Source organism: Acanthochromis polyacanthus, chromosome 10 (assembly GCF_021347895.1).
Source record: "Acanthochromis polyacanthus isolate Apoly-LR-REF ecotype Palm Island chromosome 10, KAUST_Apoly_ChrSc, whole genome shotgun sequence".
Classification (NCBI taxonomy): domain Eukaryota; kingdom Metazoa; phylum Chordata; class Actinopteri; family Pomacentridae; genus Acanthochromis; species Acanthochromis polyacanthus.
This window is the reverse complement of record NC_067122.1, coordinates 7,125,741-7,414,098: the sequence shown is the minus strand read 5'-3', so window position 1 is coordinate 7,414,098 and position 288,358 is coordinate 7,125,741. Positions and strand designations below refer to the sequence as shown.

The window sequence follows — 288,358 nt, the reverse complement described above, 5'->3', positions numbered from 1 at the left end:
TTGCTGTGTATCAAACTAACTGCCACATAATGGGGAACTCCCACAGTCTTTATGAGAGAGCGGCCTTAAAAACTGCCTCACAAACACACACACATATACAGATGCTCACACCATGACACAAAGCCACTTCCCTCGGTACACCATCCATTAGCGTTGACCTCTGACCCGACCAGTTGTGATCGTATGATTGTGCAACACAGAGGTCACGCTGCCTTGTCAAAACACCAGTGCTGATGCGTGACAGTGTGGTAACCTACGTGGCAATCGGTTTGAGGAGAGGTTTTTGACTCGGTGACTTCTTCTGTGGCTCTTAGTGTTTCTGGATTCTGCACTATGACATCAGAGGTGGCGTTCTCCTCTGTGATCATGGGAAACGTGGTAATGCATAAATTTAACTGCAACACCTTCTGTAAGATTCTGAAGCATTCATAATGCATCGTTTTGCTATGTGATATACTGGACTGTCAGTTTATATTTATGTGTGTTTATTGTTTCTTTTTGTGTTGTATAATAGTATAGGAAATGGTATGATTGATTAATTCACTTTTTTTTTCAAAAGAAATGTAATTTGGGAGGAATATGTTACAGCAAATGTGTATTTATTGGAAAAAAATATGAGTATTTGGGCACACTGAGAGTTTTAGATACAGTAATTGTTCATCTGTATTCTCTTTTTTTGGTCAAAAGTACCCTTATTATAATTAAAAATTAGTATCTTTGCAACATATTGAATTGACCTTTTCTAGAATTAAAAGAAAACTAATAATAAACATGACATGGATGCAGTCTGGGAAGGAGGTAGTTGCTTTTTGCACCTATCTTTAAAGCTTTTAAGAGGGAGTATATCGTGTTTGAGTATCACATCAGAATTCAAGCAAGTTCAGTGTGACCTTTGTTGACTCCTGCTGGTGACCTGTGGTACTGAACCAAGGCTGAGTGTTTCTTTTCTCTACCAGTGCAGAAATGAAAGCAAATATCCATAAGAAATACTTATCAAAGATGTAATGTGTCATATCACACAGATTAATTGTAATATTGAACAAAATTTCGTCTTTTTTCTATGAGCCCAGTGAGCTAATCATAGCATCATAAAGTCCAGTGAACATGAGGCCTTCGCTTTACAACAGATTAAAAATCAACAGGATGAAATGGGTGATCAAGTGATCATTAAAAGCTCGGTCACCACCCCTGTCAATGCACTGTGGATACATTTTGATCATATCCGATGTGGTAGTTTGATATTCCATCAAAGGCTATAACTGATCTGTCCTTTACCCCGCACATGTGGTGTTTACCTTGTCAGCCGCGAAGAACAACAGGATTTGTTTGTGTACCAGCCGCGGTGATTCAGGTAGCGTATTAGTTCGAGGAGATTGGAAGCAGGGAATATTCCCTGACACTAATGAATATCAGTTTTATTAGGATATGATTGCGGCCATCAAAAAGGTTATTGCTTTCATAACATTGTATATTAAAAACAATTTAATCTCATCCTTGTAAACAGTAATTCAATCTCTTTCAAGCTGCATCTCTTGTGATTGATGGCAAAAGCAGAAGTATATCATCCATACGATGTCACTGGGAGACAACTGTCTTATTTCAAGACAGCATCTCCCAGTTCGAGGAGATTCTTCTGACAGTCGAAACAGTGCTGGACAGGGGAGAATATTCCTCCTCACCTCTGCGTAGCTCCGTTGTTGCCCTGAGACAACGTTAACTTTATTTTACGATAAAAATATGGCATGTTAGAATTATATTTTGTCTGAAGACAGCAGTTATTCCTGCTGAAGGCAACAAATGCATGTCAACTGAGGTCACACACCATCAACAATGGCGTTGATGGAGTAGAGTAATTCCTCCAAAAATGGATGCTGACCTCAGTTGTCCTCATTTTGGCCACCACCGTTGGTAGCTGCTTCTCCTGCCTCTGCTGGCATTAAAACTCTCATGATAAGAGTTTTATTGTAGCAACTGTGTCCCAATTTGACCAGAAACAAGAGAGAAGAAAGAGAGCGAGAGGCAGATAAAAAGAAAGAGCTTGAGAGGAGCGGAGAAAGAGTGAAAGAGAGAGAGAGAGAGAGAAGCTTTTAAAAGGATTTTGTCGGTTATTGACTGGTTGCACTCTTCAGCTAATAGCCATTTAAAGATTATGGGCCTGCTGGTGGAAATCAAGGCCTCCATTGTTTGCCTTATTGCATTCTGGCAGATGGGGGCTGACACAACAACACGCAGCATCCCTCCGGGCACGCTCGCCGAGCGCCGACCCTCCATCAGCAGATCTCCTATTGAACTGGCCCTAATAACTGGCCATGAATTATTAATCCATGAACCATATTGAAGACAGAGAGCGAAGAGGAAAAACAAGGGAAGACTGTGGGCCGGTTGCAGTGAGTGTGATTGGCGTACAGGTGCCAGTCGAAGGAAAAAAGGCCCGTTCAAAAGAGTCCCAGGACGGCCATTTCTCGGAACGGGGAGGACATTCCGATAACTGGCACGGGAAGATAAAATATATATTCATTAAATGTCAGATTGCTGATGAAATGGGTCCGATCCATTAGTGGGTAGCGGAGCGGCCAGTTAATGTTTCCCGGTTGTTCTGGGGTTGGGTGCCTTTTAGTGTTGCTCTGGGTAACTGCTGGAAACAGGATCACTTGATCTGGAAAAAAAAAAAAAGAAAAAGTTTGCAAGAGCGAGAGCAGGTGTTGTTCAAAATAAAAAGGAAACACTTTAGAAATCTCAGTCCAATGCACCTGTTGGTGAAACCCAGTAACTTTGCCGTGTTTCAGATCAAGTGAACCTGATCGCTGATTTGTAATTTTATCTGTTTTCTCTCCTCCAGTCAGGTGATTTATTTGCAGGGATTGATTACTGACTTTGGCTAGACTGGCTGTTTTTTTTTTCTTACTTAAGCTGCTTCATAAAAGGCTGAAAGGCTGATTGTGCCAAACAACATTTGCAAATATTATCAGGACAGTTCAGTTTTCTCATACTAAGCATGACTGTTTTTAATAAATTAACCCAATTTAATTACAGGCCATTTTAGGTCCCTACAGCAGTTAAACATTGCTAACAGGCTTCTGTACTTTGCCACACATTATGTGTATAAATGTCTTATTGATCAAGGACCAGATTCCGGCAGCTGTTTAAATATTGAACAAAATCCATAGATTTGGTACTTTGAGTTTAAATCTGTTCAGTGTGTGGGTGCAATTATTTGGAAGAATTTATAAGATGATTTGAAATAAGCAGCCACATTTTGTTTTTTATTTAAAGTGACGGCATACAGCTTTCATACAGTATCTAACTACTGTTGTATAGACCGGACCATTTTCCTCAGACTCTTGCAACTATCAACAAACAATCAACACCACTAAGAAAGTAAAAGAGAAGGAAAAGCATGTTCACTGAAGACGTAAAATGAACCCGGTCTCAGTGCTATAATCAGGTCTCGGTACTCTGAGTTGTATTAATAAATCGTCAGCTTTCGTTGCTTGTAAAGTAGAGAGAGGAATAATGGCAGTGGAGTGAGGGTTTGGAATCTTCTCGAGTCTTTTTTTTTCTCACAGTTACTCTGGTTGTTCCACTTTCAGCTACCTGAGGAAAGATACAGGGGAAAACAACAGGCCTGTCCGCTTCCTGCTTTGGTTGTGCGATTTCAGACACACTTCCTCTGTGTTGTGAATTGAACCTTCATTTTCCCAGGAGATTTCAGACCCTGTGGCAGACAGAAAAGTATACATGTGTACATTGTGCAAAAGTAAAGAGGTGAAAAAGATAATTATTACCACTTGAATGTGTGAAAATATTTAATTTTTAAGTGCAACATCAAAGATTAGCATATATTTGTCTGTCACAGCCTTTAGTCAATCAGTAGTCTGACTGGGACAAATCATTCTTTTTTTTTTTTTTTGCTTCATTACGCACAACATTGCTGTGCATGGATGCTATGCTGCCATTTGTTTCTTATGTATTTTTGTAGATTATGGTCACGATTTGGTCTCATTTGTTTCTTTTCTTCCAGAATATCTGTAAAATTTTGTAGCTGGAGATAATTCCTAGAAAGTTTACACAGTGTCAGATCAACCAAAAGTCTTTTGTAAATTATGCATTTTTTTTTTAAAATTTAGCTATATTCACTGGCAATCTCTGCAAATTATACCAACAAACATGAATTACAGTTTGACTGTTTGGCCTGAAGTATGTTGGCAATGCTTAGCAGAGAAGGGATGCCAAGGGAAGACATGTCAAAACATGTCAAATGAACTGTGTTGTGTAATATATGTGGGTTGTACTACAAACTGTGCTGACAGATGCTTCTGTACAGTATTTGATCTTTATTTTGACTTGCAAAAGACTTAAGAGTAGTGAGAAACTGACAAATAGTGTAATGTCTTTCATTTTATCTGAAAATCAAACACAGAATTGCTGAATTTGTGCAATTTTGTGCATCTTTTGCATCAATTTATGGTGGAAATGTCTTTATTTATGTAAAGAAAAATACAAATTTCAGGCACCATGAGTAAGTAATGAAGCAGTTTTAAAAATAATAAAAATTCCTTTGCCTCTTCTGTGTTTTTTGAAGAGAGGGGACAAATGCATGTGTTTTAAATATTAACCCTGCATGTCTGAAATCTACACCTTTGTTCTGTTGCTTTTAGTGCTTTTAGTGAAATATCAAGAAATATTAACAGGAATCCCATAATCTGCAACGCTTTTCTGTGTCTCAGCAGTGAGACTCAACTTCAGCCCACTGCTTAGCATTTGGAAATTTACCGCCTCTGTTTTTTCTTTTAACTGTGTCAGCCGCGAGCTCCCAGTGAATTAAAAAGCCTTTGGCAGGGCTGTTCTCACTTCCCCTTGATTCAAAATGAAGTCTACCCAGCGCCTGATGAATTGAATTTCCTGTGTCAAAAGCCTGCGATTTCAGAGAAAATAATGAACAACGCCCGAAGAATCCCCTTTCAGATTTCATTATGAGGGAGAGGTTCTAATTGCAGGGAAATTAAATTTCCATTGCTTTCTCTCTCTACGAGTTACTCAGCGGCTGCTGATGATGTGGTGAGGTTTGTTTCAGTTTGACGCTTTGTATCCTTTTAAAAGCCAATCATCTCGTGTTAACCAAAACCACAACAGGAATAATGCGATCAGCTTGTATCAAACAGAAGATTAATCTGCCGTTCTTTAGCTGGTGAGCAGTCAGCCGGTGGACAGCGAACATCAAAGAGACACTGACATCAGTCTTCCCTCATCTGTCTGCCTAAAAGCTGCTCTTTGGATTGAGTTCCTCCTTTTCATCAGCTGCACAGACATCAAGAGCATGAAGGAAAACTGCAATGTGCACCTGAACGGAAGCCAAGAGTGAAAACAAACAGACTTGGAGCTTTTCCGGTGCAACCGTCCCGCCACTTGCAATTGTACCTGCTCACATCCAGTTAAGTCAGTTCAGCAAGATATAAACTTTTACTGGCTTGTGGGATTTTTAAATTTTTATTTTTTTGCAAATGTTGTTGATGCATATATGTGTCTCTGTCTAGACCACAACAGAACACCGCAGAAGTCATAGCTATGAAAAAAATATACTGAATGTGTAATTTCCTTTATGGGTTTCCCCCAGAAAAGACCTACCTGAAAAAACACAAAGGTACAACCTTGACTCATATCAGTAGCCTGTTAGCACAGTTCCTGCAAAAGAGTGTCAGCGAAAGGGACTTTTAAGTCTTGAAAAAAGGAAATAATAGATCTAATTTTTTTTGCTTTTGTGAGTAAATTAAAAGAGCGGAGGAGGAGTTGACTCAGCTGGATTTCACCTTGTGGCCTCACGTCAAAAGAGGAACATACTTTGTAGTCTTCATGTTAACCTGCAGCTCAATTGTGACTCAATGAACATTCAGAAATACATAAAAACACACATGTAAGCTCTAATTATTTGTCTCTGAATGCTGCAAAGTCCACAACAAGCCTGCTTGGTTCAATAAAGTTTAAACAAAAGGATATATTTGGTTTGTGTTTAGCCCTAACTGGAGCCCCGAGCAACTGTTGATTACCTCATTGAATAGTCACCACAAAACCACATGAAGTGTGCTTAAGATATTTAAAAACATATATAGTAATAGCTGCGCAAACACATCATCTGGCACGAAATAGGGAAAGGCCTGAAACGAGCTGCGGCACAATTACACGGGCGAACGTTCAGTGTGTGCATCTGCGTGCGTGAGAGACACCGAGGAGAGTGGGAAAACGCCTGCAGGCATGGAATGAATGGGACGTGGAAATGGGGAGGGTGCAAACACAGAGCAGGTCAAAATGAACACCATCTGGGTACATGAAAGGGAGGCGGCGGAGGGAGGGGGGAGGCGGCGGGGTGAGACAAAACAAAAGCACCGGCGCTGCCAGCTTGTAACCAGCAAACACCACAGCTACGCCACCTTTCCATGTTGTAACCCCTCACCACCCTCACCACCCTCCAGTCAGGTGGAAGAGCAGTAGAAGGACTCCCCATCACTCATGCAGACCCTCCCCCCCTCTGCTCTTATCCCCCTGTGTGTTCAGATCATTGCCAAAGGAGCCACAGGCCACTTGCAGGCTGACAGTCATCTCCTCTAATGGGCCTGGCTGTTTATTTTGTACCGCTTGGAAGTGGATTAGCTGGAGGTAATTATGGTTAATGATCTGCCCGCCTCACCCCGCTGATCTGTAGTCACCCGTTTGCTTGGCTAGTAGCAGCATATAGCTGGCGGCACCATTAATATGGGATAATGTTACCTATTAGAGCAACAAAAGGGAAAGGGGAGATGGAGAATATGTCAGATGGATCAGCGTGTGAAGGGTTTCAGAGTGAGGTGGATCCATTTTGGAGTGAAAGTGATGTTCGCCGAGGTTCAAGGAGCTTTTCAAATTACAATTTGATTACGTCCTCTGACATGTTGTTGTTTTGTAAGGAAAGGCCTCGGAGCAAACACTATTAACTTCACGATTAACTTTGTCGGGATGTTTCGGAGTGGGGTTTCGTTTCAAAGCGGCATTAGAGCAGTTCAGACCGAAATTAAGTATTGAAAAGCCAAAATATTTGATGACGTCATCTCAGTTTGACTTTTGAGGACATTTTTATGGAAGTAATGATGCTCCAAGAAATAAAACATTAAAAAAAACATTCATATTTTTGCATATTTGAAAGTGAGCAGGTGTTAAACAAAAAAAATCTCATCAAAAGAGCTAACACTTTTCATGCGCTTTTTAGTTAACTGTTTATTTTTCTGTCTAAATCTTGCATCTCTGAGGAAACCTTGTCTATTCTCAGCTTTATGATCCTGCATTGCTATAATTATGGCATTTCATTTGTTACTTTGGCTTAAAATACACCATAATTCTCTAATCCCCCCAAAAACCACCCCCAAAAAACGTCATTTTTCTATGAAAAAGCAAAACTAGGTTTACAAAAGACGTCCAATTCATGATTTATTTGCATATTAAACATTTTCATGATATTGTATTTATTAGCACACGTGTGTAAATTATGCAAGCAACAGAAAATCTAAAAATGCGACATTTATTTCTGTGCTCTTCAGATGTTCCAGTGGCACTGAAAATTATAATTAAAATATGAAAATGGGGAAAGGCACAAAAATGTATTTTTGTATTCGCTTATTTATAGAGTTTGTTAAGAATTGCACCTATTCCTCTGGTCGGTGTGTTCTCAGGCTTTTTTCTAATAGATTATGTTGAGATTACAAAAAATAAGGCAGAAAAAAGAAATAGTTGCTTTGTGATCTTCAATCTTGCTGTCTTAGGAAATCCCTTTAACACACAAGAAAACAAGTAAAAGTCCCCGAATTCATTCTGTCAGTAGGAATGTTCTCAACCTCTGTTCGTGCAGTTTCAGATTCAGTCAGATTCCACACGAAAATGCTTGTTGTTTAACCTGACAGGGTAGTTTGCCATGTCTGACATATAACACTGATGCAAATTTAGAAAGACAAAAGATGATCTAATGCAGAAACATAAATATTCCATCTGACACATGTTGGAAAATTCAGAAAGGCAGAGCTCAAGAATTTCCATTAATTGTAGCATATTTTGATTCACATGAGCATAATATAATAAATTGCAATAAAATCTAATCGTAACAGATAAATACATGTTTGGCATAATAGTGAGAAATGGTGAGAAGGGCACAGGAAGTGTTTTTAACCCTAATTTCTGAAATGGATGAAAGTGAAATGAAATCAGGAAATGTTCCTCAGTTATGGTCAATGTAACTCACGGTCATCCTAAACACTTTTATCTCATATTGCAGCATTATGTATTATGGGAATCTGAGACTTTCTCCTTTAAAACGAAGCATGCGCGCACACACACACACACACACACACACACACACACACACACACACACACACACACACACACACACACACACACACACACACACACACACACACACGTATAAACCGTCAGTCAAGTACCCTAGCTGAGAGCGACATCAAAAAATGACGTCTTGTGCAGCCCTTTTTCTCTTTTTTTTTGCATTCATCCATCTTGAAAATGCACCAGTAATAGCAACAAAGTGGTTTTTCTCCCCAAAATGAAGTTTTACTTAATCAAATCAGGGGTCAGAGAAACATATCTTCGCGTGAAAAGGACAGGACACACCAGGGTTAAAGCGATTACGCCCTGTTAAACAGGCATTTCAGAGTCTCCATCTCAGACACATTTTCCTGCCTTTTCCAGTAATTTTTGAAAGCCTTCAAGCTGTAATAAAATATCACTTTTTGTGCATTTGTGCATTAAACACTCTTGGTCTCATTGCATTTTTCTGATGATAATCACATTCCCCCCCCCCCCCCCCCCCCCCCGGTCTATTCCCATCTCCCCTTTTAAAGCACTTTGCTCCTGTTTCAGTGAAGATGACACTAACTCGGGGTGAGGGAGGGGAGGGTGAGGGTGAGGGTGAGGGTGAGGGGAGACTGCAGCAGGCTTTGGCTAACGGTTCCAAATGGAATGCTTTAGCAGTGTCCTCATTCTGCAGGTTACGTGGCGTCACGTCTCGATTTGACTGAGCCGGAGAGCAGCCCTCCCCCCTCCACCACCACCAAAGCCGCCGCCGCCCTCTCAGGGACTCTCGTAAAGTGCTCTGATGCTTCATAATGCAGATCATTACCCAGAATGCTGTGGAAGACCCCAAGTCCCCACTTAGATCTGGAGCCTCCCCGAGCCCCCGCCGTGTTATGTATCCCTGCAGAGCTCCTGCAGACGCTCTGATTGTCCATTCCTGCCCGCCGTCGCCTTGCCAGCAGCAGGGTTTATTGACACTAAGTTGCCCCCACAAGGCGGTGTTAATACGCACGACAAAGACGCTTCTTTTCCTCTGTGTCAACCTGAAGGTGCTTACAAGCCGGAGGTTATTGAAACACGGAGCCATAAAGCTAACAGAGATATGACTTAGGATGTGATTGCGTCAGGTGACCGATGCATGAGTGCAATCAAGTCATAGGTAATGATTTCAAAACGAGAACAAGGGTTTGTGAGGGAGGCAGCGACGGTAAGGCCTTCTGAGGCTCCACACTGATGCACACAGTGAGGCTGTCAGAGATCACATCAGTCCATGGTTTTTGTCCTTAAAACACTCTTCTGAGGTGTTGGACTTTTCTCCTTCCTGAACTACAGCTTGTCCTGCAGTATTTGACTGTTTCCTGCCTTGGGGAACATTTTGAACGACGCCTTTAGCTCCAGCTGGTATAATAACAGTGACAGTTTATCATGTGTAAAAAGAAGAGTCATTTTGAACATCTCTCTGATGTGGAATTCATAACTTTCAAAGTGTAAGAGTTCTGACATATGGTGTTATTTTAAAAAATAATGTCTTAGCCCAAGTTACTCTTTAAATTATTTCTGAAATGCTTCCAATGCTCACGTCCATGTCATATTCAAATAAATTGCTATTTTGCATCTATCAAAGAAACATGTTGATTTAAGGTTGATTCGTTCAATAAGTTGCTTCCTCAACAACTTGTGCAGCTACTTCAATGTCATTTTTGTTTGCTGATATTTTGCCATGTCTCTTTTTTTCAACAATGTAGCAACGGTAGCATGCTAGCATTTTATAATTCTGTCTGCTCAACCCTGATTGATCTAAGTAGGGCAAACCGCCATTATTGGACACAATATCAGACAGATTTGAATTGATGAACAAATTGGGGGTGTGAGCAATAGTTCTGAGCTCTTTTAAAAGGCTAGCTTTTTTTTTTTTTTTACCTCCCGCAATGCCCTTAGGCACCACGGTCCAATTATCACACTTGAACTTGTTTTATGGCACTTATCCAGGTTGGTTTCTCCTGACAAATGCTTGCTTGCGTTGCATCTACTCTCAGATGTATGTCGCTTTGGATTAAAGCGTCTGCTAAATGAAATTGTAGAAACTGTAATTGTAACTGGTAGTTAAATTTGATGCGTTTTCATAATTTGAAAATTCTACGTTGCTGATAAAGAGCCTCTCCACAGACAGCAGATTTGTATCTTTAGTCATCCTCTCATTCTTTAACCAACTTCACGTCATATTATCACATAAAAATATTGCTTAAGCAGCTTTACAGCAAAAAAAAACACCATCTAATTTGAACATTTGTCTCAGCATTTGATGTGTAGTTTTTTTTTTTTTTTTAGACTTTATTGCTAACAGCTTCAATTGAAAAATAAACAACCCAACATGATGAGCTGGTTTCTTAAAATAGTGATTTCACTGCAAGTTGCTCATAATTATTCAAGTGTAACCACAGCTGAACATTTTCCAGCTGTGGCAGTTTGCTGAGATTCACACTGGTTTCCAAACGATCACCAAATGTCATGCTGTTACTAGTGTACAAAACTATACATCCAAAGTCAGCTGACCTACAGTTTGATCACTCCAAGCTGTGCACAAAAACTGGCAAGTTTATCTCTGGGATAGTCTGAAATAGACTCTGTTTCCCTGAGAATCACAAGATTTTGGCGCGACACGAGGAATCTAACACTGTGTGTGAAGTGAAGGCTGTTATAACATCTAAAAAAGTAAAGTAACACACACTGAAGTGTTCTGAAGTCTCAGAAGCCTGGATGCTTCTGGAAGGTATTAGGTATCTGTAAGATATCAGATATTTGAGGATACAATTATCTGGGCCTCTATCACGAGTATTCACGCTGTCCTCAAGCAATCATTTATTCATCCACATAATTAGAAACAACACAGCCGCTGCCTTATTAACTCTTTCTCTACCTGGCCACTGTCTGGTGAGCACAAAGAGGGCTTCAGGTGTTGAGCAACGGAGAGAACGAGAGGAAAAAAGAGAGAGCGAGAGGAGGAGAGGATTTAATGAAAGCTCTGGCATCTGTATCCGATTCATCTTGTCAACGTTGCACCACCATCCCTGCCCCAAACCAAACCCCCAGCATGCCTTGCCAGCCACTTTAATTACTTTTCCTTTTTGCATGGAATGGCGACCCGCGGAATTGACAGACAGGTGCAGTGATCCTGATTAATTAAAATAATAAAGACCGGGAGAGGACGAGGAGGGGGAATATCAATGCGTGGACAACTTCTCTTGATGGGCAAGCGGTGAGGAGACGTCAGACTGCGGGGCGGGAACATTGATTTACTCTCTGACAACGTGGTGGCCTTTGGGCTTGACGGGGCTGTAAGGCAGAAAGGCGGTGAGCAGGAGGGTGGGGGTGTCGGTCCCATTCACATCCTCGGGGCCTCAGTTTAGCTCCCAGTGTGAGGACATGAAAACCCCCGGTGTCTCAGCAGCTGCAGTGTCCCGCTCTGGAAACACTGGTGCCATCACACCTATCAACATGAGATGGAGTTAATAAACGCCACCTCCTGGGATTCATCAGCTCTAATAGCCATATATTATTTCACCAGACAAAGGAAGCATCTTTTTGAATGATAAGCCCTAAGAGAGTGCGTGCTCATTGTCCTATCACTTTCTCTTTGCACGCCAATTTCACATAATGTTTGTGGAAGGTGTGGTGGGACGTAGACGGGACTGAAATGCCGTTTCTCGGTGCAAACGTGCAAGGCACAGTAGAAAAAACAAAAAAAGACAAAGACACTAAGAAATGAGACACTAAGAAACAAGCAATGCAGTGCAATTATAACCACAGAATATACATTACTGGGCTGCAAATTACATTCAAGTCCAAGAAACAACAACTAAGTACTCAATTCTGAGCCACATTACACATAGAACCACATTTTTTTCCTCGTGGTATCACATTTTTCTTAAGGAAACGAGTCGATCTCTTACAGTATGTCAGCATTTCTTCCACGGCAGGCAAGGGGACGCTTGCAGTAACATCCACCCATATTGTGGGCTGAAACGTGAGAAGCGTAAGTTTGTGTGTGTGAAAGCTGACCTGCAGTGCCCACATCCTCAAGCTGACACTTTAGAGCTGCTCTGTCTCAGCTGAGCGTGTCAGAACAACAGAGATGTGGAAAAGACCGGCATGTTTACCACCTCTCTGTGAAATCAAATACAAGCTGCGCTCGCAGGCTGTGAGAAAGCAACAGATTGAGTCACTCACAGCTTCAAAGTTGCTCCGATACATGGCGGAAATGTGCATTTGAAAGCCTCCTAAATGCTGGCGTGATTTGCCTTCGCGTGTTTTATGCCACTAATGCATTCGAAATTGCTCAGAAATTTGTAACAGGTGCAGACTTGTTGTGTGAGTGGAATCAAGTTTGGAGTCCATAGCAGCAAAATATACCTATTTATTGAAATAATATAATAAAAAGCCTGTTACTTATGTTCCACCATCAGATTTCACAGATTGGCCCTGTGGTGAACTGGTACAGCATGGTACTGACTTGTTCTAGCTCAGGGATTTCCCTCCCAAGTTAACAGAAGATGTGTGGAATTCATGATTCTATGAAGTCCTTCTGCAGGAGTGGAAAATAACTATGCAGTCTTACTGAAGTCATACACCTAAAAACACATTAGATGTACTTTACATTTGATCTATGCTGTAGTCTAACAAAAACAAACAGTATTTTTACTACATTGTTCATAGCTATGAATGTGGTCTTCACAATGAAAGAAGATTTTATTTGATTATTATTGTTTGTCATGTATTTATACTTAATTATATGGGGGTGAATTAAAGACATTTAATTTTACTGAGTCTTCAGTAAAATTAATGCTTAACGACACAAAAATGACACGGAATGACACATAAATTATACAAAAAGATACTACAATAACACAAAATGGCACAGAAAGACACAAAAATGACACAAAAATGACACAAAATGACTGAAATGACATAAAAATGATACAAAAGGATGATTAAATCACTCAAAAATTGCATAATTAATGCTTCAGTAAAATTAAATGTCTTTCATTTATGATCATTACAAAAAGATCTCTGGTGGTGTTTTTGGAGTGGAAACTTTTTTGTGAATGATTTCATTTGAGTTTAAGTCCTTTTCTACATTGTACTGAGCAATGTTTTCAGAAAGATGTTTCACCACTTCAACTGGATTGTCTATAGCCACAATTTACTTTATTAAGAATTTAGATACAAAACATCTATCTACAATCTGATACTTTACCAGAGCTGTCCAACTTTCTGTAACTGTGCCATGACGATAAACATTTAAATGCTGCTTCTGCTTTGACTTCAGCATACTTTGCTGATAATATTTGAATACCCTTTCAATCATAATTTAAATGTTGAGCTATAGTGATGTATTTTACCACATCTCCGATATTGACTGCTACTTGTCCTGAAGTAAAAGATACAAGATACTTCCTGCGGCAGTGACTCTTTGAATTACTCCATCTACCAAACAATATAAAGCACATGTCTTTCATGCTGACTGGTGTCTTCACAGTCTCTTTTAGAAATGGGAACGTCAGTGTAGCTCGGCAACTGACAGCGTGACACGCCACCTCATGGACAAATGAAGCTGAGCACATTCACTGATGCCCCTCACAGTCGCTCACTTTTACTGAGCCGAGCACAGCTGTACAGGATCATGATGACTGATGGGAACCAGTGATTACTCTACAGTCATCTTTGTTCTCACACTTTCAGTCTTTTTCCTGCTCAAGTCACTGTTTTTCTCATTTATTAGTCAGTGACTTAATTTAATAGGGTTTGTTACACAATATCCTGCGCATTGATGAAAAATCGTGTGACACTTGAGGACATGATATGTGTCAAACTATACCCTATAAGTGAAAATCTGACTATTAGATATTGTGATTAAGTGCGCTCTTATTTTTCAGAAGCTGCAAACAGATTTTCCTTTCAGAGAGAAAATCAAAATGAAATACAAGACCAGAGGTATCACTAAATTAGGTTTTAATAATTCAGTTCCATATTTTTCATTCCTTAACAAAGGGATAATACTACACTGTAAGAGAAGAAATTGATTTCAGTGCGCTTATTGATGCACTAAGTCAAAAGCTCTCAAAGCAGCTGGCTATTTGATATATTCATAATCAACTGCACTGATGTACTGCCTAACAGTCTTAAACTGCGATGGATCTGGCAGGAAATGAAACAAATTCGATTGGCTTTCTGCTTCGTGTCTGAAGATTGGCTGCTTTGTTTCCTTTTGATTGGTCAATTAAAAGTGCGCTTCCACTTTCGAAGACTGGACCCATTACAGAAAGTAATTTCAAGAGCCAAGCTGTTTGCCCTGCGCTCTCTGCCACGAGGAATTCCCTCTTCACTTTGCTGAAGTCAGGCTGCGGGAAAGAGAGTTGGTAATATTAGCTCCGGTTTTTATTGAGAGATCCATTAATTGTAGCCTCATGCTGCTGACCCTTTGACCCTCGCTGACCCCTGGACATCATATTACCAGCCGGCCAAACTAGAGTTAAAGCCAGCAGGCCAGACACATCTCCACTCAAAACAAATAGCAACTTTCAGCTATTTCGGTTGGCTTTCTGCAGTGGGCTGTTTGATTGACTGTCGCTTTCTAAAATATCAGCAAAATGTCTGCATGTGCATGAAAAAACAGCCAAACTGTGATTTTGTTCACTACAGCTCAGCAGAAACTTGGTGTTGTGTTCATGTGTGTTTTAATTTAGCATTCAGAAGGTGTCGGCCAACTAAAAGATGACAAATCTTTTTTCCAGAGAGCCGCTTGAGAGCAAAAAACATTAAGGCAGCACGAGAGCATATGCATTAGGCAATGGAAAAACATCCCGCCAGTGGGGTGGGGTTATGTACAGTAATATACCACCATTAAGTATCCTACTTATCTAATGCTACCATTAAGTATGCCAAGTCTTTACAAGGAGTATAGGATTTCATTGACGTTATCCTGACATGATTGCAAGCATTGTGTTCAAATTATGCTAATAATATGCGTTGACAATATGGAGCTTGTAAAGAAGAATATGAGCGCTATTTCATTTTCTGTTCTCTGAACAAGCTATTTTCGAAGATGATCGCTGAATACGTATATTGCAGCTTTATGATGGGTCATTTAGGAAGTATCATTCCTCCAGTACTTTACAGGATGTCTTTATCAGCTGTTGAGCACCCCACAATAGAAGACCTGTGTAACTTTATATACGCCTTCGTCTGATGGCTACATAAACTGCACTCTACCTGTTTTTCGACAGCCGAGGCCTGGGCCCAGGACGGGCGTTGAAAGCAAATACCTGATTGTATTAGTGTCTCCCCTTTAAGCTGTTGTCACCTAGCTGACCGATTATGGGCAATTACCTGCTCTGTCGGAATCCTAGCCGAATAGATTGAATTCAGATTGATTTTTGCCCAGGAAAGAGGAGGGAATTTAAAGCCTTTTTTAATTGGGTATTTGGTGTGTGCTGATCTGAACACCGTGGCCTTCCCGAGGGATCCTTTATGGGCCAATAATGGCATTGGAGTGGGGGGGTGCTGCAGTCTCGTCTGCCGACTCCCTCCCAAGGCCATAACCCTGCATTTGCTCTGAGTGCTTTTCTATTATGCATTGATAGTTGAGCATCAATCAATAAGAGGGGAAACAGAAAACCCAGCGAAACCAACTTCTTAAGTGTAAAATGCCTCTTAATACCCGGGGCCTTTCAAACAACTTAACCTGGACGCTTTTTACCCTCGCCCTTCCTCCCTCTGCTCTTTGAGGGACACTTACCGGCGCCTGGCGACACGATGTTTTATTTAGGAGGGCTGGAAATGTGCAGCTCTCAGGTGAAAATGTACCACAACCCTCTGGTTATACCTCAGCCATAAATCAGCGTCTGTAAGCAGGCACAGAAACAGACTCACAGAAGCAAATACATCACTGCATTTCCATTAGATTTGCACATTTTGCTGTTGTGGTTGAAATATCCCGCTGACAAAAGATTCTCAGAATATATCAACAAAGCAGAAAAAGCAATGGCTTTTCATGGACTGCTGGAAAATAATAACCAACCTCAAGGTTGATAAGGTCGGAAGAGGCTCGGTTTATTACGTTATGAATGCAGCATGTCTTGAAATCAAATCCCGCAAATGATTTAAAGATGATACGAAAAAGATGGCGTATTTACATGAACTTTGCAGTTGGCTCAGATTAAAATAAAAGGCTACAGAGTCACCTTTCATATTAGCAATGCCACAGTTCCATAACCTGGGGCAATTCCGGGAAGGAACGGGGGGAAAAGCAAAGCCTGACCCGCTGATAAGAGGAGCGGTGGGGATCGGACCCCCTCAGTGGAAGAGATAAGAGAGAGACAGTCACAGCAATGGCCAGCCACATAATACACAAGCCCACCTCCAGCCGTCTAAATCTCCCATCAGCACTAGTCCCCACCGGCCCTCCTGTCACCACTAATGCACCTTTTCCTATAGGACGAAGCCCCAGATGGAGTAAGGTTATCTGGGGCTTTGCGGGACTTCTCGGAATTGGCAAGTTCACCTTTCCTTTAGTCCAGATGACAGGGGATGATACAGTTGAGGATCGATTGTTGGTTGCACTGCGTGTCTTCATTCAACATTTTCGATCCTCTTCAGACGCTGATTACTGTCTTTACAAATCAACAAGTTCGGGTACAGATATGGGATCAAAGCTTTGAATTTAGAACAAATCTAAAACTATTTTCATGTTTGTGTTCTAGCAACAAAGGGTTACACAACACTGGCACGAGGGAAAGTGATTTCCCAGAAACCATTAGTCTTGCTCTTCTCCAGTCTGCCCCGAGTCCACCATTAAAACATTTCTGTGTGAATGATTAATTATCCCAATAAAAAAAAAATATCACATTCTAATGGCCAAATCATTTTGTAATCAGCGTTAAGCATATTAAAAGCTGTCACCGCCTCCATGTCACCATCGCCGCCACAGAAAGACAAAAATATTAAACTGGCTTGCGTGAAAGTGGTGGGGGCATATGCAGAGAGGAGAGGATGCCCCCAAACTACTTTGGTTACACAAACTTTGTTTTCGGCCTCAATGCATCAGAGCCCTCTCCCTCCGTCTGCCATCTGCTGCTGAAGAATCTGTTTCACTCGATGAGCCAAGCCCAGCCTTTATTGGTCCTAATGGCACTATCAGCTGAGCCGCCAAACCCAATTACCTTTTAAAAAGGGAGGCCACCCCAGCTAATCATGGCTGCCTAACCTGATTTGCCTGTGATGAAGAGACGGGATAAAGAGCAGTTAATGGAGGGAGAATGATCTCACAAATACAAAAAACTCAATTCATTTCTCCGGGAGAGCAATCTGTCCGATTCAGCGGTAATGGAGTGGAGATTCATTAGTCCTCAGGCCTTAGTAGTAGCACCGTCCCCTTATCAACTGAATGACAAAAGAACATTCAGTGTTCTCTGTCTATAGACTTCAGTTTGTTGGGAAGGCACACAGAAAAGGTGACAGATTGGTTACTGAGGCTAGATATCAAGATCGGGTGGCGTTTCCGCACCTTTTTAATCCAGCATCAAATCACAAAGCATCGACAGTTACAAGGACAGCAGCAGCTACAACTGCCACTTCTTAAATGATAAAAGACTTGAATTCATCGCAATAAGTGTCACATATAAACTGTAAAACTACATTTTACACAATAAAAGGACTGGAACATCGGAGGAAATTTGTTCATATACCGAAGCCTATTCTTCTAACTTGTAAGAATGCTTTAAGTGGCTTGGAACATACATATTTAATAGACTGCGTTTCCGGAACCTTTAGTAACGTTTTATTGCTGGTAATGTGATGTAAGCCAGCTTTTTATTATGCTGAACCAGGGTTGAGCCAAAGTAGTCACCATCATTGATTTCAGCTGCACAACCAGCCCTGGGAGATCACTGCATCACAAACAAAACACGGACTTCTGGGATTAAAGTCTGTGTTTTCCAAGTTTGATTCACATTCAGAAAGTCTCTCAGAAGTTAGAGCCCTTCCTAGACTTCACCATTCAGCATCCAGGCCTGTACTGGAGCCACATATCAGCCAAGAATCCCGACATCTGCCCTGTGCTCCAGCAGACTCCAGCCTCATTCACAAGCATGTTCCCTTGATGATGTAAGTCACACGCATGAATGACCAATTGATGCCAAGAATGCTATGCAGGCGATGAATCACCGAGAGCATGGGCCGAAGGACGCGATGACCCGACCCCCAACCCCGCAGAATCCACACACCACTGCAGCTTCAGCTTGGCCTGGCCCAGATATGATCCAGAGGACGTCGGCTAGATGGGGCATAGGGCCATAGCCAGGGTTTGCAGACGGACATTAGGCCAAAGCCAGAGTTAAAATCCTATTAGTTTGAGTTGGGAATCGGATTATCGTCGTCGAGAATCACTCGTCTGGCAACTAGGGTCTAATTTACGCCAATCAACGGCAATTATTGAGGGGAAGGGAGCCCCTATTAGAGAGGCTCATCCACTTAGTCTAATGAATGGGGAAGATTCAATCTTGGCTGTGGAGACGCATTGGAGAGCTGCAGCTGAATGTGACTGCACCAGCAGGCTGAAGTAGAGCTGCTGTTATTTATCAATGGTGCGGTGCTGTCAGAGCAAACATGCGTCAGCCATGGGGCATTGGGCTCTGGTTTCTGATGGTCTGAGGGCACTCTGTCCAGTAAAGCGGTTAGTGTAGCTCTCTGCAGCCCAGTATGTCTATATCATACTTGTAGCGACATGTGACTGTGTGTACGCCATTATTCATTTTATTTCTCATCATAAATCATAAACTTGGGATCTAACATGTTCATCGGAGACAGTTTGTTGCCCTGGGTGCAGGCACAGAGACAGGTATTGAGAAAATTCAGTGAATGCTATGAAACACAGGTGTTGTTTTTGTGTTCTGCGACGATTGAGGATAAATTTGGTAAAGTAAAATTTCGAAAAATGTTTAAATAGTAACATCATTCCAATGTTTTGGCACAGAATATTTGTTTGCAATCATATAGTGAAACTTTCGGATGAATTTTTTTCCCTTTTTTTTCCTGATTTGCCCTCTTGTGAAGTGAGCAGAAACCAAAGATTGTTGCTTAAGCATATGACACATGGCAACAAATTTTAAAGCTCAGCTACTGACTGATTTGCATACTCACATTAAAAGTTTCTCTTGTTTTAGATGACATTACATCATGAGAAATGTGCTACCTTCAAGTGATTCCATTCGCCTTAATCTTATGTCCATTCTTATGCTGCCCTCTACTGTTGCAAAGCAAAATATCACATGTGAATATCAATGGCAAATAAACTGTCACTTATGCAAATAGATTTAAACTGTCTGTTTTCAGAATCCAATCACATAAAGATAACACACTGTAGTTATAATTTGGATAGAATTAAATCTTCAACTGCGTTAAAGGTCAGTTTAGAAAGGCTGTTCCTATTGATCATTGATTATGAGTGTATTTGTGGGTGGATGCAGAAATAAGACTTCAACCATGGAAGATTGATTTACATATTCATCCAGCATGTGCAAGTGTTTGTGGTGAAACTTAAATTACATCAGATCCTGTGTGTGTGTCATGCGAGTCTCATGATCTCGTCTGTTTTTTTTGTGTGTGTGTTTTTTTGCAAATGTTAAATAAAAAGAAAAAAAAAACGGTTTCTGTCTGAGTTTGATACAGATGATGGTGTCCTGAAAATTTCAGTGGGGGAAATTCCGCTGCCTTTAATGGCTTTCTGTTGGGGTTTAGCTTTTCCAAAATTAGTGAGAGGGTGCAGACGTACACAAAGGTTATTAATAACACCAAATATTTCCAGTCGTGAGGGTTCCATTTCCGATCGATGCTGTTGTGATTTTTCCGTACTGAGAAAACAGCCTTTCAAAACACTTTTTAACCTTTTTTGCTTCGTTGTTGACGTGTTTGTCGAAAGAACAAGGATTTTGCTGTGAAACACAAATATCTGCTGGCAATTTCTTGAACCTTTAAACTTCTTTATCTCATTATTTTCATTTTATACACAGTAATTTAATAAACTCCACATGTCCTTTTACTTCTTTTACTGAATTAGAAGTGTAGTAGACACAAGCTAAGTGCCTCAAATGGGTTTTAAAAGTAAATGATGACAGTTTTGTAGTTATCATTCACAAACTACAAATAGCTTCCTCCCACATGTAAACCAGCTGAAAAAAAATCTCACCCAAAAAAGAAGAAAAACAAAGTACAAGCTACTTCTCTTCCAGATACATTACTGGGAAAATTGGTTTGTGGTAAAGGCCATACATTCGCTCAGTGACTCATCTTTTTCCTTTGACTTCGCTGCTTATGGGAACAGGGGGATGCAGACTCATTTCAGACTGCGTCCTTTCCCTTTTCAAGTGTGACTGATCAGGCAAACTTTGTCCCTACAGGCTGCGGGGGTGTCAAACCATATTTGTTCCTGTGGTGACCTTCACTGCTGCCTGTGGGCTGCTTGTTCCATTTTGCTTTTATGTTCTCATAATTGCTAATCATTGTCCCCACCGAGGGTATTTGAGATGTGAATACACCGAACCCAGTAGCCTTTTGGAATGACCCTCTGACATGCGAGAAGTTTCGATTCTGACATCAGACAATGTCAGACCCCTAACCACAGGCAGCCACTTCCTCACTCCCATTGTGCTGAGTGTGACAGATCGCCAGAATAGAGGAAATAGGCTGAAAATACATATAATTACAGGTCCAGAACCACTGATGCCTGCTGAGTCGGTGCCAATTCTGACAGAATTTTCAAAATATGTTGCTGTATTTTGTTCAATCTTTTTAGAAATGTGCTAATTAGGGACCAAAATGAAGATTTGTGATATATTTTTGGCTGAATTTTGAGAGTATCATTTGATGTTTTCCAATTGAACAATTTTTATATTTTCTCCCTGAAAACACTATTTTTTTTTATCTTGAAATCCATTTTTAAAAGTTCAACAACTAACACAGCAATGAAATTTGGTGAGGACTCAGACAAAGTTATTTCCAACGGATCCAAATTATTGAATGACTCCAACAGAGGAGAATATAAAAAGTTCAAGCAAAAGTGGTATTGGTGCCTCTGAAAGTTCCTGTAAGTGTATAAATATGGATGTGTGCATGTACTTCCTTCTAAAAATACAATGTTTTTTTTGACTTTTCACCAAATTTTGAGGCATCAAACATCAATAGAATTTGATGTGTAGCAAGTACGGTAAGCCAAAATTTTCGTTACATGGGGCGGCATGGCTCAGTGGGTTCAGTTATGCAGTCTTGCAACCGAAGGGTTGCCGGTTCGATCCTCGGTCTGTCGTGCTCATGTCGAGGTGTCCCTGAGCAAGACATGTAACTCCTAAATGCTCCTGATGGGTCGTGGTTAGCGCCTTGCATGTCAGCTTCCGCCATCAGTGTGTGAATGTGTGAATGTGATGTATCTTGTAAAGCGCTTTGGGTACCTTGCAGGTATAGTAAAGCGCTGTCTAAATACAGACCATTTACCATTGATTTGCCAATAAGGTGATGTGGACTGCTGTGTAGAATCACAAAAACTGGTGTGGATAGAGATTTATATGTGGTCCTTATATGTGCAAAACTACAAGTTGCTTCCATGTTTCATGTGGTCTTCAATGTTATTAACAACATATCAGGGTCATTTCACCAAATGTTTTTGATATATTTTACCAAACTTAGTTTTTGTATAAAATCTGAAGTGGCTAGACTCAGATGCCGATAATAGCTCAACAGTTTTTGAAATTTGCTTATTCACTTTTCGGCAGAGAGTTGCAGGATAGTGCCAATCTAGCTGAGTAACCCCGCTCAAGTGTTAATGCTAAACTGAGCTAACTAAATGCTCGTAGTGAACTCAATACCAGACTTGAGATTGGTGTTGGTGTTATCATCTAATTCTCAGTCAATAAGCCAATTATTGTATTTCCAACTGTATTATTTTAAGATAACCAGCTCATTTGTCTTTCAGCAGCAAATTTATAAAACAAACAAACTATATGCAAAAGCTAAAATTGTGTTAGTGACCATATTCCACTGCCCATGCTCACTTTATCAGTCTTTGGTGCCATCAGATGTGTACAGTCACCAGCCACTTTATTAGGTACACCTGTTCAATTACTTGTAAATAGAAATAGCTAATCAGTCAATCACACTGGCGACAACTCAATGGATTTAGACATCATAGTGGTCAAGACAACATGCTGAAGTTCAAACCAAGCATCAGAATGGGGAAGAAAGGGGATTTAAGTGACTTTAAATGTGGCAAGGTTGTTGGTGCCAGACAGGGTGGTCTGAGTATTTCAGAAACTGCAGATTTTTTTGGATTGTCACAACATCTCTAGGTTTTACAGAGAATGGTCTGAAAAACAGAAAATATCCAGTGGGCAGCAGTTGTGTGGACCAAAATGCCTTGTTGATGTGAGAGGTCAGTGGAGAATGGGCAGACTGGTTGGAGATGATAGAAAGGCAACAGTAACTCAGATAACCACTGGTTACAACCAAGGAATGCAGAATACCATCTCTGAATGCACAACAGGTCCAACCTTCAAGAAGATGGGCTACAGCAGCAGAAGACCATAACGGGTGCCATTTCTGTCAGCTAAGAACAGGAAATTGAGGTTACAATTCACACAGGCTCACCAAAATTGGACAATATAAGACTGGAAAAACATCAACATTCAGATGGTCAGAATTTGGTGTAAACAGCATGAAAACATGGATCCATCCTGCCCTGTAGCAGCGGTTCAGGCTGCTGGTGGTGTAATGTGTGGGGGATGTTTTCTTGGCACACTTTGGGGCTCTTATTACCAATGGGGCTTGGTTTAAACACCACAGCCTACCTGAGTATTGTTGCTAACCATGTCCATGACCACAGTGTACCATTTTCTAATGGCTACTTCCAGCAGGATAATACACCATGTCACAAAGTTCAGATCATCTCAAACTGGTTTCTTGAACATGACAATGAGTTCTCTGTACTTCAATGGTCTCCACAGTCACCAGATCTCAATCCAGTAGAACCTTTGTGATGTGATGGAACAGGAGATCGGCATCTTGGATGTGCAGTCGACAAATCTGCAGCAACTCTGTGATGCTATCAGGTCAATGTGGACCAAAATCTCTGAGAAATGTTTCCCACACCTTGTTGAAAGTTTGCCAAAAAGAATTTACTCAGTTCTACAGGCAACCGGGGGTCCAACCTTTTACTAGCAAGGTGGCCAGTGAGTGTATATAAAATTACAAAGCCTCCAGGTCTGAAAAGTAAAACCAAAGTGACTGAAACCTGCATTTATTGTAACAGCCAGCAGGGGGTGACTCCTCTGACTGCAAAAGGAGGTCTGATTATATAACAGTACATAAGAACATTAACCCTACTTCTCAGCTGATATGCTACCTCTGTAAACATTTTTGCTATTTTGTTTATGGCGTCAATCGCTGGTTTCAGAACTTATTGACTACAGCATGATGTACTTTTTGAAAATTATCATTTTGTTTTGTAAAACACACAACACACAATTAAGAGGTTGCTCCACCAAACACTTCAAGACAGTAGTCCACAAACCAATGGCTGGTATTGTCTGTCTTTTATATGCAGTACTGTCTTTGTTCAGTGCCAAAAAGAAATGACAAGATTACTAAATATGCAGAGGAATAATTCAGATCAAACATACATATCATTGAAAAGTCTTCACTGATGAAATATATTCTTAAAAGTGCAAATCCAGAGTTCATCATAATGTGTCCTCAGTGACTCAACAGGTCACTATGTCAGTATAATCAGAATCAGAATCAACTTTACTGTAAAAGTTTATATGCAAACAAAGAATTTGACTCTGGTGAATCTTATCTCTTATGGTGCAGTAATCAGATAAAAAACAAAACTAAGTACTGAAAATGAGGTTAAAGCTGAGGTGAGAACAATGAAAATAAAAGCACATAAACACTCATACATATCCATAAATAGCAGCATTTATGGGATGATGCTATCACTGTTTCACTCCCTTGCATGCAGGCTGCAAATACTGCTGCTCATTTACAAGGTTTCAACTTCATCTAACTTATGAACAAAAGCTAAATGAAAATAGTGACTGTGGTGGAAAAACAGAAGGCCTCCTGTGCTCTACTTTTAGCATCATCTGAGACTATACCTTTTCTCTAGATAAAGATGTGGGCGTGTGCAAGACACCTTCAAATTACCAGTGTGAGGTGACAAAACATGCCAGCGCAGGCAACTATTTAAAGAAATGTGGATGCAGGGAAATTCCTGTGCTTCAAATTTAGCCATTTGCAATACTGTTACTGGGTCATTTTGTCTTTACATAATGATTATACTTGAAACTCTGCAGTCAGCTAGAGTAGGAGTGTGAGCTCTGCCATCAGCGACTGACAGGAGGAGCATGAAGCTTCCCCCTTGTGTTCCAAAATACCACAGCTGTCATCATGTCAGCGAAGGGTGGGAGGTGACAGAGGAAGCCCCTTGTGATTACTTCCCATCCCTTCACCACTTGCACTGAGTCAGTTGAAACAAACACAATGCAAACACATGCACGGGCCTTAAAAGTGAATTGATTTGTGTCAAAAGTGCTAATAGGTCAGGAGCTGATGTTGTCACTCTGCAATAACCTACTTAAGGAGAATTTGTTGACACAACACACACAACCAGCATAGGAGGCAGTCTGCACTGTCAATGAGTGAGCATTTAATAATGGTAAGAATAATTCAGCTTAGAATTTGATTCTAAATTGATGCATGATAGCTGATGTCATTATCTGGACTCCTGTTGCTACTGCAATCCATAGAAGTCTCATTAGGTTGTGCAGATGTAACAGTAAATATTGTTTTGCTGCAACAGGGGGAACATTCATTTCTTCTGTATTTACGGGAGTTTTACCAGAAGTTTTCACCGGGAGTTAAAAATGGTTAAAGATATCAAACCCTAACCCTTTAACCATTTCACTAAAATTGATTTTCCGGACAGAGTGACATCTCCTGTTACACAAACGATCTTTGCACTACCTCAATCAAACCACAACGATCAACGCACCTGCGCGTTCACGACGTTCTTGGAAGGTCACACCAACGGTAAGTCTTCGAAAAAAGGAGAAAAAAAGAAAATCACGGTTGAAACGTAAATTTCGGTGCTTGCAGTTGAATTAAGGTTTTGTTCTTAACTTACACCACGAATTCAGTCGGTAAATGTGGCGGAAGTATTAGTACTGATGAGTTTTGTGTTTACAGGGGCGTGTAACGTTAGCCTTCTGCTACCAAGCTAACTCTACATTACAGTTTAAATAATCACATGTCAGCATGACAAGTTTAAGCCAAAGGTATAAAGTTAAGTTAACTCCAAGTACTACATTCTTATACAATTTGGTTGGCTAAAGTGGTAGAAAGTTTGATATTATCGAGACTTAAATTAGCAGTAAGTACCAGTAGTATTTAGCAATGTTGGCTAGCCAGCTTTCGCTTGGAAATGGTAAGGAGAAACATCATTACAGTAAATGAGAAGGATTTGCAGCGTTACACCAACTCGTACATGTCAATAAATATTTAGTCCCATTGCGGTTATGTCAGAGAAATTTTCTGAAAAACACACAGTCACCTAAGTCTAAGCAGAGTTTCTTAAATTCACTAAACGTTGTGCTCTTGAGTGCTCTGGATTCCTGCTCAGCACGTGATGACCCTTGAACTGCATGATAACAGGCAGTCTGACTGAGCAGTTTTTTGAGTACCTTCAGGTTTTTATCAGTAGAACAAACAGCATTTTTCTAACAGGTTACAACATAACTACGCAACTAGGTACGTTTTAGCAGCTAAAGCATTTGCTGGCTGTAGCTATCCTTTAGAAAGAAGGCTGTAGTCGAAATATTTCTAAGAAAAAAAATCAGCTAAGGTAAACGTAAACCTGGCCTAGGACTCAGGAAGCATTCAGACTAGCTTTTTTAGGTCCCTTAAACAATTGATACTAAACTTTCTTTGCCTAGGGACCAGGTGCCACTTAACTAACATTTGTCAGATATATTTATTAATCAAACAAAAATTCCTCACAACGCAACCCAACACTCACCCATGAGCTGCAAATGTGTTGTTTGTCCTCTTCTTCTCAGAAATCGTGAAAGCTGGCAGTATGTTTTCGGATGGTAGATCGTTTCGAGGTTCCAGGGGAGCCTGTTTTGCAGTGGTTATGAAGAATTTGCCTGCGGAATCAGGACTGATGCAATCATACGAGACACCATCTACCTTGAATAATCCTGGAAAATATGTGTGTGACAAGCAAGTGGACAGCACATTCAGATCTGGTTAGTAAGGGAGTTTTATTTGCTTGAATTGCACATCATTTAAATAAATGACATCTATCACAACTAGTAGTCCATTACATTTTTCAGTCAGATCATGAATTCAGGCTGCATTCATCTGTTTTTGTATTTTTTAATTTTTTTCTTGCAACAGCCAATGAGACTGATCTTTGTGGGTGTAAAATCTTTAACCTGTCCTTTCTTTGCTTGTCCTTATTTCACGAACAAAGGCCCCGCTTGCAGATCAAAAATCCCACCTGATATCCTGATTGCAAAATACAGAAATGGTGAGACAAACGCTGTTTCTCTGCTCCATCAGCTTGCACATGTTTTGCAATTCCAGTTGGAATTTAAGGAGACTGTAACCACAGGTAAAGCTCCCCAACATGCTGAGGTGATACAGTTTCTTAACTGGTCTGCACAATCCTATCATTTTAGTCTGATTAATAGTAGATGTTAATTTTGTCCAACATATTTATATATAACGTATGAAAATAATTTTTAGTATTTCAGACTTGTGCATTTGAGGCCTTCTGCAGTTATTTTCATTATCAGTTAACCCTTTGATGCACAGCATGGATCAAAAGTGACCCATATTCAATGGAAAATGTGTATCTCTTCACCCATGTTATGTATCAAAGGGTTAATCAAGTTATTTTTCTTGACTTATCATGTTGTGTGTAAAATGTCATAAAATAGCTAAAACCTCAATCAAACCATTAACTGCTGTTTTTCTTAGGCAATGTGCCATGCTTGTATTTTGCCTTCTGTGTGGTGATTGACGGGGTCGAGTACAAGACTGGCATGGGAATACGCAAGAAGGAGGCTCGGCTCAGAGCAGCAGAGCTTGCTCTGGACGAGCTGCTGCCCACCTTGGAAAGCCTGAAGTCTGCCCTCCCTGAAGCATCAGGTTAGGTCTGATCAAAGATTAAAAAAAAAAAAAACAAGTCTCCACATGAGACAAAATACAGCCATGGCCATAAGTTTGGACACAAGTACCATGACACTTGTGAATCTTAGAAAATACCACAAAATTGTCACTTACAATATACTTATGTTCTGTAATAGACATCAAAACAGAAATAAGTCATGCTGTGTCCAAACATATGGCCATGGCTGTATATTGTAAGTGACAATTTTGTGTTATTTTCTAAGATTCACAAGCGTCATGGTACTTGTGTCCAAACTTATGGCCATGGCTATAATACAGCAGCACGCTTGTCTTATCTTTTTCCATAGCTCTTCCTCCACCTCTGCCAGTGAAAGACAAGCCTTCCATCTCTGAAGTTCGTCCTTGTAGAGCCATTCACGGTAACTCTGAGTTTCTGCATTATTCTGAGGTGGTAGTAGAAGTATTGGTATCAGAAATATACAGGCGTTTTGTATTTACGTTGGCTTGATAGTTTAAGAGTATATTCACAGCGTACAGAATTATTTGGTAAATTTTATTCCTCAGGATTAATTTTATGGTAGTAAAATACATTGTGAAGGAGCACTGTCCGCAAATCTCATGACCTTGATTTTCAGTCCGTCTTCGGCCTTCAAAGGTCCAACTAGTTCATTCTATTACTGTATCCTTTCTCCACCTTGCTGGCACCTGGTGCACAATGCCATCTCCAGTGGTGATCCAACTGTGTCCATCCATCTGCTCCATCAAGTATCACTCTCATTTTGTCTGTTCATACACTTCACACATACATATCACCATACAATGATCAAATTTAAACAGGATTGAAGCTATAAGGTTTGGAGTTGGAAAAGATGCGTAGAAATATCAAAGTGAGACCACTCAACTGTCTCATAATTGTGGACACATTTTAGAGTTCAAACATTGCAACCATAAATTTCACTGTTCAATGCATGGCTTCACTTAGAACTTTCACAATGGTAGCTCAGGTGCCATTGAATCTCTCAGATGATGGCATCAGTGTCATATTTCACCACTACTATATCCGCTGCCTTCTCCGCATCATCTTGTGGGTAGTCAGCTGTTGGCACATTGCTTTTCGTTGTGCCAACAGCTGAAGTAATGCGTTTCATCACTGCCCATATTATCAAGTGTGGCCTTCGATTACTAACAGGTGCATTCAAATGACCTGTTAAAGCATTGCTAGGGCAGCATGACTGTGAGAGTTTTCGCATATTTCAAATCAGAATCAGTTCACTTTTATTGTCATTGTACAACAAAATTCAGTTTGATGCTTTCACATAAAAACTAAAAACCAACAAACCACAAAACCAACAAATCTAAAACATGTAGTTTTCTATATTTGCTGCTTGCCTGTAGCTTCGTCTGTCATTTAAAAAATTACCACAGCCATCAAAAAAAAAAGAAAAAGAAATCCTCTCTTTATTTTTTCGTCAAACCTTTAAAGATAATCACTTGTGCTGGAAATCCAAACGGTTTTGTCAAATATCCAAAACGCCTATAATAAATCTATGAAAGAACCAAAATACATGATTGTTTTTTTTCCCCATGAGATTCCATGAGAGATTATGCTGAGTTATAGGAGTCACTGGTGTGTGTAAAGTTTTGTTCTCAACTGTAAGTATCGTACTTTGTTTTTTGTCAGACTGACTGCAGTTAAAATAGTATCTTTTTCTTTGTCTCATTTTTTTCAGAAAGGAAGAATTCTGCAAACCTCCAGATTCCATGTGCTGTCAGGGATCAGCTCACTAAACTCATGAACAGCCACCCGGAGTTCTCCAGCTGTGCAGGCACCACTGTAGCTTTCGTTGTTCAGACTTGTAAGTGAGCTTCTACAAGGAAAAAGAGCTGGATGGAATCATGATTCACTCACCAATCACGCTTTCATCGACAGAGCCCAAACACAGTAGGAAGTCCTCAGTTATGCTATGTTCATATTCCATGCCCTAGGAATAATCACTGATATAGTGTATGTTCAGTATGAGGGAAAATGCAACTTACTGCATAACACACTGGGGCTGTATTGAAGTATAATCGGAGCTGAGTCCACAGTCTAGCTATTGGCCTCGGAAACCAGGAATTGGCCTTCAGGCATAAATATTGCTAAGATGTTGACCAAATCATCTAAGTCAGAGTTACAAATTCCAATGATTTCAGGCTGTACTTCATAGGCTTATATTGGCTGGCCTCGTCTCAGTCTTGTTTATACTCACATTTGAAGTTGTTTCACTGAATTAGAAGTAAGAAATAAACACTTGTGTTTTCAGTAGGCTCATTTTAGATTGTTGGCAAGTGAATGACGAAAACAACTGCTGAAATTAAGACTGAAACTAAAATCGATACCTTTTGACATTGTCCCCATAGTAAATGGATGCTGAACATTTTCAAAGTAGTAGTTGTTACTTTGTTCATTTTACTTTATTCCTTGGCAGGTAACAGATAGTGTATTATTTAATGTATACAGTTGTATACCAAAATTTGTGCACTCTTATGCAAAAACATGTTTTTTTGGAAAATACGTCCTGCAGCGTCACATAATGAAAATGTAATAATTAAAAAGTAATTGTGGTATGTGGCAAACTGCTGACACCTACATATGCACCCAACACCAGAACTTTTTTAAGTTGCTACATAGAAATTTACTGTTTTGGATTGTGGGTCATTAAAAACTGTGGCCTGCTGACTGTTCCTCACTCAGATAAATTTTATCCTGAAGCTAAGTGATTGCTGTAAGCAGAGAAAGTTATCAGATGACTCCTGAAATGTCATTAAAAAATGTAAAACTTCAGAATTAGGCTAAACATCTACTAGGCAGAAAGTCAAAGAGAAATTTACACAACTGTGAATTAATGCTGGTTGAGCTGACATAGAAGTGTTAACCCACACAAGTGAGTCATCAGAAGGAAACCTGCAACATCATTGCAAAAATCCAGGTGTGAAGTTTGCAAAGCAATATCTGGATAGGCCAGAATCACAAATACCAAATGCATGTTTGAAGAAAAACAGTATTTGTTTAGTAATGCTACTCATTTTTTTTCCTCCACACAATAGTTTCCAACTGATTGGCATGGGTGTGAAAAAAAAAAAAATGCTTTGAGGTTATGTGGCAGCCAGTGGCACAGGAAGTCATTTGAAAAAGTGAAAATGAAAACAAAGCAGGTTAAACAAAAAAAACAAATACATGCTTCAGAATTCTGAAATGCAAGCTCAAACTTTGGAAACGGGGTTGACTGTCCCCCCAGCTTAAAAGCTGCTGCCAATCTGTGGGGAGATCTTCAGTGTGTTCAAGCACATTAAAGGGTAGGTGACATTCCTGAATCAAAAAGAGAACGAGTCTTTGTTGGCTACTAAAATCTTTGTGAAAGCTATGATATTTGCCAGAAGAAAAAGAGTGTATTAATATTTGAGTAAATGCATTTTTCTTTGTTTTTACTGCGAGAGTTGTATTTACTGCATCACACTCCCAAAAAAAATAACAAAAATGGTCATTTGCACAGGAGAGCAGAATATTTGCATACAGCTATTGAACTCTATGCTGCTCGAGGGTTGTTCTTTATGCCCAGAAAAGAAATACCATGCTTGACTCTATGATTGGAACAGAAACAGAAAGGTATCCATATACACCTCAGCTGTTAAAGTCTGTTGTCAGGTTAGGTGGCCAGTGGCTAAGTATGCTGTATTTACCTCTATACACACTCTCGCTTTTCTCCCTCCAGCCAACGGATTTGAGGTAGTTGCTCTTGGTACTGGGAACTTCAATACCAAAGAGAGTGTCTCATCAAATGGACGGATTGTGCACGATTCACATGCAGTTGTCACCGCAAGGAGATCTCTAATGAGGTTAGTTGCAAACATTCCTTTGCGTGCAGAGTGCATTTTTTTTGTGTCATGCTGCAAATTTCTTTCTCTTCATTTATGTGAGATGCAAAGAAATACACTGAGTGATGAAAGCAGAATTTTGTTTCAATGACCCTTTATTATAAACTGAAGAAAAAACTTTCAAATAAAGATCAGTAGTAAAATGTGCTGGAATTGGGTTTGACGATATCACCTAAAATCAATAGCAAATTGGACATTTTGCATCACTGACAATAAGTTCTGGTCACGAAAGAAAGTCACATTAACCCTGATCAGTACACGTGGCAAACCTACTTCCTCTGTACACGTGGGTACACATTACCATGATCAAGTGAAGATATGCTGGTTTATTCTGACAGCCGACAAAACAACCAATTTTTTCTTTTAGTACATGAAAATAGTGCCAGTCTGTGTTAGTTTTACCACATATCGTCTGTGCCATTTTCCACCTTGCTGGTTTCCAATATGCAGCATAGAGGGGGAAAGGCAGCTGTGGCTAAGGGCAAGTGGCTGCACAATTCTTGGATGCAACAGTTAACCAGCGTTTTAATTAATAAAATAATCATTTGTTGAACAGACAAGTGTTTCTGCTGCTGATTGATGAGGTAGCAGTGTTTAATTGTCTAACTAATTGTGCACAGCCATAGACAATGTTGTATTTCATGAACTCCCAAAGTTCAGGATTGCATCACAATCAAACACTAATTTAACCACCCTCAAAAACAAGGACACCTGTAGATGTGGTCACACAAGAGGCTACATCAATCATTCCCTCTCTGTACCCGTACTTGAGTTGTGCTTGAATTTAGTCCTCGTTGATCTCTGATGTGAATCATTTTTTCTCTCAAGTAACTTGTGATTTAGACATACTGAAGTTAACCCTTTAAGCTTCAGTCAATTCCAGCCGTTTTCAGTACAAAAAATCGCTAATATTCTATTTTTAAATAAAAAAATTACGAAAAATACGGGGAATATTGGACACGCATCGGGAGGTGCATTTCCTTGAAAACGACCGATTCGGGGATTTTATACCGACTTCAGGACATGTTTTGGACAAAATAGTTTACTGGCTTGTGTCATCTGATGTAAAAGGTTGGATTATGGCCGTTTTTTGTGGAATCTTTTTTTTTGTGTGTAATAATAAACCCGGAAATGTGAGTCGCGCTGTGTGCTTTGAAGCCGTGTATAGAGAACGGATGGATGAATATTTGTTTTTGTCGGACAAATGTGTTTTTCTCACCCGCTGTGGTAATCGCATCTGAAAGTGGTTTATACCGGCGGATTCATGAGAATCTAAGCTTTCCATCGGTGTATAGTGTTTGTATAATCGCGTTTGCACCCGTCGGACATTCCTGAAATTCCTATGCAAATTAGTAGGTGTACCGCCGGCGGTACACTGAAGCTTAAAGGGTTACGAGCTCTACTAAAGGTTTTTTTTCTTCTGTGGATCATATAACAGTTTGTCTAACATTTAACCTAGAAACCTCTTGGAAGTTTGCTGATACTTCAACTTTTTAAATACTTTTTGGAGCTGCTTTATAGAGGCTACCATAGCCTACAAATATCAGTGCTCAGAGATTATATCAGTATTACAATGTGCCAGTGGCTTTATAGGAGAAGTTGTAGTTTTCATTTTGACAATTTGTCTTAATTGCTCAATCTTTTATGAAATACATTTCCCAGGCTCATAATGGTAAGTTATTGACATCCTAACTAGATTGTGAGGAAAAGAAAGTACTAGGGATGCTCCTAATGGCAAATTTCACCGATTAACTAATTGATCAACTTGGTCTAATATTTTCTGAAGAAATAATTAATAATTTAACTGTCCAATACTTTATGGGACAGCTGTATATAAACTACTGCAGCCCACAAATGCAAATGTTGTTTAAGCAGTCCATCAATGCTCAGAGATCTCATCAATATTACGATGTACCTGCGGCTTTGTAGGGAAAGCTATAGTTGTCATTTTGACAGTTTTTTATTGCAGAAATTTGGGTAGTGCAGTTGCTTTAAGTTCAAGATGAATTAATATTATAGAAACATTTCAGTCAACACTTTACTGGATTATTCATAAGCAAAGGCACGATGACCTTTGTTCTTCCAATAGTGCTCGTCTTCACGTCTAGACAGTGATTACACATATGTCTTACTACAGATGTTGTTCTGTGTTACTAGGTTTCTGTACCGGCACCTGCTGATGTTTTTCAGCAAAAATGCCAGCATGACAGAAAAGTCGATCTTCCAGCAGAACAGCAGCAGCAGCAGCCTCCTCAGCCTAAAGAACGACATCTCCCTTCACCTTTATGTGAACCAACTACCAAAGGGTGCTGCTCAGATCCCTCCCCAGCTGTGAGTGTGTGTCAACTTTATACTCTGGAAGTTGTCACCGTTGGTGTTCTGTCTTAAGCAACTGGAGATGACAACCAAATATTGGAAAAATAAATTCACCCTTAAAGTAGTCTGAACAATTTTTCCAATCAGATTTCTCATCAGCTCTGTGCATAATTCTCAGGCGCTTTAACCCACTCTCCATTTCGGCATTGCAAGTCAACAATGAGATCGGTCTGCACCTTTCAGTGGAGGGCAAGGTGTGTACTTGGACAGTCTCTCATCTGTGGGATTCTTAATTTTGCCTTTTTTGCAAAGCATCATAATGCCAAAATGTAAGACGCACTGCAGCTGTTCCCTGCACTACTGATGCAGAACTACATATCGGTCTGTTTCTTTTAAAGGTGTTCTCTGTTTTCTCGTCGGCCCTTGATCACTGTGGCTCCAAAGTGGTCAGCATGTCCACCACTGATAAGATCACTCAGTGGCAGGTGTTGGGATACCAGGGAGCCTTGCTCAGCCACTTTATTGAGCCTGTCTACGTCCAAAGCATTCTCATAGGTAAGTCAGCAAAACAAATAGTGGTCCTTAGACGAGCAGGCGGGCTCCCTTTTTGATTTATGTGAATTTATGTCCTACCTTTTTCATAACCTTTGTTTACAAAAATACTATCCTGTTTTAAAAAGAATTACATTAAATGCCTGACAGATATCAATACAACAGCAGAAACGCTTCATGGTGGTATAACCTGAATTTTAGCAAGAGTTGAAGTTCATATGTTTATTCCAGTTCACTGAAAGAATTTACAGTATAAGTAAGTGGTAAACCAGCCTGCAGCAACTTAATGAATTCCACCTACAAAACAAGTTGCAACCCCCTCTGGGTTCAGAGATACGTGTGCACCTCTTTGAGATGATCCCAGTAAAATTTCATAGAATGCTTTTCATAAAGGCAGCATTATTTCAGGAATAGGGGAAGTCTTGATAAGAAAAATGATGAATGAATTACATTGTTCTGTGCTTACTTTGGGCAAAGTAGAGACCTCAGTAGGTAGTGTAGTCGTGAGACAGAAAAAGTATTTTTGGTACTATTTGTTGGATTTGCCTTTTCAGTCATGTCTAAGCCGTGATCTGTGCTTGGTATCGGTAAAGGAAGTAGATGGAACCTCTGTAGTGCATGTTGGAAGCATTTCCGATTTCAAAAGAAAGAGAGACAGATATCTTGACTGTAAAACAAGTTTGATGCCACTGTTGTTATACAAGCATACTGAATTATCTGACACAGACAGTACTGCATTTTCTTAAAAACGGCAAAAAGCAATCACTCTAAAAATAGCCTCTTATGTATCACTGGAGGAGATGACCAACTTTGATTAATTACAATGAACCAGCTATGCAACAAATTTCCACGAAATAAGTCATTTGTTTTTCACAACATATCAACTATGTCCTACTCAAATTTCCAAGTTAGATTTTATGACAGTATTATCTGTGATTTTTCCATGTGACAATGCTCTCCTCTTTTTGTAATCATGACGACTCTAAAACCCATATTTGGGAGGGAAACTCCAAAATTAGTTGCACTGGATATGTTTGAAAAAATTACAAAGTAGAACACATTCATGAAATGAAATAAGATCACTCGATAAAAAACACCAGTTGCAGGGTTCACTGGTGTCTTTTTTTTTTTTTTACATTTTGTACAAGTACATGAGTTTCCAAATGTAGTTGTTAATAAATACTGTATAATAAATACAGGTGACTCGGACTGCAGGGAGATCCGTGGTATGGAGATTTCTGTGAGCCAGCGTGTGGAAGGGATCACGTCTCAGCTGCCTATGTTCTACTGCATGATGAGGCCTCACATCAGCCTGGTACCTTCCGTGGCCACTAACAGCCCAGGCAGTAGTCAGTTGACCTACAGTGTCAACTGGAGCGAAGGAGACAGCTCCCTGGAGGTTGTGGATGGTCTGGAGGGCAAGACCATAGATGAGTAAGGAAGCCTGTATTGGAAACTGGCAGCAGGGTGTCGGTTGCCGATAAAAAGCCTATGGTAGATGATCATTTCCTATTTTGAGATTTCTGCAGTAGCAATGGGTTAGCATTTATTGAAATATCAAAAATCTTTCTCTAATAGGCTTCTTCAGGTCTAACTGACTGACGGGAAGTTGCAGACATCTCCCCATCAGTCAGTTAAAAGTGAAGAAGCCATTTGGGTGAGAAGTGTTCAGGAACTAGAAAGAGTAGTCCAGTCGCTTTTTACTGAAACCTGTTGGGCTAACTATCTCCTGAATGACCTAAAATCCTAACAGACGCACTGCAGTGATGGGCGTTAAGTGGTGAAATTGTCACTGATACTTCTTAACTTGACATAATTTCTGCGCAGGGATTTTAGTCAGGTATTTATCATTTTCTGCTGTCCTCTTGTGATTACATCATAGGTAAAGTGTTACACTGGTCATTTTGTTGTAGATCCCCGTTTAAGAGCGGCACTGCTCTGGCCAGCCGCCTGTGCAAAGCAGCGATGCTGCACCGCTTCAACTTGGTGGCCAAAGAGGCTCAACGGCAGGACCTGTTGGCCACAAGCTCCTACAGAGAGGCCAAGGTAAGCTCAGTTCATCCTCCTTTGTAACCTATACAGTAAAGTGACACTGGTATCCTGAAATTAGAGTAGGCTGAATAGACAGCATTTGCTATAGAAAAATACTCACTGTCACTGTTTATACTATTTCTATTGGGATTTTGTCACTGAAGAGGATGGCAAAACCGTACCAGGAGGCCAAGAATGTGCTGCGGGCATACTTGTTGCAGCAGGGCTTTGGTTCCTGGCTGGACAAGGTCTGGGTTCGTGATAACTTCAGCATGTGAACAACACCTCGTAACTGAGGAAAAAAAACAAGAGTTAACAGGAAATTTCGTTTATAATTTAAAACCTCCATTATGTATACTGGAAGCATTTACCGCTACGGGACTTGACAGTGCTGGTAATAAGTCTATTTTGTGAGTTCTAAAGGGATTAAAATCAATCCCTGCTAAGAGTAGTGTTGTCAAGATTCAGTTTTCAAGAGAGGAATAAATATTATATAACTATATAAATTCTAGTTAAAGCCCACAACTGCTTTCTTCAGTCAATATGTTCATGTGGAGACACTGCATGGTGATTTGAACATGCTTCATTTACGTTGTTCTGCAGTTTAAAATAGTATTGTACGCAATTATTTGTGATTGAAATTACAATTCAGAGTTCATGGTCATAACTTTTGTATTTCTACTTTTGAACAATCCTTAATGGTCCTGAAGGTTCTATGTAGTTTAAATCTAGGTGAGTTCTTTTCTTTTTTGTATTACATAGATCTGTTTGTGTAATCCATTTACTGTGTTTTTCACTTCTTTGGAAAAATGTCAGTTTGGTTCATATTCAGCAGTTTATCAACGGACACTGTACAGTGCAAAGTTTAAGCCTTTCCACAAGGACAGAACAATAATAAAAACAAACCAAAAATAAATCTAAGCTCAAAAAATGTCTTTTTTAAAATTTGTTTTCTGTTTTTGCCACCATACCGGAATTACCAAAAAACACTATAGAAATGAGAGCTGTCAACATGTATTTTTTAAAACCTGCACCTCTAACAGTTACAAAAAGTTAGATTTTTACACAGCTATAACACACAGCTACAAGGAAAGTTTTATGGTGAGGGAAAGAGTAAATAGCATTTTCTTTAAATGGTGTAAAAACACAACAGAACAGCATTTCGCCTGTAGCCCAGTATCTGTTGAGTCTGGCTGGTGATCTTTTATCACAATGAAACATTTGTTACATATTTTTCGATATTACACTTGTGATTAAAACTGAAAACAATGCAGATAGAAAACAGCACTGGTGTGCACATAACTGTAGACAAATTAACACCAATGGACAAAACAGCATCCGCATCGATGCTATGTTAGCAATTAGTGACTAATACCTGTTTGCGAGAAGAGTAAATTTGAACATCCATACATATGCAACATGTGTTCTCACTAACCTGTATGGTGGAAGTCATTTTTCCAGTTGAAGCTAACATGTGGCTGGTGCAACGGGCTGCAGCCACTTCCTAAATTGCAAAGTGAGTAATAAATAATTTTGGATTACACTTGTAAACATCTTGGCCGCCCGCCCAATGTTGAAGACTGTTGATTTGCCTTTTCTATATAATTGCTTGTACACATACAGGAAATGCTTTGGTTTCCTGTGTATGCGATGCAGCAGATCATTTACTCTTAAGTTTTGAGCAGCCTTGTGAATGGAGTGTTTTCACTTACTACTGATTTGGCCAACGGAAGGAATCACCATTGCATGCAGGAAATTTCTGTCCAAGGATCACGCCTTGCAGTTGTATGTATAGCACCAGGTTTTGTACTTGTCTCCTTTAACATGCTGTTGCTTTGACCTCATCTGCAGTGCAGGCTGTAATGCAGTGCACCAAATGCTGGCAACACCTTACAGGGTTTGTAATTATACATCAGTTTGACAGTCTGCTAAAATACTTAAATGAAGTTGGCTTTTATGTTGGCATTGATCATTCTGACTGGTTAGGGTTTGTCTCACGTTGATTATGATCTGATTGTTCTTGATTCTGCTGTGGAGGCAGTCATGCTCATCCCTCAACTTGCATTAAAATGTGATGCAGAGGGGAAACTTTTATGGCAGCTCGTGGGCAAAGGAATGTTTGATTGATACCCTTTACATTTAAAGGGCACATTGTGTAAGGCACTGCGTGTAAACTGCCCCTTTTGCTGCTCCAGCCAGTGCATTTTGTTAATATGCCTATGGAAGCAAAACAAGTCTTTAGCACCTCCTTTGTCGTTCACAAAAAAGAAGACTCCCAAACCTGAAGAAATCGTCCATTCTAATCATTTATTCTTGAAGCTTCGTCAACGCTCTGTGTGTCTCTGATGTCAGGCAACAAAGTCAAAGTTGGCATTTATGTAAAAAATATTTTAAATGGTATCTGTGGATTCAGTACACTGTGTTTTTTTGGTAGACTGGATTCTGTTTACATAATATTAGCATTATTCATTTCATTCATTTATTATGTCGTTCCTATGTAGTGGGTTTTAAATTGGGCATCAGCACCTTATGTAGTGCCATCAGGCTTTATAGAACATGCCTGAAAGAAATTTAAATTGCTGTTCTCCTAACCAAAGGGGTAGATTCACACTATGCGTTTTATGAGCCTACCATTTTTTTTTGTCATCACTCAGTCACTGAGGTGATACTAGTAGGTTTAGAGATAAACAGGATATGCAACTCTCTTGATGTGGTTACACCGTGAAAGCATTTGAGACCTGAGCTCTTAGAAGCTGTAGCACCTATACTGAGGTGCTGTGCGAAAGAGTGTGTAATATGTTCTGTGCTCTTGTATATAGCAGCTAGATTAAAAACTGCAAAGGCACCAAAGGGGCTTTTCATATCTTCGATTTTCTCCTTGAAATCTGCAGTTTTTCAAATATCAGCAGTAGTAAATTACATTGCAGTACTCATGAGACGATGGCGTAGCAGTGCAAGAAATAGGTGCTTTCATGAGTAGATTCTATTTGAAAGAAACAGAAAGAGCTTTTCCCTTGCGCTTCTCATGATCTTTGAGTTTTACCTCATTTTGCATTTCCTGTATCCACACTGTCTGTGCTGTCCAGTGGGAAAGCAAGGATTTTGGACGATTGTTGGTACTGGCAACATGCAAGAATGTCACTTTTGGATTGAACTTCGAATTGTATTAGTTGAAGCCCATGTCACAAAGTATGCCAACAGTTTTTCACATACTAGTGTGATCTATCAATTAATGCTAATATTAGTTTATGTGCAGAGGAAATAAGATAATGTCAGTGTGAAATTTCTGCCTCACCACCAGTAGAGTGGAGGCTAATACAGTTTTTTCATAGTGAGACTATAGTTGAGCTGTGGATTGTCCTACATAATCTTAGACTAGTCTTTGTTGTCTGAACATTTTCTTACAAATATGTATAATGTCCTAAAACCCTGGGTGGAAAATACGTGTTTCTTTGTCAAAGAAGCAGCATTATGTTACAAATGTAGGAGGAAAAGTTGGCTAGGATGCCTTACTGGTCACATGGTCGTTTCAGCTCTTATTTTCGTAGTAATATGTTTGTTCCAAGAATGATTATTTTCAGCGTATACAAAATAGACTGAGATGATAATCACTGAATTTGACATTTGAAATATAATGTATATAGGTGGGTAAATGTATTTGACAAAAGCAAACTTGTAGTCATGTTCACCATTATGAAGACCTAAAAGCACTGGTCTATAAAATGAAATTTAAGAGTGGAGGAAATTATGAAATTAAGCTAATAATGTCTTGGCTAACTTCTAACTTGCCAATATAGGATAGGCAGACAGTGGACCTACCTTTCAGAACTAGTAACTAAACACTGCGGGACTTTACAGAACCTGTTCCAAAAATTACTTGACAGTGACTTCACTATGACTTGATTTTCCATACTCGCACTTCTTGTGGACAGTTTGACTGCTTTGTTTGCCCTTACCGTTGCGGAAATACAGCCTCCCACACAGGCAACACACCTATTCCTGTCCCACGTTAATTTCTCATGGTAAGAGAGAGAAAGAACACGTGGCTCAGAGACAATTTGTCTTGCAAATGTTGTAATTTATAACACGATCTACGTTTGTGTTCAGCTTTGAAAGACAACCAACAAGTGCTAAATGAGCTGTTTTTCCAGAGGTCGTTCTTGTAGAACTTTCCACTGTTAGCACTGTAACCAAAGATTCTGATCATACATTGTGAGTTGGTGCTATATAAGTGAAGCTTAACTGAACTGAGTGTACTTTTAACATACTTTTTAAATAACAGCAATGCACAAGTAGTTTGACATTCCATTTATTACATTACACATTCAGGTATAGAGCACCAACAACATGCAGCATAAATAAAAACATAAATAGGGAATAAATATATAAATAAAAATTCAGCACATTACAGTTTACATCAAAGTATATTGTCGGAATTTGACCGAGAACTTCACAACAGTTTTTTGTAGATATAATTACACAGACATAAGTATACACTTAGTGAAATGAGATCATATTACTAGATAATAAAACTTTCAAAATAAACAGTTGCCTCAACTCCATATTGCAATGGCATGGTTATACATGTAAATATTTTAGAGCAGTGTTCAGAACCATAGCATCAGTAAAAACAGATATACCTCTCATCGCACCATTCAACATGTGTAGATGTTGCTTAATTACATGCTGTAAACATCCCATAAACACTCGAATACATTCTTGAAAACACAGTCAGCCATGTCAGCTTCTATTCGATGAAGTCGACCATTCTTTACTGTTCCACAGCTCATCATTTGCTGTTAATTTTATCTATTAAGTCACTGGTTTTGTTCAAAAACTCACTGAAATTAGTTTGACGCCATTTCTCACAGACACAATCAGTGGAGTTGGTGAGTCCCTAGAGAGAACAGAAGTCAGTTGAGTTGTCTTTCAGAAATTTCACGTTATTATCAACTTTTTGTATCATTGGCACTGGATTTGGCAACATAATTTAGGGCAATACTTACATAGCCTTTGTCCTGTCTCTCCTTTCTGAGGAGACTAAAGGCACTCAAAGCCAGGTTAATGTAGTCTTTGGGGCCATCACATTCCACTTTTGCTGTTCCGTTAAGTTCTTTCATAACGCAGTCCACCGCTGTAGTAATGCATTTATCCTGTGTATGAGAGAGAGAGATGTTCTAGCATCCTTTTACTGATCTGACTGAGACACACTTGTGGCTGCGCAAAAGCCAGCAAATAGTCTGCCTCAGCTGTGTGAAATGTCAACACCTGGCAAGCTCATTTCCTGTACTAGAGAACCTCACATGTGGTTTATAAAAGCTCAACTAAACCCAGAAGCTTGAGCTTCTTTGATGCTGGGGAGAACCCAACCTGGCTGATTTTGTTCTAACTTATTATTCACTAATTGCTTTGTCATCGTGTTTGCCACAGTACATGTGTAGACCAAATTTCATACTTATTTGTGACTTACTGGAGTTAATGGCAATGCATCATTCATTGTAAATAATTGTAAAACTTTATAATATAAAATATAGGCTTACCAACACATTTTCTGGAGTATAGAATTTTGAATCTGGCAGCTGTGTGGACAGAAGAAAACATACAACTGTATTAGCAACTAGCAGAAAATCACATTGAGCATGAAAAATATTGAACTTGAAATGACTTACACATTTAACAGATTCCCGCATTAAATTGATGCGAAAGTCTGACTTGGCTGGCCGAGGTGCTGCTTGTAGAAAACCAGAAAGAGTAAAAATCCAAAAGACAGTCCTAATAAAATGCTCCATTTTCAGCTTGAAGGCCTGTCACTGTGAAAAGCAAGTAGCTTAGTGAAGGTGAGGCATTGGTTTACTTACCCCATGTGTTGCATTTAATTTATATAGCTGTGAGGTGGAAAGGGTGGGCTGAATTAGGTGTGTATCAGCTAATGCATACAGCACTGTTTTTCCTTTAGATGACTCTTGGAATTTTTTTTTCACCATACTACTACAACATGGTAAAATCCCTCCAGTGGGCTACTGTAGCATAGCACTGAACCATAAGCTCTTGTGAAACTAGGTTAGCTGGGCCGAGTTTGTGGTGTAAAGGTTTTTTTTTTTTTCTAGCTTTCTCTTTTAACTCTGAACTCTTTGCTGGCTGTAAACTAACACTCAGTAGTTTTTGCAATAAAAAAATATGTGAACACAGCCATAACATCTGACACAGCTTAGGCTTTACAAGTGACACCAATTATATGTATGTGTATGCATATATACTGTCGTTGCTAATCAGCTCTTTATGTGAGCTTCTTCTGTATTCAGTGTTTTCAGACTAGCTACTAGACTAGATCATAGTTTATGTATTATCAGTAGATAAAATCCCCTGACCATGCCATAGTCACTGGATGATATTGATGAGATTTGCTTAATATGGAGATTTGAAAACCTCCACTTTTAAATGAGACAAGTAGAAAATATATGAATATACAGATATTTGTAGGCAAACACCACATATGAAGCTCAGATTGACATAAAAACATGAAGTGTCAAAGGCAAGTAGTGCCAAAGTTGATTCTGAAAGTTTCTTGAGCAGCTGACTGCTGAATATTCAAGTAATTCGGATTTTGTATACACAGTTATTTAATAGATATTTTTTTCTTTTTTGATGCAACAATATGTACACACGTGGACAAAATTGTTGGTACCCCTCAGTTAAAGAAGGAAAAACCCACAATTCTCACTGAAATCACTTGAAACTCACAAAAGTAACAATAAATAAAAATTTATTGAAAATTAAATAATCAAAATCAGCCATCACTTTTGAATTGTTGATTAACATAATTATTTAAAAAAAACAAACTAATGAAATAGGGCTGGACAAAAATGATGGTACCCATAACTTAATATTTTGTTGCGCAACCTTTTGAGGCAATCACTGCAATTAAACGATTTCTGTATTTGTCAATGAGCGTTCTGCAGCTGTCAACAGGTATTTTGGCCCACTCCTCATGAGCAAACAGCTCCAGTTGTCTCAGGTTTGATGGGTGTCTTCTCCAAATGGCATGTTTCAGCTCCTTCCACATATGTTCAATGGGATTCAGATCTGGGCTCATAGAATGCCACTTTAGAATAGTCCAACGCTTTTCTCTCAGCCATTCTTGGGTGTTTTTGGCTGTGTGTTTTGGATCGTTGTCCTGTTGGAAGACCCATGACCTGCGACTGAGACCAAGCTTTCTGACACTAGGCAGCACATTTCTCTCCAGAATGCCTTGATAGTCTTCAGATTTCATCGTACCTTGCACACTTTCAAGACACCCTGTGCCAGATGCAGCAAAGCAGCCCCAAAACATTACTGAGCCTCCTCCATGTTTCACCGTAGGGACAGTGTTCTTTTCTTCGTATGCTTGGTTTTTGAGTCTATGAACATAGAGTTGATGTGCCTTACCAAAAAGCTCCAGTTTGGTCTCATCTGTCCAAAGGACATTCTCCCAGAAGCTTTGTGGCTTGTCAACATGCATTTTTGCAAATTCCAGTCTGGCTTTTTTATGAGTTTTTTTCAGCAGTGGTGTCCTCCTTGGTCGTCTCCCATGAAGTCCACTTTGGCTCAAACAACGACGAATGGTGCGATCTGACACTGATGTACCTTGGCCTTGGAGTTCACCTTTAATTTCTTTGGAGGTTGCTCTGGGCTCTTTGGATACAATTCCAACGATCCGTCTCTTCAATTTGTCATCAATTTTCCTCTTGCGGCCACGTCCAGGGAGGTTGGCTACTGTCCCGTGGGTCTTGAACTTCTGAATAATATGAGCCACTGTTGTCACAGGAACTTCAAGCTGTTTAGAGATGGTCTTATAGCCTTTACCTTTAAGATGTTTGTCTATCATTTTTTTTCGGATGTCCTGGGACAATTCTCTCCTTCACTTTCTGTTGTCCATGTTCAGTGTGGTACACACCTTTTCACCAAACAGCAGGGTGACTACTTGTCTCCCTTTAAATAGGCAGACTGACTGATTATGAGTTTGGAAACACCTGTGATGTCAATTAAATGACACACCTGAGTTAATCATGTCACTCTGGTCAAATAGTTTTCAATCTTTTATAGAGGTACCATCATTTTTGTCCAGGCCTGTTTCATTAGTTTGTTTTTTTAAATAATTATGTTAATCAACAATTCAAAAGTAATGGCTGTTTTTGATTATTTAATTTTCAATAAATTTTTATTTATTGTTACTTTTGTGAGTTTCAAGTGATTTCAGTGAGAATTGTGGGTTTTTCCTTCTTTAACTGAGGGGTACCAACAATTTTGTCCACGTGTGTAATTACTGATAGCTGCCTTTGTAGTCTTTCTTTTCATCTGTCCTTTAAAATTACTTGTTGGTATAATTCCCTCAACCTTCATCAATATACTAAATAAAACAATGTACTTTAATGTACTTAAATGTACTAAGTTTGGATTGGAAACTATGGCGTGAGGGTACATTTTCAAATGTACAACAACATTGGAAAAGATATTATTATTGAAAATATTGTCCAATCTCCTTTGCAGCACATGCCTGGTTGTTTCATAATTCAAATGTACAGTGGAAGAAACCAGTTATTCTTATGTTGCTTTTCTTGTTTGTTTTCTGCTTGTTTAAAATCTACAAGTGATTGAAAAATATTTAAGTGTTTTCTCGTCCGTAGCATGTCTCACAATCATGAGTTGAAGGATTGGCTGAATCTTCAGCAGGTGTGAATTTCATCAGGCTACAGAACAGCTGCAATGACTCAACCTTTGTCACTAGTATGAAGTGTGTACTGATGCAGCCTTGTGGCACCTGATGTTTAAAGTGCTGATGATAGGCTCGTGCAGAAGCAGTAGACTTGTGAGGAGACAACTTTTTGTCACAAGTACATATATACATAGTTTTTTTTTCTTTGTTGTTGAAATTGATACAGTAATGTTATTAGGTCTTAACTTTTTAAGACTGTGGTTTTGACTTTAACAGATAAGTTACAAGGGATTTGTCAGATTACCATATAGCAGTGCATGTCTGAAAAGGGCTGTAAAGATGAAAACCATTCGTTGTCAGATTTGTACCGAGATATAAGCCACCATTCAGCCTGACACCTTGCAGGTCTGAACCCAGCTGGGTTGTTGGTTTTGTTCTGAAATCTTGAAGTTGGCATGTTTTTTCTTTGTTCTTGTCAGTGTTATCATCACCATCATTTTAGAGAGAAGTGACCATATGACATAAGTGAATAGATTAATACTGAAAGAACAAATCATTTCACCATGATAGCTGTTCACATTTTATTAGCAAAAATTCACATATCGGGTATATATGTGGAAGATCGGTTGCACAATAAATAAATATATAAATACTTTGAGAACTTACAGTGTTTCTAATTTGTTAAATAGAACATCACATTTTAGTGCAGTGTGTAATATTAAATAATTAAAAAGGAAACATCTGTTGGGTCAGTTGGGTCGACTGCTGATCCTTTGATAAAGAGTTTTGAGGTCCTCCCGAAAGGCTGCAAACTGTTTTCGGGATCCGTCACCTTCCCACTGGCAGTCTGGAGAGGATGTCTGTGAACGAGGAGAATAGGCTGGTTTGCTATTGGATAAAACATTTTGAAGGTACTTAAATGTGAATTATTTATAGGGCAGTGCAGTACATCACTGTTAATACTCACCACTTGTGGGCAAATCTCTGACTTGTTCATAGCTCCCAGTGTCATGCCAATGTACTGCCGATCATCTGTACAGTTTTTTTGCATTTGTTTCAGTTCGCACGCGAAGATCCTCAGAGCCATGCACTCCTCCTGACAAAGATACAACAGTTTTTATGGCCACACATAGTGAAGTACACTTCAAATGATGTCAACAATATTACAAGCAGCTTTTTGTCATGCTAAATTGCTAGTGGAAGTAGGATTTTTTTCTCTCTCTTATCAATCTGATGAATCTTTTTTTCTTACAATTTTGAGAGAAAACACCTGCCCCCTACTGGTTTGCAGAAGGATTGCTATCCAAAGCTAAAAATACATGGCAGAGCAACACACAGTTGTAGATACTTTCTAAACACCTGTTTATAAAACTGTCTGCAATCTACAAAAGCTAAAACATCATGAATGTGAATTTATGGTGGAACCAGAATTTAAACCTGATCTGCAGTGATCTCTTACCGTCTCATTGCTTGGAGATGGAGACATGAAAGTTGTTTTTCCCTAAAGAAAGGAGAAAAAGACAATTTTACCAACAACTTCATTTAAAACATCTTCTATACTGGTTGAGTTAGACAACAGCTTTCAACAGTAAAACTCGCAATCTTTACTTACACACACAGTTTCACTTAGATGAAACAACTTCCCCAGGTCACCCTGGTAGACAGGTAAGGATTTTCCTTGAAGATACCCTACGAAAAGAAACATGCAGAGGGCAATTCTGAAGTAGTGCTCCATACTGAAGTCTTGAAAGTTTTGGCTGCAGTCTCCTGTGAAGATGTTATAGCTCTGAATATCTGTGGCTTGTGGTGCCCTCTTGTGCAGTTTGAGGCTAATTTATACGGTGACAGACCAAAGATGAGTGGGCTGAGGAGGGATGTTCTTGTAGGGACTTCTGATTTTTTTTCCTATTAATCATTTTGCCTTTTTCCTTTATCAACTGCCAGGTGAAAACCCAAAGTTAAGAGCAGGTGGGCACAGAGTGTGTTTCAGATGGTGATTCGTGAAAAATGTACTGTTTATCCACACTTGAATACATAATTTTTCAACACTTTCATTCTCTGCCTCTTATCTGTGCTTACATCCCAGGTATCTGTAGTTCACTAGTATTTATTTTTATTTGGATGCTGCTAATACTTCACCCTAGCAGATTTCTTGTTTTATTAATGTGTGCTGTATTCGAGAGCGCTCTACACAATCGTTGACAAATGGAGCACAATGGAGAATGCCAGGGTTGGGTTTCCTCTCTTCAGAGAAAGTTGTTGGTGTTTCTTTTAGTTCAGTATGAAAAGCAACAGCTTCTGACCACAAACCATTTCTGCAACATTCATATCTTTTACCGCTCCTTTTTTTCTTCAGCTGTAACAGAAGTTGATTTTAGACTGCGTGACATTGAGACGTTTCACAAATCAGTGATGCACACATGCATTTCAAAATGTTTGGGGGGCATAGAAATTGTAAATAAATGAACAATACTCAAGTGACACAGTTACACAATTTGGAGACAAATGCCAAAATGATAAAAAAACATAGGGGGCAGAAATGCATGTTTTAGAAATTATTTTTAGCACCTGTTTCATTGCCGCGGTCATTGGATAAAAACAGACAAGACTGGGATCAAGTGCAAATATTGACTGTTGTGTCGCACCATGAGCTAAAATGAATGAAGGGTTTCTCTGACGCCCACGCTGTATAGGGGATTCCCCACAAGAGCCCCAAACAGCACAGGTAAGCGTTGGTAAGAACCTCTGCTCATCTCAACCTGTCACACTGGACACTGTCGTCACTTTTTCTCTTTTGCTTGTTAGGTTTCAGTTGTGGGGTTTCTTCAGGACTCGTTCTCTAATCATGAATGTGACTGGATTTTGACGTGCTTTAAGAGGGTGGGGAAATTTCGATCCATGGAATTAGTTGCTTTGTGGGGGCATCCCTGCAGTTTCCATGTCTTACGATGAACTCCTTGCCCACAGTAAATATTAGCCTTTCATATTCAGATTCAAATCTCTGCTTTTTCATGTGACCAGGCAGAGAAGGTTTCATTTACCAGGCCCTTGACATTCTTATGCCCAACATGCATTTAAAATAATCCTCTGAAGTAAACAAATATAATTTTTAACCCAAATTCATGTGTTAAACAGCTGCTGTGAAATCAAAATGCAAAATTCAGAGTTTGACTCAAATCTGACCTGTTTCCGATTTCCTGTTGTTGTTTGATGACATTCTGTGCCGCAGGTTTGTTTGATGTTTAGAGCCACAATCAAGCCTAACATGTCGCTTTTTTGATCCCACCCTGTAAAATGCTATTTGTTGTGATATTTGTTGTTGATTATATTCATTTTATTGCAACTACAGATTCTTCTCTGCGCTCCTGTTCACATTTTATACATATTACTGATATTACTGGACTTATGTACGGATTTCAGTTTAACCATTTTAAGTTTAGTACATATTATTCAGCCTTTAAATTGCTGATAAAAAGTTTACCATTCTCCTCTACCATCCTCCTCTCACACTCTTAATTTCCTACCCACTCCCACTTTCGCTGCGTTAATTCTAGTCATTATTTGAGTATTAGTAGAAATGCTGCATAGCATGCTTATTAAGAGCGATCACCCACATGATTGTAATACTTCCGTGATAAGAGATAAGGTCAGAGGTAAACACAAATCACTTGTCGGCATCTGTGATGGTTAGATTGTGTGCTTGTTCCTTTGTTCATACGCAAGGGCTCTTAAAAAAAAAAAATGTACCGAGTTGTCTTTCCCACAGGGGAACTAACAGGGCAAGTTGTCCATATTTGGAAACTTCCTCCTGCACATTTCCAACAGTTAATGTTGTAATTCTTTATCTATGTGAAAGATACAGATTCAGAGAATTGTCATAGTTTGTTGTTTGATGCATTTTTTCGTACAATATTTGCATAGGTCTGGGTCATTTAGTGAAAGACATAGACTAAATGTCATAGGTGACATTTCTTGTATTGAACAATTGAGTATTTTCTCCATTTTTTGAATAAGAGAAGAAGACAAAGTTTACATTTCTCAAAGTGGAACAATTTTGTCGGGGGGAGGGGGGGTAAAGGTAGGGGCCAAACACTTTTGTGGTTGCACCTTTGCAAGTATCCCCTTTCAGACATGCAATCCTTCCTATCAATCTGATGACAACTAAACCTGCTGGCTCTTATGTCTAAAATGTCACTTTTCCGCACTAAGCTGGCCCTACTAACATGGCGTACTTTGAGTTACGTAAAGCTAATTGGAAAAAACTTTTGCAACATGTTAGGACAAATACTGGTCCAAAATCTTCACAGACATGCCATGCCATACCGTTTGCATGCCCAAATCACAAAACATGTTAACTTTTACACACTTTTTAATTTTTACAGCCACATGTGTTACAAACAAATGTCAATAAAAATGAAACTTTAAAACACAGACTAACTCCAATTAATAAAACTCACCAATCATGAATGTGATCTTTTTCATTTTATATATTTTTTGACTGTTACCAGGGCATGAAAGTCAGCCTGTTGCTTCCAGCTGTTTGTAGGAGCCTTTTGTCTGAGCAGTTATAATCGTCTTAACCAAAACAAGAGCGTTGAGCACGTTTATGCACACGGAACTATGAAACAACAGCACAGTAACTTCATTAATGACTTAAAATTCTAAAATACTCTTGATAAGGCTTATTTTAGTATTTGAGTATTCTATCGATTATTTCTAGTGCACTGTGCAACAGAAATAACTGTTCTGGTAGAACATGGGCTAACATCTGCAGTGTATTGTACATGTATAGTACAGAGGTATTGTACATATATAGTATAATACAGGGGTATTGGACATACCGGGCTTTGCAAAAGTTCTGTTACACTCGGTTTCATGATCTTTAGAGACGTTTACATGTCGGAGTGAAAAATTCCATTAAATAAACTGAAAGTTCTACCTTATAGGCAGGTGTCCCTAATACAAATTTTTTTCTCCGGTGAAGTTGTATCAAGATGGAAGTCAAAAGAGTTGAGATATCTGCTCTCCTTCGTGCTGAACATCAGCCGGATGACCGTCCACAGAGTCGCGGAGAGGCTAATGAATGGTGAAGATCTTTCAGGTCTTCACCATTCTTGAAAGATCATCTGAAAGATCTTCACCATTCTTGAGCCTCTCTGCGACTCTGTGGACGGTCATCCGGCTGATGTTCAACTGCTTGGCTCTGTCAGACTTGTTGTGGCCAGCACGAAGGAGAGCAGATATCTCAACTCTTTTGACTTCCATCTTGATACAACTTCACCGGAGAACAAATTTGTATTAATGACACCTGCCTATAAGGCAACAGTAACTCAAATAACCACTAGATACACACATGGACAAAATTGTTGGTACCCCTCAGTTAAAGAAGGAAAAACCCACAATTCTCACTGAAATCACTTGAAACTCACAAAAGTAACAATAAATAAAAATGTATTGAAAATTAAATAATCAAAAACAGCCATTACTTTTGAATTGTTGATTAACATAATTATTTAAAAAAACAAACTAATGAAACAGGCCTGGACAAAAATGATGGTACCTCTATAAAAGATTGAAAACTATTTGACCAGAGTGACATGATTAACTCAGGTGTGTCATTTAATTGACATCACAGGTGTTTCCAAACTCATAATCAGTCAGTCTGCCTATTTAAAGGGAGACAAGTAGTCACCCTGCTGTTTGGTGAAAAGGTGTGTACCACACTGAACATGGACAACAGAAAGCGAAGGAGAGAATTGTCCCAGGACATCCGAAAAAAAATGATAGACAAACATCTTAAAGGTAAAGGCTATAAGACCATCTCTAAACAGCTTGAAGTTCCTGTGACAACAGTGGCTCATATTATTCAGAAGTTCAAGACCCACGGGACAGTAGCCAACCTCCCTGGACGTGGCCGCAAGAGGAAAATTGATGGCAAATTGAAGAGACGGATCGTTGGAATTGTATCCAAAGAGCCCAGAGCAACCTCCAAAGAAATTAAAGATGAACTCCAAGGCCAAGGTACATCAGTGTCAGATCGCACCATTCGTCGTTGTTTGAGCCAAAGTGGACTTCATGGGAGATGACCAAGGAGGACACCACTGCTGAAAAAAACTCATAAAAAAGCCAGACTGGAATTTGCAAAAATGCATGTTGACAAGCCACAAAGCTTCTGGGAGAATGTCCTTTGGACAGATGAGACCAAACTGGAGCTTTTTGGTAAGGCACATCAACTCTATGTTCATAGACTCAAAAACCAAGCATACGAAGAAAAGAACACTGTCCCTACGGTGAAACATGGAGGAGGCTCAGTAATGTTTTGGGGCTGCTTTGCTGCATCTGGCACAGGGTGTCTTGAAAGTGTGCAAGGTACGATGAAATCTGAAGACTATCAAGGCATTCTGGAGAGAAATGTGCTGCCTAGTGTCAGAAAGCTTGGTCTCAGTCGCAGGTCATGGGTCTTCCAACAGGACAACGATCCAAAACACACAGCCAAAAACACCCAAGAATGGCTGAGAGAAAAGCGTTGGACTATTCTAAAGTGGCCTTCTATGAGCCCAGATCTGAATCCCATTGAACATATGTGGAAGGAGCTGAAACATGCCATTTGGAGAAGACACCCATCAAACCTGAGACAACTGGAGCTGTTTGCTCGTGAGGAGTGGGCCAAAATACCTGTTGACAGCTGCAGAACGCTCATTGACAAATACAGAAATCGTTTAATTGCAGTGATTGCCTCAAAAGGTTGTGCAACAAAATATTAAGTTATGGGTACCATCATTTTTGTCCAGCCCTATTTCATTAGTTTGTTTTTTTAAATAATTATGTTAATCAACAATTCAAAAGTGATGGCTGATTTTGATTATTTAATTTTCAATAAATTTTTATTTATTGTTACTTTTGTGAGTTTCAAGTGATTTCAGTGAGAATTGTGGGTTTTTCCTTCTTTAACTGAGGGGTACCAACAATTTTGTCCACGTGTGTAGATAGATAGATAGGTACTTTATTAATCTCCAAAGAGTTACAACCAAGGAATGTAGAATGCCATCTCTGAATGCACAACACGTCCAACCTTGAAGAAGATGGGCTACAGCAGGAGCAGACCACACCGGGTGCCATTCCTGCCAGCTAAGAACAGGAAACTGATACTACAATTTGCACAGGCTCACCAAAATTAGACAATAGAGGACTGTAAACCTTGCCTGATCTGAGTGTCCATTTCAGCTGCGACATTCAGATGGTCAGAATTTGGTGTAAACAGCATGAAAGCACGGATCCATCCTGCCTTGTATCAACAGTTCAGGCCAGTGCTGGTGGTGTAATGGTGTGGGGGATGTTTTCTTGGCACACTTTGGGTTCCTTATTACCAATTGAGCATGGTTTAGATGCCACAGCCTTGTTACTAACCATGTCTATTCCTTTATGACACCTCTTCTGATGGCTACTTCTAGCAGCATAATGCAGCATGTCAAAAAGCTCACATCTCAAACTGAGTTCTTGACTATGACAATGAGTTCTCTGTACTCCAGTGGCCTCCACAATCACCAGATCTCAATCCAACAGAGCAAATTGAAGATGTGGTGTAACGTTAGATTGGCATCATGGGTGTTCAGTCGACAAATTCGCAGCAACTGTGTGATGCTATCAGGTCAGTGTGGACCAAAATCTCTGAGAAATGTTTCCCACACCTTGTTCAAAGTATGCCATGAAGAATTAAGGCAGTTCTAAAGGCAACAGAGTGTCCAACATTTTACTAGCAAGGTGTGCCAAATAAAGTGGTCAGTGAGCGTTTGTTTTTTATTCAGTTAATCATTAAACACTAAAAAAAAGACTTTATTGTGGCTAATTGCCCCACTGCAGTAGTTGTGATAGTTCACGCTTTTTTTTAATGTTCTTTTTATTTTTTCGATTTACCTGTACGGAGACCTGGAGGATCAAATATTACAGCTCATGAAAGTGATTTGCAGCCTTTACATGCCACCAATGACGTTCTGTGTGGGGTGAAGTCATCGAAGTTTCACACTGACCAGAAAATGTGCTTCACGTCCTTAAAACTAAATGTCACCTTATTTCACTGCTCACAATGAAAAGGAAAAAACAAAATCTCTGGTTTCCGTGATAGTAGTGATGTCAGTGGAGATGGTGGAAGTTTGGTTACCACAGGCCACCACAGTGTAGTATCACACTCAGGTGGTGGCTTTGCTGAGTTATCAAGCTGCATTTGAGTCAGGTGTACTGTTCAGGACTATCAAAAATTTGAATCTGCCCTTTTTAAAAAAAAAAACAAAAAAAACTTTATGGTGCCCACAAATGTATGTCATTCTAGAAGAGTGAATTGTCTCTTTTTTTCCTCCCCTCAAGTCAAGGGGATTTTTTCCTTTCTGTTCCCTTGCTATCTGCATTTTGCAATAAACAATTCATCCTCGGTCACAAAATGTTGCATAATTTAGCAAAGCAAACACACAGATTGTGTATTCTCATTGGATTTCCGTCGAAACAAATCAAGTTTATTTGAATAGCACATTTAAAAACCGGCAGAGTTGACCAAACTGCTGCCATCCAGCAACAAAAGTACAAAAAGCAAAGAGTTTGTTACAGGGAATAGAATTGTGCAAAGTGGCTGCTTGGCATCCTGCTCTACTCAGCTTGTCCTCCTGTGTCTATTTGTGCTTAATCGGTCACTTAGTATCAGCTCCTGGCTGGATGTTCGGATTAAAGACACCAGAGTTGATTTTTGCATCAGCGGAAATCGTTGTCATGTTTGGGGTTTGTTTCTTTAAGTTGGTACACCTCGGTAATCTCAGCAGCTTTAGTGAACCGAAATCTGAAAAGAGTAGTGTCCTGTGTACAGAACCGTTCCTGGCTGTGACTGAAGTGTTTTTCTCAGAATGTCACTTTGTATTGCATGTTGCACTTTATCAAACTCATAAATGGTAATCAGTAAATGGGATGTTTTTAGTTATCATGTATACAATGAAATTAATTACAGATTTCTCTGTTCATATCTAAAATATTATCCAAACTATGACCGGGATACTGATTCCAACACAGTGATTTATTTTATCACACAACAAAACACAAATCACAGAATAACACTGTCAGACTCCCACAACAGAATGATATCCATATATGTATTAAAGAGAACTAAATACTGAAGACCAAAGTTTCTGATTTAACTGAAAATTGCTTCTTGGCGAATGAGCCAAAAAGTTGTAGATTCTGAGTTTGCGTCCATTTTATGCGTCTCACCTTCCTTCCTGCTGGCCTCGCTCACAGTTCAGCCTATAGACTTTGCATAGTAGTGACACCATTAAAATAAATGACATTTTTCCAGGTGCTCAGGCTTTTGTACAAAAATGGAACAAAATTCATCATAGAATAAATAAAACTCAACAATGATGAGTGGCAGCGCTGTATCCGGATTTTAATATATCCATTGTTATGTCTCCGACGTGTAGGCAAATGTATAAATGAGCGACTGGAAAGAGAGTCAGACATCGGCACAAAGTGTGGAAGTAGTGAAGAAGTAATCTATAAATGGGTCGGATTTTTTTTACACACCTTCTCCATCATTTTATTTTTATGTAGAGGAAATGTGTGCCCACCAAATACACAGAAATCCAAAGTTTACAGTCCAAAGCAATCAACAGTAACACCAAAGTTTACCAGCTCCTCTAGAAACTGTGATTCATACCCCAGCAGCAGTTATTTGCATCTGCCATTTTAATCATTGAGTCTTTTCTGTCTTTAAGATAGTCGTTTGGCACTTTATGAGCTACATTTTTCCAAGTTCAAGTATCGCATTGATTCAAAAATGATAGTTTTTAACTTATTTAGGAATCTCTAGCAAACTGCACTTGAAATGAAAGGTTATCTATGGAGTTTTCCAAACTATATTTATGCTCAGTGTTGCTCGCCAAAATGCAATGTGTGTGTCTTGGAAGTCTGATTTGCAAACATGCACTTGCCAAGAGGAGCCAGCAGGAACAAATACACATGTAAACTACAGACACCAATAGACATATAAACATAACATAGAATAAAAGTAAACAAGTAGGAAGCATGGAAATGTATATGTAGTGAAAAAATGTGCATGAGATGTGTCTGTATACAGGGGGTCCTCGACTTAAGTTGAAATTCCGTTCCTACGACAAGACGCGAGTCGATTTTCGCCATAATTCGGAACACACTCACTCCTATGCGTCCCCACCACGACAACCGGCCGATGTTTGCTGTGTTTTCCCTTTTTCCAAACATTTTATTTTATCTAATTTCACTTCCATGGAGATGGCTTTCCTTCTCTTCAAAGCATTGCCATCAGAAGAGTCTGACTTGCGCTTGGGAGCCATAAGGAAGGGCAAACAGTTAGTGAATGTAGCAAAATCCAAGGTGGTGTACAACCGGCGAATGAAGCAAAGCTGGTCTTCCTCTTATAGTGCCACATGACGACGTATTTGTCTGCTCCACTTGCTCACCAACGAGTTTTACGTAACCAGTTCAGACGTAACGATGAAATGCCGTAAGTTGAGGATGTCGTAAACCGAGGACCCCCTACGTAGAAGTATGTGTGTAAGTAAGGGCCAAAGTGATCATGTTGAATTTTTTACCTCATAGTAGCATGAACTCTTTAATGTCATATCTGGTTATCAATTGACATTAAATTAAAAATAGTGTGTCACATCCATATTTAATACCACCATAAAGCTTGTAGGCACTTCACATGTTTAAATTCTGTCACACAGTACCATCGACTCTGCCTCAAAATCATTTTCACAGCACAACATTCCCAAACCTAGGGCTAAAATCGGAAAGGCAGAGCGTTATACAACAGATGGTACTACCTCTGGAACTTTTAATTTAGCATAATCTATTTGAGAGAAACTAAATCCACAGAAAAACTGTGGCAAGTTCTCCAAGATGCTTGGAACAACCTACATGCCAAATACCTTGAAAAGCGCTGTGCAAATGTACTGAGGGAAGCTGGTGGATTTTAGGAGTCTTAGATGTTTCCACGATGTGTCATTCAGTTTTTCTTAGTTCAAAGTACTGCAAAGGTGTTTCTGTCTAATCCCTCATTTTATGGCTGCTTTAAACTAGTTATAAATGAGCTACTGCTACAACAACAAATCAACATGTAGTGTACACACTACAACAAACAGTATTTATTTGTCGGTTTCAGATCTGTCGTACAGTTCCTGTCATCTCTAAATGTCCCTCAGCATTACAATTTCCACATAGCTCTTAACCCTTGAAAACCCTTTTTGCCTTAAAATGTCTTAAATGTACTCTAAAATGTTGCTTCCTGTAGAGTTTGTGGAGCCATGAAGTCCCTGCCTCTCTGTGCTCACCCTCACCTGCTTGCTGAAAGCGTAGACAACTCTATGCCACATAATTGCAACTTGTAATATTGTAAATAATTCAGCCGTACACGTTTGAACTGGAAATTGATTCTTAAGAAGAATTATGATACAGGAAGCCCCGTCCCACAGACTGACAGAATTGGTTCTTTAGGTTTGATACGTATGAAACCCTGGAAATCCGAGTCAGTGTTTTTGTCATCGGTACACTGCAGCCGCAAGGTGGAAACAATTTTTCTGTCTACCATGTGAGAAACACCATATGGACATGTTAACAAGGAAGATTTTCACCAGAGAAAAACCATTAATGGACTTGTTTTTTGAAAGTGTCTTCACTGTTCTTTTAATACTTTATACACTTATAGTACAACACCGTATGCACATTGTCCATCTGTATCTGTAGCTAGTGGTTAGTTGTTTACTTGTCAAACAGAAAAGGCCATTTACTACATTTAATATCAGGCATATGGGTTCTGTAAAATATCTTGAGACAATCTGACCTGTAATTGGCACTATATAAATAAAATTGAATTAATATTAGTGGAAGGTTTCTACAGTGGTGAATTTCTTCTATCACATCAGTTATTGAAGCCACATGTCCACGTTGAGACAACAGAGTGTGACGCAGGGATGATTCTAACTTCTGTCAGTCTTGATTTTGCAAACCTTTTCCATTTTTTGGGTTCACTTCAAACATTTCACATGTTTTGTTGTAGCTACTGTGGGAAAACCCCCGAACCTGACTCTGAACCGCAACGCATCGAGATTCACAAAGAAGAGATGATCCCCTCATAGCCATTTGCACAGCTGTTTGGTGGTACGCTCCTACTTCTGCAAACAATACAATTGCTTGGTTTTCTTGCAGTCTGCACGGTGTGGTTTCAGCTGTAGCAGGCAATTCCACACTTGCAGTGCAAAATTTTGCTAGAGCTTTGTACCTTTTGTTTTTATGAAAAGATGAAAGCAGAACAAGTTTCGGAGTTAGTTTGCTTCAGACCTGCTGAATCTTTTGCTTGATCTCTCCTGACTTCTCGCTTATTATTTGGTAACTTTTTTGATTTGTGCATTCACAAATAGTTTGACAAATAATATGTTTTTGGTGACACAGTTGATGGGAAACCATAGGATCTTTGTTGGTCACGTTAAATCAACAACCTGATAAAAACTTGACACTTACAGACTCTAACATATTGGAGAAATGGGCCTCTGAGACTATTAACAAGAACAATAGTCTCGAAACAGTGCTGCTTATTTTGTAGTTACAATAATGTAATGTTTGTACAACTCTAGTGGAGGAATAAGTCACTTGATGTGAATTCCACAGCACAATGAAAAAGGCAATAACAGTGAATCATTTTATGTACTATTGGATGATATATTTAATGATGGAATAAAGCATTGTAACACCAGCCAGATTTGTACACCATGAAATCACAGAGAGGAGAACAAGCAGAATTATAACGAGGAGAAGAAACACTATATATTCAATCAACAGTTCTTGTGATCACATCTACTCACTGAGGTTTTTAGTAGTCGTACATCTCAACAGTAACATCCAAGAGTTCAAAGACATCCTTTAAAAGTGCATAAACTGAGCCCAAGCTGAGAACAAAAGCTTTGAGTAGACGTTAGTGCTTTGCTGTCAAAGAAACAATTCCTCTATGATGACATTTATCTCAAGTTAATTTTTAATCTTTTAATTATTTTGCATTGCTGTCCAACTTGTGCTTCATAACAAAGATCCATAGTTTAATACATTCTAGAGCATGTTAATGGTGGCTTAGTGACATACAGTACCGTTCAAAAGTTTGGTGGTCTCTTAGAAATGTCCTAATTTTTGAAAGAAAAGCTGTTCCTTTCAATGAAGATAACATTAGAAGAATCAGAATTGAAGTCCAGACACTGTAAATGCGGTAAATGACTATTCTAGCAGAAAATGTCAGATTTTTAATAGAATATCTCCGTAGGAGTACAGAGGAACATTTCCAACAACCATCACTCCTGTGTTCTAATGCTACATTGTGTTAGCTAATGGTGTTGAAAGGGTAAGTGATGATTAGAAAACCCTTCTGCAATTATATTAGCACATGAATAAAAGTGTGAGTTTTCATGGAAGACATGAAATTGTCTGGGTGACCCAAACTTTTGAACGTAGTGTAAATATGCTACCACCTCCATATTCTCACTTAGCTGATTTTAATAGAAAGCTCTGATTCATTAGCATTTGCTGTGATAACTGACACTGGATACTCTAAAAAGTTGCCATTCATGTCCTTCATGTGATGGCAAAGTTGGCAATTTTATGTTTAACGTCACACCAGACAGCTGATCACAGTCCAGATTCAGAGATTGTGAACAGTTATTAGACAAAATATCGAAAATGCTTACCAGCTAATGAATGTCATTAACGCCAGTAGAGAATGTTGGCATGTTCACTTGGACTCTGGGGTGATTAGATTTTGTCGGTCATAGGTCACATTTTTGGCCATAGCTCAAGAATTCATGCATTTTTACACAAATGTCTAAATGGCGAGATAGTATTGTTTCATGTCAAAAAGGTTAAAGGTCAAATCTGGACAGACATGAATGTGAACTGCAGCTTGACTGGTTGGCAGAGGAAATTCTAGTTTCCTTTAGTTTATCACCTGTCATGATATGTAGTATCACTATGGGTTTTCTACCCAAATAGGGAAACTTTGCCATCTTTATGTCGTTAAAGTGATTCCACACGTAGGAGTCACCTAATGGCAGCTTACGCATAATGTTTTTTTTCTTTGCGAAGGACGCCACTTTTACCTGCCCTTGACACTTGTGTTAACCTCAACTATGAGGTGAGAAAATCTTGCTTCAGGAACTTTTTATTACGAAGTATTGCCAGTATGCTTGCGCACGTATTTCAGTGTCTTTACAGAGAAAGATGCGGCCACATTCAGACAAAAGGATGAGCCGTGCTGCGTATTGTAGCTATATTTGATGAAGAGTAGTGATGCTCAACACGTCACATTTTTATTGATGTAATCAAAAAGCGGAGCCCTGCTGCATACATTTCCTCTTATTCAAGAGTTGAATGCAACATTGGGCTTTAGTGTAGTTTTGTAGATCCTCTCGCGGTCAAGATTCAAGATTTTTTTTCCCCCCATTTGTACACATAAACAGACAGTTTGGGCACATAGGAATTCTTGTGCAGGGCTTTCTTGGAAGTCGAGTTAAAGAACAAACAACACAACTGTCAAAAGGAAAATGATTTTTCTTAAAAAAAATAGCAGTTTCATTCTTCCAAAGAAATACACAGCCTTTAGCAAAGATTTAGTGGAGCATTGTGTAGCTGTAAAATAAACGCTGGACACAGAAAAATGATTGAGTCTTCATGATCTGCATGTTTTGCTTTGACAGTGATTTTTTTTTTGTTCTTGCTGTTTTCAACCAAAGCATACATCAAGGTTTGTCTCGGGGTTAGATTGGCACATTTTGCAGTATTGCAGGAATCTTTTACTTCACAGGTGTGAAATACATCGTTTTTGAACCTGTGAATTTGTGTGTGTTGCTGAAATCCCCTTTGTCATCTGGGAAGTCCACAGTAGTGGTGTTTGTAGTCAGGACACCTGTCGTGGTGCTCAGTGTTTGTTTGTGTGGTTTTCTCACCACAGAAGTTGAGTATGGCAGCACTCAGTGTAAATCCACCTGTTTGAAATGATTGAAAAGACGGTGAAATGAATATGAAGGGGAACAATAAGCATGAGAATACTTAACTTCTTTTCTGAGGTCGCACAGATGTGATTAAATTCTGTTTTTGTTCAGTAAACAAGCAGTAAGACACTATCAGTTAAATAATAGATGTAAATATGGCACATGCTGCAAAGTGCTTATTAAATCTGAACAACAAAAGCCAGGTTATCCTGTTTCCATTACTCCTAGTACTAACTGGGCACATTTTAACTCTTGCTACCAACATGTTTCCCTCTTGTGGTGTGATAAGGACATTTCAGAATTTGTAACAAACTGGGTTTTAATGCTTCTCACTTAGAACTTGTTGAAAAAAGAATTTTCTCTTCTGTCATGTCGCCTGAAATTCTTGAATTCACTCCTGCTCCTGATTTTTGGTAGCCTTTTTGTTTATCAGTTTATTGAGAATGTTACGACCCAGCCGTTAGGGTTATGACCAGATGTAGTTGGTTTAGGTGAAGCAGTTTATTGCTGAGTGACAAGTTGAACACAAAGAAAGATGAGACTAGTGGTTGTTGCTAAATCAAAGAACAAAATAAAAGCAAAGGCTAACAGAGTCTCTAGTCTGGCGTAACACAAACAAAACGACTAAACTCCCCAGGCAAACCTTAACACAACAACACCCACCACAAACAAGAGAAGGGTCAATATATAATTGAGGGACTTTTAAAGTCCATGTGATATGTTTTGCGTAAATTTTTATTAAAAGTAAAAAAAACAAAAAACTTTTTTTTGTTCATTATGATCATGTTTATACAAATTCCTTAATTATTTATTATGGAAACAATCACATATTTAAAAAATGACTGGATCTCACTAAAATGTCAACTAAATAACCGTCTGACTTTAATAACAACCACTTTTTAATTAGTTAAACAATAATAAAATGAGCTTATTCAATAATAGCTTTGATTGTGTTCTTTTTATTAACTTGAGATAATCATGACAGATATTTCTTTTTTCACAATATATTAAATTTTTGATGGAAAATAACAAACTGTATCTGTGTCCGAAAAATCACTTTGAACTAAGTTACCCATTACAAAAACATCTTGTAAGGAAGTGTGTTAATTCTAGATCACATGACCTGCTCCACATGATGTCATTTCCTCCTGGAGAGAAGACTAGCAAGACCCCAAGGCTTTCTGAGTTATTTAATATAATGTAATGTGTGAGTAAAGTTTAGATCTATCACATCAACAGGTTTACTACAATATCTTTATAAATAACTTTCAATTTTAGTCAATAGAATCTTTTTCTAAAAATGCCATGTGGCATTTGGTTGTTGATTTTAGGCCTGAAAACAGCAAAAATGTAAACTATGATAACTGTCAACTATGATACCTGTCAACTATCTTGCAAAAAGTCTCACAATTATGTATTGACCCAGAAACTAATACTAACGAGTGACTAGTGCACAGAATTAACTAAATAAAACTGGAGCCTCAAAACACACATTTCTTGACAAACAACATGCAAAGACTGAAGTTAAAAATAGCTCTCCACCGAAGTTAGCGGACTGCTAACAGGAGCCACAGTCTTCACCAAGACTGGTAGCTCCTCACTGAAATAGCTGCCACGAACAGAAGCTCTAATGTCCATAGTCAGCCCTCAGTGGCTACAGAACCACTCAGAAACTCAAACAAAACACAAAGAGACACCAGGGCGAACTGATCACATTCAAACCCAGCTGCCACAACTGAGAGTTTGGCTGCAGATATATCAACACACGTGTGGTGATTACTGGGGTCTTGTGGGATGGGGAGTTGTCATGGCGAACCAATCCTCACTGTCAGCAGGTGTGGAGGACCAGGGCTAGGAGAAGGTCTGGAGCTCCAGACCAATCAGTCCTGATGACTGCCACAGTCTCCACAAACCATCCAGACAAACAGAGGCTGTACAAAAACTATTGGGCAACTCCATAAGCAGCAGAGGATGTAGCAAACATTCGAAAAAATTTAACAGATTTGCAAACCCTAAAACTCTGCTCGGAATTGCTGTGGCATTGATGAATACTGTTTGTCATTACTGAAATATCAACATTTTGAAAGTGAAGGATTTTTCTAGTCAAAGCGTCTCCTTTGGAGGACAACAAAGGACATGCTCTTGTAGACAGTAACTAATGTTGCATGTCGTAGCCAAAATATGCTCAGTTATAAAATTGTACACAAATGTTTTTGTCTCTCCTGTAAAGTAATTCCAGTGTTGAGTGTGATATATTATGTATTAAAAGTATGACTAGTAATGTATGACCATTGGATGAGAAATTTGATGACTTCTCTTCTTATCTGCGAAATATTTCACTCTGGAGCTGTTGTTGTGATTCCTGAGTTAAGCTAAAGGCCTCATACCACAGGAATTTTAGGTTAGTTTCACTCGACCATCAGAGGGGGAATCAAATCTTGGTTTTTGGTCTGAACCGATGTTCAACCCAGATGTGAGGAGTTGACACGTCCAGTTTTTAACCTTCCAAACTGCTTGCAGAGTTGTCAAAGCTGCCCCAATAACATCAAATGTTTGATATTTATAAGTTAAAATCTGTTTGTGTGATTTTCAATATGTGGCCTGGAGCAGTGCTGTACATTCTGTCCCTTGAGGCTAAAATTAGTGACCTTGACTCAACCTAGTAATTAAAATGTCACACAATTCTCACTGAAGAATATTCAAACTATGGTGACCTCGTCTTCACAGTGTCTTTGCCTTCCCTGCTGCTTTTGTGTATTTTTTGTGTATGCAAAGTGTTATTACTGCTGTTGCACCACAGTCTGCATCTGTTTCCCTTTGAGATCACAGTAGTTGGTGCACCGCTCCCTCTGCCACAATAATCTTATATCTGGTAGTATGAGTCTGCCTTTAGTTGACGCCGTTCATCAAACACGTCAATAAAAACAATATATTAGATATGTTGTGATTTGAAAAACAAGAAACAGAGCAAACAATCAAAAAAAGATGAAGCTGTTAAAGGGTACAAGACGAGCTGTAAAAATCTGTCTGGTGACGTCTTGGTCATTTTGAACTATTCTGTGCTTTTTCAGGACAGATTTTGCACAAGGTAGACACAGTTTGTCTTTACAATGTCAGTTTATTCTCAGTGAGAAAAAGTCAAAGAAATGGTTCAGGAGGTAGCATATAATCTGCAGATTACAAACTGGGCTTTGTGAGCATCAAAATGAACAGTTGGTAAGAACTCTGAATGCCGCCGTATCCTCTTCTACAAAAGTTGCCCTCCAGACCAAATCCTCTCTGTGTTAATAATTTCACACTTTGAAATGGTACAGTTGGTTTGCTAAAGGAAGTCCTGTGCTAAGGTACATCATACATAGTATAAATGCCATTACATACTTGATATTCTTTGAGAACTACAACATATAAGTTTCTCTTTCAGTGAAGGAGAAAAAAAATCCTTAACTGCCAAGTCCACTGGGTGGCAGCAAAGCAGCTTTACTGACAATACATTCGTCATAGCTTGAGTGAGTTTATCACCACTACCTAAATAAATATTAAATAAATTAAATATATAAGGCTATAACATATAGACATTGCCATCTTTAGCATTTATCAGCGTAGTGTCTTCTCTACATTAAGCCCTTGGTCACTACCAGATCTTCACTGCTTCTCAGTCCATCGTCAGTTTGGCTATGGCCTAAAAGGGGAGGAAAATGTGTATTTAATTTTTATATCAGTCACAGTTGCGTAGATTTACATCATCACGAGTGTCAGATACTTTTCCTTAAAAAGGTGCCAGACGAAAAACAAAGCAGTCTGGTATTTTATCCATATATTTGAGATATATGTCAAACACATAAGAGCTCTTACTCTTTCAATAAGGGATTCCAGCCTGCTGAAAAACTCACTGGCCTTTTCCTTCGGGTGTGATCCGCAGTCTTGGCATGTGGACTGATGGGAAGCAAAGGAGAAAATAACTTACTAATGGCAATCTGCTACAACACAATTTTGAATATCAATAATCGTAAATAATGACATTTTAAAAAGCAGCTGTATTCCTCTTACCGTCGCATTTCCTGCGTTACAGAAGTCCAGTCCTTCCACCTGCAATGACATGAAGAAAGGTTTCCTTTTAGTAATGGATTGTACTGCTGATTAGGCTTCATGCATAAGATAAGCTTTAATGTGATACATGATTGCGACCCCAGCCCGTTTACTCACAATGGCGGGATCCCTGAGGCTGATGTAAAGTTGGCGTTGTTTGCGCTTCTCTATGGCGTTAATCCCACCATTCAGATTCGTCCGAAAGCACTGCAAGGCCGAACGACAGCAGCAGTCCTGTTAGGAAAGGAAAGAAAAGTGTTTGAGAATTAGACATAGCTACACCAACATGTGTCAATGAGCCTTCCTCTTCCAATCTGACCTCTTTCTACTTGACATATATACCACTATGCAGAGTGAGAAAGCCTAATATGTGGAATATCCCCCTAAAACTTCACCAGTTTGTTCATAGCAGAACACAAACATTTTACCTAATGCAGTGTGAGAATAGTTTATAGAAAACTTTTGAGACAGCTGAAAGATTAGCTGTAAAAAGAGAGGACAGATTATCAAATATAGGCACGAAACCGCTATTTTTTGTGTTTTTGTTCTCCATGTATCAGTTGAAGAATAAAAAAAAAAACATCCCATCACTGGTATCAAAACATTTCCAAGAAGGCTGCCTTTTTTAGGTTTCACGTCATGACTTTATCATGACAGTTAACTTTCCAAACTGAAACAAACAACACTTTTCCCTAAGCCGAAACCAAATTAAGTTTCAACCATTTTAAAGATAACCTTCTGTTCACCAAAAGGGCTCTGGGTGTTTTGTTTTTTTAACTGAATTTGTTTCCCTCCACAAATCTGAATGAAGATGTTGATCATATAACACAGATTTTCCATGTAAGAACATTCTTTTTTTCCTGTTTAGATTCTCCAGTGTGCCACAGAGATGAACCCAGCTAGCCAGAGTCAAATTACACTTTGAGACCGAGGAGAATTAGTAGGTTTGAGGGTTTCTTTCATGGTGGGAACTCAGTGAGACAAACAATAAGAACAGCTGCAACACTTTCTATCTTTTTAATGCTATGGTCATCACCAGAACACCGTTTTTATGATTGAAATATCATCAATTATAGATAAAGATGTTACAGAACCAGCTTTATTTCTCTCTGTAACATTGGTAAAATTTTACTTTAGTGCTACTAAGTTTTGATTTACAAAGCAGTGGCTTTACACCCACTCGGGAATCCTCATCATTTCTGCTTTAAGATTCATTTCTGACTTTTTTTTTTTTTTTTTTGAAGCCGAAGATTGAGTCAAATGTTTTCTGGCATGGTCGTTTTGACTTGTGAGGTGGTGTGAGGAAGTGTCATGGTTTTGTCTGCTCTCAGCTCTGATTACTCATCACATTTCACTCAACGGAAGCTGTGAGAAAATGAAAAAAATGCACTGAGCAAACTCTTGAGTTGACTCACACAGGAGCATAAGCCTGACAAGAAAGAAGGGTGATTTGAATTTACAAGTAATGTAGTCGATCTTCACAGGCATTTAAATGAAGCGCACATAATAGGATTACATGTGGCCCTTAGAGCACTGTGTACATTGAAATATAGTGTTTGCTTTCTACAAGATCTGATAATACTAAATTATATATTCTGTAAGGCGTTTGAGCTCTAAATTAAGGTTGTCATTAACTATTTTTAATTATTAGGAAATTCTAGCAGTGCTGGTAAACCTAAGTTTTTAACAAAAAATAAAATGAATGGTGAATAATTTGTGCAAAACTTTATCAGGGAATTCTATTCATATTTTTCCCCATTAAACTTTAAAAAAACATTTCTGTTAATATTAATCACATCCAGTACATTTAAATAATGACTTTCTTTAAAAATAATCAGTTTTGAACTTTGTTACTGTGATAAATTTTGGAATTTTAGCTTTGCACAGAGTAAGTAGATCTGTGTCCTAACGTTAAAATATTCTGGACTTCAGTTGATCTTAACATGCATTTTACTGTGATTAACGAGAAGTAGATGTGAAAAAAGAAAAATGTAATTGAAAGTTAACTTTCAATTTCCAACTTTTACTGCCGCTTATTACCAACACATCTTGCGACCTCACGCATCATTTGAAGTACTCCTACAGTACCCAGCACATGACAATTAGCAACTCCCGTAAGTGGGTGAATAACAACAATGAGTAAGCAACCACAAATACTTTAATGTGACCGAAATGTCTACATTAATTTGTATACAAAGAAGTTTTGCTTACCTCAATATTCTTAGGTGGAGTTCTCAGCTCCTGCTCACTGCTCTGCAAGACACAAACGAAGAACGGCGTATTTAGTCATGAAAGCTGCGGCAAAAAGCTGTTGTCAAAGCCATGAAAAGAGAGAGGAAGATGAACTGACCTGCAGGCTTTCTTTCACGTCAGTCAGCCGTAAGAGCACTTCTTGTAATTTTCTCCGTGTCTGTTTCACATCTGTGTCGGCCAATGAGCAACAGCAGACTGCAAGAAGGCAAAGAACAACCAGCTTCATTTTGTCAGTAGCAGGCGGCGGATCACCAAAAGATGCTTTACCAAAGATTTACTGGAAATGCAGACAGCTGTGTTGCTTACCTTTTTATACTTATCCCTGAGGACACAGGAAAACCACTTGTATAGAACTGGAAAGCTGCAGAAACTGGTGTGTGAGTAATGAAATTTTCTTTTCCACTGGCAGTCACCACTACGTGATTCGAGAGTGGCGTCAAGACGCGCGTGCGTGGGGCCTATAGATGCAAGTGTGTGAATGTAAACCTGTTCGAGTGCACTCGACAGGAAACTACAGGAAGACGGCACTTCCCATTTTCACTTTGAATCAGTGGAGCCGCAACTATACCGTGTCATAGGTAGTCTTCGTAGGTGTGGTATTGACAACCTGAATGCATTCACTGCATCACGGCCACCTACACAAACACACAGAGCAGGTCGAAACAACAGGAAACCCTTTTTAAGCATGAATGTGTAACCAAAGGAGACGTGAGGATGCGACAGGTTTTCTCAGTGCAGGAGGAAGTCCACTGTTCTGGAGAAGTTCTGGCCATATTTAGGAGCATTATCTCATATTTTCTTCACGGGTCTTTGAGCGGCTGCTTCCCTCCTTTCATCTCACTATCACACATCAGTCAGACCAGGTTTCTGTCCATTTTCGAAAAGGAAAAGTGTGCTGTCCAGTTCTATCCGAGCCCTTTTGAGATGCCCTCCAACAGTTACTGGAGTTGTGAAGAACAGTGCTGACTGGTTAAGAGCTAGTTTTAGAACTGATTTTAAGATTTTCACATTTAAAGCTATTAAAGGTCAGATGCCAAATTGCATATTGATCGTTTAACTCTTTAGAAGCCTGATGGCCATTTGAGATCTGCTAGCAGGAGCCTTAGAAAGACCTCAGACTGTCAGGATCTTCTTTCAAAATGTCACTGAAAACTTTTATTTGCCATTAAGCCCTCTGTTAATTGGTTTTATTGGGGTCATTTTTAAAATGTCTTTGTATGCTTTACCATGTCTAACAGCACTTTTTAAAATCGTTTGTGGTGTTGGACTGCATCTTGACGCTGTTCTAGATATTTGAATAAATTCAAGAATATCACAGACCCCAACACAATGATACATGCAGTGATAAATCCTTGTTAAATCACATTGTTATGGCATGCAGTGGGAAGATATACACTTTATAGAGATTTATAAATAGTCTCGTTGGTAAAAAATTTTTACTTCATGCATTCGAGGGTTCGGGCTAGAGTGGACCTCTGTACCCCTACGTAGATATTCCATTAAAAATCAGCCGTTTCCAGCTAGAATAGTCATTTAGCACATTAACAATGTCTGGACTGGTTTTCTGATTAATTTAATTTGATCTTCATTGAAAAGAACTGCTTTTCTTTCAAAAATAAGGACATTTCTAAGTGACCTCAAACTTTTAAAAGCTAGCGTATGTCTTTCTTGGCTTCAGATGCCTCAGGGCTCTCCAGTAGGGTCTACAAAATGATCCTTAGGTTAGAGATAAATGATGTACTCTGCTTAGTGTGCTTCCACTGGAGACTGGCAGAAAAATGGATGAATGCAATCATGCTAAAAATGTAGTTTGAACAACTACAAGTCAAAAGAGCACAAAAATACAGTATTTTTTTTTGCGTCACAGTAGTGCAACTTATGATGAATATTTTGAGGTTAACCGATTATCAGCCTAGATGATTATCAGATCTGATATTAAGCATTTTTGTGATTGTTGGTGTTACTTTTTTTAAACCTATTCTTGATAAAAAAAATTGAATTCAAACATGCTGCTTTGGCTCTCACCAGCAGCACTATGTGACTGACTGCAAGTAATCACCTTTCAGTGCTCAAGAATTAATATCTACTTTAATTAAACGTATGCAAAACATAAACAAAGGAACTTCAGTGAAATTTATGTTGGAGTCAATTTTTGCACATTTTCATTTTTTTACTAGATACGCATCAGCTCCAAACATTGTTATTGGTCTCCTGCATTACCAATAATCTGCATCGGTGCAACTTTAAAAGAACCACTCAATATTTTCTTTTCTGTTCATGTTTCAGCAAGGAAGTTGAAATCATAAATCCGCAGTTATCAAGCTCCACGGATAAAGAAATATGTGCTTCATAGAGAGTAGTTTATTGCTGATATGTGTTTGAAAATAGATGATTGTAGTAATAGTGGATTAACAGTGAAAGAGTCAGATCAAAGCCGAATATTCAGTGTTTTGTGCTCACATTGCTGCATCTCCAAACACAGTATGTTGATTTGTATAACTGGTCATGTATATATGTCGTGTGTGTATATATATGTACAGTGTGTAGTCTTTATTCACTCGTCTCAAAATTGCTGCTGTACTATGACTAATTCTTCCGTACGTTTGGTGTATGATGGGCGTCAGTTGACTTTGTAAATGACACATGTCCACCACAGTGAGACAGAACAGCAGTCATATTTGTAATTTCTTTTTATCCTCCAGTATGTCAGTCCAATTTTATTTCGTCTTTTGCGTCTGCTACCAGACTCTAAATAGTCTCAAACTTCCAATAAGTCTACCGAATACTCCTTTTATTGTGCTCAAACCCCTCCACAACCACTTTAAGAGTTACATTTGTAATTCTGCACGCTTTCCCTGGTGTGATGCAGTTTTTTTATTGGCATTTTGTCCGCATTGCATTTGTGCACAATTAAAAATGTCAGTCGTTCCCATTTAGAATACAGTTTTACAACACAAGCTTCCTCTGTGACGCGCGGAAGTTTCTTGCTGGTGGGAAACAAAATCACACCTTACGGTATTTAGTGCTTTGCTGCAGGAATGAAACCAGCCCACCTTAAAGCCAGCTGTTGTCGAAAGCGTTGAGTTTACATTTGACAGCGCATTCCACCCGTACAGCTGTGAATGTTGCAATGTAAACAACAATTCTAAACTGGGAAAAGCAGAGGAAAATGAATTTTAAAAAATGTAAACAATAATTGGAATCAGTTTGTGTTTTAGTTTAGAAGTCACGAAGTATTTGTGGTCAGACGCATGTAGAATATATACAGTAAGTATTACCCATGTCAGATCAATACGTTTCTTCTGGTTGAAAATGAAACAAACAAGTGATAAAAGACAGTGAAACATTATGCTTTTTTTGTTTGTTTCCAAGTCTGAAGTTATTATTTCCCTTTGAAATTGTCACATGTTGGTTATTTATGCTGATTTCTACCATGTTAGAGATCGTTTCGACACATCATAAACTGAGAAGAGCTGATGCAGCAGTTCTCTGGTCAACTGAAAGTTTTTGCTGAAACCGAAGACATTTAGTGAGCTTTCTGTTTGTACATCACTAAGAGAGAGTTGTGGTTGCTCAAGAGGGGTCTGACTAAAAAACATGAAGTACAAGGAGTCAGTGTGGAACAACCTGTAGAGGAACTGACTGCTTAAACCTCAAAGATCTGGAGTTCAGAGACGGTTAGCAATTCTGTCTTACTGTTGGTCTGATATGGTGGCAAATAAAGGGTTTGCCACTGATTCATAAGAATAATTTTGGCATGGCATTTTTAGTAAAGATTTAAAAAACTACATTTATATTAATGCCTCACAATGTTTTACTGTACTTTGTCACTTTTTAATTTCAAAATTTGGCCCCAGTGCTTTATACGCAGAGTTTTCCGAAGAGAGTGGCATTCCTAAGTGAAGTTTAATCACATATGTGCGTTCAGGTTATAGAATGACAACAGGGAAATTACTCTGGAAATATGGCAGAGTTTTTCTTGATGGTCATCTGCTCCAACATGCAGCAGTATTACACATTTTGGAAATTCAGGAGGCATCACATGTTAGTCAGTGTGTCCGTGTGCATTATTGGTCTGCCCCGTCAGTGCACACGTTTGCTCCATGCCGCTATCTTCTGACACCGCTGGAGAGGAAGTGAGACTGAGACTGAAAGAGAAAACCCCTCTCGTCTGTTCTCTCTCTCTCTCTCTGTCGGCGTAAAGGAACAGGTGGGTGGGGGCTTCGACTGGTCTGAGAGGTACATCACCACGGGCTCCCGTATAATCAGGAGTCCCTTCTGTGATGCAAGAACAGAAGGGAAAATGTGTCCTCAGGTAGATTTCAAACTCAGAAGAATTTCCTCCTCTGGCTGCCATCAAGGAACTACTCCTAAACCACCTGTGGTCTGTGTGTGTATGTGTCTGTGTGTGTGTGTGTGTGTGTGTATGTGTATGTGTGTGTCGGCTTACAAGTCTTACTAAGCAGCTTTGTCACAATCTCAGAATGAAAAATCAAGCATTACCTCTCCCACCACAGAAAGATAAAGTGAAGGAGATATAAAGAGAGTCACTTGCAGTGGAAATAAAAAAGTGCAGATTTAAGGTGTTAAGTAGATGTAAGCATTTATCATCAGATTTTATCTTCATAACCTGACAGCTCTGGTTCCACTTCCACATTATGCAAAAAAAAGTGGGTTTTTAAGTGTGTATGACTTTCCATTTCTGAATTTTTACACTTACAGAGTTTATGACCTTTAGCGGATGCCATCATTGATGGTTGAGCTATAACTAGCTAATGTAGTTGTAAGCTAATAATAAGAAAATAATTGTGATGCCAAGAGCTTTACTTGATTCTTATCCAGTCGGATGCTTATTGGCAGCAACTGGCAGAAAAAAAATCACAATACCTGATTTTCAATACATGGTTATCTTTGCCACAAAAAAATCATATTTTTGAATAGTATATATATATATGTGTGTGTGTGTGTGTGGTATTTTTGAAAGAAAAGCAGTTTTTTTCAGTTAGCGTAACATTATATTAATCAGAAATCCAGTGTAGACATTGTTAATGTGGTAAATGACTCTTCTAGCTGGAAACAGCTGATTTTTAATGGAATATCTCCATAGGGGTACAGAGGAACATTTCCAGCAACCATCACTCCTGTGTTCTAATGCTATGTCGTCTTATCTAATGGTGTTGAAAGAATAATTGATTAGGAAACCCTTCTGCAATTACGTTAGCACATGAATAAAAGTGTGAGTTTTCATGGAAAACATGAAATTGTCTGGGTGACCCCAAACTTTTGAACGGGAGTGTGTATGTTTTAAAAATTTTGCTCTTTTGTGTCGTTGGTGTCTAACCATTGCCTGCCGTCTCTGTAATCTGATATGTTGTGTGGCAGTAGTAGCCTCACACTTTGGTACTAGCTTTCTAGCTAATTACTGTGTATTTTTAATTTTGTGTTAAATGGCAGATGACAACCATTGTGAAGGTACAATATGACCACCAACTCCATGTTAGTGTTAACCTCATGGTTACTGCTGCTGGAGTATTTACAATATTATCATAATCATGGTGTTTCATATAAGTATTACAGTTGAGGTCAATACTACCTTATCACCACACTCCTACTCACAACGGTAGACAATCATTAATCAGCAGTGTTTGGCAAGCCACTTTAAAAGTGAAGAATTACTAATGACACCTTAGTCTTAACAGCGTTACTTTTTAGCAGCAGAAGTAAAGCTTTCTGTTACTGTGTTGTTGAATGACGACGCTAAATAACTCATCTGCAGCCTCGTGTTGCATTTTTTTTTATATAAAAATGGAAAAAAGACATTCCTAGAAATGGACTAATTAATGGAGATAGCACACGATTCTCCCTAAGCCTGAACTTCAAGCTGTGGTTACAAACCTCCCAACTCTAAACAGATGTGTACCTGTGTCGAAAATGTGTCACATCAGCCAGCAACACACAAACTTTAAGTAAGGCTACTTTAGATTAACCGAGATCACATTTCTCCTCTTTTTATAGCGGCTACCAACTACGCTGCACTTCCATACAATGAACTGATATCAACCCTCCATAAAACTTTATTTAGTAGCTGTAATTTAATTACATTGTAATTTTTACACTGCTTATTATTAGCGTTCCTGTAATTGCTTTAATTCAACATTACTGGAGTAATTAGTTACAACTTACAAACCATTTGTAGGAAGTTCAACTATTTTTTTAAGCAATATTGACTGAAAGTCTTGACCTTGTGTTCTTATTAAACAGCCAAATGAAGCTATTTGTCTCATCACAACCAACCAAAAAACTGGCAGAGATAAGCAGTTGGCACCTCTGCCCCCAGTTCATTCAGCAGCTCAGGCTTTTTTCCATGAAATTCAGTGAAACTTTGCAGTACTGACACTTTTGGTGCTGTGACGACATGTGACACATTGAGAGTTGCTCTTTGTGGTCAGCCAGAGTGTTAAACGCAGCAAAAAGTGTGACTTGAAGAAAGGCGGCAAACGTCAGACTGATGACAGATGGAGGTCAACCAGCGACGGCAAATATGTTCTCGTGTCAACCGCTGCAACACGGAACAGAATAACTGTGGAGAAAAAGCACAACACGAGGTGAATCTTTTAGGGCTGATTTTTATTCGTCCGACTGATTTTAGTACCAATGAAGCACAAATGAAGTGAGACGAAACCTTCTGATGAGATTTGATGATAGTCGTTTAAGCAGCGAAACTGCCAACTTGTATAGGGAAACAAGCCTTTCACATGCCGTTTCTAGTTTCTAGTTTCTACAGCACCTTTTATCAAATACAATGTATGCGTTTTCCCTCCATTTTTCTCTGAGAAAGAAACAAGAAGAGTTAGGACTGCGACTGAGGTAAACATTTAGGTTTTTATTAACTTTAGAAGTAAACGGATTGTAAAAATAAAGAGTGGTTTTAAATTTCCGGTTGAAGAATAAAGACTAAATGAGATTCTTTTTGCAGTTACAGTTAGGAACACTTCTCCATTGTACAATGAGAAGTTATTATTTACTAGTTTTGCTGTGGACGGTGAGATGGACTGAGAGAGTTTAGTTTCTGCTTATTTTTATCTACTATCCCATGTTGATTTTGTCACAGATTTGCTATTATCGTGTTCACAAAAGGCCAGTATTAGTGTGAGTTACCAAACAACACTTATTTTTTGAGCCACTAATTTACTAAGTGCCTCCAACGGACCTTTAAAGAAAAAGAGAAAGGAGAGCTACAGCATCTGATGGCTGCAGGCAGGTGGAATTACAAAAAATAGGCTCCAGGAGGTTGTTTCTTAACTTTTTCCAACATGATTTTTTACCTTTTTTTTTCATAATGACAGTGAATAGAGACAGAGGAGTGGACAAAAAGCCTGGGGCTGGAACACAAGCTGCTGTAAAGACAGTGTAAAAAAAACAAAAAACTCTTGGTTTTAAATTTTTGTCTCCACTTAAAGAAGTTAGATTGTTAGGAACACGTCTCCATCGTACAATGAGAAGTTTGAATTTGCTCTTTTTGCTGTCGATGATGAGACTGAGTGAGAGAGTTTACAGTTATTGCTCATTTTTAACTACTTTCCCTCGGTGATTCTGACACAGATTTGCAGTTGTCATGTTCTACCTTTCTTGAGGTCACAAAAGGTGTACCTCAAGGCTCAGTCTTAGGACCCATTCTGTTTACAGTCTACATTAATGATCTGTGTGCAAACTTGTCAAATGTCTCATATCTTTATGCGGATGATTCTGTAATTTACTGCTGTTCACATACAATTGCACAGGCATTTGAATTCTTGCAGTCTGCCTTTGATGCCGTGCAGTTTCGTCCGGAGAAATTGAAAATGGTTTTAAGTGCACAAAAATCCAAACTGATGCTTTTTTTTCAAATTCTTCTGTTCGCTCTGAAGGTATCCCCACAATTAGAACTGCCCACTGTAAACTTTTAGAGTTGGTCACCAGCTACAAGTACCTGGGATTAACTATTGATGAGGACCTTTCCTTTAAAGTCCATATCAAAAACTTGATCTCTAAATTAAAGGTGAAGCTCGGTTACTACTATAGAAACAAGTCTTGTTTTTCCCTCAGAGCTCGGAAGCTTCTGATGTCAGCTACTTTTCTGCCGATACTTGATGATGGTGATGTTGTGTATATGTGTGATTCAACCAGCTGCCTACAGTCCTTGACTCCGGTCTACCACTGTGCTCTGAGGTTTGTCACTGGCTGTAGCCGCCTCACCCACCACTGTGAATTGTACGCTAAAGCTGGCATGCCTTCCTTGAACGTGAGACGATATACACACTGGATGACTCTGGTTTACAGAGCACTTCTTGGCATGGGTCCCACTTATTTATGCACCCTTCTTCAGAGAACTAGAAGCTGTTATGCCCTAAGATCTTATGACATTTTACATCTCTCTGTTCATTGTGTTCGAACTGAAATGGGTAAAAAAAAAAAGCTTTGTTACTCTGCTCCCTCTGCTTGGAAATTGAAGTTGTCAAAATTTGTTTCATTGGAGGCTTTCAACTCTATTTTAAGGTATTGTCAACGTAAATCCTTTGAACAGTGCCTGTGTTCTTACATTGCTATTGTAAATATGACTCCTGTATTTTATGTATCTAATTACTTGTATTTAATATTTTAATGTTTGTTGTTATCTGTCTGTTTTCTTTACTTGGACGTTTGCTGCTGCCTCTCTTGGCCAGGTCACCCTTGTGAAAGAGGTCTCGATCTCAATGGGTCTTTTACCTGGTTAAATAAAAAAATCGTCATGCATCATATTAGTGTGAGTTACCAAACTGTAGTATGCTTTTTTCCTTAAGTCATTATTTTACTCAAAATGATTAAAAAAGACCAATAAAAGCAAAGGAGAAAGAAGAGCTATGTGATCTGACAGCTGCAGGCAGGTGGAACTACAAAAAACAGGCTTCAGGAGATCATTTTTAATTTTTGAAACATCATTTTTTCCTTTTTTTTTTTTTTAAGAGTGATAGTGAATAGAGACAGGAGAGAGGACAAAAAGCCTTGATTCAAACACCAGCTGCTGTGTAGTTGTTATCCTGAATGTCTTCTTTAAGTCTGTTCACTGAAGGTCCTCATCAGATCTTTTGCTTCCATGTTTGTCTGCAGTAGGCTTTTAAACCGAGCAACACTTCTCACCTGCAGCTTTCCTTGTTTATAATGAACAATATTTAATTTTTCTTTCTCCTGCAGAACAATTTAACTCCATACTTGTCATTTAGCTTTCCACTGTACAGTATTTCACTATTACGTAGCGTCTGCTATCAGTGCAGATGTCTCAGCCACAGTTGTTGCTCATCATCATGTTGTTTTGTTTTGACTTGATGTTCTCACTTGGTCATACTGTACTTATGTCAGTTTTTGTTTGTGTTTGTTTTGTTTTTTTGTTGTCACTACTTTGCCTTTGCACAGATTGATTTAAATAAAATATGTTTAAAAAAATTTGCCAAGTGCAGCGTTGCTGTGAAATTTGTCCATTTGTGGCGTGTGTGTGGGTGAGTGAACAGAAACATTAGTCATGTTTCTTATCTGACAGTTTGATTTAAATGAAAATTCAGTACTTTCAAGTACATGAACTCACCATGATCAACCTAAGAGTTTGTGTTTTAAACTATTTCACTGCCATGCAGATTTGTTTACTTCATCTTAATAATGTAGTTTACTTCCTACTCCCCCTCACAGTAGTATGATTTCCACCTGCGGTCTCCCCTTTGTCAACAGTTTGCATTTCCAGGTTGCGGAGCAAGTGGGCGCGAAGCTGAAACTCTGCATGCAGCAGCTGTACACATGACGGTATTTTGCAAATAACTGCCTACTTTTGAACAAAATCATACTCCTTGTACCAAACTGTAAGAATCCTGTGTTATTTTAGCAGTATTTACAGAGATGCAAGGACACATGAAGGTGATTGTGTGAGACTGAGAAAAGCGAGCGTGCTCGATATTACCGTAAGTGTACAGGAAGAGCACAGAGGACGTGGGTGGGGGATCGCCTCTCTTGGTCCTGTTCACCGGTATGACAGGAGGGATGACACGGCTTGTTTGTGATGATTGCTTAGTTTTTCACAGCCGTCGTTATGGAATACAAAGATCTAACTAGCAGTTTAAAATCAAAACGTAGCATCCAGCTCCTTTTGACATTATTAAAAACCAACTTGAATAAACACAATTAAGATAAAAACGGTTGACTCTGCAGTTAAATGCTGCTGAATCACCTTTATTTATGCAGTGTGATTGTTTCTTGGAGGTTGTAAAGGTGATGATTTCATTCCAAAAGGCATGACTACCCGTTGAAGAAGCTACTTTAATTTTCTTCATGATTTAGTCTTTCCAAATACGACATGAATGTATAATTGATTGCAACCACGCTGATGAAGTGATGTCTGTTATTGTTCAGTGACTTACCCACCCGATCTGATAAAACTCCTCAGAGGAATAATAGCTCATATTTAATTTGCCATCTGGGTGTGACCTCGCCCACAGTTTCCTTATCTAAATAAAGTTTAATCTTGTTGCACTGGTTTATTAGGTCTGATCACACATTATAAAAAGAAGTCACTTGAGCACACAACCTGCTTATTTAGCTGGTTCGCTTTTGTCAGAAATAATCACTTGAAATTTCAAGTCTGCAAATTTTGCAAAGCAATAACATGTCGGCAGCCGACCAACTAAATAATGGCTGAAATTAAACACCATCTCATGAGGGCTGCTGGAAATGATCTGAAATGATCCATTTTTGACTCGATTCTTTAATTAAAAACATTTTTTCCCTCTTTTTTTCTGGATTATTAAAAAATAAACTTTCATCTGTGTTAAATAATGACAGGAATTTATTTTTTTCTAATTAATGAATGAAGTTGCTCTGTGGATGACTATCAAGTGGAAATTAACTGTTAAATGCACAATAATTTACTCAGGAGAGGACTGACATTCAGTAACTTCAGCTGTTTCCCTAAATAAAGTGAATTAAAGAATAGAAAGACTGTTTACACTGAAGCAGAAAACCAATAATTGAAATCCAGATCCGCACAAAGAATCTGAGCTATTGTGTCCACAACTTCTGCCTTTTATTTACATTTAAACTCCTGAATTAGATACATAGATGGATACTTTTTTAATCCTGAGGGAATTTCAAATATTCAGCAGTTGACATACAACAACAAACAAAACAAAAAAACAGAACAGGCAGGTTAGTAACCACATTAACATTAAGTTTAGTATAAACTCTAAAAGCTTGCTGTACAGTATTATAAAAACACTTCTCATTTTAAAATCTGTAGAATGCTAAATGTTTTAAAATTCAATATACAGCATTTAGACATTTCAAAATATGTAGTGGTTTGACAGGTAGTAAGACAATCGACAACATTACAAATAGCTGAACAGGTTTTAAATACAGCATATTTTAAACAGCATAATAGCTATTTTGTCATCGGGTTCCTTATATATATCATCAAATGTGGCTTCTAGTACCAAAACTGAAAGGACGTTTCTTAGTGGAGATACGATAGTGATGCAAGGCAGCTGAACCCACTCGACCAAACTTTCTTTTCCACTGCTGTGCACACCTGACTACCATTTAAAGGTGATTGGTTGAGGAATGGAAACACTTCTCCCTGTACAGGTCAGAATGTGTCGCATGTAACTCAGCTAGGTGTCGACCAGTAACTCAGTAACGCATCAGAGTAAAAGGCTTATAGACACAAGGATTAAACAAATACGAGGCAAAGACTTGATACTGAAAGCAACGCCTGTCATTCTGGCTTTATCTGTGGTTCTAAAGATTTTTGGCACATAAAAAATGCATAAAATTCAAATTACTTCAATGTGTCATTGCAAGGCAGTTGTAGGAAATGTGGGAACAACTGATTAGATCTTCAGATAACGCAGAACAGCAATGACCTCAAATGGAAATTTTAGAAATGTTAGATCACACTGTCAAGTTTAAAAGACGGAATGTCTAATTATCTAGAAATTCTATAAATCTATATACATATATTAACATACATAAAAAGCAGACATACCACTGATGCATCACTCTTTGCTTCTTCGAGGCACAATGACGGTTATTAGTTTGTCTGCAACTCGTCTTACTCAAAGGGGCTCGTGAAATAGCTTGCCTACATAATGGTGACACATTGTTGACCTTTAAGGGTTAATAATCTAACCGTCTTTTTACCATCAACAACCAGACTCGCTGCGCTCACTTGTTTTGGAAATTGATCATTTTCTGGGAAAACGGCAACATGAAGCGGCGCAGTGGGAGTACTGAGCAGGACGTGTCATGAGAATGCTGTTAAACCACAGAAGGGGAATAACACTCAGCTGAGGGGCCGTGAACATATTAAAGGCCGTGGAACCGCCACTGTACAAAAACATCAGGCTCCAATTGGAAAGTTTCGCTGTAAAACCAGACATCCACCGTTTGAACAACACCTACTCTTCCAAAGTAGGTTGCTCCTTGTGTGAAAGCACCCGCCGCCTCCGGTGTCGCTAATAAAGCCATTAGACTGGCTGTGATTTTTGAGTGGATGCACTTGACTTTGCTCTTCAAACTTCGTGGCGGTTGAAGACATAGAAACATGTTTGAATTCAAAGTTGGATTGCATTTAACAGCCAATCTAGGTTACATGTCTCACAAAAATCTCAGGTTTGGGGTCAGTTACACAAAGTTAGACTTTGACTACAGCTTAGATCTGGTTAATAATCAAACTTCAGTTGGACATTGAATTAAGTTGTTCCACATAGTTGTTTAGCACTTTGCTATCTGACTAATTTGCTATGAATTTATGGGTACCATCTGCATCAAACTGCTCAAACCCCCGGGAGAACTCAGCGGTCAACAGTTCTCATCACTCGCTCGACAATATTATCAGAAGTCTGAACTCTGAGCCTTGTTTTCTCCATTTCTTTGTCGGGTGGTGCCGCTGAGCGTTAACAAAGTTAGCCTGAAGGTCAGGTGGTTTGTTTTTAGGCTTGAAACAAAAAGTTTGTGTTTGTGAATCTGTACAGCTTGTATTATACTAGAAGACCAAATTTTAGCGTAGTTTGACATAGTAGAGCAGTCCACAGTGTCTGGGAGAAACCGACTGCTGGACTTCCTCCAATCGAAGACCTGTGTTTCCATGGTAACATTCAGTGGCACCACCTGATTAGAAAACAACAAAAATGCAGATTAAAGTATGAAGCAAGCAAAGAGAGGAAAAGATTTTCGAGTCACAGTACTGTATTATTTTGAATGCATTTTCCCAAAAAGAAATATCTCTGGCTGTTAAATCTGAAAGGAGGTGCATGTTTTTGTTGAAAAAAGTCTTAATTTACCCACAATTCATGATATCGTAATCCTACTGGAGATGATCAGTAATGAAGCTGCTTTGTGCCACAGATGGATTTCGAGGTCTGTCTGTTTGTTTTATCTAATTCTCAGTCAAAGTCTGTCTTTGTGAAACTGGTGCCTGAACGAACTCCAATTTTCAGTCAGTCAGTTGCACCAACTGACCCAAAGGGTCAAAGCAGGGCTTCTCATTTGTGGTTTACGTATAAAATTACAATAAAGGTTTTTGATCCCACAGTATCCTGAAAGACATTGACAGTAGAGCCATTACTGTTTTGATTTTGTTTGCTTCTTGAGTAAATCTTTTTAGAAGAATATCCTTGAAACTGTTGAATTCTTCATGGAGGCAAAAGTTGTCAGTCATTTATTCTGAATAAAGTTTACCAAAAGAAAATCATTCCTAATTAAGATAACAACTTTGAAACAATTGAGATGTTGAACCAAAATCGAAATGTTAGATGTAAGCCGTAGTCAGAGTGTTTCTTTGTGGTGTTATTGCTGGTACACTGAATAAAGAGGTATTTATTTAACAACAAGAATCGTGAACCTGTTAAAGAAGAGCAGTCCTCCATTCCATCTTTAAATTTCCACATGGGGATAAATAAAGCATCTATACCATCAGGACATAATTCATGATGGCCATATTTAACTGTTTGCGTCCACTCAGAGTGAGCTTCGGTTCTGTATTTCAGCTCTCACCTGGTGTCTGCTGTGCTTTGAACTCCAAGAAGGTGGACGGATTTGAGTCAGAAGGGGTTCACATGAGGCGAACCTCTGAAATGCCGGCCTTTTGATTTGGCTCATCTTTATCATTTCCAAGTTTCAGCTCAACAGCTGAACAAATTTAAAGGACTCTAGAGAAATTCCACATTCTGGCATTTTAATGTAGCACAAAGTGAGAAGAATTAAATATATTATTATATCAACGATCAAAACCTGGAGGAACAAGCAGGTCAAAGTTCTTTCAGACATTTCTTATGTGGAATATTTTTAGCAAAAAAAAAAACTCCTCTCTTGGGAGAAAACTTTTCACATTTTCCACCTGATGTTCTCTCGCTGTCTCGAGCAGGTTATCACAACTTTCACAATCAGTGGCAAGCATCCTCAAAATAATAGACGGCGGTCTGACTGTTCGGAAAAACACGTCACTACAGTATCCTGTTTATTTTAACAAGGTTCTGTGTTTTGGCCAAAACCAGACTTCCGCTGTATATTACAATTAATCACCAGTGGCATCTTTCCTATAAGATGATCAGAGTATTTAAATAAAACGCGCTGTTGTCTGTAGATGGTTCAGTAACAAAGCATGAAGTGAGAGTGACTCTTATTGAGTTACTCATCTCAACTTCATACTTGTCATTTCTGTCTACAGTAACATAATGCATGTTAGTCAACAGCGGCTTAGTCATATGACTTTCACTGTCTGGTGGACTGTTATTGGCATGTTGAGCTTTGCAGGATGCACTGCAGCGTTCGCACTGTACTGAAAATACCTTCAAACATTTTCAAAACCATAGTGTCTCTGTTTCTGCACACAAACAGCTCACGGTTTGAAGAAAAAAAGTGAAACACCGATTTTCGGTGAAGCGTTACTCCTGCAATTTTAACATTCACTAATTCTATGTAATTTAAATGACATTTTTAAGGTTTATGTAAAAGTAATGACAGACAAATAGGCTATGATGAAATATATTTATTTGTCTTCCATTGTAGAAAAATCTGTGCAAAGATACAGAATGTTAAAATACTTATTTACAAAAGGAACTACACAGCCAAAGCCCAATAAAAAGCAAAGCTACTGTATAAACCGACAGGATCAAACATGAATCTGGAAAGGTCCCAGTTCTGACTGAAATGCACTCGGAGGTTTCAGTAAAGGTTGGTCTTCTTCATGATCCGCAAGAACTCCTGCTCGTTCACCTCGCCATCTCCGTCGCGGTCTGCTTCGTCAATCATTTCCTAAAAGGATAAGAAACATGATGCGATTAAACAGAAACGGTGACGAATGAAGCGACCGACTGGAAAAACTCTGACACCGTGTCTCATAAATGGCCTCTCATTGCAGAAGTTACTCACACACACGCACAAAAAAACCAACCCTAAACCAGCAATGTAAATGGCTACTTATGTCACGTGTAAGAACATAACGTCAGAGGAACTGGGACAGAAGAGAAGAGAAGTTAATGTATGTAACGTGTGCTTTGTTAGTTGCAAATTTGGCAAAGACGTACTGTCAGCTCAGTATGTCGACCTAAAACCTGCCTATGAATACAACCCCAACAGCATTATCTCAGTATCAATCATTAAACTTCAAATGCAATTTGAGGAAGTAAACCTAATTAAACCACTGTAACAAATCCAATAAAAAATTCAATGTTTTGAGAATGTATTTGTGGTCGTCTACCGATAATCTGTTAGGAAACAGCAGGGATACACACCTACTAAGAGATATGAGTATGCATACATGAATGCATTTATGAATTATGTATCATGTATCTTGAAATTATATGATGGTGTAAGAGGGGGCTGAACTTGATAAGCTTTGCTTCCTTTAGCCCCTTCTCGAACTTGCACTTTGTCATAGTGTGCCTTTTTTTTTTTTCAATTACATATAATGTTTGTTTTTATGCATGTGCTTGTTTGAGAAAAATAAAAATCAATCAATCAATGCACCAAAAAAGTACAAATCTCTTTCAAGATAAATTCAAAGATATGAGGGTGGATCCTCAAACCTATATTCTACAGAGTCTGGGGTAATCAAGGGTCACAATACCTGCAGCTCATCATCTGTGAGGTTTTCACCCAGCTCTTTGGCGACTCTCTTGAGATTTTTGAATGAGATTTTCCCTGTGCAGTCATCATCGAACAGCCGAAAAGCCTTCATTATCTCTTCCTTGGAGTCCTTTTCACCCTGTTAGCATGGACCAAGACACACATAACAATTAGAGCATTATAGAAACCGCTTCAAAACACACTGCTCTTCTTTGCTCAAATGTTTAATGCTTATTTTGAAAATATTAGAACTTTCTGTGTGTTATGTTGTTGTCTACAGTGCTATTTAGCTCGTAATAACTAACTTATGTCACACTGTTTGTGTAACTCTTTGGCAACCAAAATAAAAGCATGTTAAGCTATTATTATGATTAATTCAACTTTGGCAATTTTTAAGTCTAAACTGAAAACTTTTTTATTCTCTAGTGTTTATGGAAATTGAATTATTTAACTGTATTTTAATCTGTTTTAATGTAACTTTTATCGATTTGTTTTTATTTTGTTTTTGAATGTATATATGCCTTTACTGTAATGCACATTGGGCTGTCACTGTTACATGAAATGTGCAATACAAATAAAATTGCCTTGCCTAATTACTTTATTAACTTTATACTAAAATCCACTGCATTATCTAGGGCTGCATATAAACAATAATACAGTTGACCACGATGAAGCTACATCACATTCTTGGAGCAAAATAGTTTCTGTGACTAATATGATTTTCACAGCATCTCAGTTTTTCTCTGGTATGAAAGCACTACTTTGAACTTGTGGGAGGCTTCCTGGATGCTTCTCACCATTTTCTGTGTCATTATATTGAGAAAGTCTCCAAAGTCAATAGTTCCAGAGCCTTCTTTATCGATGTCTGCAACCATCTTCTTGATTTCTTCTTTCTTTGGCTCAAACCCAAGAGCTCTCATGGCAACCTGCAGCAAATGACAGGCAAAGGAAGCTGAGGCTGCTGTGGGGTCACAGTAATCGCGGTATTTGTTAGTTTGCAATCACTGGATTATATTTAATCTAAGCCATACTAATTCAGAAACTAACCTTTAGCTCTTTCACGTCTATGGTTCCTGTTCCGTCTGTGTCAAAAAGGTCAAAAGCCTCCTTAATTTCTTGCTTTTGCTCCTCAGTCAGTTCGACTTTGGGAGGTGGCTTTTTCTTTTGGCTAGCCGAGGTTGCTGGTTTCCGATAAGCCGAGGCCTGAAAAAAGGAAATATTAGGACAGAAATGCTATTTTACAGAAGCTACTGGACCCAATTAGCAGGTTAGCACAGAGACCCCCTGGTCTAGCTTGTTACCCAAGAGTTAGTATCATGCTAGTTAGCTTGCTGCAACACGAGACCAAACAGAAACAGGTTTTCAGGCTAAAATAAACGCATTTTAACGGGTATTCACGCAACTTCATTAAAGATGATCAAGCAAAGATTTCAAACGAGACATTAAAGTAAAGATATACCATTTAAATTAATGATTCAGTCAGTAAAACTTCCCAGTCGTGTTTGGTGATCGGATGTCAACAAAGCAGACAACAACGGTTGTAAATTTTCTGTCACAGGTAGCCAATAGAAACCATGAAAACTCGGTGACGCGGACATGTTAGCCAATTACAAAGAGAAATAGGCGGGTTATATACGTGTCAGCCAATCGTTCAACTACTTTTTTGTCGCCAAGCAACCAGGAAACACAACGCATGCGCAGTACTTAATAATATGAGCCAGGAAAGCTGAAAAGTTGGATCGCATCATTCACGCGTCGTATGTTATACTAAGGTAACACTCTGAGTTTGTGGATAGTTGTAGGTTTTGTTGCAGCTTTCCTGTCATTTGAAAACATTTCTGCATTTTACTTTACTTTGGCGTCCTTGCAGAGAGGCTGAATTTATAAGTTGATTTATCTTTAGCCTGTTAGCTTAGCTTGCAAGCTATTAAAATGAACAGGCTTATTGGACTCTCTGTCTTTTGAGCTTTATCTCAATGTGTTTGCACCTGTGGGGTTGCCGTGTTGCACACTGTTAATTAAAATACAAAATAAAAATATTACAGATATAGGTGCAGCTGCTTCAGTTTTTTTAACCAGACTTACCAGTAATTCAAAGTTGCAATGGAGCAACACAATATGCACTTTATTCAAGTATAGTCCTGGATTTCAAATTTGACTTAACTAAGAGTGTATCAGTATTATCAGGTAGATGTACTCAACATATCAAAAGCAGAAGTTTTCATTATGCAGAAAGGACTTTGTCAGAGCCATCAATCATTTTCAGACATGGGATATGCAACATTGCTGGCTCCATTAATCCATTAACTGACATTATTTTGTCATTCAAACATAGATGACGTTGACATTGTTTCTCATTGTTTCCTTCAGACAACAAACATAGGGGAAATTTTTAAAAAATGTATTCAACATTACAAAAATAACAATGCAAAAAAATAAATGTAAAAGAGCATTTCCCATTTCAGTGACAGAAGTATTGCACAAATATTGACCAAACTGTCAAAAATGAACACTGTTTAAGGAGATCATGTGTGCATTATTTGTCATACACGTGAGACTGATCAGTACATTAAGTGATGTATAACACATAATACTCCACTAGTAAACAAAAGAGGGAATCTAAACTCATGGACGACTTAACAAAGTGTCCACCGAGACAAGCCTAGCTTATTCATGATTTCTTAAACACTGAAAACTCTCTAACTGTCTATGCTTGATAATGACAAACTACTACTCTCTAACAGTAAAATAACAATGTCCCGATAGCTATGAGGGAAGTAAGGATTCAACCTGAGAACAGCTGCTATTTAACAAATGATTTAACTGCAGCTGACAAACTAATTCCTAATGTGGCAGCTGAGCTGTGTGTTCTAAAGTAAAATGCATGGCATTACTGAATTTCCCTTTGGGGATGAATACAGTGATTCTGATTCTGGCAAGACTTTGATTCTGATCCAGTTTCAGTGTATGGTCAATTTATAGTTTTCATTGCAAAGAAGTTTTTTTTGTGGTACATTTAAGTTAATAGCTGTGAAACTGTAGCATGAAGTAAATGAGAAAGGTGTTTTGTGACTTAGTCAGGGAAACTGTATCTGTTGTGCTATCATTCATGTTTTTTGAGACAGTATTGTCGCTGAAAGGTGGAAAAAGCCTCTCCAAAACACACTCACACAAAACTTCAGTTGTGAGCGTTGTGTGAGCTTATCCGTTAATGTAGTGTCACGTACTTCAGGCTTGTGCCATGTTGAAAGTGATGTGGAAACTTTGCCGTTGCAGCTGCTTTGGAACAGTGGCCAGAGTGCTCACTTTAGACATGAAACCGAAAAACTCTGATGCCAACAGATTATTCGAAAGGAGTGCATGTGTGAAAGGAACTAAACGAAGTTTTAGTGCCATTAATGTCTTAGGTTTTAAGCAGCTTTAAAATGTTGCAGTTAGACAGAGTGGAGCTACTTTTACGACCTTTAGTTACTGTTGCATCTTTTAATATATACCAGTGCATGTCTTGATCACACGTTTTTGTATATAAAGTCAGCATCTGTAGAGTAAGTGCAATATTTTCATCTGAAATATATTGAAGTAAAACATTAAGTGTAACAGAGAATAGCCAGCTTAGATTTGAGGTCCAGTAGGGACTTTGAGGAACCATTGTTCGTTACTGTGATTAAGATTTTACACAAATATGTTAATCAGTTTTACGAAAATGAAAGAAAATATTTGTAGAGATTTTACTTGATAAAAAGTGACCAAACTCAAAACTTTTCTTTTACAATTTAGGCACCTCAAACAATGCTGGAAAGTACAATTCTAAACCATCGACAGCATGTTGGACTGCAAAAACTCTCAGCGCTGGCAGGAGTCTCACATTCCTGTTTGGGTCCTAATAAAAAGTACAAGTTCATCCAAGATGACGTGTGTGGGGAATCAGCTCTTGCGTGTTCGTGTTTTCGTATTATTGAGAGCCTAGAGTTGACCTGTGCAGTCGGTCAGCTAGTTCACGAGACCATTCAAGCCCACCAGAACGTCTACCATACAGGGTCGGGATGCTTGCTGTTTCTCGCTGGAGCTTGGAGCCGTGCTGCCCTGGACTGTCTTCAGAGAGGAATTTCAGTGGCACACATAATCTCGGCTATGTCTGAAGGGATGGATGTATGCATGGATGTCTGCAGGAAATGCACCATTTCAACTGAGGGTCTTGCTGTGAAGAGAGACACTGCGACATCCAGTGGTTTACAACTTCAGCTGGCAGAGAAACTAACCACGAATGCCTCACGGGTATCAAACGTTAATCACAAGACTCTAAACATCAGTGAACAGAGAAAAATAAAGCTCAGCAGGCATTTTTGTGAGACCAAGCCTCAACCTCAGCTTCCTGACATTACACACATTGCTGAGGGATTGAGCCACGGTTGTGACGACACAATGACACTAGTAGTCGAAGCTTTTCAGAGGCTCTTAAAAACAAATCAGCAAGACACCAGTCAGTTCATGTTTGACATATCTAAAGTGGTCACATGTGTGTTGCCTGGTTTACCAGAGCAGCATGCTTGCGTTGTTCCAGGCTGTGTTGTTCTTCTCTCTGCTGAACAAACTCTGGTTGCCCATCACTTAAATGAACAACACCTGAAGGTTGTTCTCATCAATGGAGATTTATCAGACACCTATCGACACCTTGGCTTTAAAAGGCTGAAAGGTGTACAGCGTGTGAGTGACCAGTTGTCAGCTTCGAGCAGAGAGGATGAATGGTTGGCAAAGGTAGTTGGACTTCTGTTAAATCTGGAAGTGAAGCTGATACTAGTCAGTGGGCTTGCTAGTGAGAAAGTGATCCAGCGCTGTTGTACACATCATGTACTTGTGGTGGAGAAAGTGAAGGTTTCAGTTTTGAAGACTTTTGCAGATTCAACTGGAGCCATTCCGGTGACTTATGCCACGCAGTTGAGTAAACACTGTGTTGGCAGCGGGGCGGGGGTGAAGATATGGAGGGACCTCGGCAGCCATGACAGCAAATCTGCAACAGCTGTGAATGTTTCCGCCGGTATGAGCAGCGAACTGGTGACGGTGGTCCTTACAAGCTGCGTACACGGCAAGCTGCAGGCGCTGGAGGATCAGTTTTGGGCCTGTGCGTATCGTTTACACCATGCGCTGAAAGACAGAGCCCTTCTACCTGGTGCTGGACGGACAGAAATGCTTTGTATTCATCACCTAAAACAACTAGTGGAGTGCAGCAGAGAGACGAATCACAGCCAACAAACCACAAGAGGGACGGCAGCTAACCACTACAGGGGTGTAGTGTTGCACCTAATGGCAGAAGGTTTAATAGATTACATATCCACTGTAATGGTTAACACAGGGAGGTTTTCAAAAGTCAAAGCCAGGATGGTGCTGAGCCGACAACTGCAGAACTGTAACAAACATTTAGGTATTTCTGAAAACTTCTCACAGCTTTTCTTGGAGGATGACGGAGAGGATAGTGCAGTTTTCTCAGAAATGAAACCTGTCGAAGCAGTGGAAATTTATGATAATCTGAGCGTAAAGCAAGAAGCATGGAGGAAGGCCTTAGATCTCGTTTTCCTGGTTTTACAGACTGATGCAGAGGTCATCACAGGTGTGGGCCAAAAAACTGATGCTGCACTGGAAAATGTGACCCTGTTATGATCTTTAGGCATCATCTCTAAGACCTACTTGACTGTACACAACTTTAATTACTGATAGGAGAAAATGTTTATTTTGACTGTGACTCTTTTTTGGAATTTTTTTTTGTATATAATTTGTACAAAGTACAATAAAGTCTTTTTATTTTCTGAGTTTGCTTGTCTTCATTTGAGTACTATGCTACCTAGTTTCTACCACATGGGGGAGACATATGCATTGTTAAGATGCAACACATGAGACTAGTGCCTTAAAAAACCTTCAGAGAAAGCTTTTAAAAAATTTTTAACATCTATTTTGTTTATTAACTTGTGATTTTTGTCTTGAAGGTGCACAGTTCCCATGAAAAATTTCTTAAAATGTCCATTTATTTTAACCATAAACCAACCCTGACTCGTATGACATTAACCTCACGCTCACCTTGTGCACAGTTTGGGCAGAGAAAACAACTACTGCAGGTCCAAAACCGCAATTAGATTTTTGCTGTCGTTGAGCATAAGAGGTATTCTGTTGTGTCAGTATGTCTCATAGTCTTGGTACACTTCCTTAATGGTATTTGCCTTTGGGTCATTAGTGTCTACGGTTTGGACAGCAGGGTTCACAGTGGACTCTCAGACTGCTTCCATGCCAACGGTGGTGGTTTTATGACTGTCTCTGTCATATTGGGGGATGTTTCATGGAGAAGGAATGCCTCCAGGCAGAGTAAATGTTTTTGGTTAAGTCTCATTAGCTCCTGTCCTTTTAAATAATTGTCCAGCTTCAGGAAGTTGTTTCAGTTATTTGACTTCTAGAAATCATTTGCTAGTATTTCCTCCTACGTGGTCATTGAAAGGTCACATGAATTTTACCAAGCCATGCACTCCTCAGCACCGGATTTATATATTTGGTTTGTCCTGTATACCTTTCTTTAGCCTGTTCAACACCAAGAATGACTACTTGGAAAAATTAACCCTTCAACAGCGACGGTTCACACGTAACTAAAGGTTGCGTTCAGCACTTTCCTTCCCGTGCATATTGTGTTTCAGAGGTGTTGGTTGCAGTGACACGTGAGACCTTCCATTTCCTGTGTGATCAGAGAGGGCGCTTCTTGTCACATTCTAAAAATAGTTGGGTGAAATAAAGGTGCTGCTTGGGTTTTGCAGCGGAGCCATAACCATCTTGACTCAGCCATCCGTCAGCGGTGGCGTGGCGGCGAGCGGACAGGGTGTGACATAACATGACAAGCACAATGGGGAGGGGGAAATTGGAATGGCAAAGTTGGTGACACATCTGAGAGTTCAGGCTGAGTCCATGTTTGACTGTCTGAAAATAAAAACAACTCTCCGGTCGTTCATTTCTGCTGTGAAAACTTATCATTGTGCATCAAAGTTCCTGCCGTTAAATTGCTTACTGTAAAACGGGGCTATAAGGGACAGCGGGGTAATAAGGGACATTTTTCCGGAAAATGTTTTAAATGTAATTCTGCAGTTTTTACCTAGATTTCTTTAAGAATTCATGGATAATTGATAAAAACAACATAAAACCGCATCCTGCTCAACATAAAAACCGCAGAATTACATTTAAAACATTTTCCGGAAAAATGTCCCTTATTACCCCGCTGTCCCTTATAGCCCCGTTTTACGGTACATGTAACTCTACACTCTACAATGTGTAGATGCATTGAGTCCCCACCTCTTTCTCAATCACCACTCTATAGTTGCTACAAGCACACCAGCTCACCTCAAAACTTCAAAACATGCTAATGCTATACTAGAAAAGTCAATGGTGAGCCATACATGTTCGAAGAATAGTGATAAAGAAGATCCCCCCCTGAAAGATTTTAGGATTGGTTATTTTGGTTTGTTATGTATGAAACCCCAGAAGTCTGAATCCATGTTTTTCACACTTTGGATTCAAAGTGGAAATGCTCAATGCAAATGCTAATTTAGCTCATGTGTTCATCGTTAAAAAAAACACACAACATGGATGGGGCAACAAGGTCGAGAGATGAGTCGAGAATGATGCTGTACTGCAACGCTTGCACTGCGTTTACTGGACCTTTCAGAGGTAAGATGAGTATATTTTTTCACATTATTTTACATATATGTTATAGTAAACTGCTGACTATAGCCCTGCAATAATCATTCCGTATAATATGCAATAATATATGCAAATAATCCTAAATGAATTAGGTTGTGTTTTCACCCGTAAATTTACTTTATCAAGATACTAAGGTTTTTAAAGGAGTGTTTAGAATCGCAGACACTGACATCACTTACTCCTGTAATACTCATTTTAAAATTCATTCGCGCTTGTGTGGAATGTGGCGGGTTAATTTCAGTCTAACTCTAATTGAAAAGATCCATGATTGATATCTCAGGCTCTCTTTTTAGTCCAGTAACTATTTTGTCTCTGTAGAGACTCACTTCTTGACAAGCATTCTCATGATGGAAGAGTTAGTTGGAGTATTGGCAAGTAGCACAAATAAAGATAACGTGAATGCACAAAGACTAGCTTAGTAATTAAAAAGTGAAGCTTGACTGGAAGTTTCACGAAACATTTGGCTTCCTGTTACAATGCTCTCCAATATGGAGCATTCTTGTGTTTGTACAAATCTGTACAGGTGAAGATCAGAAATGAAACATTTTCTATGCTATTTATGTGATGATAAAACTGTCCTGTCCTTTTGGAGATTTTGATACAGTACAGAAAAGAGTTAACTTATTTATTAGGGCAATTCACGTTCTTTATATCCTCTGTTCTTGTTCTAGTTTATTTCTTAGTTTTCAAACTTAAATGCTCTAATTAATGCTTTTTTCTTTTTAACTTTTATATTTTTTTTGGTTATTGCTTATCCAATTTTATTATTTGTGTGCCTATATTACTGAATTTTCTTACTCGGCTAGATTGTAAATGAGGTCTGTATACCTCAGGTTACTCTGCCTAACAATAAAGGTTGAATGAATGATTTATTGTTCATATTAGGTTCTTCTTTTCTGTATTTCATATCTTAACTGTCTGATCTCTCATGTGAAGGTTTGTCTTGCCTTGGAGTGCACATCTTCCAAATGTAAATCAGAGGTTCTGGTTTCAGAGTGGATAAAAGAAAGATGGGCCCACACAAATAGGTTGGTAAAATAAAGGGTTACCTCGCTAGTTTACAAAGCTCTAACATTAAGGCAAAATTTAGAAGGACTGACACCCAGTTTCTTCCCTATAAGATGGAGTGTAACTTTATACCTTTGGCTCTTGTCTAATGCCAGTATGAGACTCCTATGCATTATTCTTTGCCATAAATAGCTCTGGATGACACTTGGTCTTTGTGAATTAACATTTTTCTAGCGTTTGCATGACAGCTCTCGGCGGCTGGACTCCTCAAAATGTCACTCAAGTGGCCTGGTTGGATGTCAGATGTTTCACTGACCAGTTTTCCGGGGGTCATCAAGTCGACGTCAACCAAAGAGCACAGCTGGCTTGATCCAGCTTCAAGTTTCAGATGTGGTAACATCTGCCCAGAAGCCCAGACCAGCGAGGGCCTATTTTGACAAATGTGTGGCCTTGTTAGGTCAAAGAATCAAAAAAGAAACGATTGCACGAATAACTCCCATCACTGAGCCTCCTCTCAGCTGGTCTGGAGGAGGTTGAGAATAGCAATTACAACCACTCACTCACTCATGATGCTTGCTTTTTCATCTGCTGGCATTTCTGCTTCACGCTGTTGTGTTTCATGTACGACTAGCTCTGAGTGAATCACGAACAAGTTGTGTTTCTCGTCTGCTTCTCTTGAATAGACTGGCTGAATGAAAACACTCTCTGTTCACATGGCTGCTGCTGCTGCTGCTCTTGGCTCTACGAAGGGTCTCAGAAACACAGTCCAAAGCTGCACGTCCCTCTTCCGTGCCCTCCTCCCGACTTCTGCTGGGTTGGCTGGTTAAATCAGTAAGCATTAGTGGGCGTGTGTGTGTGTGTGCTGGTGCTCCTAGGGCGCATGCGAACTGAGGCCCAAAGGGGAAAGCCTTCCACATCAAGATCTAAGCCAGCTGCCCTGCTTTAAACACAAGAAGAGCAGCAGAGAGCGGGAACCTGCATGCATCCCCCCTAACAGTCTGCTCAAAGGACACAGGCGAGGAAGGCAAGCCAGAAGCTACAGATTGTAGGGTTTGCTCTTAGTTAGGAGTCTCTCTGCTTCAGGTTCTCAGGACTTAAAGGGCACTTGCTGCCCTGAGAGGGGGCTATTGAAGCAAACTGACCCCTGAGGTGAAGGAAAATCAGTTTGTGTGAAGGTCTGTTGAGAGGAGGAGGGAACAGGCAGCAGTCAGTGGGAGGTGGGAGGCCACGGTGGGGCTCCTGCTCTTCTCAAGAAGGAGACGAAGCAGTTGCCAGGAAGCTGGGAAAGAGGAGGAGATGGCCACTGGAGAAATCACAACACTTCCCTCTGCATCTGAAGACGGCGGCAGCGGCGGATTTCCTCCCGGGAGCTTCAAGGAGCCCAAAAGGTTGTACTGTAAAAACGGCGGCTTCTTCTTGAGGATTAAGTCTGATGGGGGAGTGGACGGAATCCGGGAGAAAAACGACCCCCACAGTAAGTCCTTCCATAGTCTTCTTGCTTTGCACAGCACACAAAGCTTCTTTATGCTCTTTTTAATATGCAGCAGGGAAGCAAGAGTGAAGTAAAAAGAAAAAAAAAGCATCACAGTGGAACGATGTGAATTTTCCAGCCTTACTGAGGTTTATTCTCCACTTATTAACACGAAGACCAAAATGTGTGTAGGTTAACTTCTGGAAAGTATAACGACTCTACTTCTACCTCAGATGTTCTTAAATCAGTGGGAACTCTGATGGAATATGCATGATGTTTTTAGTAAATGAAGATCACCATGCTGAGTCACAGCCACTCACACTGCTCGCTGTGTGGTTTACGTCACACAGATCTGCATAACAAGGAGTTAAAAGCCAGAATTAGGGAGTTCCTCATTTAAAGGTCATCTACGGTCTTTTGGGCTCGTAGAATGATCACATTACAAATGATAAAATACCCCAACCACTCATCTGTACCCACAGTATGCCAGTATCTATTAAGAAAGTAGCTGTAGACCTTTATTTGTCCACAGTGGACTTAGTGGAAACATTAACATGCGCCTTTGGAATGGACAACTGTGATACCCCTCAGTGCCTCACTGTCACTGATTACTTTAAAGTATGTCTCCTATGTTTCATCAGTAAGTAGGAGGGGACAAGAGGAGGCATGAATTTGGATTTTTTCCTCAGAAAACACGTTTGGAAGTGTATTCCCCAAGATACAGTACAGTGTAACATTTCAAGGTATGTGTGCCCAACAAATGCCCGATGGGAGCAGTTCAAGGAGCTATTTTTAGAATAGTGAAGTGACATTCACTGTTTGTAAAATATCCTGAGAGATTGTTTTATGTGGAATTAGTTCTGGGTATCAAAGAGGCCTTTTTTAGTCCAGAAGAAATCTATCCTCCGTGAGTCATAAAACAGAATTAATCAATCAGATTTTTTACCAAAATGCTTTCTTACAGCTATTATAACCCGAGCTGTGTTTCATCAATGGTGCTTTTGTTGAGGCTAGGACAGACGTGCCAGCTTCTACACACATACCTGCCAGTTAGAATTGGAAATGTTGGTGAAAAATGTTACAAAGGTTTCTCAGGTGGGAATTTTGTGCCAGTATAGATGGCCGTTTGTGTTCTTTGTAATGCACTTCCAATCCCTAAACTTTCCCAGGACACTCGCATTGCCACAAATTGCTGCCCTGGCATGATTCACTCCATGACAGTTACCGATAACAGCAAACTCTAGCCAGAGATTAGCTTTTCTGTACTCACAAAAGCTGTGGGACATAATATGCCAAATGATCATCAACACACCGTAGCACATTGAGACCAATTCCACATTTATTTTTCAGGGAAGAACACCTCTTTGATCTGTGACTTGAATCTCCCAGGCAGCCAGCTTAATGACAGACAGCTGCGTGTCTTTCCGAGGTCTTAATGTGGAGTAATTCTGGACAGATCCCCTAAATTACCTTACGAGGGGCCTCTGCTTCCTTTATCGTGGTTTGGCTTCATGCAAAGTATGCTCTGCTGGCGAGCAGCAGTGTCTCTGATGCAGAGAGGATTTTGATGCATCTTTGAGGAGGCCGTCACACAGCCAGCAGGTACTCTGGGTTATGCATTGCTACTGTTTGCTGGCTGATGTGAAGGAACTTATTGTTGGTGTTTCATTCACTTACTGACAATAAAATGCAGCTTATGTTGGACTACACATGGAGGAAATCACAACAAATCCATTGTCTGCAGTCTAGGGAACATAAGCCGATACTAGTTTATCTACTTACAGCAGGTTTATGGCCATCATTTTATTTACTTTTACCTGGATTTTCCTCTACAGTACTACATAAAATAACCATTTGGTACAAAAATTGGCCACTCAGATGGTTGTACTGACTTTGCAGCTCACTTTATAGACCTTTCCAAATCATGCACTGTTGATTTTGTACCTGAGCTGCAGAGATTAATTCATTAGTTGTCAACTATTAAATGATTTGCCACCTATTTTGAGAACTGATTGATTTTATTTACAGGTTGTTTTTTTTTTAACGAAAATGAACTCAAAAGTGTCCAAATCTTCTTTAGGTTGTGGACAAAATGATTCTTGAGGAAATTATCTTGGGCTTTTGGGAAACACTGGTTGTCATTTCCCACCATTTTCTTACATTTTGTATACCAAAAATTGATTCGATTGATCAAGGTTGTAATCGGCAGATTAATCTGGAATGAAAGCACTACTTCTAACTGGCATAGTAGCAAAAACTGGGTGTGTGAAGATGCAGCATGGTTTTGCGCTCAGATCCACAATGTTGTTTTCATCAGTAACATGTTGCTCTTTTTGGCAAACAAACGCTTAAAAATCTCCTCTAATAACCAACAAATGACCAGCCTTTAAGTTAGGAGATTGACACATCTGCCAGCTGAAGATTGTTTTAGAAAAATTGTATATATGAATGCAGATGTGTAAGTGGATCATTTTTGGCGTAATGACTTTACAAACCAGTGATAATGGTGTGGACTCTGTCTGCTTGTTTGGGAGGTGTGCCCCCTGGTGGTCGGAATTTGGTGAACGCAGCTTTAAACACCGGTAAATCACTATCTTTGGATTACCTAAGGTCTGTTTGCTCCTTTTCCTGATTTGTATAACGAAACAAATCAACAAATTGTTCCTTTCATTTCTTCTCCATCCAGATGGCCGCGCTTATCTCTGTGATGTCTTAAATGTTGAAATGCATGTAGTGCTTTCTATCCAAGTGTCCACAAATAGTTTGTCTCCTTTAAACATCTTTCAGACTACAAATGTGTTGTCCTTACTGATCTCAAACAAACTTTTGTCTCCATCCTCAGTAAAACTTCAACTCCAGGCGACCTCGGTGGGAGAGGTGGTCATCAAAGGAGTTTGCGCAAACCGATATCTGGCAATGAACAGAGACGGACGGCTGTTTGGAGCGGTGAGTGACTTGGATCTTTGTCTTTATGTTAAGGAAAGTTAGTTTACTTCTGTAAAATGATAGCATATAAATATGTATAGAATATATTTGTAAACTGTAGTAACAGGCTAAGAAAGTTCTCATGAATCTGTACTAAAAGAGACTGAATTTACCACACAGTTCTGCCACAAGCAGCGTTTAGGCCGCAGTGTTTTGGAAACCAAATATTTACCAGTACCCTGACAAGAAATCCTTTCTGACTAAAAATAATTTGGTCGACACCTCTCGGACTGGACTTGTCAGAACATTCAGACTAAAACAAGAGAGTCCAATTAGACAGATCCGTGTCAAAATGAATCCTAATACTGTTAACGTCTTGGCCACATGTTGTAATTAACAAGCAGTATAAACTTAAAGCACATGGATGAGCAACAGCAAAAACCTGATATGTTTCCACACATCTTCTGTTTGTTTGGGTCCTAGTGAGGCATCTCCCACAAATCCAGTCACTTCAACCACCTATCTTTATTTCCAACCTCGATTCTTAAAATCTCCTCAGCTGAGCTACTTGTAATGTGATTTGGAGTTGAATTCTTAAACCCAAATCTGTTAACTTGGGGTTTGATTTCAGACATAGAAACAAAAACTCAGTGTGAGCAGATGCACCTCATTTGACTATATAATGCAGTAGCAAATATAAACGACTGCGTTACCACATTAACATATCCACGAGGATATGTATGCCAAGGCAGAACAGGATTTCTGCAGGAGATTTGATGCTAGTAGTGGACAAAAACAGCTGGAAACGGCTGATTTTTAATGGAATATCTCCATAGGGGTACAGAGGAACATTTCCAGCAACCATCACTCCTGTGTTCTAATGCTACATTGTGTTAGCTAATGGTGTTGAAAGGCTAACTGATGATTAGAAAACTATTGTGCAATTATGTTAGCACATGAACAAAAGTGTGAGTTTTCATAGAAAACAAGATGTACCTTTGGACGGTCCTTATTCCTGGAGTGACAGCAGCAGACGAAAACAAATTCCTTCTATGCTGTGTAAATACATGGCCAATTAAAGAGGATTCTAAACATTAACAGAATATCTGACTTTCAGACAAACTAATTTTGCAGTAGTGGCTGTTTTTATTAGATAAATGATCAAAAGTTGCACATGAGCAGAAAGACAAAAAAAATCTGTTACCTTATACAGGTTAAGATACTCTGCCTTTTGTATTTATCACACTGTGCCTTCTCACATTAAACCTATCTGAAAGGATATCCTGAACGCTCGTGTGAATTAGTCCACACCAGTCTGGCACCAGTGCCGGCCTGCTGCCGCAGTGTTGTTGCTCACAGTGGAAGTGTGAAGCGCTGCTGACTGATGTGGTTTGGTGGTTGCGAAGGCTCGTCTAAAGTCCGTGTATTTGGCACCAAGCATTTCCTGGTAATGAGAAGCTAGAGCTGCGAGGTGCCACCCAAGGCATCACTCCGCTCTGCTTCTGCTTGTGTGTAGAGAATCATAAAAAAACCACAACATTAATTCTCTCCAGACTACAATTTGTTACCAAAAAAAGCTAGCATGCTAACAGATATTAAGATGACCATTTGTTTGTATTTATTTTCTGTGATTTGGCAACTCAGCTGGGATGGTTTCAAGTCTGGTCTTGCATATGATAATTTAGAAACAGGTATTAGATCCTGACTGATATATTTTGGTTCATAAATTGAAGAACAACCGTTCAAAAGTTTGGGGTCACCCAGACAATTTCATGCTTTCCATGAAAACTCACACTTTTATCCATGTGCTAACATAACTGCACAAGGGTTTTCTAATCATCAGTTAGCCTTTCAACAGCATTAGCTAACACAATGTAGCATTAGAACACAGGAGTGATGGTTGCTGGAAATGTTCCTCTGTACCCCTATGGAGATATTCCATTAAAAATCATCCGTTTCCAGCTGGAACAGTCATTTACCACATTAACAATGTCTAGACTGGATTTCTGATTCATTTAATGTTATCTATGTTGGGAAAAAATGCTCTCCTTTCAAAAAAAAAGGACATTTCTAAGTCATTTCTATTTTTGATTCTTTGAGCAAAATTTGTACAAGTTTTGACATGTTTTCATTATATATTCATATCTAAAACTTATAAGTAATATTGTTAATGAAATTATAATTTAATTTCCCCCCAATCAAGCTTTACATCATTTTGTATATCATACTGGTGAGCAACGGACATCCAGGAATACACACATTTCACCTCAACCCATCATCTCCAGTTCTACATTTTCAGCACCAAAACAGGAATAGTGTTTGTTCGAAGCTTTTGAATAACAAATTAAACCAAGTTGTTGTAGCTGAAAGAAAGTGTCTTGTGACTAACAGCTTCATTGCTACGCCGCCACAGCCGACCAAAAACAGAAACTAAAACAAAAGCCTCTTGTTGGACAGGGTGTAGGGCAGTCAACGCCCACCGACAGTGAGATTTTGGCCAGACGTTCAGTAATTAATGTTTTCTGCACAGGACAAGGTTAAGAGAAGGGTTTGCGTGAGCGCTAAAAATAGACGGTCAACATTATGACAAAGCAAGAAGGCCTATCGTTTAGTCTGCCTTGTTTAAAATTATATTGTGAGATTCCTGGTAAGTTTAGTTTGTCTTTCATGGGCATTTTGGTTTGTTTTTGTTCAACTTTAATCATAAATCAGCGATATTGAGCTGAGACAAAAACCACATTGTAATTATATACCTCAAACATAAGGAGAAATTCTTCAAAAACAAACTGTCTCCTTTAAATAAAGGCAAAAAAAAGTTAAACAAAAGGTGTTTTATGAGGTCATTTAATGTCATAAAATCACAGCATTACAAATTTCTCAAGTTTCAAACAGAACATATTAAATAAATTCAACTAGAATTGATCCAAACAATTTGATGAAATGTCACTTCAAGTTCCATGTGTCCCTTATGTTGGCTTTATATGGAAATCAGATACAAAAACAGGAGATTGGTGTGACTTTGTGTTTAAACAAACATGGTATTCCACTCAGTAATACAGATTAGCATCACAGTTACATTTCATCCACAGTTTTCCTCAATAAGTGGAGGTAAAAACCAGTGCGTTGAATGTCTGAATAAATATCCTCCTGTGTTTCCGTCTCCAGAGACGAGCGACAGATGAATGCTACTTCTTGGAGCGACTTGAGAGCAACAACTACAACACCTACCGCTCCAGGAAGTACCCCAACATGTACGTGGCGCTGAAGCGGACTGGCCAGTACAAGTCTGGAAGCAAAACTGGACCGGGTCAGAAGGCCATTCTGTTTCTTCCCATGTCTGCCAAGTGCTAATGTGGGAGCTGACGGAGAGATACTGAAGTCTTAGTGGAAACGACGAAGGAGAAGATGTGACGGCAATGAAGACAGTGTTCCATCAACATTGCCCAAAATAGCTGTGATGCTTGACTGTTAAATCCTAACAGTTCTTTTTTTTTTTTTTTAAGAAATCCTGAACACGTCTGCTATTATCCAGCTTTACTTTGCAACACATTTATACCTAGCTGTAAAACCAGAATTTTACTGTCAACACTGCAGCAACTGGAGCCAGGCGCCTCGCTCAAGTGCACCTCAGTTGAACGGCATCAAAGCACAATTTAATTTTTTTTTTTATCTGTAGAACCTCCCTCACAGCAAAAGTCTGCTTTCTAACCTTTAGTTTATGACAGTATAGCCTAATTTAACTGCGGTGTTCTGTTAAATAATGTCTCCTCGATGAGAGGGAGCCTACATTACTGTAATTGTATTTAATCGTCTTGGATCTTGTAGTATAAAATTTAATTTGGCAAAATGAAAAATGTCCACACGAGATTTAAAAATCTTTCTTGTACTATTCAGTATTCACTCTAGATTAATAAGTTAATTATATAATATTCAGTGAATGGTTTTGACTATTTTTTAACTAGCCAGTGGGCTAATTTAGCAAGGCAGCCAGCATAATTGATAATACTATATTTATATACTAGCTGCTAGAGTTAAGACTGGTGGTTAGTTGGCTAACAAGCTAAAATGATGGTGACATCTTTTGTTCCCAATCAGTAATACAGCAGATTCAGAACAATTATCTTAAAAAAAATTCAAATCAGCTGCTTGCAGTCCTTCTGGACACCAAAAAGTGTTCAATAAACCGTATGAAACTGCAGTAATTGCAAGTACCCAAGTGGTAGTAAAAAAAAAAACCACCAAGTCAGTATGTTTGTAGTTGAAAACCTATTGCACCATACTTCCTCTACAGTAACAGTCCAGTCATAAATACACTTTAAATATGAGTAATACTGACAGCCATGTTTCAGCATAGCAAATCATAACATGCTGATTCGATGGCGTCCTATGATTTCAGCGGTGTAGGAAGCTGTCTGTGGTACAGCTGGTAAAACATCCCCGAGTAGACGGCAGGGAGCTCCTCCATGGTGAGGTCGACCCTGTCGAAGCCGTGCTCCAGGCCGTGAAGCAGGAGTCTGGCTATGCGAGCGGTGATGGGCGTGGTGTCGTTGGTTTTGGCCAGCTCGCCGAGGTCCAGCCACTCGCAGCGCAGACACTCCTGAGTGCAGAAGTTGATCTCGTAGGTGAGCGGACTCAGTCGGCAGATGATGTACATGTCCGACATGCCGAAGGCGCCGGGGTGGTTGTGCTGCTGCCGGATGCTGAGCAGAGATCTGAACTCTGAGCGGACGCCGGTTTCCTCAAACACTTCTCGAACGGCGGTGGCACCTGAGAAAGATCCATGTAACATTTATATGTGCAGGCATTTAGGAGATCCTGACAACAAGGAATGAGTTTGTGTTCCCCTGTCAGCATTACTTTGCAGACTGCTTTATAGGATGGGAGAAAAAAGGGAAATTACGTATTTTATTTTTTGTAAAGAAAAACATGACGCTGCTTTTTGACTTGGTTCTTGTATATAATTTTAAAGCTGCTTTAAAATCAGAAAAAAGGTGAATTTGGAGAGACAGAATCTACATGCACAGTTAAGCCCCAAATTATTCATATCAATACCAAATTTTAATATGGAGGTAGTTTTTGTTTGATCAATAGGTTTCTTCTGACTTAAATTGACAAAGAATTAACAAAAAACTGTGAGATATTGTGTTAGAGAAGCTAATGACAGATTTAAACTAGTTTTTCCTTTCTTAAACCATTCTTTCTACATTTCTATTAAACAAAAGCCATGTCCAAAATTATTCAGTTTTTAATGATAAGGACTTTATTTACCACAATAACGATCAAAAAGTTCTTGTAATTGCTAACAATCTTTCTGTCTCCACTGGGATTCTGCTCCACTCTTCTTTGTGAGGATCTCCAGGTCTTCTTCACCATCGCTCTGGCCTTCAGATCTTCCATGGATTGGCAGTGGTCTTTTGGTTGCCACTCCAAAATGCTCCTGTTTTCTGTTAGCCATTTCTTGATCACTTTAGCTGTATGTTTCAGAAGTTTTTCTCCAGAATCTTAACGCCATCCCCTTCTCTCGTGATGCCGTTTACTTTGACGAGGCTGCCTGGACCATCGGCTGAACACACCCCTAAAGCATCACGTTTCCACCACCACTGTAGGGATGTAGGGTGTTGTTGGTTAAATGCTTTCTCTCACCAAACCGAAGCCACATCGCTGTGGTCAAGCGACTCCATTTTCGTCTCATCTGGCCACAGAACCAAAAGCTTTCCTTGTCCTTTGTTCAGGTGAGCTTTTTTTGTCTTGCTTAGTGTCTGCTGGAGTCTCATTGAGATGCTGGCAGATTCATTAGGAAGGTCTTGGTGGTGATTCTTGGATTCTTCTTGGCTGCTTTCACTTCTATTCCTGGCCGACAATGTTTTGCACTGTGGCTACTGGCACTAAAAGCGACTGGACATGGCTTTGTAGCCTTTTCCTGACAACACCAGCTGTTTAACCATCACTTGACTACTAACTGAATAGAAAATGTCTGCATTTTTCTGTGCATTACAAAGCTGTAGAACATGGTAGAAATTACTAGGACTGTTAGGAAAGGTGCAGGATCCCACAGTCATTTCATGAATAATTTTGGACATGACAATTTTCATAAAAATGTTAATTGACATCTCTAACATCATGTCTTGCTGTCTTTTGTTTTTCCAGGCAGAAGAAGCCTGTTGATCAGGTAAAAATTCACTATTAAAGTCATCCATTCGGTGTGAATAGTTGGGGGCTTCACTGTGCATCATTATTGTGTACAGTTCAAATGAATGTATCACCTTTAACTATAATACTAAGCTGTAAAAGATTTAGCTAGATGTACTGTAACAGTTTTTTTTCTTGCTCTGCTGAGCGTGACACTCACCAATATTTTCTCCTGGATCGGACAAACCACCGGGGAACTTCCAAGCATTCTTTGTCTGAAATTCCAGAGCAAAGACAAAGTCAGCTGTGGCAGACGGCACTGCTGTAGAAGTGTGTTAGAGGAGTATCAACACGTACACCACATCTGTTTGCTCTCGTTTAACAATCAAACGTCACTTGTTTCTTTAAAAAAGGGAGCTAAATAAATAGTTTCTTTTCCCTCTTTAAGAAAACAAGTCAGTCGCTGATCAGGCTTGGGGGGAATGTCGTCGTGTGTCTGACTTAATAATTACACAGGAAGAGAAAATGCTTGAGGGTCTGATCTGAACATCCTTTCATTTTAGGCTTTAGATTTTAGTGCCTCACTACGGAGACTGTTGCTGCGGTGAAGTGTGTCTTCCAAAACTGTTTCACCACTTATCATTGATATTTAATAACAGTATGCTGCTGGTTAAGTTATGATGTCAGTGTGTGTGTGTATATATATTTTTGTAGTCACTTAAAGAATGTTGTATGCCTCGCTTTTTCTTTTTTTTTTGTCAGACAGAAATGCTATTTTATCTTAGATTTTTTTGGGTTGTTTCTTGCAGATCCTCTCTTTGTGAGGAATACAAATGCACTACGGCATTTATTTTCATGTATTGTCAACAAAATGCTATATTTTTTGGAGCTAAAATGTGCTGGTAGAAAGAAATAAAAGCTGATTTTGTGTAACTCTAATTGTTGTGGGTGTTTAGGGTAAAAAAGTCTCTTCCCCACAGGAGCTGTTGGAGCTCAGTGTAAAATTATGATCCCAAAAACTTTCTGGAGGATCGCCGACCGTACGTAAACTCTTCACACCAAATTTCCTGGGAAATGATGTGTATGTGTCGATGAACGATGGGTAAATGAAACACTCTTACCCATGACATCATTCAATTCCCTGATGGATGAAATTACCTTCAGATCACTGGCAATCTGTCAGTTGTCTTTTGTTGAGGGAGTTCATAACCCTTAGTGAGCTCTGAACTGGCTCGGTCTGTCAGAGACTCTCTACTGCCAAAGGCAGACTGTTATAAAGCACATTTCCAGTAAACAGCTCGACGGGAGGAGGAGGAGGAGGAGGAAAGGAGGAAGAGATAAAACACTCCCACACTTACAGCCCACTAACTGTTTCCCTCTGCCTCTGGACAAAAGCCATCAAGATACATTATACGCTCTCAAATTTCCTGGCTGGGACACATGTTAACATGCTGGGTACAATTAAAGGCCAGCAAACGAGGCCACTTACATTGTGTCAGTTATAATGCAAACTATATTTGTCATCTTCTTCACTGGAACTGCTTTGAGATCTGCGTGAAAGTGGAAAAAACTGACACTGCAATATTTAGTTTTTCTGCGATCTATGTTAAAAAGTTTTCTGAAATTAAAATGATGAAAACATGGAGTGTCAAAGACATCTAAAGTAGATTCTTGCTATGGATGACATTCAGATCTGGCTTTGCTGTTGTCATACAGAGGTCTGTGCTGCTGATTGAAATGGTCAGACTAATTGCTTGTGTTTCTTTGTGTAGTCCAAGACACTGCTAGTGACGTAGCTGTTTTTTGTCAGCGTCATCCTCTGTAGCTGAAATATTTCCTTACAACTGATGCTGCATTTCTTTGTGCAACAAAATATTCCTCGCTAATTTTGCTGTGCACACGTGGAGCCGACACATCAACAAACTCTGAGTCTTGAGAGTAAAATAAACGAAACACCTTGAAAGCTTCAATTAGAGTAAATCATGTTCTATCAGAGAGAACTCTATTGTAGATTAGACATGGAAAATGAGAACAAAACAGGATGTATTTGAGAATACACACACAAAGGTTTGTTGGCTTTTTCCATCTCATTATCTAAAGACAACGCAGGTGAATCAATAACCACTAGTGTACTACATCCTGATCTTGTGTAAACATATCGAAACTCTGGCATTAGAACTTTAATAGCTTAAATTGTGTTAAAGAGGCAGTGAAGGTGTCAAAATATATTCATCTTGCTGATGCTGTCAGACCAACAAAAGCCAAATTATTTAAATTTCCGTGATCTAAAATGGAGCAAAGCATCTTTAACTCTGAATCGTGACAAATAATTACTTTCAAGTCCATTGTCTATTTAATATGTCTGACAAAACTGCAATACAACACAGCAGTCACATTTCCACGCAAAACGCCTGGAACTTTTAGTCAGAATATTTATTCTATCGCCCACAAAGATGAGGTGAATTTGTCAGCAGACATAGGAAAAAGTACACTAAACTCTTGCTGTTGTACACTGTTTTTTGTAACTTATTGTTGTGTTGAAGCACAGCGAACAAAAAAAGGCATATACATGAAATGTTTCATGACCAGTCAATACAGTTTTCAAAAGGAAAACAAACTAAACTAGCTGTTGATCATTTTTGTGATACTTTTTAAAATAAAACTTGCTTGTATAGAAGTAATTCATTCATAACTATTGCTTGTACAATCAGAACTTACGTAGCATAGAAGTCCAACCTTTATCAACACCCATATGATCCATGAAATCTTATTAGGTTTTCACTTCAGTTTTTATTGATGTCTTGTTATTAAGGGTTCATGTGTGAACATTTGAACTGCTCATAAAGTCTGCACTGGCGTCATGTTCATGCCCAAACTCTCTGATGAGACGTTTATTTGCTTGTAGTCCAGGCGGTTTGTTTGAATGGGCCTTTATTCACGGCCTCATTTATATCAGATTAGGTTTGCTCATATCCCTAAAAACATAATTGGTCGCCAAACTTCAGCGACACTTTGCAATCGCTTTTCTAAATTGGTGGCATTTGGCCCTGGCTGAACATGCAAACAAAGATGTGCAGTAAAGCTTTCAAAGGAGGCCTGTTGTGAGCCAACCTCCGAACAACGTGAGGGCTACAGTGGCGCTCTGTGAGAGCCCACGCCAACACACGGCTGTTTGAGAGCATTCAGCTCGTGTAAACACCGTGTTTGCTTGAGGTCAGTTGATGTTGTGCGGAGTTATGTTAAGTGTGAGAGGAGCTGCAGGTCTGAGATGTTTCCAGCCACCTTTGGGTCAACAGAGGCAATGCACAACGGGCCTAAATAAACAAAGCTCATCACCGACATTTTTAGCAGCGACATGGTAACCGATGCTTCACCGATTCAATTATTAACCAAAGATAGAGAGAACAGTGTCCAGGAGAGAGCTGGTGACATTCCTTTCATTCCATTGCCTCATAGTTACAGCCAACACACATTTACAGAAAACAAAAAAAGTACCTCTTTCGTAATTTAGCTAATGTTGTGTATTTAATGTAACAGAGTTCATTTGGCTTCTGTGCACCTTCAGGTTACCTTGTTTTTGTCCTGGACGACGAGAACTTTCCCACTGGACTCATCAACAACGGCACCTGGACGAAACAATCAGACATTAATTTCAAACTTTATGTGAGTGCTTTTGTATAAAAGCTGGACCACGATTTGCAGCCCAGTTTGAAGTTAATTACTTGGCTGGAAATGACGTAGAGAAACAAGGAGGTGAGCCTCTATCAGATAACACAACAGCTGCCTTGTCCATTTTATGTTTTGCTACACACCTCTGCTGCTTAAGATTTGGTTCTAAAGATACTATACATGTCAGAAAAGAAATGTTGGAAACGTGTGAACAAGTGTGAAAGTTATACACTGAATTGTTGTCTGTTAGAGATTTGAAGATTTCCTGGGTAGGCCAGAAGTCACGGCTCGATGACGTAGTGGATTTAGAACGTGTGTGACCAATCCCAGAATTTGCAAAACAGGTCAGAACGATGAAATGAAGAAGAGGTGGATTGATTTAGTGAAGAGCTACACTGATAGAAAGCTGAGGATCACCACTATGTCTAGTATGAGCAGTTTTGCACACTTAAGTTTAATATTTCACCTCCTTTTAGCTATTTTCTTCTTCACCTGAAGGAAACACATCTCTTTAGTTACTAAATGCTCCACTATGTTCAGCATATCTTTTTCAGCTTAGAAAAAAAGAATTACAAGATACTGAAAAAGAAGTTCCAGGCTAGAAATTGAAGCTATCAGATGCTATAAAACTCCACAGCGCTGATGGTGACTTGTTCTCTGTGGGATCTTTATATGAGCCACATTATTCACCTGTGATTACATCAGCAGCACAATTACAGGAATTATGGCCAAGCTTCCCCTTACAAACAACTTTAATATATTTACAACTGCTGCTAGAAATGTAGATTCATAATTAGGGCTGTCACAATATCAGATTTTCACTACTTGATTATTGTGGAAAAAAGAATTCCCAATGTCAATAATTAGTGTCTGTTTCTGGCAAGTTAATCAAACTGAACAGTCTGCAGCTCTAACTGTACCAGATAGTTTCTGCTGCTGGATATTTACAATATTATCATATTTAAATTATTATTTAGGAAATATCATTTATGTCAGTATACATTTTTTATTGTCAAAACCAGTGATACATACAGATTGTAATACCTGAATCCCTTGAATGAACACAACAATTCCTGAAAAGAGGGGGTTACAATAAAAGTGTTTTTGTGTAAAGGCCAAATTCTCTATTCAAGAGCTAAACAGAGTCTGAGTGATTCAGCTGTACTTGAGAATGATGCCGACGTCCCACTTCAACATTTTTTTTCTCCTGTTTGAGCAGATTTGTTTTCAGCAGGTAGTGACTAAGAGAGGCAGCGATGTGCTGCCACTGACAGCTCAGGAGGAGGAGGCGGAGGGAAAATGGGCCACTTTCTTTTCCGGTTGCTCTGTCTGACCGACCAGGACGGGCCTCCTGAGATGAATGTCACAGATGTGTAAAGAGGGATGGGTCGTCTTAAAGGCTTGACTTGGACTTCCAAGTGGAAATTGATGTCATCCCCGATCCCTGTGCCATATGGCGCAGGAGGAGGCCTGGTTTCTGCGAAGGGAGGCTATCATTATGTAGCCTCCAGTCCAGGAAACAACATGCTCATGAGGAGCAAGAGAGAAAAAAAAAAGAATTACAGCGTGAGACAGAAAGCCCAGAAGCAATCATCAGAGGCGGACTGTGGGCTCCGTAGTAAAAAACTGTTAATCGCTTGAGGTTATAGTTCGACTGAGCCACAGAAAAGTTTGATGTCTCCCCTTACTTTATATTTCATGTAGGTTTCTTATGCTACGTTTTGGCTTGGCAGTAATTATAGACCTATAGTAACATCTGTGATTCTGACGTAGTCTGACGAGCTTTTAATATCAACATAATAGCAACACAAGCACCAATGTAAGCCGGGAGGATAAATACAATTATTACTGTTTCCATGAGTCACTATATGAGGCGGCAAACTTTAATACGCTGCTGGTGAGTCACAATATTAACGCTAATTTTTTGCATATATAAGCCAAATTTATTTCCTTCACTTAAAAAAGCCAGCTTAGTCAACCGAGGTGGGAAACTTGGTTGGAAAATGGAATTTTGCTTGTTTACTCTGAGGTCTATGTTTCTGTTGCTGTCCTGAGAGGCCGTTATGATGCTGAAATCCTTCTGTAATGAGTGGAATTTATCAAGGACAACCCGGTACATCAGCTGTTGTTGCTGTTTTATTCACATGTATATATATAACTTGCCTCTCCCTTTTAACTTCTATTTTCACATTCTGATTGCTAACTATAAATTCAAAGGAAATTGACTGCATTTTGTTGGGGGAACATCAGCATTCAAAGCCACAGACACTACTTGAACAGGGCCATGTTTTATGGTTGTATACGGACGAGCTGACTTACTGCTAGGACTGTAACCAACAATTACTGTCATTGTCAGTGAATCTGCATATTTTCTTCACAATTAATCTCTAGTTGTTGGATAAAAAAAAATTGAAAGAAAAAGATAACTCAGGGTTTCCCAAAGCCAAAGACAATGTATGAACATGATTTGTTTTGCTCCGAATCTAAAAATATTCAGTTTACTGGCCAAGAAGAGGAAAGATATCAGAACATGTGAACATTGAGGAAGCTGAAACCACTAAATTTAGACTTTATTTTCCTTTAAAAATACTAAAACCAGATAATCAATTCCAAAAATAGCTGCTAATTGTTTAACTTGCTGCACTTCTACTTGCTAGAAGTGGTTTTCCATTGCACTGTATAGACAGGTATGCAGCTGTAATGAAGCTCTGCTAACTCTATGATAAACAATTGGAATTTTCTCAGTTTTTCCAGATAAAAAGGGAAGAAAAAAATTTAGTTTACATGAGCAGTGACTTAACACAGCTGTGATATGATCTATTAACAGCAAAATAAGGCTGATATCTGAAAGCTTTGATAGTTTCCAGCACAGATTCAGCCCTGAAGATGGGGAAGGTCAACAGCACAGGTTGGTCACCGATGCTCTTCCTACATAGCAGGACAGCGGATGAACTTTACGTGGCTAAAGCAGGCCAACCCAGGCTAGTGGCTAAATCCTAGAAGCCAAGCTAGATTAATTCTGGAAGCAGCTCTACGATGTGAAAGGTGGCTGTATTGTTTTGCACTCCTAACTTCTTGTTATTTAGCAGTCATAATAGTGAAACAAGATTTTGACCTTGAAATAACTGTTTTAATATTTAGCTTTATGCTGGATGGTTTGAGCTCCTATATTCTTTGCCTCATCAATTCTACAATCATTGTAGTCAGTGAGTACCGTGTTGTTTCGGCACAGGCCAATCTTTAGCACTTAGTATTCCACATGTATGCTTGTACTGTTTCTACTTCTGTTTATATTTTGGAACATACTTTTCCACTTAGGTTTATATTTTAGGTCATATTGTTCTACTTATGCCTATCTATATATTTTGTACTGTTTACATTTCTGACCTTGAATGACGACAACTGTATTTCTGATTCTGATAAAAAATTTGAACCAAGTCATGAAAACCCACATTTGCTGATTAAAAAGTGACTCTGGCAGGACATCAGTGACACATTCCATCGTCAGTTTAATGGACGACTGCTTTCCAATCAATGCAGACTAATTCTTTTGGGTTCAGTGCCTTTGTTGTTTCCATTTTTGGTGAAAAGAGTCAAGAATCAGGGACATTATGCACACAAGCAAACAAGTATGTAAACAGCAGTGCATTTCAGATTCCTAACCTTCATTTCATCATCAACTATCAGTGTCTTCGTGATGGGGACAATCCTGGCAACGAAAAGGGAGATTCTGGGTCTTGCTCCTCACACGAAGATGCTCTGGACATGTTCTGACATGCTTCTAGTGCATCTACTGTTTGGTGAAGGCATAAATCCTGCCCTCTGCTGGACCATCACAAACTTAGCACCTCCTTTAGTTGTTTGTCTCTCCACATACGCAGTCCTGATGAGTGAATTTCCATTTACGCAAGTGAAAATCAAAACAGCCCCAACAGACAAACAAGTCATTTCTTTGTAAAGGATAGAAAACCACCAGCGTTTTTTTTTTTTTTTTTTGTGATAACTGAATCTAAGTCACGCTTGACTCCAGCTTTAGCTGTTTAAATATGATGTAAAAGTGGCAACAGAGGAAAGTTTTAGATTTCAACACAGCTTAAAATCTTCTGTCACATCTGTCAGACTTACATAATCGTTTCCAACAACTGAAGCACTGATTTGTTGTAAATTTTACTTCTATACTAATAATGATTTGGGTTTAGCACCAGATGAAGCTCTGTCCATCACAGCTCAGAGACGACAATGCATATAAATTGGAGCACTCTTATTACTATTTCTTTGGCGTATTTTTACAGACATTTCCAAAATGATTTTTAGCATCTAACTTGTTCTGTAAGTTTGAGAAAACCCATCTAATCCTCCTCCATTGCCTTGCCTCCATTTTGTCCTTCCACTCTTCGAGGTCTTTGCACTTTGCCTCTGTTTCTTCATCCTGGAGGTCCTTCACCTTGTTTTCCAGTTCTTTGTCAATCTCCTGGGGGTCCTTGTTCTTCTTTTCCAGGCATTTTTTCACCCTTGGAGGTCCTTGTTCTTTGCCTCCAGTTCTCTTTTTTCCCCTCTTGGAGGTCTTTACTTGTTGCCTCTATTTCTATTTCCTGTTCCTCCAGTTTCTGATTGTTGTCCTCAGTGACTTTCTTCCTCTTCTTCGTTTTTTCCCTTCAGTTTTCTGAAAGCCTCCTTCATTTTTAACGTGACATCTTCATGCTCTTTGGTGGAGCAATTTTCTTTCCTCTTCCATTCTTTTGTTCTCTTCCCTCAGTTCTGTAATATTTTCATCCAGAACCTTCTTATAAGCCTTCAGTTCTTTCTCTCCATCTTGCAGTTGGTTCATCTCTTGTTCTGTCATCTTTCTCTCAGCAGCCTCCTTTTTAGCGCTTCCTATTCTGGTCTTTCTTGTTCTTCTTTTTATGTTCTGTTTTTACAGTTGTTTTATCTCTAGCTTCTTATTCCTCCTTTGAAAAGAACTTGAATTATCCTTCAATGCCTTCAGCTGAAGAACACAGTCTACAGGTGTCCATACTTTGTCCATATGTGTCTGCAAGGGAGTGTAACCAAACCCGAAAGCTCAATTGTTGCTTGAGCTTTGACTGTTAAATGTTCCATTTAATGTTTCGCATGTACACTTTTCATGTCAGTTGTTTTCTTGTTTGTTTTCATATTGCATTTGCTGTTACAATCATAGTTTCTGTATGTAAGATAAAGTGCATTAATTTTTTTAGCATGAAGGATATGGATATTAATCAATTATGCAGAGAAATATTATTTATTTCTCTCATGGCTTTGACTGGACCAGGAAGTTAACAGGGTTGCTTAGTGCTTGTCATCATTTTTTTACATATTACTAGCTACAATTTACATGTGTTTTGCTGCACATATAACTCAGTACCGTATTACTGTACAAGCACACTGGTTTGAAAAAATCATCTGAACTTAAGGTCCACTTCATATTATCCCTTCTTTCTGTAATATCTGTAAAAACTCTGATATACAGTTAAAATGGAACTTAAGATAAGACTTTTAGCTTAGAAATCTCTACCTGCCACTCCAATTTGGTGAGTTGCGAAACCCGGCAGTCTGCTTTCGCCCTCTCCCAGCCACAGAGCCAGCACGGTGTGATCGTTTTTGGCGTGATGGAAGGTGAAGCCGTGAGCTGAAGCCGCCGCAGCACATCGACTCAGTGAGATGGGAACTCGAAGCCACACCGCTAGCTTCCCGTCTGCTTTCCACTGGACTAAAGAATCTGTGGAGTGCAGATGTCAAATGTTGAAAAAGTAAGCTTTTAAAACTACATTTGTCCTTGAAGTCTCTGTCTTTTCACTGATAAACTCCACAAAGAAACAGGAAATATGGCTGAAATATGACATAATTAGATGTGAAAGGCTTGAAAAAGACATTTCCTCCTAAATGGATTCTAAAGAGAGGCATTTAAAAAGATAAGCGAGCACGACAAACAGCAGACACAGTTGGGCAGACGCAGGCTTGATGCATTGGGATTTTAAACATAGAAGGTTGATGCTGTGAATCCTGAACCTAGTTGAAAAAACGCACAAAGAAAACATGTTAAATTGCTCACTGAGTGTTGTCATTTTGCCTTTAAGCAAAATATTGATTGCTGTTAAATGGAACTGTAAATTTCTGAAAACCTATGGCCTAGGTGGGATTAATTAGCAAATAGATTTATATTTAAAATAAATAGGTAAGTTTGGGTGGTTAAAGTACTCATACAAACTCCTGACCAGCATGTTTGATTTAATACTGCTGCTTCCTAAGTACAAGGGTGCTTCAAAAAGTTCTAAGTGTCACCACCAACATAGGCTCATCTAACTTAAGTGCACTTGGTCCACCAATCTTCACAATCCCTTCATGGAAGAAGGTCACAACAGCATGCATGACTTTATCATCAATCTGAAAATGCCAACTACACAGGTGGGATTTCAGTTTGGGAAACAGAAGTCAAACGGTGCAGGGCGGGTCAGTAAAGTTCATGGAGCTACAGTCGGCTGCTTCTGCCACCTGAGCTGTGGACGTCCATATTCTGGAGCAGCATATGCAGCTCAAAGAAGTCCTCTTCTTTTTTTTTTCTCTAAATATTTGAAACATTTGGGTTTTTGCAGACTCTAATATAAGACTTTATAGCATAAAGTTATGCCCCAAATTGGAAGTTACGCCCACAGTTTCCAGGTGAGACCAACAACTCACTAAATGTAATTTTAACAGTTGGCTTGTGCAGTCACAGTTTGTTGCTGCAATTAAAATAACTGCTCTAATATTGAAGGTGTCTAGTGACAAGCACCCATATGTGACATGGTCCACTCTATTACTACAGACTCCAGAACATCCATCCACGTTTTATCTTGGAGTCTTGTACAGTTTCACAAATCAAACAAACTTGAGAAACAATTTTCCAAGTAGTTGTTTTTCCAATTTTCATTCCTTGAAGCATTCTTACAGGCTTCTACACGGACTAGCATACAGAATAGATTTTCAGGGCAGAATTCCACCTTTAAATACACCAGCCTGGCCATGATGTTAAATGTGATTTTCCTGCAATGCAAAGTTGCAATCAAGACTTTACTTCACTGATACACCTGTATCTCCAATTGCCCTACTGTTTACTCTCACCCTACAGACTGGGGTACCTGCAGACTACAGATCTATGCTTACACCTTTTATGGTATCCCACACATGCTTTATTCTACGATTCCAACTTTTCATGACAGTGCCAATCATTTTGTTTCTAATAATTTCATTTTATCCTAATGCCTTTGTTTAAAGTAAAAAATACAAATGTATTGGGTTCCTAGGGGAATGCAGTGGAAAAACACCAAATTAAATCAATGCAGCCTTAACAAAGAGAACTATTTCTTGAATTCCTGTTTGCCATGGTTCCTAATCTAAATCATCACACACTAGCAGAGGCTGCAGGGACAGGCTGTGAGGTATTTTTAAGGAGACTGAACCAGAATTTCTAAATGCTGCTCTTTGTAAAGTCGGTTCAAAGTCTAAAATACTGCACAGACTTCTATGATTTAATGCTTTATAACTATCACATTAAACATTTATGATCTATTTTATAAGATGAGATTAAAACTGATTGATGTGCAGTCAAAATATGATCCTGATATGCTGTGAGTTTGGGGAAAAAGCACAAAGCAGACGGACGGTAATGGAAGGAAAATCAGTTGATGAGGTTCTCTCAGAGCTCAGATGTTTGGCTCCGATAAATCTATAATATATCTGGATATTGTAGGGTTGGATGACATCAGTGGTGTTTGTTTTTTTATAGGCGAAAAGTGTGTATTGCCAAGTAGGTTTTCAGATACAAGGATTATGACTTGGTGTTCTAGTGCAAATACTGTAAACAGTGACAGCAGTGTTATAAGTCAATACCAAGTGGGTGCATAAAACAAAAAAACATAGACATAACACAAACAACATTTACTTGGAATGTTAAAAAAAATAGATGTAAAAAGTTGTTATAAATCCAACAACGGGGAAATTTGTTTTATTACTTAAGTAAAGGTTATACCCCCCCAAAAAAACAAAACAAAACAAAAACAAAAATAGCATAGAGACATCAGTAGAAAAATTTGACATAAATAAAAGCACTGTTGTACAGATCTTCCCATATGCAGAAATTCAGATATTGCAAGGATTCACTTAAATATTGCATACTGTTATTCTATATGTACAGGCAATAGTACCACAGATTCTTCTCTGAGCAGAATAAAATACTGATATTACTGATTCTACTGGCATTGCACAAATTATTACATATGTTGAAAATGAAATCATAGTGAATATGCTTTTAGGAAGTAATTAATATAACAAATGCTGCTGGGATGGGCTCCAGCGCCCCCCGCGACCCTAGTGAGGATACAGCGGTGTATAGAGGATGGATGGCATTTGTCTTTGAATTTTACTACATATCAGTAATATTTCTTTTTCCGGCGACATTATTTACCGGTAAATACCTTATTTTTTAGTTTTGTAATTCAATATTTTTGTTATTTTAATTACATTTTATGTACTTTTAAATTTAAATTATCCCAAAGCAATAATGTTTGTAGCAAAAGTAAGTCAATATTTTGCTATGACGTGTTTCCTGCAGTGTTGTTGACACTGACAGTCTGTTTGGTTAATGATTTATAACCTGTTTCGTAAACAGAACCTGCGACCAAACACAAACCTCGCAGTAAACCGCTGAATGAACTCTCGCTGATGTCCGCCGGTAGACCGGTGTCCGCCAGATTAACCATCACTCCACCGAATCGGTCCACTTTCCCCGTTAAAGCGCCGGTGCCCTGCACGGGCTGCAGCTGGGTACAGGTGACGGCGCGCGAGAACGCACGGACGGCTGCCGTGCGCCCGGCGGGGCAGCACACTTTACCGCAAAAGCTTCCCCTCACGAGCGGGGACAGTTTGGACGCAAAGGCACAGCCGGCCATGTTACCGTAGCAGCACCACAAACGGTCAGTTTAACGGAGGGTAAGTTTAGTTTGCAGCCGGCATGCGTCCGCTGTTCGGTACATTCATAGATATCTATGGGTACAGTTACGTAAACGTCCGCCTGGAAGTTGCATAAATACCGTAATGATCCGGTAAAGCGGCTCGAGGAGTAGCTCTCCACAGAATCGTTAGCTCTGTAGAGGTAGTGTGGCGAACTCCTTATACAAATTTGCCAATTTAGCTAGCAAATAATTTAGCGGCAATATTCTGGTATTATTTCTACTTTTAAAGAACCGGTAAGGCATGGTGGTAATTTCGGCGACAAATATCCGCCGGTTAACCTGTTTAAAGTTGCTAAATATTACTTATTACACTGGACTAACTCCGTTCCATGTAGCTCGTCGTCCAGATGTTAGCAGTCGCGAAGAAGTAAACAAGGAATCCAAAAAAAGCGTTTAAAATGACAAAATAAAGCATTTTGGCATCTGAAATATATGCCGAATATTAGAGGACACCATAAAAGTGATCGGACTATGTTTTAATGTATCAAATTTTGTGTTATTAAATTAAATTAAACGATTTTTCTATAATAGTTTGTAGAAATCTCTCAAGAAGATTCCAATTTCACGCCTTTGTAGATAACTTTTTTAATTAAAAACATTTTTGTCCAATTATAAATAACATTTCACTAATTAAATCTCTTAAAAAATACATTTTTTAATTGTTGATGCAATAAATATAAAACTCAGTGTGCCATAAAATGTTTGCCCGACAAAGCAGGATTTACGGTAAAAGGAGGCGGGACTAAACTTTAACCAGGAAGTTTACAACGCCGCTCCATGTTTACACATGTTTGCACTTTCACGTGGGCAAAGTTTCTACAATTAAAATGTCTTCAAAGAAAAATAAAAGCAAATCGAAAAAAGCGAGTGAAGGGGACGTTTCACTTGTACTGAAGGAGGGCTCAAATGACTCTTCAAGCCCGCAAACAGCTGGTCTGGAGGGAGGACGCTGCAGAAATCCTAACTCTTTCACTGTCATCGATTTCATTGAAAAAGGTAAGGCTTCAAAGCAAAACCCCAAACGATTAACATGCTTCGATACAAAGATAAGTTGTAGATGCGTTCAGAAAATTCAGCTATCTGCAGTAGAAACATGGAAGATCTGCAGTAGTTCCTGATGCATTTGGATGCATCTCCACCTGTATCACTGATGCACTTGTATTCATAGTTTTGTCTCTTTACTGAAGTAAATTAGATTCAAAGTGAGAGACAAATAAAAGTTGTATCTTCCAGAACTATATTTTACGGGTAAAATTTTCTCGTTCTGTACATTTTATTATATTGTCCAGTGTGAAAAGAAGAAATTATAATACCAGGAGAACATTGTTCACATGGGGACTTGACTGGCATTTAGAAGCAAACTTGGAAAAAATGTAAGTCTATCCTTTTGAGATGAAAGAAAGTGCAAAATTCTGAAAATATGTCCTTCGTTTTACGTGCAACAAACTAGTCCATCCACGAACAAGCATTTCTACCTACTAGTACTTTTGTGTTTAAGTAATTGATAGTAATATTGTTAATAACTATCTATGTTATTAATATTACAATACAGTAATGCTACTAAGAATGATATTTTTTTTGTTTCTAGATTATTTTACAAAGCCCAAATTAAAACAAAGTTCTTCTCAAGAGAGCAAAATACAGTGTTCGAAAAGGGAAAAAAAATCATTATGATCAGAAATAAAAGACCATTCAAAAGAAATTAAAACTCGAATAAACTCAGTAAAGTTTCTTCGATAAAAATCTGTTTTCAAAAGACGCTTAAAAGGGCTTGTTGACTTAACTGTTCTGATATGCTTGAGCAGATTGTACTAGAACTTTGGGTCCCAAACTGCAAACAGTTTTTCCCCTCCTTCTCCACATGTTCCATCATCACCAGGACAAACTGCAACATTTGAATGGTTTTTATGTTTACCATGAAACATTCAGGATGGGTATTTTTATTTAATGCAAGTACTTTCTCCTTAGTTTTCTTTCATCGTTATGTTTTTGTTAATTTATCTCACAGCTGATGACAAAACACCCAAAAGTTGCAGGTCAACTTTAGCTCAACTTGGCCTTAATTCAATGAAGTCAGCCAGTGTATGCATCGGGAGACCAGTCCTCCTGACCAGCCCTGCAGGACAGCAAGAGGTATTGAAGGAATCTTCTACTCAAGATGTCAGTTTCCAGACTTTTAGCAGCCTATAAATAATTTGCAGCTCCTTTTAATAATCATCTGTGTTTCTTCTGACCGTCAGGTGTGTTTGGGGTGGCCTGTCGCCTCCTTTCCAGGTGGAAAAGTCGGCCTTCAGAAGTGTGCCCTGAACAACCTGAGAGTTAAGTCAGGAGACGAGGTGCTGCTGCACCCGATAACAGGTCCTGTGCTTCAGGCTGAAGAGGTGGTTCTCTCCAACAGGTGAGATTCACCTGATTTGCGTCGACTGAATGGTCGTCAATGAAATTATGATTGAAATCGCACAGTCAATGAAATTACTAATTGTAGTACAACAAAGTAATGTCCTATTTGCATTTTAAAGAGACAGCATTACAGTAATTGTACGCATATTTACCAGATTACTGAGCAAATCTAATGTAGTCTAATAAATAGTTGTGCAAAAAATTCTATATTCATGATGGCTTTATATAGTTTTTGTGAAAAAGGAGACCATTCAACTGTTGTCACACTGGAGGTTTGCAGTGCTGAGTTTGTGAGATCATGAAACAGCATTTGAATTGCAATAAGAAATATCATTCATGATCATCTGCATCTGAAATTTTGAATCCAGATTCAAATAGATACAGGGTGAAGGTGTCATGTGAGATAAAGTCTTTCTAATAAAATTCTGGTATCTCAATAATAGTTCACTCCTTTTTGAAGTCACTGGCTCAAGAGATTGGACTTTTTCGTTTTGTATTTTAGTTAAAGACTGCCATCTGCTGGCTGCAATATTCAATTGCACTTTAAGGCACAGCAATCCGTGAACAGTTAAAATCAAACAATAAATATTATCTGTAAATATTATATAACAATGCATTTTTTTCTCAGGTCAAAGGATGACACACTAGACACAGATGAATTCAAGAACTTCTTATTGAGGACTTTGGGTGAGGTCACGTTTTTATATCACTTCTGCAAGATTATAAAATATTAGTGGCAAGTGCATGCCATTTACCACGTCTAGTTTTGTACTTTCTATTCATCACTCTGTCCTTAAATATCTTAATAAGATTTTTAGCCATTTTCTGAATGTACAGTTTGTTTGTGAAGCAACTAGATATTGTATTTATTATCCTTTTCAGCTATACGGTACGTTATTGTTCACTGCAGACTTTAATAATTACATTTTAACGCTATTTTGCAGCAAAGTGAAGTTGCACATAATTGCACTTCTCATAACATTTTTATTTAACAGATTACACATTTCCTCTGCTGGAATAACAACTGTGAGTTTCTATCTTATACCAGCTGGGAACATCATTCTGCCAGGAAATGTCCTTTCCTTGAGTTATTTTGGCCGGTCATGCAGTCTCCGGGTCGAGACCATTAGAGGGGAGGATGGCATCACCCTCCAGAGACCGGCGCCTCCCCCAGGAATGGGCCCTGACACAGAGGAGTCCTCTGTGATGAACTCAGTGCTGGACTCCACGGCAGCTGATCTCTCCCTGCAGCTCAGCATGCTGACTGTGGATGACAACAACGATGTGGCCCCAAGCACGCCTGGAGAACCCGGTCCCACAGCCAGCACCCCATGCCGACCAGCTCCCCTCCTTTCTCTCTCCTCACCCCTTGCTCCCGATTCCTCTTCCTGCAACTCCCAGAATCCTTCAGCAGAATCAGCAGAGACTGCTGTCAGTTTGGAGAGCTCCCTCAGTTTAGAGCAGGCCGAGAAAGTCTCCATAGCACCCTCTGCTGGTGCTTTGAGTACTGACACCTTCTACTGCCTCGCATGCTCCACCAAAGTCAGTTTTAAAAGCAGAGCAGGGAAACCAGATCCTGATGCAGAAAATAAAAGGTCAAAGGTCACCTACAGCATGATTGGTGGACTCAGCAGCCAGTTGGATGTCATCAGAGAGACGATTGAACTTCCTCTGAAACGCCCTGAGCTGTTTTCCAATTTTGGTAGGTCAGGTCGTACAATTATCCCTCATGTCTACTTTAAGGGTTTAAACTGTACCATTTGACCATTAGTATGTAGGATGTACAGTGTAGATTTTTTTTTACAAGCTTTGACTTGCATTAGAAAAAAATCAAAGCTCTAATTGCACTCAATTAACTGTTGTCTAATCAGGGATCCCACCTCCAAGAGGAGTTCTACTGTATGGTCCCCCTGGCACAGGGAAGACGATGATTGGTCGAGCCATAGCCAATGAGGTCGGAGCTCACATGACGGTCATCAACGGCCCAGAGATCATGAGCAAGTACGGTCATGTGGCATTTTTTCCCCCTAGTAGAATATATGAGCATAATTATTTCTGTATGGGTGACGTTGGTGACCACTTTACACATGATGAGAAGTCTAATGATAAATACTGAAGTAGTTTTATTGACCTAAAGAGGAAATGTTATTGTCTTTGCAGATTCTATGGTGAAACAGAAGCAAGGCTGAGACAAATATTCACTGAGGCGTCTCAGAGGTAAATTCAATCAGTCCAGCGAGCTGTGCTCAAAAAGTAGCACAAATAGCATTTACATTTTATTTCTTTACATGCAGAACACTGTATTATGCCCTTTTCTGGTGTCAAACAATATAAATCTGTCTTGTAATTGTCTTTTCTTGGTCGTTATAGAGTATCATACGATATTTTTTAAAAATTACTTAGATTAGAAGATACATGTACAAAAAGTAATAAATATTCTTTCAATCATCTTTCAAAATACATATTCCTCAAACAAAATGCAGCACAAATTGTAATTTTCTGACTTTTTACTTGGTTTGCTAGGCAGCCTGCAATAATCTTCATTGATGAACTTGATGCTTTGTGCCCGAAGCGAGAGGGAGCTCAGAATGAAGTGGAGAAACGAGTTGTAGCTTCTCTCCTGACTCTTATGGATGGGATTGGTTCAGTAAGTTATTAACTGTCTACTACAATGCTGTCTATTAGATGTTGACAACACTTTTAATACAGTTTAGTGCAGTACAAAGTGCTTCACTAACTGGTGAAGGTGTGTCCTCAGTGTGTCCTGCTTTTAGGATTTTGCTAGCATACAGCTCTACAGGGATGCTTACATGACTTCCCTTTATTTCATCAATACAACAGTCTGTGTTGCATCAGACTGATAATTGCAAGACAGTCAGCATAACACTGACCAGCAGCTGCTTGTTCTGTAAACACATGACTTTAAGCGATGGCTTTCTGCAGCAGAATGTGAGTCTGTCAAGATATGTCCTCACTTGAAATGCAGATTGTCATGCAGAAACCATCTCTGTGCGTTGGACGGCCTTCAGACACTGTGGGTTGCATCTCTGGGGTGTCGTTTGTCCTCTGAGCTCTGTGTTAGTGCCTGATGAGAAAAAAGATGATTCTCCTGCACACCCCAAATGGGAGCCTGGGAAAGAAATCACCCAAGGTTGCCATAAGCTGCCAATTTGCCATAACTTTATCAACAAAGTACTAGGGCTGGCCCGAATAGTGGTTTCTGACCTCCGAATATTCGGGCCCTTTTAATGACGAATATCCGGATCCGGATTGTTCCGCCCCGTAACGTCCGACCGGGGGGGGGGGGGGGGGGGGGGGGGGGGGGGGGGGGGGGGGGGGGCGGTGGCGGCGGCGGCGGAGACGGCCCGAATATTCGGATCCATTCGTCTGGTCTCCCGGGTCCACATTTTGCCCTCGTTTAGTCTTTAGTTAAACTGAAGAATTCCCAAACACCGGTCTTCAGCATCTTGTCTTGTGTTTATGCAACGAAGTGAAGCGTGACGTCAGAGTCGGCAGCCACCCGGCCATTCGGGTGGTATTTACAAACACGAATGGAGGAGCCGAAATGAGCCGAAGAACACGGCGGGATGAGCCGAAATGAGCTGAAGGCACAGGGAAGAGACGAGCTCCGAATATTTTCGTCTGGGGGGAGGAGGGAGTGATCACATCGACATACACATATGTCGACATATGTGTATATATTATAGACATATGTTTATGTGATCACAGGACGAGATGAGCCGATGTGGGCCGAAGGCGGAGGGAAGACAGTAACGCTGCATATTCTTTCCGCCCGGTGACGTCCGACGACAGGGGGGCAATATTCGGATACCAAAATTAATATCCGGACAGTGCCGTAGTGAATGAATATTCGGATATTCGGGATATTCGGGTCCAGTCCTACAAAGTACATCTCAACGTCCCCCGGCAGAGAAAGCCCTCACGTGGATTGCTGATATTACACAGATACACCAGCTACCCCTCCCTGCTCCTGACTGTTTTCCAGAGGTCATCGGTACTGATTGGTTTTGTGGAATGTGGAGAAAGCGTTTCCTGCTCCTCAGCATTCTTGCTTGCACTGTAATCTATTTGTGTTTCAGTTATCCCTGCAGTTTTTGAAGGTGGAAAAAATATATTTTTCATCTTGCAGGCGGGCCACCAGATGGCCACAAAATGAGGTCATTAAGTCACACACACAGCATTTTTACTTCACACTTTGAAATTAGGTTTCATATGCATTTGCCGGTAGAGTAGATTTAGCAGTAGAAGCTTGGCATTTAGCAGTTTACATCGATTATATGTTAATTTCTGCTCTTCAGTATCGTAATTGTCAAAGCTGTGTGACTGATTAAACAATTAGACTTCTGAAAAGTCCTACATTTACCATCTTTCCGAGAGTATAGTTGAAATATTGACAGATTATGTAACTGTTTTGCATAATGTACAAATAATATTGAGATAATTGGTGTCACCTTTACCAATCTGATATTGTAAGCAGCCAGAAAAGAAAATGGACTTACATAAAGTCAAATATTGTTGCCTCATAAAGCAACCATGTAGTTACTGACTTTATTTTGAGGAGATTAAAGTCAGGTAAGCTATAGTACATAACCAAATGTTTATATGCACTGAACATTGTCAGTGCATATAAACATCATATGAACCGCCTGGTAGGAGTGCGTCATTTACTATTAAGATAATTTCTAAAGGAACAAGACAAAGACTTGAGGGTGCTGACTTGGCCTCCAAATTCTCCAGATCTCACTCAGATTTAGGGATATGCTAGAAAAACAAGTGTGATCCATGAAGGGCCTGCCTTGCAACATCAAGGACTTGAAGGATCTTCCATTAACGTTTTGGTGTGTGATGCTACAGGACATCTTCAGAGGTCTCATGGAGTTCAGACCTTCACGGGTCAGATCTTCAGGGGGACTTGCACGATATTAGGTGGTGGGTTTTAATGTTGTGGCTGATTAGTATATACATTTTCAATCATATGTTATATCTTGCAGGTCCATCTAGTTTCTTCAGACCAGCAGCATAATAACACATATAAGCTACATTACTATGTAGTTAACAGATCTCTGCTTTCTTTTTTGTTCTTCCAGGAAGGTCACTCAGGTCAGCTGTTAATCTTGGGGGCCACAAACCGGCCTCATGCCCTCGACCCTGCCTTACGGAGGCCGGGACGCTTTGACAAGGAGCTTGAGGTTCGTACAACCACACATGGTAACAAACATGGGCATTCAAACAGTTTTCATTAAGCACGCATCTGTTTGGGGAGAGTTGCTGTTTGTCTGTAGGATCGATGACTAAAATGATCGCACTTCTGAAAATATCTCCACAAGTTTCCATTTGCAGTTTTGGTGGCTCCTCACAGTTCCTCCTATTCTGTCACAGTTACTTGCACTGATTGCAAATTAAACTTGCTGTCCCATAATGTGTCTTCTGTGCTGCTGATTACATGATGACAGGTGGGAGTTCCTGGTGCTGCAGAGCGTGCAGATATTTTGCAGAAGCAGCTGAGTTTTGTCCCGTGCAGTGCAACCACAGAGGAGCTGACGCAGCTGGCGGACGCCGCACATGGATACGTTGGAGCAGATCTTGCAGCTGTTTGCAAAGAAGCAGGCGAGTAAACACTCTCCTGCTGTCACGTGGAAAGTCAAAATGCTTTGGAAAGAAACAAACACGTTTACTAATTGTAGAAACCTGCAGGTACCATGAGCCCAGTGAATATCTGGGTTCACATGTGGCCTGATATGCTTTTCACATAACTTTGCTCCTATTCTCGCTCTCTCCTGATGTCTGTCTAAAATTAGTACACCAAAACCTTTTCCATCAAGGTAATATCGAATATCATAGCATAGAATTTCCCGTTAAAGTATGCCGGCCCGCGGGCGGGCCGTTTTTTTATCGGTATACGCTTTTTTTTAAATAGAAGGACACTGCAAACACGATTATACAAACACTATACACACATAGAAAGCTGAGATTCTCATGAATCCGCCGGTATAAACCACTTTCAGATGTGATTACCACAGCGGGTAATATAAACACATTTATCCAACAAACAACAAGTCATGTAAACGTGCACAGCTCACCTGTCGACGCAGTTTGGACGCTCGTTTCTGGTCATAAAAGAAGATAATCCACAAAAACTGGCCAGAACCCAAGCTTAGCCATCCAGAGGAAACAATCCAGTATAATACTTTGGCCAAAACATGTCTCGAAATAGGTAAAAAATCCAGAAAACGATCGGCTCCGTGCGCGTGCACGCGGCGCGTGGTGGCGCTGTGCGTTTCATATTCACTGCATCTTTCTATTATAACTTTATCATACACGGTCCTATTTTCTTTGTTCGCGATTCAAAATGGATACTGAACGCTTCTCGACCGCTTCAACCCGGACTTCAACCAATCAGGTGACTCGTTTCCGCCTACTTTGGCGATATAGCCAACCATGGCCGAGTCTGACAGATATCGATTACATCACTTGATTGACTTGTTTCTCAGCAAATCACGCCGGAGGAAACGTTAGATTGACAGGCCTGGTAGCCAATGAGCTTGCTGAATGGCTTGAATATAAATCCCGCCTCTGCCAGCGGCTTTATATGATATTTCATTCGTGAGCTCCGGGCTCCACCTGCTGTTTCTCTGTATTCCTCTCAATCTGTTTGTGTGATCGACACTGAAGCCTATCTGAAGTGATTTTTTGAGTTCTTTATGAGTTTTTGGAATGAAAATAATGTGAAAATGAAGTGAAAATGAATTTATACCATTCTGTACAGAGTGTGCACAGTGTATAAAGAGTGTATCCAACATTGACAGGGGCGGAGCATATCAGTACAAATACATGTGTGAAACACTCATTTCTTGTAGTATTGCTCTGAAATTTTGACCTGAACTATGTAAGACCCCAGGCTTTTGCAATATTGTGTTTTCAAGCTCTTACAGTGCTGCCACACTGATTTTCAGGTGTTTTATTAGGGAAAAAATGTAGGCGAGAAAAAAATTCATCCTAATTCAGTGTGTGCCAACATGAAATACTCTGTGCCAGTAGCACCTAGAGTAATTCTGACTGCACTGGGTGAAAATTCAGGTTGTCAGCTTTCAAATGAGACCCCAACCATGCATGTACTCCAAACAGTTCAAGAACAGCATTCAATTTACTTTCTGTAAATCTCAGTAGAAATTTCGGGCGGAAATTGCCCAGACCTTTCCAGAGTAGTTTAAAGTTATAATTTCCGAAAGTCTTAGAAGTCATAAAGTCATAAAAACAACTTTATAAATATGCCACTGAAACCAAGGAGAGCATCTAGAACTGCTCAGAGCAGTTGTTGTGAAACATCACTGCTTCACTTTGCATTGATTTCCTCTTTGCACTTCCCGAAAACAACATAATTTGGGAAACCAAAACACAGTTGCACATGGCAGCGAGCCCAAAATTGCTCACCATCTTTTAGCAGTTTGGTTTGCCTCGTGGGCTGAAGAATTCAACCAACAAATAAATTTGAATGACAGTTTGTTATTGAGCTTTAGGTACATTTTGGGCCTCGTCTTGTTTTCCCTCTTTGTCTTGACCTAACCTCTGCCTGTTATCCTTTTCCCAAACTTCAGTTCCTGGTGAAATATTTCTTTTTTTAATTAATTTCTAACCATTTTTGAGATGTTTTCTTGGAGTGCTTGACTTGCCCACAGACCCTTTGAACACAGAGGGTCAGCCAGGCCATCCTTTGATATTTGCAAAGGAGGAAGTTGGGAGTTTCTGTGGTATTCAGATCCCAGTGAGAGAAACCACTAAAACCACCACTTGTTGTGAAATTCCTGTGCCCCCTCACCCCTTGTGCCACAAACCATCCCACCTCACATCCCGAGGACAAGCCTCTTGGCTGATATATGTGTGTATCTGCGCTGCATGTGCTTGATTGTGGGGGTATATGTGATTGTACGACCGCATGCTTATTTGTTTTTCTGTGCGTGTGTGTGTGACCCAATATGCCTCCTGGGTGGTCCCACCGCCTGGGGTACGTGGCGTATTGCCTTTCCAGCTGAGGAGGGAGCTGGGGCTGCTGTGCGGAAGCACTCCGGCAAAGAGTGTGATTTACTGTCCACAGAGGGCCAGACGTGACTGGCAGTGTTTTCTGAGAAACCTCCTCACGCCCCGGAGGGAGACAACAACCTCCCCAACCCCATTCAGCTCTGCTCATTTTCCCTAAAATCTCCAAACCAAAATCACTAGACAAACAAAGTGCTTTTGCAAGTATGCCACACAAGAACGAACGCCAAAAGCACGAATGGATTTGTTCTGTCTTTATTTCTTTATGTTGGCTCCTTATGATAAAATACAAGTTAAATTAGGTGAAATGAAATACAAATTCAGTTGCAACTGCTTAGTCACTGTATGACAAATCATCTGGCCTGTAGTGCTAGCCAAGGGTTACCTGAAATATGCTGCTCTGTCTTTCACTCTTTCACTATTTTATGCATAATAAAAGCTCAGCAGCCAATTTTATAGTGATTCCAGTCATCATCACTTTTCTTAATTTCTGACAGATAGGTGTAGTGTAGTTTTTAACAGTATATGTTTGTAGTCTGTGAGGACACTGTTTAGTACATTAACTTCACTCTGAGAATTCTAATGCTAATTAAATGACAAGAAACAAATATAAATATGATTTTATATTATTTTCACTCCCATCAAACCATTCAGTGACTCTCATACTCTATGGATGGGGGCAAGATACCACAGCAGTTAGGCTAGAAATATTTGATTTTAGGATAATATGATTCAGTCAGAACAACTCTGTATTGATCTGCTGTGACTACTCCCTCCAAGTTAACCCAAACCAGATCATCCCCTCTCTGTGGAGGTTAAGAGTTCAGCTTTTCCTTTAATTTGCCACTCTTCTGTATTTAGTAGATCTCCCGGCTATCTTAGCCATTTAGTTGACTATCTTAGGTATCAAGCCAGCAAAAGTACCACAGCAGGACATAGCAGGAGTAAATGACTGTATATCGGGGTAGTGGGTCCAACATGAACTCACTGTTCAGCTGATTATTACCTGGACTTTTGTAAGTTCTCTCACTTCCAGTTCACTTTGCGGAGTTTTTGTTGAGAAACAATGGAAGCTCTAAACGTAACTCTGAGTAAAATGTAATGGTGTCAGATAATCGAACGCCACCAGAAACTCTCTCCCCTCTCACTGGAAATTTGAAGCTTGGCCCCTGCTTTAACATTCTGTCAGTGCATTACTGTGTTTAAGTTTTTTACATAAGAAATTGTGTGTTTTAAAAAAAACAACTTTGTAGACTCTTATTGTCTTATGTAAGGTTATGAGTAAAGATCCAAACCACTCATAAATAGACATATCCAGCCACACAAAGCACACGCACATGCAAGTTGATAACTGTTTTTTCCTTTTTTGCTTTTACTGAAAGGAACAAAAGCCGTAGAGGCACAAAAACACATCGAGTCGGAACTGCAGTTGTTTCCTTCTGCTGCTCAGGTAACAATAAGCTGCTGGGGAAGCATACGCTCCGACGCACCACTTCCTGAAAAATAAAAATGAGGGGACATATCATGGCGACTGCAACACACTCAGGTCACGCAAAAGATCCCCACCTTGCACAGCTGCAGACGGCATGCACATACACACACAGTTGTGGCATCTGTCTTGGATGCGTGCACACACACACACACACAAACACAAGAAGCACATTGAGGCTTGGGTTCCACATCCTGCCTTGAACACAATACCAGCCTGCTTATAGATCAGAGAATACGACTATTTAAATCAATTGTTCATATCTGAGGAAAAGTCAGAGGGAAGGATGACAAGGCCAAGTGACTGTGTGCGCGTTTTCTTCTTTGTGAGCATGTTTGTGTGTGCACAAGAATTGATGGAAATCTTGATGCCATTAGGGAAGTTTTTGTTTGTCCAGTCTGAGTTGTGCTGGGCCCCAGAAACAACTTCTTGACGACAGATGTGTTATATAATCGCCACTTAATTACAGTTGATCACGGATCGGCCAGTTTCGAATGTAATGTAATGTAATGCAAGAGCACACTCATACCAGATCTGTTAAAGTCTGCTTCATCGAGGTCACTTCAAATCCCTTTTAAGCCTTCACTGAGTGCACAAATTATTAAGAAAATCTCTGCTTTACATCATGTGCACTGACCGAGGGAATCCAGGTTGAACGCTGTGATCCCTTAATGAAAGGAAGGATTTTTAAACCTGGAGAGAGAAGAAAGCCGGAATGTATCTAAGTATTAAGAAGTCACCATCATGTTTATTTGACTGTTTAGGGTAGAAGCATGACCATTCGTTACCATTCTAAGCTGAATAAAGGAAAATTACAAATTTCTAATGAAGGTCTCATTTGACATAATGTATTTTTTCTCAATAAATACATAGATTTGGTGACAAATAAAAGTCAAAAACAACCAGGAAACTCCAGATGAGTTTCTTTGCTACTTGGCAGAGATTCCCAGTGGGTCAGCAGGATCGATCATTTCCACACTCCTTATTCGTTGTCTATGTACGTGACCATGCAGAGCATCCTGGTAAAGTGGCGATGTATTTACAGAGCATCGAATGCTCTTCATTTGCGTAAAGTTGAGGTAAGGTCACAGCTGTTGATCTACAATGCAGTTCAACAACTGCATGGCTTATTTATCAGCCTAAATGTTTACAGAAACACATTTTGATTACCGGTAACTTCTTTGGCAAAACACGTGGAAGATTCCAAACCAACCACCGTTTTGGTCCGGTTCAAAATCCGGGAACTGACAGCCCTTGATTGAATCTGTCCAGCATTGGGAAGCAGCACAGTTTGTTGTGTCTAAAAACCCCCACCGTGGACACGTACCATAGCCCTGTGACTGGCTCACCATGCTTTCACTATATCATTGAAACTAGCGTGAATCTGGTGTGAGAGCAGAGTGAGGTCTGTGTTGTACATTCCACATCTGCAAGTACGCGAGGGTCCACGTGACATAAATTCCATCAAGTCTTTCCAGACCCTTCTACGGATATTCACATGCAGCCCTGATTTGTGTATGTGCAATGACTACACTACAAAGGCCAATAGTGTGCATGCTCTACAGTATTGTGCATGCACAGAATATGTTAATGCAACTTGCTGTGTATGTATTAAATGTATTTTCTAAATTAAACTACAGGACATGACTACTTGGCATTAAGTAGTTTTAGAGTCATGATCGCCTTGCCGGCATTTATTTGCAAGTACCACCTGAGGGTTGTTTAGCAACTTTACAGGGTTGATTTTCGTCCGTAGCTGTCAACTTACCCACAGCACACAAACTCTTTGAAGTTTCACAGTGCTGCGCTGAGGTCAAAACTAAAAAGGCAGTAACCCCGAAATGAAAGCTTACCATCTGGTTTTGCCACAATCGTTTGTCACACATGCCTAGGTGTAGCCAGTATAAAGATGCATACGTGGAAAGGTGTGTTGTAGAAGTGATTTAACAAAGTCACCAACCCCCAACATGGAACCCACTGCTCATGATAGCTTTAAAATTTTAAATTGGAGTCGTTTTTGATGGTTTGATAGTGTTTGATCATGTAAACCTGTATAGAAAAAAATAGTGTTTATTCTGGAACAAATGTTGAGGAAATTTCACTCTTGTTTCTGCAAAGTTTGCTGTAGTGGGGTGTTTATTGGTATTCCGTCATACGGTGGGCTTACCAACACAGAGCATGAGCCTGTGAAGGTAAGCCGATCCAGGACATTTGGAGATTTCCCTTTTTATAGGGATGCCAGAGGGTGGATCAGAGGGTAGGGAGGGGCTGTATGCAAATACAGAGGGTAAGACAAAAGGAACATCTCAGAGGAAGGGTTGGGGGGTTGTAAGTAAATACTAAGGTAGACAGTGGTTAATTTGCATATAGTTCAATCGAGGGTAAGACAACAGAACAAAAGGGCAATTGGATAACAGGAGGTAAGACGGGGATATGGCAGACAGCAACAAAGGATGAGTCTGGTGACATGTAACAGTACTGACAATATGTGGGCTATTTCTCCATCACAAACAAAAAGTTAAGTAATAGCTGAATTACAGTACAAGTATATCAAAAATTCTACATTTTATTCAAGTGTTTAATTACATTTCAGAACTGCTTCACTTCTAACTCATGCAGGAAAAAAGATTCCCCCTTCTGAAGCTGATCTGCAGTGGCCCTAAATGAGGACCTCTAGTGGTCAAATTTGATATTTCTGAGAAGGTAAACAAGCAGCTGCTGAACGGTCTTCACCACATTTGCTAGAAGGGATATATTTTCCTCTATTTTAATATTTCCTTTCCTAAAAGTCATTGAGTCAGGATGTTCAGTTTCAGTCCATAAACAGCCCACAAGAGTTAAACCTCTTCTCTCCTTTAGTTTCTATTCAGTTGTGGATGCTGACCTTCGATCAAACTCCCCCCTCCTCTGAACTTTTTCTGTCTGAAGAGGACGTGGCTTTCATCATAGTTTCATGCGAGCTGACAGATTTATGTACACATTAAGATGATCTGCTGGACTGCGTTAGTCACAGCAGAAAAATGTACAGCCTGCACAGCACGAACTCTATTTATAAACATTTTCCTGACAGCGTTCCTGTTGTATCTGATGTAGCTCCTCGTCACGTCATTCTGACTCGGGTTTATGTCAGACGTTTGTCAGCGAGCACACAGTTACAGGACAGGCTGACATAGATGGAGCCATCACAGAAATCCCACGTTTTTATTGCAGTTTAGCTGCAGACCTGCTGCTCTGCGGCTCCACGCCTGAGCAGCTGAAGTTCTATACAAGCGAGACGAAATAGTTTAATATGCTGTAAAATATAGGAAAACCACCATTATCAACTTTAATATTTTCATTGATATTGTATGTTAAATAAGAAGATTTTTAAGAACGCAGACTTAAAGTCAGCATAAAAGCTGGGTGACGATCCAACATTGTAATTGACTGCCTTTATATACAGTGCATAGTTCTTGCATCCTTCATCCTTAAATGGCAAACGATGTCTTTAAAATACACCAGGTTTTCTACAATGCATACAGAATTTGGGATAAATCTGTGGATTCATGAGATTAACCCTCGAAACCTAAAGAAATATCTGGACATTTCTGCTCCTGTCACATTTTAACTCACTGTGAGCTTGTTTTTCTAGGTTGCAAGTAGAGAGAATTCAAAAATGTGTTTTCTGCAGTATAGCAGAGTTCAGAGGTCATAATAATAAAAGCAAAACAAAAAATAGAAAGTTAAATCTCTTTCCAAAAAAATGAAAAAAAACTATTCGTATGTACAAGTCCCCACCAATATTGGAAAAGATTACAAAGGCTCCACATGCTTTAGATATAAAACTATTTGTGTTTTTCCACCACGCTGACTGTATCTTCCAACAACTTGCTCCTCTGTGTACCATTTTTTAGCCATTCTGTATTCATTTCAGTGATCAAATATGTTCACAAGAGATGTAGAATGAAGTGATTTTGATAAAATATCACAATTTTAAGCTTAGATTTGACTAGTTTTCCTCATGGAACAGCCCATCTCTCATTATTCATTGAAATCTGACAGTTCTGTCTGCTTTTTCTGTTTCTTGCTCTGATAAATGTCAAAATTATGGTGCTTTTCCCCCAAAAGATAATATTCAAACCTGCTGGCGTGCTTTCAGAGGGTTAATAAAAGGAAGAGAAAATTGACGATGTTTCTTCCCCACATGTTTGCAGTTTTCCACTAATTTATCACACTTTAGTTCATAGATACAGTTATCATCGCTCATGTAAACACTGAGACTTTTGCCTGTGATAAGAAGCCATAAGTAGGCAACACAGCCATTTAGGAATTCATGAGCTTAAAAGGTTAGGAGCTAGTGTGCTAAAAATTTACAGATTTGGATCAGTTAAGAATGTTTTTGAAGGACACACAGAACTGCCAAGAGCTTTGAATTAATTTACTTGTTACACTGTGTATAATGTATATGAAAGTAAAGGAGGAAAAGCGTAAAGGAGGCTGATTCAAACAGTTAAGAGACAGCCAATCTAGGGTGCTGTAATTATATTTTTTCCTCAAGATCCCTGACAAAGACTTCCTCTAATATAACCACAAAGGCACTGATTTGTACTGATCTTATTTCCCTAAACGTTACGTTGACTCTGTTCCCGGCTCGGCACAGATTATACAGAACAGCTTTTCATAATGAATCCCTCTAGGTGTTCCGTGTGGTATTGGAAGCTATCATGTGGTCTTGTGGAGCCTCGCAGACTCTGGGCGTCTCTCTGTCGTCCTGTTGGCGTTCAACTGATCCCGGTGCTAGCAGATGACTCATTTCCACAGTCTAAACAGTGCAAATTGTGTGTATGAGTGTGCATGTTTGTTCGAGCGTCGATGCCTATGTGTGCTTGTTTGGTTTGTGCCACATCCGGACACACTGTTTACAAGCGGCTCTAAACAGGGGAAGCCCACTGGAACAAAAAGGACCAGTAAAATTGATTATGTGCAATAATAAACACAAAACTCTGCAGCGTGTCAGCTGAAAGCTTTTTGGTTAGCCGGTTATTTGACGCCAAAGATCAGGCTCGATATTTAGCATCAACTTCTCCGACTTAGACTAAACCACCCTAAATGATTTACTCGGCAAATGTGCAAATTGATTTGGCCAACACGCTTAGTGAAAATCCCCTAAACCTAAATATTGAGTACTTGAGCGTTTTTAACCCAAACTATTGATCTTCATGGTCAACAGACGCAGGAAATGGGGACTAGAGGTTACTCCACTGTGTAGAAATGAGGAGGAAAAACGGCAGCAAAAATGAGCTGAGCTTTGTGTGTTTGACATAAATTCTGCAGTGGAAGACTAAATGGACCAAACAGTGCTAAATGCTTGCTGATGTTTACAGCGGCAGCCTTGCCTTATAAAGTGCTTTTCCCAACTCGTTTGTCCTTTTAAAGACACTTAAGGAATTTCAGGACAGGTCACATAAATATCAGTCGGATCAGCATGTGAAGTTTATTTGAGGCCTCTGTTTATAAAATCCGGAAATGTGCTGCTTGTACTCCTTAACCCCGGCGCTTACCTTTACCCAGTGACAGCTGTGTGTGCGCTCTGTAACATGTACTGTAAGTGTGTATGTGCGTGCGCGTGTGTGTGTGTGTGTGTGTTTATGCCTGCACACGTTTTCCGCATGTTTGGAGTGTGCGAGCATGTGTATTTGTCTTTGTCATCTCTGTGTGTTTGTGTGTGCGCACTTCAAGAGCACATATTATTGGTGTGTTTCAGCTCCGGGAACAGATGTTGGGTGTTGTAAATACAGGTGCAAAGAGTGCTCCGGAAGCCCCGGCGAGTAATGAAGACGTTCCTGCGGTTTTGTAATGCTGTAATGCCCAAAGTATTTCACCATTCATTCGAAGGCGGCTTTGCTGGGGTGCTGTGCTCAAGCTTGTGGGTGTTTTAATGCAGCGCTACACAATGCAACACAACACGCCACATAATCCAGGTTATCTGTGTTGAAATGTGAAATACTCTGTTGAAGATGGACTTGTTTTAAAACACCTTCCTGAACTCTGGGGTGATGATCTGCTGTCTGTGACAACAGAGCTCTGTAAGGTTTCCCTTTTGAAGTCTGGAAGACTTTTAACCTCTCCACACCTAACTCTTTTTTTCTCCCTTACTAAAAGTTTAAGGCAAATCTCAGACATTTCACTGAGTTTATTTTCAGTTGTATAAATGAAATGCATTGAAAACCCGTGAAAGAGGGCAATATGTGGTCACATCAAATACTGATTTGATTTATTGCTATTGTGAATAAATTTACCGCACCTTGTATGAAGCACTTAAGAAGTGAACAGAACTTCATGGCCACTGCTACAAGTAAACTGATGTAATTTTTAGCTGTCATTATGACTCTGAACCCCAAGCAGTTTTTGAACATTTTAAAAAATGTATTAATTTTTTCCCTTGTCCCATTTTTATTCCTTCTGGGCGTGTGGTTGTAGATGAATCACTGACAGCTTCCCTGTTGTACCATGGAGCACAGAATTAATTTTTATTTAAGTATTTATTTATTTTTGCAGAATTTAGTTTGTGTGAAAGTAACAGATTTTTAAAACGAGACACGTAGAATTAAACGATTTGCCTTTCAAACCCACTGGTAAATTTTGGGTTTAATCGGGAAGCAGCTAATAAAAAAAGAGCCTTGTTGTATTTTACGACAAATGATTCAGGACTGAATGATTCCTCAGCAAACTGCTGTTGGCTTATTTTCCCTAAATCGTAGTCATTTAGCTGAGTTCTGTTCTGTATTTTCCTCTAGTCATCAGAACCCTCCTCAAGTGACCCCAGGGTGCACCTTAAAGAGGCACCGATATGGAGTTAATTGATGAGTAAGGCCTATTCATAGCTTTATTTTCGAAAACAACCCAACTATCATGTCAGTGCCTGAAACATTTACACAGCAGTGTTTGTCAGACAGATTTACTGTCACCATTTTAATTGAACATAGCTCATCTTCCGATCTTTGCTGATGCATGCTGAGATGTCATTCCCTCAAACTGCTGGCTGCAGTGCATTCTTTTGTGTTTGTGCGGTTGTGCAGTTTTTGACAGTAGGAGCATTTGCACAAAATGAAAAAATAAAAGCATCTTAAATCCTTCAGGCTTGGTATAACTGATACAGTTCATCAAGCAACACAGCAGCCTTATGCCTGTTCCTGAACCTGTTCCTGGTCATGAGGATCAGTTTTGGATGGATGTTGGATTGCACTGGGCAATTTGTTCTACCTGTACTTCATATGTGGATGGGCTAGATGTGGGTATTTAAAGATATCAGTGACTCAGTAATTACTGGGATAAGTTCCTGTTGTGTAGAACTACAACATATTCTCCTGTAGAAAAACAAACACACAGCTTCCAGTCGAGATTCTTCCAGTCGTGATCCCTGATAGAAGCTGATTATTGATCATGTTAAAACTTAATGCTGTTGCAATCAAAGCCTGCAAGAATATGAGAATACCTTCTGCTCTCATACACAGTTGAAGTATCTCTGACTAGTTTTTGTATTCAGAAGTTTGATTCTGCCGTATAGGCGGCCAATTTGGTATGAGCATCAGCGGCGGTGACCCCTGAAGAGAAGGCCTTGATTTGGGGGAAGGTCTGTTTTGGACACATGTAATTAAGACCATGCCTGTTGGGGGAAAAAAAAAATAATAATAATCGTTCTCCTCTGTTTTTCCCTGGCCAACCCCAACCCTGCGAAATGTGTTCTTCCCTCTCTTCCTTACCTAGTTTGGGTGCTGGTGTGATGTTTTGCAAATGTGCATTCTTGTACATTTAGGGGGCCCGTTTTTCTCTCAATTCCCTGCAGATTTGAAGCATTCTCTAAGGCAGCAGTGCAAAAAAAATAGGAGAGAAATAGGAAAATGAGTCCACATAAGGTTCAGATTAAGTTGTGTTGTGTTGCTTCTTTTTTTTTTTTCCTCCTCCCTTCCCATCGGATGTTTTCATAACTAAACCAAATGTGTGCTCGGAGTCAGCCAAGAGCAGTTAGGAGAGAGAATCCCTAAAGCAAAATGTTAAAGTCACATCATTGAATCAAGTTTCCGCCGCCCCCCCGGGCATCCAGGCTTGACTCGGAGCTCTGCGGCTTATGAACCCTATTTCCCCTCTGGTCAGGCTGTTTCTCTGCGAGGCTTTTCATTACCACTGGCAAAGTGCTCGATTCACTCCAGACATTTTCAGATAATTCTTGGTGAAACATTTACTAAACATTTGTCAGCTGCGCTTTTCATTTTTCGGGGCTTTTATGCAGCCATACTATAGACTGAAACTTTAAAACTACCTGTAAGTCCATGCTTAGTGCAGAACATTTTGATTTTGAATGTGGGTGTTGGATTAGGGATTGAAATTTAGAAATAAAACCATGGATTGTTTTAGGCCCATGCTGTTTGTGTTTTTGTGGATGTCACAGAAAGTAGGGGGAAATTTCGACCCTTGGGGGTCATCTTCAGCTGCAGAAAGCATCTTTTATCTTCATTCAGATAAAAACACGGCCGTTTCGGAGGTTTTCTTCCCTCTTCCATCATCCTCTCCTTATTTCAAGATTCTGAAGCCCTCCACCTTCCCAGGGCAGGCAGCTGATGGTTTGGGGTTAGTGCATATGGTGTTGTGGCTGGTGCTCCTCATCTCCCTCCTCACCCCAGCTTCCTTCCACATCCTATCCTGTCTTGCCTCGTCTGTTCCACTCGGACCAGATGTTTTTGTGCAGTCTTAGCAGCGCCAGTCCGAAGCATTAACGCAGATGAAGAGCTGAAGCGGCAGCCAGGTGGAATGATGGGATGTTTGGACCTCTGGGGATTGAGAGCGAGCGGGAGGGAGGGAGGGTGGGTGTGTGTGGATAGACAGCGAAAGAGCGAGAGAAAGACATCATACACCAGGGAGCCGGGACTGGGGAAAACATTGACCTAAGTTTGGAGTGCTCACGGAAGACAAACCTGCTTGCATTAAGTCTGTCTGTCTGTCTGTCCCTCTGTCCCTCTGTCCCTCTGTCCCTTGTCTAGTCAGACGGGTCCTGGAAAATATAAACAGGATGCAGTCTTGTCTGATCGTAAATCCCCTCTCGTCTGCTCTTTGGCCCCCAGCCCTGGACCACGTCCGTTCCCCTACAGCCCTCGCAGCTCCATCTCCCACCCGGACTCCCCCCACCCCACCCACCCACCCCAGCCCCTTTTAGCTCAGAAGAGGAAGCCAAGAGTTTATGTGTGTGCGTCTGTGTGATGTGTGCACATGTGCATTGAGAATGGCTGTGTTTCTAATATACTATTACTCAACTCTGGGGTTAGAAACGTGGTTGTGAACTGGTTTTGTAACTACTAATCACTGCCCACATTTAGCATGTAATTAACTCAGAGAAGACCTGTCCTCCCACCTGTAGGGGTTAAATCTGTGCAGCTGGATGCAAGCTGATCCACACATGGTGCTTTCTATGGTGTCGTAGTTTTACTTTCTGCTTTTCTCACGCATTCCTCTCTACTTATTTAGTAATGACTGCATGCAATATTGCGACCAGACCTACCTGCAGACCTCTTATCCCCAAATTGGAGAGAATCTAAAATTCTATTTGACCAAGCAGGCTCCCTGTGCACTTAACTGATGCTTATAGCAGCATTACAAATGTGTGCAGATTTCTGTCATTACCTGTATGTCAAGCTCTTGCTATAATTTCTGGAAACTGTTTTGGAGAAAGCCGCAAACTCTTACTTAACCAAAGCATGAAACACTGAAAGAACTCCCTCTGCTGAGAACGTGCTTCAGAACAAGGTCTTTAATCAATCTTCATTTCCCTCTGTGGCATAGATAACAACTGCGGTTGTTGTAGCAGAATGCCTATGGCTCCATTGCTTCATTTCTGATTGTGGAAAAACTGGAAAATAATAAGGAAGTTCTCTCAATGTATGCTGTTTAGCTTCCACTAAACAAGGCACTTGACCACAGCTGCTGGGAATCCAACAATGAACAAGCTTTTTTATGGGTCAAAGACGTGTTTAATAACCTTTCCAGTTAATAATTATGGTCTTTTTGAGAAAATTTTCTTTAGAAATATGTGTTATATATCAATCATCACCTCACCATTTTGCAACGCTGACTGTGCCCAGATCTTTTCTCCTTCAGATTAAGCTGCATTGACCTCTTTTGCAAGGGGAAACAAAGGCTCATTCTTGAAACTGACACATCCGTGTTTATTTTGTTGTCGTCTTTTTATTCAGATGCAGACTGAAGGTATTCAAACCTTAAGCACTTCAATTACACTTCCCTTCCCCTCGGCCTACTCTCTTTTCTCCTGAATAATACAGGCCCAATTATTTTCGCCATCAAAAGGGGAATTAGTGTTCATTTTGAGGCTGGCATTTGCTAGGTGTGTATCATCACAGCGTGTACAAGCCTGACTGTTTTGAGCTAAAAGTTGGAATGGGTGAGGATGGGTTTGAAATGAAAAACCCTCAAGCCACAACGACACTGGCATTGCTTCTTTAGGCACCAGTTTCAGATCTTTTAGATACCACAAAACACAGCCTTCCATTTTCCAAATGATTCTGCTTTTCTGTAATACATGAGCTTGGATGTCATCTGCAAAAACCTTTTTTAATACATAAACTTGGTTTAAAGTGATAGCATCCTTCCATCATTTTAGACAAAGATAAGTAAAAACCTCTAAGCTTTTGGTCATGCCTCCAATGAGACATTTAACAGATGTAAATTCTCTCTATGCAGGTCTGCATGCACTGAGACGAGCACTGGGAGGCTCCCATCAAGCGGCATCAGACCAACAGCTCAAAGGGATGGTGACCGTCACTCTGCAGGACCTCCAATGGGCCATGTCTGTTGTGAAGCCCAGCGCCATGAGGGAGGTTGCTATTGATGTCCCCAAGGTACAACAACCTCTCACAGTCACCTTTCGTTCTCTCTTTCTTTTTCCATCATTAACTCATGCTCTTAGTCTGTTGGCACACCAGATTTATTTCTATTTTTAAGACCTGTTGGACAGCCAGCAACATAACTTCCGATGAATCCTTCAACTTGTTGGCTACTACAAAGTGCCTAGTAGTATTAGCAGTACAGAGCATTTAGGGCAGCCCAAACCTTTGTGCGTGTTTGACCAATAAGATGCACCAGTAGAATCTCTTTCAGGACCATACTCAGCAGAGGAAAAAGTATCAACTCCAGGGTAGGCACTTCTGAGCAGCAATGAAAAACGGCTGTGCAAGTTTCAGTGCTGATGAGATAAACTCAGGGAAAATAAATGTTTAATGGTTTATCTCAACAAAAAGCAAGTGCAGGTTTTCCATGTTCAATGTATTCCTTGAGTAGAGCAGTCTTCTCCTCTCAAGCATCACCATCATAAATGTAAAATTCACCATATAACAGCAAATTCTCCATTCTTCTATTTCCTAAGTGCTTATAGAACGAGAGTTTGTTGTTTTCGTGCCACCTCATGCCTTCTTCCACGTTCCTGTGGAAGAAAGCCATCTAAGCTATATACAAGTTCCTGCAACAGTATTTTTTTTGGTTTGTTTGACCAATTCTAGCATCTGCATACTCAGTAGTACTCGGGCCTCCAGAGATCTTATTGGCACCAGAATCTATGGCAGAGGAACTAATTTTGTTCCTTGTTCCTTTGGTAGAAATTCTACTTAAGTTCTTCATTCCTGACATAGTTCCTGGTCCCTTGGACGCATTCCTGCAGTGTGAATGAAGGGTTCACTGCAGCAGGACTGATCAGGGAGAAGGAAAAGATGAACAACTGAAAAATGAATGCTTCTCCAAGCCCAGCAAAAAATGGATGATATAGCTCCTAACTCTTGCCAAAATATGTCCTTTGATGAAAAATTCTTCTGGTCACAAGAAGGAAATGAGTTAGAAAAGTGTATTGGCATTTTTCTAGCAAACATCACAACGTGCAGCATAACTGAAGCAACAGTAAATCAGGCACAACGAAATTATATGTAAGTAAAAAAATGAAACAAAGTGCAAATAACTGTTTTTGAAATGAACCTATAGAGGTGTATCCAAATAAACCTATAATAATATAATGTTTGGAATATAATTTATATAATATTTGTTTCCAACATGATGGAGGTGAAAAAATGTTCTGAGCACAACATTGACAACAATTTTCACTCTCCTGTTTTTCATTGCTGCCAACTTAGGAGAAAAATATTTGTTCTTTAGCTGCTAAAGGCTCCACCATGTTCTCCATCTTTCTGCTGCACCTGACACATTACTTAATAGGAGAAGGGTCTGGCTGCACCTCATTATTGTTTGCTGTCAGAGAAAAATAAATGCTGTGTTGCTATGTATTCCTTTAAACCAGTTACAATGATCTGGGGTGGTGCTAAGCCTGGGATGTAGTGATGGTGCCCCTGCAAAATATTTTCAGGAGAACTGTTTTAGTTAGACATTCAGAACATTAAAATGGCTACTTTAGACGAAGAACCAAGCATGGCTGCGTAATTGCATCATTCAAATCTACTGCAAACTTTCCATTTTCAAGGCATAGATTGCTTCCTGTGGCAGAGGGAATGTTGACAGGCAGGCAGTGGAAGGAGAAGAGAAAACCATGTTAAATATGTGGCAGAAATTTACAGATTTATTCTCAAAATCTGCATTCAGTGAGTAAGAGTAAAAAACAGCTCATTACTATAGTTGAAAATATCCCTATGAGAGCAGTGAGAGTGAACCAGAACACTAAAGTTATGGACCATGTAGCTAAACAGTAGCCTGAACGTCACTGTAAAGTAGGCTGATGACCTGTCCCGGGTGTCCCCTGCCTTGGCCCGAGTCGACTGGGATAGGCTCCAGCACCCCCCCGCGACTCTAGTGAGGATTAAGCGGTGTATAGAGAATGGATGGATGGATGGATGTCTAAGGTTGAGGAGCCATAACCATGAGGTTGGAGTTTCCAGCCTGGAATGAGGTACAAGTCCTGATCAGAGAACCTCTACTCTGCAGTATGCTCATCATACTACGTTTAAGCTGCATGTCTGAATATGATGGGAAGCCAGACTAAAGAAATCAGCATCTCTGTTATGTAAAACATAAAACTTTCCAGCAGCCTTAATATCCTCTTGCAACCACTTTGGCAAAAATGTGGCGAGTGATGAGAAATGTTACTCGGCTGCAGAAAAACAAGATGATTGAAAAAATGAAGATCATTGGGTTAATTTTCAACTGGAACTGAGCACATTGTGATGGTACTGAGGGGAGAGTCATGCAAGGAAGAAAAAAAAATCATTAAGCAGCACGTGGATCGCAGAGATCCTCCCTTCACACGCCTGCCTGTTTTATGGCATCTTTCTTAATGACACAGTCTGTGCTGGATCCCATGTTTGTAATCAGCATTAGTTGTGTCTCAGTTGCGTCCAACTCTGTGATGGCCACAAGAGGAAGCAGGCCAGTTTACATCATCCAGTCTTTGCTTCATTTAAAGCACAAGCAAAATTTATTATCTAAACAACGTCCCCACCTATATCGCCACAAGAAATCGCTAAAAGCTCATCAACAGCGGCAGTGCCTCCTTTTCCCTCTAATGCACATCTAGAAAACCCCTTAACTACTCTTTGGACCGCTGACCACTGAATCACCAGCACTTAAAAGATGGGGTCAGGCCGAGGAAGAGTGGAAATGACCCCGTGGCCATTTTACCCTCCGCTGCAATGAAGATGAATCACTTGCTCTTAGCGGATGGAGGGAGAGAGAGGGCGCAGAGGAGGGGAGGGGAGGGGGAAGGCGGGATGAGAGGACAGTGGTGAGACTCCAGGATGTTTTGGAGTTTGCATGTGCAAGACATAACGGACAGGAAGAGGGCTAACATCATCCTCCACCGGTAATTGAAAGCAGATCGGGTCGCTGATGGTTCCTGCCAGCGACCAAAAAAAGAGAAGGAGAGGAGAAGAGAAGAAGAAACGTCCTTCCTATCCCTTCACCTCCGCCCGCCTCCCCCCTTCTCTTTCTGCAACACTCTGCACTGAGCTCACCCAGAGACATTCAGTCCTTGCGGCTGGTTCCTGGAAACAAGAGAGGAGTGAGTTTGAGTTTGGATTTTTTTTCTATCCCCCTTGCACAGCTCAGCTGAAAGGCCAGCCGCAGAGCCCCGAACTTGATTATATCCACATGAGTGCAAACATTTGTTTCTAATCCATTTTATATAAGAAACTTCCAGTGGTGCCGGATGAATACATGCCTCGAGTTCCTCTGAAACCTTCTCAGATCACATATCTAGAGATTTGATTTTTACAGATTATGCCTCTCGATTTATGCCATATTTACATGTAAATATATCAAAAGTTTGTTTTCATTCTCTATTTTATGACAAGACACTGTTCCTCATACTGACATCTTCTCTGTTTACTCTGCATTGCTTTTTTTTTTAAGTAATCATCCTTCACTGTGGAGTCTGGCTTTCATATTTTTATTTGGCAGCTGGATAACAAGCCCATTTATTCTTCCTTTTAAATGTACTCCTTGTCTCCCTTGAGTTTTTTGTCTGAGAAGTCCCCCACACCCTCCTTTCAGCCCCATCAAAGGGCCAGAGCCTGAGAGGCCCCTTGTAAAGTTCAGAAAACAACAGTAAAAGATAATAACTGGGTCTCGTACAAAAAGGAAGGGAGGGAAGAAGGGGGAAAAACACAGCACAGCGAGGTGTGAGTCAAAACATGGCCTTCTAATTCCACAGACGCTTCATTCGTGACAAAAGGCAGCTTACAATTAATGTAACTTTTATTGTTTCTTCTCACAGTGACTCCATTAAGTCTGTAGAGTCAACCAAAAATGGGGAAAGATGACAGTGTACAGTTGTACATCTGCTTTTTTGATGGAAAATGAGTGATTGATTTGTGTTTGGATGATTGGCATGTGTGAAGATGTTAGTGATAAACTCAGAGGCTGGAGGCCTTTTATAGGGTTGGGTGTTGGTCATTCTGAGCATTTCCTTCATTCGCACTCTGCCTGATGGGTGGGGTTTACTTGCTAAAGTTTGGCTATATGATGAGGTAACAGACAGGTGTCTACTGTGATGTGAAGTTCAGACTGTGCCTATAAAAATCAAAACCCATACCTATCAAAAGTTTCACGCTATCCACTTTAAGCCTGTCAGCAATACAGCGCTCCTGCTACGTTTGGAATCCTCCCTTTAAGGCATGTTATGTAAACTTTAGTCTAACTCACTAAATGTAGACCTCAGGTATAAGCCTGTCATTTCCGTTGTGCATTTCAGGCAGCTTCCTCCTGAACTTCTGCATGTTACCATTTTCAAAATCCCCTTCATTAAGTGAGGCAACAACACACTCCGAGCAGCAGCCTGTATCTTGACAATTTCAAGTTTTGGCAAAGATTTGAATAGTGCAACAATAAGCAACCTTGCTTCTTTTTTCCAATGAATTGGACTTTTTTGTAAAGATTTTATTTATTTATTTTTTGGCCTTTGTTATATATGATTGTGGAAAGAGAGACAGTAAACGTGAGAAGAAGACATGTAGCAAATGGCTGTGGGTCGGACTCGAGCCCATGACCACTGCGTTGGGGACTATAGTTCTTATTAATGGGTCACCCACTCAACCAGCAGACCTAATGGGGTGCCCTGAATTAGCAAATTTAATGACATTCTCATCTCTCTCTGTGTAAATATTACAACAAAGCAACTCCCTCATCAGTCTCTTGCATGGTCACCATTTCTGCATCCAGGGCTTTACATCGCCCGAGAAAATTGTGATTGGTTTGAAGATATACAAATATGTGAGACCATTTCTTTCTCCTGCAGCCCAATCGTAATGAGCTATGTGAGCTGATGTAAGCCTGTCGAGCGCTATCTGTGATGGCTGCTGAATCTCCTCCAGGTTAAAATGGTGACTCCTCAACTTCATCCATCCCATTATCTATGCACCGCTTAATCATCATTAGGGTTGAAAGGGGGGAAGAGGGGAGAAGGGTTTGGAGCCTATCCCAGCAAACTTAGAGGAAAGGCAGTGGACACCTTGGACAGGTCACCAGTCTATTGCAGGGCTACACAGGGAGACAAACACCTGCAGAGAATTTAGACTTACCAATTAACCTCAGCATGTTTGTGGACTGTGGGAGGAAGCTGGAGTACCTGGAGAAATTCCATACATGCACAGGGAGAACATGCAAACTCCACACAGAAAGATCCCAGCTTCAGGCCGGAATGCCAGCCGACGATCTTTTACCTGTGAGGTGACAGTGCTAACCACCGAACCACTGTGCAGCCACCGCCTCAACTTGAATGCCTCCCCCCCCTGATTTCACACTTCCCTACTATGCATGCTCTTGACCTGATGCACCTCTTGTGGTCTTTGGAGTTCCGAGTTCTTCCACTGTAAAAATGTACACCCGCTAGTGATCACAAAAACCCGTGCAATTGATTCCGCTTTTACTCATGCAATGTCACTGACAGGTACTGCTTGCACTTGTGTTATGTGCATGACTGTAAAGTGTCACGGGAAGTACAAAGACTCAAACAGAGCAGACACGGCAAATAGAAAAAAGAGTGCTCCATATGCATGTACCAGAGTCAGTCTTTAAACTTTTCATTGCACCTTGTACATCTTCCACTTTTACATCACACATAAAAACAATTCATAAAATACTGGGTAAGCTGTAATGTTACAAATCAAAACTTTGATTTGTTACGCTAATGCAGGAGAACATTTTTGTTCTTTGCTTTTTGTGCACTTGTGGAAATGTCTGAGATTTAAATGTTCACCACTGAATTAACCTAAATCGTGAGTGCATTCTAAAAACTTGTAATACTGTATATTTGGACATAGCAGAAATTGACCATAACGTGTATGTAGCCCATGACAAACAATCTGACCTTAAGAGGTGCTTACTTATCCCAGTACTTTTGATCCTATCAGAGGTTTAACAGCAGCATGAACTGGACCAGTTGAGCAATAAATGCTCAAGCATTTAACTTTCAGTGTGCTTTCAGAAATCCCAAATCATGTTGGCGTAACTTTATCTACACGGAGCTGTGAATGTCATGTCAGCTGATGCTTCCGAGGTCACGAACCGTTAAGCTCGATATGCGTGAGGCTGTGTAAGGATCAGTGCACTCCTTCGGAGCCCTCATAAAATAGGATCTCAAACTTCCTGGAAAATTGCTACTTACTAGAAAACATTAAATCTTCACTGGCGACCTAATGCTGAACTCGTAGATGTAAATAACAAGCTCAGCCAATAAAGCGATCACAAATGTTTGGGCCTCCCTGCCCTTTTTGTCTTTCTCACCACATCTGATATCCCGTTGATTTATACTTGAGATTTATCCCTTGCAGTCCAGTATTCGTAACACAACATACCTTTTAAGCATCGCAATATATCACCAACTAATGATGTTGTTTCAGTCTGAATGCACTGACTTCAGCAACACTACAAAACAAAAGTTGAGTCATTTGTTGTATCATTCCAGAGCTGCTTTGTTTGCCATTACTTTCCTCTACGTTCATAAGGAATCAGCTTTGTACATGTCACCTTCTACAAAATGTTTGTAACTGTAGGTATGTTCATTACAACTCTTTTTGTGCCACATCTTCCGCTCCTTTTTTCCTCCCTTTTACTCATCTATATCCTGGTCACCTGTTTGCTCTATTTCTCTATTAGCTGGTTTTATAGCTGCTTTTATCTCCCTCTCCTCTTTATTTCATTTCATTCCTCTCTAGGCCTTCAAATGAGCGTTTTCGTTCGCTCGCCTGCTTCCGGCCTATCTCCTCATCTCTGCAGCCCTCTCCTCTCTCCCCTCCATTCGTCCGTGCCTCTCTCTCTCACTCAGTGCTGTCCATAAATTGTTCGGTATTTACAGTATGTGGCCAGACGCCAGGTTTCCATTAGGTGCTTCGTTCCCCGGAGACGGCGCCGGTGGCCTGGGATGTGTTACCTCTGGATGGAGAGTCGGGGGAGGGTGAGGGGGGAGAATCAGCATGTGAGGAGGAAGTCAAAAAGAGGGGAAGGGAGAGGGGGGGAAAGCAACAGCATTTAAGGCAGAGAGCAGGAGATGGGGTGATAGCGAGAGGCTCAAGTGACGAAAGAAAGAAACTTCAGTAGAGATAAGACAATGAAAGAGAAAGATGGAGAAGAGAACATAGGAAGGTAGACAGTTTTGCACGCGTAGAAAGTCATAGACTTGCTGTTGTCTTTCCTCAGTAACCTGATTTAATTGTTGATTACTCTCTTGATTGTAATTGTTTGTTGACTGATTAAGAATTTAGGCTATAAAATGTCAAAATGAATGATGAGCAGTACACAACACCAGATGTGATGATTGTTCATCTGATCTAGCAATCCAAAACATCCACATTTGTACTGGATTCTGAAATTTGGGAAGGGTAGTGGTTTTTAGGGAATAAAAAATACTGATATCAATATATTAGAATATATTTCAGGGATGATACCAGTTGTTGGTAATAAAAATATACAGTAAACTTTATTTACCTGCCATTCATTACTCAGCTTCTTCAATAATAAGCATTACTGTAGCTGAATATGTGCATAGAAACATTAAATGTTATGTTACACAGCAGACCTCTTACAGAGAGTTAGCCTAGCACCATCAACAATTTTAATTGTGGTTGCACTGACACCCACAGGTGAACTATTCAGACATTTTCAGCAAATCAGTAAAAGCTGTAGCCTAGCTAGACAACCCACGGCAACAAATTTAATTCTCTGCCAGGGTGGGTCTAGTTACCCTCCATAAGGCTCGAGGCTGGATTCTCCTAAAACTGGCCGGACAAATCACCATGAAGTGTAGAGTCAGAAGGTGGGCGTAACTAAGTGACGACAGAGGCGCGACGATTCCGACAGAAACAACCGGAAACAATAAACAGTTATCTTTCGACTCTGCTTTGGCCACAGCCCTTAAAGATTTGAAGCTAAAATTCAACTTGAAAGATAAACAAAGGACGGCACTGAAGTGTTTCATTGAGAAGAAAGACGTATTTGGACTTATGCCGACGGGATATGGCAAATCCTTAATATACCGGTTGGCTCTGCTGGTTGGGAAGCTAATGGTACTTAGCCACACTCCGCCGGTGCTCTAGGAACTACGTCAGCCTATTCGTTGCACTGATTGGTTGTATACCTACCCAATTGCTGCAGAGTGATTTGATAGACAACCTTTTAGCCCGCCTCCCTCCCTGTCGAGCGGCCCTAGACCCTTGTGCCTTCAGAACATGGGTCTAGCGCGGCTAGGCTATAAAAGCTGGCATGTTTGTGTACATTTGCAGTATTTATTTCATCTTTGTTTTGGTATGCTGGCATTCTATTCAAAAGGACGATGATGGGGTTATTGTTCAATGACATTCCAGCAATGAGTTTCCTTAAAAGGTCAGTTGAAGACACCAAATGACTTTGCTTCACCGTCTGCTCAGCTGTGAAACGTACTCTGCTGCATGTACTGCAGACTTTGCTGAGTATTGGAAACTATTGCCGCTCTGCTGGGCAAACTATATGATGGCAAAGTTTTAAATTAGCCCAAGCACCTTTTTCTGAATATTGTTCAATGACAACAGAAAATTAATATCTATGCATAAAAAACTTGTCTGGTGCTACCATATATCTATTAAGAAACAAGCATATTCTGACATTTGGAGCGGGTGTGAAATATGTGACATTTCTGCTTGGCATCTTCTGCAATTGATATTTAGTATCAGAATTGTTTTCAGTGTACTGTTCATTTAACTGAATAATTGGACGGTTGATTGAACACTGTACCTGAACTCCTAGATGTCGTATAGTTCAAGTTTTTAGAACACTGGAGAAGTATGGTTTTCCCAAGCTAAATTCCCTAAAGACAAAAAAAATACTTTGCCAATTTGCATGGAATAAGGTTCCTAAAGAAATTTTTTTATGTGCATGTGATTAAAACTTCAGACTGTTAAAGTATCATTTCCTCTGTGTTGTCAGTCCAGTGTGCCTGCAAGGAACAAAGAAAATTTTAGAAAGTACCATCTTCTATTATAAAATCATCATTCTAAGCCAAGAAAACAAGGTCAGGAGCGAAATCTGATTACTGACCTGCCACATGTGAGTACGGATTTTACAGTAACCAGGCTACTACAGGGCATATAAACACATTGTAAGACTTCCTGCAAAACCTGATTCCTCCCTTTTGTGAATGTAATAAGAGAAAGCCAAGTGTGGGAGGACAGAAAAGCGGTGCAGTAGGTAGAGATAAGACGGATAACAAGGGGGATTGAGAGGGTATGAAAGTAGATCAGGAAGGAGATAGAGAAGGAGAGAGGGCAAGACTGGGGAGATGTAGTGGAGATAAAAAGAAGAGATGACTGGAGCAGAGCTGGAAAGTAAGGAAGGGAAGAAAGAGGGAATGGGTAATGAAGAAAGAGACGGGAAGGATGAAAAAAAAGGGGCTTTAGAAGGTTTTGGATGAGGGCTTCTCCTCCTTATCTGCTTTATCTCCTCCGGTTGTTCACTGCCGGACTTTCTCCCTCCCTTCCTCCCTCCTTCCATCTGTCAGACAGACAGCTGTTGGCAGACTCTCTGTTGTTGTTCACTCGCAGTCCAGAGTCTCCCTGATTCAACCCAATCCCTCCGTTCCTCCATCGCCTTCCAAATATGCTTTTATATTTCACTTCTGTCCTCTCCACTCGACCCCTTGTCATCAGTCTGGAGGAACTTGACAGTGTTTGGGATTTACTCTTGTGGTGAGAAAGTGAAAGAGGTCCTCCTACAGGTTACACGAGAACATCAGTGACATCAGCGTGCAATCAGTTTGTTTGGCCTGTTGCATTTATTGTTGGCGATGTGTTTGTGTTTGAGCTGCCACAGATTGAAACTGCATGATACTTGAGAAGAACCAAGTGTATTGGACGGAGGGTGATTATTTATTAGAGCTTGGCCACTCATTGTTGTCCACTTCCAGTATAATACATATGCACTTTGCTTGATTGCATGTTATTGTGTGAATGATTTATAGGACTAAACCTGATGCAATTTAATACAGCATTTTGATTGGATTCCAGACAGGGCTGCACATTTCAACATCTGCTTCTGCTAATACTACATCTTTCAGTTTTCTTCTTCGGCTACTTCTTCCTCTTGTATTTCAGTGCTTTAACAACTAGTACTTTTTAAGGAACACATCTTCTGCTACTTTATGCACTGTAAAAAAAAAAAAATAAATAAAAGTTTGATAAAGTTGTGGAAAAGCTGGAAGCAAATTAAAAAAACAGTGGAATATTGTAATGGTTAAGAAAGTTGCACAAGCAGTGAATATAACTGAGGATATCTGCAAAATGTTGATGTTTTAAGCTGATTTAAAAACTAGTTCTTTTTAATTTGACACAGCCAGGAAAATCTGGAAAATAACAGTACAGTTTGAGTTAAACTGTAAAAAAAAAGAAAAGTTTTCATCTGCTTCTCTACTTCCACTCCTTCTGTTTCAACTTCTCATGTATTTTTGTCTTTTATTATTATTATCCACGGATATGTTTAACCAGTGTTTCTGTATGCATCAAGGTCAATATTCCATTTCAAAGCAAAACAAATCGTGATAAATTACTTTGGGGAACACTTGTCATTTTCTTTTGCAGCAGATACCCGGATTTTGGCTGAGTTGTAGAACCCTGATACGGTTGTGTTACATGAAATGCCAAAGATGAAAGTATTTGAAAAACAAAGGACGTCTCTTTCATGTCTTGTGTTGTGACATACAGTGGGTAGCTTACCACAGATGTCCAATGTAAACTACAATGTAAACCTAGATCCAGATTTTCTTTTTTTTTTTTTTTAACAAAGAACAATTATTGATTGTTTTAACCCGCCTTCCAGGTCCGCTGGTCAGATGTGGGTGGAATGGAGGAGGTGAAGCTAAAACTGAAGCAGGCTGTGGAGTGGCCTCTGAGGCACCCCGAGGCCTTCACCCGCATGGGGATCCAGCCGCCTAAAGGAGTTCTGCTCTATGGGCCGCCAGGCTGCTCCAAGACCATGATAGCCAAGGCTCTGGCTAATGAAAGTGGACTCAACTTTCTGGCTATTAAAGTGAGTTTTCATCATTGAGCATAATTTTCTTTTCTTTTCTTTTTTTTTTTTTACAGAGAAATGTCCTTTGTTGTCTTTGTGTAGAGAAGATTTGGAACAATAATACCACTTTCCCTTGTGTACAGTGAAAGATAAGGTAAAATCAAAGAAGGCACTGGGCAGAAATGTAATGTTCATGCATAAATATGAACAAATAATGTTTTACAGATGTGTCTCTTCATATCATATTCTTGTGCCCTGCCAAAGCACCGCGTATGACTCAGCCATTAGTTTGATGAATGGTGATTTGTTGATTCAATCTCATCTCAGTGTAGCTCAACCTTTGTAACTCAACATTGTTTATGCAAATTGCATTGCAGTTTCCCCCAGAATTAACTAATAACCAGCTAAAGGAAGTTGTTAAAGTGATGTTGGCTTGATGTAAAACACACGTCTCTCATGTCCATATAAATCACAGTAGAAGATAAAATGTTGTGTATAATACCTTGAAATGGTTGAAAGGTTGGACTGCTGACAGCCCCTAGCATTCAGTTTTCTACTTTAAGTCAGATAGACAATCACATATGTCAGTTTGTATTTTTTTTACACATTTTCCCCAAAATTCTGCAAATTTTGGCGTCTTTGGAACCTGTGAGATCACTGATTTAGAATAATGCTCTGTGGGTTGTGTAATGACTGGCTGACCAATGGGATTTAAGAGGTTAGTGTACATCTAGGATTTTATACGCATATGAGATGCAAATTAAATTCATCCACAAATTACAGAGGCTATTGCAGTGACCACTGTCGTACATTTGCCCTAACAAGAGGAGTGACTTAGGCTTCACCCACAAGCAGTTGTTAGATATCAGGAGTGTTTGAGTCGTGGAGGCGATGTTTCCCTGTTGACCTGAAGGCGGTGTGGCTGTCCAGCTTCCTCTACACAGAGCTTCCTTGACTGGCCTTTGACCCTGTGTTTGTCCCCTCTCATTCATCACCCCATCTTCCCTGCCACCCCCCACTGTCACCCTTACGTCCCCCCCATCCAGGCCTGGTTGACGGAAATTGATTGATTAGCTTGTTGAACTGTTGATCAGTGAATGTTTGGAAAACAAAGAAAACGTTGCCATGCAAGACAGGAAGCCAAGACAGAAGCTCTCAGCTGGTGTCATTAAGCCAGCGTGAAGTGTTGGTGTGAATTCCAACTTGTTTCTTCAATATTCACTAGCACAATATGTAGTGAGTGTAGTTCACAGAGAGTGAGGAGAATTTCTTAGAATGCTTCGAAACTTTATTTCTTCAATTCCAGATTATATGTACACTTTGCTTTAAAGTTAAATGTCAGACAACTTTAGAATCACCTTTAATGTTCTGTCCGCCTTAATAGGTAAACAAGTAAAATGTGTAATACCCCACAATACATGCCCAATTTTTCCAGGTTTAATCAATTAGTCTACATATAGGATCCAGAGTCAACAAATTAGTTGGTTTACTGTTCAGAGAATAGACTCTTTTTCAGGTATCATCTTGTTTTTGAATGGATCCTAACAAGACATGCACATTTAGTAGCTGGATTTCAAAATGTTTTCACTCTTTTTCTCTTATCTTGGAGGGTCTGTGTAGTGTTTGATGTAAAGGTTGATAAAAGAAAAAAAGTTGTATCATAATCTTGTGCGGCAAGTTTTCAGTCATCCCAAAGAGATTGTGCTCTATGAAAAGGGTAAAAAACATCCTGTCCCTCCTGCTAAAAAGTCACTCTCCACCATCTGCAATAACAGTATCAGGTTTTTCCAGTGCAGCGGTTGCTTTGACATAGATACGTTATCCAGATTTAAATGTGGATACTTTAAGGCTCAGCCTGTTTCCTCTGTGTGAAAAAGCCCTATTATCATCTTGTCAATTTCAGTTTCCTCCCACTGCAGCCACTCAAACACACTCACATCCGCAGATGCATACGTGCACACAAACACACACACACACACAGCTCGTATCTCCTCAGTGTCAGTGGTTTTAAAACTCACCATGTCCAGCCCTCGGTTCTGCCACAGAGAGAGGAACCCGGAATTAATGAGTCAACCTCCACACTTACTGCAGGAGACAAAAGGGCTGGAAGTTAAGTGTCGTCTCCTCCGTCAGCGCCGAGGTGTTGAAAGGGTGGATTGCGGTGGAGGAAGTTCTTCTGAGGGTTGAGTGGATGTTTATCTGCTCTGAGCGAGGGAGAGATGAGGGAGGAAAGGACTAGAAAGTTAAAAGAAGAAGAGAGGGTATGAGGGGTTTGGTTAGGAGTAAAATTAGTGGCGATGGCGGTGTCAGTAGTATTAGGTGGAGGAGGAGAAGCAGAGGTTTATGCAGGAGTATTTGTAGACACACTGTCCACACGAAACTGGATAAATCTGGCAAATGCAGTTAGGAAACGAAAACACAAGTTGCCTATTCACACTGAAATGCTTAAACAATTAAAACCTGCTTTATCATTTCTCTGTTGTCCACTTCTTGTTGGCAAACAGTAAATCCTTCTATACAGCAAATGGTTGGATGAACAAACCAAAATGAATGTAATATACGATGATCTGCCACGACATTAGTGCAATGTTTCGCTGGCATTTCATGTGGATACTACTTGGGCATGTACCACCAACCTACACCTAAATGTGCGCCAAATTTTGCACATCAATTATGGCAACAGCACTCCCTTTCAACAGCGACCTCTCCCAGCAGGTCAGTCGGCAATGCCGTGCTGTAAAACTGCTCATGAATCATTTGAGGAACCCTACAAAGAGCCTAGGATGTTGACCCAGCCTCCAAACTCCCAGATCCCAATCCGATTGAGCACCTGTGGAATGTTCTGTAACGAACCGAATCCACAGAGGCTCCATCCCCCAACCCAAATTACACAAATGATCCATACGTAACATCCTAGTGCCAGACTCCACAGGACACCCACAGAGGTCCCGCATTCATGCCCCAATGGGTCACAGCTTTTCGACTGCAATACTGGAATCTACACAGTATTGGGCTGGTGGTTTCAATGTTGTGGCTGAACACTACATAGTAATATTTAATATAAGTCATCAGCAGTATCGGTAACTTTACTGCTAGGCCACATTCAGTCAAGTCTGTTTGGTCTACCTCATATATCTATAGAAGCCCTGATTTCATGAGTCAAATTAAGTGAAAATACTTCAGAACATCAAGGAACCATTCTCAAAAATCCTTTTTTTTTGGCGAGGGAAAAATATCCTTTCAAACTAAAAGCAGTACGTTTCTTGACCTGTGTGTGGTCAGGAGTAGTTAGTGTCCTGCAGTTGGTAGGAATTGCAGCTGAATAGAAACGATGCACTCACTTGATATCATCAACAAGGCGATGGAAAAAACGTGACAAATTTTGTTGCCAGTCTTGCACACATTGTTGCTGATGTTATGCTTAGTTTTGGTCACAAGCCTTCTGCTTAAATTAGATTTGATTTGATTTGTAATAGTGCCAGCCATAGTCATAGCAGGAGTAGTGGTTGCAGTACTTGTAGCACTGTTGTACAAGCTAGACTGTATGCAATGTACAGTGAAGGGTCAAACAGTATTTTGGAACGACACACACACACACACACCCTACTGTCCTTCACGATGTTCTCACCCTGCGTTATCACTGTGTTTCACCATGTTCCTCTTTATAATCTCCAAAGAAGCAGCTGTTTTTGTGGTCTTGGAGATTGTTGCCTCCGAGTTTAAACAGCTACACAAACAGAACATGCCAGGTGAAGCTTAACAAAAACCAATAATGATATTAAAATAAAAACAGGGAATTATTAGTAATAAGAGTCTCGATAACGATGGGAATCAATGCTCAACCTCTGCTCTCCTCATGTAAGATCCTTTAATTTACGGTTCTTTTTGCAATGAGTCAAAGCATATTACTTAATTCAAGTAAATTTTGTTTATATAGTGTCAATTTGCAACATAAATCATCGGAGGGCATTTCACATAATAAGGCCAAAACCCTATTATATTACAGAGGGAAACCCAACGCTTCCAGTTATTCCAATGATTTGAGCATGCTGCATTATCGACCAAATCTTACAGCTTAAGTACTATTTATGCTTTTTGTACTTTCAGGGGCCAGAATTACTGAGCAAGTATGTTGGGGAGTCTGAAAGGGCCGTGAGAGAGGTATGTGTGTTTGACTTTCATATACCTGATTATTATAATGAATCATTTATAATGGTCTTTTAAAAATATTGTAATTATGTCAGCGGATAGTTATGTATACTGACATTCTTTCTTGGTCACTTTATCCTTGCCAAGCTAAAGTGTTAAAATTGTGCTTCCCTGAATGCTCCTAGTTGTTTATGTAATGAAAGGATGACCTGACATGCAATTTATGGCAGTAATGAGTGCTGTATTTCCTCTGTGTGTTTGTGCACGCTTCTGGTTGAGGATGATTCATTGGTCCTGTAAAAGATTTGTCCTGTTTTCTTGCCTTCTATTGTTGCTGACTCCGCTCGCAGGTGTTTCGGAAGGCGAGGGCTGTCGCTCCCTCTATCGTCTTCTTCGACGAGATTGATGCCCTTGCCAGCGAAAGAGGAAGGTACAATTTGTTAGTTTTCTTAATGCTGTTGAAAGAGGCCTCAATTAGGAAAAAGATGCCAAGACACTGCCCTCAAGGACGACTCCCTCCCACGTGATAATTTTGCATTTCCTCCCTCAAACTTCCATGGATAATTGTTCACTGTTTGTTTGCTGCTGGTGTCCAGCGTTTACTATTTTCAGAACTGTGGTCACTCATTGTCCAGCGATGACAAATGCGCTGTCATCGTTGCGGTCTGCTTTAATTTAGCGGCCGTAGTCTCTGTCCACACAAATCTCGCAATGATTCATGTGTAATCGATGGAGCAAACATCCCAAAAAGTTTGCATGACTGCGCTATCAAAGCCAGCCACTCAGTTCCCATGGTGTCTTCTCAGTCTTTTGTGGCTTTTCACTACCGGCAAACACAGAACACAGTCTTGTCCGGAGGCGCTTTAGTGGGATGGCACTGGGAACATCTGTGGCTTAAAGGAAGGAGGACGAGGGAGGGGGGCAGACAGAGGACACAGACCGGAGGCGCACAAACACTTCATTGTGCCCTTCCACAGCAGATGGAGAAGGCCAAATATGCAGCATGCTTCCTGGTAAACCAGTCGATGAAACTAAATGTTGTAGGAAGGAGCACAGTGAGGCCAAACAGCCGTCGTTGAAACTTTTTATAAGTGAACCCTTGGTCAAAGTATCAAATTCTGTACTACGTCGAAGACATATCATATTTTCAAATCTCTGTGTTTGTCCCTAAAATCTAAAATTCCCTTAACCTTTGGTGCTAAGGAAAAATCTGATTGGATATGCGAATTTGTCTAACTTTTCTGTGCTATACCATCCCATCATTTTATACTAGAATCCCAGCTTTCATTCAATTATGAGAGCTGGTTTTCTAAACAGAAATATATGGTTTATTTATAATAATAATAATAATATATGGTACCAGCCAGGGGTTAAGTAATTAATTTGTAGCGTTGATATATTGTGGGCTGGTGTGCTCGAGCTTCATCTAAGCCATTTTAAGGCAGGAAGAGAGAGCCAGCTGCTTCTGAATGTGGAACTTTGACACACAGATTAATTTTTCGGAGTTAAATCAAATGGACTTCAAACTGAAGTGTTGGTAAGATAGTGATTTATGGAACAAGAACCAGCTTTTCCATGCTTGGTCTCATTTCTAACTGGATAGAGATAGGCAGGAGGTTTTGAAGAGCAGCAGCCCTTTTCTCCACCATCTTTATTTCTTTTCATTTGACCTCCACCAGACTTGATGTGCTATGCCTTCCATTAGGTTGTGCTCTAGAGTATGCATTTTCTGCAAGAACCTGGAACAGAGTTTTGCACCATGACATTTAATGCAGTCTTGGCTCATTTCCAGGGTACAGGATACAACTCTATTGCAGCTTGTCTTCATCAGTCATTTATTTGCCGGTGGGAATGACAAGTTCCCTCTGCTTTTACAGTATGATTGAGCTTTCCTCTCCTTATCTTGATGTTCAATTTTGCGTATGTACTCAGTGAGAGCCGAGTCTGACTTAGTTTGTCAGCTCGCTGCGATAGACGTGGGGCTGGACCTGTGCCTCGAGGCCACTCACCATTTTAAAAATGCACTTAGTGCTGATCTGTAAAGGTTATTTATTGGTCCTCACTTCCTGCCATGTTTAATCAATGAAGTGGCTCATGCACGCCGGCAAGAATTCAAAACTGTTGACACAACCAGACAGCTCTGCTCTCTGTGTGTGTGTGTGTGTGTGCGTGTGCGTGTGTGTGTGTGTATGTGTGTGTGTGTGTGTCTTTCCTTCTTGAGGCAGGAGATGAGAAGCACCTGTAAATCTGTCAGCCTACCCGCCACGAGTCCAAACTGGTGGAATGAAATGAAGAAGACAGGAAGAGAGGCAAAACAGGGGAGACAAAAACAAACTATGAATGTTAGATAGAGGCAGAAATGAGAAAAGACAACAATGACCAGGACTGACTGAAGTGAAAGTAAACTGACTGCTGTTGTGATAGAGAATGTAAAAAAAATATAAAATATAGGATTTGAAGCCAATGAATTTAAACGTGAGAAATGTTTGTGATTTATTTCTATATGAGTATTTCTATCTTTTAGTTTGTTTGTTTGTTTGTTTGTTTGTTTGTTTCTTTCTTTCTTTCTTTCTTTCTTTCTTTCTTTCTTTCTTTCTTTCTTTTGATTAGTTTTTCTTTTTGTTTCTTAGTTTCTTTTAGTTTGTTTCTTTCTTTTTTAATTTCGGTTAGTTTCTTCCTTTCTTTTAGTTTTGTTCTTTCTTTCTTTTGATTAGTTTTTCTTTTTGTTTCTTAGTTTCTTTTAGTTTGTTTCTTTCTTTTTTACTTTCGGTTAGTTTCTTCCTTTCTTTTAGTTTTGTTCTTTCTTTCTTTCTATTAGTTTCTTTCTTTCTTTCTTTTGATTAGTTTTTCTTTTTGTTTCTTAGTTTCTTTTAGTTTGTTTCTTTCTTTTTTACTTTCGGTTAGTTTCTTCCTTTCTTTTAGTTTTGTTCTTTCTTTCTTTCTATTAGTTTCTTTCTTTCTTTCTCTCTTTCTTTCTTTGTCTCTGTGCAGCCTCTACTTTCCTTTTCCTATCTGATATTTTTCTTTTTTGCTGTTTTTCTCACATCCTTTTCCCTATCACCGCACCTTTCTCTCTCTGTATTTTTCTCTTCATAATTTTTTTCTTTTGCACCTTTTCTCTTTTCTCACTTGACCATATTTTTCTCTCTAATCCTAATTCCCTGCATCCTGTCTTCCCTGCTATCTCCCTCTCACCCAAACTTTCCCTCTCTTTCTCTTTCTCTCTGTCCCCCTCTGTCTCCCCTCATATCTCAGTGACAGAGCTCTTTTGTGTTCCTCTGCAGCCTTGTCTGTGCTAATGACGTCTGGCACTTCCGCTGATCCTGTCAACAGAGACTGTGTGTGTGTGTTTGAGCTGGGAAGGATGGCTGTCTGCACTGTGCTATGGAAAATAACCACCTTGTAATGCAGTGACTAACGCACTGATGAGGTTTTTTTTAAGGATGAGGCTGTTGATATTCTATTATTCAGTCTGTCTGTGTCAAAGAGCTCCGTGTTTTTCCAAAAACTCTTCAAATCACATCAAAGATCCACATCGTTGCACTGGGTGACGTGCGTTCATTACTAAGAACACGAGCACTTCATTTATTTTGGGTCAAAATGGCTTAGCCTTTTCTGTTTTTGGATTGTTTCTTTAAAAAATGAAAGAGCATTCTTCTCTGGCACACTTTAAGATAAGAGCAACTCACTAATGTGAATTACCTTTGAATTATTTGAAATGATGTGCTGACTTTTTCCACGCAACGCTGAGTTCATATGAGACACTGTGCTTACTTATTTCTAACTTCTAAAGAAGAGCTGCTTTATTTTTGAGGAATAGCTTGTTTTTGGTAAGGATTGCGGCCATTTTTTTTTTTTTGGAAAGAAGAGCGATTATTGTCATGAAAATGGATGCAAATAGAATGACAGTGAACCCTGCAATATTCAAAACCTGGAAACAATCATTGATTATATAATGCTGCAAAGAATCATGAAAAGGTTTTAAGCAGTTTTTGCTTTTGCTCCAAAGAGCAGGATGTCACAGTTTTATCTACCCTTTGAAATATCCATCACATTTTCAGCACTATGGTCTCCATATTTTTCGTCATTGTTCCATTCAGTTCTTTTCTATAGTTCACTTCTTTTTCTACCTTCATTCCTTCATAGCACATGCTGTTCTTCCTCCCTTTCCGCCATCATCTGGCTATATTTTATCACATTACACACAATAATTCAGTCGATAATCTACTTTTCCACCAGTTTGAGGCTAATTTGCCTCCGTGGCTTTCCAGCTCTCTCATCCATCTTTGTGTCCCTTCTTCCATCCACCCATCACTCTCACGTCTCTCTTCCGTTCCTTCCATTCATGCATCTTATGTTCTCATCCCTTTAGCTCCTCGGGTTCCGGCGGTGTAGGCGACCGGGTCCTGGCTCAGCTCCTGACAGAGATGGACGGCATTGAGCAGCTCCGAGACGTCACCGTGCTGGCCGCCACTAACCGGCCCGACATGATCGATAAGGTAAACAGACGCCGACTCTCTGTCTTCATCTCTTCTTGCTCCTCTTTGGTGTGTGATTGATAAGGTTGAGGAGATGTTGTGTGTGTCCCTCATGTCTCCTTCTCTGCCTTCCTTACTCTGTTGTACATGATTGATAAGGTTAAAGGTCGCTTCCTCCAGTCTGTCTTCACTGAATTGTTCTTTGGACGGTGGTGCTGTGTTGTCTGGTTGAATCAGACACCAGAAGATTTTTACTCTTTGTTTGGTTTTGGTTGCCTTATACTGTTTAGAGTGACTTAATCTGCCTTCGAGCTTATAATCATTTAGTTTGTTTGACTAAATGGCGCCAAAGACTTTTCTGTTCTCTTTCAAGAAGCCAAATATGTGGCTCATCATTACTTAAAAGCATATGGAAATAACTTCACTATACAATACTAAAGGTTTGTGGTTATGAAAATATAGCTGTTTACATTTTGTACAAATAAGCTCATTGTTCTCACAGAGGCTCAAATGAAATTGCTCTTATTTGTTGTTGCCTTCACATCCTTTCAACAAGGTTTGTATTTCTATAGTTGCTTCCATTTTGGATCTTGTTCCAGTTTCCAGAATACCACACCATCAAATCCCTTTTCAAGCCGTATATGTTTCCTCCATCCCATGTAGTCATGCTAGCAAATGCCGTAAGGTTCAAAATGTCTGTTTGTCAATGCGCTGCTTTTGTCCAGATGGAAATATCTCAGTCTTTTTGAACCTGCGAAAACGGTGTCCTGAGTTGGATATACGAAACACAATTGCTATTACTCACCCAGCCACATTTGAACGATTAAAAAAAAATCAGGGTTCAAAATCTGTGTTCCCTCTTCTGAAATGCTGCTGGAAGTGTGGTCTCTGCAGACACTGACTGACAGCTTTCACAGCAGCCCAAGTGAACTATACTAACTGCACAAACAGACCTGAGTTTGTTTTGACCAAACAAAACAGGTGAGATGTGAAATCACAAATGCACTCTTTAAAGACAGAATACCGCTTTGCTGCACTGCAGTAAACTAAGTTACCTACAATGATTAACTAAACCACATAACGCAACTTCCACGTGCATTGGTGGTCATGTCACCAGATGTCAGCAGAATGGGAAGATGAAAATGGGACAGGAAATAGTTGGGTTGACCCTACTCACCAGTTACAGATTATCCTTGAATCCAACTTTTTCTCGTGAAAGTTTATAAAACTACCTGGTGTGAAATGGTCTCTATAGAGTCTGGTGCTCGTAGTGCTCCATGCTTTCCATCATTGTGGTTCCACACAAAATCAATCCCCCTCTTCATCTCATCAATCTTAGGACATTTAAATAAGGAGACTAGTCTGTCTTGTGAACTCTGACATGCAGGGAAAATGCATTTGTGACAAAGACATAGCTGGCTAGTAGACCGTTGGTTGCAGTAAATGTAACTTGCAGTCAAGTGGGAGAACCACCCATGCTAATACAAACTAGTGTTGAGATAGAGGGGTCATGCTAAGTCAATGTGTTATTGGATCATGAACACAAAAATGATGAAAAACACTTGAATGATCTAACTCCACAGCTACAGTACATAGTTACTTCTTTTCATCTTCATGTTCTGACCTGTTTGCTGTGCTGAGAAGCAAATCTCTGGATTTCCTTTACATGTACTTTAACAACTAGAGAATAGGTTGTCATTACATTCTGTACAGGCATTCAAGGTAACCATAAGATGACAGTCCTCATGACTTTGATGATCAGCTGACCTCTTCTTCACCACCATAATGATGTCAAAGTTTCAGTGTGCAGCTATTTCAGTAAAGTAAAGCTGTACTTCATGTTTAGCGCAAGTTTGGAAATGTTTACCAAGAGGGTGATCATGGTTAACATCATATATTAGTAGCTTGTTAGCATTAGTACCGTGAATATGTTAGCCAAGTTGACCTTTGCATTTACCTCAAAGCATTGCTGTAACTCTTTGTATTGTTTTCTAGCAAGAGAAATGTACAAAATGTTGAGGTAAAATTAGCTAAGTTTCCATTTGCAGCACCACTGACCCAAATACAGGTGAATCTTCATACATACTAATTCAGCATTCAGAGCATAGCTGCTTACTGGTAATGCATCAGGGCATCCAGTGATAGGAGCAAAAAGCACAAACAAGTTGTAAAACACACGCACAGCACCTGTTCTTGAATATATCACATTAATTTGATAAATATGTTTTATTTGTTGCTGTTTATTTCAATTTCACATCCTAACCACACTTTGAGAACATTAATTAGACTCAAACCAATGCACATCAACCATTTATACTCTGATTTGGTTAATTTAAAACTCACTAAAGGTAAAACAATGGTCTTTTCTTCCTTGCTTCCTCCCTTCTGTGACTTTTAGAAAAAAGATTCTACTATAGGTCTTTTTCTTCTTTTGCCTCCTTACAGTTTCTATTTTTCTAGCCTTTTATCTCCTTCTCTTCCTCTTCCCATCCACAAAAGCTTTCTTTGGTCTCTTATCCACCCATCTCCGTCTTAATGAAATTTCCTGAGTGCTGATCAAAGACGGAGTCTGTGCCTTGTCAAAAAAGGACACAGGAAAGGAGAATGTCGCGCCGCTCTTTAAGCTCCTGCTCAGGCCGCCGTCTGTCTCTGCTTTTATTCCACTTTTTGGTCTTTGGGTTTCCTCCTTTGTTAAAAATACATTCATGCCACTCATTCTAAAAAGATGTGGTATTATTCTAAAATAGCATATCCACTAATCAAAGACACTAACTTCAGTCAATGTTTTTCAGGAAATTACTTAAAGAGAAGTTGCTGGAATTTTTCAGCGCTGTTGTTTCTCACCCAACACTTGAACTATCAATGCATGATTTTTTAATATTTAATATTCACATATCTCAACTAAGAAAACAGCACCAAGATGTGGCACGTCTGCTGCTGTTCTCTGTAAACTGGCAACTGCTCACTGCAGATCCATCAATACAACTGTGCCACATGCAAATCTTCGTTGACCCCCTCCTCAAACACCCCAACCACATTTCTAGCCCACTTGTGGAGAACCGATCTAGAGCTGTGGTATGGGAATGACAGCAACTTCCTGCACCTTCACAATTGGTTGCTATCTCATTTCAAACTCCATTAGTGGTACGGCAGCTAAGAAACAGCCCAAGTGTATAGTTGAATGTATATGTGTATCTGAGAGGAAGATAAATGCATAAAAAAGAACGAGAAAGAAACTCTTTTAACAGTAGGCAGGGGGTCAGGCCCTTGGGTAGACAGATGGGAAACCCCAGGCATCCTTCCACAAGCTGGCCTCCCTCTCAGGAAGTGGTCTCCCGTGCAGCTGAGAAATCAGATTACCTCCTCCTGCTCACACCCCCTACTGTGTGTGTGTGTGTTTAGTAGGTCATTTGAATGAGGGACCAATGAGCTACACTGCAAACGGAAGCTGCCAAATGGGCAGATAGACACCCCACATTCACCCCCTATGATTTTAGCACCCTGCCCTCCTTTAGCGCCCCTTCGCCACCACCAACACTGTGTGTCAGTTCACACCGGAGATGAGCAGACATTTCCTTGCCAATGGCAGGGTATGATAGGACAAATGAAGATTAATGGGACGCTTGGGTGTCAATGAAGTCATTGTCGGCTGCTAGTGGTGTAGAGGAGGCTCCTGGGGGCCTCAGCTGTTTGATGGACAGAGTGGGTGGGATGGACAGAGGAAGAGAGGGGAGAAAGTGGTGTTTACTTTAGATAGAAAGGAGCAGGCCTGTTGTCCATCTCTCAAATGCTGCTATGCAACAGTGCAGATTTCCATTTCTTATCAAGTTTTTGTCTCTGTGTCAGAATAAGGTTTCCCAAATGGCACCAATGTCGGAATACATTTTTATGTAATATATTCCATGAAGTTGTACCTCTGAAACCCAACGCCAGCTGGCAGGTTTAAAAGACATGCTGTTTTTATAATATTGCCAATATTACAGTTTATCAGAGCTAGAAACTGTCAAAAAAAAAAAAAAAATCATCACTTTATCAACTTTCCGGCACTCCTACTGATCTGTTCTGACAGGAAACTTTAATCATCTAAGCTTACGATATTGTATTTCACCACAGTCACTTTATTGTACATGTCTCATTTAAGCTTTGCCTAAAATAAACAGATTATTCCAACCAGATTATTCAAAAAACAAAAAATTCTGCACTCCTCAGACCAACCCTGAAACCATTAGTTCTTTTAACTAGCTGCAACCAATAGTCTCTTGATAAAAGTTCAAGGACTTTTTGGATGAACTAGGACTGAAGTCAGTGTTTACACAGATCAGACAGGAATCATGCCTGGAAATGAATTCAAAATGTAAGTAGTAAAATGTCTACAGTATGTGTATTTTAAATTTAGTATGAAGCTATAGTCTCACTGATACTATTTTTCAACCCTACTGGTACTCCAGTTCTAAATGGAATGAGTGTTACCCAACAATGGAGCTCTTTGTTGTGCTGATTTTCTGACCATGGACTCAGATTTTTTTGATTGTTTTTCTTTATTTCAATGCCCATAAATCTATACATTTATCTGCTACAAATTGCCTGACATTGTTTGTTCCAGAGTTTAAAAATAGCATGTTGCATAGCTTTTTCGCTATGCAGATTTTGAGTCTGTTGAACTTTTTAGAATATGAGTCAAAGAGGCCTACAGTTTTTATGTCTTTCAACTTGCGTAACAAAGACATTTTGTCCTTTTGCACATGCACCAAGTCCTACAACTTCCTCCAGTCTTTGTGCTGTCAGTGAGGTATGCAGCAGCATACAAATGCAGCTGAATCCCATCCTAACAATTGGATAACAAAACATAAATATAGTTTTCACATGAGCATGCTGTAGCTACTTCCGCTTCTTTGTATCACAACAGTGACAGATTGAATGCACATAATTGCTTTGTCACAGCTGTAGACACACAGGGACAGTCTATTCTTGTACCAAACAAAAACACACTGTCCCTTTAAATTTGCACAGCATCCTGGGTTGCTACAGATCTGAAAAATGTCACTAGGAAGACGCTGTGGTCAATGTAAGTAGGTTTGTTTTTTGCTCTACATGATGACATGCCACCAAACACCCCCTACTGCCCCCCTGAAGCTTAAAAAAACTCTTACACTTCCTCTTTCCTTTGTATTGCGCCAATCACCCTGGCCCACCTCTGACCCACCATGACCGAGTTGTGGTGATTGATTAGCACCGCCAGGAATATTTATCCAGCCTGTGCAGCGGGAAGAGCCGCTGTCACTCTGTTTGCCGAGCAGCTGCCCATCGATCGTACGCACAAACACACACTCGAGCAAGATGACCCTTTCGCCCCTTCCAGTTTGTTCAAAACCACCTTTTGACAATGTTTTTCCTCTTCCACTTTGTTGCCGTTGTGAATTCATAGCAAGTTTATTCCTTAGAAAGATAGCGTGGGTTTGTTGTTTCACTGAAAAGCTTATTTGTTTACCCTAATGTGTGCTGGGCTTTATCCGTGCTATCAGGAGGCAGGACTACTTACAGTGGAGAAGATTACTAGCAGATGGGCCTTTGTTTGTGACCAGAAGTTACCAACTGGGCTCTTATCAGATAGAGGGGCCAGAGCAAAACAGAGACAATAGGACTGGAGTTGAAAGGACAGCATGTCTGTCCTGAAAGTCTATACTGTAGATGCAGCTACAGTGGCTGCATTTCAACTAGTCTAAATGGATGATTTTGTCGTCTACATGTGACAGTGTAATGACATGGTACTGTCTATTTATGAGTAAATATAACAGTAAATGTGCTTTACAACAAGGGTGGCTGACTATTTTGAAGTAATGTTTCAAATTAATCTCATTTATCTCTTCTGCTTGGTGATGGCAGTTTGCGTTTATGGATTCTACTAGCTTAAAAATAGCACTTTGTCCCTTTAAACTGGTATTTTAGTTTCAACGAGAGTACAAAAATGAAGTCTTCTGCTCCTTTAGCATTTCATGCTTGATGTCAAGACATCCACGTTTCTTCATTTTTTGTGCTGCAGTTGAGCCACCGTTTTCTTCAAGTAGGATTACAGAGTAGAGAAAAGGAATCATCAGTTGATGCAGTTTGTTTAAGATAGTCCAACAATTCTCATTTTTCAGTGCGTGTAGCTTTAGAAATAATGATAATGATGTCTAACGCAGTTATTTTCGCAGATTATTTGTCTGAAAAAACAACTGAGAGAAGCGGAAAACTCACTTTAAAAAAAATGAAAGAAACTTCAGACAGAAAAGTATTGTTCTTTACTTTTTTGATGGTTGCCTAATTAAATAATGAACTTGTTAAGCACTGTTGGGGCTTGATGCAAACCAGACCACTTTCTCTTTTTGTTTTAAATCACTTAGTTGACAACTAGCTTTCATACTATACCACTACTTTTGTTGAAAAGTGTATCTCAACTAACCTCATCCTCTCCACCAAGTTGTCTATAGGTACATTTAAACAACCGTAATTAATTCACTGGGAATTGACAAATTTGCTCTAATTTTCAGATTTCTCAATACATTACAATGCTTTTAATTGTGTTTCATATATTAAACTATTTTTTTTTTAACTATAATTGTACTGACAGATCATGTCCTTGCAGGTCTGAGTACAGTTGCCCACCCACTTAGAAATTATCTCTTGCACTAGTTTTACCTTCCTGTTTTCCTCGCCTTGTTGTGGGTAAAACTGTGCCAAAGTGAAGTTTGAGTCACTTAACAGCTCCTGGGGTGTGTTACCATGTTGGAACAATGACAACAAATAAATGTTTGTAACAATTACCCGTGCCAGAAAGCACTAAATTTAGATTTGCTATTATACGTGTTCAGATTTCAAGTCAGTGCAAACAGAGCAACAGAGTGGAAAATCATAAAATCAAACAAAAACAATAGCAGTGCATATAGGCTGTTTAAATCAAGTTAAACAAAGATTATAGCATTTATTTGTCACCCAGTTTTGTTTTGTTTTTTTGCTGTGTCATTTTCCGACAATGCAACTTGTTGCCCAGTAGGTCCCGATGTCTGGTGTTGTCTACCCACTGGTGTTGTGTGTTAGTTATCCTCTCATGTTTACAGCCTCCTCCCTCTGAAAATCTCCAGCTTGCACTGTAGTGTGGCTTCTGAACAGGAGATGGTGCCAGACTTGACATGGATCAGTTCTTTTGACACTTATTTTCAAAATTGGCCATTCCTACATATCACAGACTTTCCAGAATAAATACAGATGCTTAGAAAAACATTACTTAAACCTGCCTTTGTGTTGTTCACTGGCCTGTGTAGGAAATCTCTGCAGTAGAATTCTCATTGTGGTTGGCAACAGCAGAAAACATGTCACACTAAATACATTTTTACCACATAAAAGCAAGCCAAGAAAGCTGACTTGTGCCTGAAAACGCTATGCATGGTTTATTATTGAACAGTTTACACCATGTAGTTATTATTTTGTGCAGCACACATTGTGTTGCATCTTCATATTTTCATGCCGTCTCTAAATTCAGCTTCGCTTTGGTTGTTGTGTTCTGTGTTTTCTGCAATGTTTTCTGTCTTCCACATGCTGTATGGCACTGAAACACAGAGAAGTAGGATTGTGACAAGCTTCAATGACCTCCATGGTTGTGATTTTCCGTCCAAACGTACATGACCTCATGATTGTGCAGCATTTATAATTGTATTTTATTCACATTTTTGAAGAATTACTAGTCCTTTGCAATCAAAATTCTGTATTTTTATCTTGTAAGTAGATCAAAACTACTTCTTCTTTGCTATATTTGCATTTTGTGCTGATACCTGGTGTACACCTGGCCCATGCACTTTTACATGTTGGTGAAAATCCTTTCATGGAGTCTGTCTGTGGCCTACTGGGCTTTAACAGGAGTCATACAAAGTAAATATCTGACATCAGGCCAGTTTGAGCTGCCTGAACATCTGCCAGTGTTTTCCCAGCCAGTCTGGATGTTGCTAATTGTAATCACAGTCAAATTCCACCAGACTGTAATTAGTGGGCCACTTGTTAAATATTCAGGCATTAGCTAAGTGTAGCTTTGATTTCCCCCCCCCCCCCCCCCCCTCCCCCTTCTCTGTCTTTTGCACTCAGAGCTCACGTCAGGGCCTCTGTGTGTGCATTACGTCTGAGGCTTTCCATTCATGTAGGCTTGCATGCCAGTGTCCCAGATCCTAATCAGTGGTGTTTAGCAAACGATTTATGCTTTTTTTTTATCACCTGCCTTGTGAACCAGAACGGTAGGGTCTTCATGTCTGTTGATACAACTTGGAAATCATCTGAAAATATGAAAAAATAGAGAATTTTCTCCTCTGAGATTGAAAGGCATTGTTGTGTCCTTTGGGTAATCAGGGTAGTAAAGTGGTTGGGGTGTTTTTGACATTTTCATTCGATCGATTAAATGCCAGAAAATAATCGATCACCAGAGCCCAAAGTAACATATATATTGCTGAAATAAAATGATTAAAATGTATTTTCTATTACTACTATCTATTAATCTTTAATTACAATGTTTTTAGTTTTTTTTTTTGGTTGTTGTTCAACTTATGGTGCATTCTGTAGCTTTACTATAGTTGTCATTGGTTTCATTAGCGGTCAGCGATCCATCCAAAAGCTCATATAATGTCTTTTTTGGGGGAGTATACTTACGAACCACAATCTGAATCAGAATTCTCCACCAGATTTAGTAGAACTGATGTGTTTACACGATTAGTTACACACATGGCTGCCTGGAAACAAAGCCCGCCCCTTCAACTCAAAGCCAAACTCACAAATCCCTGCATCCTGTTTGGACAGATTTTATTCCTAAAGATCTATACCGCAAGTGGTGATTTGTATCTCAGCCACTTTGATGCTTGCTGAGTTTCCACCCTGTAAGACCCGCTGGATAACGAGTATGGACAGCAACAGAAGGATTCACCAGAGTGCGTCTTTTAGGATGCTGCTTGTTTACCGCAATTATTCGTCCGCCACGCTGTCACCTAAATAAGTAACACCTCCAAGATACATAGTCCATCCAATGTGCGTCACTTTGTATTACGTACAATTAATCAATGTTTTAGCTGACTTCGGGTGAACTGGGAAAATTTGGACAGGACTGTTACTTATATTTATTGACACAATCCGTACGATTCCTCTGAAAGGCCGATAAAAATCGTCCATAAGATATGATTGCCAGGTCTCGCTCAGCAGAAGTTTGCTGACTCGTCATCGAATTGTAGATGTTTAATGTTTCATCTTTCTTAACATGTTCATGTTATCCTATAAGCTAGCTGCTCAGGTGCCTTCCCAATCGCAGGCATGAAAGCTTTGGAATATTCTTCTCAAGATGAACACATTTTAATTGCCTTTGGTTGCTCTTAGTTGTTTTAATATTTTAGTATTTTCCACTTATTTTATCTTAGGAATTGATCTTACAAGTTGTTGGCCTCATTATCTTGTTTTTATATCATTTTACATTTATTGGTTTGCAAGTTTTATCCTGTTTAGTGTCATGTGGTCTGTCTTATAAGACGCACAGCACTTTGGTTAACCAAACTTGTTTTAAAACTCTAGAAGTAAACATGGTTACATCCATTTGATTCTTGGCCTTAACAGCCACTGACATCCAAATTGTTGCTAATTAATTTTCTGTCAGTCATGTAATTAATGGGCTAATCATTTTAGTATTAGTGGGAAATCTGTCTGACTCCAAAGTAACCTAAAGCAAACCATAAAAATATGCATATCTAAAATAGGCTGTGCTTCTGTTTGTACGTGCCGGCTCACATTAATACCTCTTAATTCCAGCTTCCATAAAGACTGTACATTAAGGCTTTCTTCGGTTAAGTGTAGAAAGCCTCTCTTGAACACGCAAAACATTTCAGTCTTTGTTACGTGGCCTCACAAGTGGCCATCGGAGGAGAGTTTTTCTCCGTGAATGCTTTTTGTTTTGCCCTTTCTTTAGCAGAAACCTGCACCTGAGCCATTCCTCCACTCAACAGGAAACTACCCTTAGCTAAAAGAGCGAAGTAAGCCGGCCAGTCAAAACAGGCCATATTTTATTTTGTGTTGGACTGACGTTATCATCTCCCAAGCTTTGCTCTCCTCTCGTGACGAGCCAAGCATGATGGAATCTCTATTGGTGCTGTCTTAAAGGATTAGAGCTTATTCACTGTTTTTTCCTGACTGCACAGTTCTGAATAGGGCCCCGCTGCCACAGTGCAGGGTGTCCTACTGAAGCTGGGCTGAGCTGTCCATATTATCCACACTCCAGCTATTCGTGTCTCTCCGCTTAAAAGCAGTTTTCATCCATAGTTGAGTTTTCAGCCTCGTTATTATGCCACTTTGCTTAAACACTATTCCATCAATGTCCAGTATTTTAAGTATTTCCTGTCCTGGTTATGTTTCGAAGTTCCATTAATTAGAAGGCAGAGTGAGAGTTCTGGCTTGTGGCTTGGTGAAGCTACATTGGCAAAAAAAAACAACCAAAAAAATAGTGTGTGTCTGTGTGTGTCTTTGCAAGCAAGTAATGGGATACTACCTAGGGATGGATGAGCTCTGGGAAGCTGCATGTGTGTGTGTGAGCACTGAGGGAGCAGGATCCCCAGGCAAGTATCAAACTTCAAGGGCCGTATTAGTGTCAGCTTACACATGTGTGCATCCAAGAATACCACCGCAAAAAGCCTCCAATCCAACCAGACACAGAAAAAAACCTGCATGGCCAGACTTTGGTCATTTAGCCACAAACGGCTTAACTAAGGCAGAGCTTTATACGACATTAAAGTTTCTTTTCTGGGAAAATACTTCAGTACAAAGTCAGAAGTGCCACTTAACCAAAAATTCAACACGGTAAGAGACTGCTTGTGTTTTTCATGTTAGTGCTTGTAGCCGAGCTACATGTGTGTTTTTAATTCTTTTTTCTACAACAGGCATTCTGCACATCCATCAGCTGCCCCTCTGTTTTGGTGAGCAAGAGCAGGAAAGACATGAGGATGAGAGAGAGGTGTGTGTGTGTGTGTGGGTGTGTGTGTAGGTGTGTGTGTGTGTCAGGAGGTGGAGAGGAGGGAGGGAGAAAGGGAGGGAGGGATAGGGAGGAAATGAGGGCTCTTTGTGCTCTGCTACCTGGCAGACATCTCCAGCATGTGTCGTCTTGCCTCTTGGCAAGCCGAGACCACCGGCGCCCTTGGAATGCTCTCAGTTCAGGAAATCTCGTTTATTCTCATAAATGCTTCTCCTAACCCCCCTCCTGCAATACTGCTGGGGAGGTTGTATATTTTTCCTCTTTTTTTCATCTCGCTGCGTCTGTCTTTATTGTGCTGTCTTTCTTTGAATTTCTTTTTTGTCCTCTTTGTTTGAGTTTTGGTCACATTTCAAAGATTGTTTCATGCCGTTTATACGGAGGTGGCTGCTCTTTAGACACGAGTGGTTGGAACTGAGATGCTACCACATATTCTATTATGTTCTATCCGTGTTATTCACACCTCACAAACACAGTTGTGTCTACTATCTAGTCAGTCATTAACTTGCCTGTCCGTATTCTGCATGTTTCAATTTTTCCTAGTGCTCGCTGCTGAATTTTACAAAAACTTTACCAAAACAATGGTATGTCTCAATGATAACACTCACTCCAGGTAAATGTGATATTTAGTATGTTAGTTCAGGGATGATGGTTCAGCTATGTCTCCCAAAACCTGTGCTCCTACAACTAAACTGCATTCTCAGTTACAATTGTAAGGGACGTGTTTTCTGCTGGAATATGTTCTTCAGATCAACATATCTTTAACATTTATTAGCCAACCAACCATATATTAGGTGAGATGGGACTCGAAAATGGAGGTGAACCTTCCAACATATTCTGAAAGAGTCTTATTAGAACCCAAATCATGATGTTTTCCCAAACCTTACCATGTAGTTTTGGTGCTTAAATCTAACAAATGGCGAGTAAAAACAAAACTAAAGTCTAAGAACAATGCTCACGAACACCAGCCTCCTGGTTGAAAGTCCTTTTGCAGACTTTTTCCACCATCCTGCCTCCATACAAAGACTCTGTGGCTCTTCTAGCCTGGAAGACTTTCCTACTACATCAAAGTCTTACCTTTCAGGGAGAAAATGTGCTTAAAAAACATAAATGAAAATGCAGGTTTGTCGTACAGGAACGTAGTTTTTGGGAGACGACATTGTGCATTGGCAAATCAATTACATGCCAAATAAATTGGTGATAGGTTTTATAAAGCACTTTTCTTCCACAGGTTACACTTTCACAACATATGCGCACACTTTCACGACACCCTGCATGAATTAGTGGCTGGATGTTTAGTGGTTTGGCTGTTACAAAGCAGACAATTGGCTTTTTGAGGGGAGTAGCAACACGCCATAAAAATCTGTCTCCTGTAGATTTCTATTCAGCATCTCTCTCCTGTAACGGCTGTAAAATCCCACCTCGGTGTATTATAAAGCACTCTGCACTGTTTTGGCGTCTGATAAACCTAATAGGTCTACTCTGTGCTGAAGCTAGTCTTCCTGGATTGTATTTCATGTCTCGCAGATACCTGCAACAAAACGCCCACACCTTAGCGCACCAACAAAATACACAGAGGGGGAGACCTTGAGGTTTAAGGGAAATTGCGTCCAAATGTTGAGAAACATGAAATACAATATGCTGACGTCAATATTATTTAATCTTTGAAACACAGACACACCACAGGTAGTGCATTTAGACGTGAGACAATCTGATTAGTAGGTGAATATGTGTGCCAGCTGGAAGGAGATTAGCCCGTCTGCCTGGTCGTACTCTCATCTGTGTAAAAATTACGGCGTAGGAAGGAGTCATCATTCACCACCATCGGGATACACTCAGACCCACTTACAAAATAGAAGCTGGTAGGGGGCCAACTGGGGGTTGCAACAAATAATACCCCCTTTGTATGTTCCAAATATCCCCTGCTGAAGCCCCCTGAGCCTGGCTCTCTGCTCTGGGGATCCCAACACCACATTAAGAGCTGCTTACAAGTGGATAAGGTGTAAGACTGGAGCAGGAGGGGGTTCGGTTAATGTCGCAGAAGGAGCTACAGTGTGTCTCCTTTTTTTTTTTTTTTTGACTCCTGTGATAAAAAGCAGGTTTGTGTTCTCTTTTCTGTTCACCTCCACATATCCGGTGCCATATTTGGAGAATGGCTAAACAAATGGGCTATTATTTTCTGCAGTTATTTCAGGGGCACACTGGACAGGCCAAGGGAGTAATGGTATCCCAATGTATATCCTCTGCCGGCTTCAGTCGTCTTCATCAAGATTAAGTTACCCATTGTAGCTGAAATGAAATCAATCCCATCAGGCCCTTCTGTGAGGACGACCATTTGGCTGTCGGAGCAGGAGTTGTGTTTCCTTGTGCTGGAGCTTTATGTGTGTGTGTATATATATGTATATATCAAGGCTGGTTAAGCCTCTGGTTGCATAATTTGGATATTATTAAGCACTCAGCAGCTGTTGTGTGTTGAAGAGGAATAGGTAACATGAAGATTAAGCCTTGAAACCCCAGGCAGTCAGAGGAGTTAAAAAAATATATCTTTGTAGTATTGCACATTCATGTCATACATCACAAAAACAAAGTTGAATTTCTATATGTAATTTTTAACAATTTAAAAAGACCTGGAATCAGCATAAATAACATTTTTCCGTATGGCCACAGGTGTTACCAATTCCCGGAAAAAAGCTACATACTAGATATTTTACTGCTTACATTACTTACATGACAGAATAGCACATGGCAAAGTACAACAATTCTTCCATTTTTACAGTTTCTGGCTAAATAGTATAATTTCATCTTTTTGGGGTTTTTTTTTAGATTTTTTTTTAGATGCCTTTCAAGTACACCTTCATTTTTTGAGGTTCACTGAGTTAAGACAGCAGCTAATGATCATCGTCTAAACTCTTTTTATGTATTATTAGCCCAAGTCAAACAAGAAAAGCACTCAGAGTCCAGCACTCTGCCAAGGCTGCTCAGTCATTGTATTATTTCCGACAGATGAAGTCGATTTGTAGTAGGATTACAATCATGTGATGGTCAGCAGGCATCTGACGTAGTGTTCACTTGTAGTAATAGTTATAGTGATGCCATTTCGCCGATCTTGTAGTGATACAGAAATGTTTAACAAATCCGAGGACCTTGACTAAAAGCCACATCACTGCCAAAATCTAATCAATTGGTTCTTGTGTGATTTCTGACCTTCCCTGAAAATTCCATCCAAATCCGTTTGTCTGTTTTAATGTTGCTAACAGACTGACAGACGGACAGACAAACCAACGCCGAACGTCACATGACTGGTGCATTCTTTAGCGAAGTAATAACTGAATGAACAAAGACTGCTCATGAATTCTTGAAAGCCTATGGTGATGCCTTTATATTGCTATTATCATTATAAAGAGTAAATGGTACTAAAAAAAAACTCTGAAAAGCATAAAACCCTCAGATTTGAGAAGCGAACAAATGTTTGACATTTTACTTGATTACCGGAGCATTTGACCGGTTGCACAGATTATTGTTGTTCTTGTTCAATGTCCTGTTGACTAATCATGTCAGCACTCGTTAGGAGGATATGTGAAATGTAAAAGTCTTAATAGCCACTCCATGTGTGCAGGTTCAGCTTTATTTGGCAACTATGCATGTTGGCCTCCCCAAGTGTAAGCAATGTGGTGATAATTGCAGAGATGTTTATCCACTGTTTGTGGTAAATTGCAAGCACTATATATGAGAACAGCAACCAAAGGTTTCAGCAAAAGATTCAGGTCTGCTGAATCCTTCCATCTTGTGCGTCTGCTACCCTATCATGTTTGGCTTTTACCTTCCACAACGCAGTATTAAAATAAGTGTAGGCCAGTCTGTCTTCTTTGTGAACTAAAAATGAATCCGTTAATAATTTTTGGAGACGCTCTTAAAACACACCTAACCCAACAGGTCAGACAGCAAGATATAGCAAAAAAGTGAAACACGTCTGATGTCTTTGAGGCCTTGTGTCCCCTGCTGCAAGGAGTTGGCAGATGCATCGGAAAGAGGATGACTGCAGGATGTCACCTCATTTCCTCTTTCACAGGCTCTGCTTGATGAATGACTGTGTGAAAGGCTGGTTGTTCCTTAAGTTTGGGATTGCACCTTAGTGTGTGTGTGTGTGTGAAGGTGCTGCAAAAAGAAAAAAAGAAAAAGAGAGCGTTTCTTTTTTTCTGACTTGTCATCTCTGAAGTCAAAGTAATTTATGGTTGTCAGGAAGTCCCCAGAAGCGCTCTCATGCCCGAAAAAGCCTTGACTCGGGTCGGATTGGAGGGGAGGAGGAGCGGGTTGAGGGAATGTCACACCCATGAAGTGCTCTCATGTATTTCTTGTGTCAAAGGGCCACAGGGAGGTCCCATCCTAAATCCTGTTGCCTGAGAAATGAAAGAATTTCAGAGGTTGTCCACTGTCCTCCGGGCCAGAGCCCAGAACTAATCTCTTTCATCTCCTCTTCTAGCTTGCTCGGGGGGGTAAAGGGTGGAGATGGGTGAATGAGGGGATGCTACAGTCACTTCCACCTTCTCGTGCTCTTCCTCCCTCTTTGGGATCTTTGCCTCAGGGAGATGTGGATGAGCCTTTCTTCACTGTCACCCTTCCCTCTTTGCTGTAGAACTCCGCTGATCCCTCTGCACTGCTTCCCTCCCTCTCTCCTCTAAGCCTTACCCCTTGTTCCCTCCCTCCCTTCCTCCCTCCTTCCCTTCCCCTCCTCTCCCTCCCTGGGCCTCTGAGCTGGACTGCCTTCCCTTTGGCTTTCCCCTCTTCCTTCCTTCCTCAGTTCCTCCACTAATAGCTCCCTTGTTCCTGGCTAGTCAGGGCTGCCAGTTGAGCGGTCATTCGTGGAAGATTCATTCGCGGCACGGTAATTGTAAACAGACAGAAGAGAGAGAGGGAGAGAGGGAGAGAGGGAGAGAGGGAGAGAGGGACGTTCGCGCATGAAACCTACTGGTTTCAGACGGAAAGCAGAATGGAGCAGCTCTCAACTCTGTCTCTTTCTTGAACTCCTTCGTCACTGTCTCCCTCTCCTCTTTTTCTCTCCCTCTCATGCCTCTGTCATCTTTATAACTTATCCGGGTTGTGCAACCTCCCCTTGCCCCGCTGCTCCCTCCGATCTTTCCTGCTTCTCCTCCCCCTTAGTTTTTGCCCCTCATAATTCAAGCAGTACTTACATTCACGGGCAATCTGTGTCTCGTTTCACCGCTAAATGTTGCTTGGATTTATGTTACACGCTCGCTACACGCCTGCTATGTTGTTGTGCTTTCCAGAAATGGAGTCACATATTGCATTTTGCATCTATTCTAGCGCCAGAAGGAATACATGCACACAGTGAAACAAATACAGATTTCCAAATCCACCAGTTTTATCAGAATCAAGCTGACACAGAGTTGATGCCCTTTTGGTTAATGTGAGGTTGTTTTGCTTATTTGTCCACTTTGTGTTAATCTGCTAATAAATATTGTCAAAACAACAGTGACACTCAGGTTTTAGGTACCAGGCTGGTATTTCTATTCAGTGATTAAACTGCATGAGAATGTAAGCAGGTGGAAAAGAAATTTAGATATTTCAAGGAATTTACACAAATTGTTTTACATGCAATAAGTTGTGTAGAGCAATTTAAAGTACAGCTACAAAGTGTGATTGTGTTGTTTCCTGCAACCTGCCTTTATTTTGTAACATACTAAGGAGCGAACGGGAGTATCCAAGCAACAGAAACTGAGGAAAAACACTTTTTAATGCTAAACAGAGTAGCTCTGAAGTTCCGCCTAAAATGCCAGAAATACAAAACCAACCAATTTCTTTTTTCTTTTTTTAATGTAATGTATCAGTTTTAAGTTTGGACACCACTTCAGTCCTGGCCTCTATACTGCTGCGTGGAGAATGTGATTTCTGTGCAGGACTGAATTTCCTCAAGTTGCCCCAGTAACAAGGAAATGTGTTTGTTGGCTGGCGGAAACAGTAAACATAAGAGAGGATGACACAGGGAATGTGTGTGTGAGCGAGAATCCAGTAGTGCCAGGCAACCAGACCTGTCCCTGACCTCTAGTGATTGCTCCCCGAAGCCCAGCTGTAAGCCGTCAGCAGCCAAACAGTTGCTCTTTTCCCTGCTTTTACCTCCCTTTTCCTCTGTCCTCATTTTCAGATTTTGTTTTTTTTCTTTTCTTTTCCTTTCCCACACTTATCTCCTCAGCATTCTCAAAGTCCAGCAGCAGTTATTTGGGAAAAGATTTCATTGGTGTTATCAAGCTGAGCATGTTTTGGAACCAGCAGTCCGTGCCGTCTGGTCTGCTTCAACAGTTTCGCAGTTGCACCTTTCTCGTTTAAAGACAAGTCAGTATGTATGACAACTGAAAGATGTCCACCACTGAGTCCCATACTCGCACACCTTGAATGGAAAGCTACGTGGGAGTGTTTGCTCGTCTGCGCTCTGACACAAAACCATTAAAAGAACACCTACCCGGCTATAAACATGCCACAGTAAGCTTCAGCTTTGTGATCTCCTCTGCGTTTTCACTCACAGTTAGCTTTTGTTGCATGCAATAAACATGACTCAGTTGTTAGGTCATGGGTAAACATTTGCATTGAGATAATGCACTTTCCTCAAGCCATTATGAAGAGCACTTATTGCATTGGCAAAGACTCAGGTTTTACGTGAATGGGTCATATTTATTCTTTCACCGGTGTTAAACACATGTGCTGGATAATTTATGTATTTTAGTTGTATTAGGATAAGATTGAAGTATAGGCAGATTCGGAATTAGGCACTTAGGAGGCTGTAATATATGCTTTGAGTGAAATATCTTGTATGTTCTTATGTTATTATTTGCTTCTGGTGTTTGACCTCACACCCCTGGTTCCTAGTTACATTGGGAATCAAGAAAGCTTGTCTCACTGACACTGAAAAAATGTTTAAGTAAGTGCAGTTTTTTTTCCTTTAAGCAATTTATGCATACAAATACAAGCATGCAAGTACTTACAATACAAGACCTTTTCTCCGGTTTGTCTGACAATCTGTACAAATTTATTCCCTTAAAAAAAGAATGAAGCCTAAAAAAAGAATGAGGTTGACTGCTTTCTGCACCCACTTGCCTCTACTGCCCTTGAAAATGCTCATTTTGTGCCTTGATTACGGTGTATGGTTTCTCTCAAGACAAACACAGCACACTAAATGCAGCACGGCCAATTGGTCCAATCCCGAATTAAGGCGGAGGGGAACGGAGAGAAACCAATTAGGAGACGGAAGCCACTAATTAAAAGCTGCATGCTCTACAGATTGCATCAATTTTATTTTCTTTAGCAATGGCCAGGGCCATAATTTCAAAGCTTGCTTGTACGCCAGTGCACATTCCAGGACAGCTGCCTTCTGTGTTTGGAAAGTCCTTGTGCACAGAGGCTGCACTGTCTGTCTATCCCTCGCCCTTGTTGGTAGTTCGGAATGAGGAAAACAAAAAAGCACAAACTGGGGAAATTTGGAAAAATCCTGGAGACTTCGCATCATTCAGAATAGACGAGAAACCATTCATTAAAAGTTTTCAACAAGAGTCTGTTTGCAGAAATGTTTCCACTTCCTGGATTAGGTTCCGTGGAATACTGCCAATACATTTTGTGTGTTGTGAATCGGAGATTGCATTATGCTCGAGTGGTTTGGGTGGTTAACCAATGCGCTTGCCTTGGAAGGCTGCAGGGAAACGTTGAGCACCTGAGGAAAGCCACAGGGCTGGTTTGAACAGTGGGCTCACAAAAGGCTGGGGCCCGTATTCCAGAGTAATGGTGTTCTTTTGGCAGAGTGACCCAGAGCACTTGTCACTGTGCTAGGTATTTTTTGTTCTTTTGTGGTCAAGCAGACCAGAAATAGGTAACCCAGTGAGCCAAAGAATCACAAACCTCTTCAAAATATTTCCTCGACAATGTAGCAGTACGATAAAAACAGATGTGTGTACATATTTGTTTTCAGCATGAAGAACTTGAATGGTTTCATTATTGCTGCTGAATGAAAAAATAATATGTAACACTCTTATCAGCAGAGACTGACAATAAGCACTCTTGCCTGTTTTATATAAAGCTCACCTTCCTGTTTCTATTTCTCGCTCATTGTTTTACAGGTGCTTACCTAACACCTCTTGGCAGCTTTTCACCTCAGGCTGTTGTATAACCAGAGTACATGAACTGTCATGATAACCAAACACACGCGCGCACACACACACACACACACACACACACACACATGCTTGATAAGATCTATTCTGGGAAATAATTAAATTTACGTTAGTTTTTGTGATCCCCAAGACTCCACATCAAGGAAGCACACCAGCAAACAAACACTCAACACAAAAACATTTTTGCATGACCCTGTGACATCGGGGCTCCAGCAGTTGCTGCATGACCAGTTGCCCCATATTGTCGCAATGCACAAGTGGGCCCTGAATCCTCTTGTCGTTGCTTCCTTCCTAGCATTAAACACAGTGACACTCCAAGGAGGATAAAGCACCCCTACCACAACCTCTTTTCTTAAATGATGGAGTGAAAAGAAAAAAAGAGAGGAAATAACTTAGACCTTGTGTCTTTCCTTCCATTCCACCTAATGGTTTTTCCAGACCTCAGATGCTGAAGGCTGACCTTCCCTCTCGAACTGGATTTTTCCTGTACCCTACACCTTGGATTTCAGGAAATGTACAAAACAGGATAGCACAGCACAACATATTTCTTGTGTCAGTGTTCCTTTTTTTGAAAGACAAAAAACACTTGAGAATCCAATGACATCAGCAGCCAAGGCTGCAGTGTTTTTCCTTTTTTTGTTGTTTTCCTCTGTAGTCTTGTCTGCATGGTATCCAGGTCTTAGTCTAGCTTTTCATGATATGATTGTTCAGCAATACCCAAATGTCTTCTATTCTTTCTTTTTTCAACCAAATCTTTTTGCAAAGTCAGTGCAAACTAGTAAGTTAATGCTTTGCATTTATTTAATTGATGTGTTCATGACAATTGTTGGGTGTTAACCCTTGTACCATTTTTACAAAGCAAGGGCACAAACAGATTCAAAGCAAGTAAACAGGCCTTGTATTACAGTTGTGTCCTCGGGAGCCAACTGCCACCAGTTTGGATGTGATTTGCATTTTGAAACAGTCAGAGCTAACGGTCCCTGAGCCCCTCTGTAATTAGTGGCCAGAAGGCCTTATTTGCCTTTCAGGCCAGTATGGGCTTTGCTACATTGTTCAGAGAAGGGGCACCTCTGAAAGATATAGACACACAGTTGACTGTGTCCTTTCTCCCTGGTCATAGCCACAGTAGCTCATTGATGAGCTGCCCAGTTCAAGATCAATTTTTGGCAGCTTCCACTCCGCGGCACACACTGGAAGTGCCCTTGGAAGAGTAGCACTCCATTTTTGCCATTTACAAAGTGAGTCATTGATATAATCTAGTTTTACAAACAGTATGCCCGCAGCGATAAATGCTTACAGCTTTAAAGCTGACACAAAGCTTTCCCATTCCTGTCCTCAGTGTATTTTTAGTATGAATGTGTTTATTGGCAGCAGCTGGTCACTACACCTGTCACTATTTTCGGCGACACCATAACTGTGCAGCGTTCATACTCTGGACTCGCCCACTCTCCACGTTCCTTACCATGTTTGCTTTTCCCAATGTTTTTCCTTCTCCACAATCAAGGGGGAATTATCTGTCTTCCGGAAAAAAGAGGCAGCCCACTAATTTTAGATTGATTTGATTGAGCCTAGAGGCCAAAGGGATCAAACCCACATCCGTTGAAAACCAGAGATGCTAATTCTAACCATAACATAGCTAACATATGTTTTGCTCTCCCCAAGCGCTGATTTGAGACCTGCTGGAAGCACAGCTCCAGGGCTGCTGCCTTCTCCGCTGCACCCGCTGCAAAGGACCATTCTTTCTTGTGGCATGTTTTGTGGGTATTGGCCCACCATGTGTATATTTATAGAGACCGGGTCATGACACATGTACATGGACTACTTGTTCTTTCTTAAGTTCTTTCTTCAGCCAGTTGCCAAAGCTGAATGTTTTTCTATGTGTCAGCGTAGACATTTTAATGTAGCATAATTCATTTTCAGGGTGTTGAACCTTATTAACTGAATTTGTCAGGAAACCTGTACAAATGTCTTGCTAAATTTCAAGCAAAGAGAGGATTCTTTGTAGCAGATCTGGCTACTAACTACACTGGGCAAGTAGACAGGAACTCTAAAGAATCCAGTAAAGCAATATCCATTAAATCTCATTAACCTACCTCATTCAGAGACCCAACTGTACACCTTTAACTACTTTTAATGCAGATGTATCATTATTTAAACACACAGGAACTTGGAATACTATAAATTTCCCACTAAATTCCAGGACACCCTTGTTGCAGTAATCATTTAAACTGTTTGCGACAGCTTAGCTATAAATTTAAAGGATCACATTTAAGGTATTTCTATAGCTTCATACTGTGTATGTCCTTAGAGTTTTTCCTTGCTTTTCCACAGCCTTTTAGTGATCCCTTTTGTCTAAATTTGCTTTTAACTTAATTTCAAAGACATTTATACAGGCCTGTTTTTACTTGTTTTATCTTTCTTTTCTCATATGTCTGTACTTTCCATCACTTTAAGCTCCTGTTCTTTGTGGATTAATTTGTCAGGGTTTTTCCTGACTGCATACTAATTAGAGTGTATCTGTTTATTTGCAATTTTGATATTTCTCATTCAGGATGTGGTCCAACTAAAATAAGATTATTTTGTTTTAGTCAGGCAAGCGAAGTAAGACAAACTGCTCCAAGTTAAAGTCATCCATCAAGCACACCAGAGCAGTCATTATTAGAGGTTTGTCACCAGCAGCAATACTGGACTTCTCCAGAAACAGCCTAAAGAGCATAACCAACGGTCAGACTCCAACTTTGGCATCTTCAAAGGGAGTCTGGTAATGACAACGTTGCTGGCGGTTTAGCCCTCGGGGTTTGCTGTAGAGATGCTTAACTGTGGCTAACTACTCGACCAATTACTTACAAAGACAACCTCAGGAAGAGACACTCGATGCTGCTGCCACAGGAACAATTCCAGCTACCTCACATCCACCCACCCGTTTGGTCTAATAGCTCTAACTTAAACCCTGATCCACAGTTGGCTGAAGCCCAGAAGCCATTCTCAGCTCCAGATCTAGCTTTGTGTCGCCACTTTTCCTGTCCAAGCTTATTGCCGTCCTTAACTCACACTTACAATGTGTTTATTGGTGTGGAGGATATAATAAACATAGTTTTCAGGGTCTTTTTCTGTTTTTCATGGGAGAAAAATGGGAGGAAATCATTGTATGTATCCTGTAAAGCTCAAAGAGACAAGCTCAAGGGAAAGGCAGTAGCTCTCAGATGGAAAATGCTTCCGTTAAGGATACTTAAACATTCTATTTATGTTTTCCTGAAACGACAAGGCGGTTAAACAAGGATGTTTACTGCCAAACTTGTATTAGCTGTCAGAATGTCGTGCACCAGTCTGGGTTTTTGCGCTTGTAAATTTAGGGTCATGCAGACAGGAGACTTTTCAGGCGCCTGATATTTATTGTTTGCAAAGCACCATAAAACAATGGCTGTTTGTGCATCGGCAAAGGCAGGAAGTGTACAGTATCCTTTCTGGAAAATACACATAGCCCAGTCACTTCATTAGTCTTCCCTATTGCGGTTGTATGGGAGGGATTTAACACCATCATAGTCAATAAGGGAAGTGAACTACCTTACAGACTAGCGTACGATCCATCATTCCCTAAGTATGCTGCCAAATCAACAGAGACTCCGCTGCAGTTGGTTGAGTAGTGTCTCATTCGTTGAGTCCTCTGCAATCCCCCTGGCTTAGTCCCCATCTGGCCAGTGGTTCCGTGCTAAAGCTGGGAGATGAGTAGGGCCCAATTCCTACACACTAAAGCATTACCGTCTGTCCAGGGCCCACAGAGACAAGATGGTCGCCAGGTGTCTTCCTGTCTTCAAAGTGTCGGCGTCGTTAATCATGCCCCCGCCCCTTCTGCGTCGCCTCACATGTGTTTTATTTTCCTGAGCCCTTACCCCACATACACACCCTCACTCCTTATTTCTCTGCCTCTCTCTTTATTTTTGGACAGTCTGTCACCCAGCTGCATTTCCTGCGGGGTTTGTGTACAGTTTGGGCCCGATTGGAACCACATTGGCAAACAACGTGCCATCTTAATGAAGTCACTGTGATCCAAATGGGTGGGTGGTATGGAGGGGGATGATTTGAGGAAGCAAGCCTGCTTGTAAAAGGCCAGACGATACTGCTGCCCCCCCCAGCCTGCCCTTTAGCCCCCAGTAGGCTTCTGCTTTGCTCTAATGTGGTAACTTTTATTCTTGATTCCCCTCCATCCTGCTTCATCCACTCCTTCAAAGGAAAGTGCATCTTTCATCTATCTTTGCTGATGATATTAACACAGCTCATTCTTGTGAACACAGACTCCATAGCTGCAAGGTCTTTAACAATCTCAGAGAAGTGCTAGCATGACACTTTTTTTGTCAGAACAGGGAGGGGTAGTTATGTCTTTCTAACTGATGCCAAATATTTGCAGTTTACAAGCCCAGTGATACTGCAAAGTATGTGTTATCTGTTAACAAACAGGAAGTTGTGACCGCATGGTAAGATGCTAATACCATGTGCACAAAGTATCTTTTTGTGACTGGGAACACTTTGTAATGCGGATAAATGTGAATCATCAGCGTGTTTGTGTTTGGGGAGCTCTGTCTGTCCTTTTAAGTCTTGAAAGATACGCACATCCTGTATGTAAACTTTATGGTCTTTCGTAGTTCATGTCAAGGTTGGGCCTCTCTTTTTCTGCTATTTTGGAAAAGCACGTTGAATTCAATTTGGCACGTTGTCTGCCGAGGCCTTGTTTCGTTAACAGTGTGGAGGGTGCACTCTTGATGCCCTCACTGACGCAAACTGAGCAAGTAGAAAAAGAGCTCTTTCCTCTGGAAAAGCACCAGGGGGACTATTTCTGTAGTTTTAAATTGTTAAAGAGAGGATTGGGCCAGAGAAAGGGAGGGGGCTGGTGTTCAGTTGTGAGCAGCAGACTGTTTCACGTGCCAGATCTGTAATGCGTTCTTCTGAGCTGGGAGCTGGCTGAACTCTGGGCCGTGGCGCTCCGGGAGAGGAAGTCCCAAGCCTGGGGAGTTTCAGACATCCTGTTTTGGAGTGCCATTGGCCAACGCAGGGGCTGTAGCTCGCCACCTGCAGACTGTAGGATCACATCTGCCAATAGACTGGAGACAGCAGCCAAACGTCACACACCTCCTGCTGTTGGGCTCATAACGACGTCTCTTTGTCTCATTATTTATAATTTTCATATCACAATTTAATCACTACTGCATAAACAAGCTGTAGATAAAACTTGAACACAACCCAAACCTTAAATTCCAAACACTCAACACCAAAACTTTCCTCTATGCGCCCCTTTTTCTTCTCCCTTCACCTTATTTCTCTAATTTTGGACCGGCCGTATATTTCTCTTTGAAGAGCATTATATCATTTTGAAGGAATGTGTCTTTGAAATCGGTAAAATAGAATCAGTCCTTAAAAAGAGAGTTGGCTGGAAAGAGAGGACATGACCAGAAATGTCTGCCATAACATATTTTGTGCTTTATGCTCTGAGAAATTCAGTGCAGGTGATTCCTTCTTGAGTTGAAATGAAAAGCTGCTCACAATATTTATCTGTCTGACACTTACCCACATCTTGCCTTATTCCCTTAAGAAAATGTCCCTATTCACGTCTCATGATTCGGTAACCAAAATATGCATCTTCCATCATTATTTAGCATCTTGTCGGTGACCTCTGATGCTGGAGCTCCGTGTTCTATCTCTGACCAGCTGGCTCTCCCCGTTCTCAGAGTCCCCAGGAGCTGATATGGCAGGAAGTTTGGTGCAGATAGGGCTCCTGTGATTGTTGCTATTTAGGACAACAGGAAAAGTTTTGTGTCTGTCTCGACCCCCCCGACCACCCTCCACCCCCACAGAGTGGCCTGGTCTGTTTATTCAGAGTCATTCTCACCAGTCCAGCTGCGTTTTAGTCGTCCCTGTCCAAATGGCCACCCTGTGACCTTTCTTCAGCCTACGCACTATCAGCAGGATTTTTCTTGACTTGATCATTCTTTTGGATTTTCAGAACATTGTGATTGCAGCGATTTCAAGCAAGAGGATGATGAACGTGCATTTTTTTGTAGATTATATAGGGGCATTTTTCAAAAATATTTTCTGAACTGTTTACCGTTAATGTCTTTGCTTGTTTGTTTTTTTACTGCAAATCACAATATATATATTTTGTTTTAGTTTTATTTCTTTCTCAAGCCCTCCTGTTGTCTTCATTTATAGGCACCAAAAAATCTTGTTTCCTTTTCTGAAAAAAAAAATCTCAAAATTCAGCAAAAAAATTCTCCAAATTTCTGAAAATTTGCAAAACCTTCAGGAAGAAAATTCCAATAAGTCCTTACAAGTTTCTCTTAAAAAGTTTTCTTCAGCTGATTATAAATTATGAAACTAAAACCGCCTGGCGGAAATCAATCAGTCGATGAGAAACATAAGCAGTTTCTGTTTGATCTGAATGTTTTTATCAATAGTCAGTTCTACCGTCACTAATAAACGTTATTAAAAGTTTTATTTAAAAATATTCCCCAAATTTGGCAAGAACATTTTTGTAAATATTTTCTAAAAATGGGTTAAAATCTTCAAAAAATCCTAAAAATATCTACAGTGATTACATATATATCAGTAAAACTTCTAATATTTTCTTTAAGAACATTCACAAATTATTTTTTTGCAAATGCTCTTTAGAAACTTTTTTTAACAATTCTTTTGTTCTACCAAAAAATGTTAAAAAATTTCCCAAAAATGTTGAAAATGTGGACATCAGAGGTTTCACTGTGGAAATATATTTTTTTTCCATATTTGAAACTTTTAAACGGGTCAGTTTGACACCGCAGGACGACACGACACGAGGGTTGATACTGTACACTCTGGTTGCTCTGGTGCTTTCTCGCATATTATACAAGAAAAAAAAACTCAGTGGTGTCATGGTACTGTGGGATACTCATCTGGCATCCCTTAACTGCCCTGAAAAGTCCTAAATGCTGTGGGGGCTCAACTTCTAACCCCAGGAAAACACCAATAGACCCTGTAGGCCAACTTCAAAGGACCAGCACATCAAACGAAACCGAGCGCAGAGATGGTCAGCCGGGATAAAAACAAGCATGAGCCCCCTCCTCCTCCTCCATTTGTCAGTCCAGTGACTTATGTGCATTTTCTTCCCATTAATACGAGCGTTTTGTCGAAAGAGCACAGGGGTGGCGGTCAAACGCAAAGGCTCGCATGCTTTACAGTTTACAGTGAGCGCTGCCGGCACACGTCGCACGCTGCATTAGCTGCCGGTTCTGCTGTGCCGCAAAGTGCTCATGCGGAATATGAAATGTTATGTCATGCACAGGGGCTTGCCGCCGACCCCCTACAGAAAAGAGAATAAAGAAAACATCTGTCTATCTGTTTTATTCTCTATCTTTTGCCCCCATATATCACTGCACACCCCTTCCCACCCCTCCTCCCCCTTTCCCATCACCACCCCCCCCTCTAACCCTGACGCTAGCTTGTCTGAGTGGCCTTTTGCCATGCATTCCTCCCTTCCCTGTTTGGCCTCTGTCTCAGGAAGTGGCCCAATTAGTGGATAAACACCATGGAGGAGATGGGGAGGAGGGGCTGGGGTTTTTCGGGGGTAGTAGTGGTGGTGGGTGGGGGCACCAATTAGATCTCTATGGGCTCTAGGACCAGGCCTTGCAACTGCACAGCTACTCCCACCCCCTGCGTCTATCTAATGCCAGTGGGCTGTCGGAGAAAGAGCCGGGATTCTGCAATAGTAGGAGGGGAGGTTAGAGTCGAGGGGATGTGCGTGGAAGACCAACAAATAAATAAATAATTTGCATTCCCATGCATGAGGAAAAGGATGAGCATCGACATTGCATTCGGCTGTGAAAGTCGCTCCAATTTGGTTCTACAAACAAGTTGGCCACTACTAATTAATAGCCATGGGTTTGATTTTGAACGCGTTTTGAACCAAATTCACATTTTTTTAAGATACTGTGCAGTTTTCTGAGTTAAGTGTGTCTATTTACGTGGAATTAAATTACCTCTCCTATGTCATGTATTTTTTTCTTCTAAATTTCTTTCTTATACTTATCATTACAGCGTATCAACACTGTATAACTAATATGTACTCAATATAGTTCATGGATTGAGCATAATTTCATTATAACTTGTCCTAACCTAAAGCATTTTTTGTTGGTTTTTTTTAGCCTAAACCTTTGTTTTTAGAGGACAAGCTATGGTTCGATGTGTCCTGCAGCACAATTTTTTGTAAGCTGTAACAGTGAGAGTTAGATCTTTCATTACTTTAAAAAAGAAAAGACTTTAACAGGAATATCTGAAAATATTTAATTATTGCATTTTGAGTACAGTTCTGTTTCTTCTTAGTGACAGTGAAACCTTCCTCTGTGGTGCAAACACATGTTGCTTGTAAAATATGATCTGCTGGAAAAGCGACATGAACTGACACATCCTTTTCTTGCCACAGTGAATATCCATGGTAATTTTCCTTTCCATTTTTCAGTTTTGAACATGCTATTATTGGTAGTTTTGCCTCAAACAGAGTCATACAAATATCTGCGGTTCAATCTGCAGATTGAGTCGTGCAAACTGTCTACATCATAGCCTCGGGACAGGAAATCTTGATCTGCAAATAACACTCCTAATTACGTGCGTTTATGATCAACTCAAACCACATATTTAATAGTTAAGTACCTGTCAGGCTTTTGCAGTTGCTTTAAACAAGAAATTCCCCAAGTGTGAATAATCTTTGGGTTTAAACCTTTTTTTTAAAACGGCTTTTTTCTCTTTTCCACTTATGTATAAATACACAGTCACCATAGAGATGAAGAAAAAAAGGTGTTTGGTGCTCCTGTTGTCAAGTTGCTGACACAATACCTCCTGCTTGTAATGTTATATCTGAGAGACTCAGCTAAATGACTAGAACATCCAGTACTGTTATATTTGGGTTTATATTCATTCCACCTCCTCTGAGTGTGCAGAGGAATGCATTTTGGCATTTAATGATGTTTGAGTAAAAGGTGACATGGACTCGTATGCACATGGCTAACCTCAGGAAGCACTAATTTTGACACGTGACACTCCCATGACCTTGAGGTAGAAACCACTGAATCTGCGAAGCATGTGAAAACTCAACATTTAGCAGAGCTCTACTCAAAATCACTCGGACTGCCGGGTGGTGTAAATGTGTAGGATTTAGGGACGTTGGAGCAGAAACGCTGTGACACTGTCAGTAGTGTGCAGCAGAGTATATTAGACACAGATGAATAAGGCCTCTGGAAAGTTGAGACAGCTGATCATACTCGGGTTCAATCTTTCCTCCTGCCATGAATCGAAGTAGAGCCTTCATTGTAGCAACTGTTGTGAGCATTTACGCTTGTGTGTTGGTGTGTCTGCAAGGTGGGGTTTTCCATTCCACTGCTTTGAGATTCTTTGTGTAACTAACAATAGCAGATTAGGAGACCATGTTGGAGTTGAAGCTAACAAATACTGAACAACAGCTACTTTTACAAGCAATTTTGCAATGCAGAAAAAAAAGACGTCCATGCGATGTAAATTGGTATTTCTGAATCAGTAGAGCTATGACAACAGCATGTAGTTAAAGGGGCTGAATACCGGCAGTTGTTTTTTCATTATGAACAAGCAAAAAGTTATTACATATTAAATTTTATTGCCCAGAAACATCGTCTTTGCACACATCATTATTCTGTGTTTCACAAAAAAAAGGCTGTAAATTTATGACATGTCTGCATTTTTGACCTATTTTTTCTATTCAAAGCAAGATTAACAAAGTCGGCATGCGGACTTTGGGTGGAATTAAACAGAGGAGTTGCACCTCGTTCTTCATTCTGTTTTTACACATCTTTTCAGTGTGTTTGCATCAGTCTATACAGTTACTTTCTTTAGATTAAGCAACAAAACTACTTTGATAGGTTTTGAAAAGATCCTGATTTGGGTTAAATTACACCTGTGTAAATGTAAAATGTAAAAAAGCTCTAGATTACTAGATTGATAAGTTCACAAGATTAGCTCCTAAAAAACATAAGCATCTCACAGTTTTATAGCCTTTTTTTGCTAGGTTTTTTTGTTGGTAAAAATCATACATATCTTGTGGACTGATGCAGACAGCTGTTTTATGACACAGACAGCCACTTTTTGAAAACACAGAATTAAGTTGAGTTTTATGTTTTATGAAAACGCTTTCAGATACTCTCACAGCCGTGGCAGATTGTTCCACTTTATTAAGAAAACAGTTTTTAAGACTCCACTACAGACTTGATAAGGAGAGTTTTTGCAGCATACTCAAATTTGGTTTTCAGGAAACCAAGATCCCTATTAATGTGGATAGATCCTTGGCAGGTTACTCTTACTGGTTTCAGAAGTTCTGCACATTTGATAGCTCCTCTGTGAAATGTGGTCAATTCTACCCAAGTCATCCAGAGTCCTATAGAACATTTTTTTTGCCATGCAGCCCATTGAGGCGGCATGCCATCCAGATTGAATTAAAGCACTACTTCTTTTGTCTGTCTTCTCTCCCTGACTAAACTCAGTAATTTGATTGACTGAGCTCCCCCCTTGCTATATTACAGTTATTTCAACTGGCAAATATGTACTCTGCGTTCTACCTCCGTCAGTGGTGGCACATGCTGCTCCACTTCCCTGAAACAGTCACTTAACCAACGGTGCAATTACCGTCCCTATATGCCCAAACACAGTCGGAACGATGGTTAGATAAACAAATGTTACTCGATAGGTACAAATTATAGACGTATGGCCAAATTATAGATGCATAGACCACTTTCAGTTTTCAAGGGAAACATCTGTGAGGCTGTATTTTAGGCGGGGATTTAATATTGACGCATGTGTCCTTGCCAGCATGTCTGAAAATATTTGCATTCTTATTGAGATAGCAGGAAAGAGGCCCCGTGAGGAGATGTGTTTTCTTTTTTCCTCTTCTTCCCTGGTTGGTGGCTCTGCTTTCAGGAGTGTTTGTGGAGCAGAGCAGTATACCATATGGCTGTCAGTGTGGATGAATTACTGTAAAGCAGCCCCTCTGAGGAGCACAGAGATGCAGAAGCTAACTGGAAAAGCAGTTTGCATGCTCCTTTTTACACACCTTTGACTGAGGACTTTTTTTTTGCCATAGAACAACAAAAAAAAGTAATAAGTTATTTTTGCTGTGGGGCCTGTGTGTGGACGGAGGCGATGGAGGAAAAATGTTAACTTCAAATCTGCTACATAGATATAGAAGAAAATGTCTTAAACAGCACTTAGCCGTCATTTGAGTAAAGGACATTCTGCTGAAGAAATACAGTTTCATGTGCACAGTCATTGTAAAAGGAGGTAATAGAATGAAACAGAATTCAGAGTATTACATTAAATATGTTCGCCTTGCTGACATTACAGAGCAAAAATGTTTTCATGAACACAAGTGGTTTTGTGGCCCTTGGGGAAAGAAGTAGGGAGGGTTTAAAAAAAAAAAACCTAATGGTGTGTTTGGGGGTGTCAATGAAACTAAACAACCCACAGGATATGGGACAATAAGTATTATATTATCTAAATTGCAAGAACGCAAGGCTGGAAACAAGATCTCCCAAATTACACATCACAGTGTTTGGTACATAAATAGTCATTTCCGCACACAGACCGAAAAAGAAAAAAAACATGCCTCCCACTGAAAATGGGATTCCTAGCTGTGAAAGTCAAGCTATTTATGGTATGCACCACTTTCCACCCCTGAAATATCCGCTCCGCTCCGTTTTTCTTTCTTTCTCTCTTTCTTGACAGACAGTAAAAGCCACCTCCAGTCAAACTGCGAGTCAGGATTAGGTGTGACAGGCAAATAGCCACTCTTTAGACTGTGATGCCTCATCTGTTGTCATAGCAGGAATTGGAACCTCATAGACACACAGACGCACATATCGTAGTCCACTCACTGGGAGATTTACAGGGCCCAAAGTGCTGCGAAGTTACAGTGCAGTGGAGACCCGTTGTGGTGAGGGCCTCAGGTGAGGAGAGGCAGACTGGCCCTGGGTTAGGGGCTCTAAAAAGGTTGGAGGTTATAAATACTTGACAGTGCAGTAAAGCTGTCACGGTCTTCCTGAAGCAAGCATGCACTCACGTAGGAACACACTCAAGTGAAACCTTTGTAGCTGTCTGCATCTACGTACGTTTGTCTCAAAATATGGCCCCATCTTAATCTAAGTTACAGGTAAAACCTTCTATTTTAAATTGAATACACCGATCAAACATTCACAGTGTAGCTTGGAGACTGTACGTGACATCAACAAATGCTAATAGCAGTTAGCGAGCATGGAGCCTAATCTGTGTGGAAAAGATTGGAGGTGCAGTGTAGAGTTGCTTTTCAGAATTAGAATACTTCACAAGAAGTATCTGCTAGTGGTAACCACATCTCACAAAAAGAAAACAATAAAGATGTGTTGATTTGCATGAAGCTGGAGACATTTACATGCTAATGTCAAAGAATCAGTCTTTGTTAGACTAATTGGCTGTAAATGGAGAAGGTTTAATAGTGTGGGTCGTCCTACAAGAAGTTGTTGACCAGCTAAGAAGTGCAAAAGTTGGGAAAAGAGAGCCACAAAATAACAGCCGAACAATGTTTTCTGGTCTGCTGACACTAGCTTTGAGTTGTTCAGTAAGTACGAGCCGCAAAACCTGGGTTATAAAAAGGGCTCGAACATGAATGCATCATCCTCAAGTCAGCCTTTTGGTGTGGCCAGTAAGAGCTCAGACTGTAACCCAACAGAGGTGCTTGGAGAGCCACACATACAAGACATCATTGAATAAAGAGAAGTTGTTCAAAACGTCTCCTGAACATTTGTATGGGTCTGATCTGGAGCTACTGCAATAGCTTGTTGAGGTTTATGCTGCAGATGAAGGTCAAAGGTTTCTTTAATCAGCACTGTAGCTTTTACAAGAGCCCCGTACAGACTCTTGCATATTTGTTTATAAATGAAATGTGCATTTTAGAATCTTACTTGTCCTGATGTTTATTGTCCTACATGTGCCGCATTACGTGCTGTCAGGTTAGACACAATTAAGATTCAAGTTTGACATGATGCACATTATGGGGATAGCTGCACAGTAGTGAGTAAATTTCACTATAATATGTAAGTATTCAACTCTCCAAAAAAGTGAACAAACTGCCTTGCTATAAAAATGTTGTGGGTCTGATAGAAGTAAAAAAAAAAAAAAAAGCCAATGATGATTGTTCCTCACCATCACACAATAACTGCTGGATGGAAGAATTTGCACAGGAGATATCTCCCATAAATAAATAAAGCATCTAATATAATTATGATGAGAAGAGTAGTTTCATAAACAACCATTCAAGGGTTTGGGGTCACTTAAAAATGTCCTTATTTTTTTAAAGAATAGCATTTTTTTTTAAAATTAAGATAACATTAAATTAATCCGAAATGCAGCCTGGACATTGTTAATGTGGTAATTGACTATTCTAACTGGAAACTAACTTTTGATGGAATATCTGCATAGGGGAACATTTCCAGCAGCCATCACTCCTGTGTTCTAATGCTACATTGTGCTATTATGTTAGCATATAAATACAAGTGTGAGATTTCATGGAAAACATGAAATTGCCTTTGTGACCCCAAACTTTTGAAGTTCAGTGTATGAGTGAGAAATTCGATGCAGATGGCATATTAAAAATTCTTTAGAACATAACTCTTCTAGAATGCTGACACTGATTTGTTCCGGCCGTCACACGACAGGAAAACAAACAAGAAATCATCCGTTATAAAATTCATCTGAACCGTGTTTTAGAGCGTTTTTTTTTTGTTTGTTTTGTTTTTTACTGCTATTAGAGTGAAAGTCGTGAGCAGATGAACTTGGTGTGCCTCGTCCTGGTGCATGTGGGCTCACTCCACCGTCAACTATACAAGACATATGTAAACACATACACAGAAAGACACACACACACACAATCCATCATAACCACTCCCACTACCTGACACACTCGCACACAGGCGGCCTGCATGGCCCTCTGCACAGCACATGCAGGCTGTCTGCTGCTGATGGTTCCCTGTGATAGCTTTAATATCTTCGGTGTGAGAGGGGGGTGGACTTACAACATCATCCTGATCCAAACAATGAGTCTCAGAGAGGGAAAGGCCTGTTTTTCAAACCTATAACATACTGGTACCAGTACTGAAGTGTGAAAGGAGCTTAATCATATCAGGAGCTGCTCACTGTGCCGCTAATGTTCAGACCCTCATTTCTTTGAAACCTCAGGAACAAAAGCCTTTTTCTCCCAAGTGCCCTCTTCTGTTCTTTTATTATGATTTTACAAAAGGTGACAGGACAGGAGAAAAGGTGCCGACGAGGGGCCACCCTCCTGACGGCTCTATGTCATCCTGTTGGTGGCTTTGTGAAGTTTTCCATGAAAGGAATGACCCTACATGAAATATTTCTCTTTTTTTTTGTAGTTTGTCATCGCCACCTTCTTTGAAAATGTGTCTAAAAAAGCACGAAAGGTCTAATTTTACCACCAAAGAACACTACAAGTAGAAGACTTTGTGTTTCTGATGGTATTTGAGAAATTTGGACATACGAGGAAGAATAAAGCTGATATCTTCATACTTTTTGTTCCATCCAAATAAGAGGCAAAAACCTAAAGCTTCAGGGTGTCATCATACTTGATGTGTGTCAGAGTGCTGAGACACCCTCCCCCGACACCTCTCCAACATTCCCAATTCTCTCCAGTTTTGTGAAATTGCCAATCTGTCGAGCACACCCACTTCACATAGGAATTGCCCAGGTGTGTGAAGTTGAAAAAAATAGGCAAGATTTGAACTTAATCTTGTCAGTCTGCACACAATTACTCAGTCATTTGGTATGTGTACAATCAAGTGACTGGGGTCGGTTCACTACCAAAAACTGTCCACCATTGTCTTCACTTTCCTAATTTATCACATTTCAGCCCTTCGTGTGGCTGCTTGGAACAGCTTTTAACACTTAAGTCTTTAGACTCAGCCTCAGATAGAGAGTTATTAGTATACTTTTGTCTTGGGTTGCTCGTAACTCATAAGCTCATTTACTTGAGCTGAAGCAATTTCAGAAAAGCAAACTTTAAACAAATATATGTATTTCCAGTCCTCCTAAAGTTAATGTCGAATAAAAATGTTTCCCGTGTGGAAGCATCAGCAGCCGGACAAATGTCAGGATTCATTATAATATCGGCATTGAGCCATCATTATTTTGCAAAAAGTCACACATTAGCTTCCTGAGTATTTATTTTGAAAGACCAGAAACCCAAACATGGGAATGCACCTAAATGCTTGATTAGGACTTGTTTTAAAATCAAACAATGAGGACTTTGTACGACGGCCAAAGCGCCTCTCATGTTTTATCACTACGATGACTGAAAGCCATAACAAAGTATCAGTCAAATGCTGAAACCAAGTCTGTCTGTTATTGAAACATCTAAAATATCAGGCCCAAACCAAGATGGAAGCTAGGTCTTCTGTTTGTCATTAGTTTACTTAATGTAATATTTACATGACCCTGCACAGTGTGTAGTAAATCCCAAGGTTTAATCCCAAGACTGTGCGCCGCCCAACCGAGAGACAAAGCAGTATTTGAAGAATGTAAAGTTAATTCCTGGGATTCACGCATGTGTGTGTGTGCACATAAAAGTGTGCGTGTTTTTTTTTTGTTTGTTTTGTTTAGTTTCTTTTGTTTAATCAGATATAAGACAGTCATAATAAGATATATAGCGGCTCAGCCAGGCTGATGGCAGTGCACAGTGGATTCAAGGTGAACATTTTTGTGTTTGTTAAGCCATTAAACTGTCAGGCCACAGCAGAGATAGAAGTGAAAGCCTCATAATTCAATCTTTTGTGTTGCTTTTAAATTGAATTTATCTCAGTGGAAAGTTTTCCTGCCTCTGCTTGTGTTAAGCAAGTTGTGGCCTCTGAGAACGTGAAAGGTTTTCTTGTAAATGTCCAATAATGTTTCAAGTTGAACATTTGTTAAGTTCCATATGGGGCAAGTGGTTTATCGAGTTTTATCTGACATTTTGAACAAAACGTTCTAACTTGTGCTGAAGTTTGATTGCCTGATGGAGTGAAAATACACTACAAGCTCTATTTTTTTCAGGTTTCTTACTCACTTCTCCTCATTTTGCTTTTGTCTCCATATTCTTCCCTTTCTACTCTTATTCTTGAGCCACGTTTTCATGTAATTGTCAACCAAATTTGGATTGAGCTTTTAAAATGTTGCAGAAAACAACAAAAAATGCAAATCCATTACCTGCTTTAAAGCAAATTTACTAGGCTGTCTATTGTCGTCGGGCGGTAGTGGTATAGGCTACTTTAAGCGTGGCTGCAGTCAATATAATAAAAGAAAACGGAAACAAAGCCAGCTGTTTGCCAGGTGCTAAAAAACCTTGAAGAAACAAACAGAACTTTGTCCACTTACGAGTAAAAAATAGCGTGACGTCTTAAGGAATTGCTTTCAATCAGGAAAGTTGTAATTATTCTCACATGTCCACTATTATTGGACTTGTTTCATGATGTCAAAAGAGGAGGAAATAGCTGATCAGTCATCTTCACTACACCCAATTTTTTTGGAAAAAGGGCAGAAGAAAATGTCCTCTGCTGTCTGGTGTCACTGTTCATTATATAAAACATGTAAAACAGCAGCCATTGTGCCAAAGTTCTTTTCAGTAATAATGATTATTATTGGCATCATGAACTAACCTAACAAGTTTAACTAGAAAGATGAAGAACCCACAGTGTTATAGGTATGATTTTTAATTGAGCAATTTAAATATTAAGCATTAAAACTCTACAAGAATTCTATAAAGTGTGACTTTACCTGACGATAATACATATTAAGGTTGAGTGTTAGTTATGGAGATTAACCCAACTAATGTAATAATATAGACAAGACTCTTCTTCATATTTAATTACGAAGCTTAACCTAACTATTGAATTTCTCTTCGGGGATCAATAAAGTCCTTCTATTCTATTCTAATGTGAGTATTAGGGCTGCAACCCTACTGTTTTGTTAATTATGTAGATGAACCTGAATAATTTAGATCATTTCCTGCCTAAAGGAACTGATTTTGACAATTTGCTACTTTAAATTCTGTACATTCAGGTAATGGTCACTGTCCTGTTGTGAAAATATCTAATGTAAGTGTCAGCTGGTGCATCAGGCCTTGTATAAACACTGTTAGCAACTAGCAGCAGACAGTAGCTATAAGTCAAAAACTACCTCAAGCAAGTGTAAAAGCTTATATGCAAAACATTTTTCCATTAACTTATTCTGATTGGAAATGCGCCTACAAATACATTATGAAAGACACAGAGACAGAAGGGAGAGAAAGAGACAGAAGCGAGGTGTTACTGGGTGAGAGGGACATGTACATGCAGCTCCTGGTCTGAATAGCACTTCCTGGCGTGTGAAAGGCGAGCTGGGGAGGGAAGAGAGGGATGAAGGGAGTGAGTGGTGGAGGTGGTATGGGGGGGTTGCCTCCTCCTCCTCCTCCTCTTCCTCCTTCCTCCTACCGCTGAAAGCCTTGTTTGCCATTCTTGTGAGTGCCTCTCTGAAAAGGGAGTCAACGGAGGGGAGGAAGGGGGGGACGGAGGAGGAGCAGGACGGGGGAGGAGGGGGGAGGGCGGGGAGGGCGGTGTGACAATGAGGACCACATCCGTGTTTGCCAGGTGTTCCTTTTGTGATTCTCACCTTGCACTCAGGCATGGAGAGCGAAACGGAGAGAGACACACAGGGAGGAATACAGCAGAAGAAAAGGTGGGAAGAGATAGGAGAGAGGAGGGAAAGACGAGAGAGAGAGTGTGTGTTGGAGGCATGGAGGTACAACACACACTTCTAGAGAGGCAGGGAGGGGGGAAAAAAGCCCCACAGATCCCGCCATTCTTTCACAGAGATAACCTGCAGGAAAGGTGCTGCAGAGACGAGGTGTGTGTGTGTGTGTGTGTGTGTGTGTGTGTGTGTGTGTGTGTGTGTGTGTGTGTGTGTGTGCGTGCGTGCGTGCATGTGCCTGCGTGCACTCACATTTGTCTTTCTGTGGGTGTGTGCTGCCTCTTATTTATTCAGCGCAGGTTCATGGCTTTTATGCACGCCATTATGCTCCAGTGATAAAACGCTTTTCCACAGCCCATCAACAATGCCTTATCAGAACCCACGATCGCAACCCGGACTGCAACAGCCGGCTAAACCTGAACCCACACCGGCTTCGCGATAGCGCCGCTTTTCAGTCCTTCAAATCCCGAGGACCCCCCAAGTCAAGTCAACTCTGAATTTATGTATTACTGTAAATGCGATTGCCGGACAGGTTTTACACAAACTACTTAACTACACTACGGCGGACATAAATGCAGATAATGGAGACAAATTAGACCAGGGACCCTCATCTGAGAAAGTTTTGCCCAAAAGATGCTTATCTCCGAGGACTTTTGCCCTTAGAATGAATTTTACTTGAAACTGCAAGCAGATGGCAGGCAGCAAAGAAGTTTTATTGTGATTGATACACTGTGCTTTGTTCTCACCAGCCAGAAGAGGAATTATTGGTGCAGTCTTGTAACAGTAATGCTGGGTAGTTGCAATAATAGGGGAATTGTACTGTCCAAATTGGGGGTCCTCAAAGGTCTCCAAAATAATGCCTGAAGCTCACTTAACTTGGGAGATTTCTTCCCTTTATAGAACACATTTTTGATATTTAATGTGGCAGCCCAACCTGCTTTCCCACAGCCAAAATCCTGAACCAGATGTCCCCTTTCCCCAACAAATTCCATGGATGTGTTTTTAGATTCTTGATAAATGCTACAGTCTAATTTTATTTGCCAGCCCATCATCATTCCTAGTAAACGATCACTTTCTTTTTCATGCCAGTGCAGCACAGATGGTCTGTTCATAAGTTATTTGGAACACACACTTGGGTGAATTAGTGCCTCCAAATGTGACCTTAGGTGGAGGAGCAGAGGCTTGTTGTTGGAAAGCCAGTGACTTTCAGTTTGTGGTTTGTTAGTTTTGAGATTAAGCAGCTGACAGCATGCGAATAGACCAGTTTATCTATCTTTAGAAACTGAGGGTTGTTGTTTTCTTGCCAAAGGGAATCACCTAGATCCGGAGTTGTTACACAATCAGAGGTGCGGTTTAGTTTATAGATTTCTTACAGAGCAGAATGAAAGAAGTTGAGGGAGTTTTTTTTCTGTATTCATCAACTTCTTTTGTATCAGTTTGATGAACTGAAAAGCATTGCTTTTGTTGTATGATAGCTCACTTTTTGGCTGTCTCTTTTCTTCCATAGCATCATAACTCTTGGGTGGAATCTGCCAGAAGACAATGCGTACTAAAGATATGAGTCATGAAAATATACCTTGATGCCAAATAGACTTGCAAACATGGACTTTGTCTCTTCAGTGATGTTTTTAAGGATCCATCGTGATTCTGCTGCTGTTAAAGTTCTACAGTATATAAAGGTTATCTTGCAGGATTATGAGTATAAAGAACACGTTTGAAAGAGCTTATTTATGAATTGGGTGCAAAAACATCCCAAGACAAAGTCTTAGTATGGATCACCTAATTTCCAGTGTCAAAGAACTTTACTTGGCATGTAAAGCCTTGCAGTTCAAGCAATAAAAACAAACTGAAGGAAAAACAAACAAAATTAGAGTCACACGACCTAAGCATAGTAGCCTTAAGAATACGCCTTATTCTTAACCACTGTGACTAAGTCTGAATGTGTCCGCACCACCATTCATGTCTACTAGTCCTGGAGAGCATGATTCAATTACCGGCAGCTTACTGTAAGACAAATACAGAAATAGACTGGTGGGCGGTGTTGTGTTTCAGTCCGTATACCCAAGGTCAGGAGACTGTAAAATAATATCCCCTTGTAAAAGGAAGGATGTATGTCTCTGCAAACAGGGCGTTGCTGAGTTGACTGAATAGACAGGACTGCATATAATGCAATTATTACTTTGGGATCTCTGAATGCCTCCTGTGGCTGGGTCCGATCTGTTTGACTGATTGTTTTTTTTTGTTCGCATCGTGAGGTGGTCAGCCCACATAAGCCTTAAGAGTCTCTGGTAGCAGACAAAGTACACCGTTGTACAGATAGAACAAGTGTTATCTTGTTCCACTGTCTTGTTCCACATGAACACTGGCTGCATTTGTATTTAAGGCTATATTACTTGGTGCACAAGCTAGATATTATTCATATTATTTTATTGTAGTGACAGTGTCATAGCTGAGATTTGGAGCGAATATAAAAAACTGTACATCTTGTGAAAACTTATATACTTTAACCCCTAAAAACTTATTTCTTTGTGTTGAAGTTGCATATTTAGGATTTTTTCTCCAAGAAAATTTTCCATAGCTGTCTTCAACTGGCTTGGATTTAACTCATACTGAATGGATGTTGGTTAAAAGTCACCAGTATTCCTAGAATAATCTAATTACTAGTGCAAAGACCTTCAGGACAAGTGCACAAGTCATTTTTCATAGATAATTGTTGGGAATGTTCAATTGAGTTGGGCTATCGGTTGTCTGAGCCAACTGCAAGCTCGGCAGCATTGATTAACTATAACTGTTGACTGTGTTGGCTTTCAGTATTTGCTGTATATCCATAGCTGTGATGCTGTGATGGCCCTTGACCCTGTGGATAAACCCCCCTATCAAATCTCCTCGCCCCTCTGAAAGATGCCTAAGTCCGGTGACCTTGTGGTTGCAGTGTGTTATGTGGCTCATGGCGCTGATCTGTCACTCCATATCCATTTCCAGCATCCAATCTCATCCACGAATGGCAGAGCTCCCCCCTCGCCTCCCCCCACTCCGCCCCGCCAGTCGTCGCCATGGAGACAGCCAGTCTGACCTGGAATGCCGCTGTTCAGCACTACTGCGGGTTTCACTCCTCTTTCGGAAGAGCTGAAAGTATCAATTAAGGCAGTACAAGCCCCCTCGTACACCACCTCACCTCATGCCTCCCTCCGTCGTCCCCCACCCTCCCCCCCAGTCACATAACTCAAGCGATCGGAACTCAAGAGGACACCAATTTGACCAGATTCCACTTTCTCAAATTGCAGGAAAACACACTTAACTGATGGGCCCTCCTGACTTGAGAGGGGCCATTGTTGTGTGCCTTGACCCCACCACCACCACACCCCCCACACTCCTCCCCTCACCTTCCTCTGGTCTGTCTCCCCTCCGTGTCACATAACAAGCTAAGAGCACACCTTTTTCCACCAGGCCAGCAGGCCCTCAACAGGCAATCCTTTGACAAGCCTGGGGCCCTCTCTGGGCATCTGAAGGGCCATTCTCCAGGGTCAGGGACCACAGGGGAAAGTGTGTAAATGATACCTGATGGCATGTAAATAGATCATTTGATAGGCAGACATACCTGTCAACACCACAGGACAAGTCCACTGTAGGAGCTTAATTAACCTGGACAATGGCTGATGTGCACTTTACAGATGAGTTGTCCTATGTAAGACTAGGCCGCCACATTAGCTAATATTCCAAGGCCTACGTCTGTAGATGTTTCACTCAACTAGTGTAAATTAACATAAAATTAGGGTGAGCCCACATGGCAGTTAACCACTTTTACCAGGTGACCATCCACTGGTTGGTCAAAGGGCAATATCATTTATATATATGTTAGTTATTTTCTACAAAGGATAATTATGGGATCATTGTTTATTAACTGTCTAGCAAACTTTCACAAGCTAGTTAACAACTTACCATGATGACAACACTTGACTCCGCACCACTGTCTGCTCAGCTGTGATGTGTACTCTGCTACATGTGCTGCAGAGTGTTGTAAACAAGGGAATTTAAACTGCTCAACTGGACAAATTATGTGATGACAATATCTTGAAATCACTCCAGGCGTCCTTTTCTGTATTATATGATGTATAAGCATAAATTGAACAACATACAGTATATGCCAGCACCGTTTTATCTGTTAAAGACCAATATCGACTGATAATATCGACCCACTGATATATCAGTCAGGCTCTAATATTTAAACTGCTAATGCAACTCTTGAATAGTCATTAATCGAAATCTGCTCATTTCATACACATCCTGACTTTCTTTTGTGTTTGGTAGTGCCACTTCATGTCAAAATAGAATATCTTAATGGGGGAAAACATACAACACTTGATGAACTATTTCCAATGTCCGATTGGTGTTCAGTAAACATTTTTCTGTGCGAAGGAGGAGCTAACTTATCTATTTTCAACAAACTGCAAAACAGCAATAATTAATAAGTACGTAATCCCCAACAACTGCACCCGACAATTATTTCGCTGGCCTGTGTGTGTGTTTACCTGAGGTGATTCATCGAGCTGTGCTGTGAAACTGTGCCAGTACTCCAGAAACCTTTGAGGTATATAACTGCATGTGCAGTTACGGTTTGCTTTGGTTTTCAATCTCTCCATCATCACTAAGAGACATTCCTCAACACACTGAGGAGGAAGCGCAGTATGTAATTTGTGCTGTCTGAAAGAATTATTCAGCTCTGCTCAGCTGCTCCAAATTTGATGGGAAGTTCCTAAAAAAAGATCAGTGATTTCGGAAAAGAGGTCAGTGATCACCACATAAATCACCTTACCATGGCAATAGATTGCCCAGAAGCAGATGTCTCTTTGGCACTTGGCACAGGATTGCTCTACCGGATTTGAAAAAAAAAAAAAAAAGAAGCCCAACCCTCAGACCATAAACATGTCCTTCCTCAACCCCAAAACGGAGGCTACAGCAGCTCAGCGTGCCTCCCTCCCTCTAGCCCTCCCTCATTCTCTCTGTTTCAACACATCCCTCTCTCGACTTCCTTCCTGCCCCACCCATTGAATTTTAATACCTGCCTGTCATGTTTTCTTCTCTTTTTTCCTCTACCTCCCCCCTCCTTCACCAGACCCTTGCTGCGTATCTAGTAATTACCAGAGCACTGAGAAAACCCTTTCATTTAAAGGATTGGCAATTATCTCAGTGGAACACAATAAAATGGCTTCCCCTCAAGAGGAAGGGGAAGTTTGAGCTGTGGTACGCCACTGCATGTCGCACCGCCTTGCTCTTGAAGTGGGAGTAGAGGTGGAGGTCCTGTAGGAGGTGTGTGTATGTGTGTGTTTTTTTCCTTTCTTCCCCCCCTCATCTCCTCCAGCTCAGATATTTGATAATCAAAGAGGAGGCCGGGGAAACAACGTGGGTCTGGTGGTGGTGCTTTATTGCCAGAGATTTGTTCCTTCTTGTTGTTAAGTCGCCACACTTAAAATATGAACACAGTTCAGATTGAAAAAGGGTTGAAATAGCTACCTTTAACCAGCTTTGATTTAGAGCCGTGGCCTCCTGTTCACCTCCAGGGGAATCTATAAAGTTGTTCAAACCATTGTAAATAACTCTTTTATGGTACTGTGGGGAGAGTTTGATCCTAACACCTCATTGGGACCAACATCACTGTTAGGTAGATCAGTCGGTTTTAGCCCTTTTTCAGAGCAGCAGCAAATGATACTGTGACAAAGCACACAAAAATGTAAATGAGCATGAAGTTGTAAAATCTGCTATTTGGGAAAGTGTGGAAAAGGGAGACTGTTGAATTTGGCCAAGGGAGCTGTCTGTAGTGTTTCGGGCCGTGTAAATGTAGAACGTGTTTGAGTTAGATCATAGAAGACATGCTAAAAATGTGATCTCTTAACCAGATGTGGTAATGTGGCTAGTTAGCAACAATAGCAGCATGCATTGATCAGTTGATCATTGAGGGGCAACAAGCCAACATGTTTCTACTGGTTTGAATGCTCCACGGCAAATATGTACAGATACAGCTGTTTTTTTCTTCTCCCCCTGATAATCCCAGTATCTTATCATAGTATCATACCAGAAGCCTAAGCTGTTTCTGGACTTTTTTTTTTTTTGCTCTTGTCACATTTTTACTCACTGTGAGCTCATTTTTTTACTGCTATGGAAACAGCAAACCACTGCTCAAGTAGACAGAACTAAAAAATGTCTTCTTTGCAGTTTGACAGTTATAATGCTTTCAATCAAAACAAATGAGAAAAAAAGCAAGTTACATTTTTTACATTTATGTTTTTAAAAATAAAAAAAATGTACATTATTCCAAGTGCCCTCAGATGTTATCAGTACTATAAAAATGGTGTCTCTGCATACTGTGTGTATTTTTTCTTGCATTTTAAATTTTAATTGTTTCCAAGCTTATCGCATAGCCAAATAGTACCTGAATTTGTCATAAATGGCTTCTGTGTTACGCTGAGGAGTGTAGTTTTTTTTTTTTTTTTTACAAAATCTGGTTCATTTTTAATCAATTTCTCGCCCGAGTCAGCTGGGATAGGCTCCAGCACCCCCCGCGACCCTAATGAGGATAAAGCGGTGTATAGAGGATGGAAATCCTTAATGGAGTTGTGTAGAATAAAAAAGTCATTACTACGCTTAAGTTAGGTCATTATTCTTGACTGAACACCTTATTACACATGATGCATTCAAGGACCGTCTAAAAGTTGAAAATTGAGTGATTTTGTTTATTTTCTACAGTTTGTAACACATCTCTCTTTACCTGCTGGAATAATTGCATCTAAGGTAACATGAGACCAAGTACTGCTGTGCCGCTAAACGCTGACCTGGCAGCTTGTTCTGACTGCATAAATGTAACTACTGGCAACAACAAATAATTTTTATAAAGTTGTACTGTGACCATGGATCAGTTACATTATGGCCAAATATTAGATCCAGTAAATAAATATCCCAATAAAACGAGGCCAAATGGGGCTTTTATTAGTTTTGCTCAAAACACTAAAAATTTCTCCAGAAGTACTGTCCCTCTTGTAAATATTGTTATTGCAGTCCACAGTGCACATTGTCAGCAGTTTTCACAAGGCTTTTTTCTTTGGTGGAAAGTGAAATTCCACCTGTAAAATGCTTGAGCAAGAAACAGTAAAGCTGTGCATCCACACCACTGGAGCTGTGGGAAAATGGGAGAGTATGAAAAAATGTTTGGTTATGTTGCATTTGACTCCCTGTTACACCTGGCCAATAGGCAAAAGGTGTGTCTGTGAATGTTTTTCTTCCTGAAGACTGTTGAAGGAAGGTACCAGCTTATTGGTCAGTGCCAGAGTTCAGCAGCATTTTATCTGCATGGTGGCGCTGGTGTTAAGTTCCTACCCCTGTGTCTTCTCACCACTGAGCCAGCTTTATGTTTTCACAAGCGCCTCAGTGCTGCTTCTACCCGCCTTGCAGCCCCACCTGTCGTTTTTGCCGCCGGCTCAGAGAGAGAGGCAAAGTTTGGCTGGAACAGCTGGTTGCCTTGGCAACACTTTGTGCCACAGCAGCGGATTGGAACAGGAACTGGCCTATCCATGTCAGTCTGCAGGCAGGATCTGGGCCATGCCTTGTGTTAACAGATTATCTGATTTCCATTCAGACGGCTCGGGTATCGGCCCCACTCCTCCGTTCTCTGGAAAAGCGACCCCAGCCAGCCTCTTTCTGAAAGCCCCCAGAGCCCTCCTCTCTTCTCCCATTTCCTGTCTTAATTACGCACTCCTTTGTGCCGTTGTTTTTTCTCTTCCTTCCCTCCTCCTCTCCTGCCTCCCCTTCTTCTTCTCTTGATCCCTCATCCCCTCCCTTCCCACTGTCTGTCTCTCACTCTCTTTTTTTGTGAAGAGATGAGGACCAAGATTTTGAAGTTTGAAGTCTGTAGCAGGGACCGTCCTTGGCTCTCCCCCCACCACCACCTCCCACAACTCCGCTCCCCTTCTCCCTTCCATCGTCTCTCCACCTGAAAGGGAATACTGTGTTTTCGATGCATAAAAGGCTTGGCGCTGTCAACAGGATGAATCCACCAGGGCCCATGGAAAACACACTCAGAGCTGCAGCTACAGTTTCTCTGTAAGGGAGGAGAGGAGGGGAAGAGGAAGGTGGATGGGTGAGTGAGGGAGGCAGCTGGAAGGGATTACTGTGCAGTTTCATAGGCAGCACAATTACAAACATACCAAGTGTTAGCTTGGCTGTGTAGCATAACACCAATGATGATGCTTTGGCTCTGGAATTGGGACAGGCCTTTTTTTTTTGATGTTTGTATGCACGCGTGTGTGTGGACTGTTTGAAGAGCTGTTCACAGCTGTGCATAGTTACACACAACTCCTTGGATCCCTTCACAGGTAAATTAAAGGCTCGTGGTGAAAGAAAACAAGAGGAAAAAATAAAAAATGTGGAGGTGTTGTAAACACAATGAGCCTGTAAACCAACTGGGCACCTCTCCTATGACAAAAACAGGTTTGTCGCCATCCTGTGCGGGATCTGGTTACCAAGCCAGGGCATTGAGGCGAGACCAAGAGAGGGTGACCTTGTCTGTGGCGAAATCTGACACAGGTTTTCACATGCTGGGTGGGGGATTTTTTCCTCTTTCTCCCTCCCCCTCTCTTTCTCTGTCTTGTTATCTCCTGCAGTAGGTGGCTAATTGCTCTGATGTTGTAGATTACATTTAGCGTGCAGTTCTTATTGTGTGGAGTGCAGTTATACGTAAAAGCAGATATGGCTGAACTGTACTCGAGGTTTTTGGAGTCAAACACTGATAAGTTCTTTGAGAAAGCCATACAATTTGGAGGAATTAGGCAAATTATCTTGAGTATACTGAACAGAGTAGCCCAATTGTGGTAGAAAGAGAGAGCAAAATAATGTAAATTTGCATCTGGACAACAATGGGAGGATTTTTATGTTTTGTTAGCAAATAAGTGAAACATCAACCACAAACGCACTACCAACATTCAATTCAGCAGCTCCCTTCAGCAAGTGTGACTCAAGACGTCATTTAGTTTACACTCACGTTTCACCAACTTTGTGAACTTTATATAAACATAACTTTTACTGAAAACTTTACACATTTTCTGTTCACTTTGAATTTCATGGTATTTTCATCGTCTCACGCTTCAGTTATGAAACACAAATCTCTTCCTACATGTTTAATTTTAAAATGACAAAGACCAGAAAAAAATCAGAAATGTCCATGTATGAGTTAGCTACATGTTTGAATGAATTACAGCTCAATAACAATATACATATCAAGCTATGCATATATAGGATTTATGACATTAATTGTGGACCATAATAGTGCCATCAGGTCAGTCAGTCGAAGGGTTGCCTCCAACAATTGATTTAGATATTGAGCCAATGTTTTTGCCACTGTAGATATTTAGATTCCTATCCATCACACAGTATCACCAGGGAAGCTCTCACTCCTGATTTCGTTTCCTAGCATCACAGTGGCCACAAACATACAGCCAGAGTCATAAACTACTATCTTTAAGAACAACAGAGCCTTGATCTCAACATGCTCTCAGCCAACAGACACTATTGTGTGTGTGTGTGTGTGTGTGTGTGTGTGTGTGTGTGTGTGTGTGTGTGTGTGTGTGTGTGTGTGTGTGTGTGTGTGTGTGTGTGTGTGTGTGTGTGTGTGTGTGTGTGTGTGTGTGTGTGTGTGTGCGTGGCTGTGTGTGTGTTCATAGGAAGTATGATGTGGGGCAGGATTTGGGAGGGATGTGGGGCATTGTCTTTTTATTGTTTTTTATTGTTTGTTTTTAACTTGTTAAGCACTTTGTGTTACTTTTTGTATGAAAAGTGCTATAGAAATAAACTTTGATTGATTGATTGATTGATTGATTGATTGATTGATCACTTAGTCAATCTGATCAGATAGAGACAGAAAACACACAGTGACGGCAATAAATCCACAGAACAGCTGTGACAAAGAAGACAGAAAGGCCTTCCTGCAAACTTCACTGGAAAATTGTGCACAAGTGTACTGAGGAAAAGTGGTACTGTTGTAAGGGAAAACTGTAGTCACAATGAATATTAATTTGATTTAGGGTTTTGTTTGTTTGCTGCACTTGAAGTGATAAAAACAATTCATGGCATCAGTTTTTCAAACATCTTCATTTCATTTTTGGAGCACAAAACTTTTGCAAAATTCTGTTCAGATTTTTAAAAGATACATGAGTAACATAAAAATGCATGGTGAAACAAGGTGTCTTGTGACTCACCCTTATTCAGTGGGTACTACCATCTTCTTTAAAGTTTTATGGATGAAGCCCATAGGCTGGGAAGGCTTGCTAGTCTAGCTGACCCATAATGATAAACAACTTGGCTGTCGGCTTTGTGCTTTGTACAAGCTAATTCAGCAAAGCCAATCAACAAATAACTCGGAGTAGCTGACAGCAACATTTTTTGTACAAGGCACTGTCATTGGTAAACATTTGACTTAAATGTTTTCACAACAGGATACTGATGGTTAGCTGGCAAGTGGACTATCCAATTATAGAGCTGGACAGAATTTGAAAGGGTGAAATGATTTGGTTTATATTGACAAAGAATGCTTAGTTCTGTTAAGTTAATCTGTTGTTCAGGAGCTTCCAATATGCCTGTCACAGCATTTTGTGTGCTCTTTAAATGCTATATGATAACTAATGTTAGGTGCACAGACAGAATTGTGTTGTTGGTATTACCATGAAACACACGTAGGATTGAAACTAGCATTCGTATTTTTGATGCACATACAGAAAGCTGAAGGAAATGACCAAATTCAAGAAATGTGGAGGTATTTGCCTTTCTATAAAAGAGTGAGTTAATGAGATTCATGGGAGATGGAAAGAAACTTTTTGAGATAAGTTCAGAGGTAGCAAACATTTAGCTGTTTCGCTGTTTCCACTTCTGTTGTTTTTCACCTCCAGACAACATGAAACATGGTGGGTACCAGACTCCTCTTCATTTTTCCATCGGCGTTGTTGTTTCTTCTTTTTCTTCCGTTAGTTTTTTTAGTTGTTAGCAAACAACAAGCTTTGTTTCCAGCTCCTTCTACTTTGTCTGTCATGCATATTGTCGCCTATACTATGGTGTTCTGATGACACTATGAAACCTAGTGAAATTGCTGTGAAAGCAGTTAAGGAAAACAAATCTGTAAAGGTTGGTATGTGTATGCTGTCGCTAGAATATTAACATGAGAATATAACAAAGGTTGTCATGGCTGTGATAGGTGTATTGGTGACAAGAAATGTTGCTAAGACTGGTAAAAATACAGTGTCAGTTGATTTTCCATCTGAACTTTGGGATTTTGTCAATAGGAGGTTTTTTGATTTGGGCTTCCAACTGCAGTAGTTCATGCTTATCCACATTTTTCAAATGAGGGGGTTAGAAGCAGAGTGGTCTACCCCACAAAAAAATCTGACCTGAGTTTTATATAATTTCTGTAAGATTTTATGGTCTAGATTTTAGCGGCAATGCGGTCTAACCCACAGCCCAAAGTATAGCATTAAAGTGGTGCTTTGAATGTTAGACCATCCTTGAAAACACAAAACTTTGAACTCATTTTTCACAAAGACTACAGAAAGTGTGTTGGACTACTGTGCTTCCAAACCTTTCAACTAAGAGATAATAAAGTGACATTTCCATACTGTGCATTATGCATTCTCATAATGTGCCAGGTGTGCAAAAGGTGTCATGGCTGATGTAGTAATAGAGTGATTGGGCAACTTACTCCATCTTTGGGTATTGTCTCACTTTATTAACATGTCCCCTATTATCTGTCTCTCTGGACTTACACTCACACACCCAGACGTAGAGACACATGCTCTCCTCTCTCACTCGGGCCCGGCCTCATCTCAGGATGAGGGTAAACAAGCTAATGTTTAGATTTCACGGAAGTGGAAACTGATCTGGCCGAGTCGGCCCTGTCACTCAGCAATGTGCCTGTTTATGTTTTTCTCTTCAGTAAGTATCTGCAAGTGGCGGCATATGTGAGCATTCAGCTCTTTGTGTGTGTGTGTTTTTGTTAGGGTGTGTGATGGCGCACATGCGTCAGTATAAAGCCTTTGTGTATGGGCACAGAGGGAAGGTGCAAACAGGTTGTTGTGGGAGTAGTGATGCCCTCGGCTGACACAGACCAGAGTGCTGTACTGCAGAGCAAGGTTAGAGGGTTAGCAGGTACGTTGAGCTTAAAGTCAGAGTTTTCAGTGTCACAAAGGTGGCTCTCTTTTTTTCCTGATTGGATCTCTATGGTAATATGTGCTGTGTAGCTAACCTGCTCTGGAGCAGGTTATGTTCAGAGTTTAAGATTTAAATCGGCTGGAAGAAGCGTCTCCCTTTAGCCAAAGCATTTCCTGATGTCTATTTATGAGCGATACAGATTCTGAGGGAAAATGTTTTATCTGCACACAATTTAAGTTGTATGTTACTAAAACCACTAAATAAAACTGCGTAGTTACAGTATCGCACACTGTATGCATCACGTTGCCATGGAAACCCAACATACAATTTGTTTGCAATGCAGAAATCACAATAATATGCCCATCTGCACTGTTGGTACTGCAGCTGATAGAAAACATTGATTTTTCTACTGCTATTTATTACAGAGAATATTCAGTCAATAACATTAGTTTCACTTTCATTTGGCCAAAAGTTAAAGTGATGTTATGCATTACAGGATGTTGTCAGACCTACATGATACAATAACGTATTTGAATATAGCATTGATGGGTAAAATAAACATATTATGCACATTTCTAACAGTTTTCTGCCAGCATTCCTGTCTTGTATCATTTTCAGTACTAGCAGCGCTGTTTCCGTTCTAATTTTTAAAAATTTCTCATTGTTCTCCATTAAAACAACCAGTTGACTGAAGCAGCTGCACACGATTGTTTCGTTTTGTTGATCGTACCACTTTTATGTGAACACGCACAGAGTTGGAAGCAGAAATCCTGAAGTAACAGAGGAATTTAAAAACCACCTTCCTGATACCCGTTAACTCTGGCTGAGGCTTTAGTTTTTGTTGAGCTGACTTACAGAAATGAAGCACTGCTATTTCAAACTTCCTTCGTAGTAAAGCCCTCAGCGCCTTGGGACGATGATGTTGACGACGGTGTCCAAAGAGATGATGTAGGTGTAGATAACCGTGATTGTGGAATTGATGGTGAAGCTGGTGATGCTGGTGGGGGTGATCTTGAAAGCCTCTTTAGTGCCGTAACCGCACCCTGCTGCAATCATGAGTCACAATCTAGACCTGAATTTTGATCTTAAGGCTACCTGTAACTTAAAATCCTGTCAGTCTGTTTTCTCCACGGTAGTGAACTCTCTCTCAAAATATTGTCTTTTTTCCAATGTGTCTAACAGTGTTTTATGCGAGTGATTGATTAATTCACTGACTTCCCCATAGTAAACAAGTACATTTGCTGGGACTTGTTTGAAGTAATCTATCACAGTGAAACATCTGTCTGATTTGAAAAGTCTTAAGAGAAGTGATGCAATAACTGTAGCCATGATTTTTATTGTGATGGAACGTCTTATCTTAGGCAACTCTAAGTCTTTGTGAGTAGAATGAATAAACATGGCTCTTGTCGTCCTCTGCACATATGTGGAAAAAAAAATCAAGAAAAGAAGAGGACTTCAGGGACCATTGTTTTGAAGAATCTGACTGGCTGGGACTCACCTTATGGCAATTTTAAAGGTCTCTGCTCATGTTTTTGGACATTGCAGCTCATTGGAAACGAATAAAACAAGCCTAAGGCCCCGTCCACACGAAGACGAAACGCTGAACAGTTTCAAAAATAGGGCTGCGACTAACGGCGCGTCGACGAATCGTCTGAGCACGATACATCATCAAAAGCGGAAGTGAACGCGCAATGCAACAGAAATCTCCGTCCGACCGGAGCACGGAACACGGACGGACATCGGCGCTATATATTATGTATGCATGATGCAGCGCAGACATCCGCGATCTATCATAAGCGTGGATGTATGCGTTTACTATACAGCTGTATCTAAACGCGGACATCCGCGTAATATATGCACGATGCAGCGCTGACGTCCGTCCGTGTTCCGCGCTCCGATGGGACGGAGATTTCTGTTGCATTGCGCGTTCACGTCCGCTTTTGATGACGTATCGTGCTCAGACGATTCGTCGACGCGTCGTTAGTCGCAGCCCTATTTTTGAAACTGTTCAGCGTTTAGTCTTCATGTGGATGGGGCCTTAAGCTTGTTTTATTTGTTTCCAATGAGCTGCAATGTCCAAAAACATGAGCAGAGACCTTTAAAATTGCCATAAGGTGAGTCCCAGCCAGTCAGATTCTTCAGAACAATGGTCCCTGAAGTCCTCTTCTTTTCTTGATTTTTTTTTTCCTACATACATGCAGAGGACAACAAGGCCTGTCAGAGAAACACAAAGCACTCAGGGTTGCGTGTTCGGAGCCGCCTGAATGGCACCAGGCCTAACGAGAGCTCGGCAGGGACCCCGAGGTGGGCCTGGCACCTGCAGTCTGTCTCTGAGGGGAAGTGAGGCCTCTCTGTGCAGGGAAAAGATGTGTGTGGAGTGTTTCTTGATGCTGCAAATAGATTCTTTGTATATGCATATGAGTTTGTACATGTGTATATCTATGCAGTGGGTGCAGTTAGGATATCACTGTCCCCTACCAGGACTTTAACCCTTCTGAACCTCAAAACCAGCTGTCGAGTGTAAAGGTAGTTTTTATCTTTAAAAATTCCACCTCTGATCGGAGTTTGAAACTGTAAAAAAGGAAAGAATTGTCAATCGTTCAACATTGCGACAGCCTGTAACTAATAATGTGTCCATCAGTAAAGAATAACCAAAAATTTGTTTGAAAATCACTTTATGCTATGTCTTACAGTCATTTGAGAAAAAAACTACTCAAGTGAACTGCAGGCGGTGTTTACAGTGAACAGAGAAGAGAGGCAAAAATGAGACTAAGAGGAAAATTAAGCATACTTGATTAATAAAATGATTGCAGCCTGGCTCAAAAACCATACACAGAGGAGCAAGTTGTCAGTGAGTTGTTGGAAGATGTGTTTAATGTTTGGTTATCGAGTTTGTAAAAATGTGAATAGTTAAATAACTGTGGTATGTAGAATCACAATTTTTTCCATCATTGGTAACACCTGTGGGCACATGGAAAATGTACAGATAGATTTCAGTTTTCTTTTTCATTTTTATTTAAAAATCCGACTGAAGAAATGAGCCCTCAGTGAGTAAAAATGTGCCAGGAGCAAAACAGTGATAAAAAACTGTTAGGAAGGTTAACATATGTTAATCAGAGTAGTGTGATGATTGCTTAGAGAAACAGAAACTATTCACTGTACTTCACTTTTAAATGAAAATCCTCCATTCCAGTTTCCATTAGCTTGTAGTACCAAATATATGCTTAAGCAATTCAACATGGAATGATATGTAGGCTGCTGAAAGCCAGTATTCTGTGTGGATTTTGTAGTTGAACTCATCAAAAGTGTGGGACACTGGCATGCAACATACATCATACTGGAGGTGTCAAAATCAAGATCCCATTATAGTTCTGCATATCTTTATTTGCATCTTAATTAGGAATAAGTAGCAGTGAGTGGGTAAGTCCCTCCATCAGATTGTAAGCTCTGTCTTATTAAGAAACCCTAATTTTTGCACCAAGACACAACTCCTACTTTTATCAGAATATATTGTCATTTCAACCTATGTAATCGCCCAATATCTAGATATATTGAGGTACTGGTGACACTAATATATGAGTCTGATGTCACCGTTCTTTTCCTGTAAGGTTGGCTTAGATTTGTGCTGTTGGTCTTTGCTTATAAGTGAAAGTCAGCCGTTTTATATTTCCTCAACATATGCGCTTGCACACATAAGCACATATGCACCATAAGAATACATGCGTGTGTATACTGTACCACAGGGATACATAATGAGGGTGACAGTAGCACTGAAACCTCTGAGTGGTGAGTGAGGCAAATGAACAGAGTCAGGAGAACTGCTGCAGGAAAAACGTTCAGTCACTGGTTACTGCTGCCGATTTGTTTGAGGCAGCAGTTCGACCAGTGTGTGAGGGTGCCCACAGGCTCGGGGGCAGATTATGGAAACCAGACCCGGCGAGTTTACACCGAACGCAAGGCCCCGTAGAATTAAACTGCGAACTGCGGACAGCTCACAGGAAACGCCTCTTTGTAAAGCAAACATACATGTATTTTATGGCAGCCGCTTTACTGCGTTTTTATTTTGGGCTCCAATGAATCGACATTTCAACATGGCCTCGGTCTAATTTCCTCTGCTTTTCTTCACCTTTTTTTTCTGGTGGACAACTCTTCCCACATGCAAACACACACACATGCACACACACATACACATACATTGCCCACCTACTCGTATCAAAATAAGACTTCTTTTTTGGCGGTGGCCATTTTTATTTTCGTGGAGGTGTGAGGGCCAGCCATTCCGTGTTGTTTTGACAGATTCTGCAACTTTATTGCAGCCTCCAGGGCAGCTGTAGGGGTGTGAGGCCCACGCCTCCCCCGTCCTCACCCTCCACCCCAGACTCAAAAGGAGCAGCAACACAGCTGCTGCTGCTACTTCGTCCCCCCCGGCTCCCCTCATCTCAGCTCCTTCACCTGGTCTCCATATGATTGCGACCCTCAAAAGCATCCACATGCACATGCACATGCACATGCACATGCACATGCACATGCACATGCACATGCACGTACACACACACACACACACACACACACACACACACACACACACACACACACACACACGCCATAAAAGGTAAAAGAGGTGTGACATCTAATTCTGTAATGACTGTAGCTGCACCATGCATACACACACTCTCATACACACACACCTACACACACACACACACACACACACACACACACAACTGTGGTCTTTCTGGGCCTGGAGTCTGACTCCTGCTGGGGCGGCACATTTTAAAAAATAAAATGTGTGAATTCATGACAGTCTAGGACTTAAACACCAAACTGTTTCTGTATTAAAGAAAAACTCTGGTTTATTACAGCATAGGTCCTTTTTTTGCAATAATAGCAACAGACTGACTAATTTAATTGGTGAAATCTGGGAACACAGCAGCGTTGCCTAAAAGAAGCAGTGGGTTTCATGAAAATTTAAGGCCCTAAATTAGTAAGAAGTCAAATTTGGGAGAAAAAAAAATTGTCAGAGTTTGTACACTTGAGCAACGTATGATTTCATGCAAATTCAGTGATTTAAAGAAGTTTCTGCTCTAATACAAATGATTGCCGAACCATGGACATCTAAGTGCAATGAATTGTGAATATTCTCTTGTTTAGGTTTTTGGATAGAGTTTTGTTAAGCCCCCTGCTGAAAATGTTTCTATTCACGTTACTGCAAACCTTTTATAAATGAGTGTTTTAAATATAATTTAAAGTCATCGTAGGAGCTTCAGTAGAATTTAACTGAATTCAGCCATACATGTTCAAACTGGAAACCAGTTCTGAATAATTATGATACAGATAGCCGCACCCTGCAAGCTGACAGGATCGGTCCCTTTGTTGTACTACGTATGAAGTCCACTGAGTTTGGTGTAAATGCTCCTCCATGCTTATTCTGCTCGTCATGTGTCATCCAGCGTATAAGAAACACCATGTGGACACGTTAACAAGGCAAACATACACAAAAGAAACCTTGATTTTCATCAGAGAGGATGTTTGAATTTAAATTTCAAGATGGTCTTCCAAAAACTAGACATATTTGTTTTATGAAAGGTCATGGCAGTGTGAAATTATTGTGCACAAAACACTTGAAATAATTTAGCAGCAGTTCTTTTTTGTGTCAAAACTGTCATCTTCTAAAAGAAAACGTCACCTTTTCAAGTGGTTTGTGTGTCATTTTAAAAGCTACAAATCTTGACTTCCTCCTGGCTGTGCAGGGTATGTGGGACAGTAGGGGGTTAACAGCGCCAGAGTTATTTGGTTCTTGGACACGGTGGCCTCGCCTGCCGGATGCAAGTTTGACTCAAGGGCAAAATCCAGAGTGAAAGCCTCTCATGTTTTTGACTGGTTGCCAACTCTGCTCTCTCTCTCTGCTGCTCAGTGCTCTCCTACTCTCTCCCCCCTGTCACTCTCATCCCTCTGCTATCCCTTCCCCTCCCTCTCTGATTTACTCTCTCTTTCTCTCAAGTCTGTTCCTCCTCTGATCCTCTCCCACATCAAAATCAAGACTGACATAAAGCAGGTCCAGTGTTCCTCTGAAGACAGCGTGGCCTCGTCCAAAATTATGTCATCTTTGCGGAGTGATGTGGTGTGCAAAGTCTTCAATAGATATCGTAAATCTAACAGACAGGATTTGACAGAAGTGAAAAACAGAGCACGCTGATAGCTTGTTTTGTGCTGTGACATGCAGCAGTGTGGAGAAATGAAGCTCAACAGTTTTGTGACACACTTTGAGAGGTTTTTGTTTTTCCTGCAATGAGGCAAAGAGTTTGGTAAAGGGAACTGTCGAATCCAGATGTGGTTTACTAAATCCAATTCTGGTTGACCCCAAAATATGTGAAAATCAATAGTTCCTCTTACAACAAGCTGAATAACCAAATGTGCCCATAATAAAAATGGACATGTAGAGTAATCATTGCTATAATGTCAGGTCATGAGTGCCTGGTCTTTGTGGTTCGAAGTTGTGCACATGGAGCATTACACAAAACACCGGTGAGATGTCTGATCAACAATACATGGCATGCCACACACCCATTTGCGGCTGAATTACCTTACTTTCGGTATGATAGCAAGTGAAAGCTAATGCGGGCTGAGTAATAATTGGCATCTTTTATGTAATGGAAGATGCAGTAAACAGTGCATTTCACAGAAGTGACATTGATGCTATATGGTTTTGTAATAGACGCATGTTGCACAATTAATTTAAGGTTTGGGAGAGCTCGCCTCTATGAAAACAATGTCCCTCCCAAACTGTAGAAAAAGCAAACTGGATGTAGATTCACTGACTCTTTGACCCTTTGTCTTTGAAACTGAGCTACTCCCTACAGAGGACGAGATGTCCATAAGGGCACAACCTCAACCTTGACTTTTCCACATCCCGAATTTTAGCAGCTGGTTTCACTGCTAGCAAACCAGGTTTTCAAAATAACAGTGTTGCCTAAAATATTGTTGTTAATCTGACATTAACCAACATTCCCTAGTATTTAGTCAGTGCACTGTTAAAAATGTCCAAATCTGAGCTCCAGACATAGACCTCTGTGACCTCTCTGTGAGCTTTTGGTTCCCATCATGCTCTCTGCATTTTTTGTGTGGTGTGTGCTCTGCAAAAATCCAGGGTGGCCCATCTCCGAGTCAGTGTGACTCACCAAGGCTTCTGAGGATTGCGGACTGACAGGTTAGGAAACCACGAACAGCAAATGCCTCCGGGCAGGGAACAAAGTCAACTCATGTCTCCTCAGGCAAGCCACTTATTCAGCCAGACAGCTTTCTATCATGCTATACAATAAAAAAAGCACCAGCAAAAAGCCTTATTAAGGCAAGAGAGGTTTCACCAAATGTGCAGGGAAGAACTTCGTTATCATGTTCAGCATCAGGAACCTCGTGTTTTACTTTATTCTTCATTTGATCTGAAAGCAGCGTGAGTAACAAAGCAGATCTGATCTTGATTTAGCCACGCCACGTCTAAGCCTCCATCTAAGAATAAAACACCTGAATTGCGGGGGTGTCCGATTGTAAACAGTTTGTAGACATAGCTCATAGTAGGTCAGATTGAAGCTGGCCAAGAATGTGCTTATGAGCAATGCTCCAAGGAGAGGATTCCCAGCATTCCTCAGTGGTTAAGGAGAGGTACCGGCCTTCACAGATAGGAAGTCGTCTGTCATTAGGGGGTAATCACTTCTTGAGGAGGGTTGCAATGCCTGGAATGATTACTGTTGTTATCGGCAGTGAAACTTGGCGCAGAGAGCACGGATGAGGTTTTTTTTCCTTTTCTGTCTCTGTTTTCTCTCTTTGTGTGTTTTGATCAGCTTGACCGATCCGTTGTAGGTCCCTCATGTTTTCTCCTCATTGCACTGCACAGTTTGTTGTTCATGGTGCACATTCACCCAGATTTAGTGGTGTATAAATGCGTCAGTGTTGACTTAAAACGAGTTGGTATTTCTTACCTAGGGGCATTTCTAATTACTAATGGCTCATGTGTAATGATGCCTATCATGTCAGTGGTGCAACAAGGTGGATGCAATTCGTCATGCAGACTTGTGTTAGAACAACAGAGAATTTACCCAACTGTGGTGGCTTGCTGTCTCCCACGCCACTTATCTGTGTTTGTTTGTAGGGTTTAGGTCCTGCAATCCTTTCAAGTGGGTTGTCTGGGTTTCTTGGTCTAGCTGTTTTTGTCCTCCCCGCTCTTAGCTCCTTCCCTCACTCTTTCTTTTCTTGCCTTCTGCCAGTCGAGCCAAGACTTCAGGTGGAATGATGCTGTTACGAAAGGAGCCCGTCAACGCTTGCCCAACATGCCAAGCCAAGTATTTGTCTTTTTGGGTCCCCTCTTACCTCCTCCTCCTCCTCCTCTTACTCCACCCCGCCACCACCTCCCCCGGATCCTTGAGAACAGGAAGTGTATCTTGTTAAGTGATGGATGGGCCCCCTGCTCTTGCTGAGAGGAAAGAAAAAAAAGCCTTTCTTTCCCTCCAGGGCAGTCAGATGAGTTTAGCAGTCTCAAAGCTGAGGGTCGGCTCTGCTTTTTGGGAGCGCCTTGGAACCCTTGGTGCCTGAGCGCCTAGAAGCCACAGGAACTTCTGCATTATGTGTGTGGGGAGAATTAATGGCTGATAAAGTAGCAAGTGACATTTTTTCCTTGAAAAAATTGATCCCAACTTAAGAAGATCAATCCAAGGAGTGTTTACCGGATTTATATGTGCTTAACCGCATGCTCACGTATGTGAATGTGTTTGTCAGCATGCGTGGGAGCGACTGTCTGTGTGAGTTATTTAGCCGGGGGTCACCAGGTTTGTGTTGGCACACAGCCGTCCAATACTTCCAGGGAGAGCAACTCAGGAAGTGTCCCTGGCACGTCCTCTGCATAATGCAATATGCTGTGCAGCAACTGGCTCAACCTGCTGTGACAAACAACCACAGACTAAAGTCCCCACTACACCCATCTCACCTCCTGCACGCTGGTTTGTACCTACAATATCCATTAATCCGCCGGCAGAACCATAACAACAAGCTTAATCCCACAGGTCTTGTTTCATAATTGCTCTGCCAGATGTACCTTAACAAGTCTCAAGCCTTTACTGGTTCATAATTTTAGTGTTTGGGGGCTACCGTACTATGTTAACGTGCTTTAATGTTCGAAAACAGATCCTTTTTTTTGCTGTCTGAATAGTTTTAGCTCCTGACTCTTTAACACCCATCTCCTGTAAAGCCCATTCTGCTCTGATTGTTTTGCTGCCCAGTCTGTCTCCACTTTAGTTGCATCCAACAACTCAGCACTTGAATACCTCGAAATTGCTGTCTTGTTTCTTTAAGACATGACAAATCCACAACTACATTTAAAGGTTGTATCTCCAGATTTCCCAAACAAAATGGGAACTGTCCCATCTTTCAGGAGTAACTATTTCCAAAATCCAGAACTGAACTGTTCCCTGTTTAAGAAGCAGTCTCAACAAAATGTAGGAAACACAATAGAAGGTTGACATTGTAATGCTGAGAAATAGTGGTAAAAATCAAAATTTAATCACTAATTTCGTGTCTTTTGTCCTTGTCATTCACTCTAAAGAAAAGAGGCCCTTCCCGACATGGTGATTCCACTAACTAAAGTCTTTCTCGTGTCATGCTCCAATCTATAAAATATATAGAAACAATGGACATAGCTACAGTTGTCGAGTCCATTTTGAAGCTATGAGTTTGGAATTTGGCAATCTTGGTTTTATCGAAACTGGATGAAATGATCAAAGGGTGGATTTGACTGAAAACTTGAGGACATCACATTACATATAAAGTAGTCACACCCTAAAACATGCTCTGTTTTATTGTCTATTTTACTCTAAATGGGATCATGATTTACAAACTGAACATCATGCTGAATCTCAACAAGCCTTGAAACTAGCAATTGAGATAATACACTTATTAGGGTAGTGTTTACTGAGGTAACAGGAGAACAAGAGGTAACTTCCTCTCAGGTAGGCTTGGTCTTTCTAATTTTGCAGACCTGTTTCATGCATAAAAGCTATAAGACACACTAAAAGAATAGGGGGAAACCCAAAAGGCATAATATGGTCTCTTTAATTTAATGCTACAGCCCTCCAACCTGCCATCAATCCATCTCCCAGCAGGTTCCCCCCAATAGCAACCCTTTCCCCTCTTTGAAAGATGGTGACGTTATTCCTTTCTATCCGTTTTATGACGATAGTTTGTCATTCAAAGCCACACACCTCTCCATAAACCAGTGGAAGAATCCAGAGACCTGAAAAACATTTCCTCTCATGATCCATTGCTCCTTTGTCAGCCGTGTCTCTGTTGTGGTTACCTAAGGGTAGATACTAGTGTTTGTCTCCAGTTTCCGTCCTCTCATGCGCCGTACACATACACAGGAAAAGCAACAGATAAAAGGCAGGGAAACTGACCATCACCCTAGTAAACTGGAATTAGTTATCCAGAGGGGAAATAAAAGAAAGCAATAAAACAAAAATCTTGCAATTTCCTCTAGGACACTTCACGCAGATGGACTTAAAATGCAGCATGGCAAAGACCATTTGGTGGTTTCTGTCTCCTATAGGCCAGTTTAGTCACTGAACCTCTATCATAGTTCCTTTTTAAAACTCAACTGTGGTGGAACTATAGATGTTTAAATTAACTTCTTTTCTGAACACTGTATATGTTGATAAATGTTCAAGCAATTAGTTAACGATTTGGTAAAGAAAATGTGAGAAAACAAATTGCTGAATTTTCTCATAGCCCAAGTTGACATCTTTGAAATCATTAAATTGCCGGTGTTGCCTAACGAATAATGTAGTATAACACAGAGGGAAGCAGATCTACCTCAAACTTTATGCCTCTAGTTTCTTAATATTTAATTTTGGAAAGCTGGCACTAGCAAATATTTGCCATTTCTGCTTGATGAGTTTTTTAATGATTAATAAGTAATCGAAATTAGCAGCATTATCAAAGTTTGACCAAAGCACACAGATTGCCTCTGCAAAGAGTAGATATTTGAGTTTTTCCTATGAGTTAGCTGAGCTCCAAACTTGTGCAGATTGTCCTGGTCTGCATGTGAAAACAAACAGAATGACAGATTGTAGACGTTCATAATTCATGTATATAAAAGAAACAAGGAGACTGTCGGGCTTGCCCAGGACACGGTGCATGTAGAGTAGCAGGAATAGAGGAGTGATATGTAAACAAGAGTTCAAAGGCTGCTGGTCGAGTCCCTCCAACCTTCACTGATCATTCCTGACGTGACCTCCTGCATGGCTTGTGTCTGCATGTATCTCCGGCCTCGTCTCTGCTGGCCAGGGTTTGGCTCCGCTGGGGCCTCTCTGGCCCCGAGCCAGGGGCTCCACTGTCCTAACAACAAGGACTCACTGAGTCTTGGGAGAGGAACAACAATGAAACTGAGTTCCAGCTGATGTTTGTTTTTCTGTTGATCCTTCATTCCGTTGCTGACATTAAATGCTAGTCCACGCTGAGTGAAATGTGTTCAGTTATTTTCCAAACCCACCGTTCTTTGGGCTGGTTGGCTCGTCAAACGGTGTACCACACCGCAGCTTGTCACGGCCTGGCTCAGGACAGCAGATGGAGACAAGGCATATTTGTCCGTCCGTCTGCCTGTCTGTGTTTGAGAGGCGCCTGCCACTTAATGACGTCTGACAAGCGAGACAGCGGCAGCTTTGGGTACTCAAGGACTGTTTTGGGGTCACGGAGATGTGATCTGTAGGAAGTGGAGGGTTTATCAGATAACGTCAACATTGTCTCCACGCTGACTGCCAGAATTGGAAAACTTAAATTTCACAGTTTCTAGCTCAGGCATTTGGTTCATGGTCGTGTCTAAAGACGCGTACAATCAATGCTGGAATGGAACAAGTTTCAGTTCATAACGAGCCAGCAGTTAGGAGGTCAAAGGTGTCAAGTCTCAGTATCCTGACAGTATCATTGTGTCGCCAAAGTGATTATGTAAAAGAAAGAGCTGGAAAGTTATAGTAAACTTTGAATCAAAGAGTTGCATTTCACTTGAGCATGACACTTTGTGAAGTATGACTTTAAAATAAATGCACTCTCTCTTCATCTGTCCCACAGGCTCTGATGCGTCCAGGTCGCCTTGACCGAATCGTCTATGTACCTCTTCCAGATGCTCCAACCCGGCTGGAAATATTTTCTCTCCAGTTCCGTAACATGCCAGTGGCAGAAACAGTGTCTCTTGGTGATTTGGTGACTCGAACCAATAAGTATTCTGGAGCAGAGGTGAGCTACATTTGTGTATGTTTTATTACTTTGTATTGTAAATTTAGAAAGAGTTCAAAATGAAAGAAGAAAGGTTCCACTGTGAGGACTTCAGTTTACATCTGATGAATTCACAGGCTGGAGTAGAACTAAGATCGAAAGCCAATAACGATTTCGTTTGTTGCACAGAGACACCACATCGTTTTTGTTTAAACTACACCACTACAAACCACTACACTATAAAGACAAGAAGTGAAAATTAGACTTTTTCTTCAGACAAGTAAAAAAAAACGTATATAAATGACAGTTTATCACACTTGCAGAAACACAATGTTGGAAAAAAAATGTTTTTTTTTGTTTTGCAAAGCTTTAAGATTTCATCTGATTGTTAAAATAAGTAAAGGCACCTAGTGTTCTCTCAACAGATTGAGGCAGTCAACTATTCATACTAGTTTTTTTGCCAGTTCAAGCTGAAAAATAGATTCAGTATCATACTTAATGTCATGTTTAGTAATGCAATGAAACTTGTTTCCAAGGATTCAATCTTATATTCTGCATTCTTAAGCTGACTTTTTCACAATTTCCGACTGCCAAATAAATAACTGTGACTGTCGGCTGCATTGCAGGGAGATGTTACTGTGCTTTTCCATGATGTCTGTGTCGTGTCTGTGCTGTGTCACTGACTTCGTGATCTCACAGTGGACTGGGAGTAATCGTACAAACACTCCTTTGTGTGACAGATTTGTCTCCCTACGTTTGTCTGCCGCGTGATTCACATTGTGTTAAGCAGAGAAACTGCTACTGTTCTCTGGGACAAAAATACCTAAGAAATTGTAAGAGTTTTCTGTACAGGGTCTGGTTATGCTTGCCCATGACCTATAAATTGACCCATAGTTCATACACAGTTTGACAGAAAAAAGCATTCCTGTAAGATGTACAGTATATCTTTTCCACTGAATGTAAATCCCCGCTGTATATTTAGACTTCAAGGGTTATGGACACTATAGAAATGTCATGCTGGTCTTCTGACAAGCTTGGAAAACAACCATTTATAAGCGACTCAAACGCTAGCGTGCCTTGGCATGCTGTGAAAACACAGATTTTATTGTTGTCACAGTCGTACTTTCTGTGTGACATGTTTGTAAGTACCGCTGTGTGCAAAAAATCTGTGTTCTTTCTTTCATTTGATGTAGTGCAGGAGCCAAATGAGGTTCGATGTAAACACAGAAATCTTCTCAAAGGACCTAAAGAAACCAAAGTTTTGAAATTTGAATCTTTTATCCACTGTAGTCAAATAAATACTGGTTATAGAAACATTTTGGAGGGCTCTTCTCATAGATTTGAAGTAGAAATCTTAAAGGGGCCAACATTTTAGAGTGGTTTTCCTGGTAAGTGCTGCCATGAATCCAGTGTCTCTAAAATGCATTGTACATAATACAGAATTGTTTGTTCTTTTACCGAAGGACAGCTCTCCATGTTGCTTTAAAAAAAGCACACATTTTTCTTCTTCAGTGATTGCAAGGCGTGACTCACTTTGCCACTGTGCTTCATTCCGAATTGTTGGACAGTTTCAGGAGCGTCTTCTTCTGCCGTGTTTCTGTTGCCAGATTGGTATCAGATTGTGTCCGATCTTTTCTGTAAATCTTTGAGACCAACAATGTCGCATTCACTCCCACTTCAGACCATAACTTGCCAATACACGTGAACAGCAAAGTGTAACTGCATTAAAACGTGCTTTATTTTCACCACATTTAAACAATGAATGCATTCTTCTTGTCTGTGTGGCCGTGTGGAACAACTGCAAACACTTTGATTTCAGTCGTGCGTCATTTAAAGCAGTTCTGCTCGAGCATAACCCATCCGTTAGTCTGAGCTGATTGTGTTCAGACCCACTGATATTGTATGAGACTTTTTTACCACAAAAACCTAAGGCCCAATTGGAATTGACTCTACATTCTAGGACTATGATCTTGAAGGACCAAGACCTCTAGTTTCAGGAGCGAAAAGGTGATGCCAGCTTTTGATCAAGAAGTTCAGGGATTGCCACTATTTTCTTCAAAGCAGCCCTTTTGTACACTGCTTCTAAAGTTCTTGCCACTTCAGGAACAAACTCTGGAACTCTGGTTCTGACCATCAACATGTGCACATCTGTGATTTTCCCTTAGACCTCAAACTCGAGCAAACTCCAAATTTTTCATCAAACTGACCCTTCACGTCGAAGATCATCGTTGAAACATCTTGTTAATGGGGTAACCAATGTGTGTTTGTCCCCCCAGAAGCAGCCTGTCGCTCTCAACCCAAACTAGTCACCAGATTTGTCTCCCTTGTGACTTTCTCTCTTTACCAAAATAAAACATAAGTTGAATAGTGGCCATTTCGCAGATGAGTCTTGACGTGATTACAGTACAGGACTTCCAAGCAGAATCGTTACCAGTGTTTTGCTGAACAAGATTCTTCTTTAAAAGCATGTTGGTTGTATTTTTGGAACTTCTGATGTTTACAGGCACGGACTTAGAACTTTTCAGTTGCACTTTGTGTAAGACTGGAGGAAAGGCAGCTGTTAAGAGTTGTTAGCTGTATGATAAAATAGATGAGATTAAGGGTAGAAAATGTATCAATATCATTAGGTTTGTCTCAGTTTTCTTCACTTTGTATTACTTCTAATAGAATATCTTCCGTTTTTGGAGTGTCAGTTGAAGACGACATTTTATGATGTGGTGTTGAATTAGTCAGAACAGGAACAAAACTGTACTATTTGTAAATGGAGCACGTCATTGCCTGTGTTGCAGGAAGACTCTACTGTCTATCAGTAATAAGCATTTCATACCGAGCCTAAAGCAGATTAGCTGATTATTTTATTAATGTGTGACCAAAGATGATCTTTTTTTCTAACTTAAACATTGATTACAACATATGTAACAACAAATATTTCACATTACATAGAATTACTCAAGATTTAAGACCATATTTTCACATGATTTACCATAAATACGCATGAAAAGGTGCACACCAACCTCTGTTTCAGCAGCTTAGAAAACTGTTAATTAGTTGTACAGTCAAGTCGGATCAGGACAGTGAAGTGTTAAGCTGTTTCTGTCGTCTCTTTTGACATTCCGATTTTCTTGAGGGCAGTTTGGGGTTATCTGTGGGGCCTCTTCATATCCTGAAAGTACACTCTCTATGTTTCCTGACTTGGCAGCCCCCACCTAAAAATCAGCCTAAAGCAGGCGTACACCTGGAGGAGGTATGCAGTAAGAAACCAATCCCCCACTATCAGGTGTTGTGTTTGACATCGGGGTTTCTGGTATTGTGTCTCATCTGTGGAATGGAGGTTTGCAGTCACTTGCCGTTGAGTTCTTCAAACCCCACAAAAATTTAGAGGCATTGCATTGCATTGCATGCCAGTCAAGCTGATAAGAGTCCATACGTGGAGAAAAAAAAAAAAAAGCTGGGTCTCACCTGTGTGTGTATTATATTGTACATATCAACACTATAGATCAAATTAGATTAGATGAAACTTTAAACTCCCCTGATCACTGAGGGGAATTTTGGGAAAAAACAGGATGTAGATAACAGAGCAACACAGCGCTGGAGATAATGCTGTGTTTACCAGAAATGAGCTCCAAGGGACAAATACAACAAATCAGCAAGTAAACAAACAAATCAATGTCCAAACACACTGCTGTTGATTTTGAGATCTTGACCAGCTGTTTTTTCAACTTGAAATTAGGATTTACAACATCAAGGCCTTTGTATTTGTGCCATGGCAATGTAGTAGTTACTATGTTGAAGCGAAAAGCAGGAGCAGTTTGCTTTTGAAAGAATCTCCATTTTTTTTCTCGATCATTTTTTAGTGAAAGGCTGAGATTACTGTAAAAGGAGCAAGATTGCTTTTTCGCCTGGATGTTATCCCCCCACAAATCCCAAAGTGTTTGTGTTTCCTGCTGCAGGAAGACACCAGTCACCACAGTTTACAGTAAATTAGACCTTCTTGCAGTGTTGAACACTCGGCGAATGTTTGCTGTAATAGACTGAAATCATCCACATCAGCTCCTAATCCTCAGTTCCTCTGGCTAAAAAGCAAAAGTAAAACGTTAAGCAATAAAAGGTTTGTGCAGATAGAGGTTTTTTAAATACAGGTTTCGTTTGTATTTTTGTATTTTTAACATTTAATGCTGAGTTTTTAAAAATGTGCTTCATACACAGAAGACGTTTCCCTTTGCTGTCTTGAAGCTGAGAGCAACGGGCCTACCAATGTATGTGTACATGTATAAATCTGAATTTAAAAATCAAACTTAAAAATAAAACAAAATGAAACAATCCATTTGTAATATAATTTGAAAAATGTCAACACTGAAACGTGTTTGTATCTGTTAAAATAGAAATAAAAGTATGACAGCGATAAATGTGACGCTGAAACTATAATTTATCTGTTATCTTTTTATCTGTGTCACATAAAAAATAGTATTTCTGACAAATTTTGGACCTGAAGCATTGAATGCAATTCATTTCTCAACAAAGTGTCTTGTTTTGCACATGACCTTTCTGAGAGATTTGATATTTAAACCCTCTGATTCACAAGCTGTTTCTGAGAATTTTTTCCTCCGGTCACATTTTTACTGTCTCTGTTCTCATTTCTCACTGCAGTATAAAGTGCTGCACCTCAATAGAAAACAGCATAAACATGGCTAGAAGTAGAGATATGTCTTCTGTGCAGTATAACTCAGTTATAATGCTATAAATTTAAAAAAAAAAAGACAGAACAAATATCAAATATCTTTGCTTAATTATTTTGCAAAAATGTGAAAAACTTGAAATCAGCAAGTACAACATTTTTACAAATGCAGACAGGTGTTACTAATTCTGGAAAAGTGGGAGCTCCACATACTATAGATAGGCTCTTTGAATAGGCCTATTTGCTTTTTTATGACCTCTAGAAACTGAGAGTTATTCACACCACTCTGCACATCAACTCTGGAAAGATGTTTCACCATGCTGAGTGTATCTTCCAACAATTTCCTGAGCACTTCTTCCTCTGCGTACCAATTTTGAGCCATGCTGCATTCTTTTTGTTGATTTATTGATTAAGTAAGTTTCATTTCCCTCTCAGCCTCTCTAATTTGTTTCCATTCGTATCTCCTCGTTGCTCTATGTAAGTGCAGCCTGTCGTTCAGCCAGAATTTTTGCCAGATTGCAGCTGAGTCTCATGACTTTTTGGTAAATGGTGTAATTTCTGTGATTGTTCTTTAAAGATAGCTAATTAGGATTCAATATGATGCCGAACAATGACTGTTACTTAAAATAATAGTCAGTGGAGCTTACAAAAAGCATATATATATATATATATATATATATCTTTGTTCTTGTCAATCATGCTTAGTGTATATTTGTGCATTACATATTATTACATATTTTTATCAGTACCACAAAAACCTACCTCATATCTTCTGGCAAACTTATAAAAAGTTATATAACTGCATTGAGGCCAGCCTTGCCTCTCCATCCCTGTGTGACTGAGCAGTGAGCCATTATATTTGACTTGGTATGCTAACTGGTAATGCAGTAGACAGCTGGGTGAACCGCAGCATCGGTCAGCCATGCGTCAAGCCCACGCTGCCAGGGACCAAGCTGGACAAGGTGGGGCCTCGTAAATCAACAGCGAGATCCTTATTAAAGCTGGAGGCTGCTAAACAGAGTCTAGTTTCAGTTTCCGTGTCATACGCATGTCGCTGTCTCGCTCCTTCTCTCTCCTATTAATGTTCTCACGTCCTCAGACTGCATTCTCATCTCTCCATCTGTCTGTCGACTCGTCGTATGGAGGCTTTGCAGATTTGTGTGACAAATGTGTCGAATGCAGCTGGTGTCTCCAACAGTTATAACATTGGGGAACCTCGCTTTGTTCAAATTCTTGTAAAAATCCACTTTAATTATAATTTTCTTTTCTTTATTCATATATTGCAATGCCTCGTTCTCCTGTGTACAATTTGAACCTACCTCACTGCCTAGTAGCCTACCTTCAGTCACATGGTATTGTTGACAAGGTGAAACTTTATTAGCAGTAGTGGACAAGGCAACATGAAAATTCTGGCACTTTTAGCTTTAAAGTATTCAAATTAGCTCATGACTGAAGCCAAATAGTTCCTGGTGGCTAACGACTTTCCACTCTGACTATAAGAACACACTCTGTTCTTTAGTTTTCTGGTCTTAATTGAAGTGTCTGTTATAATACTAGCTTAAAGCGACTACATTTTAAAAAAAATATTGTTATTAGGTATTCTGTCCAATGTGTGAGCTAGTCTGGAAATACCCTTTATTACAATTTATGGATTATAAGTTCTTAAGATAGGCCATGTGTGGTTCTTCAAAATGTAGCAGCGAAAAGACAAGAAGGATTGTATAGTAAATGCATTACACTTTATTCTGTAATTGTTTATTTTCCAGTGCTGTAATAATTCGTCCCATTAGGATGAAGGAGTTTGTTGCTCGGTGCACATCACTACAGAAACGATGCACAAATGGTCGCATTCAGCACAATTCAGTCCTCAGTCTTGGCAGTCTGACTACCTGAAGCTCTGAATTTAATTACATTCTTGGGATTGCGGACTTGTTAGCAAGGAGAGGGAGGCAGGGTCAAGAGGAGGAGGTGGTGGGGGGTCACTCAGGAGGACGTGGTTGTTGTCGGCAAGAAGCTTGTTAAAATCACCTGTCTTCCTACCTGCCTGGAGTGACATCTGGTTTCCCAACCCTCGCCTTCCCACCAAACCCTCCACCCACAACACACCTTTAACTCGCTCTGAGCCCAGAAAAATTGCTTCTGGCTCTCCTTCTTCACCTCTGCCATCACTTCTCAAACAGAAGCAACATTTGATACTGTAATCACAGTGTTGTCACGAAGAAGAAGGAGAAGGAGAAGAAGGGCTTAACGTGCTCCTGAAAGAAGGTGTGATGCTACTCCACTTCTCTCTTTTCTTTTTTTTCTTTTTATGATCAAGTCCTGACAGGAAAAGACCTGGAGGATTTATTGCACTCTGTCAGATGCACCAAGTCAGTTCCAGGCGTTGTTTGTAGCCTTGTTAGAAAACTGAAGCCCTATCAGATTTCAATGCGATGCTTTTTGAATGTTATATATCAAGAGATTTCATTCCAGAGTGAGGGTTGCTGCTGTCGAGGCAGGAATGTTTTTAATTTAGTAAAAATCAGAGCAGACATATGATCCCAGAAGTGCTTTCAACAGAAATAGTATTTAATCAAGATATCACTTCTGACTACAAGAATATTTTTAGTGATGTTCGTCAAAAGTTAAACGGCTAATGACAAGGCATGCATTTTGTCATTTTGATATACTGTCTTTGTGGATGCTGTTATTTGCAATACTTGCATATATCAAGATCTTGTTAGGATGAGGCTTTAGGTAAATGCACTAAAGAATGAGCTATAAGTGAACATGGGTGCTGCCTCATCATTTCCAAAACTCCTTGTTTATCAGAATTTTCAAACTAAAATGACGTCAGCAGGGTTTCCAAAAGTCATCTTTCTTGGAGTCTTGAAATAGCAGACTAGCCTGGATGCTAGGTGTAAACGTAGCAGAATTATGCATTTTAAAACCTTTTAATGTGGACGAAGCCTAAGTCCACTTTGTTTAATGACTAATTAAATATGAAGCTTGATAACACAAGATTTAAAAATACACCACGTACAATATGTAACTTCAAAAACCATACGAATGATTAAACAACCGATAAAAAGACTTCAAATAGTGTTGAGTCAAACTGCAGGAAAAGATGAAAAACATTAGCCTAGCCGTGCTAGACAACCCACGGCAACGAATTTAATTCTCTGCCAGGGTGGGTCTAGTTACCCTCCATAAGGCTCAAGGTTGGATGCTCCTAAAACTGGCCGACGAATCACCATGAAGTGTAGAGTCAGAAGGCGGGCATAACTCAGTGACGACAGAGGCGCGACGATTCTGACAGAAACAACCGGAAACAACTAGCCTAGCCGCGCTAGACAACCCACGGCAACGAATTTAATTCTCTGCCAGGGTCGACAACAAAAACGACAACAGTTGTTGAGCTCCATTAGCACCGACTCTGAATAATCTTTCTGTTAACATGTCTGTATTATACTTGAGCTTCACCCATTGACTGTATAAATAAGGCTTCACCGAACTACCACATCCTCTGATTTCCGGCGCTCTAGGAGCCTATTCGTTGCGCTGATTGGTTGTATACCTACCCAATTGCTGCAGAGTGATTTGATAGACAACCTTTTAGCCCACTTCCCTCCCTGTCGAGCGTGCCTAGACCCTTGCGTCTTCAGAGCATGGGTCCAGTGCGGCTAGGCTAGCAAAACATAAGACTAGAAGACAAAAAGGTGGTGTTTGGGTTGTGATGTGTTTGATTCTTTTTACTACAGAAAAATCTTGCTGCTTACATATCGGTGTACAGCAGTGTATTTAGTTGTAGTCGTGTTTCCCACACTGTTTCACAAGCAGACAGCTGAGCCAAACACAGCTTTGAAGGCGAGGCGAATAGGAATGGAGATGGAATCTTGTGTACAGTTGTTGTAAGTCAGTTTGCAAAGAGAACAAATATATTTTTTAAATTACTTGAAAAACTCCTCCTGCCAAACACTACTTACTGAAAGCAACAGCACTAGGTGGGATAGAGCACTGGTTAGTGATTGTTAAGTGTCCAGTAAGCCTATTTCAGACCAGGAACAGCTACCATGATAGAAAGCATAATGAAGTAAAACAAAACATTAATTCAGAGTGGTTACCAAACTAGAAAAGCAGGTTCTCTGACAGATATTTGGATTCCCACAACTTTAGTCGCGATTTTTAGAGTTTTACTTTTTGAAACAAGTGAAAACAGATATTTAATCGGCTTAAAAAGACCTTTCCACCACGTTGTATTCCAATATTTTTATTTTAAATAAATGTTTTGCTGCTGTCTTTTGCTGAGAGAACACATCTGGGAAAAATTCTGTGTGCTGTTAGGTCTTCTTTACTTGGAAACATCCTCAGATGCGCAGGATTGATATGTTTTCCTCTGTACGGTTTGTTTGGAATAAACAGGAAAGGAACTGAGTCATTAAAAGGAGTAATGACAGTCACAACTTCCAGAAACTGACTTCATTAACAGAGGACGTCACGGACCTCCCTGTGGTGCTTGATTGACAAGTGACCTCCATGAAGTGGAGTGCAAAAACACCACACGAATGAGCACTTGGCAGGCAAAAAAAAATAAATAAAAAGAAGAAAGGATTTCTCCACATGATCACAGCAAAGCCAGATCTTTAAGCTGCTGTTGGGATGCAGACCATGTAAGAGGTGGCGACATCTGACAGGCAGCACCATCTCTGCACTTTGCCATCCCTGGAGATCTCGCAGTTTTGTAACATCCATCCCCAAAGAAGAGGGGGATGGTTGTAAAGGCATTTTAATAAAACCTCAAGCTGCAGCGTTCAGCCATATCAGTATATCTTTGTGTTCAGTCACAGATGCCTTTGACCGGCTGCGACCTCCATAGCGGTGGGTCTTTTCCCTCCAACAGGGGGAGAGCTGTTTGGTCCGAGCCCAGGTGTCTGAGACGCTTGGCTGACATCCATTCAAACTCACTGGCGCAATTGTTTTCTTAACTCTTTTTTTTTCACACTGGCAAGAGCGAGTCTGTTCCAACGCAGGACGTACAAATCAGGCAGATCAACAGTCTGTCTTGACGTCAATGTGCCGCCTGCAATGCTTGATATTCCCCTTTACCACATTACTGAGCCCCTCCGCAGCTCCCCGTCAACAATTTGAAGAAGAAAGTGGTGCATTTTGCATCAGTTAAAGGATATAAAAGCAGCTTTGGAATGGTGATTAGGTTTTTTTGTTAAACCCCACATTTTAAAATAGAAACCTGAGCAGACATGTTGAGTTTGCAGAAGCTTGTTTGTGACGATTAAAAACCATAGAAAGAGTTTGATCATGAATAAGGCCTTGTATAATGACACACACGCACACACACAGAGTGAAACCACCCTCACAGGAAGACAAATGGTTTCCTCTTAACACCTGTTGTGGTTGTGGCTGTTCCTCCTCTGGCTCTGTGCGTCGGTCTGATTTATGGCCCGGTATTTGTTGTTGCAAAGATTTTTATCACCAAGGACACAGGCGCAAAAAAATGCATCAACAGAACGTGTTGCTGTTTGAATAACAGTGACATTACACAATGTGCGAAGCCGATTCACGCCGTCAATCCTGGACTCTCGAAGAAAAAGAGCTCTGTAATCATCATCAAATAAACATGTCAGCTTTGGTGGAATGCGTGTCGGACGAGGTCTGAAGCTGGCAGCGATTTTCCAAAATATGGTTTAACCTCTTGTCCCGTGTGTGTGTCTTTTATTTTCTGTGTGGCTGACCACCGACGCAGTCACGCTGACACTTAGAAGACACAGATGAAATGGAAAGCACAGTCAACAGCTCAACAAAGACTTAGGAAAAAGCCCTTCACACCTCTGTAGCTCTGTGTGACTGTGAAACACCTCGCCTCACTTCCTCCCCGGCAAGCTTTTTGCCTCTTGACATTGTGAATTTGTTGTTTTTAGTTGACACTGCAGGTTAAATAAAGGTTAACAAAGGAAACATGTCTCTCACCGCTTCAGCCAGCTGGCTGTCATGGCCTGCAAAGGGCCAGCTATCACAGAGAGGGGAATGGCTCCAATTGGCCCTAATTTTACATTTTATATATAAAGCCTTCGCTGTGGTTTATGTGCGAGTACATGGTGAGCACCAATTGAACTTTTCCTGGGAAATATGAGCCCTCGAGCGTACCCGACATGCTGTTTCCTTTGGCCGGGCAGCAAGACACAACGTGGGTAGCAAAAGCCAAAAAAGAAAGAAATTGAGCAAGAGAGCAAAGCTAGAAATGCAGGAAGGGACAGAGGAGAGGTTTGAAGAGAAAGCGGCCAAATTATGGGGAAAAAGAAGAGAGGAGTGGCACAGAAGACCAACCTGAGAGCAGCTAATAAAACTAGGAAAGGACAATGGGAGTAAGAAGGAAATGCACAGTCACAAGGACATCGTTAATTCAGTTTTAGCTCCTGGAGTCTCTGTCTGTGGAGTCTGCTTGTCTGGCAAATGGTCAGGACCGAGAAATAATCCGGCACTTAACCCTCCGTAAAGCAGAACTTGTTTTTACACCGTCGGGCAGATTTTGTTGCATTTTGACACAGCCGCACCAGCTTCTTTCTCCTTGTGCTTAGCTAAATTACCCAGGTCCTCATGGTATCTTCGTATTTTACGTACAAACATGAGAATCTAATTCTCTGTAAGTGAACTAATATCGTCTTTCCCGTAATGTACAATGACAGCTACAAGCAGTGAAATCTGTGCAACATATATTATTGTGGTTGGTGGCTATTGTGGCTGTTTTTATGAAACACCACTTGGTCATTTTTTAGTCAGATTGGAAGGCATTCAACAAATTTACAGGGTATCCTGTAGAGTGAAGGCCATTAGACTTTTTAGATGTTGTCGCGCAGATTGTCGTGCAGATTGTGGCTCAGGTCTCAAGGAAATCTGGCAAATTCTGTTTCAAAGATTTAACCGATACTGCAACAGCTGAAACAATCTTTGCTTTATATTGTAAATGCATTCTGTTACATTGCTAATATACATACACACACATATATAGATGAACGTTCAGTGTGGATATGCAGGCACTGAGAGTCCTGCGAAAGATGGAGCAAATAGGAAAAATACATTTTTGGAGGAGCTCATGACACAGGTGGAGTTTCACCTACCCTGACATTACCAAAACGAGCATACACACACACACACACACACACACACACACACACACACACACACACACACACATAGAGCTGTCTCCAGGTCACTTCAGTGTGGGCGTGTTTGGTAAATATGCCATCCCTGCCTTCCCAAGTCCAAGGAGAATGTGGAGCTTTCATTCGACTGATTAAGGGGCGAGGACAAATATGCCCTTAAAGGCGAGGCCCAGCTCTACCCCCTCTACACACACACACACACACACACACACACACACACACACACACACACACACACACACACACACACACACACACACATACATACACACACACACACACACACACACACACACACACATACATACACACACACACCTTAACTCTGTGTATCCCCAACACAGGTGCTATCCCACACGGGTCTTTCCAAAACATAGAATGAGTGAAGGTCTAATACACCAACACTGACACAGAAGGTCTTTGGTAGCTTTTGTAGGAGGTTTCCATTACTAACATTCGCAGTGAGTCAGGCAACAGTGACTTTGTTCAGTCGTGCCATCTTTATGGACAGTGTGACACAACTAAGTGAATCATTCATTCATGGAAACAGAAAGGAAACTCTAGCGGAAATGTCGAGATAGATTGTTTTCTTTATCCGCTGTCTTTACGTGGATCGTCCTCACAGACATGGTGATGGCTCTCACAGACTTTTGCTCGCTCGGTTAGATGGCGCAGTTTGGATCCTCGCATGTAACACCAGCCTGACCGGTTTCGATTACTAGCCAACCAGCACAAAATCCCATCTCAGCTGACAAAACACCGTCTCTTCCACTTTGCGATAACTCTGTAGCACAATACTGAGCATGCATGACGCAGTAATCACAAACGTAAAGCAATGTAAATATTTTAAAAAGACACTTCCTGGCTTTAATCTCTACCATCTTTCCATGACAGCAGTTAATGACTTACACCTGCTACTTCCTCACAATTGTTGTTGAAGCACAGACTAAAGGTGCTTTAAATCTAAAACATATACTTTTAACCTCTACCAATTCTTCCATGTTGTTTCTTTCAAACCCGGTCAGAAATCAAAGACGCCGGAAATCAGAGCAAAATGCCGGCCGTCATAGATGCAGGATTGTTTAAAAAAGCTGAGATAAATGCACATTTTCTCTGACAATGTCTAAAAGGAAACATTAATAGTGATGCATTGATCTGCTCCGAAAAAAATGCCACAAACAGCTGACAAAAGATAATAAGATCACCCTTCTCACTTCTGCACAGCTGGAATATTAAAGCTCAAAGTTGGCTTCAGTTAAAAGCAGCATTTTTTTTAAAATACATCCCTCTATGCCCATAAATGTTCACAGTAAGCTAATTCTAAACTCGCACATCTCCAGTGCCACAAGCTGCTAAATGTTACTGGGAGACAGTAAATGCATCCAAATGTCCTTTATGCTAAAAAGTAAAATACATTGTAAACTTACAGTATAATATCATTCTATTAATTGCCTGCTGGAATACTGGTGTAATATCTTCCCTTCGCCTCTATTGTCTCAGCTGGAACACACGGCGAGGAAAGCCTGCAAAGATCTCAATTTCATCATCAGAGTTTTCTGTGGAGTCTGAATTCCTCTACCGAGAGCACAAGCATGTGCACGTTCATCCACGGCTCACACACTCCGCTCTGCTATTTATGATCATGTGCCATGTTTCCGTTCTCCCCCCCTCTTCTCTCCCCACGTGACTCTCCTCTTTCCGTGCTTAACCTCACCTCCCTCTCTTTAACCTTCTCCCTCACTCTCTCTCGCTCTCGCCTTGTAATCTTAAATAGGTTTCACATGGAGTTGTGGTCAGGCCTTGTTTCTCTTGGCGGAGGCATGTCACTGCAGACACTTCCTCTTCGCCTTTTTGGAGGATGAAATGTTTTATTTCTGGTCGAGAGTCTGGGCTCTGCACCCCCAGCATCGTTTGATTTATGTATTATTTAATTTCCTCTCTGAAAATTGGATGCAGCATGGCTCTTTTTTTTTCTAGCGTAGGGGTTGGTGCTGATATTGTGGTGTGGTTGTGGAAGATCTTAGGGGAGGTTGTTAGTGTTTTTCATTTTGCATTTGCTCTTCCTACTACCATTATAATCTCTGGCATTAGATGTCAGCTTTTTAAACTCTTTTTTTCCTTCTTTTTTAGCTTGGGTGTGATACATCTGTGTGTTCAGTTAAAGTAAATGGAGCATTTTTTTGTACATTTGCATCTCTTTGGGGTTGATGTTTGCTTCCCACTTGAAAATATGTCTTTCCTGTTTGTGAATAACAAGTTCAACGTTTACATATTTGCTTTTTCTGCATGGTAGAGCTGGAACAATTTGCAGATTAATGATTTCTGCTAGTTGTGAGGAAGTTAATCTGCAGCTATTATCAGTTACTGGTTAATTAAATTTTCATGCAAAAAATGCAGTTCTTTAGATAGTTCTCAGTCCTGCTGAATGCTGTTCATATTTATTGTACAGCCCAGTACATTGGGTATTACTTGGACAATTGGACTCACAAAAAAATGCTAGAAAATTTCACCATGACAACTATTATGGGGATTTATTTCTGTTTTTTGCTGACCTGATGATCGAATGATGAATCAAGTAAACGACTGGTAGCTTAATCATAAATGCAGCACTCTGCGGATTCAAAATGAAATTTCAAGTAATAATATTTGCTTTTCTGCATTTCATCGACCCCCACAGAGTTAAATATTATATTCATGGGACTAACTGGTAAGAATTTGCACTTGAGGCAAGTTTTGTTGTCTTCTTTTACAGTTTCTGCCTGATAAGTAAATCATACAAATAAGAGAATAAGCTCTTTCTGCTAGCTGCAACTTCTGAAGGTTAAATGAGTGTTTTACTGTTTGTTGAGCAAACTTATATGTGTTTGCTCTACGCAACACTTCCCAAGAATGTAAGGCTTTGCATTCAGGCATAAATGTATATGTGCTGTGGTGGTAGCTGTGTGTATGTGTACATGCATTTATATTGATGCATGTAAGTTTGGTTACATAAAACTGTAGCTTGTTTAGCATGTGCGTCTATGCAGTGGCCTTTAAATCATATCTGTGTGTGTCTGCTCGATGTATTATGCACTATGCGAGCAAGTGCAGCGTGTTCAAGGAGGGTGTGTGACGCGAGCGTGTGTGTCTTTGCACTGTGGAGTATGTGTGCAGGACTTGTGGAGTGATGGAGGAGAGGTTTTGTGGGAGGCGGGGTGGAGGGGGAGTCGTCAGGGCTCGCTCCTGTAAATGTGGCCGTTTGTGTGTGAGGGAGGGGGTGAGGCAGCAGGGAGGTGGGGGGGGAGGACTGGATGTAGCCCGCTGTAGACACAAGGGCGGATTGATAGTAAACACACACTCCGGGTCTAGTGGATCTGCTGCCGGTAGCCCGGCTAACAAGCCCTTCATTAAGGCCGTCTGATACACTCACTGAGCGCCTTTGTTGAAGTAGGAAGCGAAAAGTACACCAGACAGATTTGACCTGAGAACGTTGGTATGCGCTGCCAGCAGTCACAAGCTTTTTTTTTTCCCTCCCTCTCCACCTCAAGAAGGGTTTATTTTCGTCGTGCTGAACAGGTTGTCTCATGGCACACGTCCCTTCTCTCCTCCTCCAGGGAAGTACTGAGGGGAAAAATATAGATTTGCATACTTATTTTGCTGCGTAGGATGCATGTAAATGTTTGAGTGGACTTTAGTGGTTTTGCAGGAGTGGACATGCTTAGATTTGTATGTGTACAGTGTGTTTGTGGCTTGCACACTTGAACATGTGGAGTTTAGTACTTAAATGCCAATTTACATTAAGTTTTTTGTTTGGATTTCTGAAATATTTATTTTAAATACAGTAGACGTTGGCGATACTGTTTTACAATGAACCTGTACACATGCAGTCGCTGTACTTAAATTATGGTCCTCTGTAGACCAGTTCGTGTGAATACAAGTGCTATTTTCACCTTCTTTTACCCCTTTATTTCTTAGGTTTTGTACTTGCGTGTGCATTTTTTATGCCGGACATTTTTAGCTGCAGTTATTTCACGACCACATTATGGTTTCAGATTGTTACTGTTCCTTTCTAGTATCACCATGTAAATGTTAAACTTTATATTCCACTCATATATCTTTCCAGCAGTGTTGTAGTGCTTAAAAAAAAAGTGTCACGTGTGTTTATTTAACCCCCTCTTTGCTATGTTCTTATTTATATTCGGTTATTCTTCGCTGTATCTTGCTACCAAGTCTGATTTCCTCGCTGGAGTCAATAAAGTTTTGTTTTGTCTGACCAGGACAACAGGACCTCACATGCAGAGCTGCATGTGCTGTAGTATATCGCTCTGCATGCAGTATATACATGCATCATGGTATAGCTGTGTGCACTGAAGCAGCATTATAAAGGGTGTAGTTGTGGCTACAGAGGGAGGTTACAGTACAGTGACCAGTGGAGCATAAAGGCTGCTGTTGTATCCAGGGTTTTATGTTGTGGCACCCTAATGGCTGGCCAGCGACAGCCTGCAGCCCTGAGCAAAATTCAGCCCTCAAAGTGCCCATCGTCATTCCATAACCCCCATTAAAGTGACTTCACTGATCACAGTCCTCTGCCTTCATCTGTCACAATGCAAGATTTTAGAGTCTGACACTAATATGAAGCTTGGTAACGCTCTCTAATAGGGCATAATACAGACAGAGCTTTGTATGTTGGAACTAATAGCTTTGATTATTGTTAATAAGTTCACCACAGTTTTTTTTATATATCTGTAACAAGCAATTTCCATATTGGGGAATAAACCTTGACCTTTATTGCCACTTTCTGATCAACCACAAAGCTTTTGCAGTTAGAATTAGCTTTATCTTTACTAAAAGATGCTTGTTTTAACTTTTCTAATGATGAATTAATTCTGTAGCCTCAAATGTCGATCAAATCAATAGTCATCAAGGCTTTTATACTTCCTAAAAGGCAGATACTAGCGACTGATGGAGGGACCACAATTGGTGTTAAGTTATCAATAAAGTCATAAAATATATTTTGCTGTTACAGTAATCCATGTTGTCTGTAGTTGTAAACATTAATAAATAAGTGGTCAAAGGCAATCCAAAAAGTCCTATGGTGGCTTATTAATATAAAAGGAAGTCGTATAATATTCATAGCTATTGTCTTTAAGCATTTAATAATGATATAAAACCAAGACAGACAGCTGAAACCTTCCAAGCGTGGCCAAGGTAAAGAGCAGGTAATTCATCATCACTGTTATTGGCTTAAACTTCATATTCAGCAGAAAAAAGAGTAACTGCTGTGGTTTCATATGAATCACCGACTTGGTTTATTTATGTTCCCAATCCTTGCTAGATTTAAGGGTTCGAGAGAATACAATGGTTTTGATCCGTCGTGTCCATCTTTCTTGCATTTGCAAGTGAAACAGTTCCATATTTCACATAGGATGGACCACCATCAAAGACAAAACCTGACCAACTATTTGGCCCTGTTGTTTTTTTCCAACCCTTTGACTCGCCCGCTGTTCTTTCAAGAGGTATTCCAACCTTTCATCTGTTCCAGACGTTTTCTTCTTCTAGCCGTTTATGCTGTTCCGGTCTGCACTAGTTTGTCCCCTGAAGGTGATGTTGGACGAGGAGGATGTTCAGTTTGAGTGAAATACAGTTTACACATTTGGCACTTTCTTACTAATCTCAGCCAAAGATTTGTCTTTTTTTCACAGGCTAGTGTTCAGCTCACTGGAACATCAAAAGCAGATGTAATCACTTTTCCTTTCTGTATGAAATGACCATCAGACAGCGGGGGTAGATGTGACTACCAGCCTTCACGAGGGATGTCATTATGGTAGTCTGATCCTCTCACCACTCTCACCACTGCATTTGCCTCATTGACAGCAATTCTGAAGAGCCATGATAAATTCCCTGTGTTATTTTTTTTCTTCAGTGCAACTCATATACATCCTTGCATACATTGCAGTGTGTGAGAATATATGTATGTGTTTATACGCTCGTGTGACCCCTGGTTTTCAGAGAGGTTTGAGAACCACGAGGGGAAACTTGTCATTAGAGGAATATGTGGAAACAAGGATGTGGCAGGCGCTCCAGCTGAGCATCTATCAGTTTTCCAGCGACCCATTTTAAAGCTCTGCGGCTTAAGAGACGATGCTTACATTTTATTAAGGTGGAATGACAGATTTAAGGATTTCTACTGGTGGTGGCAGTGATATATAAAGCTCGGGTAAGCAGTATTTTTTGGCCTTTTTTGGGCAAAAATTATATGCTAACCTTTCAGCATGTTGTAATTCAACTGTTCTGAGAAGAAATCTCTTTGTGGCTCACTTTAGAAATGAGAGATTTTTGCCAATCACAGGGCTTTTCAACCAGAGCAGGTGAGATAGTATGAATGGCAACAAACTGGTGCAGTGGGTTAAACAGAGGTCTTTCAGTCAGGAAAGCAAAATTGGAATCTCAGGTAAGCCATAAAGACATGTTGATTATATCTTGGTGAAATTGTAATTGAAGTCATTGTTGAAGAACCACTGCAGTTCCTTGAATGGCCACTTGAGACTGCCTTCAAAGTGAGTCAATCCCCAAAGACCTCCCATGTTAAAATGTCCAACTTTACAGCAGAAATAAACCTATTTACAGCCTGGTACAAAAAGCAGCTTTGGTCTCTATAGGTAATTTCCTCGTTTATGTTCTGAAAGTGCTGTTCAGATAGCCTCTGGGTGACATCATGAAGGATCCATCCATCTTTTTATACAGTCAGTGACTAGAGATGATGCTTCTTCATTACATCTTCACCGGTTCAGGAGTGGTTATTACGTCTGTCGCTCAGTTCTAAATGTGTAAAGTGGAGGTTTTATGGTCTAGCATCTTGGATCGAATCCAAAAGTGATCCCAAAGAAACCAATGCTGCCAGCAGAATGAAGCTCCTCCAGTAACACACAGCCAAATTAAAAAATGCAGTAATATTTAATTTTTACAGAACTTTGCCGTTTTCACTGTCACTTCAAGAAACACATTTATCTGTTATATTTTTATTTGGAAATCGTTGATTACATTTCATTTCAGTTGTCTGAAGTTGCTGGTTAGATTTTATTTTGAAGTTTGAACGAGATTGTTGACTTTATATTGGAACATATTTGGAAGTTTAAAGTTCATTTAATTTTGAAAGTTAGTAGATAGAGATTTTGCAAGTCACAATTAACCCTGATGTACATGATTCAAGCTTTCTTCTTGAATATATTACAATTATTGAAGCACAGACTCCAGCAGACTTGATTAGACTGAATGTAATTTGGCTCTGCTCTGACTGAGTTCTTATCTGAGATACCAGCTACCACATAGACCCGTCTTGTCTTGCAATACAAGGGGTGGGTTGTCTTATCGTCTGTAAATGAACGCACTTTCGTGACAATTTTGTTTAAGTTTGTCACTGTTTAACCTGGACCTCTGAGAAGATGGAGGCGCTCGCTGCACAATCTGCTACTTCACGCAGCTTCTGCTTCATCATCAGAACTCTCAGACTCACCATTAGGCAGGCTTTTGGGTCATTTTGAGTCAGCAAGTTTTATCCCGTCTGCACACTGAGAGGCTCTTGATGATTGCTTTTTTTCCCCCCTTTTCGTTTGCTGTGCCTTTACGACTGGCTACACGCCACCGCCAGGATCTCTGAGCTCGCCCACATCACCAGAGAGCAGCCAGTGCAATGCATCAGCTTAGTCCCCTCCATATATTTAAGTGATTGCTGACATAATTTATGAAGGGAATGAAAAATAAAGTCTGCATTGCAATAACATTAAAAAAAAGAGAGAGAAAAAGATCTATAATTTATTTGGCCTGCCACAAGTCAGCACTCTTCGCTGCCAACCCCCCCTGCTGCAAATCTCATTTCTGTGTATTTGCAGTTTTCTCCTTCCTCCTGTTTTCCCTCTCAGGAGTGCGGGGGCCCATCTTTAGGGGGTGGTAGGTTGCCTTTTTAGAGGGTGGGGGGGTTTTAGGGGTATCAAGGTGGTGCTGGAGGGGGAGTCGGCGCTGGACGTTTGGCTCCGCTCTCGGAATGCCTTCACATTTACAAACAAACTGGCTCTTTCGCTCGCCCTGTTTGCCTTTGTGGCTTTATTTTTTTTTCAAGGCCCCGTACAGGCAAACACACAGCGGGAAACACTGGCTTGTTGATCGGCCTCACAGAACAGCTCATAAACTGGGCCAGTATGAATGCGAGGGCCTGTGAGTGTGCGCGCCCGCCTCGTTTGTGTACTTCAGAGGACGTTTTTTTTTCTTTTTTTTAATAAACCTAAAGGGTGTTATGGAAGTAAACAACCAAATAATTATTAACCGTTGACTCATGAGATTGAGGCACAAGAGGGCTAACATGTCCTGTAAGTCGAAGCTTCAACGTAAATAAGAAATTACGGTTTGATTGTGCCGCAGTGTTTGTCCGTTCCTGTTTATGGAGGTTGCTTGGAAATAGCGCTAAATCACATTGTTCAACATGTGGCATCTCTCTCGCTCTCTCTCTCTTTCGCCCTCCGCCTTGCTCGCTCTCCCCCTCTCCATTTGTAAACAGGCCACTGGGATGCATGGCCTCATTGTTTTGCATCATTATTACTGACAGGCCTAAATGACTTGAATGATGAGAAACCCTCATACAGAATTAACCCAGCCCCGTGTGTTTACCCTGCCTAAATCATGTTGCTCATTGGCTTGAAACAGAAGACGGGGGAAATAGGCCTCACATCCTGACATCTGCAAAGCACCTGTCCCGAGCCGTGCATGCTAGCGGGGCCAGAGCACATTCAAGCAGCCATCTCCCCTCATTTTGCTCTCCGGCCTTGAAAAACACCATGACCGTCATATGCTTTTACAGTTGACAACCTCTGCTGTGTTTTTTCCTGTTTCCATCAAGTCTATGCATTGTGTCTGTTTAGCGTGACGTCATGTTTTTAATACTTTTATTCACGGCGGCGGTTTGAAATCCTGTTTAGGAATATTCCACACATTCAAACCGAAAGCAGCTGTAAGCACAGCCTTCCATACTGAACCCTTATCTGGTATTGCAAATGCAGTTTGTCAGTCTGATGGTGCTTTTATTAATGATGTAGTTTTGCATGTTTTACACATTGTGTGATTAATATTGTTGATAAAAAACAAACTGCATCTGCTCTGTACACGTGAATATTAACCCTTTGAACCCCAAAACCTGCTGGCAGGTTTGAGAAGCATGTTATGTTTAAATAATTGTCTAAATGACAGCATTTATCAGAGCCTGAAACTTTAACAACAGAGAGACGCTTCAGATTTTCAACTATGCATCAGTCATTAAACTTATTATGTGTGACTTTGATTTCTGTTAGAAACATTATCCAAAAACAAGCTGAAATACACGGTATTTCATCAATTTGACTTAATTATGCTACCCTTTTATGCTAGATTCTGTAAAAAAAAATGCAATAATAATAATTTCTTAAAATATACTTTGTTCTTTGGCGTGATTGTGAAGCTATGGACGGCTTAGCCGTGGATAACAGTCGCATGGCAAAAATTCAGGGTCTTTTTGGCTGAACTGCAGACTGTGTTTCCACCAAGCAAAGAGTGTAAACAAATGAAAAATATAAATACAGGATGGGCCATAAGTTTCCATATGTAGGAAAAATATACATTTATGTTGGAGAATCGTTTTTATTTATATAATGTGCTTTATATGATTACCATTGTGTTGAAAACACATATTAATACGTGTTTTCCCCTGTTAATGAACTTGCATTAGCACAGCTGAAGTTCTGCTTGTAATGGTGTTGGTGATACGTTCCTTGAGATGATTTATGTCTCGTATCTTCACCTGACACACAATGGCCTTCAAGTGCCCCTAAATCGTCAAACACATCTTCTAGGGTATCTGAAACATAAAAAATACACATTATACATTTTCCTGTGTATGGAAACTTATGGCCCACCTTTCAGAAAAGCATCAACAGTATAGAGAGGCACCACTTGAAAAACTGTTGTACCTGTGTATTCCTCTTTTTTATGTAAAATAATTGTACTTTAGTTTTTTATAGGAATGTCCGATAATATCAGCCCATCGATATTATCGGCCCGATATTGGCATAAAAATGTAATATTGGTCAATATCGATATCGTTTTTTTTTTGCCTATCATGAAAACCGATAAAATAATGCCTGGACATCAGTACTGTTTTATGATTTATGGCATTGTAGCTATGTCATACTGCACAGAGGGCATTTTTGAGTTCTCTCTACATCTATCCGTGGTTGTGTTGTTTCCATAGAGATGCAGGACTTTATATTGCGGTGAAAAGTGATCCCACTCTGAGCAAATTAAAAGCCCAGAAACAGCTTAGCGTTCGGAGGGTTAGCTAACAGCCTGCATGCCACACAGTGCAGCTGTAGTGGGAAGGGCAGCGACCAGCAGCTCTTCGCTCCAGTGAGCAATTCAGATGGACACCCACTGCTCTACATGCCTACCGTTCAATACTCCCATCACATGACTACGTGTCCCACTAACCTCCCGCTACATGTTATCAGCGATTGTACAGGCGAATAGCTTCCTGCGTGCCTGGAGTTGTGTAAGCCGCCCTGGCTCAGAACAAAGCTGGGCTTCTAGAAAGGGAGGAGGGTGGCACTGCTGGGAAAGGTGCCTGGCCTTCATCAGCCATCGCCACCAATTCGGAAGTGAGTCACTCCTCTGGCGTGTGCAGAATCTTTCCCAAAGGTCACCGGCGCTGACTGCAGCACTCCTCCATGGCAGCCATTGCATAATTCCACCAGTGGTGTAGTTAAAAGGCTGCAGGAGAACTACTGTATTTACATTTTAGACATGACTGATCAGAACTGCCGGTTAAACAAAAGCATTGTTTCATCGCAGATTGCAGAAACAGAGGAGGAGGAAACGGCAAACATCAAAAACCGAAGATTTACTCACAACATGCGGTCAAGCTTGTGTAACTTTTATTTATATGTGCTCTAAAGTTTCTTGTTGGCTTGCGAGTTAGGTAAATCATAAGTAACAGGGACTGTATATTTAGTTTACTGAGCATCTGCAAAATGTTTGCACAACTACAATTCCACTTAAACTGCCTGAGAGTTTGATTCGTTTTTCTTGACTCTATTTTACAGTCACATTTTATATGATAATGTTCATTTTTAAGTCCTCCTTTAACTTAGTTTTATCTATTTTTATGTGATGCACCTGAACATATTCTGTGATTTCAATAATTACATGCTGTATCTCAGTCATTTAGCGGATTGTCTTTTCCTTAGTGTGCAGCTCTCCTGTCTTACACCTAAACAAAAACACTTTAGCTTTAGTTTTCATCACTTATTATTTTTTACTATGTTTAGAAGGCTCAAGGAATATAAGTTCTGCACCTCTGAACCTCTTCATTTTGCTCATCTTAACATAATGCTGTACACATACACTATCATTCAAAGGTTTGGAGTCACTCAGACAATTTCATGTTTTCCATGAAAACTCACACTTTTATTCATAACTGCACAAGGGTTTTCTAATCATCAATGAGCCTTTAAACACCATTAGCTAACACAATGTAGCATTAGCACACAGGAGTGATGGTTGCTGGAAATGTTCCTCTGTACCCCTATGGAGATATTCCGATAAAAATCAGCTGTTTCCAGCTAGAATAGTCATTTACCACATTAACAATGTCTAGACTGTGCTTCTGATTAATTTAATATGATCTTCATTGGGGGAAAAAATGTCTTTCTTTGAAAAATAAGGACATTTCTAAGTAAACCCAAACTTTTGAATGGCAGTGTTTATAATACAGACGGCAGATTACATCAGTGTCTGTTTACTGCAGATGTAAATGGCAGTAAATACAGTTTGATTTGTCCCTCTCTTCTGTGCGGCTTTTGATGTTTATGACACAAAGGCAGTTCTCTTTAGATAAATAAATCGCTGCTCCTTCACCAAAACGCCCCTACAGGTCGACCAGCTTCTCGCATGACTCGGTGGTGTTCAGTGGACGGAGCGCTGTGCCTGACTGCTGAATATCTCTGTCTGTTTCCTGTCCCAGATAACAGCAGTATGCAGAGAGGCTGCCCTCCTGGCCCTGCAAGAGGACATCAAAGCTCAGCACATCGAGGCCAGACACTTTGAAAGTGCCCTGAACACTGTGAAGCCCCGGATCCCCGACTCTCTCATCCAGTCGTATATCAGCTATCAGCAGCAGCACAGCGGCCTGTGCTTCTTCTGACCACGCAGGGGTGGAAAAAGTCAAAACAAAGACTCTGTGCTTTGTAATTTTTTGTTATTGTAAAAGTATAACTTTTCAACCATAGCAGTCTGATGCTGGCCTGTGTAGTAACTATACCGACTGTTGTTCATGTTTCAACTAGAAAACAAATTCTGTTTTCAATCTGGAAACCTTCACGCCACAGATGTTCTGAACACTCTGTTTTACTTTTCAGTTAGAAGAATCTGCTGTGGCATCATGTTTGATTATAGAAAATCTTAGTAATGTATTAAATGCATTGTTTATGTATTTGTTGTCTTGTCTTTTTTAATAGTAAACGAGCATTGCAAGAAAGAAGAAAAATCACAAGTCAGTAAGTATTAGTGATACTTTAATGAGGTCTAATACTGAGTTTACAGCAGAATATACATGCTGGGAAAATGTGTAAAGAAAATATCTCAGCTGATGTTATGTGAAAGGCATTTTCTTTCCTTGTTATCTATGTTAGCTCATCTTTCACCTGTTGGTTTCTTTTATGTGTTTTCAGTGCCACTTGAAACATTCCCAGCTCTTCATAAAGCATCTTCTCTGTGAGGTTCATACTTTCTAAAAGTCTCAGGAAGGTTCAGACTTCAGGATCATGTTTGATGAAGCTGCAATAAAACCCATGTTGGTCAAAACGTTTTGTAGCTGATTATACAGTGAGTGGAGAGCAGGAGCCCTCTAATCAGAGTATTATACAGGCTCTGCTCCCCACACTAACATCTATGGAATTAAATAGAGGGATTAGACATTTATCTGGGGACTTTCTGGACCCCCTTCAAGGACCCCTGATGGCTCCTAAACCCCTAGTTTGGTGAACCGCTGCTGCATATCCACGGGGAGAAAAACAGCCACGGCTGGTATATTCATCACATCCATCCATGGAAAATCAGCTAATTGCTGTAATCGTGAGATTTCCGTCCGCACTTCCGACCACTAAGAGCAGGGATCCAGGCGGCCATCTGTCGGTCTACCAGGATTTGCTTTATCACCGAGGAGCTGACTTCTCTTTTTTTTTTTTTTTTAACATGCAGCCTAAAAAACTTCTGAGTCATTACTGCGCCACAGAGCCGCTCTGACACTCCGATAACTCTTGTAAGTCTTTCTGTTGCGCTCTTATTCTTTCTTTTTTTTTTTTTTAAAGCATTTGCTGACCCGAAATGGCACTGGGGGTCATTCATCTATTGATCTTTCCATTTGAATGGGATAAATTGACTTTGTATTGAACTTCCTTTTCTCATGGATCCGGATGTAGCGCATCCGCGACACCAATCAAACCAGACAGTCAGGAACAGAGAGGAGGGGGGAGGCAGGGGGGCGAGAGGGGAGGAGGGGAGTCTTTCCCCCCTCTGGCTGCAGGGCTGCTTTTTTCTTAAGGTGGTCTGGGGAAATAACCGTCACCCCCCACCACCTCCACCACATCCAGAATCAACTGTGGCGATGATGATGATGATGCGTAATTCCCATATCAAAGAATCTTATTTCTCCCAATGGATGCGTAATGGGAACATTCCAAAGAGGACAGAAGACATCCTGTTGGTGTTTCCTCCCCGGATTGTCTGTAAGATCCCACAGCTGGCTGTACAGACTGTACAGACTGTGGCTGGCCTCCAAGTTCAATCTGATAAACTTTTTTCAAGTTCTAAAAATCACCGAATGTGTGAGAATGTCAGTTTTCTGCTGTTATCTATTACAGAGATCATTATCTTTGAATTACAGTATCTGATCCTGAAAAATCATGTTTAGAAGCCATTTTTAATCAGTCTATCACTAATTTCTTGTTTTCTTTCTCTTTATATATCCAAAAAATCTGGATATTTTAGGTTTTTCACTATATAAAAAAGTCTAATTTATCATATTTTGTGCATTTACTTCATTTTTAAATCTTATGCTTTAATAAGTTGTCAGTTTTTGAGATAGTTTAATCATTTTAGTCGTGTTTACATTCTTTCTTTCTTTATACAACAAAATCTTTTGTCCAACTTTGTATAATTGAGTTCTTAATTGTGTATTTCATTAATTTCCAAATGACAAACTTCAGTAAGTTTTGAGTTTCTAAGATTAATTATAACACTTACTTGTATGAAACACAGGAATATTAAATACCATCAAGATTTTAGTAGTGTATAAGCAGTTGTAACTTTTTTTAAAACTGTAAATAGTTTATCTCTTATATATATTCATATTGAAGCAAAGCAACAACTGTTCAAAAGTCTAAATCTAAATAAATGAGTGTTTTTTCCTGTCTATGTAGGGTCTCCGTACCAAAAATGGCAATTCAGCAGGACTATAAATAAACGGGGCGTTTATTACATCACCGTTAGTCACATCAACCTTATTCACATCATTATTCATAACCCACAAGAACGGAAACCAGAGTGTTTTTTCCTCTCTGAGCCCCCTCGTTGAGCCAACGCAAAATGCAAACTCAAAAAAAGCCGTTCCACCTTAAGCAGTGCACACATCTCTACCGCCCGGCCTTCCACATCTGCCCAATGAATCAGGAGCGGATGCGATGTATCCTTTTTCAGTGGAGTGAATGGCCAATGGGAGTTGGCTTGTCGAGCAAACACTAAGCCCTGCGTCCCCATTCATTCAGTGCTGAACAGGCCCGCAGAGCTGGAGAGAGCGCACCGCTGTCTGCGAGCCCACGACGCTTCTTTTTTTTTCTGCACAAGAGCGCAGATTCCCCGCAACAATAAGTAACAGCCACAACTCAGAGCGGACTCTCAGCAGACTACCCGAAGAGGGGGGAACTCTTGGATATAAGCTCGCTCGTGTTCGATCTTCTTATTATTGCATTTTTTTTATCCGCAGCTATTTCTCCGGGACTTCTCGAACTGGGTCGTCCTGCCTAAAGATCGGCCTCCCAAGTGCGCAGCAGCTCTCCGGGTGACTTCCCTCCCTGCCTGCCTGCCGCACCAGAGCTCCGCCGTGGATTTACTTTGCTCCGTGTTGGGACAAATGCATGCGTAACACTCTCCGGACTTCTTTCCAAGCCATACCGAGAAAAGGGAATAACGCAAAAGGGATACACTCGCACTTGGATTAAGGGACTGAATGTTATGCATTAGCGCGTACAGTCTCCGCTTGGACATTGCCCTTTCCTTTTTGGATGGAGTTTTGCTAGACTAATTTGGTTGATGGATTCGACGTTATGGATGCTCGCATATAGGTACGCACCTCCTCACTTTTATTTCACACTTGTTTTTACGCATTTTACTGCAGCTTTTTGCGGCGCGGCAGTAGCGTGCGTAGCGACCCGGGGTTTGCGCCGCTGCAGCGATGTTTAAATGTGTGGTTCCCCTCCTTGCACAGAAACCCGAGGCTTTCCGTGTCACTTTGGGAACAGAAAACACCCGCAGTGGGGCTGAATTCGCCGCGATTTAGTTGATGGAAGTTGATGGGTTTCCACGCCTGCGTCGCTCCGTGGCTGTTGCCGTAACAAACACCCCTCCCCCCACGGCGGTTGTTTTCATTCATAAGTTTTCCCCGTCTATTTGGATGCGTCCTCTAATGTCTGTTGATCTCTGGCTCTGCGGGTTTTATAGGATCCTGCTTTTTTTTATTACTGCACACGACGTCTCCTCCTTTGAACGCGTCCTGCGCCTCTAATCTCCATTTCTGGTGCGCTCTTTGACGCTCAGCCTATTTATAAACAAAAGAATGAAGAAAGTTTGTTTGTTTGCTAAAACAGCGACATAAAAATCGACTGTTTGGTGCGTTCACTTGCGCAGCCAGACTTCTCTGTTTTTGTAAACTGTATTGTAGGTTTTGGCCTCCAGCAGCTCGGCTCTGCTTCATAACATCCCCGAAGCCTGGAGCCCAAATTCCTGACAGTATTTATGGTATAAACACGCGTATTGCACAAACCGTTTGCTTCGGATGAACTTGGGGAAAAATGGTGCCTTGCTGTGAACGTGAGGCGACGTTTTCATCCCGACAACTTTGACGCACTCGGTTTGTCTGTATTTTGTCGGAACTCGCTCTGACCTTAGTTTTTTAGCTCTACTTTTGTCCCCATTTCCCTGAAATCCTTTTTGGTGTAGTAATAGAATACTAAGTGAGGCAGCTCATTTAGTTCCCTTGGATCGTGTCCTCATTTCGTCGCCGCGGTGCATTTAAATGTTAACTAGTCATACAAATGTAAATGAGGAGGGGAAGTATTTGTAGGGCCTACTGAAGTTTAGATGTGTGCTGTTGGGGAGGAAGGTACAAAAAAGTCTTGTTAATAGTCAACTTTTTTCCCGGGTTGCCTCACTTAACGGGATCAAAAGTGACATATTGTCACGTTGACAGGATGAAAACAGAGTCTGGATTAACTACACAGACTCCTGCACATATCCAGATACGCTTTAAATAATAATCACTGCTCAGCTCTGTTCCTGTTGCTGCTCTGCACTTTAGTTTATGAGTGATGATAGTGAGAATGTGAAAAGGCCTGCTAGTTGTGTTCACCCCTCTTCCTGGACACTGTGTTTTTGCCACTTATGCCATGTTTTGGCTCTCTCTGATGATGTCTCCTTTGTCTCTCCCCTGCCTGTCCCCCCCTCTGACAGGTTTTCCGATGCATGCCCACGGTGAATGTCGGAAGTGGTGATCCCCCCAGATGGAGCTCCAAAGTCAACATGGCCCCGGCGGTTCATTAGTGGTGATCCAGCAGCCTTCCCTGGAGAGCCGGCAGAGGTCGGATTACGAGCGGGAGTTCCAGCATGCCGCCATTCTCTCCCTGGACCAAATCAAGGCCATCCGCTCCAGCAACGAGTACACCGAGGGGCCCTCAGTGGTACGGAGGCCCCCTGCGCCCCGCATGCCCCCCAGGCCCCAGGACAAGCAGGAGAGAACTCACGAGGTCATCCTCGTCAATGTGAACAACAATTATGAGCGCCGGCCATCAGGCCACCACCATCACGTTGGGAGCGGCGTGGTGGTTGTGGCCGGAGGACCGCAGTACGGAGGGTCCCGGGCCCCGGGGCTCAGCCGCTCCACCAGCACAGGAAGTGCCGCCAGTTCAGGGAGCAACAGCAGCGCCTCCTCTGAGCAGGGACTCTTGGCACGTTCACCCCCCACCAGGCCCGGCATGAGCTTACAGCACCACCACCGAGCGGACCGGCCTGTTCGGACTCAGCCCAAGCCCAAGGCCCTTTTACAGCCCCAGCAGGGACCTCACCTCCACCAGCCTCCACTAGAGGCTCCACTCAAGCCCCAGGGCAAAGGGAAATCGGACTTTTCTGGCTCTGGCAACGGGGTGGTGGCTGCTGCTGGGCACCAGTTCATCTGTGAGCGCTGTGGGAAGTGCAAGTGCAGCGACTGCACGGCTCCCCGGAGCCTGCCTTCGTGTCTGGCCTGTAACGGCCAGTGCCTGTGCTCTGCTGAGAGTGCGCTGGAGCACGGCACGTGTATGTGCCTGGTAAAGGGCATCTTCTACCACTGCTCCAACGACGATGAGGGCGATTCATGTGCTGACCACCCCTGCTCACTGTCACGTTCCCACTGCTGCTCTCGTTTCCTGTGCATGGGATTAATGTCGGTACTCTTCCCCTGCCTGCTATGCTACCCACCTGTCAAGGGGTGTCTGAAGGCGTGCCAGGACTGCTACGACCGGGTCAACAGGCCTGGCTGTCGCTGCAAGAACTCCAACACTGTCTATTGTAAACTGGAGAGCTGGGCCCCACAGACCCAGGAGAAACCTTCCTGATCGCTCCCTGTGAGTTTGCGATGGTGCAGGAGACTCTAGATGTGGATCTTATGATGACAATGATAATGATGATGATAGTCACAAATTAATGTTTATCAAACATTCTAAGCACCTCCCACCCACCTCCCCTTCTCGCTGCGGAACCCTAAGGAGCTAAGCAAAGGAGTAACGAAAACCACTCAATTATTTTTATTTTATTTTCTCTGGATCAGGACCATGTTTTTACAGACCAGTGTTTGCCTTAACTGTTTCTATGTCTATCCTCAGCTCCTCATTAACACTATTTTTTATATATATGAGAAAAGTTTTTCTTCCGTTTTAGGTAGGCAGCGTCCCGTGGGGGCTGCCTCTCACCAAATCTGTGAAGGACGATCTACTATAGGGCAATTATGTAGCTGTTACCTGGTATTCATAGCAAGCAGGTATGTTTGAATTTATTGGTTGCTACCACACTAAAACCGTGGTTCCTATGCTCATGTTGCATTAACGAAAGCACATCCATCTCATAGTATTCTCCACTTGGATATGTTTCTCTCCTTCTTCCACCCATCTGAACTTTTCATACACATTCTGTGGCATTCTCCCATGTTTTTTTGTTTTGTTTTGTTTTTCTTTATTTTGTGTAAATTGTATGCTCAAAATCCATAAGAGGAATTCTGGCTATTTTTTAAAAGAAAAAAATGTCTGTTAAACATTTTTTTTGTTGTAAAAAATATTTATTATGTGAAGCTCTATTATTTTATGATATTTATTGCAAGAGACAGTCTTAAATTTACTCATGTCTGAATATAACAAAAATATCAAATACTTACTGAAAAATTAAAGGGTGGCACAAAAGAAAACTATGTTAACTTTAATGCAGAAAATATATTAATTAATGAAAAAATAGCACTGTCTGGTGTCTTGATTGAACTGCTGAGGAGCAGTAACTGCTCTGAGGAATGCAAGATCTGACTGGTGGCTGATTTTAAGCGAAGGCAGGTCTGTTTTCTTGAGTTTGACTGAACAGCAAATCAGTGTTCCATGTGTGTATGCATGTATGTGTGTGTGTGTTCATGCTGGGTGTGGAATTCCTGGTAAAAAAAAAAGAAAAAATTGCAACGAGTAGAAACAGCTTGTAGCTGAAAATGTTACTGTTTACATTCTTGGAGGGCTTCTTTGCTGCGATTCTCCTCGGTAACCTTGAAAGCTAAACAATACAGGTCATTGACATGATTAGCCCCGAAGCTGCTAGCATCAACAGAGCCTCCACGTTTCCATGAGTTATGCTCGCAGGAAGCGGACTCTCCTTCTAAACCCCCCAACTCCGTTCACCAGCCAACAAGTCACCACAAAACTATGCACTGTAGTTTATTCTCTGGGCTTTAACGCAGCTAGATCGAGATGTTCCCAAACTCCCAAATGGTCTCCATATTGCAAACCCCAGAGTGTGTGTGTGTGTGTGTGTGTGTGTGTGTGTGTGTGTGTGTGTGTGTGTGTGTGCCTTCAGAAATGAGAGCGACCATTACGAGTAGCTGGGGCCACCTGTTCAAAGATAATAAACAGGGGCTATCAATGCTGGGCTTTTATGGCGTGGTTCCTGCACTAAAGGCAACGACAGGGGCCAATCCAGCCCCCACCCTGACCCGCGGTCCCCCCATTTGGCCCGGCTCTTTTTTGTCGGTGAATTTATCACTTGGGAAGTCCGCTGACCGCCCCCCCACCCCACCGCTGACACCCACTCACTTCTCCACCTCCGGGCCCCCGGGGGATGAGATCACCACTTTGAAAGACGGTTGGTCAGCCAGAAATGCCAACAGTTGGGGAAACACAAACTGTGACCGGGAAATTCTCCGGGACAAAGGGGGAAATATACCGCGGCTTAAGTTTGGAGAGCCGCGCACTGGCGACAAAACAACACAACCGTGTGTGTCTAATGAGCTACATGTGACCGCGGTGCCCTCAGGTGCTGCGGGTGCAACGGGCCTGAGAGCTGTGGACTCAGTGGTTTGGTAAAAGGCGATGTTAGCTTTAGCTAGGACCTTCGTTTAGAGGAATAAAAGGTGTTATTTAAATACTTCACTGGCAAGAAGGGAGGATCTGATTGTTTTGTCTCTAAGACTGACTAACATGCAGCCTTATTCCAGTTTGTCAGCAGTTTGCATTTAAAGAAGCGTCCCTCCAAATGGGCCTTCTGTACTCAGTGTGCTTTTCTTTTCCTTTTTGGTGGAATGTACCTTTTGTTGCCCTGAATGGTTAAGAGTGGATTAGCGATTTGTCAATTTCCTGTTACCTTTCAGAACTGCAATTCGAGCCCCATTTGTTCCTGGCTCCTGGATGATAGAAAACAATAGGAGGCCTCTTTTTTTTCCTTTTTTTTCCAGGTTTCACTATAGTTCCCCTGTACAGATGAGGGGCATGGAAGAGATCTAAACTGTATTCAGGAGGCAGTGAACAGGAAGACAGTGTTTACATGATATTTTCCAGCCTAAGCCAAATAAGGAAACAGATCCTACTCCCACCATTTCCATAACTTGGCTCCGTTAAGTCCGTAACATGTCTCTTAAACCTCTGATCTAATCAGCTGAGGTGTCTGAAATAACAGTTAAAGGCCCATGAATAGTTTCTTTCACTTTTCACTCACCCTTGCCACGTGAACCGCTCCGGAGCCGCGTCACATTCTCACTCGTCACAGGACTACCGCTAAAGTGAAATCTGAGTCACTATTAAGTAATTCAATGGTATAAACGGCGACAACCTCCACCCCTTCCTCCTCCTCCTCCTCTCTGCACTTGTTTCAGAGTAAATTTAGCAGCTCCACACGCCCACGTAATGCTGTTTGGAGCTGTCAGGCTTGGCGGGTCCCTCGCTGCAGCGTTGGGTTTTTTGGGGCCATACAAGTGCAAACATGCATGACTACCAAGTGAGTCATGATGGAACCTCCAACCCACTCATCCTACTGGGGCAGTCCTTTTCCTAGCCAGGGCACCGCCGCCGGCACGGCCACGGTGCAGCAGGATACTCTATAAACAGTCATCCTCCTCCACAGCATTCATCACCAAAAGGCCTGCTTCAGCTTTCCTCCGCCTGCTCATCTGGTTTTCATTATTTCCCCTCATGGCATATAAATAGAAATTAGCAATCAGGGTGAAGCGTGGGGGTGGTGGATTTTGGAGGGGAAGGCGGCTTTTTTGGACAGGAGCGTGATGACCAAGGTTTATGGAAGTTATCTCCTCAGATATTTGGTTGCGGTCGATCTCGGCACCCTGGAGCGACATGTGAGAGTCGACGTGTTGGGAAACGGCTCCAACATCAACACTCGGCCTCCACAGGATTAAAACGACATTCAAAAAAATATTAAGCATTCATAGAACGTTTTATCAGGCCCTGATAAAGTCGCTGCCATAGTTCACTGTATCAAAAGACCAGAAAAATACAGTGTGTTCCTGCTGTCACACGAAAACCTTGTATATCCAAAATGTAAACACCTTAGTAAATAAGAAAAGCGGCCTTGTGTTTGCCTCGACCACCGTGCGCTTCAGAGTTTATGCAACAGGTTTTGAAGGGGTTTGGATTGGAGAAATTTCTCAGCCCACACAGGAACATGTAAACCTTCACTTTAACTTAAAACATGAAAACTTGGAGGTATTTTCACCCAACAGAGCTGATAGTTTTAAAGATTTTTGTTTTGGCACAACAACAGAAAAGGTCCAAATAAGCCATGAGTGGAGGATGGTAAATGTTATTAGAACTGTTGTTCCCTGCTCTGTGTAAATTTAGGAAAGGATTAGAGCACAAAAACCAGAAATGAGGACACTCTTTAATTTACCTCTTTTAGTACCTAGCCATGCTGATTCTCTAACATTTTTAAATGTCCACCTGTGAGATTTATACCTCCAACTCATAATAATGGAAGAGAAGGGGATGTAGTTTGTGGCGCTCACTTTTAAAAAAACTTTTATTTTTAGCAAACAATGACCTGGTTACTCTCTTTAAAAGACTTTCCACCGCAGGAACTCGAGGCAGGTGTGAAGATTTACAGGAACAGCTCCATAATCAGCCTCTCTGCTTCCGTTGAGGTGTCGCATCTGACAGTTTTAAACATGACATTATCTCCTGAGTATGCAAAAACAATGATAAATAGTAGTAAGTGGATGTAACTGCAGTTCTATGAAAGTAGGGCTTGTTATGTTGGTCTATATGGCGATATTTTACATCACTGATGGGGATCTTTGACAGGAGAAGACCGCTACTCCACAAGTACATTTGTCTTCTTCAAGTTTAGCCAGTCGGCATCAGGACCCACTTAGAAGTTTTTCAGAGCTGCTCAGAAGAACTTACCCTTGAGTAGGTAGTGTTTTCTGAAAGCAGCCCTGAAAGAGGTTTTAAAGGAGCTGTTCAAACAAAGATCCAGGTCACTTTTAAAAGGCCCACAAGTTCCTCCAGTGGAAAACAGTCAGTTGTCAACAGTTTCATGTGTGACTACCTTCTCCTGAATAAATAGTTCCAGTGAAAAATGATTAGTCTGAACAGCAGAGGCATTTTTAAGTTGATATCTTCATGAAATCAGAGGTCTTAGTGACTGTTTTCTGAAATTAAACCAAAACTAATCCATGAAGTAAGAGAGAAATTCTTCTTTTTACTATGTGCAAGCTAACACAGTAAAAAAAACACATTTAGACACCGCTGGTTGCTCGTGTTTGTCAGATTAGCGGCATGTCAGAGGACAGACAGTCATTTAGCGGCTTCTTTCCTCTTCAGGAGCAATAAAGAGCCTGTAGGGACAACCCAGTGTTTTATCAGGTGTCAAGGGCTATTCAAGATGGAGGTGTTTCATTGGGGCTTGAGCCTCTTAAGCATTTGCTCCTGGGTACACACACACACCCACAGGAACTTAGTGTAAAACTTTCACACCCCCTCTTAACTCGCTGTGAGTCTATGCGGCTACTAGCCATCTGATACCACATTCTTCTCCCAGCCTCCTTCCTGTCTCTTGTCTTTGTCTGCCATTTTATGGACAAAGCCCAGTTGGAGGGGATGTTGATGATCATGAGGAGGAGGAGGCTGCTGGTGGATCAATACAGTACACGACCTCTGGCGATTATTCGGCTAGTAATTAACAGCTCGCTGCGATTTCTATGTCAGAACCGATTTGGTCTTCCTCAGCGGCTCCTAATTCATCAGCGCGATCGACTCATCTGCATCCAAAGTGTCTGCAAAGTTCGAGCAAAAAGCCTCCGCCAGCTCTCACAGGCCCCAATAGACCGGCCTGTGATTTTGTATTCCGCTCGCTAATTAAATCAGCAGGGTGTTTGTCTCGCTGTTGGTCGTATTGGAGACTGTTGTTGGAAACAGCCGTTGTCAAGAGTTGTTAGGTCTGATCCCCAAATATGCTCACAATTCAGTTCAAAGCAGAATCAAAAAACGGTAGTTTGTGGTATTTGAAAATGACGGCAACAGACGGACGCAAAAACCGGAAAACTTCGTCCAAGAATCTAGCTGTCAAGTTGAGGAACATTTTAGATAGTACAGTGTCTACTGTTATCCAGATCTGCTTAAGGTTTCTTCTGCTTTTAACGGCCCCGGGGGACAGTTTTGTGTGTTTGCTGCATTCCAGGCCCCCTACAATCACTTTTGTTCTGTTTTTCCCTTTGATATCTCAACCAAGAACGACAAAAAGCGTCACATATGCACATTCGGTAGATAGCCGGAGAGATAAATCGATATATTTGCTTGTTTGCGTGAGGAAGAAGAGGAAACTCGCGCTTTCATTATCGCCCCTCCACCCCCATCCACCCCTCCTTCGTTCCCTCTTTTTTTTTTTTCTGAGATTAGACTATGCATCCAGACAGATGGTTCCCGTCTGCTGGCTTTTTTCAATTCACTTCCTCTCGTCACAGACAGCCACTCTTCCCCCCTCTGTTCTCTCTCTCTCTCTCTCTCTCTCTCTTTCTCTCTCTTTTTCTCCCCCCGCCCTCCCCCTCTCCCCCCCTTCAACGGCTCCTCTGTTATGTGGCTGGAAATAATCTTTTATTGCCCAGTTGTTCGGAAGTGACCTCCTGCCCTTGATTAGATAGGGCCAAGTCCTATCACACGATTGTGTTTGAGCTGGCGGGACAAACCCCCCCCCACCCCCACACCCCATCCTCACACACACCCCATCCTCACACACACACACACACACACACACAGACACACACACATAAACACAACGCACTCAGCCCCTCCCACACACACACACCAGCCCCTTCCCTTCTCAACCCCCCATCCCTCTCCTACTGCCAGGGCCTTGGTGATCCTGTGTGAGGGGACAACAATGGGGGGCTTTAGTCCCGTCCGGCTCTTCTCAGCTGGAGGGCAACAGGGTGGGGGTCATGAGGGACTTTCTTTCTTTCTTTTTTTTTCTCCATCAGTCAGCCAGTCACCGGGTGGAAGTTGCAACCCCTTTTTTTTGTCGCACCCCCCTCCAAAAAAAAACCTCCGTCCCATCCCCAGTACGATGGTTAACCTCCCAGTCGCCGGATGCTCACCCTTCGACCCTCCAAAGCGTCCTCCTCCTCCTTCCTTTCCCGATGACCCCCACCCACCCGCCAACCCTAGGAGCTCCTCCCAGACGCAGACAGAAAGGCTTTAATCTCCGACGCTATCAGTGGACCTTTGAGTCTGCTGTGTGGTCGACCAACAGGTGGGCTCGCTCAGATGTTTTGGCCTTTGTGGAGCTTTGGATCAGGCTGGTTTTGATCCTGTTAAATACCCGTGCTCCCGACAAATATTCAGTCCAGGTCTGAGGAAGCTTCAGACACCAGATTTCTTTCTTCTCGGTTTTCTACCTGGTCTGGCATGAGTTTTGCTAACATAAGGGTATTTATTGTAAGATAAATATATTCTTGGAGAGCAGGAGGTCATGCTCTGTTTAACCCTGTGAACCCCAAGTTTGTTTTGAACTCACTGTGGCCTCATTTTCACTGTAATACGAAGTCCTGCACTTCTATGAATACAGCACAAATATGGCTCGGAGAAAAGAAAACTCGAAGATGTTTTCCGTCTAGTATGACACCGTTAGAATATTATATATTAAGAGAAGTATTTTTTAAAAAGTAAAAAGGTTCATTTCTGTTACCAAATAAATGGAATCAATACGTACATCATTGGTCCAAACGTCCACAAGCGCTACCTACACCTTCCACACTCGTTTCCTATCTTCTCTGTCAAAACACTGCCTGCAGTTCAACTGAAAAGTCCCTACATTTTTGGCAAGTGGCTTTTGGTGGCAGCTGAGTAAGTTGCTGCTTCTTAGAAAGGCTTAGAATCTGGTTGGTGCAGATATTTCTATTTGGTGATTTTTTTTTTAAAGAAATATCACATTTTTAATCTTGTACTTGGTTACTTAGACTAAAGGAATGGTATGATAGTTTAGTGAAAGTAGAAGATTGAATGCCTTTGAAACCCGCTGACTGGTTTTGGGGGGTTTAGAGGGTTAAAGAGAGTCCGCAGAAAGTCTTATTTCTTGCAGGTGGGGCATTTAAATTCACAATATGCACACAAGAAAAAAGTTCTGAAAAATGACATATGGTCGCACACAGACACATACAGCTACACAACTCATATGTACAATATTTTTACAAATGTACACAAGGACTTTCAACACCTTTCGTACTTGTTTCCTATCAACTCTGTCTAAACATTGCCTGCAGTTCAACTGAAAAGCCCCTAAGTTGTTTGCATTTTTACTTTAGGTCACAGCTAGAAGTTGTTGTTTCTTAGTTGTAGTTAGAAGTGCAGACTTCTTTTTAACAGAATCTGGCTATTTTTTGGGAATTTTTTGAAGAAATATCACATTTTAAGCTTATATTTGGATATTTATACGAAAGAAATGGTATGATAGTTTAGTGAAAGTTGAAAATCTCACCGTTCTTTCTGTTATTACCACTTCTGGCTCTCACAAATGTTGGGATTTCAGAAAGACTGAATGCCTTTAAAACCTGTTGATGGGTTTCGGGGGTTAAAAAGAGTCCGTAGAAAGTCTTATTTCTTGCAGGCGGTATGTTTATATGCACAATCTGGACATATTTATATCACACGAGAAGAAAAAAGCTATGAAAAATGACATCTGGTTACACACAAACACATACAGGTACACAACTCACATGTACACACACCTCTCTAGGTATCTGGTGAGATATTCCATCTTTTTATGGCTGAAGGGACGAATCTGCTGCCAAAGCAATCAGCAATCAGTGGTTTATACTTTGACAGCGTAGGGTTAAATAAAAGTGGAAGATGCAACACAGCCAATAAACTATGATAGCTTCCTTTGCTTGGGACTCTCCAGCTCTGTCAGGACGGACTGTTATTGATCAGTGGGAAAAAATGTAGTTTTCACCAACTATTCACTGAGGATCATCTCAGATTTACTTCACATTACAAAAGAAGTGACAACACAACATCATTTTGCCGTGTTAAATGCGGCTATATTCGAGCCTTATAATTTATATTTATGATTTAAGTATTAAGCTTGTGCCCTGATCCTGAGTAATTTACAATCAGGGGTTTTTCTTTTCATTTTTTTTGCTTTCAATCATCTTTTTGATATTTCACTGACATGATTTAAAAGTGAAGAACCCAAACGCTACAAATCCCCCTGAGTGCGAATTAAGTAGCTTTCCAGTGGGACAAAATGACATGTACCCACAGCTTTGGCTCGTGTTCCCTCTGCGGTTGAGCTCAACAACCTCACAAACTAGTTTCGACACAAGACTCAGCAATCCGGCTACTATCTTTATTAAAAGAACAAACCTCAGGAAAAGTGAACTCTAGCGTTTTATGTCGACTATTTTTCTAACTTTGGTGTCAGTTTTACAGCGGTGCCACAGCTACAGGGGGAAAGCAGGCCTTCTCTCTCTCTCTGCACTGGCTTGTTTGTCTCCTCGTCCTCTGGAGCTGTAAACCCATAACAAAACCCTCGGTGTCCAGTTTCACTTTGGGAATGAAGGCCAGGCTGTGTGAATAGAGGGAGAATAGACAGGAAGACAACTCTGATTACCTCCATAAAGGAGCTGACCTCATGTCGCTCGCTTCTTCGTCTTCGTCTTCTCTACGTTTTGCAGCAAACACTTTACACTTGCGCCCTCTAGTTCAAACAGAACATTCTATGAAGTGTGACTAAGAATTAAGGTTAAAGTAGTTTTTTTTCTCTTTAAAATATATTTTTGCACCATCGCCTTGCAGCTAGAAGATCCCCGGTTCACATCCTGGCCTGGGCCTGGTATAAATATCAATATGAAGGCAAAGAAATCTACTTTCACAGATGTCACATGTTTCATTAGATATAAAATTAGCAAGCAAATGTTTTATAGTATCAAACTAATCTAAGTTTGGAAGCAAGATTAAAAAAAGATCAGTTTTATTGGTATACTTTGCAACAAAATAAACATGATTATTATATAAAGAGTCACTCATCATAATAAATGTTATCTGTAATTATCAGGTATTTGTTTCTGTACTCTTTTTTCTTTACTCAGCTGTTTCTTTCTAGTTATTTCTGCAGTAGTTATAGCGATATGGACACAGTTGAGATTTTTGCAGTGTTGGTGAATGCAAACTCTCAAAAACCAAAGAACTAAAGTGAAAAATGCAATTAGTATTTTTTCTTTTGCGCTGAAGTTGTGACTCTTGTAAATCTTCTCAACTCTAAAACTAAGCCCTTCTTTTCTTTAGTTAACATTCATTTGGCAATTCCCTGGTAATATCAATGTATACCTAAAGGTAAATTGAGGAAAATGATGCATATCAATGAAAACAAAGTGTGATCATGCAGTAAATACATCCCAAAATCCATAGAATTCATACAGTGTAGTGTAAACAGAGACTTGAAGTTGCTTCGTATGTGAGGGTTGGAGAAAGTCATAAAACCATAAAATAAACATGACAGCTTTTCTAAAGTATATAGATTGTTTGTATTTATCACACACTCTAAATGCAACACATTAAATCCCTCAGTAAGTGATTTTGGTCTGCATCAGAGGACGTTCAGAGCAAAGCAGGTTTAACTATTTTTGAACTACGCATGATTTCTGACTATTTTTCTTCTATTTATCTTGTCTTTTTGTTGTTACTTCGCATTGTGGAGCCTCTACTGAATGAGCATGCAACGGATAATAAAATCTTGAATCTCTCGTCTTGTCTTTAAAAACACCGAGAAGAAATGACGGCAGCTCTGTATCGGTTTCCTGTAAAATACTTCTAATAATCACATTACTGACTGTTTACAGTCGGCCTGTTACAGTGAACGAATGGAGCCCAGTGGAAAGACTGAGGGCATCTGCTTAGCGGGGGCCCTGCACTTCTCCCTCTCCTCCCTTCAGGGTCTCCAGAACAGAGGGGGAAGGGGGTCCTGAACAGGAAGCTTAGAAGTGCCCCCTCCTTCCCCTTAAGCCACCCCACTCCCTGTGCTGGAAGGGGCGAGGTGGGGGGGTCTCCAGATCAAAGAGGGCGGACACAAAAATGGCTTATCTGTTGTTGATTTTAGGCCTAAGATCAAGCACCGGGTTCTAGAAATGTGTCAAGGAATTACAGGGTTGGATCACTGAATCTCTCTCTTTTCGTCTTTTTTTTTTTTAAAGCGTTTGCTTTTCCAGCTCTTTGAAACTTGGGGACAGGGTTCTCGTACAGTTCTGAGGGGCGCTTTAAAAGTGAAAGCAACACGTAAGAGCGGATAGGGGACAAAAAATACGGGAGTGTTAAGTGGCAAAATGACAACAACTCACCGAACGCCACACAGAAATCGTTTCCACACTGACAAGCAGGACTGTTATTTCTCTGGTGAGGTTTGCTTCCTCGCTTGTATAACAACACAGTAGATTTCAATAATTCCTATTCCTACTCTGCTTGGTTCTTAACATTTCAATTTCGAACTCTGCAAGAGGTGAGATTCTATCTCCATCTCTTTCAATGGCAGTATTATGTCAAAGGGGAAATTGGACCTTTAGGGCAGCCACTCTCCCTGCTGTAGATCTTATTAGGTTTGTCCACCCATAATACAACCCAGCTTGACTCTCTGAGACCACACCCCCTCATAGAACCCAACCTGTCAATCACCAGACTCCGACATGGTCAACTATGGCGTGATTGGCACCTGGTAGGATGTGTGCAGGCTCTGAGGGAGTATACAGAAATGCTGGTGAACCACCAGAAGAAATTCTTTTCCACCTCATTGCTCAGCCAGAGTGTTGTGTGTGCATGTGTTGTGTTGCTGAGAACTGAAGGTTGCTATTTTCTACACAAAGCAGTTTCAGTTTTCAGAAGCTGGTCTGCATGATGACCATTAAATATTCAGAGTCCCACTATGCAGATATGCAATCCTGCACGCCATCCTGTGGAACAGATACAACGCCTCAGCGGTTTCCAAACTCTCTCAGTGGACCCAAATTTCCAAAGTAATTTTCCTTGCAACCCAAAATTGTTGTTGTAGACTACTGTGCGGGCCGGTCTAATCTTTCCAGGTTTTAGAGGAGTAAATCAGCAGCAGATAAAATGTTTCAGTTGGCCGTCCTGGCAGAGCAGCACCGCAGGAAAGTCTGGCACCGTAAAAAAGGCAATTTTAACATTTCATACTGAAGCTTTTTTTTTCCACAGAATATTTTTAGGAGCTGTGTTAATCTTACTATTAGCTTTCTGTCATGTTCTGGCCTACAAGAGGGTTTAAAAAACACAGGGATGCTTTGGAAATATTGCACAGTTTTCTTGCAGATGTTTTAGGTTATCTTGCTTTTATCATGGCGACACGTACAGGTCTTTCTGTTTGCTAATATTGTCAATTTATTGATCAAAATGTAATGTTTTTAAGATGAATTGCAGGATTTGATGAATTCTAGTAGATGTGTAGTGAAATTTGCATCATTCTGAAGCTTATTTTGTGCACATTCTTGAAATGAGCAACTAACGTGCTTCATATTTGCACAGGGAAACTTCTTTTTTTTTGTCAAAGCATTGTTGAATAATATATTCTCAGAGCTGTTCACATTTATTTAACCTTCAAAGTTTTCAGCCACGTATAAACTTAAGCAGCGTTTGTTTCTTGTTGGGTCCACCTAGGCCTCAAACGGATCCAAAGTTGACATTAAAGCCACTTTGGATTTTCACTGATTCGCTTAAGCTGTTGCTAATACCTAAATTTAGAAGAATGTTCATTTTGTACTTCGAGTTTTTGCTCCGTCGGGCATCGGTGCAAAGCAGATGGAAAAAATAGCTGTCACACAGAGGCCAACAGTTTTTCATCTGCATCTGTTCCAGGGTCCTGCTCAGGAGATGGCCAGCTGTGGAGGCCGTGTGAGAGGTTGAAAGGAAACTTCAGCTGCCCAGCGAATCTCACACCATTACTCAGGATGAATCAAAAGAGGAACACTTCGGTCGAACAAAAGGAAAGCAAGAGAGGAAGAGGGCGAACGAAAAAGTGAAACCAGCTGTCTGTGAGCGCCTCGTCTTTACAACGTTGTGGCGGCGGCGGCACATGCTCACGGCCACGGTCAAGTTTAGCCACAATCAAACGCTCAATTTGCCTTTACAGGAATATCAGAGATGTTCAGCCGAGGTTGATTTTTAAGGGGAGGGGGCGGCCGTGTCAGACCGCTCGCTTGTATTTGTGTCTTTAAAATATATATGAGGTGTAGCTAGCGTAGGCAACAAAGGCGCCCTCTAATTCTTTCCTTTCCCGAGGGGGTCGACAACACACTGCGCCCACATCAAGCCTCCAGACTCACCCCCGCCATGCTCTACAGGTGCAACTTTAAAAGAGTCACTAAAGGAAGGCTGGACGCCTGCAGTAAAAAAAGAAAAGAAGAAGAAAAAAAATTCCCTTCTACAGCTCTCCCTTTATGTTTCCCCCCCACTTCTTTTCTCAGCACTCTTTTCTCTCATGTGATCATTTTAAGGTCACAGAAATATTTTCTTGCATCTAATGCCAGAGCGCTACGACTCTGACTTCTGCATTCCTCACCATCATACGCATGTCATGATGATGATTGAGGGTTGAACCTCTTTTATGGAGGAGCTCAAACTCTGTACGAGCGATCAAAGAAAACTTTTAAAAAAAAATTTCTTACTAACAAGAAATTATTCCAGACGTGCGCTGATAGACGTCAATCCAACCGCTGGAATGCTACTTCCACTTAAACGTGGGAGACAATACAATGCCATTAATCAAAGGAACATATTGGAGTTTGGAATAAAATATATGAGATACTCTGAGCTTTATGACTGACGCTAATCCTGCCAGAAGTGTTTCGAGGGTTCAAATTTAAAGGTCAATAGCTACAAATGACCTTCAGCCACAAACTGATGCGCTGCCATGGAGGTAAGAGGGAAGAACATTTGGTTTCACAACAGGCTTTTCTAGATGAACTATAGCTCCAGGTGCGGACAGAGATGCAGATTACCACCCATCTTCCCCCGACAAATGCTCTCCAGCTTTTCCTCATGTCTGTGGACGTGCAGGCTGGTCATGGCAGTCATGCTGCTCTCAGGTATTCTTTGGACTTTACGACTTTCCGCTGGCTCTCCACGATTTAAGTCGCAGATAACAAAGTTGTCAGGTTGCCATTAAAACGGCAATAAATCGCTGTGAGTGGATGAAATCGTAACTCACAATGCTAAAGGTTGCTGCTTTTCTCCCACTCTGTACCAGACGTGTTGAACTGATATTGACCTAAATAGGTCTATAAAGCAGATAAGTTATCTTGCATCCTCAGGAAGTACACCTCACAAACACTGTAAGAGTTTACAGCTCTTAAAAGTGAATAACACTGCAGAGGTCATGGTTTGAACTATGTCGCCGAGCTTGGCTGCAATTATTATCGCTGTTGTTCTGATGCAATGATTTACTTGTGTTTCCCAAAAAACATAAAAATGCAGAAGTGGTCGGTCGGCATACTGTGAACTGACAGAAGGGATATGGAAGAAAGTAAGAAAGTCAGTTTTACAGTTTCACAGTTTTGTTTTACTGATAAGGATTTCCTCCTTCATGTGTAACTTCACACATATTTCATGTTAATTTTAATAACTTAGTTATTCATGACTTCCCAGACTGGAAGCACAGTTGACAGCTAGCCTTGAATGCTAATGGGACAGGCTAATCAATGGTCAGCCATTATTCAAGGAAAGGTCGCGCTCCCTGCAGAGGAAGTGCACCGCTATCATCAATCTGGTCCGAAGGGCCTGCATGAGAAAGCAGCTTCAGGTCGTGGGCGGGGTTAAAAGTTTACTGCACTGTAGGTGCCAAGCAGTACATTCAATACCTTCACACCACCGCCACCGCCTCTATCTACATGTCAATGGACCCCACTTGTTGACTTGGTATGTTCCACTTCCACAGAAGCCTCTTGTAGCTGTGTTGTCATTTATCATTTCTTCTTTGTCATCTCACTTTTTTTTCTCTTCCCTTTCTCAGTTTTGACCAACTTTTCTGTCTGATTCAGGAGAGAGGAGGGAGGTCTGCTGGGACAGGAATGGGTGACTGGGATGGAGGGGTGAAGGAGGAGGAGGGGGGAGACGCATTGAGTTTGCCAAGTCAGGCAGAACGATCGACAGGAAGCCAGGCAGGAAGGAAGACGAGCTTCTACCCATGAAGTGCCATTGTTTATGTGATGTGACTTGAAGCGGCCAAAAGTGACTGATGGTGGGCTCCTCTGCTGCTCTGACCCACTTCTCAGAGTGGCACAAAACACTCAGGCTGCAGATGGAAAATACAAAGGAGGAGCTTTTTTTTCATTTAAATACAGCAACACAAAGTTTGGTTCAGTTATAATAAGTTTGGTAAACCTACCACACTGAGTTTCCCCAGAAGAAAAGAAAAGTAATCTCAGAGAAGTATACTGTATTCCCCTTATGTTTTTTTTAAGTATTGCATCAGAAAAGGCACAATTTGAATTGTTTTACAAAAAAGGCCCTTTTTAAAGAGGTCTTAACAGTAACAGACATTGAAATTTCTTGGCCGATCGGCTGTTTCTGCTTCAAAGACTCCAGGAAGCATAAAACATGGCCAACAGCAGCTGACAAGGAAGAATTATCACAACTTTCCCGAACTGAAAACAATTGCTGAAGACTTTGCTCCATTTTTCTCTTATGGCTGTCCAAAATTGTGTTGGTTCTGTGTACTGGAAGAATTTTTAGAGTCGTTGGGAAACAACTGGTTTTGTTCTGGTTTCTATTCTGTATTTATTACAGCGGATGAATCCTGTAGCACCAGTATCTGACAACATTACTCTTCTACTAGTAGTAGTACTGGTGGTAGTAGTTTTTCTGCTTCAAAGCAGTAGATGGAAATGTGTAAGATTGGTGTTTTGGTCCAAGCTAAGACGGTAAACACTGACCTGCAGCATGATGTGCTGATTTTTCAACAATTTAAGCCTCCTGATGTTAACCATATTATATGCACATAATTTCACCATATTTAATGTATTGACAAATTGTTTCCCAAAGTTTAACCAAGTGTTTTGATAAAAATCCTACCAACCAGTCGCTCATTTAACTCTTAAATATTCATCTATGTAAATCAAAGTTACATATGTAGTCGTTTTGATCATGAAAATAGTCACTTTCTGCCCTATAATGGCTTTGATGTAGCCCTACATGGTTGTTTCCTCTAGAATGTGCTGCCTCAGCCCACCTCTCATTGCAGGTGGAGAACCCTAACTTACCTACAACTTTGGTCCAACACTGTAAAACTACTCAACACTACACAAAGCCAAGTTGTAATATTGGAATAATTCAGCCGTACACAGTGGAACCTGGAACCGATTCTGAAGGAGAATAATGATACACAAAGCCCCACACTGCAAATTACAGTACTGGTTCTTTAAGTTTGTTTTGTATGAATCTCTGAAATATGTGTTTGTGCAGGGCTAATTGCTCCACTGTGATGTTACTTTTACTTATTTTGCTCATGATGTGTCTTCCAGCATATTAGAAGCACCATATGGTTGTTTGGATTTCATTAAGGGTGGCATTTAGTCTTATGTAAGTTGTAGTTCGGAGAAAATAAAATGGTGAAATTGTCATTATTTCTCTAATACACATCTGTTTCCTACAAAATCAACACAAAGGGCTCCCACAAATTACAGTGTGTCATTGCAAAGAGATAGCGTGCATATATGAGCAACTGGCTGTGCAACATGCTGCTACCAACTACACATCAAAATGTGATTTTGTTAGGTACCTGGCTAGCTCAGCTGGCTGACTGGTTGACCCATAAATGGGCTATAGACCTGATGCAGATGTCATGGGTTCAAATCCAGCCCATAGCCATGTGCTGTATATTGTTTCCCTACTCTTTCACCCATGTTTCTTGATTCTTTCTCAAAAAATAGCTTTGAAAAAATGTAATTTGGGCCAAAATTGGCACATTTGCAGTTATGCTCTAGCATATGAGGATTGGTGAACTTGACCCCAGCTCTTCAAACTGGAACTTTAAAGTACTTTACAGATGGGAGAAACCACAAAAAGAATATCCAAAATATTAATCTGTTTAGTAAAGTTTCCTTTCAGGTAGTTCTAAACCACAAGAAATGGGGATTCTGCAGCTGTAGACAGAAACAACAAATAAGACATCACAAACATTTAAGGTGCCTGCCTTCTGGTTCTCTGAGCCAATCAAACAGCTCCTCCTTCCCACAGTGAAATCCTATTGGTTTACATAGGTCATGTCAACTTCCTGTTTCCCCAGGAAGTATATCTGTTCCAGGAAGAAAGATCATTTAAACAGGAGGCATCTTCCACACAGGTGCAGCTTGTAGGTTGAACAGTCATTGGAAGGCTGCTTGTTTAGCTAAGCATTAAGTTCATGTGGCCTCAGCAAGCTTTTTCCTCAGACTGGTGGTTTCTATCCATCAACAGCCGACCTGATTCAGGGGATTTGTTTTCCTGCTGATGTGTTTTTCGTTTTATGAGCAACAGTTGCACCTGTTGATGATTTCAAAATGGACAAGAAATTGATTCCAGACATTTAATGCTTCCCAGTTCTTTCCAGCTTTCAACATGTCAGAAGGAGCTCAGAGATTTGGTGCACTCACAGGACTGCAAGTAAGCTCTCAAGTTATTTAAATTAAATATGAACAACATGGTCTTTTAATTAATATTTAATGGATGCCACTGCAGCTGGTGTTTGTGGTATTAAAAATGGGTTTACTAGTTAGGCTTTATTTGTGGGGACATGAGCATTAACTTTAATCACTATGGAAATTTTACCAACTTTAATTAGACTGTACCACGCTGACTTATGTGTAACAGCAGACCATACAAAATAAAGTATCAGCCAACAACAGAAGTATGAATAAAGCTCTGTGTCTGTGTAGTCAGGTTCTAGGAGGGTGAGACGGTTCACTCGGGACGTCACCTGGACTGCAGTGAGAAGATGAACTCTCCTGATTTCCATCTGCTCACCAGTCCACCTTTGGAACATTCTTCTGGCCCCGTCGAGCTCTTGGCCTCATCCTCCCCGACTGAAGATCAGCCAGATAACATTATCTCCTGACCAGTCAGATGCCTGGATCCATACCTCATCCCACAGGTAGGCTTTCCAACAGATGAGACTGTAGAAAAAGCGCTGCTTTTATTAAGAGCCAACCAATAGGCGAGCGGAGATGTGATCCAGTGCTAAAAACGGGGCCAACCTGTGTTTTGTGGTGTTTGTTGAGGTAATGCTGAGTGTGGATAGCATGTCGGCATGCATGCAGCTGCTGAGCCGAGTCTGCTTCTCAGTCCTGGGCCTTTAGAGTATATGCTGTACATGTGGTTTTGTACTGGCACATGAAGTTGCTTCAAAAGTTTATAGGTTTTGTTGAATAATCGCATGCAACAGTATTGTGAAACTTATTGAAATATTAATGACCAAGAAATGCGGTGCAAGTATAAAGGAGGAGTTCTTGCAAATAATTTTGTCATTAGGAAGAAGCTCAGATGCAAACTGTTGGGAACTTTTATTTAAATATGCAGTATATACTTTCTAAATCCAAATTGCTATTGAAATGCCATTATCATTGTTTTTGTGGAGATATATACTACTGTTCAAAAGTTTGGGGTCACCCAGGCAAGTTCATGTTTTCCAGGAAAACTCACACTTTACTTCATGTGCTAACATAACTGCACAAGGGTTTTCTAATCATCAGTTAGCCTTTCAACACCATTAGCTAACACAATGTAGCATTAGAACACAGGAGTGATGGTTGCTGGAAATGTTCCTCTGTACCCCTATGGAGATATTCCATTAAAAATCAGCCGTTTCCAGCTAGAATAGTCATTTACCACATTAACAATGTCTGGACTGTATTTTTGATTAATGTAATGTTATCTTTATTGAAAAAAAATGCTTTTCTTTCAACAATAAGGACATTTCTAAGTGACCCCAAACTTTTAAACGGTAGTGTAGATATAATTGTTGTCAAGTTGCCTTTAACATTGTGAGTTTTTCTGACTTTGATGCGGGTACACTTACCGTAGTTCATGATGTCATGTTCTCTTAATACAAGATCTGTTGTCTTAGTGTGTCAAACCTCCTCTTAGCTAACAGTTTTTCTTCCACTGTTTATAGCAGACCTTTATTCCTTTATGTTCCATAGAACACTGAATCAGTAGTGATAACAGTTGTGACTTCTCTTATAGTTTTATTAGAATAATTTAGATTGCATAAAGTGCAGTTGTACGTCTATAAAAAAAACAGTAAAGAAGTATACATTTGATTACTTCACCTCTTTTCCTCAGCAGAGTATTTATAAAGCTTTATATTCTAGTTTCAATTTGATTCAGCTTTACTGCAAAACAAGTAGAACTTGTGGAGTGGATTCAAAGAACAGTCATTGCACACCAAACTGACAAAGAATCTTTAGACTAAATAGAGTGAACATCATAAGTAGGTGTAAGGAAAGTCTCTTAACTTTGCAAAATACAAAAATGTGCATTGTCTTAGCTAATAGTCTGTCCTCCATTGGGTTGGAGCGCAAATCAGCAGTCCAATCTAAAGAAAGAAGCTAAAAGCTCTATATTCTGCTACAAGTGAGTTGTTTTTTTTTTTTTTTTGTAATTTTGGTGAAGCAAGCCTTTAAAAAATTGCCAATCATTTCAAAAAAGCACAAATCACTCCTCCTGCAGCTGAGTTTGTATTTGTGGACGCATAAACTTCAGCTTGTTTGGAGTCTCTGTTGGGAGCAGTTTATCCCTCAGATAGTGCACTGTATCTTGACAGTTTTAGAAACATTTATTTTCTCTTGCTTGTCTGAACTTTCTCTCACCCCCTGCATTGTCCAGTGTGGTGCAGCCTCTCCATCTGGCACCTAAGCAGTATATAGCACATCATAAAAAGTATTTGCTAATATTATTCGACCCAGGTCACGCTTGCGAAACACTAACCCTTGCAGTTTGCTGTCAAATATTGGACTCTACTCTTTGGAACTGTAGCGAGAGCCTCTCCCTCCCTCCCTTCTTACCACCTCCATCACCTTTCCCTTCCTCCTCCTCCTCCTCTTTCTCGCTCCCTCTGTGTCCAGTAGGGACCAAACAGACGGCCTGTGTTTGTTTCCCCTCTGGTCTTTCCTGATTGCGCGACCAGGCAAATTCCGGTCGGCTCTAATCTAGCTGTTACAGAGCCACTGAATTAACTAGAAAACCCATTTGACACACATGCTTCCACTTTTCTGTTTGTTGCCTCCCCCCTGAAGTCTGCTTAATTCGTACAATTTCGCCTTCATTAGGCTGCATTTCAAGCTGCGGGGCACAGGTAATGCAAAGCATTTCTCCCTTCAAATTGTAGGCCCAAGCCTCGGTTGCTAGGAAGTGGAAGAGCCTCAATTGCAGCCATTTCCTCGCCAGTGTACCGAGAGGTCCTATTACAGCGTTTAGGTCAGGGCAATTGGTGTCATTACAGGCAGCCAACTTCCCTCCACCAAAGTAATGAATTAGTCCAAGCTATTTGGGCTGTATGATTGCAGTTGCCAGGGGAGATGAGTATGAAGTGGGGGGATAATTATGGTATGTATCCCTGAGCGGATGTGTGCCGGTGTGGGCCAGCCAGGGGGGCGGTTTCCACACTTGTGTAATAGCTTAATGTAGCTGCTGACAGGCAGCTGGGCAACATGGAAAGGTGCTACTGTGCTCTGCTTGTGGACTGTGACTGACATCCCAAACCATGCCAACCTGCTCTAACCCCGCGGCTCATTTACTTCAAATGACTCGGTCCCAATCCAAGAGTCAGTTTTGCTCAGATATGGTCATGAAGGATGAGTAGAGCCGAGTGAATATAATTGTTCACAGAACCTTTTCAAGGTCAATTCTGTGCTAATAGAGGGTAACCTTATATTATCAGTTCACTGTAAGCTCAAACTTAATTAAGAGCTCCAGTTTTTTACAAGCTGTGGAGACAGGCAAGGAAACCATTAACTCTTGGAACACTGATAAATTACCCCCACAATAAAACAATAGTGAACTTTGATTGCATGGCCCATTCATAAAAAGCAGAGAAAACAATAACCAGGAGGAGCTATTTCATTTACACCGACGACTCCTGGAGAGGGGCAAGCCCTGTAATAAAAGTATCAGTGGTAAATATGCAGTTTATATGCACTGAGGTTTCATGTGATGCTTTTAAAAAAAATGAAACAAATGCAACCTGAATAAACGAGCTTTGACTAATTTGTTAAAGAAAACAAGAAGGCCAGAAGCCTGGGGTTTGCTGCTCAGAGCTGAATTGCAAGTGCCATGCACAGTCGTGGTTGTAGGGGGGGACTTGTTTTCTCAATGGGAAGTCGAGCGCTGCAATAGGAACCCTGCCAAAAAAAGGCTTCACCAAACAAAGAGACCGGTAGGAAATAATGCTGGTTGAGGCTTGTTGGCCCATCCATGGGCTTCTTTCCAAGCCGCTGTAACCAGCTATAAGTCTTTTTATGGGGACACCTCTGAACAGGGGGCCCCACCAAGGACAGGAACTTTTACATTTCTACTTGAATAGGACCTCAGCCAGGGGCTAAGTTCAAAGTGCACTTTCCAGTCATTTGATTGAACTACTTTGTGTATTTGATAGGCTGGCAGTGAAGAACAGGAAGTAACATTCTCTGATTTTCAGTCTTGAACTTTAAAAAAAGGTCCTGTCCGATGTAGAAATCAGAAAAAAAACGTATAAACTGTGGGACTGTTTGTGTGTACAGACACATGCGCACACATGCACATTTAATTTCTGGCTCTCGACTGTTCCCTCTGTTTTCCCTCTCCATCCTGCAGATCATATCTCATGTCAGTAAGAGAAGAAAAAAAGTGCAGCCTGATTATTTCTCAATACAAACACCATGTGTCTGCTGCATCCATATGTCTGTCATTGTGTCCCTCACTGTAGCTGCTTTTTACTTCACTGTTCATAAGGATTTCATGCTTTTGGCAAAAAAATTTGATTGTTTTTGTTTGACAACAGTTCTGTATAGTGTTTTTCAAGTATCTGTTTACTGCATAAACAGTCTTATTTCTTGACAGAAGTTCATTTTTAAGACATTTTGTTTTGGTTATGCGCTCTATCGGAACGCTTCCTCCAGTTTATCCATCCACTTAAATAAAAAATTACAAAGAATTAGAGGGAGTGTTTGCACAAAAGTTCAACTTTATCCACTGAAACCCTCTGAAACCAGACCAAGTCTTTTTACACAGCCTTCTCATATCACAAGCCCACCATGGTTTTGATCAACAGATGAAAGACATTTGGTTAAAAGTTGCAGCTTCACGCTATGGCACAGTTACTGTAGTTTTCCTCTGTGGAACGGGCCATTTGCAAAGCAGCTGCATATCTTGCCAGCGATCAGCACTAAGCCAGACTTTCATCCTATCTCTGCTGGTAAGCCACTGTTGGTGGTATCCTGCCAAATGGCACCAAAAGCAATGGAGTCTGCACAACGCCACCTGGTGGTCCCTGGCTGGGCCCAAGCTCTGGCCACAACTTGAATCAAATGGCCATCATTTACTTTCAGAAGCAACGTCTGCTGAGGGTTAAACATCCAGGGTAAAAATATGCTTTTTAAAACTTGACATTTTTTTGTTTATCAGACTGTTTTTACTAGACCTTTATTCCTTTTTGTCCCATAGTTTTGCTCAGAAATGGTCATGAAGGATGAGTAGAGCTGAGTGAATATAATTGTTCATAGTTAAATCTATAGTGCAAACTCTTGTCTTCTTTTATAGTTAAAGAGAATTAGATTAATTTTGAACAAAAATTGCATCAACTACAACTCCAAAAATAGGTAGTTTTTATGTTTATATTAAAAATAATCATTAAAAAAGCACCCATTTGATTACTTTACCTCTTTTCCTCAGCAGAGTAGCAGCAGCACAGTTTTGCACACATGCTTATTTATCTGTTTACAGTACTAAACGCTTGTGTGTATTATTTATCTAGTGCTTTGTAGTTTTCCATATTTGTCTATTTTTCTTATTTATTTCTGCTCCATACAGCCGGGACTGGGTGCTAATTTCATGCAATCTCATGTGAATATGTGTGCTGGTATGACAGTAAAGAACCTTGAATCTTTGAATCATTAAAGCTTTCTAAAGGTTTATATCCTGAATTAAGTTTGATTCAGCTTTACTGCAAAACAAGTAAAACTTGTGGGGTGGATTCAAAGAGCAATCAGTGCACACCAAACTGACAAAATCTTTAAATTCAGTAGAATAAAAACAAGAAGGTGCAAGGAAGGTCTCCTTGCTTGTAGAAAACCAAAATGTGCATTGTCCTTACACATAAGAATTACAGTAAGGCAAGTTTATTGTATGGCACAATTCAAGGTGCTTTACAATGGCAAAGAAATACACTCCAAAAAATGATTTAAAGGTAGACATACTTTAAAATCATAGAAATAAAACATAAAAGTAGATATTTAGATCATAAAAGTGCATTTAAAGACAAGAAAACAGATTGAGCACCTAAGAGAAGGCAACAGTAAACAATCTGGTTTTCAGGTCTGATTTCAAAGGGCTGACAGTCTGAGCAGACCTCAGGTGTTCAGGAAGTTTGCTCTACAGGTGAGGAGCATAATAGCTGAATGCTGCTTCACTATTTTTGGTTCTGGTTCTGGGTACACACAGTAAACCTGTCCCTGATGACCTGAAGGCTTTGGATGCTTCATATGGAGGTAATAAGTCCAGGATATGTTTTGGTCTGAGACCATTCAGTGCTCTGTAGACCAGGAGGAAGATTTTGAACCCTATCCTTTGACTAACTGGAGGCCAGTGGAGTGATCTGAGGTGTGATATGGTCCAGTTTGCTGGATCGGCTGCAGCTGCTTGATCGATTTCTTGTTGAGACCTGTAAAGACCCCATTACAAGAATCTAACCTACTGAAGATAAATGCACAAAGAAGTTTCTCTGTCTTCTCTAGACAGGAAACCTTTGATTCTAGCAATGTTCTTCAGGTGGTAATTGGCAGATTTTGTAACAGCTTTCAAGTGGTTGTTAAAATTCAGGTCTGGGTCAATAATGACACCGATGATTTGTAACTTTAATTTGTAACAGTAGTATTGCAGTTCAGGTCGTGGAAATTGCAAGACACAAACTTTAATATATCAGTGCCCAAAACATTCTGTCTTTTGTCCTCAAAGGGTTAAAAATTCCACATTTTTCATAATGTAACCAGATGCTTTGTTATAGTTCTTCCTCCCTGCCTCATAAACTCGCACATCTTTCAAACTTCACGCCCCGAGTTTGTAACACTGGCTTTCCATTAAGAATAATAACAAAAAAATGCTCAGGCCCAGATAACACTGACAGCATCATGGCTATTTGCTCAGACTTTATAAAGTTCCCTCTTAGCCACAAAAGATATCATAGAGCTGCTCTCCCAAGCAAAGCCATACTCAGGATGCGTTACCTGATCTCCACGTGTGACTTTAATAAACTCTATTTTACAGATTTTGCTCACAGTTTTGTGGTTTCTGAAATGCTTCCCTTTGCTTTGCTTATTTCATTTAGTGGATTACTGGCACAGAGATGCAACAAATGGAGAATTATTTGGCATTTTCAAAAGCAGTAAATATAGAAGTGTTAAAACAATCTCATGCATAGTTTTTGATCCATCAACATTTATGACTATTTGAATCAGAGCTGGTATGTTCAGGACTTTCTTGCCATTTGTTTTGATATGCGCACAGCAACAAATAGAGTGACTTTTCTTGACTTGTAATTTTAGTCAGTCACACTGAATCATTGTGTTCTGTGGCTGTAAGCACTTTTGGAGCAAGTCAGGTTATCCCAGTGCAATGAGACGCACCAACCGGATTAAAACAAAACAATCTGAGTCAAGCATTACTTTTTAACTGCAGCCTGTAATAGATGGTGTGCAGTGAAGATTAAGTCACACTCCATGATGAGAGAGTTTCACTTTCTACCTTTGGAAGAGAGTATGAGGTTAGTCTGACAGCCTGATGGATGGTCTTTTTTCGTACACGCTACTTGTGGAATAAGATGATTTCATGTGGTTGCGAGGCCGCGCTGTTCTTGTTGCCTCGGAGTGCTGCAGCAATTAGCACAGTCACCCATTACATTCCCTGTATGATAGGGCTGCAGCGTGTCTGAGTGGGCGTGTGCATGTGAAAAAGACAACAGTGTGTGTATGTGTTTAGATGTGAATGTGAAACCTCACGGGACATCATTTTAAAACCACACTTGTAGTTTCATAAGACTACTTTGGCAAATGTCTGCAGTGACATGTGAAATATGCGTTTAAGCGCTGCCAGTAAACAATTCAGAGCTGTTCAGCGCAGGAAGCAAAACAGCATCCCATGAATTATTGGATTTCATTTTGCTGCATGAAATTAAGGAATGGAACTATCTACTCCCATAATCAATCACATTAAGAGGATTACTACAGCTCAGCTCTGTCACATCTAAACTGTGGGAGAAAGAAAACTATTCAGCTATGTCATCATCACGAGGCCCAAGCGTCTCTGACCTTGTTTGCTTATGTGCTCTAAGCAAGAAGAGACTATTGTCACCAGTGGAATGGTAATAGCAGAAAGTTTTAGTAATGTTTTTCCACCTCAGTGAAAAATCTTAAGTCAGAGGAGAATGATGAGCATCGAAAAATGTCTGGGTTTGACACTTGTTCTTGTGGGTAAAGGTTTGCATGGACCAACTGTGTTTAAATGTGTGAACTCATTGCCCCATTTGGATACTAGATGTGAACTGAATGAACTGGTTTTGTCTGTTTTTTCAGGCCATACCTGCAAAATAGCTTCAAGAATGACACTTCTGATCTATCTAGAGGCCGGTCCAGCCTCATATTGGACAAGTATTAGATGGCTTCTTATGAAATGTTGCACAGATATTCATCGATTTGTCAACTTTTTTTTGACTTGTTAATTTTGGTGATTTCCTGACTTTTTCCATTACCAACATCAACAGGTCAAATTTTCACTAATCCTGTAAAATATCTATAAAAGATGGATTGGTATGAGAAGTGCTATACATGCGCTACCATTCAAAAGTTTGGGGTCTGTTGGAAATGTCCCTATTTTTGAAAGAAGTGTTTTTTTTTCAATGAAGATAACATTAAATAAGTCAGAAATATAATCTAGACATTATTAATGTGGTAAATGACTGTTCTAGCTGGAAACGGCTGATTTTTAATGGAATATCTACATAGAGGTACAGAGGAACATTTCCAGCAACCATCACTCCTGTGTTCTAATGCTACATTGTGTTAGCTAATGGTGCTGAAAGGCTCATTGATGATTAGAAAACACTTGTGCAGTTATGTAGGCACATGAATGAAAGTGTGAGTTTTCAGTTATAAAATGCATTTCTTCCAAAACTTTTGAATGGTAGTGTAAAAAAAATCTGTTAAATGGTTTCAACAATTTCTGATTAAAAAAAAAATCCATAACATAATATAGTTTTCTTTGCAATAATGCAAATATCTATTGATTGCCAATATATTTTCTAATTTAACTGCAGTTTTAAAAAAGTGAAATTAGGTGGGGTTTTTTATTTTATGGTATTTGTGATCTAACATAATAAATACCATTAAATTGTTCAAAATGCTACTGGTAAAAACTCTTTACATTGCATGTCTCTACATAAACAACTGTTTTCTTGGTGAAGAGTTGGTATATTGAATGGATGTTTGATTGAGTGTGAAAACAGTCTGACTTTGACAGTTTTGGTTGCTTTTTGCATCCTATTATTCTGTGATTGTTACTACTATTTTAGTTTCCTAAGCTGGTCACCTCACTGTCTTAGTTATTTTACAAACTCTTTCCCCAAGTTGCCTTGAAAGACAGTAGCAGATTACCTTTTTTTTTTTTTTTTTTTTGATATCAGGATTTGGTGACATTGGGATCATAGATAAATATGTTTACATGTAGAAACACAAGACAAGCAAACAAATAACCAAGTCAACTCCTCAGGTTCATCTTCCTCTTCTTCCTCCTCCTCCTTCTTCCTCGGTCCTTGCAGCACTCCACCTATCCTTTAGTTATTTGACACTGCAGGAGACGCCAGGCATTCAGGGCATTCTTTGTCCACAGAGAAAGAAGGAGGGAGACGGGGAGTGAGGCGGCGAGGGGGTGGTGTGCAGGAGGGGAGACAATACGAGAGGTTCCACTCTGTTCGCTTTCAATAAGAGCCCCCCTCCACCCGACACTTTCCACACACACACACACACACACACACACACACACACACACACACACACACACACACACACACACACACACTTCACGACCACCTCCCGGCTCACGGAAGGGGCGGAGCTGAGGGCAGCGTGGAGTTAGAGGAAGGGGGTGAAAAAAAGAGAAAGAAAACTCACCCTACCACCACCATCGCCTCCACCACCATCCGCCCCCTTTCAGTGTTTCGTGGGATGCCAGCATGTCCTGAGCCCCCCCCCTTTTTTTTCCCCACTGGGAAGAAAAACACTCCTCTTCATAGACCCCACCTCCCTCCTCCGCGCCCCTGACTTTGGCATCAGAAGCCATTTGGTTGTTGTCGTGATTTATTATTATCCTCACCTGCTCCGTGCCACGCCATTATGTTTGGCTTTTTCTCCTCAACAGACCGGTGCCAAGGCTTGTACGCTCCTCGCATTGTGTCCTTTCCTGCTCGGATTAAAGGATAATTCCAGTTTATTACACCTTAGGTCTTACATCCGTAGTTTTGGCCGAGATTCCTGTTTTGTATAACGTTCCCTGTTGAGATCCGGGAATATGTTGCGCTCGCTTGGTTTTATATTCAAATAAGATCGTTTAGGTGATCTGACTGAACTCTTGGCTTGTTTACAACCAGTCTGGCTGTGCTGTCTCTTGCCATGTCAGGCCCACGTCTTAGTCAGTGCAATATCATTATAACCAATGGGTTTGATGGTCAAAACTGCAATACCTGTTTAGATACTGGAGCTACAGGTAGATTTATGTTGGAGTTAAATAGTTCTATATTGAAGATTTACAACATAGCAGTGGAGACTTTAGAACTGTTGTAGCCTACATCAGAAATGACATGCATCTCCACAGATATGGAACCATGTTGAGCCTATGACCACTACAAAGATTAAAGAGGTTTAGAGTGAGATATTGACCTTGAAGACTACATTAAGTATGTTCAAGAAAGACTCTCTACTCTGCTGCATCCTGAATGAATCATACTGACTTTAGTGATTTTTCTGTATTTTTGCTTAGCACCAAAAGCATCTCAAACGTTGGGTACATCCAGCATAATATCAGTTCTTCTGTGAAATGGATTGACACACAATTTAGACACTCTTGTCCCTCAGAACATGAGTCCTGCCAACCTGTTTTTTCTTGTAGCACCACCAACACACTGACATTTATCTGTTCTGACGACTGTTTCAGTGTAATTTGGTGCATTTGTGCGCCTCAGTGACATACCATCTGGCTCTCTCATCTTTTTGTTCAACACGTCAGTTTATCTATGTAATAGTTTGATTTTATAATGACTACTTTGGGCCATGCGCTACATATAATTATAGCGTTACACAGCCTGATAATGCTTCACACACACACATCTTGTGTTGCGGTGCTGCTCTGACAGTTGGTGGGTAAAAGCCAATTACGGGCTGCAAATCACTTCCCACTCGACTTCCACCGACAGCACGTCTTTTTTCTTACGATCATCTTCTCGATTCTAAACCTTGGACTTCATTTTACAATCCAGCTAGTGCTGTGTTTGCCATCACACCTACTTTTACCAGCTGCCTTTGTTTCCTTACGCAGCGATCTTTAGGATTCTTTGCTTTGAGTGCTCATCTTTTACACTCATGAGCTTCATATTTCTGTTTGTAGTTGGCACCTTTTTACTTTGTTTGGTCTTGATTGCTGATGTTGCTCAAGCCCAAGGCGTCTGCTAGCTTAAAGTGTTTGGGTTATCGACCGGCAAATGAAGCTTCTTCTCCCGAACCTCTCCAGTGTTGGAAATGAGAGATAATTTATACAACTTTCCAAACATGTCCAGTTATTGTAAGATTTGAAATATTTCAGATTTTTACTGTTGCTTGGTACAAGTACCAAAACCACTGAGTGCTTTTGAATTGAGTATGCCCAAACAGTGTGCGTTATCTTGGGTTGTATAAATCATTATTTCTGTAGCTGATTGTTAGTGAAGAGAAGCTAGAATAACTTCCTTGAAAATAATGATAAAACTATGAAGTGATGACATCATTTAACATCAGAGCTCAGGAACAGAAGAGACGTTAACTGTGACTTGACTGATAACCAAAAGGTGGTAATTCTAGATTTTTGTGTGTAATATAAAAGCTTTCATTAATAGATGAGTAGATTAGAAGCAGAGTGGTCTAACCCACAAAAATCCAAACTGAAATTTTTATAATTTCTGTTATATTTTACTGGCAAAGTGGTCCAACCCACAACCCAAATATGGCATTACAGTGGTGCTTTGAATCTTGTGTTCTCTAAAACACAAAACTTTGAACCCATTTTTCTCAAAAACTATAGAAAGTGGGTTACATCACTCTGCTTCCAAACCCTTCAGATGATCCTAGTAATGATAATGCTGAGTTTTATTTAGTATATCACTTGTCATGATTTTTTTCGTCAGTATGTCACACTCCAGTAGGTTTTATTGTCAAAGTGAAAGATTCATATTTCTCTCGACTGGTTTTCCAGAGACTTTTACTTGTAAAGACTGTAAGAAACTGTGTGCTACCTTTTGAAAGGAAAGTCCCAGTAATGACATGGTGGCCATCTTGGCTGTTTCCGCGGTTCTCAGTACTGAGGTAATGCAATTTGTCTCTATATATTAAACTGGACAGACTTGGAGGCAGATGCCCACTCTTATTACAGTGAAACCAGAACAGAAACCAATAAGTCTTTGTACAAAAAAATAGAAAAAGAAGAGGAAAATGATGGATCCAGCTGCAGTTTTCACTCCAACATGACAAAAAGCCCAAGCAGAATGTAAAAATAATCCAGCATAAAATAATTCCATCCAAAATGGTCTTTTAACGACATGTTATAGGCGGTAATCATGAACGTAAGCGACGTCAGCCAGCCTCAGCTGGGACATCCAGTGTTGCTTTGTGGTGTAAAAAATTACAGCCGTGGCCGGAAACGCAGAGTTACGTTTTTATCTGACCTGAATATTAACATTCTGCTTGAGCTGCAGGGGAAAGCCCTAAAGCTGTGTTTAAGAAATGTAATTATCACGGAAAACGCATATATCTGCCAAATGTATTTTTCCAGGAAGGAGGAATTGAATGCATATTATTGTATTTACCCCATTAAACAATGAGATTTGCTGCATTCAGCAAAAACGCAAAAGCTTCAGAGTTTCTCGGAAACACACAAAAAAACATGTCAACTTCTAATCAAGTTTCACTGCTGTGGTTTTAGCTGATAACTGACGGGGCAGATTTCTTCTGTTGACTTCCCTCACCTGTTGTGGCTTGACGGATATCAATACCCTTGTTGGATATGTGGAAGTCTTTAAGTCTGTCTATTGACTAATACTTCCTGGTTTTCTGCATTCTGTAGTACATTAATTGTACTTTTTCACTGTTCCTTAAGAGCAGAATAAGTGAGAGATGTCCATTCTTTAAAGGAAAGAGTAAAAATTGTGGAAACTATTCTTATTTGCTTTCTTTTGAATTTAAAATTAGAACATCCGACACGTGTCTGTGTGTCAAGTTTGTCGATTAGCCAAGAATTTATGCACTATTCCTTGTTATTTTTGAATTCATAACAAAGAAAACTAATAGTTGGTTGCACTAAAACATACTGTAGTTATAGCAGGTATTATTATAGTTGTACTATATATGCTAACACTGCAGTTTACATACAGATAAAACAAATTGAATAGTTGGTGCAGGAAGTGTTGGTGGCTGTATGTACAGTATTTCACTTTAATTTCACTTTTATATTCCTGCAGCTTTTATGCCTCTGAGGCACATCACTCTAGTGTAATGTGGTGTTAAACTTGTCTCAGTTGTTTCCTAAAGTGTTGAACTGTTATTTAAAGCAAAAGTCAGACTTGTAATAGATGCAGAAACAGACATAAAAGTCAATTAATTTGAACAAATATTATTTTAATAATAGATGAATAATTGACCTTTCGGTGTCTGTGCTGTTTTTAAACTTTTCTGCTGCTTTTTTTCAAACTGTTCTTTTGTGAACTATTAGCTATTGGACATCCTCATTCTGGTTATTGTGATTGTTGAATCTATTAAGCAATGAAAGACATTCACTTATTGTAAACTGCATTAGTTCTTACTTTAAACACAAGACACTTGTGGTCCAAAGAAGAAAGATGCGCACTCAGTGAAAGCCTTAGAATCCCTGACCTATCACTATACACCCCAGTGAGCAGTGACTCCTAACACATCTCTGGGGGTCATCAGGTGGAAACCTCCCTTCAGCGGTGTTTCACCTTTTTAGTTCCACAACACCTCCAAGAGGTTAGGCGGTGAACTCTGATGTCCCAAATTCACATCCGCTAGTGCCAGTTCACACTGCTCTACACAATCCAAACAGCACTGCCACGTTCCACAGGCCCGTTCAGGAGATGCTCCAGGTAGTGACCAGTGCTGATGCTACTAGTTAGCTCGTGCAAGATTCTGAATGCCTAGTGCCAGCTGCTAAAAAGTGCCAAAGAAACTATACACATAGGCTCTCCAAACCTGCTAGTTCTAACTCTAAATCCTAATGCTAGCTGCAAGACTCCTCAAAGTCGAAAGCAAACTTACCACTGACAAAGAAACTACACAAGCCAGCTCACCAAACCCTTTAGTGCTACATTCTAATGCTAACTGCTATTTACTAAAATACTTCACTTAATTGTGTAAAGAAGAATGATAAGAGACAGCATTCCTGCAGCAGTCTACACTCCGTCATCAGGCAGAGTTCAAACATCACCAACAAACATCTGTATGTTTTACTTACTAATCAGTGGCCACAGATTAGATTTAGGTCATTTGTTAGTTGGTAGCTTTTATTGTCAAACTGTGAAATTCAGAATCTGCCTGCCAAAGAAAATGCTTTTTATTACTGCATAGTATATTTTACCATTTGGTTTCTTTCTATAACGTCTGACCTTCATAAATGTGCAAACACTAGCTCCTTCTGCTTCCCCCTTTTTCTTCTTTTTATCAGGCAGTGCAACACAAACTCGCCCGCAATCAGAAGTGTAATTATGTTTCAGCTTCGTATCGAAGTTGTGGAGTTAGGCACTGCTTAATCTACAAGTGTGGTTCTGTGTGCAGACTTTCTAAACAGCCCCTCTGTCGAGCTGGACTGGCTATCCAAGCGCTGATTAAACATGATTTTACTTTGGTTGTGTCATCGGTGCGACTGTATGTATGCGTGTGTTTGTGTGTGAGGCAGAGTCGATCCCACAGGCCTGTGGATAATAATAATGTTACAGGAGGAGGATTGTGGTCTGCATTCTGGAACAGTTTATTAGGGGGAAGTCTGCAATTACATATTTTCTGGGTAAACATTAACTAGCTCTGTATCGCAAGCCTTCACAACAACAGCAGCTTGGACTGTAATGCTTAAGCCTGGAGTGTGTACTTGGAGGGTTCACTTTTACTGGAGCACCACAGCGGCGTGTTCAACACAACAGTTTGCTGTATTTTAGTAAAGCATTAATTTAATCTCTGCCGTTTCCAGTGGAGGATATTTTGACAGTACTGGGGTTTAACCCACAAAAGCTCAGAATACAGCTGCTTGGATTAAAGGACACTGTATATAAAAATCTCACTGAAAAGCCTGTAATGTAGTCGCTTCTGGAAGTATTTTTCTTTAAATTAGCATTTGAAAGATTTCTTTTAATGAGGGCTTTAATGTGGCTCCCTGAGAAACACAGGAGCGTCCTGTTGTTATGACTACTGGTTATTTATAAGCCAATTTATTATTATTATTTAGTCCGTGTTTTCTGTTAGTTTGGCAAGCTGAATATTTTTAGAAATCCACAGTAGCCACTGACCTCAGTGGGTACTCTGCCAGCCCGAGATGTGAATCTCTTAGATGCAATCAGGTTCAAAGCTCTGCACCAGAGGCTGTTTCCATAATGTGTTTTTATGTTTGAAGTGTGGCATTTAAAAATTCATTAGAATTTTGCCAGTTTTACAAAAGTGTGTCTACAGTTTTTAGCCTTGTTTGACAAGAGCTATTGTACATAAAATGCCTGCTGACGTGAAAGATTAATTACAACTTGCCTCATTGAAAATTATTAGTGAAGACCTATTTTCATTTTTCTCTTGTTGATGGACAAGGTTTTGTTTCTTCTTCTTTGCAAATATTTTGCGGTTAACAAACAGGTTTTGTTCCCGTCTTCTTCTACTGTTTATTACAGCCATGCATAACGCAACCTATATCTCCTCGTGACACTACACAGCTGAGTGTATTCACTCCAAAGCAGTTCATGGCAGCACAGCTAATTTGCTTTTCCTTTTTGAAAAAGATTAATAAAAAATGTGACAAAAGTTCACTTGAGATTTGCTTGACAAATATATAGAAACACGGCTGCAGTTACTAAAAAGAATTCCAGTTTATGTATTTCATTTATTTATTTAAATTTTAGAGGCTTCTGCCATTGGTTGTTGTTAGTTATGAAACTCTTCTACTCACTGAAGTTACTGTGGAGTTATTGTACCTGATAAGGAGATTCACCTCTTAAGGAATTTGTCTATAGGCATCTCGTTAGAAAGATGGTGACTGAATGAAACATATTCTGGCCATCTCCCGATTAAAATCAATTACCTCCTTTGTAACAGGCAAACCATGTCATGTGGGTCAAGAGAAATGCTTTTTACAGCTTATTTTGGGGCAAAGTCACCAAACCTTTCAAGTGTTTTTTTTAAAATCAGATTTGTCTCTTTGACCACTGAAATTGAAATTATATCTCGCTTGATTCATTTATACTGGAGGCTTGTCTTTTTAGTCCAAAATAATTGCCTACAGTGTATTTTCAAAATGGCTGCCAAGTGTTGAAACTTGAGCTGAGCTACGAGACTAGAAGCTAGGAGAAAAAAATAGAGCAACTAGACCAACTGCTCAAAAAAACTTGCATCTCTAACATTCATTCTGATATTGCATAAAAGTAGGTTGACTGAGGACAAACATTTAAGCCTAACTTGTGACGACATATAAACAAATATATTATTCATGAATTATTCTCCTCACTGTGCCGTAACATCAGGATCTCTGATGTGAAACGAGTGTAAAGGTTTTGCATGTCAAACAATTTAAATGACAAAAAGAGCTTCCTGTAGCTTCAGAGCATTTCCTCTGGAATGCTCCCTCTTTGCTCCTCTATACAATACCCATAATCCATTGCAACTGAATTGAATTCACACACACAAAAGACACAAAGATTCGCGCAAACATACACAGACAGTATTCAGCGTCGTCGGTCTTACTTACCAACCACATCCTGCATCCCCATCTACAGACTAAAGCTTTAAAAAAAGAAGACAAGCCAAAAAGAAAGGAAGGGAATGAGGAAGTAAGTCAAGTCATAATAGCTCACAAATGTTCACTGTGTGTCTGTGTGCACCCATCTGAGGGCAATTTCCAGACCAGGGCAGTTGTGATGGATCTCTGCCTTTCAGGTGTAATTATTTTAAGAGAGATTGAGCTGTTAAGCACTTGAAAAACATCACAGAGAGTGTTTATACTTTCCGCCCTGTCTCTGAGGTCCCATGGGAGACCGACTCCTTAAGGAGGTCCGACACCCCAATGATGGAGCACATTAATATGTGAGACCTGGCTATTACTCAGCTGCAGACTGTCATCTGTGTGTCTATCTAAACATGCTGTCAGTGGATGCTTGCAAAAATGCACCAAACTGCATGGTGACTCTACATGCAAAATTAGAAAAAATCCACTTTAAAATGACAGAATTTTAATAACAAATATAGCAATGTTTCCCTAAAGTCCAAGTTAAATCTGGGCGTTCAAAAATTCTTTGATAAGACAAGAGGATGTAACATGAGTTCAACTTTAATGATCCCATATAAAGACGATAAAATTATATAGTGGTCACTACAGCAGCACAGACTATTATGGTGTATAAAATTCTAGTTGTGTAAACAATCAAAACTGAAGACCAGACCGGTTTTCTTTCAAGTTTTAGCTTGCAAATTGCTTTCAAATGTCTACACGTCATTATCTCACAGCCGTACATAACTCTAATGTAATTTAATGTTCTTACAGTTTACAATTGCATGACTCAAGCCTGTTCTAAGAGCCTGATAACAGTTTCTTTTTGTGTTAGAGGGTGTTCAAAACAACGGGCTGCCTTGAACAAAGAGCACAATGCTGTGGCAAAGCACAGTACACTGATATCACTTGCATCAGTGGTGGGGCAAAGGCTTTTGTAGTACCTGAAACATATGGAGAAAAGAACAGAAAGTTTTTACACAAGGTGTTGGTCCACAACCTGCCATCAGAACAGCTTCTTGTCATTGATTCTCCAAGTTTCTGAACTTGTTCTCATTTTTGTTGATGTTGGTGCACAGTGTCGTTTAAAACGCTGGTCCAAAATCACCCTTAGGTGCTCAACTGGATTGAGATCATTTTCATAAAACCAGTCAGTGACCCCTAGTGCTCCGTGGATGGGGGCACTGTGATCCTGAGAAAGATGGTAATTGCTGTGCACTTATTTAGTGTCTCTCTGGTACTCAGAGGGGTTTACAGTGTCTCCCATTCACACCAATGGTGACAGAACTTCCATGCAAAGTGCCTGCCTGCCATCAGGAGCAATTTGGATTTCAGTGTCTTGCCCAAGGAGACTTTGGCATGTGGAGGGGCTTGAGCCTCCAACCTTGTGATCAGTGGACAGCCCACTCTACCTCTCTGAGCCACAATCACTGGGATCACTTCCATCAGAAAAGAAATGTTTCATCATAGAAGAAAGGCGGTCATTCAGGACAGCTTTGTATTGAGCTTCCATCTGAGGGGACATGGGGACCCAAATCACACCAGTAAAAAAATTTCCCCAACCGCCTAACAGAACCACTGGATTCCTTCACTGCTGAGGTAGAGGGTTCAGGTTTTTCTTGTAATTTGTCACACATTGGTATGCAACAGGTTTTAGTTCTTTTTACAAGTACACACAAAACAAGCATTATGACCACCTGCCTAATATTGCGTTGGTCCCCATTATGTCATCAAAAATGCTCTGAAGCACTGGGCCTGGACAGGAGGACCTCTCAAGGTGTCTGATGGGGGTCTGGCACCAGGGAGTTGGCAGTGGATCCTTGGGTACTCTGGATTGTGCAGTGGGGGCTGTTGATGTTTGATCAGAATGGAGTCTAGGAAGTTTGCAGGTCAAATAAACATCTTTGGCAATTATCATGTTCCTCAAGATATTCCTGATTGTTTGATGCTTTTGTGAAGTGGCGGGGTGCATTTTCCTGCGGTGGTAGGCCAGTGACATTTAGGATTGTCATTTGCATGAAGGAGTGTGCTTGTTCTGGGACAGTGTTTATTTGGGCCATCGCCAAAATCCAAAGTTTTCCAGAAGAACACCCCACACCACCAGTATGATCAATGTTACCCATTTGACCAGTCAATAGTCACAATGCTGAGGCTGGTTGGTGTATATCAAATATACGAATGCATTTTAAAAGTAATCCTAACACATCCAGTCTCAGTGACATGGACGCCTCCCTCACTTACTATGGAGCTGCTCTGCATCATCACCCTCTGCCCCAGAACAAGGTAAAGAAAAAAGAAAAAAACCTGGCTGCTGTTAGTTACTCTCCGCCCAGCCAACATATTAACCCCCTCAAGCCCCTAGAGCAGCTCTCTTTTGATTGATCTTATCTCAACAGAAAAGGAAATTGACTTTGATGGCTCCCGTAGCTGAAAGAGAGTGCACAATACATTTCATGTTCTTCCTATTCAGCCCCCACCTTCACCACTCCTGCTGTCACACCCCACGTCTGTTTGATGTCTCCTGTTGTCTCCTTCCTAACTTCTTCACTCTCCTCCTTTTTCCCATCGTTTAATCTACAGTAGTTTATCCTTCATTCTGTTCTCAGTCATTGTATTGTACAAGACAGGGCTAATAGAGTTGAAAACACTTTATGAACATGTATTTTTGTTTTTCTTGAGGAAATCTGGCTTCTGAGTGAAATCATCAGGTAAAAAAATGAAACAATAGGGCTCTGAGATGTGTGTAGTTTGCCATTCATTGGTTTTATTTCCACAAAGAATTTAAAACGTTTAAAATGCCTGAAAATATGAAATACTAGAACATGGAGTGATCTAAGATTATTAGAGGACAGAAACTGAATGCAAAAGTACTTAAAAAAGAGAGAAAATTCAAACATAATGTAACTGTTTTGTAATATCTGAATTGATTTTTAAAAAATATATATATTTAAAAGTCCATTAACAATGTCAGTTTAAACAATGTCAAAGCTACAGGGTCTGGTCTGTTGAAATGAGCTACTGGGTGGTTTAATGTTTAGGGAGAGTTGAAAAGTATGTTTCGTTTAAAATACAACCCGAGGTTTTGTGTGTCTTGACGCCTTTAGGAGGACAGAGAACGAAGAGGTGTGATTCTTAATGAAGCTAAATTTAGCAGTTTGTTTATAGTGCATCATCACACCATTTCCTTTCCTGGGTGGAGTGTATGTAGGACAGTGCAGATATTGTCAGCTAAACTGTCAATCATGTGAAATCATTGTTGCATTTCAAATGCTTTCGTTGCATTATGAAAACCTGACAGTCGGCGCATTGTCCTGTCGTTTGTGGTAAACCCCACCCATCAGGCACCCGAGGACGCTAAGACAAGACGTATAAAAAAGAAAACAGAAAAGTCTTTGCAGATGCCTTCTGAAACAGGTCTGAGCAGTGCAGCACAAAAGAACTTACTGGCAAGCGGTTTGAAGCAACATCCCGTTCTGCACGATGTTTTGAAAGCATGGTCAGTCATTCATTTAGTCCCGTGATCCACCTGTGCTGCATTTCAATGAAAAACATTTTCATATTATTTCTCCTCTCAACTTCAATTAGAGCATAAAGTGTTTGGGGTTTTTTTCCCCATCTGCATGAGTGCAGCAGAATTATCCAACCTTTTTCATGTTGGCATCATTTAATGTGCATTTCATTTTGGATTGAAAGCAGCTGCCCAGTGCTGTTATACATAAGAAGTTTGCAAACTAACGGACAAAAATGAGGTCTTAGCGAATTGCAAATGATATAATAACGGACTTTTGTGATTAAAAAAAACTTCTGGTAGCATTATGCTTTTAAATGCATACAAAATGTGACTTAAATATTTCCGTGCCTGTCAGTGCATTGGTGTCTGGATATGTGCACACATGTCTCCGTCTTTGTATTTCCAAAGTGGCACTTTCTGCCTGGACTGGAAACACCTTTCCTCCTCTTTCACCCTGGACAATAGCAAAGAGAACCAAAGAATCTGTATTTGTCCACATCCTTTGTCACGCTGTATTAGTGTTATTTCCAGCCACCTGAGCCCATCACACTCGATCAAGGGCCATCTATACACACAAGTCAAAATCATTCCATTAATAAGTCACCTCCGTGGTATTTAAATGAAGCTTGGGATTTAAGACTTCCTCTTTGCTCGGAGGAATTCACCCGGTCTTTTGGAGCTACCTTTGTGTGACTTATGTGCCTCCGGTGGATTAGGAGTACTCAAAAGCCATTTAAATCACAATCCTCTGCGTTCCAAAGCAATGCTGGAAGGACAATGTAGTGTAGTGAAGAAAAAGGTTCAACAAGTACTAGGCTGATAGTTATAAAGCAGCCATATTCCAAAGAAGGGCCTATGAATAAAATGCAAACCCCTCTATTAGGGGGATCTGTCTGAACTTGAGCTGAAAGGAATGTTTTGGATTCACAAGGATCCTGTGTGTGAGACCGTGTGTGTGCGTATGTGCTTGTATGTGACTATGAAAAGTGTGTTTGTGTTGTAAAGTACTGCATGAATGGATGAATTGACCCCTGATTAGTATGTTCCCTGTATATGGAAAAATTTAGCTCGAACTTTGCAGAAATTTTTCAGTGGTAAAACTGAACTGAAGCCAGAGCACAGCTGCAGACTCCTTCCACTGTGATATCATCAGCTCTGTGCATATGTGATAGTCATGAAAGATGGTCTGTGTGTACAAAACATCTGCGTAAAAAATTATGCATACTTTCAGCCGACAGCAGCCGTGCTATAGCTCCAGCTCTATCTGTTTTTATCATGAGAGACTGTTTGTGTGCCTCCTCACAAGCCTGTGTTTGTGCGTCGCATGTGTGGTCAGAAAAAGCGAGGCCATTTCCTTCTGAAAAATGCCGGGAAAGGGACATAAATCTCCCTGGCTCCCGGTGGGACGTCACGGAAAACGGAGACCTTAAAGGCAGGCGGGCTAGCAGCTCGGGGGAGGAACGCAAACATCAATTGTGGAATCCAAGGAGAACGTGTTCTGGGTCCTGTCGGATGCTTAAAACCAGGCCAGGAAGTGTGTGTGTCTGTGTGTGTGTCTGAGCATGCTTGGCTTTTCTCTGCATGTGTGTGCGTCTTTGTGTGGATGTGTTGTTGGATTTGTATGTGTGTGGATGCACGCAGAGAGTTTCAGTCTGCGTGTGTGTGTGTGTGTGTGTGTGTGTGTGTGTGTGTGTAGACTCCTCTGAAAACGCCTTCCCAGGCTCCCCTCTTCTGGGGTGGAAACGGGGCAATAAATAGCAGGGTATCGCCTGGCGGCGGTCCAGCAACCGAGGCCCTGGCAAGGAAGTGACTCATTTCAGTGGAGAGAAAAGGAGGGGGGGATAAGAGGATTTTTGTGTCTCTTATTATCAGTCAGCCAAGGCAAACCACACTGGCAGGCCAAAGAGAAGGAGGTGGGGAGGAAGTTGGAGGAGGAGGTGGGGGGTGGGGGGGTGAGAGAAGGTGGTTGGAGGAGGAGGAGGAGAATGGGGGAGGCACTGGTGCTCTGATAGGACCTCTGCTGCTGGTATTTGGCTTTTAGGAACTGACTTTTGACCTTTCTTGTGTTCTAAGTCAGAGAGCATGCTGGGACAGTTTGTTTACTGACACCTGAACGATGAATACTCGGCCTGCAAACTCTGAGTGCATTTCATTTAGTGTTTCAAAAAAAAAATCTTTGGTGAAGCAAAGTGTCTCTCTTGCGCTTAGATTTGAGTTTATGTTTTCTGCTGAGAAAAAAAAAAGACTGAGCTCCCCCTGTTTCCCAAGCCAAAGTGTTTCAGGTAGGTAAGTAAAACACCTGAGCAGACAGGGAAAGCTATTTTATGCGTTTGTGGGCGTGCATGCATGTGTACGTGTGGCAAGAGTTGGATTAGGGGCTAAAAACTGGGCTGGAGCTCATGTCAGCCAAACATTTCTAAATTTAATAGTGTGTGTACAGATAAACGTTTACATTTGTGCTTTAAGAAACATTTTTAGTGACCTAAAACTTGCTTGAGAATAACAAAATCAATCATATATGATATTTTAACAGTTTACTTGGTCAAAGAAAATAGCATCACCTACAGAAATTAATTTATCACACCACAGCAGTGACATACAGTTTGAATGACAAGTGAATTCAGGGCCGTCCGATGCTCAGACGCAACAGCCTGAAAGATGACGAAAACTGCTAAAAATGAACC

The 288,358-nt window shown here is 40.5% G+C and overlaps 8 protein-coding genes across 8 annotated transcripts; 5 read left to right on the top strand and 3 right to left on the bottom strand.

Annotated features, from left to right (window-relative positions):
• The first annotated feature begins 26,502 nt into the window (after positions 1–26,502).
• Positions 26,503–36,698, top strand: adad1 (adenosine deaminase domain containing 1 (testis-specific)). Its single transcript, XM_022189711.2, has 12 exons — positions 26,503–26,647; positions 26,908–27,048; positions 27,417–27,587; positions 27,917–27,988; positions 29,300–29,425; positions 31,322–31,445; positions 33,642–33,815; positions 33,979–34,054; positions 34,199–34,355; positions 35,552–35,786; positions 36,266–36,398; positions 36,548–36,698. The coding sequence occupies exons 1-12, from the start codon at positions 26,509–26,511 to the stop codon at positions 36,659–36,661; spliced, it is 1,662 nt and encodes a 553-aa protein (XP_022045403.1). The 5' UTR covers positions 26,503–26,508; the 3' UTR covers positions 36,662–36,698.
• Positions 36,699–63,771: 27,073 nt separating this feature from the next.
• Positions 63,772–66,684, bottom strand: il21 (interleukin 21). Its single transcript, XM_051954693.1, has 6 exons — positions 66,556–66,684; positions 66,417–66,458; positions 64,323–64,439; positions 64,162–64,205; positions 63,972–64,056; positions 63,772–63,798 (listed from the first exon to the last, which is right to left on the bottom strand). The coding sequence occupies exons 1-6, from the start codon at positions 66,682–66,684 to the stop codon at positions 63,772–63,774; spliced, it is 444 nt and encodes a 147-aa protein (XP_051810653.1).
• Positions 66,685–81,486: 14,802 nt separating this feature from the next.
• On the bottom strand, positions 81,487–84,137 carry cetn4 (centrin 4). Its single transcript, XM_022189720.2, has 5 exons — positions 84,040–84,137; positions 83,628–83,783; positions 83,378–83,506; positions 82,582–82,719; positions 81,487–81,767 (listed from the first exon to the last, which is right to left on the bottom strand). The coding sequence occupies exons 1-5, from the start codon at positions 84,040–84,042 to the stop codon at positions 81,678–81,680; spliced, it is 516 nt and encodes a 171-aa protein (XP_022045412.1). The 5' UTR covers positions 84,043–84,137; the 3' UTR covers positions 81,487–81,677.
• A 148-nt stretch (positions 84,138–84,285) lies between these two features.
• On the top strand, positions 84,286–88,384 carry bbs12 (Bardet-Biedl syndrome 12). Its single transcript, XM_022189721.2, has 2 exons — positions 84,286–84,352; positions 86,358–88,384. The coding sequence occupies exon 2, from the start codon at positions 86,370–86,372 to the stop codon at positions 88,233–88,235; it is 1,866 nt and encodes a 621-aa protein (XP_022045413.2). The 5' UTR covers positions 84,286–84,352; positions 86,358–86,369; the 3' UTR covers positions 88,236–88,384.
• Positions 88,385–92,014: 3,630 nt separating this feature from the next.
• Positions 92,015–99,210, top strand: fgf2 (fibroblast growth factor 2). Its single transcript, XM_022189724.2, has 3 exons — positions 92,015–92,790; positions 95,630–95,733; positions 98,878–99,210. Exons 1-3 carry the CDS (start codon positions 92,613–92,615, stop codon positions 99,061–99,063), a joined length of 468 nt encoding a protein of 155 aa, XP_022045416.1. The 5' UTR covers positions 92,015–92,612; the 3' UTR covers positions 99,064–99,210.
• On the bottom strand, positions 99,195–114,594 carry nudt6 (nudix (nucleoside diphosphate linked moiety X)-type motif 6). The gene is made up of 5 exons (XM_022189723.2): positions 114,197–114,594; positions 111,044–111,247; positions 105,412–105,467; positions 102,062–102,116; positions 99,195–100,479 (listed from the first exon to the last, which is right to left on the bottom strand). The coding sequence occupies exons 1-5, from the start codon at positions 114,453–114,455 to the stop codon at positions 100,097–100,099; spliced, it is 957 nt and encodes a 318-aa protein (XP_022045415.1). The 5' UTR covers positions 114,456–114,594; the 3' UTR covers positions 99,195–100,096.
• Positions 114,595–115,085: 491 nt separating this feature from the next.
• On the top strand, positions 115,086–242,829 carry spata5 (spermatogenesis associated 5). The gene is made up of 17 exons (XM_022189722.2): positions 115,086–115,514; positions 116,527–116,651; positions 116,759–116,916; positions 117,547–117,605; positions 117,967–118,620; positions 118,790–118,919; positions 119,079–119,135; positions 119,442–119,565; positions 122,027–122,128; positions 122,393–122,546; positions 137,191–137,348; positions 148,279–148,488; positions 152,578–152,631; positions 152,970–153,049; positions 156,992–157,118; positions 218,367–218,531; positions 242,362–242,829. Exons 1-17 carry the CDS (start codon positions 115,346–115,348, stop codon positions 242,539–242,541), a joined length of 2,706 nt encoding a protein of 901 aa, XP_022045414.2. The 5' UTR covers positions 115,086–115,345; the 3' UTR covers positions 242,542–242,829.
• Positions 242,830–244,901: 2,072 nt separating this feature from the next.
• Positions 244,902–249,148, top strand: spry1 (sprouty homolog 1, antagonist of FGF signaling (Drosophila)). The gene is made up of 2 exons (XM_022189725.2): positions 244,902–245,737; positions 247,122–249,148. Exon 2 carries the CDS (start codon positions 247,172–247,174, stop codon positions 248,258–248,260), a length of 1,089 nt encoding a protein of 362 aa, XP_022045417.1. The 5' UTR covers positions 244,902–245,737; positions 247,122–247,171; the 3' UTR covers positions 248,261–249,148.
• Positions 249,149–288,358: the final 39,210 nt, after the last annotated feature.

What these genes read in the sequence shown, in the direction of transcription:
- nudt6 (XM_022189723.2), bottom strand. Translation starts at nt 114,455, where the DNA reads ATGGCCGGCTGTGCCTTTGCGTCCAAACTGTCCCCGCTCGTGAGGGGA. An exon ending in ATTCAGCGGTTTACTGCGAG is followed by an intron (nt 111,248 to 114,196) that starts GTTTGTGTTTGG and finishes TGCACTCCACAG; the next exon opens with ATTCTTTAGTCCAGTGGAAA. An exon ending in TCACCAAATTGGAGTGGCAG is followed by an intron (nt 105,468 to 111,043) that starts GTAGAGATTTCT and finishes TGTTTCGTCCAG; the next exon opens with GTGCCGTTGTTGATGAGTCC.
- cetn4 (XM_022189720.2), bottom strand. An exon ending in ATATAATGACACAGAAAATG is followed by an intron (nt 82,720 to 83,377) that starts GTGAGAAGCATC and finishes CCATGCTAACAG; the next exon opens with GGTGAAAAGGACTCCAAGGA. An exon ending in TCACAGATGATGAGCTGCAG is followed by an intron (nt 81,768 to 82,581) that starts GTATTGTGACCC and finishes TTATCCTTTTAG; the next exon opens with GAAATGATTGACGAAGCAGA.
- il21 (XM_051954693.1), bottom strand. Translation starts at nt 66,684, where the DNA reads ATGAAGCTGGTTGTTCTTTGCCTTCTTGCAGTCTGCTGTTGCTCATTG. An exon ending in CTCCACCTAAGAATATTGAG is followed by an intron (nt 64,440 to 66,416) that starts GTAAGCAAAACT and finishes CTTTCCTAACAG; the next exon opens with GACTGCTGCTGTCGTTCGGC. An exon ending in GCAGGAAATGCGACGGTAAG is followed by an intron (nt 64,057 to 64,161) that starts AGGAATACAGCT and finishes CTTTGCTTCCCA; the next exon opens with TCAGTCCACATGCCAAGACT.
- adad1 (XM_022189711.2), top strand. Translation starts at nt 26,509, where the DNA reads ATGTTTTCGGATGGTAGATCGTTTCGAGGTTCCAGGGGAGCCTGTTTT. An exon ending in TAAGGAGACTGTAACCACAG is followed by an intron (nt 27,049 to 27,416) that starts GTAAAGCTCCCC and finishes TGTTTTTCTTAG; the next exon opens with GCAATGTGCCATGCTTGTAT. An exon ending in AGCTTTCGTTGTTCAGACTT is followed by an intron (nt 29,426 to 31,321) that starts GTAAGTGAGCTT and finishes TTCTCCCTCCAG; the next exon opens with CCAACGGATTTGAGGTAGTT.
- bbs12 (XM_022189721.2), top strand. Translation starts at nt 86,370, where the DNA reads ATGCTGGAAAGTACAATTCTAAACCATCGACAGCATGTTGGACTGCAA.
- fgf2 (XM_022189724.2), top strand. Translation starts at nt 92,613, where the DNA reads ATGGCCACTGGAGAAATCACAACACTTCCCTCTGCATCTGAAGACGGC. An exon ending in GGAGAAAAACGACCCCCACA is followed by an intron (nt 92,791 to 95,629) that starts GTAAGTCCTTCC and finishes CTCCATCCTCAG; the next exon opens with TAAAACTTCAACTCCAGGCG. An exon ending in ACGGACGGCTGTTTGGAGCG is followed by an intron (nt 95,734 to 98,877) that starts GTGAGTGACTTG and finishes TTCCGTCTCCAG; the next exon opens with AGACGAGCGACAGATGAATG.
- spry1 (XM_022189725.2), top strand. Translation starts at nt 247,172, where the DNA reads ATGGAGCTCCAAAGTCAACATGGCCCCGGCGGTTCATTAGTGGTGATC.
- spata5 (XM_022189722.2), top strand. Translation starts at nt 115,346, where the DNA reads ATGTCTTCAAAGAAAAATAAAAGCAAATCGAAAAAAGCGAGTGAAGGG. An exon ending in GCCCTGCAGGACAGCAAGAG is followed by an intron (nt 116,652 to 116,758) that starts GTATTGAAGGAA and finishes TCTGACCGTCAG; the next exon opens with GTGTGTTTGGGGTGGCCTGT. An exon ending in CTTGCCAGCGAAAGAGGAAG is followed by an intron (nt 153,050 to 156,991) that starts GTACAATTTGTT and finishes TCATCCCTTTAG; the next exon opens with CTCCTCGGGTTCCGGCGGTG.